We start from the raw sequence: 288,358 nt of genomic DNA, 5'->3' as shown, positions 1-288,358 counted from the left end.
CTGTCACCATTCATGCTGCTCTTCTTTGTACACGTATATGTTCAGTATTCTCTGTTAACCCGCCTTTGTACTGATCCCAAACACTTGGGCAATATTCTAATCTGGACTGCACAAGTATTTTGTAGGTAACCTTCTCTGTAGACTGAGTGGATGTTCCCAGCTTTCTGACAATGAACCGAAGTCTACCACCTGTGACAACAACGACTAGTGAGTCTGCCTGATCATTCCACTTCGTTACCCTATAATTGTTACATTCAGCTATTTGTCTGAGTTAACTGATCACAACTCTGGATCACTGACATTTTAGTTATAGGACACGAAGGCGTTTTTTTGTTTTTTAGGTTTCATGAGCTCAAGTTCTTATCTGCCCTACATATATAAGAGTGACCACTTAAAGAACTAAGTTTTGAGTGGTCGCCATTAAAATTTCACATTTTCCCCTATTCCAAATTTGTCGGAGTTTTTAACATTTAGTTAGTTCGATATATTATTTGTTCTTGTTGCAGATCAGTCCAAGTTTTATTGTATTTAATCATACGATATATGAAAGCTACGCTGCATTAAGTTAGCCAGCAGACAAGATAGGAAAACCTAACATATCGCACAAAGTGACAAATGGTCACGAAGCGTAGGAAACGTGGTGTGAGTAGAAGCAGTAACATGCTGGAACGTATAGAGCGAACGATGATTCACCTACTTGGTTTGGCGCCAGGCGTATAACTTTGATTACTAATACATTGAAGAGCCAAAGAAACTGGTACACCTGTCTAATATCGTGTAGGGCCCCAGCGAGTACGCAAAACTGGCGCAACATGACGTGGCATGGACTCGACCAATGTCTGCAGTAGTGCGGCAGGTAACTGACACCATGAATCCTGCAGCACTGTCCATAAGTCCGTAAGAGCACGAGGGAGTGAAGACCTCTTCTGAATAGGACATTATAAGGCATCCCAGATATGCTCAATAACGTTCATGTCTGGGGAGTTTGGTGGCCCGCGGAAGTGTTTAAAGCCAGAAGAGTGCTCCTGGTGCCTCTCTGTAGCAATTCTGGACATGTGGGGTGTCGCACTCTCCTGCTCGAATTGTCCAAGTCCGTCGGAATGCACAGTGGACATGAATGGATGTAGGTGATCGGGTAGGATGGTTAGGTACGTGCCACCTGTCAGAGTCATATCTACAAGTATCAGCGGTCCCATATCACTCCAACCCCACACGCCCCACACCATTACAGTGCCTCCACCAGCTTGAACAGTCCCATGCTGACATGCAAGGTCCATGGATTCATGAGGTTGTCTCCATATTCGTACACATCCATCCGCTCGATACAATTTGCAAAGAGACTCGTCCAACCAGGCAACATGTTTCCAGTCATCGACAGTTCTATGTCGGTGTTGACGGGCCCAGGCGAGGCGTAATGCTTTGCGTCGTGCAGTCATCAAAAGTACACGAGTGGGCCTATGGTTCCGAAAGCTCATATCGATGATGTTTCGTTGAATGGTTCGCACGCTGACTGTTTTTGATGGCCCAGCACTGAAACGTGTAACTATTTGTTGAAGGGTTGCACTAATGTCACATTGAACGATTCTCTTCAACCGTCGTTTGTCCCGTACTTGCAGGATCTTTTTCCGGTCGCAGCGATGTCGGAGTTTGATGTTTTACCAGATTCCTGATATTCAAGGTACACTAGTGAAATGGTCGTACAAAAAAATGGTTCAAATGGCTCTGAGCACTATGGGACTTAACATCTGAGGTCATCAGTCCCCTAGAACTTAGAACTACTTAAACCTAACTAACCTAAGGACATCACACACATCCATGCACGAGGCAGGATTCGAACCTGCGACCGTAGCGGTCACACGGTCCCAGACTGTAGCGCCTAGAACCGCTCGGCCACTCCGGCCGGCAAATGGTCGTACAGGAAAATCCCCACTTCATCGGTACCTCCCATCGCTCGTGCGCCGACTATAACACCACGTTCAAACTTACTTAAATCTTGACAACCTGCCATTTTGGCAGCAGTAACCGATCTAACAACTGCGCCAGACACTTGTAGTCTTAGGAGGCGTTGCCTGCCACAGTGCCGTATCCTGCCTGTTTACGTGTGTCTTTATTCGAATACGCATGCCTATACCAGTTTCTTTGGCGCTTCAGCGTGTTTACTCTTTAAATGTTTATACACGCCACCAACTGTACTGATGACATTATTCACATTGACGGCTTTCTAATTACACTTTCAACAACTCTAAATGCATCCTCAGAGCTTAATTAAAGACTTAATTTAGCGTTCTAAACCATTGGCTGACGAAAACGACCAATCACATTGGCGCTCTGAGCAGGCAGGCGCGATACGGTAGGCAAGGCCACTAGGCTGTCTTCGAACAGATACCATCGGTGACCATGCAGCTCGCTAGAATGAAATTACAATGAAATGAACATCCTTAGCTGCTTACAGGGGTTGACATACGTCAACGGGGACATGTCCGAAAGAACAGATATCATATTAGTATATATAATTCTTTATTGAACATAATGAGAATTACACACACAAAAGAATGGTGTTTTATCTACACACCCTGTTTTTCCACGTAATCACCATCACGTTCTATGGCCTACCTTCAGTGTGAAACAAAGGTGTGTATGCCCTGTCAGTACCAATCGAATATCCAAGAATGCGGAGAGTTGCATCCACGCTGCCTTTGCTAATTGACAGATGCAGGGGCAGCTGCCGTGTCGTAATGCGTCTCTCCTCGCGAATGACATCATCAGCTCGCTGCAGCATGTCAGGTGTGACAGCCGTGGATGGTCTCCGTGATCGTTGCAAATCGTGGAGCTCCACCGAGCAGCCTTCTGATGACCACACCCTCGGTGTCCAGCGACTAACTGCACTTCTGTCGACAGCAGATGACCCATAGACTTTGCTCAAACGTTTCTCTCTCTGCAGTGAGAAATTCAATGACTCCACGTTACTGCTAACGTACATCACCTACAGACACCATTTTGAAACTGTCCTGCCGCTACACTATCTGTCAGAAGTGACAGAAACTTGGCGCGCTCACTCAGGAGACTTCGAATAATACATACATAACGTTTCGCATTCGTAGCATTGTTTTCGTTTGTGAAAAAAAATGCGGAGCATTACTTTCTGGGTAACCCTCGAATATCTGATGTAATGCTCCGCAGCATCCAGCCATAGAGTTACGTCTTTTGTAGTCCAGTTGCCATGTGTAAACAATAACCTGCAAAACCAGCGAGACTAAGATCATTTTGGTTGAGTCCTAGACTGTTAAAAGTTGGTTCCACAGAGTAATTGGATGACTGCTTTCGAATGTGTCCTACATCCACCTTTGTATCAATAGCAGTAATCTATCTTTAAAAAAAAATATTGACTGGATAACTATGAAACGTTTAAGGTACAATAAGCTTTGTGTACTTTTCATCAAATTTCTTGGAGAACGACACGTTCTCAAACAACTAATCAGTTTATCGAAAGGGGAAGGTTTAGAATTTTCCCCCTCTTGGATAAATTTCTGCGGACGCCCATGATCACAGGTTTGTCTGACAAATGGGAGGGAGTCACAGAAATACTGGAAAACCTGAAATAGTAGACACTTGAAGATACACGTCAGTTACCGCATGAAAGTGTGGAACCTGGTCAAATTCTGCCAATGGCCTTGCTGCGGTGGTAACACCAGTTCCCTTCAGGCCACTGAAGTTAAGCGCTGTCGGCCTTGGTTATCAGTTGGATGGGTCACAATCCAGATCTGCCGAGTGCTGTTGGAAAGCAAGGTGCTCTCAGCCCTTGTGAGGGCAATCGAGGAGCTACCTCACTGAGAAGTAGAGGTATGGTCACGAAAACTAACAATGGAAGGGAGAGCGGTGTGCTGTCCACATGGCCCTCCGTATCCGCATTCAGTGACGCCTATGAGCTGAGCATGACTCGGCGGCCGGTCGGTCGCATTGGGTCTCCAAAGTCTGTTCGAACGGTATTTTTTTTTTTTCTAGACACATTATTCAGCCTGCTACGAATTGCTCCCGTAGTGACTGCAGAGAAAAGATTAGACCGATTATAAAGCACAAAGAGGCAGTCGTTATTCCTGTGCACCATACTCGACTGGAATGCGAACTAATCCTAACATATGGTTCTATGATTTTTCTGGCGACCGAAAATCTCCTCTGTAGAAATTAACATGTCTTCTGAAAACAACGACTGGTTGAAACACTGTTCACTCTATTCGTCCATGAGTCGCAGAAAGCAGCAGATACAGGCGGCTGGATTGATGCCATGTTCTTATATTTCCTGCAGGCGTTCGATACTGTTCTCACCGTTGCCTAATGAACAAAATACGAGCGTAAGGGCTATCAAACCAGCTGTGTCACTGGACTGAAGAGTTTCTGGCCAACAGAACATGGCACGTCATTCTCAACAGAAAGAAATCTTCAAACCTAAGAGTAAGTTTGGGTGTATCCCAACAGAGTGCTGTACGACCACTATTTTTCACAATGTACAGAGTATTGAAAAAGGTGTCGAATATTTCGAGAGATGGTACTGACCACAAAGACAAGAAAAAAATGTCCAATAAACATGGCCCTTAAAATGCATATCTTAGAGCTATGAGCACTTGTTAATGTTCTACGAGGTGTGATGGGAAAGTTTTAAGTATGGGCATGTGATTATAGAATGGTTGTACTTACATGCTACTCTGATGCATCTCCTTCAAAATAGTCCCCCTCTGACTGAACACACGGACTCCAACGGTGTTTCCGCTTTTGGAAACATTCCTGGAAATTTTTTCCTGAAGTGTGTTAAGGACTCTCTCCGTATCTGCCTGAAGGTCTTCAATCAAATCGCTTTTCTTTAAGTGAAAATCAGGGGAATATGGCGGTTGAGGAAGCACAGGAATTTTGAATTTGGTCAAAAATTCGACGACAGAGAAGGCACGGTAAGCCGGAGCATTGTCATGGTGTAGCATCCAACTCTTGTCTTTCCACAATGCAGGCCTTTTTCACGCAAACGCTCAAGGACACATTTGCAGTATTCCTGGTTAATTGTCTGTCCTCCAGGGGTAAATTCATGATGCACAATACCGGTAGAATCGAAAACAATCACCAACATTGTCTTCATCTTCGACCGACTTTGCCGTGCTTTTTTCAGTCATGGTGAACCTGGAGTCTTCCACTGCGAAGACTGCACTTTGGTTTCAGTATCATATTCATATACCCACGATTCGTCACCTGTAATTACCCTATTTAACAAATCTGGGTCATTTTTGGTCCGATTAATCAGTTCTTGGCACACTTCAAGTCGGTATTGTCTCTGGTCACTTGACAACACTTTTGGAATGAATTTTGCGGACACTAGACGCATATCCAGATCTTCAGTTAAAATTGACTGAACTGCATAGAAACTTAAATTTAGTTCATCAGCCATCTCCCTAATTGTAAGTCTACGATCAGAGCGCACTAAGTCGCGAACTTTCACAACATTTTAATTCGTTTTTCAGGAGAAAGGACGGCCGGACCTTGTTCATCTTCAAATGATTCGCGACCACTTTTAAATCTGTTGAACCAGACAAAAACATTTGTCTGGCTCTTACAATTAGCTCCAAAAGCTGTTTTTAATAGTTCATAAGTCTCAGAAGCTAATTTCCCGGTTTTAAAACAAAATTTCACACAAACTCGTTGCTCAATTTTTACGTCCATTTTCACGCAGACAGAATCTGACAACAAGCCCTAATAGACCCGCACTCAACCAGCTGCCACAACGAACTGAACAAAGGAAACGGAGTTTCCTTTTCCAGTCAGAGCGCGTTCAAGGACAAGGCACTCCTCACCCTCTGTGTACCTTCCCGTCGAACCAGTAAGCAGTAGCTGATCCATTCTTAAAACTTTCCAGTCACACCTCGTATATTACGAAGCCATTTGCTCGCCATATTTTGGGAGGAGGCAGTACGGACAAAAACAAGAAAAAAGGCCAGTAAACATGGGCTCTAAAATGCATACGTTAAATGCTATGGGCATTTGTAAGAAGAAATGTGACAATAGCAAAAATTAACAAGTGCTTATGGTTCTTTTCTTGTTTTGGTCCATACTATCTTTTTTTTTTTTAGATAACATATTTGCGTGGGGACAGCAGCGATTGGTTTACTTATAATCAATTAATCAAAATGACAGTCACAATCGCTTTATTTATTTTGTTGCCAACCGGTTTCACCTGCGATGGGGTCATCTTGAGGGCAATTTACACCATTTGGTCGCTCGCTGGAGTCGTCACCCTGCCTGTGCACGGTTGGAAACTAGTTGTTGTGCGATTGTAACTGTCATTTTGATTAATTCATAGTATCTTTTCCCAAAATACGGAAAGCAAAGAGCATGCAGCAGAAGAGCTGTGTTTCACAGTACTGAAGTGAGTATGTGCTCAGGACTCTTAAGGCATGCACTTAGACTTTTTTTGCTTTGAATGATCGTTCCTGTCATATCCCTGAATACTGACCATTCCTCCAGCGATACCTTGTATTCGACGTTAAGAAATTTCTCTCTTTCAGAATCTCTTTTCTTGCTGTTGCTTTTTTCCCCTTGTTTTGATGGTTACTTCCAACTCTCAAAATATTCTGAGCTTTTTTTTTAAAAAAATGACTCTTTATATAAATGAGCTAGTGAATAACGTCTGAAGTCCCCTGTGGCTTTTTATAGATGATGCTGTTACACACAGCGAAGTCGTAAAGCTAGGAAACTGTAGCGAAAATTACACACAATTGCAGAACAATCACTAGAAGCAGTCACACACATAAAATTTCTATGAATTTGCGTACAGAGCGACTTAAAAGTGGAAGGACCACATAAAACTAATCTCATGTAAGGCAGATGTCAGACTGACATCCATTGGAAGAATCCTAAAGAAATGTAATCCACCCACGAAGGACGTAGCTTAGAAAACGCTCTTTCGACCAGTACGTGAATACTGTTCATCAGTCTGTGATCCGTAGCAGACAGTATTGACAGACGAAGTAGAAAAGATTCAAAGGAGAACAGTATCTTTCGTTACAGGTTCATGTAGAAAGCGGGCGCTGCAAGATGGTCGTTCTGCATCACGATATGATTTACTGTTAAAGTTCCGAAACCAGATGTTCTTACAACAAGGTCGGCCACGTCGTGCAAAACTGCATGCAAACGCGATGAGCTGCACGCGTGTGGGCCGAGGCTCGGCCTGTTTCGGCTCTGCTCGGTACTTCTCGGAAGCTCTCGGTAACAGCGCGACATTTCATTCAGCATTGTGGTACGGCGTTTTTCGATAGGCACATTTTTCATTTCGGCAGAATCGTAGTGTCAGCGCTATTACCTTCGCTGTTTGTTCGTGGCATAAAAGAAGTTCACATGTCCAGTGGCTGTTTTCAGAAAAGGAGCAGAATAGCGTTCTATCGTCACACGCCTTTAAAAATGGATGGGAAGACCGGAAGAGAAGAATGAGACTTCTCATTATCTATCATGCAGTCATATAAGACAGGTACCACAAATTTGCTATGAAACGACATTATAACCCCATGCAGAAAGAACTTAAAGATATAGTCGGCACTGAAAGAGCAAAAAATTACAACGATCGACAGACGGGATTCATTGTTCTGAACATGAAGAAGCACTTCGTTCTAAATTTTAAGGCATGGAGCACGTGATGAAACTGGTGGCATGAATAGCAAATTTGGTGAAGTCTCACCCGTTTTCACTGTCAGTTACAACACTTTTCGATCGAGCTGAACGAAGAATATGGAAAACCTATACATTGCTGCAAAGTATGTTGCTTAAGTTAAGGAGCATGCCTAGGACGATTTTTCGATTTAAAATCCGCTATTGCCGGCCGGTGTGGCCGTGTGGTCTAGGCGCTTCAGTCTGGAAGCGCGAGACCGCTCCGGTCGCAGGTTCGAATCCTGCCTCGGGCATGGATGTGTGTGATGTCCTTAGGTTAGTTAGGTTTAAGTAGTTCTAAGTTCTAGGGGACTGATGACCACAGATGTTAAGTCCCATAGTGCTCAGAGACATTTGAACCATTTGAACCAAAATCCGCTATTATTGAATTTACGAAGAGAAATCAAGAACCAAAATCAGATCATCCAGAATGGATTGCGGATCTCGCATTTTGATTGGACGTCTTCCCACACGAATATTCGTACATTTTCAAGGCGACGAAAATCTTCTTTCTGATTTGATTTGGGGGACTGATGACCTTCGCTGTTTAGTCCCCCTTCAACATCCCAACAACCACCACCACCACCATCTGATTTGATGGGGATACATTTAAAAAGAAAAGCGAATTTTCCAAGGGACAAATTCTGACAAAAAAAAAGCCATCTACACTCCTGGAAATGGAAAAAAGAACACATTGACACCGGTGTGTCAGACCCACCATACTTGCTCCGGACACTGCGAGAGGGCTGTACAAGCAATGATCACACGCACGGCACAGCGGACACACCAGGAACCGCGGTGTTGGCCGTCGAATGGCGCTAGCTGCGCAGCATTTGTGCACCGCCGCCGTCAGTGTCAGCCAGTTTGCCGTGGCATACGGAGCTCCATCGCAGTCTTTAACACTGGTAGCATGCCACGACAGCGTGGACGTGAACCGTATGTGCAGTTGACGAACTTTGAGCGAGGGCGTATAATGGGCATGCGGGAGGCCGGGTGGACGTACCGCCGAATTGCTCAACACGTGGGGCGTGAGGTCTCCACAGTACATCGATGTTGTCGCCAGTGGTCGGCGGAAGGTGCACGTGCCCGTCGACCTGGGACCGGACCGCAGCGACGCACGGATGCACGCCAAGACCGTAGGATCCTACGCAGTGCCGTAGGGGACCGCACCGCCACTTCCCAGCAAATTAGGGACACTGTTGCTCCTGGGGTATTGGCGAGGACCATTCGCAACCGTCTCCATGAAGCTGGGCTACGGTCCCGCACACCGTTAGGCCGTCTTCCGCTCACGCCCCAATATCGTGCAGCCCGCCTCCAGTGGTGTCGCGACAGGCGTGAATGGAGGGACGAATGGAGACGTGTCGTCTTCAGCGATGAGAGTCGCTTCTGCCTTGGTGCCAATGATGGTCGTATGCGTGTTTGGCGCCGTGCAGGTGAGCGCCACAATCAGGACTGCATACGACCGAGGCACACAGCGCCAACACCCAGCATCATGGTGTGGGGAGCGATCACCTACACTGGCCGTACACCACTTGTGATCGTCGAGGGGACACTGAATAGTGCACGGTACATCCAAACCGTCATCGAACCCATCGTTCTACCATTCCTAGACCGGCAAGGGAACTTGCTGTTCCAACAGGACAATGCACGTCCGCATGTATCCCGTGCCACCCAACGTGCTCTAGAAGGTGTAAGTCAACTACCCTGGCCAGCAAGATCTCCGGATCTGTCCCCCATTGAGCATGTTTGGGACTGGATGAAGCGTCGTCTCACGCGGTCTGCACGTCCAGCACGAACGCTGGTCCAACTGAGGCGCCAGGTGGAAATGGCATGGCAAGCCGTTCCACAGGACTACATCCAGCATCTCTACGATCGTCTCCATGGGAGAATAGCAGCCTGCATTGCTGCGAAAGGTGGATATACACTGTACTAGTGCCGACATTGTGCATGCTCTGTTGCCTGTGTCTATGTGCCTGTGGTTCTGTCAGTGTGATCATGTGATGTATCTGACCCCAGGAATGTGTCAATAAAGTTTCCCCTTCCTGGGACAATGAATTCACGGTGTTCTTATTTCAATTTCCAGGAGTGTATTTTCCTAAGCTCACTGGACTTAAAGAAAACGTGAGTTTTGAATAATTCATTGTGGCCTTGAAAGAATTTTAAGGATAGTTTTCTAAATGCTTTGTGGACACTGCCAATCCAGATGAAAGTGGTACTGTGCATGTCCAGATGGAACTGCTTGATCTGCAATGTGATTCCCGTTTACAATATAAATTCTATTACGATAAAACTGTCCAGGAAGTCCAAGTTGTTTTCCCCAGGAAGCGTTTCCACGCCACCAAAATGGGCTTGCAAACGTGATAAAATATTTCGACAAAAATATGTGAATGAAAGGCTTTTTTCGGTTATCAAACTAAATAAGTCCCGATTACGTGGAGAGCTCAATGCGAAAAATCTGTGTAATTGTCCGTTACTATCGGTATACCGACAGTTAGTACCAGATAAAAATTATATTGTCTTCAGGGTACCAACAATAATTAAATAATACTGAAAATTTGTTTGATTGTGATCTGTGTTCTTAAGAAATATGAAAACAAGTGTACGCAGTGCGACTGCAGTTTCCCCTCCTCTTCCCCTTCCTCAAGCACCGACAGTGTGGATAGGTGGTGGGGAAAGTGTGCAACTGGGCAAGAGAGCTACACAGGCTTAAAACAGCACTACTGATATCCCAAATTCTTGTCTGTACTGTCTTAGAAGAGTGAACCCATAATTGCTTCCTCCTATGTATATTTCGCGAAAAGATTTGAAAGTAAAATTAGATTCAAGCTCACATGGAGGCTTACCAGCGACCGTTCTTCCCATGCACCATTCACAACTGGAAAAGGAAAAGGGGAAAGTGACAATGGTACACAACGTATCCTCCACCACATGCAGTAAGGTGGCTTGCGGAGTATAGATGTATGTAGATGGTACACTGTTGAGTAGCCGGCCGCTGTGGCCTAGCGCTTCTAGGCCCTTCAGTCTGCAACCGCGCTCCTGCTACGGTCGCAGGTTCGAATCCTGCCTCGGGCATGGATGTGTGTGATGTCCTTAGGTTAATTAGGTTTAAGTAGTTCTAAGTCTAGAGGACTGATGACCTCAGATGTTAAGTCCCATATTGCATAGAGCCATTTGAACCATTTTGAACTGTTGAGTACTGTCTTCCATGAACAGTGGTTTGCAGGCTATGTATGCAGATACTGACATAGATTTTTATGAGTTCAGACAGAATTTAGAATCACTCATGCTTTTTCACCGCTAAACTCTTTGGGCCCAGGCCGGACAGTGTATCACGAGAGGGTTATTGAAGGCTCCCGGGACATCGCAATTTCGGCTCCGGCAGCCCACTTATAGAGATGAGATGGGCTATGCAGTTTTCTTTTGACTGCTCTAGCCGGGTGTTTCGGTAGTGTGGCGGGGATTTCAATGTATTCTAGAACGACAAAGAATTAATTACATAACTTTATTTTTCGAGGTGATAATTAAGATTTTGACTATCCTGGAAAACGTACGTGCAACGGCCGCCACAGCCGCAGAAGCAGCAGCTGCAGCACCATCACCACTTATTTGTTCTCGACTGTTGGTGGGCGACCCTCCGGCGTCACTCCTCCTGCTGACGCCCGTGCTGTCTCCGGTGTCGCTGACGTCACAGCCTGCTGCGTTTACACTCTCGCGGATACACAATAGCCATAGCAACTGCTTGTGGCGTGCAGTTTGCACAGCAACATAAGTTTTTTTTTCCTTTATTGAATTTCAATTTCCCCCGAAGGGGGCGGGCTGGCAGCAGCTTAGTATGCCGCTCTTCAGCCTACAGACTTTGTTAAAAAGATGAAGAGAATAAATAATAAAAACAGGCGATAAAATCGGAGACTTAAAGAGTAACATGGCGAAAAAAAATCGTGGAACTTAAAGAACAGAGGGACGATGATGCTAATAAAATATATACGCAGCAGACAGGTAAAACAAGAGGCAGACAATTAAAAAACCCGGCGACAGTCTGGTTTCTGTTCGCAAAAGACATAAAATTCACACCTAGCGACAGCATGGTTTCTGTTCGCAACACGAGAAAGACGAACAACACTGAACAGTCACTGGAACACTGCACTAAAAAGTTGGCAAATCTGACATACCACAGCCGAGAGCAGGCGGGGGGAAACTGGACAGATGATGGGAAAATAAAAAAGGGGGGAAGGAGAGTAAAAGCGAAGGTGGTGAGCCGGGAAAGGAGCTGATGGAGGAGGAGGTGGACCCATAAGAGGGTTGGGGGGGGGGGGCGCTGGGCAGACGCGACAGGGAGTGGGGAGCAACATAAGGAATGTCTCCACTAATTATATGAACACTTTCTCACCGCTGAACTGAGAATGCGCTGTTTCTTTGACTATGTCGTTGCCATCTTTCACGTACGTTTCGTGCAATTGCTTCTACAGGGTGGTCCATTGATCGTGACCGGGCCAAATATCACACGAAATAAGCGTCAAACCAAAAAACTAAAAACACAAAACTTGTCTAACTTGAATGGGGAAACCAGATGGCGCTATAGTTGGCCCGCTAGATGGCGCTGCCATAGGTCAAACGGATATCAACTGTGTTTTTTAAAATAGGAACCCCCATTTCGTATTACATATTCGTGTATTACGTAAAGAAATATGAATGTTTTAGTTGGACCACTTTTTTCGCTTTGTGATAGATGGCGCTGTAATAGTCACAAACATATGGCTCACAATTTTGGTAACAGGTAGGTTTTCTAAATTAAAATACAGAACGTAGCTATGTTTGAACATTTTATTTCGGTTGTTCCAATGTGATACATGTACCTTTGTCAACTTATCATTTCTCAGAACGCATGCTGTTACAGCGTCATTACCTGTAAATACCATGTTAATGCAATAAATGCTGAAAATGATGTCCGTCAACCTCAATGCATTTGGCAATACGTGTAACGACATTCCTCTCAACAGTGAGTAGTTCGCCTTCCGTAATGTTCGCACATGCATGGACAATGCGCTGACGCACGTTGTCAGGCGTTGTCGGTAGATCACGATAGCAAATATCCTTCAACTTTCTCCACAGAAAGAAATCCGGGGACGTCAGATCCGGTGAACGTGCGGGCCATGGTATGGTGCTTCGACGACCAATGCACCTGTCATGAAATATGTTGTTCAATACCGCTTCAACCGCACGCGAGCTATGTGCCGGACATCCATCATGTTGGAAGTATATCGCCATTCTGTCATGCAGTGAAACATCTTGTAGTAACATGGGTAGAACATTACGTAGGAAATCAGCATACATTGCACCATTTAGATTAGCATCGATAAAATGGGGGCCAATTATCCTTCCTCCCATAGTGCCGCACCATACATTAACCCGCCAAGGTCGCTGATGTTCCAGTTGTCGCAGCCATCGTGGATTTTCCGTTGCCCAATAGTACGTATTATGCCGGTTTACGTTACCACTGTTGGTGAATGACGCTTCGTTGCTAAATAGAACGCGTGCAAAAAATCTGTCATCGTCCCGTAATTTCTCTTGTGCCCAGTGGCAGAACTGTACACGACGCTCAAAGTCGTCGCCATGCAAGTCCTGGTGCATGGAAATATGGTACGGTGCAATCGATGTTTGTGTAGCATTCTCAACACCGACGTTTTTGAGATTCCCGATTCTCGAGCAATTTGTCTGCTACTGATGTGCGCATTAGCCGCGACAGCAGCTAAAACACCTACTTGGGCATCATCATTTGTTGCAGGTCGTGGTTGACGTTTCACAAGTGGCTGAACACTTCCTCTTTCCTTAAATAACGTAACTATCCGGCAACGGTCCGGACACTAGGAAGATGTCGTCCAGGATACCGAGCAGCATACATAGCACACGCCTATTGGGCATTTTGATCACAATAAGCATACATCAACACGATATCGACCTTTTCTGCAATTGGTAGACGGTCCATTTTAACACGGGTAATGTACGAGGGCTGTCCAGAAAGTAAGTTACGATCGGTCGCGAAATGGAAACGACTATGAAAATCCGATAAAGCTTTTCAAAGATGTGTTGGGCAGTGTCTCTAGTATGACTCTAGGTAGAATTATGTCGCTCTTTTCATTCCTGAGCTCTTAGTGAGCGCGTAAAGATGTTATAGAAAATAGTGTCTCCCGCCAAGTACGAGGGCCTGGTGAGAATTTTCCCCTGAAGCTATGCAACCAACATTACATAACTGCCGTGCGGTTTCTTCTTCAAGACAATTCTCAGCCTCATTCTGCAGGGGCAATGAAGATAATCCTGCATCGTTTCAATTGGAAATGTTTGGTTACCCACAATACAGCCCGTAATTGTCTCCCACTGAGTTTCATCTCTGCTCAAACGAACCGCTGGCTATGAAGGCAACATTTTGGCACAGACAACGAGCTTTAGGCCAGCGTAGAGAATTGGCGGAAAACACTGGCGGCTGCCTTCTATGATGAGGATATTGGAAAGTTGGTACAACGCTACGACGAATGTCTCAGTCGGAACGGCGACTACGTAGAGAACTAGCTGAAAGGTGTAGCTAACTGTTACAAATGAAACATTTCGATTTTCACTGTGATTTTCATTTCGCGATCAATCATAACTTACTTTCTCGACAGCCCTCGTATCACGAAGCAAATACCGTCCGCACTGGCGGAATGTTACGTGATACCACGTACTTATACGTTTGTGGCTATTACAGCGCCATCTATTACATAGCGAAAAAAGTGGTCCAACTAAAACATTCATATTTCTTTACATAATAGACGAATATGTAATACAAAATGGGGGTTCCTACATAAAAAAAACAGTTGATATCCCTTTGACCTATGGCAGCGCCATCTAGCGGGCCAACCATAGCGCCATCCGGTTTCCCCCTTCAAGCTAGACGAGTTTCGTTCTTTATAGTTTTTTCGTTTGATGCTTATTTCGTGAGATATTTGGTCCGGTCACTATCAATGGACCACGCTGTATAAGACGCCATATGGTACGCTGCTTTTGAGCGACATTACTGATGAATTTTTTAAGCCGCGCTCAGTCACTCAGAATTAGATGTAATGGCGATAATACAGTGTTCTGTTAACACTGCTTAGTAGCTGGGGTCTGGACCTCCTCCTCCCCCCCCCCCCCCCCACCACCATCCTCCATACCTGTAAATACCTCATTCGCCCTATCCTTTGCTACGCCCACCCTGCCTGGATCTCTGCTCCCCCTACCTTTTACAAATCCCTTCAGATCCTCGAACGCCATGCTCTTCACCTCGCCTATCGCATCCGTCTCCCCTCCCACACACGGATCCTATACAACCTCATTCCCTTCCCACACCCCCTCCTTTTCCTCGAACAGATACGGATCCTCTACACCTCCCATAAACTCGATCCTCCACACCCGCTGGTCTCTCCCATCCTCTCCCGCCCCCGTCTGCTGCTGCGCCTGTACTTCTATGTCCCACCTGCTCTCCATCTCTCCACTCTCCACACCCTCTCCCAAGGTGGTTTCCGCCAGCTCCCCCTCCCTGATGATGCCATCCTCCCCTCCATCTACCCCTCCCTCCTCCTGTGTCTTGTTCCTCTGGGCACCCTCTCTCCCTTCTCTCCCTCCTCCCTCGCTCCCCACTCCTCCCCTGGGGTTCCCCTAACCTCATTCCTCCACTCCTACTCCCGTCTCCTCTGCCAGGCATCCTTGCTCACCCCTCTCCCTCCCCCTCCCCCTTCTTCCCCTCTTGGCAGGTCCCCGAACTCGTACACACTATGTGGACATCCGCGCGCCGGAGATCATCGCCATCAGTTTCTCGTGTGTGTGCCGTCGTGTTTGTGTTAGTGTTCACCATCACACTCCAACATTCGCCTGTGCCGTCGAATCATCAGTGTTTGTGCGCCGTGCCAATGTGTTTCAGTGTAATGTTCGTCGTGTGAACGGCTCCTTGTTTTGTATTTCTATGTCTACTGTTGTTTGCCCGTCAATCTATTTATTATGTATCTTCTTAGCTTAGAAGCTCTTCGAGAGCGACTGCCGAAGTGACGTCATTGAAACTCAGTCAATATAGAAGTCATTTCCTATCACTTCTGGTTATGCACGAAGGTTACAACTTATTTATACCCTATACATACTTTGACTTTTATATGACTTTTTCCCTCACATGAACTGCAGTCCTTTTATGGACCCGACGTACAGTACAGTCCCCTTTATTGTTGTCATTAAAATGACCAAATGAACTTTTACAGTATTGTGGAAGCTCTTACGTTATGATGGCTAAAATCAGAGCAAAGGTAGAAGCTAAATGCCGTTTCTATAAAAAAAAAATACATACATAGTCTTATAGAGATTTAAAGCCAACTTAGATCTCCGCCTTTAATACTATAAAAAAAAATACATACATAGTCTTATAGAGATTTAAAGCCAACTTAGATCTCCGCCTTTAATACAAAGTTACTAGCGAAGCAAGAGGTTGATCTGAGTAGCCTAGTTGTGATACTGTTAACAATTGGTAAGCTATATTATTCGTAAGTGCATTGTACTATATCAGTCTAATAGTATCTGATTATAAATAGGAATTGGATAACTAATAATTACGAGTAATAGGTTACAACGTTCCACTTTCAACCAGGCAATATTTTCCAGAAACCTATTAATTACGTAATAGGCCTCACGTTGACCGCGATGTGCACCGAAACCAGCGAAACACACTGACGGAAAAAAATCGCAACATTAAAAAATAATTAATGTAGCGTGATTAAATTTCTGTAATACTTTTGTCAAGGTAACATATTTAAGAGTTTAACATTACATGATCACAGGTTAATGTAAGAGCGAGATACGTCATGGCTAATGTGAGTTGCTGGTACGTTAATAACCGGTGCAACAGCCAGAATGTTGGATGCAAGCATGCAAATGTGCTTGCATTATGTTGTATAGATGCCGGACGTCAGTTTGAAAGGAGTGCGTGCTGCACTTGGTCGGTCAATACAGCGACCATTAATGCTGTTTGTGATGACTCCGGAGTTGTCGTCCAATGATACCCCATATGTGCTCGACTGGAGACAGATCTGGTGATCTAGTGATCTGGCCAAGGCAACAAATTTGTCGACACTCTGTAGAGCATGTTGGGTTACAAAAGCGGTATGTGGGCGTGTGTTATCCTGTTGGAGTATACCCCCTGGAATGCTATTCATGAATGGCAGCACAATAGGTACAATCACCAGACTGACGTACAAATTTGCAATCATGGTGACTGGGATAACAACGAGAGTGCTCCTGCTGTCATACGAAATCGCCCCCGTGACTATAACTCCAGGTGTAGTTCCAATGGGAAACTTCCTGGCAGATTAAAACTGTGTGCCAGACCGAGACTCGAACTCGGGACCTTTGCCTTTCGCGGGCAAGTGCTATACCAGATAGGAGACGAGGTACTGGCAGAAGTAAAGCTGTGAGGACGGGGCGTGAGCCGTGCTTGGGTAGCTCAGCTGTGAGAGCACTTGCCCGCGAAAGGCAAAGGTCCCGAGTTCGAGTCTCGGTCTGGCACACAGTTTTAATCTGCCAGGAAGTTTCAAATCAGCGCACACTCCGCTGCAGAGTGAAAATCTCATTGTAGTTCCAATGTGTCTAGTCCGCAGACAGGTTGGCTGCAGGCGCTTACTTGGACTCATTCTAACCAACAAACAGTTATCACTGGCATCGAGGCGGAACCAGCTTTCATCAGAAAAAACAACAGAACTCCATCCTGCCCTCCAATGAGCTCTCGCTTGACACTACTGAGGTCGTAAATGGCGGTAGTTTGGTGTCGGTGCAATGCATGCTACAAGGTGTATGGCTCGGATTCGTCATTAAAGTAACCTATTTGTAAAAGTTCGTTGTGTCACTGTGGTATCACCTGTTGCTCAAATACCTGCTGCAGATGCAGTACGATGCGCCAAAGCCAAAGCCGAGCACGATGGTCTTCCCTCTCGGTAGTGACACGTGACCGGCCAGACCCCCGTTCTTCTTGCGATCGCACATTCTAGTGACCACCACTACTAACAATCATGTGCAGTAGCTACATTCCTGCCATGTCTTTCTGCACATCGCAGAAGGAAAATCCGGTTTCTCGTAGCTTTATTACACGACCTTGTTCAATCCCAGTTACCTGTTGACTAACATCAACTGACCACGTCCAATCTCAAAGGTATCTAATGCTCACGACGGTTAGAGTATCTGTCTAAAGCAAACCTGATATGTAATATCGCAGTAAAGGTAAGGCGACTGCTAACGATAAGCGGAAATCCTGGTTCGAGTCCCGCTCCGGCACAAATTTTCACTGTTGTCATTCCATTCTACAGCTGATGGTTGCCATTATTCGCAATTGCGAACTCATTTAATGTATTTCATAACGGCTGTTGTCGCCGCAGCGTCTATTCCTTTGGACAAGGCCAGATTCATGGTTGACGACATATGGGAGTTTGGGTGTGACTGTGAATCGTGCACGGATAGCCAAATGATAAGACGACCGCTCACAATGAGCGGGAAATGCACAAATTTTCACTGTCGTCATTCCATTCTACAGATGATGATTGTCGTTATCCGCAATTGCGAACACACTTAATGTAACTTGATATGCATCCTCATAGTGGCACTACTGGCTCCACTCTTATTCGACTGGAGCGAAATTTGAATAGACATCATCTTTCAGTTGTAGAAACACGCCTACTAACTTTCTTTTATGTCGCACAATACCTTCTTGGAGTTGTGAAATTTTTCCCTCATTTTAGTTTTCATTACCGTGGCAATATTTTCTAAGCATTTTATATGGTTCCAGAAACCTTGAATTTTTGTTTCTATTGCTGGACATTTAAAATTAACTCCATGAATACGGCGTGCAACAAAGGGAAAATTGTCATTCAGTGTACAACTGGCTCAGATATCCGAACGATTAGTATTTGAGTGCTACCGACGAAAGCAGGAAGGAGTAGCGCCATCTATATTCCTTATTTAAGGAGATATTACGCAGTAAGTTCCTCACTCATAAATCACATTTTAATGTTTGGTATTTGCGAGAAGACCGTCCTTATGCCTCGCGTAAAGAGGAACGTCTACTAGTAAACGTCGCAATACAACAGCCTCAAGATTGTGATATATCAGGATTGTGTTTCATCTTCTCAAGATATTTCTGCTCGCGTTGATCGGAATCGTACGGATGTTATGCAGACTGGAATCTCTGGGTTCGGGAGGACAATAGTTAACGCCATGCAGGATATCAATGCCACCGAACGACATCGTTGGAGATGACATACTGTCCGCTCCGCCGAGTTAAAACGTAAAGCCGCGTCACGTGCTTTGAACGCCGTTCCGGCACCTTCAAGGGAAATTTTTTTATCTCTCTGGAATAAGTCTGCACCAGAGGTTTAAAATAGTACACTTGTATTAAATCTCGGTGTAACTGTAATTTGCCGGTGCTTAGGTACCAGTGAACGTGGCAGCAGGTGAGCAACGCAATTCGATGGACAGGGTCGTGTTCCGAAGTTGTAGTCTGTACTTATCGATGATCTTCGTGTCGACAGTCTTTTGTTTACGCCTGCAGCAATCTCGGATATCTACGGTACAACCAAGATAAGTCATCGTTACATATCGCGTTTTCTTTACGGCTGCCACCAATCACAGCTGCTTACCAGGCGGTTATAATTAAAGTGCAGCCACTCACTGGGGTCCAGTATGGGCTGTAACCAACGTATGGCAGCGAAACTTCGTAGATAGTCTACTGCGTTAGTGCGGAACTGATATACGCTGGGGAAAAAAGTTTCCGTTTCGTCCACGAGGTGCAAATCTGACGCTGTGAACGCAAGAAAGACGTATAGAAATGTTTCCATGTGTAACGAGACAGGCATAACGTTGATTTTATTATTAACCTTCGCTTATACAATTTCTTCAATATGAGCACTGGCAATGTCGACGTGATGCCGTGCAGCGCCTGATTTCCACCTGGTGGCCAAATTTTGAACTAATTTTTTCCAGCGTAAATCGGTTCCGCATTAGCATATCTACCAAGTTTCCCTGCCATACGATAATTACAGCCTATACTCGACCACAGTGGTTAGCTGCACTTTGATTAATACCATCCAGTAGTAGCATGGCGACGTCTCATATTATGTGTGTCAATGAAAAATAAATAACGTAAGGAGTTGTAATGTTGTTGCATTAATTTGAGGTGTAAGCGGTGCTGATATTCAAGACCATAAAAGTGGGTTAAAAACTGTGAGCTATGGGGGGAAGTTAACCTTGCATTATTGCGCAACTGTTTCACCAGGTATCCAGTCTAGGTTACCAAATTCCCAACCAGACTAACATTAATTAAAATCTTTAAATTGTCATACGACAACCGGTGATATATATATATATATATATATATATATATATATATATATAGAGAGAGAGAGAGAGAGAGAGAGAGAGAGAGAGAGAGAGAGAGAGAGAGAGAATGAATTTAAATAAAAAGAAATAAATCAGTTTATATTTGGAAATTTATTTTAACATTGCTCATTGAAATTTCAGCATATTAAACTTGATTCATAACTGAACTGGTGTCTTATTTAGGATTGTGAAAATGTGAGTTTGTAATCTTACAGAACACATCAAATATGGAGCCAAGATTGGGAGACTGCATACAACACTGCATTCATAAAATAACACACGAAGAACGTTGAAACATATGCAAGAGGAAATTAACCACAACCAACCGATTCAATTCTCACCCAAAGAAGTTACATTCGTAGCGCAATCCCGTCTGTCATGTATACCACACACTGGTATACTAAATTCATACTAACTCTCTGTGAAATCTTCCCGAAAAGAATAGCTGAGGGCTACTTTGATGATTACACCACATGCTTCACGTGGTCAACTTGGTTTACACAAAGAGTGTAACTCCACAATAATTTTGATAATCAAAATCAATTAGATCGAAAAGCAATTTACAAAAGAAAAACCTCGAACTGGTTACTATCGTCTTACTATTAACCTGATGGGTCAAACAACTGTATAAGCACGTGGTACTGGTCTCACAAAGTACACCCCATGTGGGTTGAACATAAAGAAAAGTTGCTATATTGAAAAATATTGTCAAGACGAGACATTATAACCTCACGCACATTCGCATTTAAGATTGATGATCTTAGTTAGAGTTACTGATCAACACGTGGTTCCACTTTACTCACAAAGTAGTGACAAAGCAACTACTGGAAGATATTCTGAACTTCACACTCGAAATACACTGCGTTGCAATTTAAGATAACATTAGATATTTTAGAGCTAAACCTGAAATAAAGGTGATTAAATTTTCAGTTAGGCTGAACTTAAGAAATCCATTGTCCTGCGGGCTTAGCAGACACGCGCTTAGCCGGAGATCTTATCACTTCAGACGCTCGCCGCGGACAGACTGACCTGGGCCGCTACAGAGCGTGCTTAACAGATACAAACGGAAGTGACCAGAGAGGCAGCTTCCTATACCAACATAACAAGGGACGGACAGGACCATACCAAGAATAGAAACCTCTCTGCTTTTAGAAAGCGTAGCTACCTGTTCCGACGTTGGTCCTACTGTTCTCTAGCAGACAGGCTTGTCTGCTACCATCAAGCATGCAACTAGAAATACATTTGCTCATTCATCCTTTCACACAGAAGGGAAGGGGGATGACAGTATCTTATCATATACAGTATATAAAAGAAAGCGGATGTAGGTTCCGTATGAGACTGTGTGACATGAATTACATATAAACTGTGTTTTAAAGTGTAGTAGTGTGACAGATCGTTCTTGTTTATGTGTAAAAGTAACACGTTTCACTGCTCAGTCTCCTCCCAGATAGTCTGAAACACCACAGTAAATTTAGAAGAGGAATTTATGCCGTAAATGACAACAGATTTAAGAAATTAACATGAAAGGAATCCAACAGAGACTTTCAGAGTGTTTGAAAATTAGCGTCAGTATAATGTGCTTTTACGAAATCTTGTTTCTCCTGTGTCGTGATTTATGCCATAGCTGCTGGTCAACTGCATCTCGTAAACATACTTCCCCTCACGTCACTTTGCCCGTGGCGCTCAACATCTATTTCTCTTTCCTGACCCCCCCCCCCCCCCTCGTCCCCCACGCCCTTCTTAGAATAATGTTCGATGCTGCACTTGTATTATCTATACAGTAGATGGGAGCTCCCAGCTAGAGCTACTTTTAACTCTCGATGCTAACATATGTGTTATATGTTTCATAAATCCGAATTTCAGACCAGTATTTTTTTAAATGATTTCTCATTGTAAGTCTTGTAACAACTTTTCAAAATTAGAAACTTGCGATTTTGATGGCTGAAGAGAGGGGGAGGGAGGGTGTCTGGATGACTGAAGAGGTGCGTTCCGGTACCTAAAATTTTAGAAACCAAGCACTGAGTGTGTGGATGCTCCAAGAAGAACGAACGTTGCCTAATTGCATTCGACATTGTCATACGAGCTCAGCAGCTTAGAACTACTACCTAATCCTGCCTCGGGCATGGATGTGTGTGATGTCCTTAGGTTAGTTAGGTTTAAGTAGTTCTAAGTTCTAGGGGACTGATGACCTCAGAAGTTAAGTCCCATAGTGCTCAGAGCCATTTGAACCATCTCCTGTCTCAAGTACGTGTACATTATTTTCTTTTATTCCATGTATTTCAGTTGTAAGAATCGAATGATAAGGTTTTTTGTAATTATAAACAACTTCTGTAATTGTAATTAGCAAATTTAATATACGCAACAATACATCACTTGTTAGGAAGAGTATGTAAGACCCAGGAGAAATCGTGTGAGCGACCCAGTACGGCGTAAGATCTTGCACAAGCCTGAGTGGTGTAATAAGTTCTACACCTGAAACGATAGCTGACTTTTCACGTCTTTTCAGAACCATGGTGTTCTCTGGCCCGTTTTCACTTAAGAAACTTACACTAGGAGTCATCTGCAGCGAAGCATTGAAATGAAAATAAGTTCTGGTCAAACATTTACTACTTTGAACAAAGTGGATTACGACTACCCGACTTTAAGAAAATTTATTTCAGCTGCTGTTGACAAAATTAATAGATCCTGGAGAAGTTTCTTTCAGTTATTTTCTTTTGGCAACTTTGATCCCCAGCAAGGCGGCTACACCGCGATACAGAGGTGCTCGGCTACTGCCGTCACCTGTACGTCATCCTGATCTCTCGCCTAAGAACACATCTGGTTCTGTGTTGCTGATACACTGTTACGCCACCGCAAGCCAGCCACAGCTCCTGATGAAGTTTTTTTGTGCAGAGCTGAAGCAACATGAAATGTCCGTCGTCCAAGCTCAATACGACCCGATACCTAGCCAACTTAGATCCGTTATTGTTGCCAGAGGTGGCTGCCCTGTGTCCTAATTTCCGCACCCTTTATACCCTCAAATCACTTAAAAATTAATTAATCTGTTCTTCCTATCGTACTATATATGCACATTAAGTAAAATTTCTTCGTTTCCCGTCCCTCATGGCGTTGAATCTTAATAGCCTGCAGTGTAAATTGATAGGTTCCAGAAGCTTACCACCCATCTTGTAATCGGATAATCTCATTTTCTTTGTTATTGCCGTTATCTTGCGTTTATCCACATTAAAAAAGAGCTATCATCCATTACGCTAAGGGCAATTGCTGTCAGAGTCGTTCTGCATTTACTTACCATCGTCCAAAGACAAAAAAATCAGGTAAACAGCAGACTACATTACACCCTCTCAGATGAAGTATCCTACTCCTGCCGTAACGGAAACGAAGTTCACTAAATTGGTGTGATGTAATATCACGTTTACATATTTAGTAACATCAGGGAGAGGCTACAACCTTGCCGTACATCTTTTTAACTACTGCATTCTTTTCGTTCCTTAGATGCTTACGACTGCAGTATGGTTTTTGTACAAGTTGTAAACAACTTTTCGCTCTCTGTAATGCGAAAATCTTCATGTGTCTAAATCTGCAAATGTTATAAAACTAGGTTTGCCTTTCTTTAACCTACACTACTGGCAATTAAAATTGCCACACCACGAATATGACGTGCTACAGATGCGAAATTTAACCGACAGGAAGAAGATGCTGTGATATGCAAACGATTAGCTTTTCAGAGCATTCACACAAGGTTGGCGCCGGTGGCGACACCTACAACGTGCTGACATAAGAAAAGTTACCAACCGATTTCTCATACACAAACAGCAGTTGACCGGCGTTGCCTGGTGAAACGTTGTTGTGATGCCTCGTGCAAGGAGGAGAAATGCGTTCCATCACGTTTCCGACTTTGATAAAGGTCGGATTGTAGCCTATCGCGATTGCGGTTTATCGTATCGCGACATTGCTGCTCGCGTTGGTCAAGATCCAATGACTGTTAGCAGAATATGGAATCGGTGGGTTCAGGACGGTAATACAGAACGCCGTGCTGGATCCCAACGGTCTCGTCTCACTGGCAGTCGAGATGATAGGCATCTTATCCGCATGACTGTAACGGATCAGGCAGCCACGTCTCGATCCCTCAGTCAACAGATGGGGACGTTTGCAAGACAACAACCATCTGCACGAACAGTTTGAAGACGTTTGCAGCAGCATGAACGATCAGCTCGGAAAACATGGCTGCGGTTACCCTTGACGCTACGTCACAAACAGGAGCGCCTGCGATGGTGTGCTCAACGACGAACCTGGGTGCACGAATGGCAAAACGTCATTTTTTCGGATGAATTCAGGTTCTGTTTACAGCATCATGATGGTCTCATCCGTGTTTGGCGGTATCACGGTGAACGCACATTGGAAGCGTGTATTCGTCATCGCCATACTGGGGTATCACCCGGCGTGATGGTATGGGGTGCCATTGGTTACAAGTCTCAATCACCTCTTGTTTGCATTGACGGCACTTTGAACAGTGGACGTTACATTTCAGATGTGTTACGACCCGTGGCTCTATGCTTCATTCGATACCTGCGAAACCCTACATTTCAGCAGGATAATGCACGGCCGCATGTTGCAGGTCCTGTACGGGCCTTTCTGGATACAGAAAATGATCGACTGCTGGCCAGCACATTCTCCAGATCTCTCACCAATTAAAAACGTCTGGTCAATGGTGGCCGACCAACTGGCTCGTCACAGTACGCCAGTCACTACTCTTGATGAACTGTGGTATCGTGTTGAAGCTGCATGGGCAGCTGTACCTGTACACGCCATCCAAGCTCTCTTTCACTCAATGCCCAGGCATATCAAAGCCGTTATTGCGGCCAGAGGTGGTTGTTCTGGGTACTGATTTCTCAGGATCTATGTACCCAAATTGCGTGAAAATGTAATCACATGTCAGTTCTGGTATAATATACACTCCTGGAAATGGAAAAAAGAACACATTGACACCGGTGTGTCAGACCCACCATACTTGCTCCGGACACTGCGAGAGGGCTGTACAAGCAATGATCACACGCACGGCACAGCGGACACACCAGGAACCGCGGTGTTGGCCGTCGAATGGCGCTAGCTGCGCAGCATTTGTGCACCGCCGCCGTCAGTGTCAGCCAGTTTGCCGTGGCATACGGAGCTCCATCGCAGTCTTTAACACTTGTAGCATGCCGCGACAGCGTGGACGTGAACCGTATGTGCAGTTGACGGACTTTGAGCGAGGGCGTATAGTGGGCATGCGGGAGGCCGGGTGGACGTACCGCCGAATTGCTCAACACGTGGGGCGTGAGGTCTCCACAGTACATCGATGTTGTCGCCAGTGGTCGGCGGAAGGCGCACGTGCCCGTCGACCTGGGACCGGACCGCAGCGACGCACGGATGCACGCCAAGACCGTAGGATCCTACGCAGTGCCGTAGGGGACCGCACCGCCACTTCCCAGCAAATTAGGGACACTGTTGCTCCTGGGGTATCGGCGAGGACCATTCGCAACCGTCTCCATGAAGCTGGGCTACGGTCCCGCACACCGTTAGGCCGTCTTCCGCTCACGCCCCAACATCGTGCAGCCCGCCTCCAGTGGTGTCGCGACAGGCGTGAATGGAGGGACGAATGGAGACGTGTCGTCTTCAGCGATGAGAGTCGCATCTGCCTTGGTGCCAATGATGGTCGTATGCGTGTTTGGCGCCGTGCAGGTGAGCGCCACAATCAGGACTGCATACGACCGAGGCACAGAGGGCCAACACCCGGCATCATGGTGTGGGGAGCGATCTCCTACACTGGCCGTACACCACTGGTGATCGTCGAGGGGACACTGAATAGTGCACGGTACATCCAAACCGTCATCGAACCCATCGTTCTACCATTCCTAGACCGGCAAGGGAACTTGCTGTTCCAACAGGACAATGCACGTCCGCATGTATCCCGTGCCACCCAACGTGCTCTAGAAGTTATAAGTCAACTACCCTGGCCAGCAAGATCTCCGGATCTGTCTCCCATTGAGCATGTTTGGGACTGGATGAAGCGTCGTCTCACGCGGTCTACACGTCCAGCACGAACGCTGGTCCAACTGAGGCGCCAGGTGGAAATGGCATGGCAAGCCATTCCACAGGACTACATCCAGCATCTCTACGATCGTCTCCATGGGAGAATAGCAGCCTGCATTGCTGCGAAAGGTGGATATACACTGTACTAGTGCCGACATTGTGCATGCTCAGTTGCCTGTGTCTATGTGCTTGTGGTTCTGTCAGTGTGATCATGTGATGTATCTGACCCCAGGAATGTGTCAATAAAGTTTCCCCTTCCTGGGACAATGAATTCACGGTGTTCTTATTTCAATTTCCAGGAGTGTATTTGTCCAATGAATACCCGTTTATCATTTGCATTTCTTCTTGGTGTAGCAGTTTTAGTGGTCAGTAGTGTATGTTGCAAGATAAGTTGCACGGTCATTTATTGCCTCGTGTGTTTCTATATTCCTCTGGAACTCAAGCAGATCTTTCGCGAGGCTGGCTTCTTTCACTTTTACCAGTTCACATACGAGCTGCTAGGTTTGGGACTGGTAGATGCTTCGTGAACTCAAATGGGAATCTCTGGAGGAAAGACGATGTAAACAGAGGAAGCAGTAAAGTGCACTAAAGAGAAATTTGCAATGGGGGCTAAAGTCCAGGGAGTACAAATAGAAACTTTGAGGTTTGTTGACGTCAATTTAATTCTGTCAGAGACGGGACAGGACTTAGAAGAGTTCTTTAACGGAATGGATAATTTCTTGAATCGAGATTATAAAGCGAATATCAACAAAAGCAAAAGAAGGGTGATAGAATGACTTGTTTTAAATGAGGCAATGTTGAGAAGAATTAGCTTAGGAAATGAGACAGAGAAAGCAGTCGATGATATGAGCACCAAAATTACTGATGGCTCCTGAAACAGTGAAAATACAAAATGTAGACTAGCAGCAACAAGAAAAGCACTTTTGAAGAAGAGAAATTTGTTAATATCGAATATACTTTTAACTTTAAATATTAAGGAGATTTTTCAGAAGGTATTTGTCTGGTCGTCAAACTGCGATCCGACTATTTGTACGGCCTGTGGTTTTCAGACATATTTTGATCTAAGAACTAACAGGCAAATCCAAAAACATCGACTATCTTTAAAGGTGTGGTGTGCATACTGTAAGACCTTCGGTACACACAGCATCAGATTATTTGACTTCTCGCTCTAGCGAAGTAGGCGAGTGTCAGCATTATGTCTCGTGGTCTTATCGCGGCGCGTTTATCTTCTGCCGTTAGGTGAGACGACAGAAATGCCACTTTGCACGCTTAGAGTTGCAGATTGACGGTGACCAACTTTAAACAGAACTTGATTAATTTTCACACACATTTATTAAAATAATAAAAAGGCATAGATATTACGTAACTTGATTCTGGATGCTGTTTACAATGGACAATCTGAAGTTCCTTTGGTCTTGGTACGTTAATCCTATTCTCATATATCTCTAATACTTGACAAAGTGTTTATACATTTCTCTTCATGGCTATGTACAGGAATATGGTAATCTTATTAGGCGCAGACTGAAACTTGAATATAGACTGGTACAGACAAATGCAGACTAATGCGGACTGATGCAGACTGACTAATCGAAGGTCTGTACACTCGTTATAATACCTCGCTTGTTCAGGTATCACTGCGCGAGTGTGTTCCGCGAGGAGAAAAGGTTCTATGTTAGCAGAAATCTCATTGGCTGCGTTACATATTAATACGCGGATCTACGGAAGCATCGTTGGAGATGACATACTGTCCGCTCCGCCGAGTTAAAACGTAAAGCCGCGTCACGTGCTTTGAACGCCGTTCCGGCACCTTCAAGGGAAATTTTTTTATCTCTCTGGAATAAGTCTGCACCAGAGGTTTAAAATAGTACACTTGTATTAAATCTCGGTGTAACTGTAATTTGCCGGTGCTTAGGTACCAGTGAACGTGGCAGCAGGTGAGCAACGCAATTCGATGGACAGGGTCGTGTTCCGAAGTTGTGGTCTGTACATATCGATGATCTTCGTGTCGACAGTCTTTTGTTTACGCCTGCAGCAATCTCGGATATCTCACTGCGCGAGTGTGTTCCGCGAGGAGAAAAGGTTCTATGTTAGCAGAAATCTCATTGGCTGCGTTACATATTAATACGCGGATCTACGGAAGCAGAATTTGGTCCGTCTCTAAGACAGTGCCATCTCGTAGTGCGGAGACGGACGAGCGCTGCGCCTGCGCTGTTGTGCTTAGCGGGGCGCGCTCTAGTGTGAAAGTTGTGTACGCGGAACTATGTACACAACAAATGTTTTCTTGAGAGTGTAACTTCTTTGCACAGTAACTAACAAAAATTCTTGCAGAGACAGTAATATTTAAGACGTAGTTAATTTTAATTGCCGTTGGTGTGTCCGGTCGTGAGCTTAGCAGAGTTGGCCGCTTACCTCAGGGGGAGAGCGGTAAGCAGCGCGGCCACTGCGGGCTTAGAGGATGTGAGGGGGGGAATATCGTACTGTTTGTCTCAGATCACGGGCGTGCGCTACTGTTACAAGGGAAATTCCCCATCGCAAAAAAATGGTTCAAATGACTTAACATCTGAGGTCATCAGTTCCTAGACTTAGAACTACTTAAACCCAATTAACCTAAAGACATCACACACATCCATGCCCGATGCAGGATTCGAATCTGCGACCGTAGCAGCAGCGCGGCTCCGGACTGAAGCGACTAGAACCGCTCGATCACAACGGCCGCCTCCCTATCGCACACCGCACCCCTCATATTTAGTGGTAAGATAGCCCAGTGGATAGCCCATCAAAAACTGAACACAGATGAAGCAAGAAAACAGGAAGAAGGTACACTAAACTGCGAAAAAAGAAGCAAAATCGAAATAGTGAACGGTCCAAGAGCAAGATGGCTAAGAATTATGGCGTCGTCGTTATGTGAACTGCGAAGGGGAAATCCCTGTTCAGATCTCCCTCGTGCCCCACACTTTTTTCGACAAGATTATAAACTATCCGCCCTGCCACAGACGTGTCTGTTCGCTGTATTTAAATTTGTGTACGTGTCGTGTAATGTCCGGTTGCAACAACGAGATGTGAGGAAAGAACCTGCAGACGCACGAACGTCCTATTTGTTCTACACAAGTACCATATGTTTTGACTTTTGCTTTCCATTTTGTAAGTTTTGCCTCTTGAATTCCTTTATTGTATCATAGTTCACATCCGTTTATTTGTTGTTTTCTTTTCTGTGAGAGTTCTATGTGGCATCTCACCTGCTCGCACTATTCACCATATTTTCGTGCGACATGTAATATATTCTTACCACATGACTCATATTCTGTAACCAAGGTATAGTATGACGGTTGCCAAGACTACAGAAGGAGGACAGACACTTCAATGACCGGACGGAAAGTTCATAATTTTGTGAAAAAATGGGGCACGTGCAAGATTACAACACAGATCTCCCGCTTTGCATCCAACACCGTGACCACACAACACCGACGCCGTGGTGCTTGGAATTCGCTCGATGTTGCACATCTTAACTAGGACCGTTCACTCTTGCTATTTTCCTTCTTTATTCACAGTCTAGCACACTTTCTTCCTGTTTTTATACTTGATCCGTGTTCAGTTTTTGACGGGCTCTCCACTGGGTCATTTTATCACTAAATCTGATGGGGATGCGATGGGGAGTTTCCCTTGTTAGTCATCAGCTGCTATGGTATAAATTTTGACACGGGAGTAACACGGATTTGTGAATGTGCATTAAACAGGCGATTATCTTCAAATGCGGTGTTTATTTGTAGCTAGGAGCATTAAATTAAATAAGGCTGTTGTAATACAAGGCCATGAGTAGAAGAAAAATGGCATTAAAAAACATTTAGTGAATATTCGTGATGGTGTCTTATACTGTATAATTGTTATTACTAATCAGTTAATTATGAGCTCACACATGCAAAACAACAACACTTCGCCAGGCAATTATGGTGTCACAATTTTGGAGACGCTGAGGGTGGCAGAGATCTGAAACAGAGAACAGTCGACAGGAAGTGTTCCGAATAGTGACTACTTTTAACGATCAGCACTTTGAGGCCGGCGGCCTTGTTATCGCGCCCATAAATAGCTAGTCTTTTTCGGAGCTTATAACACACTAATTTATGGAAGTTACTGATTAATTATAAGATTGGCACATAGTACCACCCCACTATGAGGTCTTATTGGTTCCTGAGCAAACAAATTTGATGACCACCGGTCGTACGGAAGTGGAACGAGGACAATAAACAGAAAAGAAGAGAACAGAGGCTTTTGAAATGTGGTGCTGGAGAAAAATACTGAAAATTAAATGGATAGATGATATAACAAAGAAAGAGGTGCTAAAATGAACTGGGGCAAAAAGAAACTTGTGTCACAAAGAGATTAATAGAAGAGATCGATTGAGAAGGATCAAAAATCATAGAGGGAGATCAATGTTTGTTTGCACTAAGCAGATTGAAATGGATGTAGGTTGCAGTAACTACGCAGATATGAAGAGGTTTGCAGAGAATCAGCTAGCGTTGAGAGGTACATGGAACCAGTGGTTTTTCCTTCCATAATTTTATTTGACACTTTCACATGACCATAGCCCATGAAGAGGACAACAGAAAAGAAACTTATTTTATAAATAATTATATGCTCTACAACACATTCACATTTCAGTCATGAGCACGGAAATCTGTAAGAGAATGTCCATTGAGCAATTTCTGGGGTGGTATTTTTGTAGATTTTACATTACAGTTTTTTTGAACATGAATGCAGATTTATCAGAATAAATATTAAATTGTTGCAGTTTGTGCTTAATGCTTAATCACGTACAACTAGAAATCTTCTTCCTGATCCTTTTTGAGGAAATGTAAAATTTCGTATGTACCTCTAACCAACTGGTGGCATTGTTTTCATTTTCGGGTAAGATTCTTCATCTGGATGTAGAACGCTCGCCGGTGTTATCGTGTTGGGTGATGTCCTTTGGATACTTGCAAATCTTTTTCTTATAGGAAAACGTACGTTACTTGTATACCGCAAATAAATTGATGAGAATGAGAATGCAGGTGTCAGCAGGGGAGAATCCGCCAGATGAATGGAGTGCAGTCTTGAATTTGTTGGGATTTTCCTGTTGACAACGTAATATAACTTTGCCTTTACGTTAGTGGATAACAACAGTCCTAGATGTTTTCCCAGATTTTGTACCACTTAAATCGTTCTTGTACACCTCTTTAACTTTGGTAATATGTTTTTCAGGAGTTCTCATTTTAATATAACTATATTGCATAAGGAAATGTTGTTTCAGATGTGTAATTCATTCGGGACTTGGTGGACATCTAATGAGGGGGGGGGGGTTGGAGCGGGGAGGGGGGGGGCCTCCAGATTGGCTGACGCTACATCATTTAATAGAGATGCAACCATATTTATAGGTGACTACCTTCACTGTTCGTACGTCTTACAGCGTTTCGTATGGACTGAAGACCACAACGATAACAAGGACATAGCTATTTTCTGCAAAATTGTTCACAATCGCAGTGCTAAATGAGGTACCTGTGATGCTGAGTGCGAAATTCGATTTTATGGCGTGTAAATATGGCATCATCTGTACGGTCTTAATTCAGTTGAGCGAGATGTGTATTCCCACATTTTCGGACAAGTGTTTTTGGGCTCAAATGGCTCTGAGCACTATGGGACTCAACTGCTGTGGTCATAAGTCCCCTAGAACTTAGAACTACTTTAAACTAACTAACCTAAGGACATCACACAACACCCAGCCATCACGAGGCAGAGAAAATACCTGACCCCGCCAGGAATCGAACCCGGGAACCCGGGCGTGGGAAGCGAGAACGCTACCGCACGACCACGAGATGCGGGCAAGTGTTTTTGGAATGACGTATTTCTGTGAATTGTAATTTCTTGGAAGTTATGCTAAAGCGTCGCATGAACACGGCTCAGCAACACTAATAGATCCTCCAAACCACTGGGAGTAGAGAACCCTGACATGCAAGGCGGCTTGAGAAAACTTCTTACTGGGGGACGCAATAAACTGGTTAAGACAATGTCCCTCAAGTACGGTTGGGAAAAAAGAAGACAGAGGATGATAAAGGCTTAATACCTCGCCAGTGACGGTGTCACTACAGGCGACCCTCAGGCAGAAGCCTGACAACGAAGGGGACGGAGATTAGCAGCGTGCTTTACAGAGGAGCTCTCGCCGCATTCGCCTCCAGTGATTTAGAAAATTCGCTGTAAACCTAAAGCAGGATGGCTGGACGGAAATTTGAACCGTGTTCCTCCATATTGCCAGTGCAACGTGCGCCACTTCGCTCCGTAACTGGTAGTCTGGAGGAGTGAGATTCAACCTGCCATTCTAGTACCTGTTTAAGTTTTCGTGATTTTCTTAAATCACTTCAGGCAAATACGGAGCTAGCTTCTGTGATAAAAATACGATCGTCCCTGCTCGCATTGCTCGCCCAACTGATTAGTGTTTCGTTACTAATCAGTCCAGAAGTACACTGGACTCGCATTCGGGAGGACGACGGTTCAATCCCGCGTCCGGCCATCCTGATTTAGGTTCTCCGTGATTTCCCTAAATCGCTCCAGGCAAATGCTGGGATGGTTCCTTTAAAAGGGCACGGCCGACTTCCTTCCCCATCCTTCCCTAATCCGATGAGACCGATGACCTCGTAGTTTGTCTCTTCCCCCAAACAACCCAACCCGACCCAACAGACTGGACACAGTCCAGTAGTGACGAGTCGCTCATGTTTAATTTGCTATTTTTAATCTACTTTTCCAAATTGTTTTAGGGAAAATGTGAGCTTAGCCGTGGCCGTCTGGAAGGAACACAAAGCAGATAAGGGCGGGGAGCAAACGTAGGTAATTTCCTCCCCCCGATCACATATCGAATCTGGCCTTTTATTCATTATAAAATAACCGTATACCTCAAGAAATGACTGTCTATGATTCTGCTAATCTGCAGTTTTAGAAAACTATCATAACGTGGATGACTACAAAGAGAAAAACTATGGCTTTAACGATCGCTGCATAACAATAATTGTTTGGTTGTCACGCTGCTCATGCGAAAGTTCGGTTCTAAATACATAAAATGATTTAATGTAATATGAACAATTCGTTTACATCGCTGCGTAATATATGGCAATGGAAAGTCACGAGCCGTCTGGCTTGCCTCCTTTCACTTCTTCTACATTTATCTGCCCCTTGTCACGACTGGAGATAGGCAGGACAAAATTATTAAGGCATTCGTGGCCACTTGTTGACAAACTGCCTGTCGGCTTCTGTCTCTGGTTCTTCGGCCGACGTTCGTCTGATGATTTTTCTGACGTTTCGCCAGCACGAGTGGCTGGCCTTGTCTATGTTTCGCCCTCCAGCAATGGAGCCGAAAAACACGAGACAGAAGCCAACAAGCAGTTTGTCATAGGCAGGACACTTTGTTGCATCTGCATAAAGTATCATTATGTTGGATTATTACAGTCAATTGTATTTTATAAAATTTCAGTGGTCGACGGTGAAGGGGCTCATACTTCCAGTCCGTGAATACGTCAGAAATGCACAGGTCGCACACTGCTCTGAAAGCGGCAGGTGTGTCGTGGGGACACCGAGCTTTGTCCTGGTTTGCGCGTGTCATTGGCTACTGAAGAAGCTTACGGAACGCACCGGTCCTTTTCACTAAGTCGGGGTTAGCGGCCTGTGGCACGACTCGCCTCTTGGGATGGCCCAGGGCAACAGTTTCAAGTGCTCGCTGGGACACCACAATTTATGGCGGAAACGTACAAGTATTGAAATGTAGTCTGGCCTCGGGAAATTCAGAAATGTTAAACTACGCTCTGATTCACCCATCGCCGGCTGACGTCAGACGATAATTTCTAGGACAAACTAGCGAGGAAAATGTGCCCTGACTGGCCTGTGGCTGACGACATTCCAGGATGGTGAATTATTAAATGTGGCACTGACACGCTATTGGCGGAAAACAATTACATTCTTCGTGATTGGCGTTTGCGGACACAACTGGCGCAGAACTGCCACGTTGGGAGATGGTAGGATAAAAAAAAGACACTCTTGGTTTGATTGTGGATGGAGACAGATCGCTGATTCGAGACGTCGTGGAGTTTGGAGGTGCCCAAGTCCTGAGGCGCGAGATTCTGATTCTCCACTACGACCACGACCCTCCAACTCACCGCCACAGGGGCTTGGTGAGAGCATACAAAAAAATTGTTCAAATGGCTCTAAACACTATGGGACTTAACATGTCAGGTCATCAATCCCCTAGAACTTAGAACTACTTAAACCTAACTAACCTAAGGACATCACACACATCCAAGTCCGAGGCAGAATTCGATCCTCCGATCGTAGCAGCTGCGCGGTTCCGGACTGAAGCGCCTAGAACCGCTCGGCCACATCGGCCGGCGACAGTATACAGCAGCACAGCTCACTTAGTTCAAATGGCTCTGAGCACTATGGGACTTAACATCTGAGGTCATCAGTCCCCTAGAACTTAGAACTACTTAAACCTAACTAACCTAAGGACATCACACACGTCCATGTCCGAGGTAGGAATCGAACCTGCGACCGTAGCAGTCGCGCGGTTCCGGACTGAAGCGCCTAGAACCGCTCGGCCACCGCGACCGGCAGCTCACTTAGTGGTGATTAATGTTTTAGATAGGAAGCGTACCGTTGTCGCAGCTCCACTGAACACTATTCAGGCCTTAGTATCGTTTAATGTCGTATTCGATCGACCACTGCAGTTTCTAACTTAATCGTTGGGTTGTAGTGGAATAATGATTTAATGTGCAGCTAGGATATGGTAGCCGTCCCTCCGATTGCCTATCTTTTTAGTTGTCATCAGCAGTTAACTTTGCTTTTCATAGAACATTGATGCAAATCTTTGTAAACTGTTAATATAATAAATAATAGCTTTATGTTCGATTTGCATTTTTATTTCAAGGGGCACATGGTTCTCTTCAGTTCACTGATATATTCTACTGATTGAATGGATAGTTATGTAGCAGGATTATTGCAGTTTCCCATTTTATGAGTCTATGTTAGGGCATTTCAAGATAGCGATTCCGTTGGGTAATTTACAGTTAACTTGGCGTCTTGAAAAGCGTATGAGAAATTGCATAGGTCTCGTAGTCTCACACATCGCGGATATTGCAACATAACTTTCAGCAAATTACAATTCAGATAAATATATTATCATCAGAAAAGTACTACTAAAAAATCTGAGAAAGACTTGTATCATGCTATCATTTAAGAACTGCATCAGCAACAAACTTCCATAACTCCTACTTCATAATTTATCCGGTATGAAATCGAAGTGGCCGCTCACCATTATCAGTATGTCACACAGCACTAAATCTGTAAATGGGGGTCTGCAGTGAATGGACGTGTGCGAGTGTAAATGGTGGAAATGCTGTTTCCTTCAGTCATTTCGGTGAAGTCCGTGTTTCTGTTATTTATTTTTTAGTGGACTGTCTTTCCCCTCAGCCTTCCTTACTCACCTTCCTGTGGTTTGCCGGTTTCACGCGTGAACCCACGAAGTGTACCAAGAGTTGTTAGCAATAGGCAGAGCAGTTTGGTAACATTTTTTATACACAACCGATACGCCATTTGCGACCCCCTCCCACTACCCCTCGTTTACCGTCATCCATATCGGTTTTCGCCACCAATTATCATTCACCCTAAGCACAAAATTATGCACTTGGCCGCCTCTGGTTGTTACTCCAAGGGCCTTTTTGAAGTGATCCTGATATGAATAGCCGCCTTCTCCTATCTGTAACGTTTCCTGCAGCCTTTCAGGCGGCTAACCAACCCATGTGGATTAAAACCTTAGAAAGACAACTGAAAGATATCCTGTGTTAAACGAAGCTTATAATTCTTCAGAATTTCTTACCGTTTTCGAGATTCTTAGTTTTCGTGCCATGATATACTCGATATACCTTGAAAGTTTGGTGAAAATTCGGAAACCAATATATTTAAAAATATAAACTGTTTTAATAAAGCATTGATTCGAAGGATCATCCCCTACGCCCCTTTTTTATCTGCGCCTGTTCGGCGCAGCAGCCGTGCGGGATTAGCCGAGCAGTCTTAGGCGCTGCAGTCATGGACTGTGCGGCTGGTCCTGGCGGAAGTTCGAGTCCTCCCTCAGGCATGGGTGTGTGTGTTTGTCCTTAGGATAATTTAGGTTAAGTAGTGTGTAAGGTTAGGGACTGATGACCTGAGCAGTTAAGTTCCATAAGATCTCACACACATTTGAACTTTTTTTCGGCGCAGCAGCGCCTTTACGCTGCCCTAAACTCAAGGCAAATGCGAATCTTTGGAGAATAGTGCTGAAATAAATCCTCCAGTCTTTTTTCTGTCGATACCCCGGACTAACTATTGTTTGGGGGTGAACTGACACGTGGAGAATATTCTATTTTACACGACAGATCGTTGGACTGGCACCGAAGAACATTGCTTATCACAATTTTCAATTTTTTTTTTCCAAGAGCGTAATCAGCTGCATTTTAATGCTGTTTGTAGCAAGGACCTCGCCTGGGAAAGCTTTCATCATGTCCTTGAGTACAAAAGAATGCACCATATCCTCCCTAATCACTTCTGAAAGTCTGTAAGTAATTTCAACAAATGAAGCTCGATTTGTTACATAGTATGTCATTTGAGTATAAGAGCAGTGTTTACACGATCTACAGCTGCATTTATACTATACGAAACAACCTCACGTGACCGTGTGGAGTTGCTGGTCCCCAAGAGGCGTATAGAGGAACGTCCTCCAGATATGGAGGTTACCAGGGAAATAAAATACCTGGGGTGGACCAAAACCAGCAGATATGAGGGCCAATGGCTTGGAAGAAAGGCAGAGGAGTCTCCAACCATCAACTGCTGTCTTGCAGTCAGTAGAGGGATCTACAAAGACTAAGGATGTTCCCCTGAAACTGAAACCAGCTACCCGGCGAGCCGTAAGAACCAACCCCTCAAATGGTTGGACGGAAGATTAACAGTCTTTCCCTGTAAAAATCGGCCGGCCGCGGTGGTCTAGCGGTTCTGGCGCTGCAGTCCGGAACCGCGGGACTGCTACGGTCGCAGGTTCGAATCCTGCCTCGGGCATGGGTGTGTGTGATGTCCTTAGGTTAGTTAGGTTTAAGTAGTTCTAAGTTCTAGGGGACTTATGACCTAAGATGTTGAGTCCCATAGTGCTCAGAGCCATTTGAACCATTTTTTTGTAAAAATCACTTGTTGCTAATGCCAACAAAGGAATAAGCCGGACAGATATTTTGATGACGACCCCAGAACACAAAAAAGGGGTAAGAGATATGTACATAGGAACATGTAATGTGCGGAGCCTATACCAAGCTGGAGCCCTACGGAAGCTGCTAACGCAATAAACAACTACGGTATAAAACTATTGGCTCTGCAGGAAATTAGGTGGAAGGGAAGTGATATAATGGACTCAGGAAATTTCAATATCTTCTATAGTGGCGGGAGGACAAATACAGGTTTTGTGGTCGCTAATGGACTGAAACGTGCTAAAGCGCTTCAAACCAGTCAATTAACGGATGTCCATATTGAGATTAAGGGGAAAATTTTTCAACAAACAATTATAAATGTACATGCACCCACAGAGGAGGCAGATGAAAAACAGAAGGATGAGTTTTATAGCAAAGTAGAGCAGTAGTATGATCAGGCTCCTAAACGTGATGTTAAGATCTTAATAGGAGACTTGAATGCAAAAACAGGAAAAGAAGAGGCTTATCAGCCAACTATACGAAGACATAGGCTCCATGAAATATCAAATGACAATGGAATTACGGTTGTAGATTTTGCTTTAAGTAAAAACATGACTGTCACCAGTACATGGTTTACACACAAAAATATACATAAGGAAACGTCGATGTCATCAGATGGACAAACTAGAAATCAGATAGACCATATATTGGTTGACAGGAGGCATGGATCAGACATAATGGATGTTAGGAGCCAACATGGAGCTGACAGCAATTCCGACCGTTATCTAGTGAGAATTAAGTACAGGCAAAGGATCTCACTACTGAGTAAACTAAAAGGCCACAAACAGAAAAGTCTTGACATTAAGAAACTAAAGTCAGAAGAAATACTGAGAGCATATCAGGCGAAAATAGAAGAGGGGATTAAGAACGATACCGACACATCAAACGAACATATAGAAATAATGTGGAAACAATGTAAGATTGCAATCCTCGAGGAGGCTGGGGAGGCTCTGAAACATGTACGGGCTCAAAGGAAGGCAGATTTATTTGTTGAAGAATGTATGAGAAGAACTGAAGAGCGTAACATAGCATGAATGAAATTATTCAGAGAAGAACTAGAACACATCTGAATGAATATAATGAGAAGCGCCGTGTAGCGAAAAGGGTTTGCAGAAAGAAGAAAAGAGCACTAGAAAAGAAAAAAATGGAAGAAATTGACAGCTAGGAGAAGAGAAGCCAGTACGTGAAATGTACCACAAGATTGAAGAAGGAAAGGCTGGGTTTCAAGCCAGAACAAATATGTGTAGAAATAAAGAATGGGAGTTGATAGGGAAGAGTAATAAAATACTCGACAGATGGGCAGAATACTTCCAAGAGTTACCGAACCCAGAAGTAGAAGGATTAGAACAAGAAGAACTGGTGGAAATAACTTATTATGGACCATAGGTCTTAACACCAGAACCCACACTGGTGAAAGTCATACAAGCCATTAAGGCCTTAAAAAATAATAGGGCACCTGCAGAAGATCAGATCCAAACGGAACTACTCAAATATGGTAGGGAAGATTGTGGAAAGCAATACATAAAGTAATACTGAGCATCTGGCAGGAGGAGAGCACGCAAATGGAGTGGAAAACAACTATTATGTGCCCCGTATACAAAAATGGAGATAAATTAAACTGCCAGAATTACCGAGGAATATCCCTGCTAAATACTACATATAAAGTGTTCTCCACGATCCTAACTAAGAGGCTTACTCCCTATGAGGAAGAGAGAATTGGAGACTATCAGAGTGGCTTTAGAAGAAATAGGTCAGCAACTGACCAACTATTCACATTACGCATACTACTTGAAAAATGTTACGAACATTAAATAAACATACATCAGCTTTATATCGATTTTAAACAAGCCTATGACAGCCTCTCAAGAGTGACACTGTGGAACGTGATGGAAGAGGCAGAAATACCTAAGAAGCTCGTTAAACTTACTATGATGACCCGCCATGAAACCAACTGTAAAGTAAAAATACAGGGTGAAATTTCCAGAGAAGTAGAAGTGAAGAAGGGACTGAGACAGGGTGACAATATCTCCTCACTACTATTCAACCTCTGCCTAGAAAAAGTCATAAGTCAGATAGAGATAAATAGAGGAGGAGCCATTTTTAATCGGTCACTGCAGTACCTGGCCTACGCAGATGATGTGGCATTACTCGCACGAAACACTGCTGTGCTGGCTGATGCCTATCAACAACTGGAGAGAAGTACAAGGGAACTTGGCCTGGTAGTCAATGTCGAAAAGACTAAATATATGGCAATGACCAACCAGCAAAACCTACCAAATCTCAGGATAGCCGACAAGGAGTTTCAAAGGGTGAGAGACATCAAGTACCTCGCATCGACTATCACAGAGACAAATGACATCAGCAGCGAGGTGAAAGCTAGAATAGCAGCACGAAACAGATGCTACTTTGCCACACTACCCATGCTTGGAAGCTCACTTCTATCACGAAAAACTAAAATCCTCATTTACAAAACAATTATAAGACCAGTTGTTATGTATGGTGCCGAGACATGGACCATGGCTGCATTTGGGAGAGAAAGGTTCAGCGTAAAATATACGGCCCAATATATGATGAAGGAGGCTGGCGCACCCGTACAAATGCAGAATTTGAACAACTTTTTGAAGAACCTGACATTGTCACTACCATTGAAATAAGAAGGCTGCGATGGGCAGGACACGTGGTCAGAATGGAGGAAGACAGAACATGTAGAAGATGTTTGATGGTAAAGCTGGAGGCAGACGACTGAAGGCACGTCCCAGAAAGAGATCGGTGGACGGAATTGAAGAAGACATGAAAAAGCTGGGTGTCAGAGGATGGAGACGGAAAGACCAGATAGAATGGAAGGATATTATGATCAGGCCAAGGCCCTCCAAGGGCTGTAGAACCGAGTAGTAGCAGTAGTAGTAGTAGTGTCATTTGAGTATAACAACAGTGTTTACACGATCTACAGCAGAATTTACACAATAAGAAACAACCTCATGCGACCGTTTCGCAAGGCAACTCCCGAGAAGTTAAAACATGGCCCCCCACCGGGAAAAGTGTTGCACGAAGCTGCTTCGAGGTACGGATGGCGGTTATCGCTGAAACAACAGGCTTTCAGTTATATTAGTTTTTCCATCTCCAGTTTAACTTGACTGCTAAAACCGTCCGGAGTAGCTGGTTTCTAAAATAACCAATTTTCGCTTTTTTATTGCTGTTATTTCCAGTAATATACATAGACATGGAACAATGACTGCAAAATGTAAGACTTCCTCAGACTTTTGCATTATAAGTTCCAATTTCCCTCGAATCATACAATCAAATTGAATAGGCAAATAAAAGAAAACATAGTCCATATATTGTCGTTGCTCTTCTCAAAAAGTAAGGAGGGACTGAATACTAAAAAAAAAACAGCAGTGTTTTCCTACTGATTCTAATTTTTTGAAATTGTGCTCGAAAATCACGTTGTAATCAATTGTGTTTGGGCATAATGAATAGTTCGTTTTAAAAGATGAAAATTGAAAATTGAGGTTGGAGAACTCTGTTTTTCGTGTTAAGTTGTCCGTTTCCAAGTGCTACAAGCAGATGAAGGCATACTATGCAGACACAGGCAGCTTATCAACTACTTTTTACAGGGTGGGGCAAATAAAAGTGGCCTGAAGAACAGAGCTCAAGGGTACAAAGAAACACAGTAAAGGAAATACAGTACTAACCAGACAATAGCAGATGTTGAAAGTGACCGCCATTCATCTCTTGGCACTTTTGGGCCCTGTTCAGAAAGTTGCTGAAGGTAGATCGAAGCCAGCCAGCTGGAATTTGCTGTAGTCTCATCCGAAACGTTCTTCTGGAGTTCTTAAAGTTATGAGGGCTGTTGCGATACACCTTAGACTTGAGGGCTCCACACCCAAAGTAATCGCACACTGACAGATCAGGTGACCTGGGTGGCCAGCTAGGGCCACGCCTAGGCAACTTTGTCAGGGGTGAAGATTGTGTAAATGTGCTCCAAGTTTCGGACGGCTATATGGGCAGTTGCTCTGTCCTGTTCTAAGTAACCGTAGGTCTTTTCCTTCTCCGTTAATGCTTATATCCAAGTCCAATCGTGTCCACTCCTCCTGCTCACTTTTATTTGCCCCACCCCATATTTTTACGAGGGTGGTTTGAAAAGTTCGCGGAACGGAATAGAAAAAAAGTACTTACATCACTGAAACTTTTTTAAAAATGTAGTCTCCTTGTAGATTAATGCTCTTGGTCGAATGATGTTCCAGTGCCTTGATCCCATCTCGAAAATGAGTTTCCTCCATGCCTGCAAAATAGTTGTCAACTCCGGCCATCAATTCTTCGTTTGAAGTGAACCTTCGTCTACCAAGAAAAATTTTCAGTTTTGGGAAGAGATGGAAGTCTGACGGAGCCATATCAGGTGAATAAGGCGGGTGTGACAACAATTCATACCTTGGTTCGTGTAATTTTGCCATGGCGACGGCACATGTACGAGGGTGCGCACTGTCTTGATGGAAGATGATTTTCTTCCTTTCTAAACCTGGACTTTTTTCGCGTACCTTTTGTTGCAATTTGTCCAGGAGATTAGCACAGCATTCTCCAGTAATTGTTTGCCCAGAGAGGAGATAATCTACAAACAGAATCGCCTTCGCATCCCAGAACGCTGATGCCGTGACCTTTCCCACCGAAGGATTTGTCTTTGCTGTCTTTGGTGGTGGAGAATCAAAATATTTCCACTGCATTGACTGTCGTTTTGTCTCTGGGGTATAGTAGTGCACCCAGGTTTCATCTGTGGTCACAAAACGGCGATTTCACGCGCATTCAATCGGCGATCCTTCGTGATCATTTTGTGTATTTTTGCAATGATTTCTAGAGTAGTGACACATCTTGGCCGACCACTGCGTGGATCGTCTTCTAAGCTCTCCCAACCAAATTTAAATTCATTTGTCTACTTGATAACTGCTGAATATGAAGGAGCAGAGTCCCCCAGTGTGTTCTGGAAATCGGCATGAATGTCCTTTGCTTTCACACATTTCTTTACGAAGTACTTAATCATTGCTCGAATCTCGATTTTTTCCATCTTCACAAATCACTACGAGGAGACAACAACAAAGCCACGTCACCACCACAGCTCTCTCCCAAGAGCACTGACGTGGCAGTGATGTGCCACGGTGGCACATGTTTACAGGCAACAGTCCAATGAATATCACGTGAACAACTCGTTGCGCTAGCGCTGACCTCTCATGGTGATTCTGAGAACTTTTGAAATCACTCTCGTATTATAAACAATGAATGAATTGTATTATTGCTTCCTTAATTTACTTTTTCTTTTATTATTTCATAGAAATGGCTGACTATTAAGAAACTTTTATGAAAAATTTGTAGTGATTTTTTCCTTCCTGTCTTGTAGTCAAATATATTTATTTACTTTTTTGCAGGAATCTGTTCTTTCAAAAAATTTAGATGAACAATTTAAATAGCAGGCGAAATAGAAAATTTACCAAGAACAGTTACTTGGCTACATTTAAAATTTCAGCAATGAACTAATCCATTGGCTAATATTTATTGTACAACATGTTCATAAATACTCGTTCTATAATGTTTTTAACTGTAAGTCGACTCCTTTCATTAGAAACAACATCATTCAAATATGATACCAACCCTTCAGAAGCCACAGAACTTATAAATGATAAATATTTTTGGGCTGTGAATGACAAGCCTGGCATACATCTTCTACTCTGCTTCCAAACAATGAAAGGACCACTGCTTCGGCCGGCCGTAGTGGCCGAGCGGTTCTAGGCGCTTCAGTCTGGAACCGCGCGACCGCTGCGGCCGCAGGTTCGAATCCTGCCTCGGACATGGATGTGTGTGATGTCCTTAGGTTAGTTAGGTTTAAGTAGTTCTAAGTTCTAGGCGACTGATGACCTCAGAAGTTAAGTCGCATAGTGCTCAGAGCCATTTGAACCATTTGAACCACTGCTTCTGGGTAGTAAAGGACAAAAGGTACATTACTGCCTCAGCTGTGCTGTGCCAATTCCTTAGGTCATGCGGATTATGTATTACTTTCCCGTTTCAGTAAAATAACTCTGACCACTTTTCCCATTTTCTATAATAAAGCAGCATTCAAAAGCAATGGAAATTTTAGGAATAAACATTACTCTTTTTAAAAATGTTTTATTTAAAAATCAAAAATTTTAACACTGCTGCTGTGCTAGTTTTTGCCCATTTATTAGTAAAAGTTAAAAAAACTGTTATAACCGCAACTAAACAAATACCAAAAATACCAGTTATTCAGGACTAAACATTGGTATCAGTCTTAACCAGTCGGTTTTTCCCATCCCTAGATCCCAGTCGGGCTTTGATCACGAAAAAAAATAATCTCGCTTTCTCTTTTTTCACTTAGTGTAAACGTCATTCCTTGTTGCGAGCGGATCAATGATTCAGGAGCAAAGTGAATTTTACAAAAGTTATTACTTTTGTGAGATTCCAAAGAAAGCACTCATCACAATCCTGCAGAAAAGGAGGATGCACAGAAGGAAGTGAGGGTGATCCTTCTGTAACCATTCTAAAACTTCGAAATCAAGAACGAAAAATCTGTTGGGGTCATGCAAACGCTGAAGTATGAGGGAGAGTAAAAGCAGGATCACTGGATGCGGATATGTAAATTTTGCAATTTATCTGCTATTTTACAATATTTCACAGAACACTTATTTATTAGTTGCACTGCCATATCCCACATAAACTGGTTCCCATATTGGGATGCTCGACGGAATAATTTCTTACTCCATCAGTGTCAAGCTGCTCTAGTTTTATTTCTCAGATACAGCATCGACATGAAGGCGAATGCAAATGCAGCGGCCGTGCGACAGAGAGCGCCGACATAGTTGCTTCGCCCTAACTGGTGGCTCACCCTTTTCTTGTCTGTTTCGCGCAACGTTTTGCTCCGTATAAATGAAAGGGCGAGACTTCCGTCTCGCCAAAATGCCTTGTGCGACGAATCGCGAGAGCGAGAAAAGTCTCGCGTCGTGTAAACACACTTTGAGAACACTCCTGACGAAGTAACTAATGGAAGTAGCTGTGTCAGCTGAAATCGAGTGCCAGTAAGGTAATGACTCATTTCTGCTCGCTGCCAACTTAAAACTGAGTTCAGTGGGTCCAAAACGTTAATAAATAATCAAAAAGTTTCGAAAATTTGTTATATGTTTTGAGAAATGATTTGTCTAAAAGTAAGAAATAAAATAGTTTAGAGAAACACTTGATGCAAGTCATTTGCTGTTCATGATTTTGAGCATCATTCAAAGGCGTGTCAAATGTTTCTTACTTTTGGACTAATCATTTCACAAAACATATAACCGATTTCATTTTCAACCTTCTTTTTATTTTCAATTTCCGTCGAGAAAGCATGATCATATTGACAACTCATTTCTCCTCCCAGTGTCTGCTTTTTTCTAAATGTCTTAAATCTAGAACCTGATTCGGAGGGAGCCATTTTAAAAATAAAATGTTACGCCAAAGCAACTCTTTTAGCGTCTTCTGTTCTCGAAGTGCTCTAAATTTAATACTTGATTTGAGGGAAGCCTTTTTGACAGTGAAATATCAAACAAATGTAATGTTTTAAACACAAGGTCTACACTTTGAAAAGATGAACTTTTTGACAATTCATTTACACTGCTAGTAGCTGCTGTTTCTGAAATATTTCAATTTTCCCTCAAATTACAAAGTTCCGCTTAATTTCCCTACTTACTTACAAGCAATTAATCTAGACCACACGCTAGTCCACTTCATACACTATTTATTTGTCCATTTCCTGCCCTTCGTTTGATTACGAAAAATCGGACAAAAATCATTATGTAATTTCCCCTCAAATCACTAATTACGTTTTTCTCATTACTGTAATTACTTTAAAGCAATTGAATATTTTTTTACAAAACTAGGCCTCACGCTGCTCAATTTGGTACTCCATTTGTCCATTTCTCACTCTTCGTTTGGCTATGAAATTTAGGACAAAAACTCATTGTGTAATTTATAGGGGCCTTTGTTTCACTTCGCTCAAACATTTGAGCAATGATCCAAAAATCAGTTACACATAACATTTCACAGATCGTTAACTCAGCGCAGCACTTTTGCTCTCGTGGAACAGTGCTACAACATTTGGGCTGCGTTATTTACGCGATGTATTTGTGGAATGTTTCACTACTGCTACAGTAATGAAACCTAAGTTACTATTCTGATACAGCTAGAATGTTAGTGCTACATTCCGTAGTTTGTTCAGCTTTTCAACGACACTGTCTGCTTTAAAAAAATTCCTACATACATCAAATCGAGATAGGCTAAAACAGCACAAAATATAGTCTGTTTTTGCAATTTTCTTTCAAATTAAGTACTCTAAATGAGCTCGAAATTCTCTAAGTTGGCTTAGCCAAAGGTTTTAATGAGAAACGCACATTTTCGTTTTGTATGCATCATAAGTTTAAAAATCTTCTACACCGTCGTTTTCGTTCAAGAAATTATGCAAGTGCCTTATTTGTGGGAAGCGTCTGAATTAGTTAATCCAACTGCAACACACGCTTTTATAACTTTAGTCACACCACTAATTTTGTATTATTTATCAATTTGGAAGGAAACTGGCGGTCCAAGTTGTTCAAATCCACCAATATAAAAGGACATTAGCTCGATAACTTGGCAGCAGTGTAAAATTCGAAATATAGGAAATATAAACGAATTCACTTACCGTGCCTGCTGTTCAGCAAAACTGGGATGCGGTGTGGGAGGAAATAAGTCAAACTTTGGCACCATGAATCTTTGAATCTTGCTAGATAGTGGAATTCCTGCGCTGATTAATGTCCTTGAGATAGCTAAATAAAATTTCTTCATGACGCTTTCATTTTCCTTCAGGACAAAAATTTACTTGGGATGGTTCAAGATAAATGTGACACACTGTGTATTGAAACTCTTATTAATTAATCTCATCTTTCCTTTATTCACACTTAAAAAAAAAGTCTAGCGCATGATGTCCGGGCACATTGGAGCAATCCAATCCTCGGCGGTAGCCATTAATTCTCTGGAATATAATACATTCTCCGCATCTCCTATAAAATTTGATTCTTGCAGCATGACAGCTATACAAATTTACCAACTCATTTTTAGATTGAAAAAACAGGACAAGTGCAAACAGAACTCGTTTTCTGAGATTTCTGTAAAAACTTAATTACGCGTATGCATTGTGCAGTCCTAAAGCAACGACTGCACACCAACCAGCACAGCCCCACGAAACGGTATCAAGAAGGCGCTGACCCATGCGCCAATGGAAAGAGCAGCAGCGCCAAACTTCCAGGAAGACAAGAGTTCCGTGTCCCCTGTCAACACTGACTTAAACAGCCGCCCATCGCTCGTCGGCCCCAGTTCGGTCACAGAAAAATGGTTCAAATGGCTCTGAGCACTATGGGACTTAACTGCTGAGGTCATCAGTCCCCTAGAACTTAGAACTACTTAAACCTAACTAACCTAAGGACATCACACACAACCATGCCCGAGGCAGGACTCGAACCTGCGACCGTAGCGGTCGCGCGGTTCCAGACTGTAGCGCCTAGAACCGCTCGGCCACCTCGGCCGGCTGTCACAGACTTCAAGAGCATCAGTACCGAGTAATAGGATCGTTACCTAGCCTGCATTCTGCGTGTAGTACTAGAAAGTAAAGTACTTGTATGTAGGAGGCACAGGAAGCACAGGATTCAACAGAGGTTTGTTTTGTACTTGGAAATAAAGTCGTCTGTTAATCAGAAAGTGTTTTGTACAGATGATTTTGGATTCCTGCCACTGACCATCGCAATTTCTCTCCTTTCTTGCTTGGGCCTGGTGCGACTCTTCCTATTGGACGCCAGTTCGGAGGCCTTTGCATCACTAACATGCACCAGTTATCCAACTGGGGAACAGAGATCTCCAGTTTAATGCGGAATCTGAACCATGTGTTGTTTCTGAAGACTCATCACGTCGTTGGAAGGGGAAGGCTAGGCTGAGAAATCAGTGGTCCGATCGAGATTCGATCCCACGGCCTCTCGGTTTCTAGGCGTGCGTTTTACCGCTCTTTTCCGCCACAGAAAGAAAAAAAAATCCGTTCTAGTTGTGGCCTGCTACAATTTTTGTGTATTTTTTTCTGTTAATTAAAAAATACAAGACAAACAGGACTACAAAAACGAAATAGACTAGCAATATACCTAAAAGGGACCGTGACGAAAATACCAAAAGGACTGTATAATTTAATACTTCCTTTCTTTTGGTCGTTATTCGTCAAGTTTACCAAAACCATGGAAACAGAAATGAAACATTCGAACAGAAAAGGGATTTTACACTTCATCCAAATCCTTGACGATTAAATATCCGATACAGCATATGCGCAAAAGTTCACCATAGTATGGCATCCTTTGTCATGCCCAATGGGCCGTAACCACATACTGGTAAAAGAGACAAGGGCTCAGGTCATAGCCGCTCCCCACCACTTAATGAACATAATGCGTGACGAGTCACATAACTGTATTGTTCTTCGTTCTGGGAAAGAAGGTTGAATCAAGATGCAGGAGAACCTCGCTGGAGACTGCCGCTTCCGTCGTCCTGGCAAGAAGAGCAATTGTCGGCGGAGCCAACTCCAACGTCTGTGTACGTAGGCGACCAACCGATGATATAATGTATCTGTTACCTGCAACGATTGCTTCGGTCCGTCTCACAAAGGCCAATGCGAAAAAGTCGAACGTTGATGGGGAAATGATTATGAACGACTTGGTACCATGAGGGCGCCACTTCAATAGGAAAAATAGGTAGGCTGACAAACAACCTTACAATATGTTTCTGAGCATAGGGACTCCACAGAAGAAGCGCGCTTTGGAAACGTCCACCGACGTAAGAGAGATGCGACTGGGAAAAAATATCAACTCCCAAATAAATGGCATCAATAAAAAATTCCCCAATATACCTTAATTTATTACTTATCTTTCCAACATCTACTGGAATGGTTAAGCTCGCAGATCGGAGACACGCAAAAAGGTGAGATATAAGTGATTGGGGGACGCCAAGACACGTTAAAACAGTGCTGCGCATAAGTAAAGCAGAAGCCTTGTCCCGTACCGCTACACCACCATCCCTGATTTTATATATATATATATATATATATATATATATATATATATATATATATATATATCGCATTCAGGACGACGATGGTTCAAACCCGTGTGATTTCCCTAAATCGTTTCAGCCAAATGCAGGGATGGTTCCTTTGCAAGGACACGGCCGACTTCCTTCCACATCCTTCCCTAACCCGATGGGACTGATGACCTTGATGTTAAGTCCCGTCCCCCAAATCAACCAACCAATGAATTTGCGAGTATCAAAATATGTGATATAAATGACTGTATCTTTTGATTGCACAGACTTAGAAGCTTAACTTTTTTACACCGCCAAGGGGCCGCTGACTTTGGTATTTGACTTAGACTTCAACGTGTTACCTCTACCGTTTCTGAGAAAAAGCGTCTTAAAAGACGGACTGACGGGCAGACAGACAGGCAAGAAACGAAAAAAAGTGATATAATTACCAATTAACAATTTTCAGTTGTTTTTCTTTACTTGTACTGTGAAACACTGCTTCTTGTTAAATTTCATGAGTCCAGGTCAACGGGAAGTAAGCTGCAATTCAGATGAGTGAGTTTGCTAGTACCGAAAAATGTAACATAAATGGCCGTACCGTTTGATTTCGTTGACTTACAAGTTTAAATTTTCCACATCGGCAAAGGACTACAGACCTTAGTACGTGGCATAAATTTCAACTTGATACTACTGCCCGTTCCTGAGAAAAAGGGTTTTTAACAGTCGAACAAACAGACACTCAGCCAGGGAGGCAGACAGACAACAATGAGATCCTGTAAGGGTTCTGTTTTTACCAGCTGAAGTACCGAACCATAAAATATAGACTGGAACCCTTTCGAAAAATTTCTGCGGACGCACAAGAAACTGTCACAGAGGAAACATGTTAGCTATTCAAACTCAGGAAACTAGTGGTAGCTATGTATTTAGATTTCCAGCGGAGGTGACGTTTTCTTTGTTGCACACAGTATTTCGACCACTAACTCAGAAGTGTGCTCGCTGCCTGAACTCCAGTCCCATGCTTTTCCTCAACTTTCATTCCACACCCAAGTGATCAGTGGAGCTGGTTGTAGAGCACTCGGCTCTTTCTACCAAAATCTCAGCGAGCTGGTATGGGGACACAGGGACTCCAGGTTGGAAATGTCTGGCAGGGTCTTACCATTCCCTACATTTTTGTTTAGTTATTTATGTATTCATTTCACCTAGCAAAATGTCCGTCCCCGGCAGCTGACTGGTCAGCGTGACCGACTCTCAATTCTCTAGGCCCGGGTTCGATTCCCGGCTGTGTCGGGAAACTTTCCCCGCCCAGGGAGCGGGTGTTGTGCTGTCCTCATCATCCTCCTATCATCCTCATTGACTGCAGGTCGGCGAAGTGGCGTCAAACTGAAAGACCGGCGCCCGTCGAACGGTCTGCCGGGTGGGGGGCCCTAGCCATACGATTAAATAAAATAAATAACCTAGTAAAATCATCCCCATTGCTAAACTATGAAATACATATCGTTTTGCTGTTTTAGAGCCTAGCAATCTGATTAAAACCTGAAATGGAGCTTCCCACGATTGTAAAAATTTTAGTTCACAGTTATGATGAGAATTCTGGAGATTGTATCCTTGCAGAAATTAGGCATCTAAGAAGATTTATGTAGGCTATCAAAGTTCCAAAAGAAGATTCCCTTGATTGGACCACTTAAAGATTCTTATTGTTTGTGGTTGAATGTGAATTTTCTGACTCTGTTCCCAGCCTCCTTTTGACTTTAAGATTTTCTTAACTTTTTATGTTTCGGTAGCGTTATGTGAGAGGAGATTTCCATAAGTCCCACTATTGAAGAAGTTTCTTAGGCCCACTATGAGTCAAGCCAGACTCTCTAGGTTGTCAGTTTTGTCGATTAGAAAAAGTGTAGCTAAATGTATCGATTGTGATGCGATTTCAAAATTTGCGGCTGAAAATGTGAGAAGCTACGCATTAGAACCACTAATCACTGGGAAGATCTCTTGTTATTGTACTGCTTAATTAATATTCAGTTGATCTTATTATTTATAAAATGCGTTTTACGTTTTTTTTCCATTCATAAGAATTGTTTACAAAATAGTTAACTTTTCTTACTTAACCAATTGTATAAAAAAATGCATCATCAAAAAACTGTGATGTTTTTCTGAGGTCAGTGGCAAGTTAAAACTCCGCACTGGATGTCAAAATATTTATTTACAGGGATTGCCCAAAAATACGGAAACACCGCGAGAGAATGCACCCATGAACATAAACGCAAATCCTAGCCCAGCCTGCAGCACCTACGCTATGTCCTCAATGCGTGGCAAGTGTCAGTCAAGGTCAGAGCAGTGTTCTAAGTATTGCGAGCGAATTACGCTGGAGCTAAGTGAGTTCGAACGCGGGCAAATTGCTGGTGCTCGTATGGTGGGCGCTTCAGTCATCAAGGGGGACGAAGTGTTTGGTGTTTCAAGAGGCACCATATCGAAGATTTAGCTTGCATACAGGGATGAAGGAAAAACTTTATCTACGAAGTACACTACTGGCCATTAAAATTTCTACACCAAGAAGATTACGTGCTACACACGCGAAATTTAACCGACAGGAAGAAGATGCTGTGATACGCAAATTAGCTTTTCAGAGCATTCACACAACATCGGCGCCGGTGGCGACACCTACAAAGTGCTGACATAAGGAAAGTTGCCAACCGATTTCTCATACACAAACAGCAGTTGACCGGCGTTGCCTGGTGAAACGTTGTTGTGATGCCTCGTGTAAGGAGGAGAAATGCGTACCATCACGTTTCCGACTTTAATAAAGGTCGGATTGTAGCCTATCACGATTGCGGTTTATCGTATCGCGACATTGCTGTCGCGTTGGACGAGATATAATGACTGTTAGCAGAATATGGAATCAATGGGTTCAGGAGGGTAATACGGAACGCCGTGCTGGATCCCAACGGCCTCGTATCACTAGCAGTCGAGATGACAGGCATCTTATCCGCACGGCTGTAACGGATCGTGCAGCCACGTCTCGATCCCGGAGTCAACAGATGGGGACGTTTGCAAGACAACAACCATCTGCACGAACAGTTCGACGACGTTTGCAGCAGCATGGACTATCAGCTCGGAGACCATGACTGCAGTTACCCTTGACACTGCATCACAGACAGGAGCGCCTGCGATGGTGTACTCAACGACGAACCTGGGTGCACGAATGGCAAAACGTCATTTTTTTCGGATGAATCCAGGTTCTGTTTACAGTATCGTTATGGTCGCATCCGTGTTTGGCGACATCGCGGTGAACGCACATTGGAAGCGTGTATTCGTCATCGCCATACTGACGTATCACGCGGCGTGATGGTATTGGGTGCCATTTGTTACACGTCTCGGTCACCTCTTGTTCACATTGACGGCACTTTGAACAGTGGACGTTACATTTCAGATGTGTTACGACCCGTGGCTCTACCCTTCATTCGATCCCTGCGAAACCCTACATTTCAGCAGGATAATGCACGATCGCATGTTGCAGGTCCTGTACGGGCCTTTCTTGATACAGAAAATGTTCGACTGCTGCCCTGGCCAGCACATTCTCCAGATCTCTGACCAACTGAAAACGTCTGGTCAATGGTGGCCGAGCTACTGGCTCGTCACAATACGCCAGTCACTACTCTTGATGAACAGTGGTATCGTGTTGAAGCTGCATTGGCAGCTGTACCTGTACACGCCATCCAAGCTCTGTTTGACTCAATGCCCAGGCGTATCAAGGCCGTTATTACGGCCAGAGTTGGTTGTTCTGGGTGCTGATTTCTCAGGAACTATGCACCCAAATTGCGTGAAAATGTAATGACATGCCAGTTCTAGTATAATATATTTGCCCAACGAATACCCGTTTATCATCTGCATTTCTTCTTGGTGTAGCAATTTTAATGGCCAGTAGTGTAATTGTTGAGTAATCGTGCTAGACAGTTATTGAACAGTATTATGACGGAAAATGAGAGGACTGCTGCAAAAATCACTGCAGAACTGTACGCCCCACTCGCGGATTCTGTCAGTACCAAAACAACACGAAGGGAACAGCTGGGAACTGCAGAGCGAGCGGGGATTCCAAAATCACCTATCAGTGTCGCAAGACAGGAAGACCTGGTGCCGAAGACAGAAAACCTGGACTCCACAGCAAAAGAAGAAATTCATTTGGTCGGATAATTCTTGTTTCACATTTGTTCCGACTTCTGGCAGAGTTCACGTCCCGAGAGCTGAGGCTTGATGATGGTCTGGGCTGCCACATCGTAGTATTCTATGGCCCCCGTGGTTATTTGCAAGGTCCCATTAATGCCGAGGACTAATTTTGGGTGATCTGGTCCGTCCCAGGGTATAATGTTTCCCAACAGTGAAGCTGTGTTCGCAGACGATAGGGCCCCTGTTCACACAGAACCCATCGTCGAGGACTGGTTTTGTGAGCATGAGGAGAAATTGTCGCATCCCCCTGGCCACCACGATCACGATATCTCAATATTATTGAGCCTTTGTGGTGTACTTTGGAGAGATGGGTGCGTGTTCTCTATCCTCCTCGATCATCGTTACCTAAACATGCGACTATTTTGCAGGAAGAATGGTATGAGATTCCGTTCGAAACCGCACAGGACCTGCATTCTACATCTACATCATTACTCTGCAATTCACATTAAGTGCTTGGCAGAGGGTTCATCGAACCACAATCATACTATCTCTCTACCATTCCACTCCCGAACAGCGCGCGAGAAAAACGAACACCTAAACCTTTCTGTTCGAGCTCTGACTTCTCTTATTTTATTTTGATGATCATTCCTACCTATGTAGGTTGGGCCCAACAAAATATTTTCGCATTCGGAAGAGAAAGTTGGTGACTGAAATTTCGTAAATAGATCTCGCCGCGACGAAAAAAGTCTTTGCTTTAATGACTTCCATCCCAACTCGCGTATCATATCTGCCACACTCTCTCCCCTATTACGTGATAATACAAAACGAGCTGCCCTTTTTTGCACCCTTTCGATGTCCTCCATGAATCCCACCTGGTAAGGACCCCACACCGCGCAGCAATATTCTAACAGAGGATGAATGAGTGTAGTGCAAGCTGCCTCTTTAGTGGACTTGTTGCATCTTCTAAGTGTCCTGCCAATGAAACGCAACCTTTGGCTCGCCTTCCCCACAATATTATCTATGTGGTCCTTCCAACTGAAGTTGTTCGTAATTTTAACTCCCAAGTACTTAGCTGAATTGACAGCCTTGAGAATTTTACTACTTATCGAGTAATCGAATTCCAACGGATTTCTTTTGGAACTAATGTGGATCACCTCACACTTTCGTTATTTAGCGTCAACTGCCACCTGCCACACCATACAGCAATCTTTTCTAAATCGCTTTGCAAGTTATACTGGTCTTCGGATGACGTTACTAGACGGTAAATTACAGCATCATCTGCGAACAACCTAAGAGAACTGCTCAGATTGTCACCCAGGTCATTTATATAGATCAGGAACGGCAGAGGTCCCAGGACGCTTCCCTGGGGAACACCTGATATCTCTTCAGTTTTACTCGATGATTTGCTGTCTATTACTACGAACTGCGACCTTCCTGACAGGAAATCACGAATCCAGTCGCACAACTGAGACGATACCCCGTAGGTCCGCAGCTTGATTAGAAGTCGCTTGTGAGGAACGGTGTCAAAAGCTTTCCGGAAATCTAGAAATGTGTGAGATGAGTGAAAGCTGTTTTTAATGCGAACTGGTTTCCTATACCTTACCAGGCATGGTAACGTGTTGTATTTTTAGTGTTTCCATATTTTTGTCCCATACCTGTAGCTACGCCACTGCCGAAAGGGAAGCTCCGCCAATGACAACAGATGAAGTTTTAATCTCCTCTTCGATGCAGAGTGATTCCGAATAAGGAAGGGAAACCTGCCGAAAACCTTGGTCGGAGCCATGAAACTAGAGCTATTTTTAATTTGTTTACGTGACAACATTATGCCGTATGGCCAAGATGACTTCGCGGTGGCATTTACGTATAAAATTTTTTCAGTGTCAAAGTCGCATCCTGTGTGATCTAAAACTCGATCTTTCAAAGATATTTCTCCTTTTCCAACGAGTAAACTTTATATCATATTATCCCAGATGAAAATAAAGATCTAAAATGTGTGTGTGCGTGTGTGTGTGTGTGTGTGTGTGTGTGTGTGTGTGTGTGAATAACTGTGGTGGGATCCGAGTTGGCGTCGCAGCCCTGCCCGAAGTCTATTTCGACTCCCAACGTTCGCTACGTCCTTTGACGCACATTTATTTTCTGCACACATGCCGTCATTCTGTGAACTGCAGACACTTCCTCGATATTTTCCGACTCTGAGGCATGAGGTAGACACGCATCTCATCACCCATCTCAGCTGTCAGAACCTTAAAATAACATGCAAGTGTGCTCTCTGATTGGCTGTTCTTCGGAACTGAAACGTGTCTATTGACAGCGGCTTCCTCCGCTAGCACTAGAAGTTGACCTATTCTAGCCGCTTTCACTCATTTTATAGCAGCAGATTTCGTGCTTTTATATGTTCTTAACTTTTATTTTATTGCTTGTTATGTTTTCTTATAAAATTACGAAAGTTCTACACGGACTTGATTTTTTTCTTCGAGACTTCTTCCACAAGAGAGCCTATATCTAAAAACGAAAAAATTATTTGTTTTACAATATCTGTACAAAAAGAACAACATAAAAACAATCATACAGTTTTCAAACTGAAAATTGCTTCAACAATGAGTGGTACTTAAAAGAAAAACGAGAACCGCGGGATGAATCAAAGAAAATAGATGTATGGCGTTTCAAATATGTTTTGTTGCGTTTGTATGTACTTATTTCCTCAAACAAGTAAGTGTTATATTTTGGTATGTTTGTGCAAGAACCCGGTACTGTGTAGAACTTGACCATTCCTCCTATGTAGGAACAACCCTTATGAATTTTACTGTTATAATTAATAAACCCTACTATCGTTGCTGGTTCCTTACTGGTGGAACAATATTCCGATCTTTTGTAAGAACAACCATTTTATCATTCTTCAGTACTAGACTCTCAGCGATGCATTGTTAACGTTGACGTACTACATGTCTCTATGAACAATAGCCAATCACGGAACACAGTAGTTCTGATTCATGCAGAGGAAGTAAACATTTGCTCATCAATGCTCGTAGAGGATACCGGGAGTCGAACTCTGGTATATGCAACACAATTTTTTCTGAAAGCAAGTTGGTTTTATTCAGGATTACACTACACCATATTATTCCTCACTCTTTTAGCTACAAAACCTATTTTTGAACACAATCTCCGTTCAACACGATGGCCTTACGCCACTTAACTGGGAGGGCCTGCATGACCCCATTGTACCACTCTACTGGTCGGCGACGGAACCAACGTCTTGCTGCGTCAGTAATCTCGCCATCATCCGCGTACTGCTTCCCACGAAGTTCATCTTTCATTGGGCCAACAGATGGAATTCGGAAGGTACGAGATCCGGGCTGTTGGGTGGATGACAAAGAACAGTCCAAACAAGTTTTCTGAGCTCCTCTCAGGTGCGCAGACTCGAGGAGGTCTTGCGTTGTCATGGAGAAGTAGACGTTCCTTTGCATTTTTGTGGCATCGAACACGGTGAAGTCGTTTCTTCAGTTTCACAGCTATGTGCTGCCAACTGGCACGCGGGAGCTCGGACAGGTTTGCGCGACATTGTTGATGATGACAGACGTCTCGCCCAGCCACTCACTGGGCTTTTGTTCACTGCCAGGTCTCTACAAGCGCCTATAAATATTTGCACTGCTCTGGTTTTTCGCCAAAATAAACTCAACGACAGCTCTCTACTTGCAACGCAACTCCATTATAGACACCATTTTGAATGCTACGTATAGCGCTGCCACCTATCGGAAGTTCATGAAATAATAGGGACTGAAGCGGTTTATATTCCTCGATGTCGCACAACAAATTCTCGATTTTCTAAACCAAAAATGGCCGAGAAAAATAATGTGTTGCATTACTTATTGAACGTCCCTCGTAAATAGCGGTGCGACAACGATACGTTATGGTCTAAAATAATTCCGATCCCTCGGTTCCGACTAAAGTTTTCCGGGACATTGTCCTTGTTTGTAAAGAACAGGGTGACAATTGTTGAACTATATGAAAAATTACGGCTTGCACACACTTTATTGAACATGTAAACGTCACTACAGATATACGAATTTAGGTTACGACATGTTCGATATGCCTGCCACCGTCGGCGATGATGTGGTGCAGGCGAATAGCGAAATTCTGCATGACCCGCTGAAGTGTCGGAATACCGATGTTGTCGATGATCTCCTGAATGGCTAGTTTCGGCTCAGCGACGATTTTGAGGTTATTGCTGTACACTTTGTCTTTAATACAGCCCCGCAGAAAGGAGTCGCAAGTTTTCTGATCCGAAGAGGCCGGCCGTTGTGACCGAGAGGCTCTAGGCGCTAAGATCTGGAACCGCGCGACTGCTGCGGTCGCAGGTTATAATCCTGCCTCGGGCATGGATGTGTGTAATGTCCTTAGGTTAGTTAGGTTTAAGTAGTTCTAAGTTCTAGGGGACTGATGACCTAAGATGTTAAGTCCCATAGTGCTCAGAGCCATTTGAACCATTCGAACATCCGAAGGATATGGCGGCCAAACGAAGCACGTGCCAATGGTGGCCTCTGGGTATCCTAGAATCAAAATACGGTCCCCAACGTGTTCCTCCAGGACATTAAACACTCCTGCTTCGATGGGGTCGACCTCCGTCTTGTGTGAACTACATATTGTCGAAATCAGGGTCACTTTGGATAATGCAGATGAAATCATCTTCCAAAACTTTCACGTACCGTTCGGTAGTCATGGTGCCTTCAAGGAATATTGCACCGATTATTTCGTGACTCGACACAGCACACCACACGGTCACCTGTTGCAGGTGAAGAGACTTCTCGATCGCCAAATGCGGATTCTCAGTTCCCCAAATGCACCAATTCTGCTGACTGACGAACCCATTCAAATGAAAGTGGGCTTCGTCCCTAAACCAAACCATACTGTGCATACTGATTCCCACCATGCACCGAGGCCAAATGTGCAGTTTGAACGTCCAGACGGCAACCGTTCAGAAGTAATGATGATTTTAGTTCCTATAGTTCAATAATTGTCAACCTGTATTTGTAAAATCCACTCAAAAATATTCCCAACTGAGACTCCCTACTGTCTCATTGTCAACTCGGTCGGATTTAATTGAAAAGACCTTACAATGATTCGATATGTAAAACAGCTCACATTGCCCACTAGACAAAGAACTAAAATATAAAGAACCAGTGGAGAAATCCTCCTGTCGGAGCACAGGAAAGGTTAATACACTCCTGGAAATTGAAATAAGAACACCGTGAATTCATTGTCCCAGGAAGGGGAAACTTTATTGACACATTCCTGGGGTCAGATACATCACATGATCACACTGACAGAACCACAGGCACATAGACACAGGCAACAGAGCATGCACAATGTCGGCACTAGTACAGTGTATATCCACCTTTCGCAGCAATGCAGGCTGCTATTCTCCCATGGAGACGATCGTAGAGATGCTGGATGTAGTCCTGTGGAACGGCTTGCCATGCCATTTCCACCTGGCGCCTCAGTTGGACCAGCGTTCGTGCTGGACGTGCAGACCGCGTGAGACGACGCTTCATCCAGTCCCAAACATGCTCAATGGGGGACAGATCCGGAGATCTTGCTGGCCAGGGTAGTTGACTTACACCTTCTAGAGCACGTTGGGTGGCACGGGATACATGCGGACGTGCATTGTCCTGTTGGAACAGCAAGTTCCCTTGCCGGTCTAGGAATGGTAGAACGATGGGTTCGATGACGGTTTGGATGTACTGTGCACTATTCAGTGTCCCCTCGACGATCACCAGTGGTGTACGGCCAGTGTAGGAGATCGCTCCCCACACCATGATGCCGGGTGTTGGCCCTGTGTGCCTCGGTCGTATGCAGTCCTGATTGTGGCGCTCACCTGCACGGCGCCGAACACGCATACGACCATCATTGGCACCAAGGCAGAAGCGACTCTCATCGCTGAAGACGACACGTCTCCATTCGTCCCTCCATTCACGCCTGTCGCGACACCACTGGAGGCAGGCTGCACGATGTTGGGGCGTGAGCGGAAGACGGCCTAACGGTGTGCGGGACCGTAGCCCAGCTTCATGGAGACGGTTGCGAATGGTCCTCGCCGATACCCCAGGAGCAACAGTGTCCCTAATTTACTGGGAAGTGGCGGTGCGGTCCCCTACGGCACTGCGTAGGATCCTACGCTCTTGGCGTGCATCCGTGCGTCGCTGCGGTCCGGTCCCAGGTCGACGGGCACGTGCACCTTCCGCCGACCACTGGCGACAACATCGATGTACTGTGGAGACCTCACGCCCCACGTGTTGAGCAATTCGGCGGTACGTCCACCCGGCCTCCCGCATGCCCACTATACGCCCTCGCTCAAAGTCCGTCAACTGCACATACGGTTCACGTCCACGCTGTCGCGGCATGCTACCAGTGTTAAAGACTGCGATGGAGCTCCGTATGCCACGGCAAACTGGCTTACACTGACGGCGGCGGTGCACAAATGCTGCGCAGCTAGCGCCATTCGACGGCCAACACCGCGGTTCCTGGTGTGTCCGCTGTGCCGTGCGTGTGATCATTGCTTGTACAGCCCTCTCGCAGTGTCCGGAGCAAGTATGGTGGGTCTGACACACCGGTGTCAATGTGTTCTTTTTTCCATTTCCAGGAGTGTATGTTAGTCTTTAAAAGACTCTGCCAGAAAAGTGGGGAACCAAAAATTTTGGCAGGAAATATTTCGCACTCTTTTAACACAGACCATTCTAAACCCTTTTATCCCGTCTGTCTTTGTAGCTAAGTCTTCTTACTCAGCATTTACCTCTCCCCGCCACTGAATACATGTCTCTCTCCCACTGTCTCCTTTTTCTCCCACTGCCACTGTCTTCTCTCGCACACTGTTTCTTTTTGTCCACTACCATTGTCTCCGCTATATCTCGGCGGCTCATATATATTCACGAATTTAAAATTTCAGTGCCAAATGCGCCCTCCGCGTGTTAAAGTTCGCGGGTCTGGTAGAAGGGTCCTACATTCCTCCCTCCCCCCCCCCTCACATCAAGCCTATATATAGTCTCCAATCATCTGCATTTTTCATTTGTACTGTCTTCTCTCCCTTTTGTTCTCACTGCTGTTATTTCTAGCCTTCTATCTTTCCTTTTTACTGCCATGCCTCTCACTGACCATCAAAATCTCCTCTCTCTGTGGCTCCCACTGCTATTTCCACATGCATCTCTCTTTCTCTTTCTGTGCCACTTTCCCTCCCATTGACACTGCCCCTCTATATTTCAAAGTCTCTCTGCTACAATCTTTCAGCACAGAAAATCCCGAAACTCTTCGCTTGCCAAGATTTTTGATGAGAAAGGCGGATTGAGGATTCAGGCACCTAGTTTCCCACTTTTATGTCAGAGTCGTTTAAATAGAAACATATTCGCCCTTTTTGTGCACCGACAGGAGCATTTTTCCGCTGGTATCCCCTCTTTGCTGATTGTAGAGACGAATTCTATAGGTCAGTAAGGTTTTGGCAGTTTTTTATATACTTCGACTCATTTATGTACTTTGATACATTTAAACAACAAATAAGTACGCATAACATAAGTTTATCACAAAATCATTTGCTCTACTTCTTTTCTGGAGTGATTAAAATTCATCGAAAACGCCCGACTTGTGATTTGTATCTTGAAAGAGTTAAAATGTTATTAGAAATATTTTACTGAATCTGCAGTCTTTCCCATTTCACATATTTTTTGAAAGTCATGTTAATTTTTTTCCAGGCACATTAAGACACATTTCAGCCCACTTTTGTCACCATAGTAGCGCTTTGGGCTTATTTGTATAGGAGTGAAGTGCTCTTTATACAGAAAAGTGAGTCAATACATAATTTTATTGGAGAAGAAAATGCTGATTAGTTTGGTAACCTCAGGGCTCTTATAAAGACCCTAGAACCCTTGCCATGTGTGCTATACGTCAGTTAAAACTACATTTATGGCTCCGACCCGATATTACGAGGGTTCAATGAAAAAAATAATGCCTCCGCCTTTGTTAATTTGGTATGGATGGGAATAATTTAATAAATGAAACGCAGAAATAATCCTTAGAATGTGATCTTTAAGTACCAATATTCATTTTTTCCACAATTTGATACATTTCTGCCAGCTGTCACAATTGAATGGATAAAGGCGTCACCTTCGTTCTCGTAACGCGAGAGGAGTTCCTGGCAAATTTCAAGTCTGTGCACTTTCTTTTTTGCAGTCAGCATCCGGGGTACCCATCATGCACATATCTTCCGACAGCCAAGCAAAGCAATAATGTGACCCACACGTTCTTGTGAAATGCCAATTGTGCTTGCAGTTTCTCTCTGAGTGATACGACGATCGTCCTGAATTAATCTGTCAGCATGCCACAGGACGTCAAACTCTTTGTTTGTCATACAGGTAGATGTTCCCGCCTCAACATCTTGAAACTTACTCGCCCAACGACACACAGTACTTACATCAACACAATCATCATAAAGTGCTTTCATTCTCTGATGAATCTCCTTTGGGGTGACAGCTTCTGCTGTCAAGAATTAAATGACTGCACGTTGCTTAAATCGCATTGACCGACCGTCTGCGCAGGGTTCCATACTTTACACTGTAACAACACAACCGTTCAAGGCTAAGGCTTCCCACCAACTGGAGCTGTAGAGAAGAAGCTACAGAACAAACCAGTACCTCCCGCATACCAATGCTGCCAACTGTCAACCCTCGTATTTTACGTGCGCAAATACGGTAACCTCTGGATCTCTCTAATGGGTAATGACATCGAAAAAAAGTTCCGAAGTTCCGTAAGAATATAATCTTAAGAACATAAGGTAAAAATCTCGAAGATTTGCCATGAACAGAAATTATGAAGTGAACATCCCGACAATGGGTACTTCTCGTAACCAAAAATCATGGTTTTTCAGGGATTTCTCAGGAACCGTCCATGAACGAATGGTACTTTTGTAAGCCGCCTAACGTTCACCCCAGACCACACCTAATGCAAAAGAACCAACCGATTTGTTCAGTTTGCCTGGGCTGGAGGAAGTGTATAATGTTTTAATTTTGTTCCTCACTCTAGGGTAGCTACAGTACGTCTATTCTTCCGGTAGGTATACAAATGGTCGCTAGTTCAAGGGCTATCCAAAACAGTTGACCCCTTATCGCTGTGGACAAGTGATCAATAGACCCCGAGTTATGATCCACCTGAAAACTGTTTTTTCGAGCATGGCTTTTTGCGACATACTGGTACCGTGCAGCGTACACTGTCGTGCACGGACCGCCAAGATGAAACCCAAACGGGGAGCACATAGAAGACCACCACTAACAGATGACCACGGGATTAGTCATCTAAATATTGTACGCAAAAGTGACATCGTTAACTGGGATGAAAACCTGAAAATGTGCAGCCAATCAACTGCATATAAGAATATTCCATAAAATTCTTTGGACGTACGTCCCTAGCTATTTTCAATGCAGCAAGAGGAAAAACACATTATGTATTTTAATACAGCCAATACATGGAGCGGATAAGGTAGCGCTAGAAGAAACAGAACTGTGTTTCTCTTAATTTTTTTAATTTTACATCTGTGAGCCGAACAGGTCGAGGAAGTCTTAAAGCAAAAATTCCATCCTATGGTCGTTGGGTACGAAAAAAATTTTAGAATGCCTTGGTTCTAAGAACAAATGAAATTTTTTTATACATATTTGGCAGCTATTTTCTAACTATTTGCGAACTGATTGCCCTGTAGCTTATTCGTTTTGCCCTAACCGTTTTTTAATTATTTTAATTTAAAGATTTTGTATTCACTGAAACATGAATTTGACTAGAGAACATTTCTGAGCTATGTCTTTTTAATTTCTATTTTTTATGAGTTTAAATCGTCATTAAAACCTAAAGAATGTGAAAACAGGTTTAGAAACGCATTTGGTGAAGAAGCCCTATCTAAGACAAAAATTAAATCCAAAACATTTTACATCTACCATTAGACAAGAGAAAACTTTGTTGTCGATGGACTCCACATAAACTGACAACCGATCAAAAACAACAACGCACCGACTACAGAAGAAAAATTCTGGAAAAATTTCATGGCGGCACTTCAAATTTGGTTTCGGTTATAGTTACTGGTGCTAAATGTAGCATTAGAATTTAGAAGTATAGTTGTTGCTGATTGGTACACAAACGTTAGTTTACCGTAAATTTTCGAAAAAGTTCGTGAAAAAGGCCCAAAAGGAAAAATAGTTTTACGTCACTACAGCACACTGTAGCATACAGCAAAACCAACAGAGTATCTGAATATGCAAAGGTGAGTAACAGGAACCCACCATCATACTGCCCTGACCTGGCACCTTGTGAATTCTTTTTGTTTCCAAAAATTAAACATAAAATGCGTGGAATCCCTTTTTCGCCATTACAAGAAGCAGTGGAACATTATAAAAACCTGGTTTCTGTAGTTCCGTGGGAAGAGTCATATCATTGCCATGGTTTATGGAATGCAAAAATGTAACGAAGTTATAGGGGAATATTTTAAAAAGCGATAAGATCGCTTAAAGGTTTAAAAACTAATCTTCGTTTGATTTTCTAAAAATTTTCGGTGTTGGTCTCGTATCTGTTATTGATTGTTATGTCTGCCAAGCACACGAGGTCATTCGCCCCAAAACTGCATTCGGCCTTGAAATGAAACAGAAAGCCACAAACTTCTTGGTATAATTTCATCCTGTAAATAACCTCATTTCGTCAGCGAAAAAAGGTCCTCTGCCAGCATTATATTATGTTCATATGAACAATGTATTGGCACGTATAAAACAACGGGAAACATAACTAGAGCATCAGAAATAGTAAGTAACATGCTAACAGCGCGATATGATAGTGATTTTCGCCTGAATTAATGAAAAATCGATAAATAGAAAGGTTCTATTGTTTGCAGACGAGAAACTATATAACGTATGATACATATAAAAATAGCAGCACAAAATAACTGATAGCATTATGTAAGGTATGTGAGCAATTTTCCAAATTAGTATTCTAAGCCTAATTTTCAACACAGCATTAACGAACAACATTTCATGGCTCAGATACGTCATGTATCTTTAGTTATATATTTAACTAACGTAAAGTTTACCGTAAATTTCTGCAAAAGTTCTTTAAAGTGCAAAAAAAAAAAAAATTACGTCATGGTAGTGCATCGTCGCATACAGCAAAACTGAGTATCTGAGTGCCCTAAAGGTCAGTAATGGATCCTCCACCATACAGCTACGAAACAACATGAGGGAGCGAAATGCATCTCACGGAAACATTCGTGTACACATTAACAAATGATCGGCTCATATCTGCTTTCCTCACATCTGGCGAACGCAATCTACGTGGCTGTAGATAATTGTGTATGACTACCACGCTAGAGATTTTTAAGCGACATTCACGCTTGGTCCTTGAATATTTTTCTGTACCTCTTTAGCAGTTATAAATCTTACTTCATAATTGCTAATTGATAAATGTCTAACTTAGCTTAACGATATACTGTCAAAGAGTTTAGGTTGTCTCATTACTAGGTCTACCTGGACTTCCAACTGACGCTGCGTCTCGGATACGCAAAAGTTGTTCAAAATGTTCAGCAGCGAACCAATAAATGTCTCTGGGTTGTTTACGGAGAACTTCTTTCGCCAAGCCTTCCAGCACCGCAGCAAGACCAACTGGAACTCCCACAGTCAGCATGTTTTCTCTTGTTCGACAAAGCTTGATGCTTCCTGCTCATGAGAATGAAAAGAAACTACAGTGCGGTGTGCGATGAAGGAAAACACGAAAAGTGAAAACAAGATCAACGCCTACAACAAAATTAATAGCAGAATGTAATTGGCGTCATGCGTAGGTGTTTGTATGTGAAGTATTTTGTTATGTTTCTAAATCACCAAAAAGAAGAAGGAAAGTGAAAGTTTCGGCTGCATTAAATCATTAGTTTAAAGCGTGTATTTATGTGAACTCTAGGAAAACCGATAGGTTCTACGTGCGGAACTTAACGTACAGCATTCATTTCCCGTTTGTAGCGTACCTTCGTAACAAATTTACGTGATTCGAAACAACGCAAATTTGTCCTTTGACGCTCTCTTCGTTTTCGAAGATGATGTTAGTTCTTTATCAATCTGCCTGGAATAACGTGATTTACAGCGTGATATTGCTGGCTGGTCAAAACACTGTACTCGTTTAAGTATGCGACGATGAATACCAGGCAACGCTGCTATTGATCAAACACGAAACTAGAGATCACCGCCAAAACGATGTATGTAAATGACCATTTCATTGAAAAAAAGGTGCACGCGTTTCATAAAACGTTCTTAAATATTCTTCTGTCGTTGAATATTGTTTCAGAATACATGCATTGATTTTATAAAAGTTTTAAAATTACGTGAATAAGCAATACGAAGCGCTGTCACAGTGCGATAACGATTTCGTATAAGTATCGATACGCCTTCTCAGTCCGCAACCAGAATATCTCTGACACAGCTGTTAAAGACATGTGTTTCACCGGCGAGCGATGTGGAGCTATTAAAACAGCAGAAATGATGAACTGAAAAAAATAAATAGTTGATTGTTACGTAGAAATGTTATAGTACTTCTTTTTGAACTACATAACTCAGTTTGTAACTACTCGTTAGATTTGGTGCTTGCAATGGTAGCTGAACCGGAAGTTTCGGTAAATAACGTAGCAAGCAACACTTCAGATTTTTTACGAACATGATTAATTTTAAATATTATGCATGCGTATATGCTTTGCAAAAAAATAAAGTATTCCCGAAGTATTGTACTTTATATTTAATGTCATCTGTCTTGTGGCTGCATGTCAGAATGAGAAAAGTAGAAACTTTAGTTTATGTTCGTATTATATTCAGTTCAAGAAAGTAATTTACGGTGGTTCATAAATTCTTGCTTAATTCCAGCTGCCTTTCGGGCCACCACCGGTGCTTCCAGATGTCACCAAGCAGCTGCAGGAGTATCTGTTGTGCCCTGACAGATTACCCATACATGACTACCGCAATGCTCAAGATTTTTGGCCAAGAGTTTCGAATCCACGTTCGTTGTACCATTACGACTTGTCCCCCATCGGTACCACTCTCAAGGTACTAATTATATTCTTCCAGCAGTTTTGTAAGTTTCTTTACCCAGAGTGTGCCGCAGCACCCTCACCCCCCGCCCCCCTCCCCCCCCCCCCACCCCCAAATGTTGGTTTTGGTGACAGATTGATCTGTAGTGCAGCCCGAGGTCTAGCTTTGACCTAAAGGTGACTGCTTGATTGTGAGTTGGCGAAGCCAACGAATGTGAAAGCCACATAAAGATTGCGGTAATAAATTGACCGATAGGCTGCCTAATTTTAATTTAGTTTAGTTCATTATTATCCCTTTGCTTCACTTACGTGACACAGAAATTTTCATAATACTGTAAAGCATATACACAGCCCAAGTGTACAAATTAACATTTTACAATGTATAAAAAAAATTGAACAATGTACTAATTCAGTGGTCTTATTTATGGTCTCTGAACAACTAAATAATGATCTGACATATGTGCAGAACACTTTGAAAAACAAATTTATCACATCATTTAGAGTGAAAGGAGACTACAAACAACATATAAAATTTGCAGTGAGAACAGCATGATTCAAATGAAGTGAAGGAAATACAAGTATTAGTTAGTGATTTAATTATTCAAAATATTCCTCTGTTATAAAAACAAGTGTTTTTGTAAATTCTAACTTAATTTTTCCCTCATATTCCATTCCCTTGAAGCAAATTAGCAGAGCATTATCCAACTTTAGTCCATAACGACTCCACACTGTACTGGAAAATGGTAGGGGGGAGACACGTGCCACAAGGAGCCAATCTCTTGTGTGTAGCAAGTTATTTTAAAATGCAGTGGTGTGTGTTATAGATTAGTAGCAATGTTCATAATCATTTTGGATTTTTTAGCACACTAAATAAATCTCATTTGAGATATTTAGATGTGGGCAGTATCTGTGTATATAAAATTAGGAGTACCTCATAAGTACAAAAAAATTGAAGTACTCCCTGTTATAAAGACTATTCCCATATTGTGTAGATTAAGTTAAGCTGATGTTGGGGAGAGGAGTCAGCCACAGAAGTATAGCACATTGTACTCATGTGTTCTGCTAGTAGGCATTTAACTTTACTGTGTACCTCAGTTTGACAGTGGCCATTCTTTCAGTTGTTTGCTGTTCATGTCCATATACAAGAGGCAGTGCAGGAAGGGGCTCTTTCACAGTTGGTTGAAAGTGGTTGTTGAGACTTTAAGGAACATTTGTGGATGTTACTTGGAGGGTAGTGCCTCCCTGTGAAGGCCTTAATAAGATCTCCATCAAGGGATTGATCCATAGGCAACTAGACAATATTGGAGCCGTTTTTTAGTGTGGGCGAAGGTACTGTTTATGATTGATGGGCTTTCTAAGAGAAAACTGAATTTTGCACACTTAAAAAGTCTATTTAAGTATACCTCTTACATAGTACACACTACAGCTGCCACCCATTCCATACCAGAAATCCCTTCCATATAGTCCAGCCACCCATGGGTGTCGCATCTGTAGTGATGAACTGTCCATCTTCAAATATACCAAGGGTCTCACTGAGGCCTTCACAGTCCAAAATTACCCATTCAACATTGTACTGAAACAGATCTTCCATTGCTTATCCCTCCAGTCATCTACCACCTCCTACATACTCACCATCCAGCCACAGAGGAGCACTCTGCTCATGACTCAGTACGACCCAGGACTGGAGCAACTGAATTGCATTCTCCTCCAGGCTTTCAACTACCTCTCATTATGCCCTGAAATGAGGAGTATTCTACCCATTATCCTTTAGCCCCACCCACTGTGGTATTCTGCCACAAACCAAACCTATGTAATACCTTCGTCCAGCTCTACTCCTAACCTACTCCCAACCCCATGCCTCATGACTCATATTCCTGCAATAGACCTAGATGTGAGACCTGTCTCATATGCCCTCCCACTGCCATCTGCTTCAGTCCAGTTACAGGCCTCTCTTATCCGACTAGAGGCAGGGCCACCTGTGAAATCAGACATGTGATCTAAAAACTAAGCTGCAACTATTGTGCTGCTTTCTACAAGGGCATGTTATTCAACAAGCTGTTTGTCCGCATGAATGGCCACCAAAAAATTGTGACCAAGAGACATCTGGACCACCCATTTTCTGAAAGTGCTGCACAACATAATGTGCTTCTCGTCAATGACTGTTTCAGAGCCTGCGCCATCTGTATCCTTCCTACCCACACCAGCTATTCTGAACCACACAGGGAGCTCTCCCTGCAGCATATCCTCCCTTCCTGTCACCTCCTTCTCTCCCCCCCCCCCCCCTTTCCTCCTACCCATCTCCCTTACCTTAACATTTGCTAGTCTCTCTCCTTCACCTACCTATCCCCTTCCCTGCTCCAACTCCAATACTATACAGCCTTCTACTCCTTCAATGCACCAACTAGTCTTTTCTCCCCCTTCTCTTCGACTCTTCTTTGCCACTGCCCTTCCTCCCGTAACCTGTTGACTGCACCCAGTAGGCCTACCCTATCATCAACACATCCGTGCATACTCTCACAAGCAATGCTACACTTTTCCCCATCCGTACCCTGCTCTCCATCCCGCATCCCTACCTGCTATCCCTCCATCTCCCTGCCCCAGCCTCCTTCTTGCCATCACCACCCCAGACTGCTTTCCCATCAACTCCAGTTGCTGTACGCAGTCTGGCTTCAGCAGCCAGAGGCATGTGAGTTGTGCTTGCTTAAGTGTGTGGGTGTCTTTTGTACCTCAGAAGAAGGCCTTTTGGGTGAAAACTCAAATGTATAGCAGTCTTTTGTTGTTCCTATTCTCAAATCAGTGTCTTATCAGCATGGTAAGTATCAATCTATCCTTTTTGTAATTCATTTGGCTTCAAACAGATCTCGAAGAACAGAAGAGAATTTTACGTAAAAATCCACTTTGCCTTAATTAATTCCATAAAAGCTTTTGATGGTTGTGGTGGTGGTGGTTGTGACGGTGGTGGTGGAGGTGATTTCATGTGGCCAGGCAGGTCTTTCAATTGGACGTCAGTTCAGCAACTTGTTTGTCCCTAACAAATCCAGTTATCCAAGTGGGGTAGGTGACCAACAGTTGAACTTGGAATCCAAACCATGTGTCATTGAGAGGCAGAGTAAAAAAATCTGTGGTCCGACTCGGTTTTGATCTTGCAACTTTTGGGTTTCCAGTCACATGCCCCATTGCTAGGCCACCAGGCCCAATGGTATAGCAGATAGCAATTCTGAAACATAATGAAAAAATGGGCAACCTAAACACTTGAATCATGTTATCCAAGATATGTATGACATGGTATCTCACACATCAGTACCACCCCACAGGTGTCACAGTTGGCAATGGAATTGCAAGTTTCTGTCAAGTGGTGATAATGGTTGTGCAGAATCCGGCAAACCCAGTGGCGCCTCCTGTGGCTCTGGACCTACTAGCACCCTCTGTCACCGCAATATAGGACAACTGGCGGCGGCCACATAGCCCATTCACACTTGGAGTCTCTTTGTTATGTGATGCTATGCAGATGCCAATTGCAGCTCTAGCACTATTGGTCATGCTTTAGTTCAGAGAGGCTCTTCCTTGTTGACATTGAAAGCTGGACACTGTTTCTTGCTGCATTCGTTGCAATGACATTCTGTACACATGGGAAATGTAAGTTAGGTAAATCTTCTGTACTGTGTTATCTTGTTCGCTAAGCATTTCAGTGCCTGTTCAGCTTTCCTACAACAACAGTTGCTGCACCATTGTGCAACCCACCTATCCTTACCATTGTATATGAAGTTGTACACAACACATGCAAAGACAAAAATTGTTTACATCAGGCATAAGTTAATAGAAGAAATTCTGATTAATCGAAGAGTATACCAAGGTTACAGAATTAGCAACTGTAAGGAATATGTGCACCTGGAGTGTACTTAAATAACACTAAATACATAAATACTATGCTTTTTGCAGATAATCAGTTCATCATACAGGATGATGAAAATGAGCTTCAGAAAACATGATGTGCACAAAATATCATTTCTAAAAGATATAATTTTGTTATGTAGGACAAAAGCAAAAGTTATGTTGTGACAAGGAAAATACACATCAACCAATGGAACAAGTTTCATCTTTCACTTATCTGGGTTGTGATTTATCTTTTAACAATGATATTGAAGTGAAGAAAAAAATTCATCCATTTCAATACATGTGTGAAACAATTCTGCAAACATGAAAGGGTAATGTGAGAGAAGAGACCTGAACTTAAATTTTCTAAAATTATGACTTGTCAATATTAGTGTACTGAATCGAGATTTGGTTGAATAAAACAAATTATTGAAAGATAATGCCTAATAGACAAAAATATAATAAATAGTAAGCCAGCAATTAAGTATATTCTCATTGAATGATAGAATTTCCCAAAATGCTAGAAATTGGGAAAAATCACATTTTAGAAGGGAGGACAACAGAATTCCAAAGCTTGCTCTTAAATATCATCCTACCTGAAGACAAGATGTTGGTTGACCCATGAAGAGCCGGCAGGAAAATTGAGGTCAGAACAGGCTGATAGCCTAATCTCGGAAGAAGAAGTTAGTTACTTTTAATAGCAGTCTAGTATCTGAATCTGAGTTGCCAGCCTATTGTTACTTCCAATCTGTTTCTTGTGTACTTTGCTTTCTGAGTTTGAAACACTTTTTCTTTCAACATACATCACTCAAGTCTGTCACCACATTAAATTGTTTACATCCCACAATATTTTCCCAAGGCATGTTCTCAACACTGTCATGTAGTGGCTGCTGGTAAGTAACAACTGTTGTGTGCATACAGTAATTGCCAGGCATACCTTGATGATACTGAGTAGATGCCTAGAAGGAACACATGAGAGGTACACAACCTGATACACTGGCATTCCTGAGGACCATATATTGACCATATATTGATCCCTGGGAAAGCTTGATGAGTCACAAGTTTTCATTCCTTTGAGAAACTATACTACATACCATTATACCATTTATCTTTCCTTTTTTCTATATTTGCAGGAAGTTTATAAATCTAACATTGTTATTATTTGTTTCAAGTTTTATTTGTGTTACTTTTATGTTTTTGTTACAGGTGGAGAGAGATCCAACAACTGGACGTCTTCTTCAATTTAGGGAAGTGTCTGTTGAAGACATGGGATCAAGTGCAAGGAATTCCCTGTCTTTCCGACGTGCTCCAGCACCAACTGAATCGGTGAAAGGTGATTCAAGTAACTTCCCTTTCATGCCAGGAGGATTCCCAGATCTCTCAACTGTTTCAGAACATGACAATGGAACACAGGAAGAAATTAATTTTGAGGATGGTAATTATTTATGATTGTAAAATATCGTCTTGTTCAGACTAAGCTTTCTGATACAATTTTGTGTGTTTTGTGTGGCTGATTGTGTGTGGAACAATTTCACATGATCCTTTTTTTCCCTTCTAGATCTGTCTGTGACAGCTAATCAGGGATGAACACAGCTTACAGTCATATATCAATCTGTATTTTGTTGAAGATCTAGCTAGATTTCAACTCCAGTATACCATCGTCAGTGCTAAAAGAAAAACATAGGAATTGAATCAAACCTCAGTACTGATGTCGACTTTGTTGTTGCTGAAATCTAGCTAGATCTGTAATAAAATACAGGCTGATACCCAATTGTTTGTTGTGTTCATCCCTGGTTATAACCATTTCATGGTCACTGAGCGCAACGATTCCTAATGGAATCCACATGATGAAAATCCTATTTTTCTGGTATTCTGTCCCCATCTGTCCTTGCTTCCCACAATTTTTGTTTCATGCTGAACTATTCTTTTGTTTTAGTATCCAGTCCATATCAAATTTGTTGTTTTTTACTTGATTAATAAGCAAAAACGAACTAAAATTTCATCTGGACCATAGTTTCAGCTACAGATTTAATTGAGTAGATAAAACTTGTGTTTTGTTTACATATTACAGACCCACTTCATTCCTTCCAGCGTTGTACAAATACTATGAGAAGTGTGTAGATGGTAGAATATAGAGACAATTTCTTCATATTCACATCGGCTTGAATTCCATAAACCCATGAGTTCTTAAAGGTCTAAACATCTTAAAGTGGTTTGGTGGAAGACACTAACATATTTTATAGAACTTTTTTTTAATTTTGGCTTATTAGTATTGGAATGTGATGTGGTAGGTTCTATCCATCCATCCTTTATATGCCTTCTACTCCATCCATTTGGAGATCATTGTAGGACAAACTCGGCTAATTATGCAGTATTAAGGTTTTTTGCCTGTAATATTTAATTTTTGTATTAAATGATAAGCAAAAGTGGTATAATTTGTTGGTATCAATGTTAAATATTGAAAATTAAATTTCAGATACAAAAAAGCTTTTTTAAAATAGCGCTAATTTACTGTATTAATAAGAACTCAGGCAATTTCACAACACTACTTGGATAATTTCGCAGTAGCAGTTATGACTCTAAAAAAATACTTTTGTGTCATCGGAACATGATTTAATGTAATCAAATACATAATACACGTAACATTTACTGTATTTACTATTACTAAATTATTATAAATAATGTAATCAATGGTAATATAATTAATTAATTACATACTTTATCATAAAAATGAATAATAAAATAAATAAAATTAATTACTGCAGTCATACAAAATCTTAAAATCAGAAATTTAGTTGAAGTTAGTTCTTAAAATCGGAAATGTGATTCAAGTTAATCAGAATCAGCCTCAGTGCACAGACGGCATGTGAACTGAGCATGGTACGCCTTCATTCTTTGGTAAGACAGATGAAACAAGCACTCGCACTTCAAATAACAAATCCACTTTTAGCAATCATTGTCATTTTCGTAATTCCCACCACATGACAAACAAATGTTGTCATCTTTTCCTATATTTCTTATTAATATTCTCTGTGCAGGCATACAGCATCTTGTTGAAGCAACTACTGATGCACACGCTTGCTGTTTTCCCATTCTAGCTTTTGAGGTGCTCACTTTTCCTTGTTGCCTCTCTGCTGCCACATTCCCCTTTGATTTGGAATTTTCTCTGTCTGCTTCCCTTTCTTAAGGGGTCTTTAGGCCTATTGCAACCAACATGCCTTCATCAGCAATAACTCTGTGTGAAGTAGCTATATGTTTCCTCTTTCTCCATGATTTTATGGATTTTGGGAGAGGCATGTTAATTTCCTCCTGAATATGTTCAGTTTGATCTATTGACTCTTCCATCTCAGATGGTACACTAACAACAGCTCCTTTTTGCTCCGCTGATACGCATCCATCTACTTTTCTTTCAGGTAGCTCTACTTGTCCAACATTGAAGGTCTCATGAATGTGGGAAACATTCAGACACCTAGAATGGCGTCTCTATTCATGGGAAAAATTACAGTTTTATTAAAAACACTCTTGATGGTGGCTGGAGTTACAATTTTGTCCATGGACTTCTCGAATAATTGGTAAAAATCCATCCTTGTAGGCTTGTAACAGGTTTTCATTGAGTCTCTCACATTCCTTTTCCAAGCCATTTTTAGAGGAGCAAACAGACATATCACACAGCTGTAAGATCTGAGTGGTGTGTGATGGAAAGGTAACAAAAACAGTGCCATTTTCTTGTCTGAATTTTAGAGCTTCTGGAGAGAGATGGCTAGAATGTGAGTCCGTCATTAGCAGAACAGGATGAGCGGGAGGATTGTGGTTAATGAATGCTTCAAGAACTCCAAGAAAATTTCTGAATTTATCCAGCCATTTTATGACACTGCTACCTGGCTCAGTAGAGGAGCATTTTCCTTCAAGCTATGGTGACACAAATCCCCTTGAAAATAAACGTAGAAGGCACTGCTTGTCCCATAGCATTGGCAGCAATCACAATTGTCGTGGTCTCCCATTATTCAGCTGTTGTCTGCTGGTGGACACATTTTGCTCAGCTTGTTCACCATTGAAAATCCCATTTAATGTAGATTCCAAATTAGATTTGGCTTTGTCCTGAGCCCTGTTTTCTCATACACAGTACTTAGAACATCATAAAAATCTTTCAGATTAGAACGATTCGAAGCTGTGGCCCTGCGATATGATAGATTTTCTGGCTGATGTAAACTTAAGCCGTATCATTTCTTAAGTGAACTCCACTAGTCCCAGCCTGCATTGTCTCATTCTTCCCCAAATGGGTCCCCGTGAGGTCTCTTTGATGCTAATTTGTTAGCATAATAACGCATATCATTTACCAACAATCTGAAACCCAGTTTGTTAAAAAGGAAGAGACACCCCTTTTTCACAAGAGCACAGTCCGCAGGATCGGCACAAACTCTTAGTCTATCCTTTAGGGTGTTGTTGGGTATGCCAAAATCTTTACTGGATCTATAAACTGACCAGCCATTCTTTAACACTGTACAGCTTCTTCCAAATCCTTCCTGCAGTACTGTTTTCCACATTTGCCTCTAGGTTTAGACATCTGTAACAAATTAAATTTATAAATACCTTAAGCCTTCGTTTACGAATGTCAGTATTGCATTCAAATCACAAAAGCACTTTAATTTGGCACAACAACACTTAAAATATGTTCTTTTATTTTATTTATGTTCTCCTCAAACTTCTTTATGTGCCCGCCAGCAGCACCAAACTCATTAAGAACTTCAGTACCAGCAAAAGTGAATTACGAGCAAACTGTTGGTGTCAGAATGGTGAACAGGACCTTAAATTAAACAGAGAACAGTGAAGAATCCATCAATAAAAGTCTTATACTTACACTTCAGATTATATCAGCAGTATCGATAAAAAAACCGGAAATTTGTCACTGAACACATGCTACACTGAAAATATTCTCAACCACACTGGAAAAAATTCTACCACAGCCACAAGAATACGCTCCGGTAGCTGGTTTCTCGACCACACACTGCTGATAGGTGCTACAATGTGTGGTGCAATGTTTGTACTTAAAATCAGTTCGTACAATTCCACGGTGAAAGGATATGTATGGTACTGCGAAATTAGCCATACTACAAAATTAGCTGAGTTTGCCCTTTAGGGGAGACAGGAGCCTGAATGAATAAATGAAAGAAAAAGCATCGTACCAAGTAGTTATGCAAAGGCTAGGGAACTGCTCTTAACCGTTAATTGGACGTGCATACAAGGACTAGTTTAGCCCATTAAAAAATACCTTCCACTGATCCCTCTCGGCTGATAATGAAACCTACTAAATTTCAAAATGTAATGTAGTACAGAAAAAAACACACACACCAGATTTTATTTTGAAGTAATTGCATCAAACACACAAAAACAGATAAAATCAGTTACTTAAACTTGCTAAGGCACAAAACACTGTGTGTCCAACTACTCAGACACATAGAAGCACAAAACTGTAGGATCCAAGTCAAAGTCCAGAAAACAGAGGTACACCATGCCCCTGGTGTGGACAACAGCACTGTGGTGGTCATAAGCAATGTGCAAGTGCAGAGTAGCACTTACCCACTGCACCCTCTGGCTGACAGGGCTATGGATGAACTGAAGTGGCATCCAAGTGTTGCTTGGTCAGATGCAGTGCTGTAGACAAACTGGTGTGGTGTATGAATCTATCACGAGGTCAAACACAGTAGGTTTCATAGCAACATTTTTATGTAATCTCAGATGAGCACTGAAACTTTGCAGATAATTCCATTGATGGGTCTGTGAAAATGGGACATTATCTATCACTCAGCAGTTTCCACTAGCAATGTTTTTAAGATGTGGTATCTAGATATCGTACACTGGTGCTCGTGAAATTTGATAAGTGCAAAACTTTTCTCATCTGTTACAATTCTCTGATGTGTCTTCAAACCATTCACAAAGAAATATCTTGCAGACAGAATGGCGCAGATCACCCAAAGCACCTGTTGTATACTGTAATAGCAAGGAAAGGATTTTCAGGTTGCATGGAGATCAATGGAGACTAGATGGCTAACATTATGGCTGTGAAAAGAATGATTTACTATACATCATCCTCTTGGAAGTTATTGCATAGCTGTTAACGAGAAAAGTCATCTCTGTCGGAGAATGAGTCACCCAGATGAAAATTAGTGATTTGACAAAGAAGAATAGGTCACTGCCCTGAGCACATTGCCAGCTCATGTGGCAGAGTAATACCATGATAAATGAGCAATTTTTGGCCAAGTGAGACTTGATCTCTATTTTAACCAATGAAGAGAGAGATTTTAAAATTTTATGTATCATCTTGTCTCTGTAATGGAATTTTGAAGAATATGATACAAATTTCAGATTTTTACAATATTTTTGTTGTATTTATTTGTTTACAAGGTAGTTTGTTTTATTTGTGTATTTAGTAGTTCTTTTTCCATTATATAATAGTGTGTGTATCAGTGTATTTACTGCATCTTTTATTTATTACACATGAATGGCAGCAACGTTCATGCTATCGTGTGCCCTAGCCAGATCAGCTAGTACTTGACAAATAACTTCACTACAGTAACTAAGTTTCCATAGAGGAAAACAGGAAAAACCATGTGGTGTCATTGAATTTATTAAGGCCTTTGATAATGAAGATGATAAAATGCTATGGAGGTAAATGCAAACCCTTTGGTAACTTCAGTCTTACCTCCAGATCAAAAAACACATGTTTTGTTTCAGAGTAAGACATTAAAATTAGTATATACTTCATTGCTGAAGTCATCAGTCCACAAATACTGTAAACATGAAACTTCCTGGCAGATTAAAACTGTGTGCCACACCGAGACTCAAACTCTGGGCCTTTGCCACAACTGCAAGGAATACGATAAGACACCCACCTACCACAAACTGAGATTGTCCTTAATGGGACCTAAAAGGACCTAATCTTAGATTGAGGTCAGAAAATACATTTCACGTCATATTTCTGCAAAATATGACCAATATTTTTGGAGATGCTCCCTGCGCAAGGAAGAAAGGCTGTAGACCTTGTTACCAACTCATTACCATTGCTCAGCTGGTGCACAGTCGGTCACTAGCACAACATGTCTCATCTGTATTTCAGTATATCCATTCTGATGGAAGGTGAACTCAATATGAATTAACTCAACTGGCAGACTCTCAGGGTTTGAAATGACATGGACCCTTTGAACCAAGATACGAAGTATCCCTTGACATTGAGATGGGTGCTGACAGCTATCAGCCTGTAGATACAAGTCAGTGTGAGTAGGCTTCCTATAAACAGCATGTTTCAATGTACCATCAATGTTCCTCTTGACCAACACATCAAGGAAGATGAGGCAGCAATACTTTTCCACCTCCATCATGAAATGACTATTCAGGTGGATTGAATTCAGATGTTCTAAAAAGTCATTCAAGTTCTCACTGCCAAACAACATAAGTATCATCTACATATCTGAAAAAAACACACAGGTTTCAAAGCCACCGACTCTAAGGCACGTTCCTCGAAGCCTTCCATAAACAATTGTGCAATAATATGTGACAATGGTTTTCCAATTGCATCTCTGTCTGCTCATTGTACTGGTTAGTGAATAAAAAGTGGAAGTCAACACATGTCAAAATAGATTTATTAATTTAACACCAAACCTAACATCAGTTAACCATAATGAATCAGACAGAGTAAAATGAGTGAAGAGAGAGACCAATCACATAGTCATTCAAATGCATTATCTCTAATTGACAGATATCTGCCAGGTTTATTATGTGATGCTCACACTAACTAGTGGACTCAGCAGAGAAAATGGTCTTTGATACCTTATTGAAAAGAAAAAGCATAATATTTTGCTGCTGTTGATAAACAGGAATTATATAGTAACTATGGAAAAGGTTTTTTTTTTCAGATTTGTTGACAGTGGCTCCAGGCTTGGATTATGGAATAGATTTCATGCCAGATGGTTTTACTCCAAGAACTGGAAAAGAAGATTTTCCTGCATTGCCAAAAGTGGAGGAAACTAAACCCATTGCGGAAGTTGAGACAGAAGAATCAGAAGTCAATCTCATGAATATATTGCAACAGGAGGAGCACCTTGTAGATCTGTGGAAGGAGGCAGAATCTGAAACAAAAGTTGAGAAAGATGACAAAAATGTTGTTATTCAAAGTTTGAAAATAGAAGCAGAGGATCTGAAAGTTATTCCTGAGGTAACATAACTGTATTGTTTTTCCTGATTACAGGAATCTATAAATGTTATATTTGTATACATATCTATGAAACATCAAATTAAAGATTTTATGTACGAACTGTTACTTTATCTACAGCCCCCCTCCTCAAGCAACCATACGGTGCAGTGCAGAGGCTATCACATACCACTGTTAGTCATTTCCATTTGTGTTCCACTCACAGATAGATTGAGGGAAAAATGGCTGTCTATAAGCCTCCATAAGAGCCCTAGTTTCTGTCACCTTATCTTAATGTTCGTTATACAAAATGTACATTGGCGGCAGTAGAATCGTACTGCAATTGGTCTCAAATGCCAGTTCTTCTAAATTTCCTAAACAGTGCCTCACAAAAAGAACATCATCTTGCTAGGGATTCGCATTTGAGTTCACAAAGCCTCTTCATAATATTTGAATGCTGATCAGATGTACCAGTAAGAAATCTAGCAATCTGAATTGCCTTTATGTCTTCCTGTAATCCTGCCGTGAGGAATACTCAAGAATTGGTCCCGTTAGTCTTCTATATACCATCTCCTCTATCAGTGAACTACACTTTCCAAAATTCTCTTAAAAAGCAATGTTGACCATTCATCTTCTCTATTACCCTTCAATTTCATATCACTTTACAATGTTACACCTGGATATTTAATCAATGGCTATGTCAAGCAGCATTTGAACATTACAGGATTGGTGTTTTCCTACTCATCCAGATACAGTTACACTTTTCCACACTGAGAAAAGCTACCATTCATCACACCAAGTAGAAATTGTAAGTCATCCTACTCAGTAATGATACATTCTGTATACCACAGAATCATCAGCAAACAACCATAAAATGCTACTCATCCTGTCCTTCGGATCATTTATTTAAATAAAGAATAAGAACAGTCTCATCACACACCCATGGAGCACTCCTGATGATTCCCTTGTTTCTGATGAACACTTGCGATTGAGAACAACATACTGGATTCTATTACTTAAGAAGTCTTCAAGCCACTCACATATCTGGGAAACTAGTCCATATGCTTGATCCTTTGTCAACAGTCTTCTATGGGGCACAGTGTCAAACGCTTTCTGGAACTCTAGGAAAATGGACTCAAACTGTTGCTCTCATCCCTGGCTCATAGGATTTCATGAGAAAAGGGCAAGCTGAGTTGCATGCAGGTGATGGTTTCTAAATGCACATTGATTTGTGGACGGGAGATTTTCTGTGTTGAGGAAATTTATTACATTGAACTCAGAACATATTCAATAATTCTACAACAAACTGATGTTAAGGATATTGGTCTGTAATTATGCAGGTCCATTCTTATACCTTTCTTATATACAGAAGTCACCCGCACTTTTTTCCAGTCACTTGGGAGTTTGCTCTGGGCAAGAGACTCGTGATAAATGCAAGCTAAGTAAAGGGCCAATGCCACAGAGTACTCTCTGTAAAATCAAACTGGGTTTCCATTTAAACCTGGTGACTTTGTTTTTAACTATTTGTATTGCTTCTTGGTGCCCGGGGTACCTATTTCTATTTTCTCCATACAGAAGCCTGTGGGACAGTCAAATGATGGTTTGTTTTTGTGAGCCTCTCGTATGAGTAATTTCTTAAACGTGAAATTTAAAACTTTAACTTTCCTTTTGGTTTCTTCTATTGCCACCTCAGATTGATCAATGAGTGACTGTTTTATTCGACTTGCTTTGTGATCTTATGTAAGACCAGAATTTTCTCACATTCTTGGCAAAATCTGTTGCTAATGTATGGTGGTGGAAGTAGTTGTGCGCTTCGTTCTTCTTAAGGATGCCCAAATTAGTACTAACTTTTAAGTATTGATACTTGTGCATTACTTTTTGAACTGAGAGTGCAACAATCTCTGTTTCTTCACCATTTTCTGAATTTTATTATTAAATCACAGTGGGTCTTTTCGGTCCATAATCCTCTTATGTGGTGCATTCATCTCCAGAACGCAATATGCCCTCAGTGTAAACTTTGCCCATAATTTCTGTGTGTCCATCATATTGGAATTAAATGATGTTCATTCATTGTGTAAGTGGGGTGCGAATAACTACTTATCTACTTCTTCTAGCATAAATACTCTCCTAGATTTCTTGATGGACTTGTTAACTTTAGTAACCATCATCACTATAATGACATCATGATCACTAATCCCTGTCTCTACTAACACCATAGATAAGTTTAGTCTTGTTTGTAGTTGCAAGGTCCAAACTATTTCTGTTGCATGTGGGTTGTCCAATTAGTTGTTCAGGGCATTTTCGGAAAACGCTTTTCAAAGTACTTCGCAAGACTGTCCATACCGCTTGCAATGAATCCACAGGTGTCCCCAGTCTATACTCGTTAGATTAAAGTCACCTTCAACTAAGATTTCTTATCTGGGCAGCTCTGCACTACCGAACACGGACTTTCTCTGAATGATTCTACAGCAGTTATGGTGGAATGAAATGGCTGGTAAAAACTTTCAAAACTGACATGAGTTCACCTAGGCCTGCTACGTGTGTCCAGATAATTCAGCAATCAGACTCAGTTTTGACCGCGATATGCACTATGTTTTTGTTGACAGCAGTGAACACTGCCCTTCCTACATCATATAGTCTATCTTTTCGATATACATTTCATGCCTCACTAAATATACTAAAAGTATTATTTATCTCAGTAATAACATTGAAATGCACTTCGAAATTATAACTGAAATGTAGGAACAAACATCAAGTTCCTTGGGGGTATTTTTTTTTGGCCAGGAAACATGTTGAGAGATAGTGTAGTATTGAGGTGGCTACTCACAAAAAGTAGGAAATTCAGAAATGAGTTCTGAACCTGGTACAGATTTTCACTCGTCAAATTAGTACTATTATTTTTTTATGTAGGTATTTTACTCATACAGTAAGTTGTCAGGTTGTAATTCCCCAGCTGTTTATATGAGTTTCACCATTTTCCTCGTTGGTTGCAAGAAATAGAATATGATCCATATGTTTTGATCAATACTTCGTAATGTCAGTGGATATTCCTGATATATTTATTATTCCATCTAGAATTTTCCATTTTTGTTATATTGTATAACTTCATATATTTTCACATCTTTTTTGTGTTATTGTCATTAAATGCTTCGAACAGTGTTTGTGTGTCTGTTCACAATCACACATTGCTGTTTAATGCTAATCATGTATTTCCCACTTAAATCAAACAATGGAAAATCCAGGATGGAATGTAACAATATTAGAGAAGAAAAGTTGCTACTCACCATGTAGCGGAGATGCTGAGTCGTGATAGGCACAACAAAAAATGGCCAAAAGCTATAATTGTGTGAATCTTTTTGTTGTGCCTATCGTGACTCAGCATATCCGCTATATGGTGAGTAGCAACTTTCCTTCTCTAATATTGTTATTTCCCCACTTAAACAGTCACAAAATCAAATTGTACTTCATTAGTTTCATTAAGTAATTAATGATTATTTCACTTAACTTGATCCTCATTTTCTGTAGCTTTAAGCTGTAGATATCACAAGCAATTGCTCTTATGCACAATTATTTTGCTAATCGTAGTGCCTAATAGTGTATGTGTCAGAATATTAAGGCACTCGTGATTCAACTGTTGTTTCTATAAGCCAGTTTCATCATTATTGTCAATACCATAATGACTGTTGCCACTAAAATTCTTAATAGTTGCTTGGACATACTAATTGTAGAACTAATATGAATTGCATATTATTTCAAGTATTGAGTAAAGGATTTTTTATATACTATTGTAAATTTTGTAAGAAATATATTTATAAAAATACACTTTACTAAAAAATACCTACATGAACTTTGCCATTTTATTTTATAGAAGGATAACATCCCAGTACTGAAAATTACAGAAACAGCACCTATTAAACAGCCAACAAAAACAAAGTGGGCTGAAGCTGTGGACGTCACGGTGCCTGTTTCAGATTTCCACCAGAAAATTCCAGATATGGCACATAAATTCCCCTTTGAGCTTGACAACTTCCAAAAGCAGGTACTGTTCTTTATTTTGCTCAACATTAATTGTTTTTACTTTCTGACTTTGCATCTTCTTAAGTAGCATTTGTACAAGGTGACAATTAATAAACTCTACAAAATAAAATTATCATAACTTCTGAACGGTTTTTGTTAGGACATTCAAACTGCACAGTTGGCTGCAGGGCATGATGGGAATTAGTATGCACAGTATGGTTTGGTTTAGCAATGAAGCTATCTTTCATTAGGATGGGTTTGTCAGTAAGTAAAATTAGCACATTTGGGGGATTGAGAATCTGCATTTCGCAATTGAGAAGTCTCTTCACCCTCAATAGATGGCAGTGTGTTGTGCAGTTTCTACTCATAGAATAATTGGTGCAATCTTCCTTGATGCCATGGTGACTACCGAAAGGTACATGAAGGTTTTGGAAGATGATTTCATCCCCATTATCCAAAGTGATCCTGATTTCGACAAGATGTGGTTCATGCAAGACGCAACTCGACCCCATTGAAGCAGGAGAGTGATGTCCTGGAGGAGCACTTCGGGGGTCACATTCTGGCTCTGGGATACCCAGAGGCCACTGGCATGAGCCTCGATTGGCCACCATATTCTCCGGATCTGAAAACATGCGACTCCTTTTTGTGGGGCTGTATTAAAAACGAGGTGTAAATCAATATCAGCAAAACCATTGCTGAGCTGAAAATAACCACTCTGGAGGTCATTGACAGCATCAGTGTTTTGACACTTCAGCGGTCATGCAGAATTTCGTTATTTGTCTGTACTACATCATCGCCAATGATGGCAGCTATATCAAACATGTCATAACCTAAATCTGAATATCTGTAGTGATGTTTACATATTGAGTGAAGTGTGTGCACACTGTTGTTTGTAAGTAATTTACATTTTTTTCTTATAGTTCAATAACTGTCATTTTGAATCTTAGCTGTGTACTTCAAATAGTCTTAATTAAAAAATGATCTTGGGCATTACATGCCAAGGATAAATGCATTTGCGACTTCTGTGCCCTGTAGCACAATTTCACTCTTCATTTTTCTGCCAATTTTGTGTGACTCTTTCCAGTTTATGAACTTGTTACCACTCTCTACCATCCGTATTCACAAAATGGTGAACTAGATAATTAATACTATGCAGGCATCACTCTGTCAGCCTTATAAGGACAGTTCTTTTGAGGTGGAAAGTGATTTGCATTGGAATTACAGCCCTTTTATCACGGAGTTCTGTTGCAGATATTAGTGAGGTCATTGAAGTACATGAAAGGGTCGGAAGGATATGTATTGACTGCTATAAATTTTGGGCACTAAACAGTGAGCTCAGCAGTTCCTGTTCTCAGTATAGCAGTCACTACAGTTAAAATCAAAGACAAAGATTAAACATGTAAAACACAATCATTAAAATATTGCACAAAGTATTGCTAAAACATTTTATTGTAGAAATATTGCCAGTTGATACTGCAGTTAGTAGGATGAATCAGCAATCCAGAAATACATTAAAATCTCTGTCCAATAAAGTATTGTAGGGACTCTGGCACCACACAAAATTTCAATATTTTTCTCCACCAGATGTTAAGATGTGATGACTGTCAGTGTTATTCCATGATCACTGCATTTCAGTGGATCATCATGCAGCAAGAGTAAGCGTATGTCATTGGGCTATGTCTGACACAATGGTGAGTGAAGATCACTTCATGCCACCTTTGAGATTGGAAGGAAGTGAATGATCATCATAATGGTAGCTTGACTGCAGCTTGTTGTTTCTCATTTCCTGGCACTACCTCTCCTACTACATTTCTTTGTTACCCATGACTCTACAGCCTCTGTGTGGATATTACAGTGAAGTCTTGTGTTTTCCTGGCAGCTTGCTGTCACTGCTCAGTTAGCTAACTCATTTCCCTAGATCCCAGTGTATCCAGATTCGTCCAGCAGAATTCCTCCTAATTTTTCTGCCTTTGTAGGAAATAGGATAGTGTCTTGGACCATCTGAACTATCTTATCTGCTGGATACATTTGCTGAATGACTTGCAAAGCACTAAGAGAGTCTGAGCAGACAAGAAATTTCCCCAATCAGAAATCTCATTTGCTTTAGTATCTTATTGATCTTCCAGAGCTCTGTGTTCTACACTGAGAAGTGCCTTGATAATGGGTTTTTCTGATTCAGTGAGGAAATATAGCAGGGCTACTGACATTATCTTCATGCTTATATCCATTGGCGAAAAACACCATGTGCTCACAGTATCCAATAAAAAATTGATAAAAACGCTTTTATAATAGTGGGTGGACTGTTTTTCTTACTGTACTCCATCATGACCAAGTTAACTACTGGCATGGCTGTCATTCAGGGCTGGCCGCTGTGGCTGAGCAGTTCTAGGCACTTCAATCCAGAACCACGCTGCTGCTACGGATGCAGGTTCGAATCCTGCCTCAGGCATGGATGTGTGTGATGTCCTTAGATTAGTTAGGTTTAAGTAGGTCTAAGTCTAGGGGACTGATGACCTCAGATGTTAAGTCCCATAGTGCTTAGAGCCATTTGAACCATTTGTCATTCAGGGAAGATATTTGTTCCATTCTTTTGAGTCAAATCTGCAAGGGCTGGGGAGCAGAGCAGTAGGTAGTGAACCTTTCCCCAGTCAGGTCATCCTTGCGATGGTGGGTACAGCTCCGTAGCAGAAGGGTGTCAGTAGCTCTAAAATGTGAGATTGCGGTTAGACTAAGGGTGCACAGTATATGGGTCAGTGAGACATTCTTACATGGAGGTCACTGACACTACGCTCCATGAGGGGATCAGGTTGGTCATGGGCATTTACAGAATCATTTCCATACCCAGTATCTGTGCTGAGGATGGGGAACTGCCACTCACCATCTGGCAGCAACACCTTATGATGTGTAAAGCATATAAGATCCTCGTTGCTCCAAATTCACCAGCATACCATATTGTTGTTTGTCTAGCTACAGTATACCTTCTCTCCAGTCACCCATGAGTAACGAGGCTATTTGGGATCTACGTGAAGTTTGAGTTGCAGTCACTTTACGTTGGGCAAGTACAGGCCCAAATCCAGGGTATTAACTGATTGCCATACTGGTTACTGCAGAGGCCCAGTGTAATTTTTGCTATAGAGCGGTGCTGGAGAGGTTGCCCTCGTGCACATGTTTTGTAATATGATATTTCTAGCAGATGTAATAGTTCAGGATACCCAGAAGATCCTTTTCCATTTACAAAGGCTGGGAAAGAGGTTTCATTCTGCTGGATGCCAGGGCACATGAGTATGGGGGAACAAAATGGCGAATGTTGCAGCCAAGGTGGCTTGTCATTCCATGTGCCATGCTATCACCCTGTTGTTGAGGTACAGAGTGTGCATCAGTGAAAAGAAGAGTGGCAGGAAACAATGGACAATAAACTGCATCTGGCAAAGTCCTCAGCTCAACCATGGCTATCTCCTTCCATCCATGCTGACAGACTGAAGTCCTCCTCAGCCAGCTGCGCATAGGGCACAACCCTCTTTATTCCTGTGAAGCTATTTTAGTTTTCCTCCTGTCTTGTGTTTTAATTAACATTTTAGAACATCTGACCATTTAAATGTGATCTAACACGATGTGATCTAGTGTGATTGTGCTGTTGATCACGGGTAAGGTGAGGGGAGACTGATTGTAATTTTATCTCATATTGCTTTTTATTTCTTTTATCGCATCTTCTACATTTTAACCATACACATTTCTCTTAATTTTTGCATGAGCACTGATAACCCTGTTGTTGAGTACCTGTAACTTACAAACACAACAATTGAGTGATTGATGCTGCTGCTGCTGCTGTCAGTGTGACTGATATGCAATAGCAGTCACACAGCTGAAACCCACACTTCAGTGGACGCCAACTTCATGACTCGCTGATTCAATGTCCAGCCTGTCTTCGTGGCCAGTATTTATATGCACCAGGGTGGGCTTGTTGTCGGATACTCAACATAGGTGTAACATTTGCCACTTTTCGCAACACCATCGAAGTGTCCCAGGTTGCAGTAACTTTGTTGGTCATTGACCAGACAGTCAAGCTGCAGCTCCTAGGCAGCTGTTGTGACGTACTGCTGTGCCAACTGATTACAGCAAGTAATAAGATTTCAGCAATGAGCCCCTGTCTTGGCTCACACCATTATGATGTATGTACTCTCACAGGTGACCCTACCTCTGATAGGTTAAAATATTCCTAGGTCAGGAATCTGATACCTTGATCTATCAGGCACAAATGACAGGCATAGCAAGATGTTGGAAATGAATGTGACATAAGTGTGGAACAGGAAATTGCAGATATTGGGCGGGCACTGGAGTTCCACTTTGATAAATGGTGGGTGGAGATTTCTCCTTTCAGGGTATAATGAAGGGTAGAGGATATGGTTAAGTTGTTCCAGACTGAAGTGGTATTGGGTAATAAGGGAAGTGCTGCTTGGCAGATGTTTAGTGAATGTGGTTGATGTATGAGAAGCATATGTGTATATAGTGTGGGGATCTGTTTGTGGATTTGGTTTGTGTGGTAGTGCCTGTCTGTTAATTCTTCAGGAAGGTTTCCAGTGTACTGGGTAAAGGACTGCTTATCCCTACAGATGCTCCATCCTTAAATACATACACAGTATGGCGGAGACATTTTGGTATGTAAGGGCTGGCAGCTGGTAGGTTTTATGTAGGCTGAAACAGATTGGTTAGCTGTTAGCTCAACCAAACTAGCTGTCCTGGTATGATTTGCAGCTTTCCTCACTCCTTGTGGTGCTGCAGGTGTAAAAAGATGAGAAGTGCTGAGAGCTTACTGCAGCAGGTTTCATATGAGTTTCAAAAGAGCATTTTGCACTCTGTTTTGCGTATGTGAAGGGTGTTCACATGAAAAGGCACAAAACCACACTGTGGGTATAATTAAACTCTATATTCAAAAGTAATCACCAGAAGTCTCAGTACGACTATCCCATTCTTTCACAAGCCAAAGGATTCCCTTTTCCCAGAATTCCTGTGGCTCTGCAGGAGCCAATCCTCCACTGTGCCCTTCAGTTAATCATCCCAGTTAAAGCACTTCTCTGTGAGATTTTTTTTTAGCAGACCAGACACATGGAAGTTGCAGACCAACATGTCTGGGCTGTTGGGTGTATGCTGAAAGTGCTCCCACTTGAACTTGGCTGTTAGATTTTATGTGACCAAAGAGTCATATGGACTTGGGTTATTGTAGAGCAGAATCACTTCCTCCATGAGCAGCCCAGAGCATTTGCTCTTGATGGACTTGCATAAGCTGTGGAGTGTTTTACAGTACATGTCACTGGTAATGGTTTTTCCACACTCAGGGAATTTGATGAGTAGTGGGCCTCAAATGTCGAAAAAGTGTGAGCACCATATTGCCTGCTGATGGCAAAGCTTTGAATTTTTTAAAAGGAAGTGACAATGCATTCTTTTATGCAACACTACATTTGCATCGTTAGATGTCTCACAGCACTATCCCAAAGTGGCACATGCAGATTTCAATCAGTTTGTTTGTTACAATGTTTTGTACCTTAAAAGATGGTTTAGTAGGTGTTAGGTGCTTCACTGTGTGTCTTTCATTTTGAAAATGTATTGTATTATCAAACTAAATAAAATTGATTTATTGCTGGGTGAAACTTGGAGAAGATAAAAGACTGGTTTTTATAGATCCGTCAGATGTAGAAGCCAACTTACAGGAAGGTCATATGTTAATTTAAAAGGGATCACATGAAAGAAATTGAAATAAAAGGTGTTAAAGCTGAATGAGGATCAAGTATCATATCCCAGGTTATACAGATCTACCAAGTGTTTACGAGCTAAGGTGATTAAAAGGATTTATCTAGATGCTTTGGTGTATAGAGGTATCATGTGGGTACCCATGGCCATTCCACAGATTTGTTTGTATATCTTTTCTTTGAAGGAGAGGTAGCTGTTGGTTAGGATATAAGCAGCCATGTATAAAAAGGATGGTGGGTCTGGAGCAGGCACAACATTGAGAGAGAGTTTGGCCATTTGAAGATTGTAGGCATAGGAATATAGGTGTTGAGGGAGTTGGCATCACCCTGCACATGTAATACTGGTGTATAGATGGTGGAACCTGCCACAGTGGAGCATCCAGGGTGATTAGGATTGTAGTCTATGGAGCATGTGAACAATGGATATGTGGGGAATTGCTGAGAAAGATGAAGGAGTTGGATTTGGGGTGAGAGTCTCTCAGGTGGTCCTTCTGTTTTTGCATTGGGGTCAAAAACAGCATTACGATGACAAGGGTTGTTGGTGGAAATGCCAGACAGCTCGCACAGATCTTTTGCAAAGTAATTACTGATTCACTATTATTACTGTATACTTCTTTCTTTAATCTTATTGATGTACATCCTACCACAGTACATAATATATTGATGTACATCCTACCACAGTACATAATATATTGATGTACATCCTACAACAGTACATAACATGGCTTTTTAATTTTTCTTGTCAAGTACTCTTTAATTCACTGATAATACAGAAGTCAAGAACTGATTTACCTCCATTGTTTCTGCTGCAGAATTGTAGCATATAGCTTTCCCTCAGAATAAGTTTCACCACCTACACTTCCTGCTTTTTCCTGCCACAATCTGTTCTCCAGCCTGTACAATGATCACCATAACAATGACTTGTGGGTTATTTTTTTCAGATGGTGTTCAGAGATAGTACCACAGGAGTTTGTAATACAAATGACTGTTCCATTATGCTTTTCTGTCATTCGTTTGGCTATACAGCAAGCAGGCATTTTAAAGCTGTGTAAAAATGTATCTAGAGAAACTACGTAACAAAAACCTCACACTTATGTATTCAGTTAGCAAGCTGTAATGAAACTAATTTGGTGTTCTCTGCTGTTTTTTATTCCTCTCATAGTGATACTTTTTGGTATGTTGACAGTGTTTTACCTTGGTGTGCAAAAGGATACATATTTGTAATACTGTATTAAACTTCCATATTTTTTAATATTTTTATTTAAGTTTTGTAATGGTACAGTATTGATCTGGCAATAGGAAAGAGCCACATCAAAAACACAAAATTGCAGTATTAATTTTGAGTTTCATGGTTTATAGAAATCAAGGGTGGAGCGACATGGGTCAACAACAGATTTCTGTCCCAGACTACATCAAAACTGACTTTTTATATTTCTTCATCATGCCATATACAGCATATGAAAATCTAGCAAAGATATATAAATGTAAACCTCTGAGAATTTTGATCACAAGATGGAAAGCATACTACCTGCCAAGCAATGTGGTAATTACAATATAAGGCTTTTGAGTTGAATCAGGTAACATTAGATATAAGTAATAATAGTTATAGGTAAAAGAAAATTAGGTTCCATTTGCATTGGTGTGGTTGTGATTTGTGTTGAATATTCCAGGTGGGGGATGGGGGGGGGGGGGGGGGGGTCATTAGACAGCTGCTTTTGATGTCAGACCAGGCAGGTGCTAAGAGTCTGCAGAGCAGTGCAATGTGCCATGGAGCTCAATCCATGGCAAAGTTTCATGATCATGGGATTTGGTAACTAAGGACATTTATGTACAAAACAGAATTGAATTTGATTGAGAACCATAAGGAGAGTCTATTCATGTTATTATGTGGTTGTATGAACTTATTGTCAATCAGAAGTTAAACCAGTTTGTAGTTTGTGGACCTACCAGCACCTGTTAATATTAGTCATTTCACAGGAAAACTGGTGGAAGATGAGGTCTCTCTGAAATGAGCAAGAAGACCACTTACAGGAGGAGAGAACACTCACATCAATAAGAATTAACACTTCACACTGAAAGTGAATTTATTAAGCACAGTCAAAAATAAAGACAGAGCTGAACTGCCTGCCTCAGCAGAGTGTCCTCTTATTTATGCATATACAGAATGTTGTAGTGAATTCCAGTATTCCAGAACCTTCAAGAAATGCAGGTGGTAATGTTGTTATAAGAAAGGTGGATGGAACAAAACACTTTACCCTTGAAACAATACCAACAACAACAAAAGGATCAATTTATGACAGTAGTTTGTTCATCTTTCTAAACAACTGATTAACTGAACTTGCATAACACTTTTATTTCCATATTTTTATGAACATGTTGCTTACATGACATTGTCGAACAGTGGAAACTCCAGGTTGGAATATCAACAATATTAGGACATACATGATCAAACTTAAAATTTTAGTTCACACATTGAATTGTACTCCAGATTGTTAATAAGTTTACTGTGACTGCTAGGAAAAATAGTTTTTGATTGGGAAATAATGCATTAGCATATTAATACAAGGCTAATACAGAAAGTAAGGTTACATTAATTTTTTGAAGTACAAAAAATGAAATTATTTTAAGAAAATTTACATGCATTGTAATATAGGTCTTGAATTATTTTTCCACATAGTCAGCATTTACCTCAATACATTTTGTGATCTGTGGGACCAGTTTTTTTAATTCCTGTGTTACAGACGTCTGCTGCCATCGTTTTCAGCCAGTTCTTCACTTCGATTTTCACCTCATCATTGCCAGAAAAGTGTTATCCCCAAAGGTGTTCCATCAATTTAATGAACAGATGATAGTCACTGGGGTGTGAGATCAGGGCAGTGAGAGAGGTGGCTTAAAACATCCAAACCAAATGAAGTCAATGACCCTTGCATTGCATGAGGGGTGTGCAGACACAGTCACAACAGATGGTGTTCTGCTTCTGTCTTCATCATGGATTTCCGTCCTTCCAAAATTGAAATTCCTTACCCATTTTGTCATATACTGCCTTGACGTGATTCACAATGAATCACAGTGGCATACATGCCTCAGCATTTAGCTAGAGAATTACAGCGTGCAGTTTGGAATGAGAACGCTCATCTCTAACAGTCATCACAACACTAATCAACGAGCTACTAATTGCTGGGGATGCTCGTTCCTTCCACTGGCGTCTCGCTGCGTGGCAGTGGTACCAACTTCCCACACAGACATTCCATGCTAAAGCTACATGCCTTGTAACCTTAGTTTCCGGATAACCCTCATAGTCAACTTGACAGATTGGTGGTCCATCATTGTTGATCAAGCTAGTAAATTATTCTCATTTGCTGCAAATTTATCATGTATCTTGATGTTTAGTAATCAGCTGTAGTATGTAGTTCAATAGGCAAATCTAGGTCTGTTACATTACAGAATTGCTCTTTACTTAACAACATTCTAAACATGAATTATTGTATGTTATTTTCTGAAGTAACCATGTACCATGTTACAGGCCATTCTCCGAGTTGAGAGACATGAAAATGTTTTCGTTGCTGCCCACACATCAGCAGGAAAAACTGTTGTTGCTGAGTATGCTATAGCATTATCACGCCGGCATATGACACGGTTAGCACAGTATTTCTAAAAAAAAAATGAATAAATAAATAACATAGAAACACCTCCTAGTGCAATTTGTTTTGTGTATTCTGTGAAACCTTACACTTTTATTTGCCTTAAATGATAGTTTAATTAGGAGAAAAATCACATAAAATTATGCCTTACTTTCCAGAACAGTTTATACATCACCCATTAAAGCTTTATCAAATCAAAAGTACCGTGATTTCAAAGAAACCTTCCAGGATGTTGGTCTTATCACTGGTGACTTTCAGATCAACCAGAAAGCTAACTGTTTAATTATGACAACAGAAATTCTGCGTTCAATGCTTTACCATGGAAGTGAGGCTATTAGAGACCTTGAGTTTGTTATTTTTGATGAAGTCCACTATATAAACGATGCAGAGGTAGGTTTTCTGTACATTTTTTGAAGTGTTCATATTTCTAAGCTATTTCCTGACTTGTTAAAGTTTAGATAGATACTTAACAAGTGAGCTTTTATAAACTAAAAATTACAGTAAGAGAACAATTTATTTGTAAGTATGATACACAAAAAAAACATGAGTTTCATGTCTTGTCACTTTATTTTACAGCGTGGTTATGTGTGGGAGGAGGTTTTGATATTATTACCACAGCATGTTACAGTTGTCATGCTGAGTGCAACAGTTCCTAATACCCTTCAGTTTGCTGACTGGGTTGGAAATATTAAGCAGAAGAAGATCTACGTAATCTCCACTCTTAAAAGACCAGTACCCTTAACACATTACTTGCACATACCTTTCACTAAATTGAAAACTCCATGGTTCTTAATTCTGGATGCAGATCGTAAATTTAATGAAGGAGGGTGAGTTCCACAACTGCTTTTAAGAAAAATTTACTGAGTAGCATCACATTGTTTCAGAATTAAAATATATGATTGTTTATATGCAGAGTGGTATCATTTCTTTACAGTTTTACACATGTTGTGTGTATTTGATTTTAAAATAAGTGAACAGAGAAAAGGTAGGGGCATAGAAACTTGCAGATATAGGACTGGACTGTGGCAGTGATTAGTGCTGTAATTCAGAACATCTCAAGAGTTAGAGCAGTAGATGTCATAGCATGGAGAAATCTTGGGATTGGTTCAAGCTTTCATTCCCCACACGATCTAGTGATGTCCCTTGGTATAAGCCATAAGATGGCTCCCACTGCTGTAATTTATTCTCAGAACCACAATTAGTGTTCATTCTAGTTCTCAGGTGTTTTATTCTGTTTACTTGACATTTAATTTGTAGTGGATTTCCTTCCTTGTTTGACCAAAATGTTCACATTTTGTTTTCAGGCTAAGTAAAAGCTCATAACTTTTTCAAATGTTAGTTTGGTATATTAACGGAGATTGATATCAACATTATCAACCCACTTGGTAAATATTTATAGTCTATACTAATCAATGAGATATCATAGTCTGTTCACAGTCAGGTAATATTTTAAAGGCCAAAATATCTGTCTTTGACTTGAAAGTTACCATAAATGTTTTTACTAATTGTCTGTTTAATGAGTTATAAGAAACATTTTCTATGATGTCGTAGCAGATATTTGCAGTTTAATTTTTACAATGTACGAATGGAGTTATCCCAAACAAATACTGCTCATCACCAGTTTCTTGCGATTATGGATATCTTGGTTTGTTCTGGTGAAACTCACCAGGCTGCAGCCAGCTTCATGTTTCACTCTTTTTCATCCAGCAATTTTAGCTCATTGATATGATAGGGCAATTTCTTACATAATATCTTATCTATATGCAGTATAGATCAGTATTATCCATTGGAGTGAGTGATGATTGTTGAGGATTTCATTTTTTTGTCCTTTAATTCGTAAATACGTGTTAACTTCATTTATATTATAGTTGTGGGGAGTGATATTGTGGCCCATCAATTTCTGCTACCCACAATAGGCACAGTGAATCACTGGATGCACAACAGGTTGGGAGAGGGGGGACGGGGGACACCCAAGTGCACTCCAGCCACCTGAGAGGAAGTCCTGGGCCCATTCTCTTGTGGCTGAGGGCTGCACGAGCCTCTGAGCGGATTAGCAGTGCTTGCGAAGGATGGGACCTGCAAGCTGCAAGTTCAATGCCCACCCTCAGATCCCACTGTAATGGTGGATATGAATAAGGAGTTTCTCTGAAGGCTCATGACCGCCTGCACAGTGCTGCGTACCTAGAAAAGATACTATCTTGCTGTGCTGTGGGAGATGCAGGACAGCTCTGTAGCCAAGACTTTGTATCGTGCCACCAGCGCCACAATCATAAACATTGCTAAAACAAATTTACAGAAAGTTTTGGTGAGATGGCTTTTGGTTGCTCACTACTTGCAACTTTTAGGAGCAGAATTTACCATAGGTCAGCAGACACAGCCTGCCAGAATGTGGTGCTGAACATTCTGGACTAAAGTTGTTAGAAGATTTCTGATTGGGAGAATATGGGATGCAGCCTCGGATTACCTTAAACTGCAGTTTTTGGTGGCCTCACACCCCCACACCGCAAGTTCTGGCATTCCAGCTTCAGACTTCAGAGGTTTGGCATTCCTTAAAGAGACAGCATTTGAGGTTCAGCATTCGAGATTCGACATTCAGCATTCTTGAGAGCAGATAGGCTGTGTCATGCCAGAGTCCATTACCGGCCATGCCTCGCCTCACTATCTCTCATACAGTTGGGAAAAGTTTCACAGTGAAGTGGCATACAAAAATTGTATTGTATTATAATTGTGTATTCTCGTATTGATCTTTCTCCTTTACGGTGACCTCTTGGCCATGAGTTTGCTCTTTGGGGTTCTCATTCCTTAACTCACTAACCTTCCAGTGCAATCCTCGTCACCAATTTAATTTTTCAGATTAAAAGTCAGCCAGCAAGAGTGGACACATTGTTAGCAATTTGATTTACTCTGTTAGGGCAGTTCTGTTCGCGTATTTCCCAGGCACCCATGATTATTACTCATTGATATTCATATCTGCACTAATTTTCTCCTAATGAGTTACTTGATTCATTGTCCGTCTTGAGCATTATTATTTGAATTCTCAGTCAGTAAATGCATGTTATTTACAACCCTTGTTTCATTACAGTAATTGATAGGCTCCATCTCTACTTAGTTATTTATTAATGTTTATCAGGGCTTACAACTACGATTAACATATAAGAGCTACCCTTGCTTAAGTTTCCTCGTGCACAGTTAATTTCCTCTCATCTGGACTTTAGTGGCTGCTTGCACCTTGAGAGAAAATGCTCAGTGCATGCCAGTGGCAAATTTTATTGGGTGTATCCCAACGATGTGTCAACAGCCTTGCCGCAATGGTAACACTGGTTCCCACCAGACCACTGAAGTTAAGAGCTGCCAGGCTGGCTAGCATTCGGAAGGGTGATTATTCAGTTGTACCAAGTGCTATTAGCAAGTGGAGTACACTCAGCCCTTGTGAGGCCAGTCGAGGAGCTACTTGGTTGAGAAGTAGGAGCTTCAGTAATAAAAACTGACAGTGGCTGGGAGAGCAGCGTGCTGACCGTATGGCCCTCCATACCTGCACCCAGTGACACCTATCGACTGAGAGTGACACAGAAATGGTCGGTACCTTTGGGCCTAGAGAAATGTTCAGACAGAGAAGAGTGTATGTCCTGACCCAAGGGTGTGTTGCATTGCTTACAACGAACTTTTGTGTGTCCGTTTGATAGAATGATCTCTGAATTGTCTAGTATGGTAGTCAGTTTAACAACATGTCCTCTACCTCATGTCATATTGGTTTGTATTTATTCACCAAGACTACTTTCTTCAAATTGCCCTTCACATGTAATGCTCCATACACGGAAATGTGGACAACTAGCTGTTATGTTCCATTTTGGGCCCATCGAGCTACTGGTCATATACTGACTTTTACTGTTTATTTAGCCACTAGAAGCTAGCTCATTTGTCACATACATTGCTTAGGTAGATCATTGACTTCAAACTAAACATCTTGAATACTCAACAACAAAAAAGGTAAGCAAAATGTGACGAAAAATATCTTTAGTTACAAGAATAAACCCCAGTTTTCGAGCTGCTGTCATTTTTAACAATGACAACAATAGATTTTGCAGTTGTGAAAGCAATAAGCCCAAATACCTACAGGATGGGCTGTTTGAGACTTTCACGATGTAATAACTGCTTCACTGGTTCACAGACATCACACTGGAGAATGTTGTGAAAATTGCACAATATTTTTATGAGAGAGCTGCTTGTCACCTTCAGGTGCTTACTGAGGTGTGCTGCAGTGGCTCACAAATATATGTGCAGTCTCACTATGCATTTCAACCTGCATGCACTAAACTTCAAGAACACTCAGAAGAAACAGATAACTCCACAAGGGTGCTTTTTGTACCTTGTGTTGGTGGTGTGTCCAAGATCACAGACTGTTCAAGAAACATGAAATAAAATGTGTCTTCCGCCCTCCTGTGACAGTGTGGGGAATCATACAGGGGCCAGACATGTTGCACTGTTAAAGATAAATGTATTGAACACAGTCATCACACCAAACTGTGTCAGCTACAAAAGTCTGCTGTTGCTGAACACTATCTTGCCACGGAACATAGCATGAACTACGGAGAGACAATGATCATCTTGTCTGCCTCCACCTATTGGGACTCCATCATTAAAGAAGCAGTTAAAATATGCATAAGTAATGACCTGATTAATAGAAACACAGGATTTCAATTTAGCAAGACATGGGAACCTGTATTGGCAGTATTGAGGCATCTTCAGCCACAGACCAACAAATCAGAGTCAAAACAGACAAGGAATCGGCTTCTGGGCACACTGCCCACATGCATGCTGGGCTGTGACGTGCAGCCACACTTTTTCTACATCACACATGTGAAGACTATGGCTCATTTCTCTGGCAGCAGGCACTGGAAGTTGTCGTCCTCTATGATTCATCTACAATGATGTTATAGCGCCACCCCTTGGTGCCTGAGCTTTTCTAGAGAGCCAGCGTGTATATTGTCAAGTCACTGCAGCATGTCAATAAGCACCTGCAGGTGACAAGCAGCTGTCTTGTTGTGCAGCTTACACAAACATTATCCAACATGAAGTCCGTAAAATGGTTCAAATGGCTCTGAGCACTATAGGACTTAACATCTGTGGTCATCAGTCCCCTAGAACTTAGAACTACTTAAACCTAACTAACCTAAGGACATCATACACATCCATGCCTGAGGCAGGATTCGAACCTGCGACCATAGCGGTCGCGCGGTTCCGGACTGAAGCGCCTAGAACCGCTCGGCCACAGTGGCCGGCGAAGCCCATAAACCACTGAAGCATCTACAGGAAGTGTTACCAAAATACAGACAAATTTAAATGTATTGCCACATCATTCTTTCACCATAGGTCATTGTTGGTGCTCAGTACTATCAATTGTTTCTAGTAAACACCTGTATTCTCAAAATGACCAACACATTGAAATGCAGTGCCAAATATTCCAGTTTACCAGAAAGGAATCGTAACTCTGAAGACTGCATCGTGAGGGCCCATGAGGTTGTCAAAAGAGCTCAAGCATTATTTTCAGAAAATCCAAGTCAAGAATCACAATAAATGATTGGGATTATCAGCATAATCAAACCAACAATGCCGAGAATTGCTAAGAAGGTTCTTCAATACAAATCTGACACATTAAAAGTAAGACACATGTCCTCCAAGATTGCTTGTTCAAAGCATGTCAGTCACTGTAATTTGCTTCTGTGTTCATTTAAAAATGATGCCATAGAGCATATAAAATTCTTTTCCAAGAGATAAGATTGCTGGGTCACACAGGATTCAAAGGTATCCCCCTTCGTTAACTAGAGCAAACTTTCCTATCAGTCTTTGAATACTAAGAGTTACATCCAGTGGTATCATCTGATACCCCATATAGAAAAATGTTATGAAAGAAGTTTATCTCAACATTATTTCCAGTAGCATTGTAAAGCCATGAATACTGTGGTGTCTGGAACTCTACATCAAGATGGTGCTGTTGTGGTTGGCAGGAGAGCCAACACCGTGTTAATAGAGCAGGCCGAGATGCACACGTTTTAGCTCACGCAGGCTGGCGTGAGGTCTGGAACAGGACAAGGAAATTAGAATTTAGAAAAAACGGAAGTGGCTGGTGGAATACTTAACTTTAATCCATTAATGATGAACGTTGGTCTTGACGGTACATGATTCACAATATCAATAGTAACTGATAATGGCACCTTGCTAGGTCATAGCAAATGACGTAGCTGAAGGCTATGCTAAACTATCGTCTCGGCAAATGAGAACGTAAGTAGGCAGTGAACCATCGCTAGCAAAGTCGGCTGTACAACTGGGCGAGTGCTAGGAAGTCTCTCTAGACCTGCCGTGTGGCAGCGCTCGGTCTGCAATCACTGATAGTGGCGACACGCGGGTCCGACGTATACTAACGGACCGCGGCCGACACCACAGGTGCAGTGACCAACCTGAACCATTAGGAACAAAAATTGGATGTCGCCAATTTTGGTATTGTTTAGTCCAAGGAGTTTTGGGCTCCAAGCAGACTTGGTTTAAATTCCCTGGATTTACTATAAATAGAGTATAGTTAATAAGGTCTCCAACTAATCTCAACATCTCAATGTGATCTCATGATGGATTGCCACTTGAGGTGTCATTCAGATATGTGGATTCAAGATATATTGCATTGTGCATGCACACGCTGAAGACTGAGATCCAAGGCTATTATTCAAACTAAAATGGTGTATATTGAATTATTGTGCTCTATAGGTGATTGATAGGAAAGCAGGACACAGGAGCTGCTCGAGTAGAAACACTCGAGTCGAGTAGAGGATACAAGTTTTAATTTATTCCAAAAGACGTAAAACGAGCTTCACTGGTATTAGCATAAATACTGACTGACTAACTTCCAATGTGATGAATATATTACAGTTAAATCAGCATTAAATGAAGGAGCAAGGCAACAACCTTAGAAGAGGCCGCAATCTTAAAAAATTCATCCCCACCTTTTTTTCTTAAAAGGGGGAAAAGGAAAATAATCAAGAAATCACAGGCTCAATTTGCGTGACCAATTGTGACAGCACAAGCCACTTGGCCAACTCTATCACACAACTGCACTCTGCGCCCTAGGCAGAACACTTAGATTATGAGCAGCTAGATCTAAAACGTAAGAAAACACTATTAACACACAGAAGTTGCTTCAGCAACTAAACCTTGCTACATCAGCCAGTAGGCAATTTACAAGCTTGGGCATTGTCATGAACAAGGGCACTACTGGTTAAATTATCTACACAACTATAGCTACTACTCATATTCCAAATTATTTTTCAAAAGGAACGGTGAAGCACAAACCTTAAACGTACCACCAAATACAAATTTTGCACCTTAACTTTCGAGTATGGTATTCTCATAACACCGCCCTTTATACAAGGCTTAAACAGCCACTAGAAATATTAACACACCAAACAGTTTTGAACTCAACTGCATTTGTTTAACGTATTAACTGGGACAGTCCCATGATAACAACTAAGGGAAAAAAATTAAAGCTCTCAGCAGAAATCTCTCAGAGAGATTTACATGCCTTTAGCACAACAAGAAAGCACAGTCAGTTTCCTTTCTATATTCTTAATGCTATGTGCAGAATGGTCAGGACACAGTCAGAACCAAAGAATGAGCTTGGACAAGGCATGAAATCTGCAAAACTATTAATTCTGGACACAATGGCTTTAATGCCTTAACAACATAGAGTATGAGCTCGCTAAATAGTCAGATGTGGAGCAGTAAATGTGGCTCACTGTTTAATATTAATTTAAGCAGCTCAGCAAGGCAGCCTCTTCTCCAGATCAGCCAAAATGAGCACAGACAATCATTGAGAGCCCTCGGCAGTGATCATGTCTTCTTCACACCCCAGCCAAACACCAGTTATCAGGAAGACACCACACCATGGTGTCCCAGAGAGGTGTTCTGCTAAACTAACCACCATGCCACACAGCGCCCACTTCTCAGTACCGACTGCCTCCATCGCGAGCTGCTGCCCTCTTTCTTTGTAGAAAGAGCACGGCAGCGATCAACCAACTGCAGTAGCTGCAAGCAACATTCTACACTCTTGCAGATAAACCAGAGTGAACCAAGGATATCAGTGGACATTATAGCTCAGTGTGGCTCCCCATGAACCATGGGAAAGTATTTTGTGTAATATTTAATCCTTTGCTAATAAAGTTTTATTCAAAGAATTTGTTTAATTGGTCCAGATTTTGGTGAGACACCGTGTAGTTCTGTGGTAATAGCTTTAAACTAGTTGTCTCAGATCCTCAGCAGCAGAAAAAAGTGACATATATTAGGTTGGAAAACATTGCTTTTGTTATATTCTCTGATCAACACCCACGTGATAATGAAATTTGCTTTATTAGGTGAAAAATAAAAGGGCTTTTCTCCTGCCCAAAAATTTAGTATCAAAACACGAATATACGACCTGTATAAAATTGACTTTTATAACTGAACTGATTTTACATTCTTTGGTAGCGCTCTCTCGATGCTCTCCCATGGATGCCGAGGAGTTAGGCTGGCACCGCTTCCGGGTCGAAGACTGGCATAGTGAAGACGGCACCTGGTCGATCTGGCTGCGACGATGTTTCCTCCTGGTGGCAGTCTGCAGCGGGTCGAAAGATACCGGTTTGCTTTCCTTCCGGCTATTTAACCCAGTGGCTCTAGTCTTCCCCTGCGGATTCTGTCGTGAGGATTGGCAGCCGTTGGCGATACCCTATTGGCGGATGGTGGTGTCATCGTATTATCATCCGCATCGGAAAAAGGGATCGCATGTGTGCATATTCCGCAGCTGCTTTCATGTTTGGCGGGAAACGCCTCTTGTGCCGGCTGGCGGAACGCGCCAGAACTACGTTGCAGGTGCGGCTTATCCTGCAGCGGTAGCTGCCCGTTGTATTGCCGTGACTGTGCGCGCCACTGCATTCCTCCCCCTCCACGAGGACGGAGACGCCGAGGTTGTGGCATTCGTCCGTATCAGTGTCCGTTGCCTCGATGCCTGGAAGAGGAGAGCCTGGGTGAGAATCTACGTCCGTCGGTGTGTCCGATTGCTTACGGCTGGGTGCTGCAGGGCATGTCTCCTTGATGGCTGGGTTGTGGACGTTCTCCCCGGTGTGACCTGAAACAGTGGTTGGAGTTAGAAACTGAGGCGAGAGGTCGTTGTCCCTTCGTGGCCGGATTTGGTTTTGGTGTTGGATATGAATGACGCCTCCAGTGCAGATGACTGCGTACATTGCCCTTCCTTTGTTATGAGCGATCATGCCTGGTATCCAATGTGGATGCCCCCGTGTATGTACATTGACCCATACTTTCTGATTGGGCTGATATTTCGTCTGATGTACTGAAGGGGCTGCTGCTCCTGCCTGTCTTGTGGTTGCAGTAATGATAGTGTGGATAGTGGCTGTCTTCCATGTAGTTGTTCTGCTAGTGATCCACCCTCCTTAGATTGACATCTGTAAGAAGACAAGAACAATGATAGAGCAGCAGGCAGAGCATAACGGGTAGTTAGTTTTGCCATTTGTGCCTTAAATGTTCGCACGAACCACTCAGCGAGCCCATTCGAGGCCAGGTGGAATGGCGCCTTGTGTACCAGCTGGATACCATTTAATTTACAAAATGTCTTAAATTCTGCAGAGGAAAATTGGGGCCCATTGTCTGATACCATCGAGTTGGGGAGCCCTTCAATGGCAAAAATGCGCACTAAGGTTGTGGACGTTATCTGTGATATGTAAGGAAAACCCGTCGTGGAGTCAACAACAATTAATCAGTAGTGGCTGAGGAAGGGCCTTGCATAGTTGATGTGAATCCGAGACCATGGTTTTTCTGCCGCGGGCCACGCAAAATATTTCTTAGGAGGTGCTGCTTGGTGTAGCTGGCACGTCGTACAGGAGGTTATAGTGTCTGCAATTGCGCGATCTATCCCCCACCAGTAGAGATGTTTTCGGGCCAGCTGTTTAGTCAGTACCATGCCCCAATGTCCTTTATGTAATAGATCCAGTGCCTTCTTGTGCAGGGCCTCTGGAATAATTACCCTGGTAACGTGGTTTTCACCTCGCAGAAGTATGATGCCGTGCCGTGTCAACAATTCGTGTCGCCTGTCCCAGTATGCCTTAAGGTCTGCGTCCTGTATCTGTTTCCTGTTGCCTGGCCAACCAGTCTTAATGAATCGGAGAAGTTTAGCTAGGACTTTGTCTTCAGCCGTATGTTTGGCAATGATTTTTGCATGCAGCGGAAGCTGTGCCAGTGGTTCCTCTGTGTCCTCTTCTAGTTGACAGCTGATGACTGGGTCCGTGTCAAAGGCTGGATAGTCTTTTGCCGGGAGCCGAGACATGAAGTCCACATTCGCGTGTCATGCTGATGAACGATACTGTATGTCGTAGTTATACTCTGCCAGGAATAGCGCCCACCGCTGAATTCGACGTGCCGTCCGGATGTGTATGTCGGCCGATGTTTTGAACAGCGGTACCAGAGGCTTGTGGTCCATCTGTAGCACAAAACGTCGGCCGTACAGATAGTTGTGGAACTTTTTCACTCCGAATATAATAGCCAAAGCTGCTTTCTCTATTTGGCTGTAATTGCATTGAGCTGTTGTTAGATGCTTTGAGATGAACGCTATTGGTCTTTCCACACCATTGATCACATGAGAATGGACTGCTCTGACCCCATAATCGGAAGCGTCCGCTGCTAGAACCAGTAGGTGTGTCAGATCGTATGCACAAAGACATGTAGTTTTTAAGAGTGCCTTCTTTAAAGTCTGGAAAGCATTGTCAAGCATTGTCACACTTGGATGACCAGTGCCATTTTACCCCTTTGTGAAGAAGGTGGTGCAGTGGTTCCACTATTGGAGCAGCGTTAGGGATATACCACATGTAATAATTGATTTTCCCCAATACTGATTTGAGCTGTGTGGTATTCGTGGGTGGCGCCAGTTTTTGAACATCCTCTATGTATGCCGGATTGGGTTGTATGCCTGAAGCACTAAATATGTGGCCTAAGTATTCCACTTGTGGCACCCCAAAAATGAACTTCTCCACATTACATTTGAGATTTGCCTCTTGAAATACCGTAAACACTTCTGAAAGGGTCCTTATGAGCTCCATAGTGTTCCGGCCTGTGACAATGATGTCGTCCAAATAATTTGCTGTGCCCGGGATGTGATGGATTAGTTGTTCAATGAACTGCTCAAAAATCGCTGGAGCATAAGAGATTCCGAACGGGAGGCGATTGTATCGAAACAACCCAAAAGGCGTGTTGATTACTAATTTTTCTTGCGTCTCTTTGTCAATCGGCAGCTGTAGGTATGTGTCTTTTAAGTCTATTTTCGCAAAGAATTTTCCTCCAGTGATTCGAGTGGCAATATCTTCTATCGTTGGAATAGGGTAGGATTCTGTGACTGTTTGTGTGTTGATGGTGCATTTCAAGTCTCCGCTGATTCTGATTGCCCCATTCTGTTTCTCTATTATGACGGTTGGTGATGCCCATCGACTGCTTGCTATGGGCGGTATGATTCCGTCCTCCTGTAATCTCTGCAGTTCCATTTTTAGTTTTTCGTGGAGTGCATATGGGACTGGGCGGCTTTTGCAGAATTTCAAAACTGCCTGAAGTATGAGTTCAATGCTTGCTTGAAAATTCTGTACTCTGGCCATTGGAAGTTGAAAAACAGAAGGAAACTTTTCCTGGATTTGCACTGCCAGTTCTTGGTGTTGTACTGCATTAATTTCTGGCTCCACGTTGTGAATTTGCATTCCGAGGCCGTGAAAGATGTCCAGTCCCAGAATGTTCATGGCCGTTGAGCTTGGAATCACCAGAATGCGGCCTGTGACTCTCTGATGTCCGTAGTTGATCGGTTTTGTGAAAGCTCCCTTGACCCGAATGGTATTGTTAGTGAAGATCTTGAGCTTAGATGTAAAGGGGCTGAGAACAGGGGAGCCAAGTTTTTCATATGTCGGTTTATTGATTATTGTTACTGCCAACCCTGTGTCAATTTGCAGCTTGATGTCCTGATTGTGAACTTTGACCTGTACGAACATCTTGTGAGGCGATGGTGGTATCAGTGCTTTGATCATCAAGACATCCTGTGGTTCCGAACCTGTGTCAGAAGCAGTATCCTGCATGAGGTCCACATCCATTTTTCGGTTGAATGACAGACTTCTGCCTTGTGACCCTTACATCCATATGCTGTGCATTGAACTCTGCAAAACCTGCAGTCTTGTCTATTGTGCTTGATGAAACAATGCTTGCAGGATGGGAGAGGCTGTCTGCGTTGTTCTAACTGTGGCCTGCACCTAACATTACTCATTGTGACCCTGTTACTTCGTTGCGGGGGAACTGATGTACTGGAAAAAACTAATGCCGGTTCCTGTGTGGCTCCAACTGAGCACTGTGATTGCTCAAAGGCTCGAATGATTGGTAGGCAAGTTTCTAAGCTTGGGTCTCTAAGTTTTAAGTAGATTGTGTCTTAACGACTCATCTGGTGCATGAACCAGAATCGTGTCCCTCACGAAAGAGGCTGAATGTGACTTTTGACACCTTACATTGGTGCATGCAAACTTGCAGTCCCATGATAATCCTTGCAACTGGGCTATCCATTCTTGGTAAGTTTCGTGCTGCCCCTTATGACAGTTGAAAAACTTGCGACGAGCTGCTGCTACATGTATTTGTGCATCAAAGTACTCTGCTAAACTGTTCTTTATCTGCTCGTACCTCAAATTTGGTGGATCCTCATCTGGGTGGAGTTGCGTTATAAGTTGATAGATAGCAGGGCCTGCATGAGCCAATAGAAAAGCTCGTTGCTGCGTCTCACCCGATACTCCATATGCTGTGAAGTGTTGCTCCAACTGAGCCATATAGCAGCTCCATGGTTCTACCTGATGGTAGAAAACTGGAAAAGGAGGCAGCATTGGGCCGGCCGATGAGGGAGGTGTCATTCGTTCATTGTCGTGTAGTAACCTCTGCATCTCTTGCACCAGCCTCTCATTGGTGGCTTGTAGATTCTGTATCAGGGTCAGCACTGCCTGGGTCATGTCGACTGGCTCCGGATTCGCCATACTGAAAATTGCACCAAGCTTTTATCCTCGTCGCCAACTGTTATATTCTCTGATCAACACCCACATGTTAATGAAATTTGCTTTATTAGGTGTAGCCAGAACACCACTGAATTTTACAACAGATAACCTTCTTTGAAAATAAAAGGGCTTTTCTCCTGCCCAAAAATTTAGTATCAAAACACAAATATACAACCTGAATAAAATTGACTTTTATAACTGAACTGGTTTTACGTTCTTTGGTAGTGCTCTCTCGATGCTCTCCCACGGATGCCGAGGAGTTAGGTGGGCGCTGCTTCTGGGTTGAAGACTGGTGTATTGAAGACGGCACCTGGTCAATCCGGCTGCGACAATGTTTCCTCCTGTCGGCGGGTCGAAAGACACCGGTTTGCTTTCCTGCCGGTTATTTAACCCGGCGGCTCTAGTCTTCCTCTGCGGATTCTGTCATGAGGATTGGCGGCTGTTGGCGATACCCTGTTGGTGGATGGTGATGTCATCGTATTATCATCCGCGTCGGAAAAAGGGATCGCATGTGTGTGTATTCCGCGGCTGCTTTCATGTTTGGCGGGAAACCCCTCTTGTGCCGGCTGGCGGAATGCGCCGGAACTATGTTGCAGGTGCGGCTTATTCTGCAGCGGTAGCCGCCAGTTGTATTGCCATGGCAGTGGGCGCCACGGCACCTTTAGCAAAAAAACTGAAAGCTACAGGACAAACATCAGGATTCTGGAGTAGTTTTTATTAACTACATGTGAAAGGACTTAGCTTATTTGCTAATACAGACACCATTCTCCTCCAGCTGCAAAGTATTTTCAAGAGGTCAGATAAAAGTTTTTCTTTTTAATTGAATCAACTGCGGGTCCTTGGTGAAACATTTAAATTAACTAAACAGACACTTTTTTGCCTTGTTTCACAATTTTGTTATTAATGTTACTGCACAACCTAGGTTTCGGGTTGTAAGCACATTTTGAAGTACTTTACCGATTCCCAAAGATGATAATGCACAGATATACATGACGACAAGGCAAAGATGATCGTCTCAACTTCGTAAGGCAGTGATCCGTAGCTTAATGTAAAATTACATCAATGACCATTTTTTGACAAATTGTATACATTATCATCATTCAGCAATTACATTAACATGACAGGACTGGAAGTTATGCATCAGCCAAGAACTTTTTAACTACGATTGACTGGGGCCCAAAGTTTTGCTTGTATTCTGGGGGTTGTGATCTCATGTAAAAGAGATGAATAATTGAATTGGGTTTACTTGTTTAATAAAAGATGTGGGGCTGTACACATCTGTCTTTTAATTTCTAAAATTTCTAATTTGTTGAGTGTAGCCCCCTTTTCCTCTATGTGAAAGAGTTGTACATCTATTATGTATTTGTGGTTATTGTTCAGGCAATGTTCTACAAAGGCTGAGTCAGGCTTCTTCAGTCTCCAGCTTAGGTGGTGATCTTTAAGCCTGGTGCTGATTGACCTCCCCATCTGACCAATGTAGCAAGACTGATACTCGTGGTGTGTGATTTTATTAACCCCACTTTTTGTTATTCCTGGTTGTTAGTCTTTTGCATTGAACAAGCAACTACCTATTGTCTGAGGGACATAGAACAACACAGAGAAACCCTTTGCCTTCAAAATGTTAGTTATGCTATTTGATGTTTTCCCTATACAAGGTAATCCGTATCATTTCTTTTCCAGTTTGTCTGTGTTTTTCATTGGGGATGGTAGGGACCTGGCTTGCTTCTTCATCTTTTTACCTAAAATATTATCAATGATGTTGGTGTTAAATTCATTATTTGTGGCTATTTTTTTTATTTTTTTTTATTGTGTTAAGTTCCTGGTCAAAGTCTTCTTGAGACAGAGGGGTAGAAAGGAGACAGTGGATCATCTGGTGGAATCCTGCATGTTTGTAGGTTGTAGGATGACTGTGTCAGTGAAGGAGTCTTTTCGATAAATTTTAAGTTTACGGTTACTGTCTTCTATTTTTAAGCTAAAGTCCAGGAAATTTATGCTGGGCTCACCCCACTCCATGCTGACCTTTATGTTAATGTGCCACTGGTTCATATTTTCCACAAATTTGTGGAGTTGTCTGCTGGAACCTCTCCACATACAAAGAATCTCATCTAAATATCTGTACCAATGCACATGTTTTGTCAGTGGTTCTCTCTTCAGAAAATCAGTCTCCCACTTGCCCATGAACATTTCTGCTAGTAAGGGATATCAAGGTGAACCCATTGTCAGACCATCTGCTTGCTGATAACAGCTCCCTTGAAAACAGAAATAATTTTGATTTAAACAACGTTCCACTGTACTAAAAATGCCCAACTGCTCCTCTAGATTAATGTTGTGTGAATACAATGATTGTGACAAAATATCTACACACTCTTTCACTGGAATACATGTGAACAAGCTATGCACATCAAGAGAGACTAATTTTGCATTTGTTGGAATTTTAAAATCTGTTAACTTGTTAACTAAATCTAAACTGTTCTTAATGCTATGTTTCCCTTTGAAGTTCAGTTTCTTCTTCAAGATGGTGTTGATGCTCCTGGCGATCTTGTGTACTGGACCTTGCATTGTAAATACCACAGGACGGATTGGCAGTTCTGGTTTGTGGAGCTTCGGTAAACCATACAGCTGTGATGCCCGTGGGTTCATTTGCAGACTGCTCGGAAAAGATGTTGGAGCATTTGTTTACTACCCGTTTAGGCGGATCATTGTAACTAGCTGTTGAGTCACTCTGTAGTTTTTGTAGCTGCACTGATTGGAAAAAATCGTCAACTTTGCTTGTATAATCTGTTTCGAAATCTCCTGACAGATTGAAACTGTGTGCCAGACCGAGACTGGAACTCGGAAACTTTGTCTTTTGTGTGCTAGTACTCTACCAACTGAACTACTCAATCACGTCTCATGCCCCATCCTCACAGATTCAATTCTGCCAGTATCTCATCTCCTACCTTCCAAACTTCACAGAAGCTCACCTGCGAGCCTAGCAGAACTAGCACACCTGGAAGAAAGGAGGCAAGGGTCCCAAATTCAAGTTTCTGTCCAGCACATAGTTTCAACCTGCCAGGAAGTTTCATATCAGCACACACTTCGCTGCAGAGTGAAAATTTCATTCTGGAACCATCCTCCAGGCTGTGGCTAAGCCATCTCTCCACAATATCCTTTCTTCCAGGAGTGCTAGTTCTGCTAGGTTTGCAGGTGAGCTTCCGTGAAGTTTGTAAGGTAGGAGATGAGATACTGGCAGAATTGAAGTTGTGAGGACGGGGCGTGAGATGTGCTTGGGTAGTTCAGTTGGTAGAGCACTTGCCCGCAAAAGGCAAAGGTCCCGAGTTTGAGTCTCGGTCCAACACACAGTTTAAATCTGCCAGGAAGTTCCATATCGGTGCATACTGCACTGCAGAGTGAGAATTTCATTCTGGATACTCTGTTTTATTTAACAGCACTACAGTCCCTCCTTTATCTGCCCTAGTCACAATCACATTACTGTTTTCAATCCTAGTTTTAATTTCCTTTGTGATTAAGAACTCATTGTTCTTCCGATATTGTGCTTCTTGTTGTTGTTGTTTCTGTGCCATCTTGAGTTCTTCTAAACATTGCACACTCATCACTGTTTCTTTCTGTAGGGCTAGTTCCAGATATACCCTTAGATGGTCTAACACTCGAGGTTTTGTTATAATGTCTGGAGCGTATTTGTGGCCTTTTGATAATAACTTTTCTTCTGATTCTGAAAGGGTTAATGTTGATAAATTAACAATTCTATCTGCAAAGTGGATCATCATTTTTGGGGTTAAGATTCTCTCCTTCACTGATAATAACTGTTCTAACTTCTTCTTTAGATGAAGAAAGATATTATTAATGATGTTTGAAACTGTTTGAAGAGTATTGTCCAACCACATAAATCCACATGGATGAAGCAAGTGAGTAAACTGCTACCATCAAGATCAAAGAAACATCAGCTTCCCAAATACATGTGAAGAAGGCAGCAGAACAACTATAGATTAAATAAGACATGTTGCATTTATAGAGTTCCTGATAATGTGAGTATGCACCAGAAATTAGAACATATGCAGCTTACTCACTTGCTTCATCCATGTGAATTTAGTGGACAGACAGGGAGTTTAATCTGCACCAGGCTTAAAGAACACCACAGAAGCTGGAGATTGAAGAAGCCTGATTCAGCCTTTGGAAAACATTGCCTGAACAATAACCACAAATACGTAATAGATGTACAACTCTTACACACATAGGAAAAGGGGGCTATACTCAACCAATTAGAAATTTTATAAATTGTACATCCCCACAATTATTAAACAAGCAAACCCAATTCAATTATTCACCTCTGTTAGATGAGATCACAATCCCATGATAGAAGCAAAACTTTGTGCCCCCACTCGATCATAATTAAAAAGTTCTTGACTCATGCATAACTTTAGTCCTGTCATGTAAGTGTAATTTCTGAACTGTGTAATAACATATGTAATTTGATAAAAATGGTCACTGATGTAATTTTACATTAAGCTAGGGAATGATACCTTAAGAAGTTGAGATGATTATCTTTGCCTTGTCGCCGTGTTTATCTGTGCATTATCATTTTTGGGAATCAGTAATTTACTTGAAAATGGGCTTATGACCTGAAACCTTGGTTGTGCAGTGACATTAGTAATAAAATTGTGAAACAAGGCAAAAAGCAGTGTTTGTTTGGTTAAAAAATTTTCTCCTGCAAGGTTTCTTATTACATTGCTTTCGTAAGCTCTCATTCATTACTGTTACTGACTGAACCTCAGTATATTATGTATACTGTATACCTAGTAATGTTGTTCCATTTTTGGCAAGGAATTTTTTACTGGTGTAAGGTATAGTGCAAAATGTAGATGCCTTAGAGATAAGGGCATGCAATGAACAGTATCACCAAAGCATGATACCGTCTTATAACTTTTTTGATAGATAACTGCCCACAATTGATTATTTTGAGTAAAGTGTGATTGGTACATGTGCCATAGCTGTATTTAGGTTCTGAACTTTCTATTAAATTTTGCGACCTACACATTAATTACAAGGGTAGGAATGAAAGTAGACTATAAGTGTACATATTGGATATTAAAACAAAATGGTATTGCATTTTCTTTGTCTCTGGAGTACGAACCATAGCTATGGTCTTCAACACGAAGTGGTACATCATGAACTGACATAAAAACAGCAACAGTGCTGCAAAAAATCAGTGCTGATTAGAAGAAATGAGTTTTCATGTTACAATGTTTGGAAACAAGTACTGTTCAAAGAAGATGCACCTGGCTGAAATATTTAAATTTTTATTAAGTTTCTTATAGTAGAGAAAAAATTGTTTGATGCAAATATTGTACATAGTATTTTGCCAGCCCACACTGTGCTATTTGGCTGCTGTCACTGTGTAACAGGGCTATTTCTTCTCTGTTGAAGTAACGGTACGTCTTCATGCTTTTTTTGTTCCTATTAATACACATTGTTAGACAGAGTATCACTGTTTGGCAGCACTGTCAAATGGACAGATATAAGTTCACTTTTAAAAAATATTTTTTATGTAACACAAAACAAACCAGTGAACCTGTTTGTCATAGGCATTACATGAAACATAGAGTGCTTAGTGTTTGATTTGTGCTTAATCCTTACACATTCCAAGAATAAAAAAAGGGGTGGGGACACTATAAACCAATCAAGAAAAGTCTGACATCATCTGCAGATCTTGAATGTGTGTGAGTGTAAATTCAAGGGAAACAACATGGAATGAAAGAGTAACCACGTTTCCTGCCTCCTCTTTGATACCGTGTGATCATATGGATACTGGATAATCATTGCTATACATCTCATAGAGGACACAAAAATTGGTGTCCTCTATACTGAACCTTCTTCCTTGCTTATGGTGTGAAGGGTGCAAGTGCATCATCATCTTACCAACAGTCACTGTTCTGGCAATATTCACTTTAGGTGACTGTTGGAGTGACTCTTTACATAGGCATGGACATCCTCCTTAAACTTTAACTAATTCTTCATCTCTAATGTTGTTGGTGGTAATGGTACATTAAATACTTAATAGTCCTTCCATTATTTTGTCCTGCAGTCTCCCTACTGTCTCACCATTCCTTAACCCCTCCCTCCCTCCGTGTCCAACCAATAATGGATGCTGGAGCACAGTGTTCTTTGTACATGTAGTATATTCTGAAGAACAACATAACTTTCAAAGCTGGGCTAAAATGTCAACTCTTATTTTATAGTGACTGTTTGTCTTGTGTCATTTCATTGTATGTAAGGATGGTTTCATTCAGTCTGTGCACCATTACAGGTATTATCATGCAGTGGAAGCAATGAAGCCCCCCACACAACCAGCAGCAAAGGGCCGTGGTGGCAAGCAACAGAATGCCCCACCTCCCCGTGGGCAACTTCGATACCGACTTACATTCAACCAAGAAACTACGTTATGGGTGAACTTACTACAGAACCTTGAGAAAGAGAAGAAATTACCTGTTATTGCATTTACTTTGTCTCGAAAGCGATGTGATACCAATGCTGAGAACCTTAAAGGCATAGATTTCACAACTGAGAAAGAAAAGTGGAAAATATCACAGTTCTTCCAGAAATGTTTGCAGAAACTGAAGGAACCAGACAGGATTTTGCCACAGGTGTGAATCTGTTATGAAATATTATTTTCTCGCTACACCAAGGACTTTGCTCTAGATCTGCCTCTTCCTCATCCCCCCCATCCATCCCACCACCACCACCACCACCACCACCACCACTACCACTACCACTACCACTACCACCATCACCGTCCCATTCCACTACATCTATTCCAGCATTTCCTAACAGCTGTACTAACCTGCTCAAAATAGTTTTACACCACTATCATGACTTCTATGTGTTTTACATTTATAAAAATCAGTTAAATCTTTCTCAGCATCCTTTTGATGACAGAAAAAAGCTACAAGCCACAACCTGGGTATAGGAGTAAAAATATGTCATTGTGGGAACTACGTTCCACACTTAAATCAGAACTGTGTTAACAAAAAATACTTTCCATATTGGTAACACACAGAAGACATTCATCTTAAGCAAGTAAGTACACACAGACAAGGCGGGAAATGGAAAGTACTCCAGAGTAAGTATGTCAGTCAAAGCAAAGACATTTCACACTCTTTGTTGTAATCATTAACTATTTGCGTCCCCACATCTTCATTCTCAGTGCAGTCCCATAGAGCACACTGTATCTTCTGTTGTGAACAGGACAATGCTGCTTGTGTACACTTTTAGTTCTTTCAGAATGCCTTGAAGGGCTCACTTCAAGCTTAGACTCTGTGTGCATTGTAACTTCATGGCAAAAAGGAGTGTCAACATGGGACAGATTGGCATGCACTCACACCAGTGTCATTTGAACATTGCTATCATGTGACACAAAATATTTAAGTCTTGGCTCATAACAGTCATCCATAGTCAACAACCTCAGTTGGTGCTCACGACCTACAAATTGTCACTCTTTCGTTTTCTGAGGAGAATGCAATGGAACTGTACACTGTCTTTTTTTATGCAACTGTAAGAGCTATATCAACCCAGATGGTATGCAACCATCTTCACATGATCAATTGGTCCCCTAAGTATCCATTACAAACAAAAATGCAAATTCCACAGCATTGTGGCATGCAAAAAAGATAAATAAGGGTGCACTTGGAATGGAACCTGGTTCAGTTGTGTCAGGTGCTCTTCACCAACACGTGCTGGAGTTGCCTGACATCTGATGATCATATGAGATTGAGGAGGTGACCAGGCGACCAATACATTTCTCAGACCTGTAGTCCCACAGCTTCAACACAGAGATGAGTCAGTCATTTATTGAAGTGGTATTGTATACAGATGTTAGCGGTTCTCGTTATTTTGGAGAATAATGTGAGGACTGTGCAGTGGTATGACAGGATCCCCTAAAACAGCATTTCTCAACCACATATCGGTGTGCCTTGAGATATTTAATGTCTTCTGATTTGCCACAAATAAAATATCTAGAACATAAAAGATTTATCACCAAATCAATTCTTGGAGTAGCCCAATTTGCAAGAAATCGCCCATCATTGTATGTGATTATAAGCATAATAATATAATAATAATAATAATAATAATAATAATAATAATAATAATAGGATATGTACTTCATGTGTTTGCTTTTTTGCATCTAGCTAAAAAATCACATTTAGGGACTCACAAAAGTTTGAAACATATTTTGGTGTGCCCCAAAGAAAAACCTGTTGAGAAACACAGCCCTAAACAATTGTCCACTCCTACAGCCAACTATCTGGTAATGGGTTCATCTTTAAAGGCAATGATGCACAAGCAGCCTATATTGTAAGCATCTGGGAGGTAGTAATCAAATGAGAGAAATGCCTGCAAAATCTTGGCATTGACATGGCTGAACATATGTAGGACCATTTGAAACTTGAAGTGCATTGTCACAGGAACTGCCCTCACACACTGGATGACCTTAGGACAGCTGCCATTGACAATGGGACAGGCTTGGACAGCAACATCTCATCCACCTTATGGACAGCATGCCAAAGAGGTTCCAAGCATGTTACAGTGCACAAGCTGGAGCAACTTTGTATTGCATTTTACCCAGCTGTAGATTTTGATTTAACAAGTGTGTAAAAGATGTACAGTTTTTAATAGAATGCTTTAATTTTGATTATTATTCCATTTTATTGTGCAGCAAATTATTATTTTTATGATTTTTTTCTGTATAGCTTATTCTTTCATTCCATAATTTCTTTGAATCTAGGCCAAGACAAGTTCAAGATGCGTAGGCAGTGCAAAACTTTTTTAAAAAGTTTATATTATTTTCTTCCACATTCCACTTTTTGTTGTTACTGAAAGCAAGAAGTCATGCAAACAGTTACTTCCTTTTTATTACACTACTATAATATTACAGCACATTTATTTCAGAGTAGAGAAATCACAATGTTAAAAATATCTAATTTTCCATTTCAGGTTGTGAAAATGCAAGAATTACTGCAAAGAGGCATAGGTATTCACCACAGTGGAATTTTGCCCATCCTGAAGGAAATTGTGGAAATGTTGTTTCAAAAGGAGTTAGTGAAGGTACAATGATAATACAGAGCAATAGTATATTGTGCTTTTATGTGTTTTTAAAGAAAATTTCCTTTCTTCTTCTTCTTCTTCTTCTTCTTCTTCTTCATCCTTTTCTTCCTTTTTTACGGCCTCATTGGACTATTTCAGCCAGTCACTTTCTGGTTATCTTCTTAATTAAGTTTTCTTTCCATATTACCCAATATCTTTTCATTGCTTCTGGTTTTTTTATGTTTTTCAGTTGCTTTAAATTTTTTGTTTTGTTTTGAAAATCATTCAGGCTTAATCCTAGCTCTTTCTTATTCTCCTTGATTTCCTTAATCCATGCTACTTGTTGGTCCATGTTCCAAAGTATCTCTACAATTTTTCTTGGTAATTTGGGTTCTGGTGTCCTCAAAATGTGACAAAAAAAAGAAAAGAGATCCTTCTCTTCTGTATGGTATCAGTAGTTGGTCCCTATTCACTGTGCACCACTTCATTTGGCACTACCTGCCACTGTTTATTATATATATATATATATATATATATATATATATATTGTTTCAGCAGTCTTGCATATGCGGATGACTTAGTTGTGATGGCAGATTCAATTGAAAGTTTGCAAAGTAATATTTCAGAGCTAGATCAGAAATGTAAGGACTATGGTATGAAGATTAGCATCTCCAAAACGAAAATAATGTCAGTGGGAAAGATTATATATATATATATATATATATATATATATAAATGTTTGTTTTTAGGTATATTTTTCCTTCATTATAACCATTATAACTATATATATATGGTTATAATAGAAGGAAACATTCCACGAAGGAAAAATATACCTAAAAACAAAGATGATGTGACTTACCAAATGAAAGTGCTGGCAGGTCGACAGACACACAAACAAACACAAACACACACACAAAATTCAAGCTTTCGCAACAAACTGTTGCCTCATCAGGAAAGAGGGAAGGAGAGGGAAAGACGAAAGGATGTGGGTTTTAAGGGAGAGGGTAAGGAGTCATTCCAGTCCTGGGAGCGGAAAGACTTACCTTAGGGGGAAAAAAGGACGGGTATACACTCGCACACACACACATATCCATCCACACATATACAGACACAAGCAGACATATTTAAAGACGAAGAGTTTGGGCAGAGATGTCAGTCGAGGCAGAAGTGCAGAGGCAAAGATGTTGTTGAATGACAGGTGAGGTATGAGTGGCGGCAACTTGAAATTAGCGGAGATTGAGGCCTGGTGGATAACGGGAAGAGAGGATATATTGAAGAGCGAGTTCCCATCTCCGGAGTTCGGATAGGTTGGTGTTAGTAGGAAGTATCCAGATAACCCGGACGGTGTAACACTGCACCGAGATGTGCTGGTCGTGCACCAAGGCATGTTTAGCCACAGGGTGATCTACTCCAGTCCTGTAACCCCGAAGGTGTACACAATCAAAGGCAGAGCCACGTGTGAAAGCACCCACGTGATCTACCAACTGACCTGCCTACACTGTGATGCATTCTATGTGGGAATGACCAGCAACACACCTACTCCAGTCCTGTAACCCGGAAGGTGTACACAATCAAAGGCAGAGCCACGTGTGAAAGCACCCACGTGATCTACCAACTGACCTGCCTACACTGTGATGTATTCTATGTGGGAATGACCAGCAACAAACTGTCTATTCGCATGAATGGACACAGGCAGACAGTGTTTATTGGTAATGAGGATCACCCTGTGGCTAAACATGCCTTGGTGCACGACCAGCACATCTTGGCGCAGTGTTACACCGTCCAGGTTATCTGGATACTTCCTACTAACACCAACCTATCCGAACTCCGGAGATGGGAACTTGCTCTTCAATATATCCTCTCTTCCCGTTATCCACCAGGCCTCAATCTCCGCTAATTTCAAGTTGCCGCCACTCATACCTCACCTGTCATTCAACAACATCTTTGCCTCTGCACTTCTGCCTCGACTGACATCTCTGCCCAAACTCTTTGTCTTTAAATATGTCTGCTTGTGTCTGTATATGTGTGGATGGATATGTGTGTGTGTGCGCAAGTGTATACCCGTCCTTTTTTCCCCCTAAGGTAAGTCTTTCCGCTCCCGGGACTGGAATGACTCCTTACCCTCTCCCTTAAAACCCACATCCTTTCGTCTTTCCCTCTCCTTCCCTCTTTCCTGATGAGGCAACAGTTTGTTACGAAAGCTTGAATTTTGTGTGTATGTTTGTGTTCGTTTGTGTGTCTGTTGACCTGCCAGCACTTTCATTTGGCAAGTCACATCATCTTTGTTTTTATATATATATATATATATATATATATATATATATATATATATATATATATATATATATATATATATATATATATATATATATAAGAAGGAAATGACAGGTATTTTGGACAGGTCAGGAAAATTGCTGGTGAATCCTGTGGATGCCTTGGGCAGATGGAGGGAATATTTTGAAGAGTTTCTCAGTGTAGGTGAAAATGTGATCAGTAATCAGTAATGTTTCAGATTTCGAGGTAGAATGGGATAGGAATGATGATGGAAATAGGATCACATTTGAGGAAGTGGAAAAAATGGTCAATAGATTGCAGTGCAATAAAGCGGCTGGGGTGGATGAAATTAAGTCGGAACTCATCAAATACAGTGGAATGTCAGGTCTTAAATGGCTACACAGGATAATTGAAATGGCCTGGGAGTTGGGACAGGTTCCATCAGACTGGACAAAAGCAGTAATCACACCAATCTTTAAACATGGAAACAGAAAAGATTGTAACAACTACAGAGGTATCTCTTTAATCAGCGTTGTGGGTAAAATCTTCTCAGGTATTGTTGAAAGGAAAGTGCGAGTATTAGTTGAGGACCAATTGGATGAAAATCAGTGTGGGTTTAGGCCTCTTAGAGGTTGTCAGGACCAGATCTTTAGCTTACGGCAAATAATGGGGAAGTGTTATGAGTGGAACAGGGAATTGTATCTATGCTTTATAGATCTAGAAAAGGCATATGACCGGGTTCCTAGGAGGAAGTTATTGTCTGTTCTACAAGATTATGGAATAGGAGGCAAACTTTTGCAAGCAATTAAAGGTCTTTACATGGATAGTCAGGCAGCAGTTAGAGTTGACGGTAAATTGAGTTCATGGTTCAGAGTAGTTTCAGGGGTAAGACAAGGCTGCAACCTGTCTCCACTGTTGTTCATATTATTTATGGATCATATGTTGAAAACAATAGACTGGCTGGGTGAGATTAAGATATGTGAACACAAAATAAGCAGTCTTGCATATGCGGATGACTTAGTTGTGATGGCAGATTCGATTGAAAGTTTGCAAAGTAATATTTCAGAGCTAGATCAGAAATGTAAGGACTATGGTATGAAGATTAGCATCTCCAAAACGAAAGTAATGTCAGTGGGAAAGAAATATAAACGGATTGAGTGCCAAATAGGAGGAACAAAGTTAGAACAGGTGGACGGTTTCAAGTACTTAGGATGCATATTCTCACAGGATGGCAACATAGTGAAAGAACTGGAAGCGAGGTGTAGCAAAGCTAATGCAGTGAGCGCTCAGCTACGATCTACTCTCTTCTGCAAGAAGGAAGTCAGTACCAAGACTAAGTTATCTGTGCACCGTTCAATCTTTCGACCAACTTTGTTGTATGGGAGCGAAAGCTGGGTGGATTCAGGTTACCTTATCAACAAGGTTGAGGTTACGGATATGAAAGTAGCTAGGATGATTGCAGGTACTAGTAGATGGGAACAATGGCAGGAGGGTGTCCACAATGAGGAAATCAAAGAAAAACTGGGAATGAACTCTATAGATGTAGCAGTCAGGGCGAACAGGCTTAGATGGTGGGGTCATGTTACACGCATGGGAGAAGCAAGGTTACCCAAGAGACTCATGGATTCAGCAGTAGAGGGTAGGAGGAGTCGGGGCAGACAGAGGAGAAGGTACCTGGATTTGGCTAAGAATGATTTTGAAGTAATAGGTTTAACATCAGAAGAGGCACCAATGTTAGCACTGAATAGGGGATCATTGAGGAACTGTGTAAGGGGGGCTATGCTCCAGACTGAACGCTGAAAGGCATAATCAGTCTTAAATAATGATGATGATGATGATGATGATGACATATTTCTTATTGATGCATTTTCTAGTTATTCTTCACTCTCTTTTTAGGATTTTGTCGATTCTGTTTTTCTGAGTGACTTAGGAAATAGTTTCACTTCCATATGTTACCTCTGGTTGAACCACCATCTTTCAGTATTTTAGTTTTGGTTGATAGACATTATTTACTGCATGTAGACCATGTTAATTTGTGATCTTTTACATTTGACTTTCTTTAAATACAAATTAATTTAATATGTAGAATTGTAAAGCAAATGCTGTGAGGAAAGGCAAATGATCAGTTACTAAACAGATGAAATCATAATGATTACACTCTGTTACTGGCTGCAACTTCAGTTGTGACTGACTGTCTTTCGCACATTTGTGAAAAGTACAGATTATTAAAAAGTTACATCCATATGGAGCCATTGTAATTTTGATGAAGAGTTTGCAGTTAACAGCCAAGATGATGACTTCTCTACACCATTAGTCATGTGGCTGTATATCTATTTATTGTCAAACAATAGAAATTCCAGGATGGAATAATGACCATGTTCTGAAAACAGAAGATTGATACTCACCATATAGTGAAGATGCTGAGTCGCAGGCAGATATGATGAAAAAGACTTACACACGTTGAGCTTCTGGCCAAAAGGCCTTTTTGTAAAGCTTATAAAAAACACACACACACACACACACACACACACACACACACACACACACGTTGCATTGACGTGCATACAGACACAACAAAAAGACTACTAAACATTTAGGCTTTCTGACAAAAGGCCTTCTTCGGAAGTAGAATATTGTTTTGTCATCCTGGACTTTCCATTATTTAAATAAGTTCCTACTGAGCTACATCTTTGTTGTAAGTAAAGTATGGAATGACCCATCAGATATTATTCTTTTTCTCTATCATCATTTGCCCATGCCACCTGGGATTGTCAGCATTTGTGTCATGTTAATTCATTCTGGATGATAAGAGATTTGAAGACAACCATACAGTTGCAGATGTTCTATGTTTACAGCCTGCATGTAGTTGAGACTGCAGAAACAGACTGCTTGAGATACTGATTGATTTCTGTGTAGGATAGTACAGACTGTTGCTGTAGTAAGTGGAGAAAATTACAAGAAAACGCATAAATGAACTGCATTGCCGGAGAAAGATAATCTTATTTTGGTTGATAGAAGTGTGTGTTGTGTCTTTTACTGTATTCAGTCAACATTCTGTTTTAAATTTGGCACTTGCAAGTATATGTGCTCGCTTTCAGAACTGCCATGTCTACTGCTAAGTAACTGGATAAATTACGACTTGTTAGCATATACAGCAATTGAGGATGGCCTGTAAGGCCAAAATTGGCCTATCAGGTGAAAATAAAGTAAATGGATGTAGACAACAGCTGAGGTGGAACCATTACAGTGTCCTTCAATTTTTATAATCGTCTGTTCACAAACTCCTTAATCATTTGAAATAGGGCACTCTTTTTCTGACATATGATTTATGTTTTTGCAGTTACTATTTGCTACTGAAACATTTGCAATGGGTGTGAATATGCCTGCACGTACTGTGGTATTTGATGCCATTCGCAAATTTGATGGTAAAGAGTCAAGAGATCTCCAACCAGCTGAATATATTCAGATGGCAGGAAGGGCCGGCCGAAGAGGTCTTGATGCTACAGGAACTGTGATCATAATTTGCAAAACTGATGTTCCTACAGAAATGAATCTTAAGAATATGATGTTGGGTAAGTTGTATGACTTATGTATGACTGTTCCTTTTATATTAAAGTTCACACTGTAATTAGTAAATTTATAACTGACCATTTGAAAAATATTGAATATAAGTTTCCTGGTTAGCTATAGGCAATAATATCATTTTTAAAGTCGGTGTGATGTAGAAAATCCATGCTGGAATATAAATAATGCAAGGAATAAAGACACACAGCTAAATTATTCCACTGCTACATCCCAACTGTGGAGCAAGATTGTGTTGGGTGTAGTGGATGTGAGGAGGAAGAATGTGGGAAGGGGAAGGTTGTGAAGGATGGCTGACAGCTTGCGAGGAGTAGGACACAAATGTGACATCTGTGAGCTCAATCTGAAGCAGGCAGAATCAGTTATGTGCGATATATGATTGAAGTCGAGGAATTGGTTGGGAAGTGGGGGAGAGGGGTTTGCAAAGGAAGGAGGAGACTACAGAGACTCCTAGCTTCTGTCTCCTCTAGCCCCTTCCCACACTCGCACCCACACCCACTTCCATCCCTGTCTCTGTGCCCCTCACATCTCCCCATTATTTCTCCACATTCATTCCTTTCCGCTGTCCTCTCTAACCCCTGCCCCTCCCAACTCGTCATATGTGTCACACAACTCTCTGTCAGTGCCAGGATGAGTGCACCTTGCACCATGCAGTCCTTTGGAGTGGGCCCATCTGCAACTGTTTCCTCACCCAGTCACTCCTCCTGCCTATCACCTTCCTCCTCTGCACCTGACACACAATCCCTCACCCTAGTCAGTCTCCAGTGCCGAGACAATGTACGTGTGTGTGTGTGTGTGTGTGTGTGTGTGTGTGTGTGTGTGTGTGTGTGCGTGCGTGCGTGCGTGCAAAGGAGGACATTGTCTGAAAGCTCAGCCACTTTTCCAATTTTGTTTATGTGTATGTCATCTGCTCAATGTTTCAGCTATATGGTGAACAGTTTCCTTTACTCCTAGCATCATTTGTAAAGTCATTTTCTTGCAGATTTGTTACTAGCTCTGTTCAACAAGGAAAGAACTGGAGTGTGTCTAACACTACCGTAGGAGAACCTGGAATTTATGTTTCGATTGCACATTCACAGCACAAATCTGAGAGAAGGAAGATTGATTTATCAGTGAAAATGTCATCAAAAGATAATGGTTGAATATCCACCAGTTAATTTATTAGCATTGGAAACCTCTGCTATCATATGTAATGTGTCCTGTACATAGTAGCAGATTTTCTTATTGTGAAATGTGTGAGCGGACATTATTGGAAACAAGAATGCTTGGCGTACTATCCGTACTTAAATGGAAAGGGGTGAGTGGCAGGGAATCTTTGCAACTATTACATAGCCACTGCTGAAGTCCAAAGAAATTCTTGGAAGACATCCTAGTGGAAGAGGTTATTTTTCAAGAATGTTTATTGATGCCTTAGTTATTTAGATTGAATGATAATTTTGTTCTGAAAGCCACATTTAACAGATTGGTAGAAGAAATTTCTTCACGAAAGAAAGAACTAGAGTAGATAGGAATGTTATAAATTTGTTATCAGAGAACAATTCTTAAGCATTTCATCAGCAGCTTTCTGTACTAGTGACTTGAATCTTAAGAAGACTTTTTCAATGGCATGCTGAGGATGCTGAAAATGTATAGGCATACAAAATGAAGAAACTTTTTTTTTTCTGTGATGTTCAAATTTTTTTCATAGAAGTTATGATTGTGTTTTTGTAATCTGAGAGATTTGCTGGATCCACCCCTGAAGATTTATGGTACTGAATTCGAAGTTTTTGCAGAAACTGAATATACTTTCCAGTACAAAAAATTTCTGCAGTGGAATGCTCCCTCTGGCCTTTGTCCATTGCTCTCAAGTAATTTGGTAATATTTTAAACTTATCTTCACATATTTCCAGCATTGTGGAGCTTTGTTTGTTTCTAGGCAGACACTTAGATCCTCTTCCAAAGGAGTAGTCTGTGTGCCACCTCCAAGTTCTTCTCTTTCCTTCATCTTCTAGCATTTTCACCAAGACAGAGTCCACACACATTCATCATAGCCATTTACTCTTAGGAGACTTTATATGCAAGCTGCTGGAAAAGTGACAAGTAGAAAGGTGTACACAAGGTAAAGATTTACATGAAAAAAGTATAATTGTGAACATATATAAAGTATTAATTGTTAGCTAAAAACACTGAGACACAGGAACAAAAAACTATCATTCACCAATGAAAGAGCTTACAGAAACCTCATTCAACTGATTCTTGAACCTTGCTCAGCAGACTGAGACCTTTAATGGGTAAAATTTAATAGACGAAATAGAGAAGATTGAAAGAAGTTCAGCAGGTGTTATCATTGGATTCATTTAGTAAACTGGAGAATATCACAGAATTGCTCATCTAACTCCAATAGCAGGTGTCAAAAGAGAGGTGCTCAACCTCATAAAGTGGATTACTGTCTCAATTCCAAAAATGCCCTTCCCACTGCATGTATTGTGTGCAATGATGATGGGAGTAAAATCAGATAAATTCAGACTCGTACCAAGGCCCATAAACAGTCATTTTTTTCTGTACATCATTTGCAAATAGAACAAATTAGGAGGGAAATGCTAGTGTTACCCAATGTACCCTTCACCAAACACCGTAAGATGACATGTGAAGTGTAGATGCAAGTGCATTGTGGATTCTCACTCTGGAGTGAAAATGCAGACAGACACAAAATAAATAATACATAAAATATTTTTTATATCTACAAATACTCTTCAAACACCAAAAAAACTGTTGCCAAGGAAACAAACACTACTCCTTTAAACAGTTGAATAAAAATGCTGATATGGCTCTCTGAAGGAGGTCATAGGTCACCAGCTCAGCATGGCACAAAATTATCAGAAACATAATTTCATGTTCAAGTCCTTTGCTGTTTGTGACAGAATTACAGTGTCATTGCCAAACCTCAATTTTTTTGTTTTTCTCCCTGGACTTTAATTCCTACTCCAAATTTTTCTTTTGTTTCCTTTATTGCTTGCTCAATATACAGGTATAATAATGTATCAGGACTACAAACTTGCCTTGCTCCCTTCTGAACCACTGTTTCCCATTCATGCCCCTTGACTCTCATAACTGCCATTTGGTTTCCCCACGAGGTGTAAATAGCCTTTTGATCCCTGTAATTTACCCCTGACACCTTTAGAATTTGAGAGAGAGTATTTCAGTCAACACTGTCGAATGCTTTCTCTAAGTCTATAAATGCAACAAAAGTTTGTTTGCTTTTCTGTAACCTATCTTCTGTGACAAGCCAAAGGGTCAGAATTGCTTCATGTGTTTCTAAAATTCTGCAGAATCCAAATTTTTCTTCCCTGAGGTCATCTTCTATCAGTTTTTCATTCTTCTGTAAAGACTTCATGATAGTATTTTGCAACCATGACTTATTAAACTGATAGGGTTCAGTAATTTTCACATCTGTCTGCACCTGCTTTCATTGTAATTGGAATTATTCTGGTCTTGAAGTCTGAGGGTATTTTGCCTGTCTCATACATCTTGCTCATCAGATGGAAAAGTATTGTCATGGCTGGCTCTCCTAAGGCTATCAGCAATTATAACGGAATGTTGTCTGCTCCCTTGTCCTTGTTTAAACTTAGGTCTTTCAGTGCCATGCAAAATTCTTTACACAGTATCATATCTCCCATTTCATATTCATCTACATCTTCTTCCATTTCCATAATATTTCCTTGAAATATGTCACCCTTGTATAGATCCTCTATATACTCCTTCCACTTTTTTGCTTTCCCTTCTTTGCTTTGGACTGGTTTTCCATCTGAGCTCTTGATATTCATACTGGTGGTCCTTTTTCTCCAAATGTGCCTCTAATTTTCCTGTAGGTTGCATCTATCTTTCCCCGCGTGATATATGCTTCTAAATTCTTACATTTGTCCTCTAGCCATTCCTGGGTAGCTGTTTTGTATTTCCTGTCAGTCTCGTTGTTTAGACATTTATATTCCCTTTCACCTGCTTCACTTTCTGTATTTTTATATTTTCTCCTTTTATCAATTAAATTCAATACCTCTTGTGTTATCCAAGGCTGTACTTTCACCTTGCTTTCAACTGTTTGCAGTACCAGCACAGCAAGGCCATTTTGGTTCATGTGTTACAAGGCCAGATCGGTCAATCATCCAGACTGTTACCCCTGCACTGTTAAAAAGACTGCTGCCTCTCTTAAAAAAAACCACTGCCTCATTTGTCTAGCCTCTCAACAGATACCCCTCCATTATGGTTGCACTTCCAAAATGGTTGCACCTATGGTACGACTATCTGTATCCCTGAGGCACACAAGCCTCCCTATCAATGGCAAGGTCAATGGTTCATGGAGGAAGGTCAGAGACAGCGATGGACACGGAGGAGCAGTTGAACGGAATGGACAGTGTCTTGAAAGGAGGATATAAGATGAACATCAACAAAAGCAAAACAAGGATAATGGACTGAAGTTCAGTTAAATCAGGTGATGCTGAGGGAATTAGATTAAGAAATGAAACAATTAAAATAGTAGATGAGTTTTGCTATTTGGGCAGCAAAATAACTGATGATGGTCAAAGAAAAGAGGATAGAAAATATAGATGCATTGGCAACAAAAGTATTTCTGAAAAAGAGAAATTTGTGAACATCAGTTATAGATTTAAGTCTTAGGAAGTCTTTTCCGAAAGTATTTGTTTGGAGTCTAACAAAGTATGAAAGTGAAATTTGGATGATCAACAGTTTAGACTAGAAGAGAATAGAAGTTTTTGAAATGTGGTGTTACAGAAGAATTCTGAAGATTAGCTGGATAGATCGTGTAACGAATGAGGAGTTACTGAATAGAGTTGGAGACAAAAGAAATTTGTGTCACAAGTGACTAGAAGAAGGGATCGGGTGCTAGGACACATTCTGAGGCGTCAAGGGCTCACCAATTTAGTACCGGAAGGAAATGTGAGGGATAAAAATCATAGAGGGAGACTAAGAGATGAATACAGTAAGCAGATTCAGAAGGATGTAAGGTAAGCAGATTCAGAAGGATGTAAGTTGCAGTAGTTAGTCAGAAATGATGAGGCTTGCACAGGATAGAGGAGCATGGAGAGCGGCATCAAACCAATCTTTGGATTGAAGACCACAACAACAATAATTCCATTTAAGGATAGGTTGACCTGAGACCTTCATTTATCTAATAGCACACTCACAAGCAAGTGAATTATACACATAGACTCAGAACCATGCAGCACCCCATTTCACTTTGATGATGAGTGCAATGCATTGTGACATGGACTCCGAGACAACAAAGACATTGGGAAGCCATCTGTATCCATGCTGCTCAACCATCACCAGCAATCCATGTAAACTAAACTACCAGCAACCCATGGAGATTGATCAAAGCTACGTTTCAGGCACACCATCTTACTTGATGGGATTTTAGATATACTGAGTAAGATTGAGGTCAGGTGAACTGGGAACCATCAAGCTCTCTCAGCTCCATTTAGCATTCCTTAACCAAACTGATACAGTTAGAGAGGTATAGAGTTGTACATTCCCTTACTGAAGTTTAGGTTTATCTTCAGAGCAGTATAGGCAAACACAAGGTACATATCATTAGGTAATAATGCCCTGTATCCACTAGATTATGATATGCATAGTAGAGCCAGTCATCTCAGCCTTCAGATTAGATTATAAGCGTGTTGCCACCATGTTGTGTACCTGTAGCCACAAGATGGAATGGAGCAGGATTGCGATGGAAACTGGGCGTGATGAACCTATGCATTCCCACTGCACTTATGTGACTCATAGACACTTGAGTGCCATTTGTCACAGAGCTATGATGATGATGATGGAGCACCTTCTATGAATTGTAGTGGACCTTTTACTGGACAGACCCGGAATTAACTGGTATAGTCCCAGCTGGAATAATTTCAAACTACTGTTTGGTTAATTTTATTAGGAATTTGGGTCATTTCATGTTAGGTGGACGAGCTGTACATGACTGAGTTACCAGATTTTCCTGAAGCTTCTCATTTGCTCTTACAACTCTTTGTAAGAGTGCATAAGTTCATACCTCTTTTAGTTTCTGAACAGTAGTGGATTACAACTATAAAAACTGATCTATCTCTTTTTCTCGTCATCTAATTTAAGGAATCTATGTTTCACATAAAACTGAAAAATTCAGTCACGGTAAAGGGATATCACAATGTGTGGCAGTTACAAAAATTTAAAACAGAAAATAGTTCTTGGGAATGGAATTAGATAAAGTGATCCTTTGATCCCATCAAACAGTTTGAGTGATATTTCGTATTAACTGAAGGAACTGTCCACAGTTCCAACTTGGCACCATTGTGGGAATAATAATAATATTTTCTGTTTTGCTTTTCCCTTGCCTCTAGTTTCAAAAAAAAATCCTTCATTATTGCCTGAAGTGCAGGAAGCCACGCATTCGGGAGGACGACAGTTCAATCCCGCGTCTGGCCATCCTGAGATTTAGGTTTTCCGTGATTTCCCTAAATCGCTCCAGGCAAATGCTGGGATGGTTCCTTTGAAAGGGCATGGCTGACTTCCTTCCCCAGATCGATGGCCTCGCTGTCTGGTCTCCTCCCCCAAACAACCCAAAAGGAGGCCATTGATCAGAATGGCTTTTCATCTACGCTGACAATACTGCAGTGGTTGCTCAGGGAAAGACGTTTGAAGAAGTAGAGGAAAGGTTGACTTCTGCACTAGATACGCTTGGCTCCTACTACAAAGCCAATCATCTAAAGCCAAATCCCAACAAGTCTCAGGTGTACGCATTTCACTTGAAGAATAGAGAAGCTTGGCAGGAACTGGACGTTACATGGCAAGACAAACTACAGGAGCATCGTTCAACACCAGTATATCTGGGTATTATCCTTGACCGAACTCTGACCTTCAAGAAACATTGCCATAACACCGGGCTGAAAGTTAGTTCATGGAATAAAATCTTGAGGAAGCTCACATCCACCGCCTGGGGAGCAAGTCCTCCCGTCCTGAGAATTTCGGCTCTTGCTTTGTGTGTGTGTCCGCTGCAGAGTATGCTTCACCTGTGTGGAGTGCATCCACTCACACCAAACAGTTAGATATTGCAATCAATGAAACTGTCCTAATCTTGTTGGGATGTATGAAGCTCCAGTCGATAAAATCTACCCGATTGTTAGAATAGCTCCCCCCACTATTAGAAGGGCTGTTGCTGCTGATGTAGAGAGGGCAAAGCAACATCCAACATCCACTGCATGATCAGGCTGTAGTCCTTCGACTGAAGTCGAGAAAGAGCTTCATCACCAGGACTCAACCTCTTGAGGGAACACCAGAGTCTAACTGCATCACCAGGTGGAAGAGCAAGCTACCACTTGATATCCCTCTAAAGGAAGAGCTAGCTCCAAGAAACAACTTGCCCTACCCTATTTGGAGATTGTTCAATCGTCTTAGGGTGGGCATTTCTCTATGCAAGACCAACATGCGAAAATGGGGCATTCTTCCAGCTGATGGAGATACATCCTGTGAGTGCGGAACAACACAAGACCCAGCCCACCTGCTAATATGTTCTCAACTTGAACAACCCTGCACAACACAGGACCTGATCGAGGGAACCAGCAAGGCCATAGGAGTTGCTACCATCTAGAAATGCTGACCGGACATGGAAATGAATGAATGAGAATGAGTGTGCTATCACGTGCAATCTCTAGACTGACAATTATTGCAAAAAAAAATATCTTACTGTCCCATCCAGTTTTACTGTAGTCTCTGAAGACAGGTATGAACTAAGGAACAATATACTTCCCACAACAAAGTTTCCAATTGTTATAAAAACAAATGGATATATTCTTACAAATTTACATGAAAAAAGTGTCTGAGATAGATGTATCTCGTCTGGTACTGAGCAAAGTGACATTTGTAAGGGACCAAGGGCCGAACATAAAAATATCTGCATAAACATAACATTAAGGCACAGATTAGATGAAAAGTTTGTTAGTGAAGAATTTCCTGATGTTTATAAATCCATCAAGATTGCATAGAAATGTAGGATATTACATCAAGGCGTTGAAACTAGATTGAATAGCATCTACAAGATATTGAATAAATTTAATTCATGCACAAAAAGAATAAAAACCATTGAGAATTTGCTGTTTCGGAAAAACAAAGAGGAAATGATATGCTTGCATCAGCCTGATCTAATAGATGGTATAATTAAATTCCTGGAATCTTTTCAAGAAGCCACAAATGATATGGAGGGTGAAACAGTACTGACCCTATCTTTTGTAGCACTATGCACATTTGGTTTATATAGCAACATCAAAGTGAAGATTACTGTCGTACTTAAATTGCTGATAGGACATGCAAAATACTTCCTAAAGGAGAAAGTCACTAAGAAACTGCAGTATTTTCACTACGTGGCTACATTTTTCCATTCATGTTTCAAGCAACTCTTAGTCATGAGTGAGGAAAAGCAAGAAAATATATATCAAACTGTTAGTTGAAAGCTAGATAGCGTAGTTGAGGAAGAACTCGAAACAAGATCTAATCTCCTCTCATGTGAAAACATTTTGGAGCAGGCAGTAATCAACTTGTGAACTTAAAGATGAATCTGTGAGATATTTGAACATGGATGGCCCAGGCAATGACTTCAAAAACATTCTATCTTGTTGGAAAGGCAGTGGCCGTGCCCTCTCCAAAGTGACACCATTAGTGCTGCAAACAAAAGAAATTTTATCAAGACAAGCTTAATTGTGTCAAAGGAGCACTGCTGCAGCGATCCAGAGTGTGTCAATGACATTTTGCTAACGGGGGTTGGACGTCAAACGGGCCAACATGGAGCAGGAGAGGCACCACAGGACACTTTAATTTCCACTGTCTATACTTTTACAAATAAATTCATAAAACTTTGTCTGCATGACCAAGAAGCATTCAGGATTCACACTCATAGCAGTGGAAGTTCAACAACATAACAATATAATTTTTTTTAATTTTTTTATTTTATTTTTTTTTTTTAACATGTGAAATTTCATCATTTTTTTCACTTACTATTAGCTGCATTTGCTATAAGAACACTTTTCTTCGTAAGTAAGAGAGATTCTTCAATGAATTTTGTGCTGCTTATTAAACACAAAACTCCTTAATGCAAAGGGCAACGGCCTTGCTGCAGTGGATGCACTGGTTCCCGTGAGATCACCGAAGTTAAGCGCTGTTGGGCGTGGCCGGCACTTGGATGGGTGACCATCCAACCGCCATGCGCTGTTGCCATTTTTTGGGGTGCACTCAGCCTCATGATGCCAATTGAGGAGCTACTCAACCGAATAGTAGCGGCTTCGGTCAAGAATACCAACATAACGACCGGGAGAGCGGTGTGCTGACCACATGCCCCTCCTATCTGCATCCTCCTCTGAGGATGACACTGCGGTCGGATGGTCCCGGTAGGTCACTCATGGCCTGACAACGGAATGCTTTCCTTCATGCAAAACTCTAGAATTTTCCAAATCTATTATAAATGGTGGTAAAAATTAAGATAATTAACTATAAAATTCGAGTTTTTTTTTCTAAAATTGAAGTTTAAAATGCAACAGCTCATTCATTTTTTCATAAATTAAATTTATTCTAGAGTTTCATACACCTGTAAGTATTGTTTGTATGCTGTGCAAAATTCATCAAAGAATCTCTTACTTATGAAGAAAAGTGTACCTATAGCAACAAATGCAGCCAATAGTAAGCGAAAAAATGATGAAATTTCACATGTAAAAATAAAAATTATATTGCTATATTTTTGAACTTCCCATACTATGAGTGTGAATCCTGAATCCTTCCTGGTCATGCTGACAATGTTTTATGAATTTATTTGTAAAAGTATAGACACTGGAAATTAAAATGTCTTGTGGTGCTTCTCCTGCTCCAAGTTGGCCCATTTGATGTCCTACCTCCCTTAATTCATAACAATAACAGGGTCAAGTAGATTATTTTATTAAGAGTCATACCATAAAAGAGAAAATGTAAAGAATTTGTGAAAACACAGTTTTCTATTCTGAAGATACTTTTAATGCAATCTAGATACGTAGCAGTCATGTTATTATATTATTTCTTCTGCTTAATAGTCGTGAAAAGACTTTATAAAGTGAGTATGGTAACAAACAAAAGTGTTGCTTCTAGGGACATTCTCAACAAATGATTTGTGTGACCATTTTCGGATACTATGATGTTTAGAAACAAAAGAGCAAGTAAATGCAAAAATCGAAATATTGTGATAATGAATTAATTTATTCATTCAACATCTATGTATCATGCATTCAGTTTTTATCCACAGGTAATTAATTATCACACTTTGCTGATTTCCCTTCCGTTAAGAGTATGATCAAGTTGCCTCGTGTGTGAGCACGTGTACACAAGCCATGCCCCTCTGTTGAGCGAATACCAAGTTTACAAGCAAAAAGCAAGCTTGATGCATGTGTTGACAACCATTAGTGCAAAGACTCCAGGTTCTGACGTACAGATTTATAGTTGGGAATGTATATTGCAATTCTTTTGGTCTTCTGTCAATTTACTGGTGATGGAAATACCTTATCTCATTAAGATCTGAATAAGTTAAATTTCACCTTAACATTATACTAAGACATAAAATGCTATCCTTAGAAATAGACGACATTCTAGAGAATGTGTGAAGGTGGCGAGTCTTCCACAACTGCTCATGAGAATTTTAAATTAGCTGTAAAAATTGTGTTTAATATAATTTTCTTTTTATGCTTTCTTACTCCTCCCCTCCCCCCATGAACCATAGACCTTGCCTTTGGTGGGGAGGCTTGCCGTGCCTCAGCGATACAGATAGCCGTACTGTAGGTGCAACCACAATGGAGGGGTATCTGTTGAGAGGCCAGACAAACGTGTGGTTCCTGAAGAGGGGCAGCAGCCTTTTCAGTAGTTGTAGAGGCAACACTGATCTGGCCTTGTAACACTAACCAAAACGGTCTTGCTGTGCTGATACTGTGAACGACTGAAAGCAAGGGGAAACTACAGCCGTAATTTTTCCCGAGGGCATGCAGCTTTACTGTATGGATAAATGATGATGGCGTCCTCTTGGGTAAAATATTCCGGAGGTAAAATAGTCCCCCATTCGGATCTCCGGGCGGGGACTACTCAAGAGGACGTCATTATCAGGAGAAGGAAAACTGGCGTTCTACGGATTGGAGCGTGGAATGTCAGATCCCTTAATCGGGCAGGTAGATTAGAAAATTTAAAAAGGGAAATGGATAGGTTAAAGTTAGATATAGTGGGAATTAGTGAAGTTCGGTGTCAGGAGGAACAAGATTTCTGGTCAGGTGAATACAGGCTTACAAAAACAAAATCAAATAGGCAGGGCCGGCCTTACCCATCCAGGTGCCCCGGGCGAGTCGTCCAGTTGGCGCCCTTTATTGTATAAATAGCGAACCTGGCAGTGCTTTGCAACACGGTATTTGACTGTTTTCTAGAAATCGTCTTAAGTGGTTAATGGCCTCATCTTATGATCATAACATGGTTTTTTCCATCGTAAATTTGAGTATTTTATTTTTTTAAATGGAAATGAATTCCAAATAATCTGAAAGCCCGCTAAGACGCTCCATGTGAGTCTTGTGTAGCCTGTGACGTCAGTCCAGCATGCTGCTGTCGCTGCCGTAACAGTCAATATAGCAGTGATATATTGTTTGGGCATTCACGTTTTGGGAAATTGTCTAAAAATATTGCGTAGTACTGCACTGTACATCTACAAAAACTCCAGAAAATTGTTTTTGCGTGTTCCAAACAAAGAAAAGATGCGTAAAATGTGGTTGAAACAGGCTCGTATATCCCAAATATTTCTTTTCTTTTCTGAAGCACCCCTGTACTAAAGCGAACAAAACAAAACAAAAATTATTCAAATTGGTCAAGCCATTTCTTTGTTTTGGTGAGACTAACACACAATAATTTATTTTTATATATAGTAGGTAATATGTATAACGAAAAAACACTAATTTTGAATTGGGTACCATATTTTTATTGAATTTAATATAACTGTAAGCCATAAACCTATATTTTCTGTCAGTCATCTGAACACAAAACATATTACGCCTAATGAAAAACAATTATAAACGACTAAAATTTTACTTTTCTCGCTTTTCTGTCGGCAAAGTCACTTATCAGATTAGCAAAGTCAAGGTTTTCTGCAACTTCATTTTCAATGGACAGTGAGGCCAAACTGGTTAGGCTTGTTTGAGACATTGTAGACTGCAAGTACGTTTTTATCAACTTCAGTTTGGAAAAACTGCGTTCGCCGCTTGCGACAGTCACTGGTATTGTTAGCAAAATACGTAACGTTATCCAGATGTTGGGATATAACTCTTGAAGATTATGCTTTTTTATGAAGTTTAAGGCTTCAATAGGCGTTGCCTGACTGTCTTCGAGATAGTGTTGCAGGCCTAAAATTTCGTCGCGCAGCAAATTTCCATGTTGAATGAGACTGAATAATATTTTAGTTTCGCGAAATGGGTGATTGTAAATTGTAATTTTTTTTTTTTTTTTTTTTTACATGCGTTTAGTACGTGGCGCCCCTTGGGCCCCGGCGCCCTGGGCGACCGCCCGGGTCGCCCCACCCTAAAGCCGGCGCTGCAAATAGGGGTAATGCAGGAGTAGGTTTAATAATGAATAAAAAAATAGGAGTGCAGGTAAGTTACTACAAACAGCATAGTGAATGCATTATTGTGGCCAAGATAGACACGAAGCCCATGCCTACTACAGTAGTACAAGTTTATATGCCAACTAGCTTTGCAGAGGATGAAGAAATTGAAAAAAATCTATGATGAGATAAAAGAAATTATTCAGGTGGTGAAGAGAGACGAAAATTTACTAGTCATGGGTGACTGGAATTCGAGAGTAGGAAAAGGGAGAGAAGGAAACATAGTAGGTGAATATGGATTGGGGGTAACAAATGAAAGAGGAAGCCGTCTAGTAGATTTTTGCACAGAGCATAACTTAATCATAGCTAACACTTGGTTCAAGAATCATAAAAGAAGGTTGTATACATGGAAGAATCCTGGAGATACTAGAAGGTATCAGATAGATTATATAATGGTAAGGCAGAGATTTAGGAACCAGGTTTTAAATTGTAAGACATTTCCAGGGGCAGATGTGGACTCTGACCACAATCTATTGGTTATGAACTGTAGATTAAAACTGAAGAAACTGCAAAAAGGTGGGAATTTAAGGAGATGGGACATGGACAAACTGACTAAACCAGAGGTTGTACAGAGTTTCAGGGAGAGCATAAGGGAACAATTGGCAGGAATTGGGGAAAGAAATACAGTAGAAGAAGAATGGGTAGCTTTGAGGGATGAAATAGTGAAGGCAGCAGAGGATCAAGTAGGTAAAAATACGAGGGCTAGTAGAAATCCTTGGGTAACGGAAGAAATATTGAATTTAATTGATGAAAGGAGAAAATATAAAAATGCAGTAAGTGGAGCAGGTAGAAAGGAATACAAACGTCTCAAAAATGAGATCAACAGGAAGTGCAAATTACCGAACTATCAGTTTAATAAGCCACGGATGCAAAATACTAACACGAATTCGTTACAGATGAATGGAAATACTGGTAGAAGCTGACCTTGGGGAAGATCAATTTGTATTCCATAGATATATTGGAACACGTGAGGCAATACTGACCCTATGACTTATCTTAGAAGCTAGATTAAGAAAAGGCAAACCTACGTTTCTAGCATTTGTAAACTTAGAGAAAGCTTTTGACAATGTTGACTGGAATACTCTCTTTCAAATTCTGAAGGGGGCAGGGGTATAATACAAGGAGCCAAAGGCAATTTACAATTTGCACAGAAACCAGATGGCAGTTACAAGGGTCAAGGGACATGAAAGGGAAGCAGTGGTTGGGAAGGGAGTGAGACAGGGTTGCAGCCTCTCCCCAATGTTATTCCATCTGTATATTGAGCAAGCAGTAAAGGAAACAAAACAAAAATTCGGAGTAGGTATTAAAATCCATGGAGAAGAAATAAAAACTTTGAGGTTCGCCTATGACATTGTAATTCTGTCAGAGACAGCAAAGGACTTGGAAGAGCAGTTGAATGGAATGGACAGTGTCTCGAAAGGAGGATATAAGATGAACATCAACAAAAGCAAAACGAGGATAATGGAATGTAGTCGAATTAAGTCGAGTGACGCTGAGGGAATTAGATTAGGAAATGAGACACTGAAAGTAGTAAAGGAGTTTTGCTATTTGGGGAGCAAAATAACTGATGATGATCGAAGTAGAGAGGATATAAAATGTAGACTGACAAGCAAGGAAGGCATTTCTGAAGAAGAGAAATTTGTTAACATCGAGTATAGATTCAGGTGTCAGGAAGGCGTTTCTGAAAGTATTTGTATGGAGTGTAGCCATATATGGAAGTGAAACATGGACGATAAATAGTTTAGACAAGGACAGAATAGAAGCTTTCGGAATGTGGTGCTACAGAAGAATGCTGAAGATTAGATGGGTAGATCACATAACTAATGAGGAGGTACTGAATAGAATTGGGGAGAAGAGGAGTCTGTGGCACAACTTGACTAGAAGAAGGAATCAGTTGGTAGGACATGTTCTGAGGCATCAAGGGATCACCAATTTAGTATTGGATGGCAGCGTGGAGGGTAAAAATCTTAGATGGAGACCAAAAGATGAATACACTAAGAAGATTCAGAGGGATGTAGGTTGCTGTTGGTACTGGGAGATGAAGAGCTTGCACAGGATAGAGTAGCATGGAGAGCTGCATCAAACCAGTCTCAGGACTGAAGACCACAAAAACAACACAAGTCCTCCTCTTCACTTAAAATTCCCCCTGCATGTCATGTCCCTCAGATACTCCATCTTTATGTCCTATTTTACTGGAATATATGTTTCAGTGTACATTCATTCATTCCATTCCATTCCATTCCATTCCATAGATTCCAATGAAGGGAGAAATGCAGAGATGTAAAACAAATGTAGATGTGCATTAACATAAGACGAGCAATTCATAAATCTCAAGTTGTATGCGTAAATTGTTAAGGCTAGCTGTGCTTATAGCGAATAAATTAGAAGGAAAATACTTCTTTGAACAGAGCTGCTGTGTAATCATTTATATTGAATACTTGTGTGTCAGCTTAGTATTTACTTGTTTACTCTGGTTTCAAAGAATGTGGTTGCTTACATATGTAAATACAGAATCTTGTTCATAATACATTACCACTTAGCATGTAACTTTAGAATGAACACTTAACTGAACTTTTCAATCCATTTATCTAGCTATTCAGATAACAGGTAGGAGTGACTAGTGAGATTTGTTTTTAATTTTTTAAAGTGATTGACATTCCTGATCCCTTTCTTTATGTGAGACAAGTGTTTGTAGGATACCTGTGCACCAGAGTACATAATTCCACTCTTAACTGTAGACAAGGGGGCAAAGTCAACATGAAATAATCATCAAATCACTGTGAGGTGTATGGTGGAGGGAACCTCCCACTGTGGCACATATTAAGGCTTCTCCCTGTTCCATTTGCATGTGTAATGCTGGAAGAATGATTGCATAAACACCTCTGTGCATGCTGTACATAGTCTACTTTGTCTTTGCAAATACTGTGTGAACAAAATGTGGAGAAGTATAATACATTACAAAGTACCTCACTTAAAACTGGTTCTTGGGACTTTATAATTAGGACAGTTTGTGTCTAGCTTCATATTATATGGACAGAAAATAAATAAATAAATGTGTCTGCCAGTTCAGTTTTTTCGGTATCTCTGACACACTCTACTATGGGTCAAACAAACCTGCAACCGTTTGTGCAGCCCTTCTTTGTGTACATTCAGTGCTCCTGTTAGTCCTATTTGATATGGGTCCCACATTCTTGACCAGTCTTTTAGGATGATTTTGATAATTGTTTGTAAGCAATTTTGTAGACTGTCTGCATTTTCTTAGGTTCTTACCCATGACCCATAATCTACCACTTACTTTACCTGCTACTGAACATGTATGTTCATTCTGTCCCTACAAATTGTTACACCAACCTATTTTTGAGTTGACCAATTCTAATTAAGAGGCACTGATGAGTAAATAGTAAAAGTTTTATTTGTCTATGGACTATTCTGTACAATATGTCGTGTTTACACGGAGGTTTATTTATTTATTTTAAATTATATGAATATGTCAATAAAATATGTAGTTATCTTAGTATAAGAAGCTAAAAACACTGATAAACACACAGATTGTATTAGTATGATTCATGGAGCTACACAAATATATTTCAACAAATTCCATTTAGGCCTATATTACTAAGCGATTGTCCTGGATGTAGTTGCAGTTTGCCTATCTGACATCTTCCAGGGGCAACAAGAATTTGATTTTCAATACTTTGTGCAGTTATTGACAGAATTTAAAAATTTAAAATTCTTTCATAATGTACTCGTTAAGAGGTATATTCTTGTGTTAAAAGTTTAACACAATAAGACAAGTGTTAAAGTTAGAAACTGTGTGTTTCTCTTGAGGCAGCATACCTGGCAGTGAGTGAATACCTGAGCTTTATTCATCCATTGCTTGAAGAATGAGAGCACTTAAGAACTTACAACAAACTTTGCATATAATTTCAAACCTTCACAAAATGATGAAAGGAGAAAAGTTTTTCACATACTACATTTTTGCTGTTGATGCAGTACAACTTTACATCGGGCAAGGCATTTTGATTTATTACTTTGTTACTGCCCAACACAGTTTTCAGACAGTATCCACATATACTACTAAATGTACTTGCAAATTGTATTATTGTATGACACCTAAGTCAGGAGATAGGACATTATAGACATTTAGAGGTGTAAAAAACTAGCTTCTGCTTAAAATGCTCTGCAGTACAACTTCTACATCAGGCATGGAGTTTTGATATATTACTTCTTTATTACTAACTTTATTTCCAACACACTATGCAGACAGTACCTACATATATCAGTGAATGTATCTACAAAATTACATCGTTGTATGGCACATAGTTTAGGAGATATGACACCATAAACATTGAGAAGTATGAAAAACTTGCTTTTTGCTTAGAATTGGGCACAAATTACCTAGACCAGATCCAACCAGTGTTTAATAATTACAGAACTTTGTGACTCTCAACAAAGTTTAAGCATCATCTCAAATCTTTTATAAACTTTTGTGGCTTTTATGCGTAATGTCAAAATTTAACTTATAACTCATTTGTAATCAGATGTTTGGAGCCGTTTCATATGCGGGAGCTTGACTGTTCAATCAGGGGTTTACTGGTTCTTATCTATGTTAAACTAACAAAAAAGAACAATGATTGCATACAGATGAATATAACGTATATTAAAGTCAAAGGTGCTTTCTGAAAATTTTTACACACATTTATACTGTTACGTACAAATGTACTACTTTAATTTTTAGCTGCAAAACATTCTTCAACACTATGTGGATAGATATTAACCAAGTAGCATTTTAGTTCACTTTTGAAAACAGCAATATTTCCTGTCATTTTTGTATAGTGTGATAAACAATTGTATAAAAAGCACCTACCATTTACAGGCTACTCATGAGTTAATTTGGGCTGATTTCCATCATTGTAATAATCGTTTTTACATATCTTACAATCCTGTGTATCTCTGTTTAACAATGCAACGCAGTTAGTTTTTGCAGAAATAATTGTTTCAGACACCTATAGTGATGATACTGTTAGTATGTTTATTTCCCCGAATTCAGTTCTGCAGGATTACCTAGGAAATCATTTTGTTATATATTGTACAGCTTTCTTTTGTAGCTTCACTAATATTTTGTATATGCACATTTGCAGTAGTTCCCCAAACCAGGATACCATATGATAGTTGAAAAGGACTAGCCTGTGGTACAATGTTAGTAATGTTTGTGTGTTTACTGACATGGTATTTTTCCCATGAAAATACTCTTGAACATATTTTATGACAGCTGTTATTTATATTATTCTCCCATCTCAAGTACCTATCCACCATAATGCCCAAGAATTTATAATTTTCTGTCTCACTTCGATGCAAGTCTCCAAACTTGATAGTAGTAGTGTTCAATTTATGTGTTTTGTTTGTGTATGCAAATGTGTATGCAAAGGTAGTTAAAAAGGTCTCTGCAGTTCAAGGGCACCCATATCTGGGGGCTTGGGGAGAGGGAACCCCATCCCACACATCCCCCCTTAGCTCTGAGGAAAAGGAAAAAATAGTCAGATGTTTTTCTTCTAAGAAAACCATTTAAAAGTGAGTATTATACAGGTTTTTAACAGAGTTGGAACTGGAACCTTTTTATTGCTACTTGTAAGTTGCCATCAGTCTTTCCAAAATACTACAATACTCCACACTCACAAGTCTAGCACACACCCCCTCCTCAACAACATAAGGGCATCCTTCTGCAGTTATCTACTTGATACAATATTTTTACAGCTTTTTTTTCTGCTGAATAAATATTTCATGTACTTTAGATGCACTGCCTACAAGAATTATTCTACAAGACATCAGGCAGTGAAAATACGAAAAATAAGCCAATGCCCTAAAAGAGACAATTCTAAGAACATATCATACCGGACTGAATTTAATATTTTTTTCTATACTTTCACTCCATTTTAACTTATCTAGCTGGGCCACAGGGAATATTTTGCACATAGTGATTCATTTTGTATGTGACCATTAATTTCTCATGAAGTGAGACTAACACACACACACACACACATCGATATTGTGCCGAGCTCAATAATTTATGAAGGCTTAAGAACAAGAGTGGGCCCAGTATTGATTGTGAAGCCTCTGTTACATTGCTCCGTTCTGCGGCTTGTTTCATACCTGTGACACAGTGTGTGAATAAGAACATCTGCTTTCTGTTGTGAAGGTAAGATTCCATCCATGGAAGAGAGGTGCCATTAATGCCATAAAATTTTAGTTTGCTAAGTAGAATATTGTGGCCCACACATTCAAAGGATTGTTCTCTGGATAAAATATGTTAATCTGAGAAATTATCCATCCCTTATCCTTGCTTTTGTTCAGTTTTACCCTTGGTTGGTTTCAGGGGAAATGAGATTCATAGGGCTGTAAAAATATGTTTAAAAAAGAGTTAAATTTTCCATATCTGCTCTGTTTTATAAATCTCTTTCCAGCATTTTTGAACACCATGATCGAGTCACTGTTTATGATTCTGTGATACAGTACTTTTCTTGTTGATCTTGTTAACATCTGTCCATCATGGTCAGATAAAACATTGGTTTTATATCTAAATCACTGAAGGTATTCTCCAATATGTTCACACTACAACACTCTTCTGTAAACACATTTAAATTGTGGCAAATATAATTTCTTTGCTCTTTCACATTGAAACAGACCAAAGACTTAAAAATATTTAATGACAGTCCTATGGGACCGTTTGTGCTAGCTTTTCATGAATGTGCACTTAAACACACATCCATGCATACCTTACTAACTTTATTTTTCTGTTTCTGCTACTGCTGCCCTATTATGTAATGGTTTTTGTCTATAATGCTTAAAAAATTAATGTACCACACCATACCATATTTTTGAAATATAATGAATAAAGACAACCACTCACTGCAAAAGTTTGAATGACGAACTACAGTGCTTAGTTTCATCTTTGTCAGTGTACTGCTCAGCACTTCTGTCTACTGTGAGCAGTTGTCTATGTTCATAACATTTTTCATACTCACCCAGGATTTTCCGTTATCACATTGAACATATTTATTTTTTAATCTTTTACTGTGCATTTGTTTCTGTTCTTTCTTTTTGCATATATCATATGGAACTAACAAGTGCATATAAGAATGTGAATTTTTCACTGTTTTAGGCAGTCCAAAGGAATTGGTGTCCAAATTTCGACTGACTTATTCAATGATACTGAGACTTTTACGTGTAGAGAAGATTTCTGTGGAAGACATGATGTCCCGATCATTCATGGAATCTGGGAAAAAGCAAAAAGAGGAGAAGATAAAGAAAGATTTGCAGGAAGTGGAAAGTAAATTGGCTGAGCAACCTTCACAGTCATATCTTGGCTCCCTCTTCTCAGAAATGGCAGCATTTTATGATGTAGCTACAGAATATATTGAACTGTTGAACACATTGAGGGTATGTACTTGTTGTCTCTGCTGTTAGTTGATAAAAGGACAAGATTGACATGAAGAGAAAAATGCCCTTGGGCCATGTTTGTAATTCCGTGTTTGAATTCTTCTTCTTACTTTTTTTATTTATTTATTTACTTATTTATTTGCTTTTAAATGTGACAAAACATGCACTAGCTTAAAAGTATGAGACTGTACATATAATTCTTTTGAAACCTAAATTAACAGCATAACACTGTGGATTTAAAATGCACACATTCTTAACTTACACAGTTACATTTATAGGCAAAAGCACTGGTAGTACAGAGCTTTAGATCTTACTTGTACTCAGCTCCATGATTCTGTTCTGGGTCATATGGACACCTACAGATGCCACTTCTTCTGAGCTCCCTTAAATTTTTCAACCACCACCTCAGTGATTAAAAAAGGAGTCTAGTACATGACTCCTTTGATTCATAGATTGCTTTCCATAGTCTGTCTCTTCTAGAGTATAAGTGAAAATCTTCTCTCCTCCATGTATTTTCTCATGAAATTCCATATTTCTGCTAGTAAATTTTATGTTCTCTATTACTATTTTAATTGTTTAGTACATGCACATTGCGTATACAGTCGAATATTAAAATTTATAAATAAATCTTTGCATGTAGTTCTCAATTTGACTTTAGCTACTATCCTCAATGCTTTCTTCTGTAATACGAAGACTTCATTCATGGATATTTGACATGTTTCCCCTGTAGTAAAATATCATATGACAGAAAAGAGTACACAGGTCCAAAATATATTATCCATACTCTTTCAAAATTTAGATATGAGGTTACTCTTCTTCAAACATATAAACTACTTGTTAGTATCAGCTAAATTACTGATTTATTACACTGAACTAGTGTCCTTTAGAATGAGTGACAAAAGACAGAGAATGCATATAATGATGAACAAAGAGTAAATGTGTACACATCTCTGAAAACCAGAAACTTTATCCTTAAGCATGCTGAAGCTAATTGGAAGCACGGAAAACCTTTTCAACACCCCTGCTGTTTCACCAATTGTGTATGTCCTTTAACATTATTAAGTTTTGCTAATAAATAAATAAATTAATTTTTGCTACATGATGTCACCAGTTTAATCAGCATCTGAACAAACTACTTTAGTTATCTAACACTGCTGGAGTACTTTATACCATCATCTTCTGTTTGTCACATAGCAGAAAACTCTCTTTACCACTTACTGATATGCCTTATTATGATCATTCAGAAACCAGCTCACACTGTTGACTGCAAATGAAATGCCTGGTTGTGGGTGGATAAGAGGCAAAAGCATAAGTGATCTTACTGCTCATGGTACAGTATTTTCTCAACCTTGGATTGTTTTCTTGGTGGATAATAAATGTACATGAGGATCGACTGGAACACTTAAACCATTTGCATCACTCATTCCAAACTCTTCAATTATTATTTTTGTGTCAGTGTCCCGTATTACATTTTCTTTCATGCGTGGTCTCACTCCCACTTCCATCTCTGATAGTAATCTCATGAAACAATGATCATCTCTCATTATAATACAAAAAGATTTGTCTGGTGATGCGACAGCTTTATGAATCGCTTCTCTCTATTTTGATGCCATAAGCCCATCATCTGCATGTAATGCTAATGTAGCGACGCTGCAGCGCGCTAATTCAAGCTCGCCGTGTGTGTGTGTGTGCTGTGCGCGTGTGTCAGTGCAGTGGTGCTGTAGCAATTACTCTACGCGACGTTGGTGTAGTTCCGCGCCCAGCCTCTAGAGGCGCTGTGTTTTCTATCTTTTATATACGTTCGGTTTATTGTTATTATTCCTTGTTTTATTGAGTTATTAGTAGTTCCTTGCCTCCTGACTTGTGTGGACGAGTACTGTTTCCTCTCCTAATTACGGAAGTTTTCCGAGGATTAAGGATACTCTGCTTAGGCCGGAAGCAAATTTTATAGCTCCGATCTGTCCATACATGCCGGGCGTCGCAAGATACGCGTTCGCAATAAAGTTATTGATACTCAACTGAAGGTCTTCATTCTTCCGAATCACGTTAAGCAAAGGTCGGACAGCCACCAGTTTAGCTGTACCCGACAAGTGGTGACCCCGATGTGATTCAAGCAGAGACCGACGTGATTAAGGAGAAGCAGCCGTGAGCTACGTAAGTAACGAGCACATAATGACCGAACAGCAGGCCGTCTCCCGGATTGCAGTCCGTTTGCCGCCGTTCTGGCCCGACAATCCGGTACTCTGGTTCGCGCAGGCAGAGGCAAGTTTTAGCTGCGCTGGAATAACGGTCGAAGCAACTAAATTTGCGCTGATTGTGAGCCAACTCGACCAACGTTATGCAGCCGAGGGGCAGGACATAATCACAGCACCGCCCGAGGCTGGAGCTTATCCCAGGCTAAAATCGGAGATGATTCGACGGGTGGCCGCGTCACAAGAGGACCGGATACGTCAGGTTCTGACACAGGAAGAAATTGGCGACAGGAAGCCTTCTCAATACCTGCGACATCTACGCAGCAAAGTTGACACCGTTACTGTGCCAGACAGTCTGCTCAGAACACTGTGGAGCAGTAGGTTGCCGCCGCAAATAAAAGCCATAATTGCCTCACAAACGGACATGCCGCTGGATGACGTGGCGCAGCTAGCAGACCGGATACAGGATGCGATCACACCGGCTCCGGTCAGCGCAGTCGCGGCGTTGGACAACAGTGCAAACAGTACCGCGTCTGTAGCACGAGCCGACCATGATTCTCTCGCTGCCAAGGTTGAGCTTTTGTGCACCCAGGTCAGTGCGCTGCTGGCACGTGACGACGACAATAATAGAAGAAGCCGATACAGACGGCGGCGTTCGAGAAGCAGATCTTCCGGCGGTACTACCACTCCGCAAGGCGAGGTACCGTTGTGCTGGTACCACCGACGATTCGGCGATCAGGCAAGGAAGTGCACATCGCCATGCTCGCACCCAAACGCCGCCGGCGGTCGACAATAGGCGCAACCGGCTGCCAGTTATCCTCCAAGCGCCTGTTCGTTACCGATAGGAGTTCCGGCGTTAAGTTTTTAATAGACACGGGGTCGGACCTGAGTATCATACCACGAACAGCCATACATCGTTGCCGGCCGCCAACTGCCTTCCGTCTGACGGCTGCCAACAATTCTTCCATCGCAACATATGGCACACAGAGGATGGAGCTTAATCTCGGCCTACGTCGCGCGTACGGGTGGAATTTTACAGTGGCTGACGTCACGGAGGCGATCGTCGGGGCTGATCTTCTCGCACACTACCACCTGCTGCCGGACGTCGCGAACGCACGCTTGGTGGACAGCGTCACTGGCTTAGCAGTCACGGGTTTCCGTCGCGACACCGCAACGCACAGTGCCAAGTTGGTCCATGCTACGGAGGGTGAGTACACTGAATTACTGCTTAACTATCCAAACTTGACCAGGCCGCCCGGCGCTCCCAGGTTCATATCACATGACACGGTGCATCACATTCAAACGACGGACGGTCCCCCAGTAGCATGCCGACCTAGGCGTCTCGCTCCGGACCGATTGAAGATAGCGAAGGCAGAATTTGACGCCATGATTCGCGAGGGCATAATGCGGCCATCTAAGAGCCCGTGGTCCTCCGCATTACATCTTGTTCCGAAGAAGGGTGGAGCTTGGCGCCCATGCGGTGACTACCGTGCGCTTAACGCGCGAACAGTGCCGGACAGATATCCCGTTCCGTTACTGAGGGATTATAATCACGCTCTACATGGTGCCACGGTGTTCACAGTTCTGGACTGCGCTAAAGCGTATACACAGATTCCGGTGGCCAATGACGACATTCCAAAGACTGCAATAATAACGCCTTTCGGTTTGTTCGAAAGCAAATTTATGACTTTCGGTTTACGCAATGCCGCTCAGACCTGGCAAAGGTTTATAGACTCGGTTCTCCAGGGGCTGCCGTTCTGTTTCGCCTACCTGGACGATGTGTTAGTGTTCTCTGCTGACCACGATCGACACCGACAACATCTGCGAGAGATTTTCGAGCGGTTGGAGCGTTACGGTGTCGTCTTGAACGTGGACAAGTGTGTTTTTGGGCAGTCAGAGGTGACATTTCTTGGCCATAAGATTTCTGCTGAAGGCTCTCTTCCTTTGTCCGAGAAGGTGGACGCTATCTTGCAGCTACCCCGACCAACTACGATCAAAGAATTACGTCGTTTTTTGGGGATGCTCAATTTTTATCGACGACACCTTCCTCACGCTGCGGAGCTGCAGGAACCTTTGACGGCGGCATTATCGGGCCCTAAAGTAAATAGCAAGTCTCTGATACAGTGGACAGAGGACATGTGTTCTGCGTTTGAGGCAACAAAGAGGAGCATGGCCGACGCGGCGCTTCTCGCACACCCACGGCTCGACGCGCCATTAGCAATTGTTGTAGATGCGAGCCAGACGGCGATCGGTGCCGCGTTACAACAATGGTCCGACAACGCATGGCAGCCACTGGCGTATTATTCCCACAAGCTTTCGCCTGCACAGACAAAATGGAGCACATATGACCGTGAGCTCCTGGCAGTATACCAGGCAGTGAAATATTTTCGCCCCCAGGTGGAAGCGCGAACTTTCACGATATATACAGACCACAAGCCACTCACGTTCGCCTTCCGTCGGAATAGTGTCAACTGCTCTCCCCGTCAATTTCGTCACCTTGAGTTCGTGGCCCAGTTTACTACCGACATTAGACATATTTCTGGGATCGACAACATTGCTGCGGATTGCCTTTCACGGATCAGCAGTGTTTCCAGTACCATAGACTTTCCTGCACTGGCACAGGCACAGAGAGACGACGAAGAACTCCTTGCCTATGTCAAAGACACGGCTTCCGCAGTGCAACTGAAACTTGTTGATGTTCCGGGGGAAGATACACAGCTATACTGCGACGTTTCTCGCGGCCGACCTCGTCCCTTTCTGACGCCGGCTTTTAGAAGACAAGCCTTTGATATAGTACATGGATTGTGCCATCCCGGGGTACGCCCGACATTCCGCCTAGTATCGCAACGTTTTGTGTGGCCAGGCATGCAAAAAGACTGCCGCGAGTGGGTCCAATCTTGTCTTCAGTGCCAACGCTGCAAGATTAACCGCCATGTACACGCACCGATCGGCGATTTTCCGGATACCACCGCCCGCTTTGCCCACGTTCATTTAGATGTAGTCGGACCACTTCCACCTTCGAACGGGCAAAGATATCTGTTTACAATGATCGACCGTTTTACACGTTGGCCGGAAGCAGTGCCGGTGGATAATATCACAGCAGACACATTAGCTTCCGCTTTTGCAATGACTTGGTTGGCAAGATTTGGATGCCCACTACATATTACCACTGACCGCGGACGGCAATTTGAATCAGACCTGTTCTCACAGCTGGCCAAGTTTTGTGGTTACACCCACCATAAGACCACAAGTTATCACCCAGCAAGCAACGGAATGATCGAACGCTGGCACCGTTGTTTGAAGGCCACGCTGATGTGCCACGAAGAAACCTGGACAACCGCACTACCGGTGGTCTTGTTAGGCTTACGGACGACTTTCAAACCAGACCTGGGGTCGTCAGCGGCAGAACTGGTTTATGGAGAAACACTGCGCCTTCCTGGTGACTTTGTAGACGCTGATGCCACAGAGACAGTGTCTACTGGCCAGCCGGATTTCTTGCGACGATTGAGGGACCATGTATCAAAGATTCGCCCTCCGAAAGCCACACGTCATGGCAAGCCGCCCACTTTCGTGCACCAGGACCTGGAACAATGTCGTCACGTCATGCTCCGCACTGAGGGCGTCAAACCGCCTCTACAAGCTCCTTATTCTGGTCCATATGAAGTGCTACGGCGCGGTGCCCACACCATGGATATCCTAGTGAACGGCAAAGCTACGAATGTCGCGTTGAATCGGGTTAAACCTGCGTATGTTTTTCCTGACACCCCACTAGCGGCACCTCGTCGCAGGCATTCACCTACCGCTGTTCCAGACACTGACGCCACATCTCCGGCGCCGGCTCTTCAACATCCGCCGCCCAATGCAGCACAACATCCACCTCCTGACGTTGTTCCTCCTCCTCCTCCGACGAGGACGACCCGTTCTGGACGTCGGGTGCACTTTCCGGCGCGGTATCTCGACGCCGACGCTCCGCTTCCGCCCGGGGGGCTGATGTAGCGACGCTGCAGCGCGCTAATTCAAGCTCGCCGTGTGTGTGTGTGCTGTGCGCGTGTGTCAGTGCAGTGGTGCTGTAGCAATTACTCTACGCGACGTTGGTGTAGTTCCGCGCCCAGCCTCTAGAGGCGCTGTGTTTTCTATCTTTTATATATGTTCGGTTTATTGTTATTATTCCTTGTTTTATTGAGTTATTAGTAGTTCCTTGCCTCCTGACTTGTGTGGACGAGTACTGTTTCCTCTCCTAATTACGGAAGTTTTCCGAGGATTAAGGACACTCTGCTTAGGCCGGAAGCAAATTTTATAGCTCCGATCTGTCCATACATGCCGGGCGTCGCAAGATACGCGTTCGCAATAAAGTTATTGATACTCAACTGAAGGTCTTCATTCTTCCGAATCACGTTAAGCAAAGGTCGGACAGCCACCAGTTTAGCTGTACCCGACACTAACATAACAACTACACCACTGATTTTACCATGTAACAAATGGGGATCAGTGTCATCTGTTTGAAAATCAAGCTGAAAAAGAAAATTTAAAAACTTCTTGTTTTAGCATGAAGGAACCTGCTTGAGCTTGTATAGTGACATCTCAAGCTTTCAGACTACAGGATACTTTGTGACAATACCACCCCCTCAGATAGTTGCCATGTAGAAATGCAGTGCAAATGTGAACTGTATCATCTCTAGATCTTAATATGTGACAGTTCCCAGGAAAATTCTTAAAGAGTCGTACTGTATAACTAGTGAGAAGGTATCTGTATAGTTGACATACTCATGTTTGAAGCTTTTCACACAAAGCAATCTTGCCTTTGGCATCAGATAGGACTTTGAAAGATCCACTTTGAGCCAATAACTTGCTGACTACTGGTTTTAGGAACAATCTTCCAAGTTTTGTTCTCCTCATCAGATTCCAGTTCCTTTGCACATTGTGATTCTTGAATATTTTGAGTTAGGAACAGAAACTGCTCCCCTGAAACTATTAGACACATAATATTTGATGAAATCAGCTTCACATATTTCTCACTTAAAATTTCTAGACACAGAACATTCCCTTGAGAACGATGTAAACATGTGCAAAGGAATAAAAGACTGTGTGCTGGTCAGAAGCAGCAAAGATAGTAAAACATCAGGCATATGAAAACATTATATCAGCACAACAGGGTATACTACACAACACTTCCACTCTTGTTTGTTGGTTTTAAAGACTCAATCAATGATGATTTACAATTAGCCTGAAACTTTTCTTCTGACAGTGCTTTTGTAAACCGGGTGCCAGTTGATCTTCTGGCTTAACACAAGAAACAAGAACAGTACCATAATTTATTTTTTCACGAACGTAATGGGAGTTTATATTGATATGTTTAATCCTTTTGTGATGTTCATTGTTTCTCATTAATAGTAATGCACTTTGGTTGTCAACAAGAAATGTTGTAGGTTGCCCCATGTTAACTCCAAGCTCTTTTAACAGTGTACAAAGCCAGTTGATTTCAGTAGCTGTATCAGATGCTGCAACAAACACATTTTTGCCTACAAGATGTCCATGTAACGTGTCCACTGGTCAGTGCCTGTTGTTGAATAGCGAGTATCAATATCTCCAGCAAAATCAGCATCTAAATGCATATGAAGTTTAAGCTTATTACTATAGTGTTCAATTCTGTTGTCTGTTGTACCTTGAAGATATTTTAGGATTTGTTTAACACCAATTCAATGCTCAGGCCCAGAGTTGTTAAGAAACTGACTGACTTAACTTGGCAGAAAAATATCAGGTCATGTCACTGTGTCAGCAAACGTCAGTCTACCTACAGCCTCATGAAATAGAACATTTTCCATAGATTTCTTGTCTTCATTCACTAGGCACTATCCTAAACTCAACAGTAATCTTATTCTGCAATCAGTAGATGTTGCATAGGGCCTGCAACTGTTCATGTTGAATTTTTCTGAGGATGACTAATGTAGCCTTCTTCATAGATAAACAGTTCTTTACTTTCATGGTCTTACTTGATTTCCAATCCCACAGAGTAACTGGGATTGTCAGCCACAATTTCAAAACACATTTTGAATTATTCAAGTATTTTATTTGTAATTTCTGTTGCTTTACTCATAATTAGTCCAGCATCAACGAAAATAACCAAAAATCCTTCTTGGTCGTCAGCTTGAGCACAAAATACTCGGTTATCTGAATGAAGCTGTTTGAAATCAAAACATTTAAAAAAAATTGAAAAAATTTTTGATTCCAGCATTGAGGAAACTGCTTCAGCCAAAAAATCCTTTTATTTAATTTTTGTACTAAATTTGCATTTTCACTAATGAAGCCTTCAGGATGTTTCATGAATATCTTCTTGCAAATCACCATTGAGAAAATAAGTTTTCATATAAAATTGCTTCATGTCCATATCGTGCACTCCTGCCAAAGCCAAAAGAATGTGAATTGATCCATACCAAACAGCAGGTGAATAGGTTTCTCCATAATCAAGTCCATTTTTCTGAGAATATCCTTTTGCACATAATCTAGCTTTATACCTCATTAAGCTACCACTTATTTTACGTTTAATTTTGTAAAACCACTTACAACCAACAGTGTGGCAGTCTGGAGATAGACACACTAAAACCCAGGTATTATTTAGATCCAATGAAGATATTTCATCTCTCATTGCTTCACATCACTTTTCAGAGCCTCCATGCCATTGCCTCCCTGAAAGTTTGCTCATGATCAATAATTGCAAACCAAATAATTTCAGAAATGAACAGGAGTGCAAAACTCATCATGATGCCTGAAGTTTCTTCCCTGTTTGAGAAGCCTAATCAGTAACATAGGCTTCATGGTCTTGCACAAATTCCTCTTTGTTTTCAACAGGTTGTTGAAATTCATGTCAGGAAACTGTATTCATATATAATGTTGTTGACCTTGAGTTCTGTAGGATATCCTGTGGCATTTTAATTGAAAATAACGTCTTGTGACACAGTTGTCTTCCTTGTTACAGGATCGTACAGCCTATAATTGTTACTGTAACCAACCAGTACCTTCTTCTTTGAGTTACTTGGAAATTTAGATCGAAATTGTTTGCCAGTATGCATAAAGCATTCAGCACCAAATCTTCTCATATGCTTTAATGCTCATTTCTTCCTAAACCATTTCTCATAAGGCATCTCCACTGACAAAACCGTTTGTATGAATTTCTAGTGGGGCAATTGGTTTCTCCCACCATCTTTACATCTAATTATGGCCTCCGTTTGGCCACTGGTGCCTTTTACACTAGCTTGGTTTAGAGTCTGTTTGCTTAACTACCACTGTCCTACCACTGTGACTTTCTCTTCACCAGGTATGCATGCCGTTTGCCATGCTTGGCCAGCCATCCTACGCCACCTCCTTCGATGACTCCTTTGATCGCCAGGATGGGGTGCGTCCCTCTTCTCTGTTACCTCCTGGGGTCTGCTTTTGGCTGTTGCTCTGGTGGCTTAACTTGACACTGATTGCAACTTTCCTGGTGGACGTGAACCCTTCACCAACTTGGCTTTGTGCAGCGGCCCATGTTCACCTTGGCCTTCATTTGCTTCCTAAGAGCCTACTCCAGCCTCGCTCAGTCACCTTCAGTTTCATGACCTTCACATGGAACTTTGCAATAGTACCTTTGTGTACACTGATGATTCTCGGATTGCCCATGGTGTCGAGTGTGTCTTCATCATTGGCACTGACATTTTTCGGTTTCAGCTTCCAGTACACTGTTCAGTATTTACAGCAGAGTCCTTTGCCCTGTATCAGGCCACAGAGTACATCCAGCGACACAGGCTTTTAAATTGTGTCCTCTGCTCAGACACTCTCAGTGCCTTCAAAGTCTCTGTGGACTGTACACTGCTCATCCCTTAGTGCAACGGATACAGGAAAACTGTCACTTGCTCACTCTATATAGAGCCACTGCGATGTTTATGTGGGTTCTTGGTCATGTGGGTCTGCCAGGAAACGAGGCTGCTGGCACTGCTGCCAAGGCTGCAGTCCTCGTACCTCACCCCACTAGTTCCTATATTCCCACTGATGATCTCTGTGATGCTGTCTGTCAGGAGGTGGTGTCACTTTGGCATCACCATTGGTCCTCCCTTCGTGGTAAGCTCCACATTATTAAGCCTCTCCCAGCGGCTTGGACGACCTCCTCTCTGCCCTCCTGCAATGAGGAAGTCATTTTAACTAGATTGCATACTGGGCACTGCATTTTTACCCATTGCCTTTTGTGAAGTGGTGCTCCCCCACCTCTTTGTGTACATTATGCCCATGTTTTAACTGTCTGCCATTTCCTACTAGAATGCCCATTTTTTAACTGTTTATGTTCCTACTTGGGTTTGCCATCTGAGTTATTGGCTGTTTTAGTGAACAGCACATGGGCTGTCAACCAGGATTTTACTTTTTATCCTTCATAGCAATATGGCAAAGGCCATTTAATTTTTAGTTCTGAACCTCCGTTTCTCCGTAATGTATTTTATAGACCTTTCTCCATGTCCATGTTTTTAGCTGTCTTCTCTTACATCTATTGGGACTGACATGTAGTCGTTTTTTAACTCCTCTCTGTCTTCGTGTTCTATAGTTTTGACTTGGGCTCATATGACCCCAGTTGTTTCTGTGCCGTAAAACAAAACAAAACAATCCAATCATAAGGCACCTCATCACAATTAGGCTTACATGTACAGTGATTTAATGTACAGACTTCTGTACTGCCAACTCTGTCCAAAGAGTATTTGGAAGATCAGAATCGATAAGCATTGTTCAAGCACTTTCCACTATAGATCTGATTTCAGATTTAGATGTACCATTCTGCTCTGATGTATATGGTGAACCAGTTTCATGGATGATACCAGGCTTCTTGAAATGGTTATGAAGCTTATAATTAACCAAGTCTGTTCCATTTACAGTACTAATAACTGAAAGCTTAATCCTTGCTTGCCTTTCCCCTAACTGTTGAAACCCTGAGAACATAGAAGCAACATCACTTGGTCTTGAGAAAATATACAAACCTATATGAAGTACAGTCATCTTCAAATACAACAAAATAGTTGGTTCCACCTAGTGATGTGTGTGATATCTCTCCACATACATCAGCATGAATAAATTCTTCTGGAGCACAGGCTCGAGTCTGAAATCTTGATCTAAATCCCTTCCTATGCAGTTTATATCATATTGACATGTTTCACAGAAAACCTTAAAAGCTTACATAAGGCATTTGATTTTATTTCTGGAATCAAACCACAGTTGGGCACTTTCTTTAAGTTTTCGGAATTGACATCTCCCAACCTCTTGTGCAATAAGTCAGATGATGCACAATTTCTTGTTCCACGTTGTCCATCCAAAATAACATCCCATAACACTGATTTTCAGCTTTTACACCACTTGCCCCAAGCCCCTCACCAAGTACATTGATATTATTGTTTGTTAAATATGACTTCCAAACCAGTTACATACAATGTATTGTCCAGTGTACGAGGTTCCCTTACACCATTTACTAGTGCATTCAACTTGACTGAACCAATACCTTCAGCACACACATTTGAATTATCTCTTATGTGAACAGGAACTTCAAACTTCCCTAGTGGTTTAAGCATTAAAAACCATTCCTTGTGTGACATCATGTGTTTTGATGTAGTGCTATCAGCAAGTCAAACATTTTCACAATTAGTAGCTAAAATGTTCCTAATTTCTTCACTCAGAACTTGATGTTTAGGTTCTTGATTTTCACTTGACAGTTTCATCAGTCTTTCCTTGCACTCAGCCTTATAATGGCAATAATAGCACTCAACATTCTTCTTATTCACAGAACTTTTGCTTAAATTGCTGAAGCTTTTCCTTCTGTGATTACCATTAACAGCAGCAAATGCAGTCGTCATTTCATCAGTCTGCGGCAAATGTTGCTCCTCTGTCAGTAACGTTGCTGTTAAATTATCAGAAGTCTGCCTCTTTTCATCACACGAGTCCCACCTTGTAACAAAGGAACCATAGTTTGCCGGAAGCCCACCTAAAACTTTGGCAGTCTTGTCTGTATCTCCCAATGGTTCACAAACATCTGCAAGTGACTGTGCTAATGTTTTAACTTTACTAATATGACAAAGACATTGTATCAGCACAGTAAGCCATGCTAGGCAATACCTGTAAATGGTAGAGATATTGTAGCCATGTCAATTGTATTTGACTAGGTTGCTCTTCTGTTAGCTGTTGTGCTGCTCTTATATATCAGTTTGTGGAGGCTCTGTCTCTTCCTGTACTTGTCATGTCCCAATGTGAGCTTGCTTATCACAATCCATGAATTCTCGTTCGTCATCATAAGTGATCTCCAGGCATATGTCATCAACTTCTTGTGTTGCTGGTGTTGTGCTGCTACTAATTGAATGTGACATCTCAGGATCCATATATAAACTTTCTGATTTGTGGGGTAAAAAACTTTTGTCAGTTCTCCTTGGTACTCAACAAATATAACTTTTTGGGCTCTGGCATTGTGACAACAGTTTTTAGATTGTCTCTCTTGGATCTGCCACAGCTATACTGCAAGGTTTCTGAGAAGCTGTTTCATGTCGCAATTAATGCACTCAGTAGTATTGTTCACAGACAGTGTTTTGATTCTTTGACCAAACTTGTTTAATGCTAGAGTGTTAAATTCATGCAACTGATCAGTATTATTTGATTTGTTTCTGAGAAAATAAATGATCGTGTATCTAGTTGCATTTTTTAATGTGACAAAGACTTTGCACCCCTAACTGATTCAAGTGACATAGAACTGCAATTGTACAAAAGCATAAATTCACAAGTGTTTGAAGAACAAATTATGTCTTAGGTGTTGAAGTGAAATCTAGCTGACAGGGTTATATTAAGGCCTTCAACAATCGCCTTGACCAACATATGCTGAAGTGTCAATCTTATTGACGTGCATCAGTTTTTCATACCACTGTTTCAGGTTATACATTGCAACAATTACTTCATCACTTGCTCAAATGGATTTCATAATGAAAAACAATCTATAAATAGTTTTTCCTTGCTGCACAGCTTCTGCCGCAGTATCATTGTTGTGCAGTAATATAACTTGATCTTCTTCAAAAAATGCAGAGATTTTCTCTGAAGTACATATTCTGACACTAAACAAGTACCTCACTCCATTTATCATCAACTTATTTGTTGACAATTTTAGTTCCCATTCAGGTGATTTCACATTCTTTATTATTGTTGAGTGATACACGTTCTGTTACAGACCAAAACTACGAGAAAAATACCCATTGAAATATCAAGTGACATAACGTACCACTATCCATCAACCATACGTCTGATTGTATTCGAGTCGTTTCACACAAGTTTCACATGACATTTTGGCGACAGGACATATTTTACCTGTTGAGACAATAAGTGTACTGTCATATACGTCTTTGACACATTTATGTTTCGCCACACATCACTTTTTCTTCCAGCAGTCCTGAGCAAAATGACCACACTTTTTGCTGTAAGAATACTCAAATTTTTTGCTCTTGCTAACAGTTGATTTTATGAGACTAAATTGACTTTTTATTTTGCTTGGTGATCACCAGTGCCAAAAACTTACCGAATTTATCATTCATGACCAATTGGTACTCTACTGTAATAAGCATTCCGTCAGTATTTCCACATTTTGTTGATCAGTTGGTATGCTATTTTAAATGCATTGTAACTTAAAGTCAATGATATGTTGATTTGCATCATTGTCGCTACGTCTGATACACTTTCTCAAACATTTTGGAGCTGCAATGGCAGATTTTGGACTTTAGCTATATGCATAATGACCAAATCATTTGTACCTATCTGATGGACATGAAAATGCTACATTAATGTTAACTTACTTGTTTCTGATTGTTAGTTTTGAACAAAACTCAACTTGTTCCAGAATGCATATGTTATTTCACAAGCTAATAGTTTTTACAATTGATCTTTGTCTAATGATGTGGAAATTAGGAACATAACCTGGGCATTGTCTTATCCATGCTTTCACGGCCACATCAGTTTTAGTGGTTGTACTCATGTTCCAATCGCAACATGAAAATTCCATAGGCCTTGAGAACTGCCATGTTCTGGTATGTCCAGGCTTGATCATTATTCTCACTTAATGTTGCAATACACCTCCCACAAAATTTCTTCAGCCATTGTAGATTATTTTTTTGTTAAAGCACATCACAAGCAGGGTAACAATATTTTGCCTAGTAACTACAACTGACAGTGTTTTTCTGAGTAACTTCTCGTGCTACCACTTGTCCAGTTCTCTCAGGTAAAGCACACACTGGGTCCATGACCCAGTGTGTGTTTCTTCTATAGATCATGCCATGTAGGAAGGCAGAGAGTCACAAGTAAGTTTGGAGGGGATGAGGTTTCTGTAGCGCAGTGGCAGTGTGTGAGCAACCCATGTCCACTTTGCCAGTGTGTGTTGCTGCGCACAACAGTCAGGTGCATTTACCTGCGAACATGGTATTATACATTCATATCTATGAGAAGAAAATAAATTTTAAAACCAATTTGAATCAACTGTCTACATGAGAGATGTGCTGCTCCACAGCTTGCGTGTGATGCTGGAAGGCAAGAACAGCTGACACAACTTTATGAATATGTCAAAATGCATTTTTTCTCAAAAAGAGAATTGTATAAAGCTAAGGTCATCGAAACTGGCTACAATATTTATCATCAAACACCAACCAAAATCATTATTAATTTTGTGTGTGTGTGTGTGTGTGTGTGTGTGTGTGTGTGTGTGTAAGTAAATCATTATTAATTTGTGTGTGTGTGTGTGTGTGTGTGTGTGTGTGTGTGTGTGTGTGTTTGCCTGCAGTTACGTGTAAATCACTGTACACAAAATAAAATTACTGGTAGCAAAGACTCGGGCAAAAGACTATCCTGTAAATGGTCAGTGTGTTGAGTGAGAGACCACATTTATGATAAATGGAAGAAGCAAACAACTAATCATCTTCTTAGAATAAGTCAAGGGAATGCTTCATGATAACATTGAGAACCACTGATATCTCAACAGGTAATCTCTCTGTCGTTTTCCAGTTTGTGCCTTAAAAATGACAGGGTTTACCTGTCAAGATATCAGAGTTTTTGATTACTTTCATTCTTACAAGTCATTAGAGCATAATGCATGCTGGGAAAAGCTAAAATTTCACCATTATCTAGCTCCTTCTCCTTGGGCAACAAGTTAAAAATTGTAGTTATAACATTCAAAAGTGAATGCCTGCATACTCCTTAGGGTGAAAATTACCAATCAGTAAATGATACAAAATTCTCATGTACTATTAAATTGCTGTGTTGACAAACAAAAACATTTTTTAATTCATGAGTCATTAAAACCAAGATTTATTATTACCTTACCTTGTACCAATGTCTAAGTCGTAATACAATCATGACTGCTGTCTGAGTCCATATCTGAACTTATGATTACAAATTTGTGATGATAGGTTCAAGGTTATATCGATGGTAGACAATGAAAACCTTGTAACTCTATTTTGTTAAATTTTACAGGATAAGCAAACATGATTTCTTAAAAAATATAGAAAGTGATAGACGTAACATTGCTACATGAGTAATTACATAGTAGAATCCTAGTTATTGACAAATTAGAAAATCCCACACACTTTCAAATCTCTCTTTGATAAAGAACCTACTAGTTTCTGGAATTAAGAGATTTTCACAGACAGATGGAGTTAAGAGGTTTTCATTGCCTGCCACCAACATCTGCCTTCACCTCCTTATCAAAGACCTCTTCCAAAAGCAATGCAGCATGCAGTGTACAATCTGCCCATGCTGAAGGGAAGATGCTGTCTATTACTTCATGCTCAAGCATTTATTATCTGCGTTGTCTTGTTTTTTTCCACCACATAATTTTTAACTAGTGCCCAAATTAATCCAACCCGATTATACTGAGAGTGGTATGGGTTAAACACAAAATTGTGTAACTCCATTCATGTGAAAAAAAAGAAGAAGAAAGAAAACAACAAAGTTCGTACATGTTGCCGAACAACTCGTCTAAATTAACGAGTTGCAAGAGTTTGACGCAAGCCTGATTTATACTGTGCAGAGCAGTTTTATATTTTAAGCCAGAGCACAATACCTGCTTTTCTGGTGTTTGTACTTTGTTTTCTGTCTGTAACAGCATTGACCATTACAGTAACCAACTTCAGAGCAAGATATGGCAAGAACTATTTAGTGAACCAGTTCTTGAAATTGACAGCATTCATTTCCACATGTTAATCGCTGCTCTCTCTCTCTCTCTCTCTCTCTCTCTCTCTCTCTCTCTCTCTCTCCCCCCCCTCCCTCTCCCCCCCTCCCTCTCCCCCCCTCGCCCTTCCCCCTGTCTCCCACTCTCCCCCCTCCTTCCCTCCCACCTAAATACAAGTTTTATCTCAAGAACAAAACTAAAAGAAGATCCGTAATGCTTAATAATTCCCGAGAACTTTTTCCTGTGAGGACCTTAAAACCACCACACATGATTTTGATTCACCCATGTCTCACCAAGGTAATGTGCTGTTGAATGACTCCTTCTCTTATTATGTGCATTGTTCCAAGGAATGTGGTTTGTGCTATCACCTTTTCATTGAAAACTTTCTCCCATCTTTCCTTTTTACATAGTTGAAACCAAGGCCTTTTAAAATTCATTGTACTGATGAAGTGCTTGCTTTGAAGGCAATTTTCTCATACTTAACTGTAACAAGTTTTTGTGATCATACATACCAAATAAGGAGTGCCTTAAAGCACTCTTCTCAAAACCATTCATTTGTGTTATAGCTTTCGGGCAACATGAAATCAATATTTTCTGGTGTTTCCACAGCTATTCTCTGTACAGTTCATTCTTGTATCTTCAAAAGTTGACCAAAATGTCAACAGTAGGAGTCCTGCTTTCAGATTCACATTTTAAAAAGCTATAAACACAGTAAATAAAACTTCCTGGCAGATTAAAACTGTGTGCCGGACCAAGACGCGAACTCGGGACCTTTGCCTTTCGTGGGCAAGTGCTCTACCAACTGAGCTATCCAAGCACGACTCACGCACCGTCCTCGCAGCTTTACTTGTGCCAGTATCTCGTCTCCTACCTTCCGAACTTTACAGAAGCTCTCCTGCGAACCATGCAGAACTAGCACTCCTGAAAGAGAGGATATTGCGGAGACATGGCTTAGCCACAATTGGAAGGACAGATTCAGCATATAGAAAATGGTCGTTACCAAACTGGTCTACAAGCAGGTGGATCATCCATTTGTTGGGCATGCAGCCCAACATGATGTGCTTCAGTTCAGTGACTGCATTACAGTGGTGCTATACAGATTCTTCCCCCCCCCCCCCCCCCCCCCCCCGCCACTGCCACCACCACCACCACCACCACCACCACCAGCAGCAGCTGCCACAGCCTTCCTGAATTGTGCATGTGGGAATTGTTGCACTACAACATTTTATCCTTGATTCCCATAACCCCTCTGACCTCCCTACCCCTACTCCAATACATACACCTTCCAACGCACCTACAGGTCCTTTCATCTAATCTGCTTCTCTCCTCTATCCTCCTATCCTGCTTCTCTCCTCTATCCTGCTTCTCTCCTCTATCCTGCTTCTCTCCTCTATCCTGCTTCTCTCCTCTATCCTGCTTCTCTCCTCTGTACTGCTTCTCTCCTCTGTCCTGCTTCTCTCCTCTGTCCTGCTTCTCTCCTCTGTCCTGCTTCTCTCCTCTGTCCTGCTTCTCTCCTCTGTCCTGCTTCTCTCCTCTGACCTGCTTCTCTCCTCTGACCTGCTTCTCTCCTCTGTCCTGCTTCTCTCCTCTGTCCTGCTTCTCTCCTCTGTCCTGCTTCTCTCCTCTGTCCTGCTTCTCTCCTCTGTCCTGCTTCTCTCCTCTGTCCTGCTTCTCTCCTCTGTCCTGATTCTCTCCTCTATCCTGCTTCCTTCCTCTATCCTGCTTCCTTCCTCTATCCTGCTTCCTTCCTCTATCCTGCTTCCTTCCTCTATCCTGCTTCCCTCCTCTATCCTGCTTCCCTCCTCTATCCTGCTTCCCTCCTCTATCCTGCTTCCCTCCTCTATCCTGCTTCCCTCCTCTATCCTGCTTCCCTCCTCTATCCTGCTTCCCTCCTCTATCCTGCTTCTCTCCTCTCCTCTCCCTACCACCACACAACTTCACTGTGCTGCACCTAGCAGCCCTACCCTGTCCCCACCATATCTATGCACACTTCCACAGGCAACATGAGCATCTCCCCCACCTGTACTCTGCTATGCCTTGCCCTTGCTACCCCATGCCCACTCCTTACCCCAACTCTGCTGTGCCTCCCCCTCTCCACCCCATGCCCCTTCCTTAACCCTACTACCCACCCCCAGCTGAACTGCTGCTCACATCAAACATAGCCACGCCCTTGTGTCCGGAGACATTGGCCATGTATATGTGAGCTGTTGTGGTGTGAATGCTTGAGAGTTCTACTTTGGAAGAAGGACTTCATCCAAAAGCTGAAAATGTTCCTGGGTATGCCTCACAATGCAATATCTGATTTTGGAATTTCTGCCTGATCATGATGTAATCCAGCTGGAATCTTTAAGTGTTTCTGCACCTTTTACATGTACACTTCCTCCTCCTGTGATTCTTGAACAGAGTATTCATTATTACAACTATTTATTCACAACTGATACAAAAGAGTATGTTTGCACCTGTTACTGTCCTTCAAAGTAGTCACCAGCATTGTGTAGAACCAGTTGCCAGCGATATGGAAGGTGTAGTATACCGTTAGCAGAGCCTTTTCTGTTGATGATGCAAATGGAACAGTCTAAAGTTATGGTGATTCTCGTGTACGACTGTGATGGTGTTATCCTAACGCATTATTTTTCTCCAGGCATACTGTCAATGCACAGTATTACTGTTTGTTTTTGGAGAATCACCTGCAACCAGCTTTGCAAAAGAAGCAGCGACACTTTCTGCACAACCCACCCGTCATTTTGCATGACAATGCGCGGGCACATATAGCACAAGCTGTGGCTGCTCTGTTCAGTCGATGGGACTGGGAAGTACTGTACAATCCACCTTACTCAGCGGACTTAACTCCTTGTGACTTTGATTTGATTCTGAAGATGAAGGAACCACTTCATGGCATTCGCTTCAGTACTGTTCCAGAAATTCAAGAGGCAGTAGACCGCTCCATTCGCACCATCAACAGAACAGGCTCTGCTAACGGTATACCACACCTTCCACATCACTGGCAATGGGTTCTACACAATGCTGGTAACTACTTTGAAGGACAGTAACAGGTGCAAACATGTAACTCTTTTGTATCGATTGTGAATAAATAGTTGCCACTATTTAAGTTCCAACCCTCACATATTCCTTGTGATCTGTACCTACTTTTCACTTCACTTCCATGATGAAAGCAATATTGCAAATAAAGCAAGAAAACACTGCTGACCATCACAGTTGCCATTAATACTAAAGAAAATTGAGGAGGAGGAGGAGGAGGAGGAGAAGGAGAAGAATAAGAAGAAGAAATTAGCAAAAGCTCTCTGTTCTATGATGATGGAGTAAGTCATTCATCTGAACACTTCGCTGATAACCAAAGAACAAACTGTGTGTCAAAAGTTGGCAGAATGAGATGTAATGTTTCATTTTCAACAAGGAGAAAAATTGTATTATGAATTTCTCCGCAGTTCACAGAAATAGAAGATGCCACAAATGGCAAAAATGTTTGATCTTGTAATTGTTGACTGATTAAATTTTTAGCAAACAAGAAAAAAATTTTACTTTGTCGTCCCACGCACCATACCCCGTCCCAATGATGTCAATTGCAATAATTATAGAATATCTTAACTAGAACTGTCATCTGAAAATGAACTGATTCGAAACAGGTGATAGTACTGACACACAATATTTAATAGTGACTTGTGGCTGTTTTACTTTCAGTAAGAATCAGCTTGTATCAGCACACAGCCCGTGTATCATTACAATATTTTTTGATGTCGTAAGAGGTGTGTTGTCATTAATTTGGCAACAGGTACCATAAATAGCTCCTCTTCTCCTATAATTTACTTCGTGATCCGCGCTCTCTGTTCATGAAGTTCCTCCTTCTTTATTAAAAAAAAAAAGTTAAGTGGTCCAGGGAAGCCATTTAGACTGGCAGTCTTATACAGTGAAAAGTGAAATCTGATGAACAATACTCAATCAATAGTCAAAAACTGCAAGCTTGCTATAAGAAGTAGATATTTCAGAAAAAAAGTATACAATCACCAGAGTTTATAGCAGTTTTAGTAACACATGACAGACCTTCCACAGCTTCTGTAAACCCTACAAATGAAACATTTATTTTCAAAAGTAAGTGGATTCTAGAGATATTTAAATTATAAATAGCAATTTTATGATTATTAATATTATTTTAAATCATGGTGTTTGAAGTTCATGAGGAAGTAGTAAAACATTTACCCACTTTTTAAACTTATTATTTATTTTACTTGTAGCCAGATACTACAATTTTTCAGATGGTTATAATTAGTAAACAAACTAGTAATTTAATGAACTTGGGAAAATAGTGATGAAGGCATTAAAGCAATAAAAATTAAAATCTTATCAGAGATATCATCTTATCTAGTCAACCAGTAGAATAACAGGTAGTTATGAGTTTACTCTGAGACTAAACTGAAGCCATGGATCCACATACATTGGACTGTGTGTCTTTTTTTTTCTGTACCATTTAGTTGCATAAGTGTGAAAAAAATAAGTGTACACATCTAGTTCCAAGTCCATAGATTTAGTTTACAATAATTGCTTCTCTTTTGTTGATAGATACATTGACCCTTTCGACATCCCTGAAGTATCTCTTCCATCAAGGGATCTATAGTATATGACGAATGAATGAAGGAGAAATATTTATACCTAAGAGATGAAGATTTAGTAAAGCCTTACTGCACTATTATTTTAGCTGTAGATGATTGCATGTCTTTTAGTTTATTTTATGCTTACAGGAAGTCATTTGTTTGATCACTTATGAACTTCCTCATTGCTGGTCATAAGAAAACTCATTCTATTTTACTTTTAGGTGAAAACAATGACAAGGCCAAAAGTAGTTCGTGAAATGGTGCCTGGACGAGTGTTACTGATTTCTCACAAAGAACACGTCAATAAGTTAGCACTTCTGCTATCTTTCTCATCAGACTACAGACGCTCTTTATATAAAGTACTTGTACTCTGTGATTCTATATCACAAAACAGTTCTGGAGAGATACGATTGGAGGTGAGTTTAATGTTTGTTTCTTGCCCTGTAATTTTTGCCAGATTGCATAATTCGAAACTGGAGGTGTTTCAGTTATATGTTGGACATAAATTTCTTTATTCATCATCTAAGGTTTATGTACAGAACTTAAAAACTTGTGTGATATATAAATATGTTTTTGGTTCTTTTGGAAGAATTATCAAGTTATTAAAAATACAAAGAAAAAGTAAGAACATCATTTAATTCAAGTTTTAGTTCTATTGACTTTTCAAGATCATTGTAGTGTAAAAGAACTGAATGAGTCATAATTAAAATGAGATTAGCTTGCATAAAGGACATTTTCCTACCTCATTCCAAGTTAAATTTCTTTTGTATCTGGTGTGCACTAATAGTGCTATGTTGCAATGTGAAAGTTGCTATCTGGTCTTCCAATTGCTAAATTATCAAATATTATGTTATTGGTTTTCTTTTGGTTATGGAGTAACAATGATATAAATGTAAAGCAATTACTTTGTATAAGTAGTATCTAGTATTTTTTCACAGATCAAAACTCATATAAATGGATAAATTGTTGATTACTTATTTAAAGGAAAATTTACTTAAGAAATTTGTTTTAATTCATAATGAGACAGATGAGCTGGCTAGTATCTAATTTTAGCAGAAGCAGCTCTCAACACAGGCTATAGAAACACATCAGAATGAATAAAAAATAGTATTCTCAGCTTTTGAACCATGTGTTTCTTCTCCATTGCAAAGAGAAAATTATTGTGTGAAGTCGTAGATGAGCAGCAGGTAACTAAATATCCAGATAAGGACTCACAAAATATTAAGAGGGAAGGAGATAGAGATCAGTTACTGTTTACTTCCCATCTGCCCAGTGACCTTTGTCTGTCTGTATGTACTTCTTTCCTTGTTTGACACCTCTATCTTATAGTTATAAATTTTGCCTCCCTATTGCCTTATAGCTATCAGTTTCTGAATAATCATTCTCCTTCCAATCACACACCAACTACATCTACATTTTCTCTCCTGAAGAAAAAGCCAAATGCTACGGTGGTAATTTTTATTTATTGTGCACACAGTATTTCAGTAATACAGTTTACTAAATGCAAAAGCCAGTGCACATTTTCCTTGATTCTCTAGCATGTCTCAGGGCCATCAGCTGCCACTTTAAAGGTCAAAACTTAATTTTATGTCAGTAATAACAAATGAATTATTGCAGTATCATACTAAAACTTTTTATCACAATCGTTTTACTTCCTGGTTGACAGAGCTTAACCTCATTTAAAATTACTGTGTTCAGAGATGAAACTCATTTTGCGACTTTTTACTTTCTCCCTTTTCACCACTTTGTCATGGTGTGAATTCACGTGGGAACTACTGAATGTTGAATCACATAAGACAGGCAACCCACTGTAAGACAATATGCAACACAAGTGAAAAGAAATTTGTATTATGATAAAAAAATGGAAATGTAGCAATCAAACAATGGAAAGTCCAGTCTGGAATAACAAGAAAATGAAAAGGATAAATTTCTACTTACCACATAGAGGAGGAGTTTGGCCAAAAGCTCATTTTGTAAGAGTCTTTTTGTTGTGCCTGTTTCCAACTCAAGACGTCGTCTTTACAATGAATAGTAAATGTTTCATAATGTTGTAGAACTTTTACTTATTCAATACAAAGCTGTCATCTAACATAAAGTGCAAAACTGGTAATCCATACCATTTTGAAAGAAAATTATAAACAGACCTCTTTAGCCACTCCTTCAACAAATTACTTTATCATCTAGGTTCGAAGATTAAAAATCACTGTTAGGTAAGTAGCAACTGTTAATTTTTTGTAAACATGTCTCTGTTCTCACAATTTTCTTTGAAAAATAGCAATACAGGCAAGTAAATGTTAAGCTAACAGTTGGATATAAAAAAAGCAGTTTAATTAAATAATTAAGGAAGCAACAGTCTTTTTCTCAAAAACTGTGGCTTTTCTTCTGATTTACTATTTTACATTTAGCTAGCATAAGCACAAATTGTGTAGAGTTGTATAGTAGTAGTTCCTTAGTAATATAATGTATAGATTAATTTCTACAAACTATTTATCTGTTGTTAAAGTATACCTTGACTTGCACCACATCCCTGGAAGGTCTCCATCTTGGTGGAATCTATGGAATATAATGGATGGGTGTATAAATGAGTGATGAATTGATCAGTTAGGTAGTTTTAAAATCTACCTGCACAAATTATTTCACAATAAAGGGGAAAAGATAAAACATACCATCAAAATCATAACAGTGAAAAAATGTTCATATGAGTGAATTCCACACATAACAACTGAAATCTGTTGTTTCATGTGAGAAAAAATTGCACAGTTACTGCTTATGAATAGATTTTTTTAAAGCGATAGCTGAACATAAAACAGTGTCATGATATACTGTCTGCAACAATTTTTTTTCACATATTGATTCATATTATAAAACTGTTTCTCAAATTTTATGCTGAGACTTAGCTGTTGTGTTATGTATTGCATCAATAGTTGGGGACAGCACCCCAGGTATGATATGTAACTACTTTGGCACTAATATTGTATTGGTATAGTGGCTGGGACATCACATTTGATACCTGTCCTCATAGTGTCAGATGACATCTGTATTATGCAGAGTAATAGTTGCACAAATGTAAATCATTTCAAACCTCTCACAATGGGGAAATGAGCAAAGAAAGCTCAGTTCCAGTACCATAACTGAAGATGTGCATTCTGATGAGCATCATCTATCTAGAAAAACAAATTTATATACATATCTGAAATTCCACAGAAGCGACTTCATTGAGTAATCATTAACGTCGCTCAGAATTTAACTAACTGGTAACAGGTAAATTGTTATGTGATATGTATGGACATAGTATTGGCACACGCCTATTTACATTGTCAAGCAATGGATGGAATCTTCTTAGTTTGTCAACTGAGTGGCAACGTTGTTTTGAACCAGCTTTTCAGTGGATTTCCTGCTCTTCATCTTCTGGCAGAGTCACTTTGCTGAAGATGAAGAGTAAGAAACTTATTGAAATGTCAGTTCACCTCAAGGTGATAAGCAGCTGAATCATTGAGATGTTGCTTCAAGATGGTAATGCCACCTGATTGATAACCCAAGATTTTATCAGTGAAGTTCATTGAGAAAGCCTACATTCCCGTAGGACCATAGGAAATAGTGTACACACTGAGGTTATTGTTGTCTGAACTTATTGTGTGGAGGAAGTTGGCTGCTTGTGACAGCAACTGCTTGCTCTATAGATGTGTGCTCTTTAGCATCATCAGCATCTCTTGTCAGAAATTCTCAAGTTCACCAAAGGTGGGAGCACAATTCATAGCTTTCAAGAAAAACAACATTATGGGCTGTAAACCTTAAAATAATGACAGTAAAAAATAATGGCTTTTGTAAGTACAGTGACTGCATGCTATTTCTGTATCTTTCTGTTGACTGTATTGGTAGTTGTATCTCCTGAAGGTAAATAATGGGCAGCCAATCAGACTGAGGGACTGTTCTCTGCATTGAGAGAAAGCTACATAAACTTTTCTTCCTCTTCTAAGCGCTTCTCAGTCTCTCTATTCATCTCTGAGCTATAATGTTTCTCACCTCTTTTGTGTGTCTATTCCATTACCTTTGTGACATGTACCAGAGAAACTCACCAAGACTAGTGTGGACCTCATACTTCCTTGCAAATGCAAAGTATCTGTTTTATTGTCTGTACTGGGCATATGCCATTGTTCCAATCCCAGTGTAGTACCCTTGTGATGTCAGCCTCTTCTTGAATCTATGCTCTGAAAGCTTCAACTATCACACTTTAGTGTGACCTTCATTTGTTTAATGGCAGTCCTGTTCCCAAGAATTCTCCATATCCAACATTATTTCACTGTCTTTCTCCCTGTTCCTCCAAATTATATGCTAAAAGTACTGATTCATATACCATTTCATTCACATTACATTATCTGTGTTTGTTGTGGCTTGTAAAACACAATAAACTAAGTATTTGCACCAGAGATATCATATCATTACTTTTAAATTAACTGATTAGTTCTCTCATTTTTTAAGGTGAGGAATGAAGATAAAAGTCGGAAGGAACCTCCAGAAAAACCTGAAATTTGGTATCGTATGATGGGCTTGATTGGAGGGGGTACAAGTGTTTTTGTACCAGATGGAGTTGGTGGTCATGCAGTACTTGCAATTGGACCAGCTGACATTCTCGAAATTTCTGATAAAACTGTCAGGATTAACGCTGAACGTGTAATTCAGGATTGGGATAAACGGCAACTACCAAGATTTAGGTGTGTGAGTATTGTATTGTATTGTATTGTATTGTATATTTATTGGTCCTGTGAATCATACACCTTACAGGGGTACATAATGATATAGGACAAATCAAATAATTTGCAATAAAGTTTAATAGAAAAACTGTTGTATGGTTTTCAGTATATAGCAATATAACTCTAACAAATAGGAATAACGTTTCACAAATACACAAATTTTACACGCACACATTTCATACTTTCGGCCTTGATTATACAGACACACACATATATGTAATAGCCCACATATAATACACAGATAAATCTACATGTACACCTTTCTTATTTTGGCCTTAATTGTATAAACTATTTAAATTTTTCACATATTTACATTGTAGATAAAAATTCATCCACACCATAGTAGCAATTCTGTAGCAAGTAGTCACTCACTGTAGTTTTGAATTTATGCATGCCAGTTATTGACTTAATTTTTTTAGGTAGTTTGTTATACAGTTTTCTTCCTGCATACAAGGGTCCTTTTTGTTGTAGTTTTGTATGTGAAAACTGCATATGTAAACTGATTATTCCTTGTGTTGTATGAATGGATATTTTGGTTTTTTGGAGCAATCTTGCTATTTTCATCTACGATTTTCCTTATAAACATTATTGTTTCTAGGATATATAGACATGGTAATGGAAGAATATGAAGCTTTTTAAACGAGGGTTTGCATGAAGATAGAGGTTCTGACCCTTCCATGGCTCTTGTAATTTTTTTTTTTTTTTTTGTACAATAGAACAGCTTTTGCTGGGTGGTGAATTTCCCCAGCAAATTAAACCATATCTTAGTAGTGATTCTTCTTGGGCATAGTACACATTTTTTATGGCTTGCATTGATGTGCATCCAGCAAGAATTTTTATACTATAACAAATTGTTTTTTTATTTTACTACATAGGTGTTGTGTGTGTTTGTGCCATCTTAGGTCATCTTGGATCCAAACTGCCAAAAATTTGGTGCTGTTTACAATTTCAAGTCTTTCGCCTAAAAGTTCTATGGTTGCAGTTAAAGGCTGTTTATTCTGCATGTGTGTAGATGCATAGTGTTCGTTTTGTGTGTGTTTATTATTAAGTTGTTCATTGCGAAACATTCTGATACATGTGAAGTGCTCTTTTTTATTTCATTTTGGAGCTCTTCTGGGGTCTTTCCTTTGATAACTGTATTTGTGTCATCGGCATATTTAATGTACTTATAGTTAGGGCTGGATGGTTCCAAGTCATTTACAAACAGCAAGAACAAGATTGGTCCCAGTACGGAACCCTGAGGCACACCGTATTTAACACACTGTTTTTCTGATTGATAGGAAGTTAAATTTTTTCCTCTTTTGTACAAGACTTCAACTATTTGGTGTCTGTTTTGTAGATATGACTTTACCCACTCATAGGCTGGACCTCTGACACCAACATTTTCTAAGCAAGAGACCATGGTTAATGATGTCAAATGCTTTTGAAAGATCTAGGAATATTGCTGCTATGTGTTCATTTTTATATTATGCATTTAAAGCTTCATTTAAGAAATCGATAATAGCTGTCTCAGTGGATTTACATTTTCAGAAACCATGCTGTGTAGCTGAGAAAAGTTTATTTTTTTCAATGAAATCTAAGAGTCTTTTATAAAAGATTTTTTCAATTATTTTAGAAAAAACAGATAGTAGAGAGACTGGCCTATAATTTGTTATATCTATTTTTTTTCACCCTTTTTGTATAATGGCTTCACTTTAGCTATTTTTAACCTTTCTGGGAAGATTCCCTGAGAAAGTGAACTATTGCATATGTCTGCCATGAGCCTAACTACTAAGGGTGCACATTTTTTAATGATATGGCCTGGTATGTTGTCAATACCAAAGGAAAATTTTGATTTTAGCTCCCCTATTGTTTTTAGCATTTCCAGTTCATCTGTTGGGTATAGGAAGAGAGACTTTTTACTAGGGATAGTTTTAATCTGATTTGCAATGACAGCATATTGAAAGTTTTGCTTCACCAGAATCTCAGCTGCCTCAGAGAAATATGAGTTAAAATTATTTGCTATCAATCACCTGACTTCGTTTCTGCTTCAGATTGCATTTTTAAACTATGACAATAGTGTGTTACGCTATAATGTACTATAAATGACAAAAAGTTGTATCTCAGTTCTTTTCACAAGACCAAGTACCATGAAAACTTGTAGATTACAATTTAAAAGCAATAAAATTTTGAATAAGACAACAGTAATAAGGGTTTCATCTTTATTTTTTGGAGGAAGTGTGATAGTACTGAAAATGTGGTCTAATAAAGCATATACAATACGTAATTGTTACGCCATGGTAAAACAGTGGTAACAAAAAAACTGATAAACTGATCTGTACTTGAGTCTATTCAAATAATTATACCCAGGAAGAAAATTCCTGTTCTTGGTTAGTTGGGATTGTCTTAGGTTCTTCACTGACATTACTTTGCCTGTGCCCATAATTTGAAAAAAATGCCTTTTTCTAATCATTTCAATGACTTACACCCTTTATTGCACTGAGGTGTCTAGAAGCCAATGGAAGTAAGTGCAGTTTTCCAGATTTATGAAGTTAGTACAGCATTGAATGGATTACAATTTTCAAATCTCATCTGTTGAGAGAATGAAGAAATGTGTTGAGAATCCAGCAAGTGCTGAGATCCAATAACAGAAAAAAGTACAAAGTCTAATTACTTGTACTACTTGTTCACCAAAGGAGATAAATGCATAACCCAGTTGCCCCCTACATTGCTACTCTCAGAAAGTGTGCTGAAATTTGAAAGTGGTTAATATGGATGTTGAGATGGATTCTGAACTTAAAACATATTAAGAGGTACATTTTTCAAGCGAAAGTTTTTGAAAATAACAAGAAATAATTTTAGGGTTCCAGAATTTCCTGCAAACATTACTTCCAGGTCTGAAGACAGTTATAAATGTGGGAGGCAAAACAAAACCCACCTTGCTGTATAGCTGGCTATGCTTGTGAACAGTACAGTGACTGAAACAGTTAACCATAAGAACTTGCTGAGTGGACACCCTTTTTATGAGTGAGATCAGGGTTTCTGGATCATTGAGAACACACAACATCATTGTTAGTGGTAAATGTGTAGCAGAACACAATCAGCAGATAGTTGCAAAAGCTTTCAATTGGTTTACTGCCACAAGAAGGGAACAGACAGATTCAAAACAGTCCCTGAAACATTGCATTAAGGTTACAGAGAAAGGCATACACAGCATCTTTTTAAGAAAGAATGACCAATAAGACTGTTTTGTAACTAACAAGTGAACACGATCCTGGATGTTTGAGAACAAGTTGTAAGTGCACATTCATTGAAGAAGCATAGACTAGTTGTACTTCCTGTGGAATGGCCTTGAAGACACCTTAAGTTGAAGATAAAGCACTTGAAATAAAAGAACATTATTGATTTACTGTCCTTCATACTACTGATTTTTCATCCATTCCACAGAAGTCATCCACACAAAAAGAACCAAAATGGTCACCCATGTCATTAACAGACCCAGCAAGCAGACTATGGTGGAGAACAATGTACACTTATAAGACAAGACTCTGCAAATCAGAAGGATAGGTGCTGAACATGTATAAAGTTGTGGACTTTTACAATAAATTTTTATTGTCCTATGAAGAAAGTGCAAAAAGATGGGAATTTAAGGAGATGGGACCTGGGTAAACTGACTAAACCAGAGGTTGTACAGAGTTTCAGGGAGAGCACACAATTGACAGGAATGGGGAAAAGAAATACAGTAGAAGAAGAATGGGTAGCTCTGAGGGATGAAGTAGTGAAGGCAGCAGAGGATCAAGTAGGTAAAAAGATGAGGGCTAGTAGAAATCCTTGGGTAACAGAAGATATATTGAATTTAATTGATGAAAGGAGAAAATATAAAAATGCTGTAAATGAAACAGGCAAAAAGGAATACAAACGTCTCAAAAAATGAGAATGACAGGAAATGCAAAATGGCTAAGCAGGGATGGCTAGAGGACAAATATAAGGATGTAGAGGCTTATCTCACTAGGGGCAAGATAGATACTGCCTACAGGGAAATTAAAGAGACCTTTGGAGAAAAGAGAGCCACTTGTATGAATATCAAGAGCTTTGATGGAAACCCAGTTCTAAGCAAAGAAGGGAAAGCAGAAAGGTGGAAGGAGTATATAGAGGGTCTATACAAAGGAGATGTACTTGAGGACAATATTATAGAAATGGAAGAGGATGTAGATGAAGATGAAATGGGAGATAAGATACTGCGTGAAGAGTTTGACAGAGCACTGAAAGACCTGAGTCGAAACAAGGCCCCGGGAGTAGACTACATTCCATTAGAACTACTGATGGCCTTGGGAGAGCCAGTCCTGACAAAAATCTACCATCTGGTGAGCAAGATGTATGAGACAGGTGAAATACCCTCAGACTTCAAGAAGAATATAATAATTCCAATCCCAAAGAAAGCAGGTGTTGACAGATGTGAAAATTACCGAACTATCAGCTGCAAAATACTAACACGAATTCTTTACAGACGAATGGAAAAACTGGTAGAAGCCGACCTCAGGGAAGATCAGTTTGGATTCTGTAGAAATGTTGGAACACGTGACTTATCTTAGAAGAAAGGTTAAGGAAAGGCAAACCTACATTTCTAACATTTGTGGACTTAGAGAAAGCTTGTGACAATGTTGACTGGAATACTCTCTTTCAAATTATAAGTTGGCAGTGGTAAAATACAGGGAGCGAAAGGCTATTTACAATTTGTACAGAAACCAGATGGCAGTTACAAGAGTCATGGGGCATGAAAGGGAAGCAGTGGTTGGGAAGGGAGTGAGACAGGGTTGTAGCCTATCCCCGATGTTATTCAATCTGTATATTGAGCAAGCAGTAAAGGAAACAAAAGAAAAATTCGGTGTAGGTATTGAAATCCATGGAAAGGAAAAAAAATTTTGAGGTTCGCCGATGACATTGTTATTCTGTCAGAGACAGCAAAGGACTTGGAAGAGTAGTTGAATGGAATGGACAGTGTCTTGAAAGGAGGATATAAGATGAACATCAACAAAAGCAAAACGAGGATAATGGAATGTAGTCGAATTAAGTTGGGTGATGCTGAGGGAATTAGATTAGGAAATGAGACACTTAAAGTGGTAAAGGAGTTTTGCTATTTGGGGAGCAAAATAACTGATGATGGTGAGAACTACAGAGGATATAAAATGTAGACTGACAATGGCAAGGAAAGCATTTCTGAAGAAGAGAAATTTGTTAACATTGAGTATAGATTTAAGTGTCAAGAAGGTGTTTCTGAAAGTATTTGTATGGAGTGTAGCTATATATGGAAGTGAAACATGGGTGATAAATAGTTTAGATAAGAAGAGAATAGAAGCTTTCGAAATGTGGTGCTACAGAAGAATGCTGAAGATTAGATGGGTAGATCACATAACTAATGAGGAGGTATTGAATAGAATTGGTGAGAAGAGGAGTTTGTGGCACAACTTGACAAGAAGAAGGGACCGGTTGGTAGGACATGTTCTGAGGCATCAGGGGATCACAAATTTAGCATTGGAGGGCAGTGTGGAGGGTAAAAATTGTAGAGGGAGACCAAGAGATGAGTACACTAAGCAGATTCAGAAGGATGTAGGTTGCAGTAAGTACTGGGAGATGAAGAAAGTTGCTCAGGATAGAGTAGCATGGAGAGCTGCGTCAAACCAGTCTCAGGACTGAAGACCACAACAACAAACACAACAACAACATGAAGATTTAAAATACAGAAGCCAAAAAAGATAAATGCAAAAGACTATTATATAGTCACTATTCATTGACCAGGTAGTATAATATATTCAGTAGATTTAAGTGTTTGGTACAAATGATCAGTGTATAGGTAAAATGGAAACCAAATTATGTATCAGATTAATGCAGCCAAAGAATATTAATAAATTATATAACACTGTTTGGATCACAGTTCTTTTATTGGTTACTACCAGTTTTGATCTGCACTGCAGGTCACCTTCAGATCTGTTGCCACAATTTGTGGTTAAGCAGTAATGGCCCAAGTGATATACAACTAGTTTTGTATCATTTGCACCACTCTTGACAAACCGCACCTTGCAGCATCAGGCATGAAAATGACCAGCAGGGCGCATCAAAACAGGTAGTTGCCAATAAATGACACTGTGATTGTGATGGTATTTTTTTCATTTATTAATATAACTGACTTCATGTTTCCTGTGAATTGGTGTCAACCATGCAGCCAAAGAGTGTATCACTCACTTGTTTTTACCTCATTTTGAGAAAATCTAGTGCAAATTGCACTTACTTCCCTTTGACTCTAGGCACCTCCGTTTCGTTTTTCTTGCATGTCGTTGTTAAATTTATTTTCTCTTCAAATGTCTGGCTAACAAGCTGAGGTTAACAGCCATAACATTTGCTTACAACTAAGTCTGTCATGAGACGATATGTTGCAAAGGTTAGAGATTAACATCTGGTAGGCCTTGAGATTGCTAGAGAAAGAACAGTATTCTAGCCATGCAAGGACTCCATATCAAACCAGCAATAGCCCTGTTAAAGTAACTGTCTCATCATTTACCAGAAGTGATTCAATAAAACCTCAGTAAACCTAAATTGGAATGGTTAGATGATAGTTTGAACTTTGCAAGCATGATTTAAGTTTCTTACTTCTTAATCTAAAACTTAGATTCTCAAGCAGAGTACTGAGGATGGGTCATAGTGATCATAAGGCACAGTTGCTGTGTATAGAAACTCCAACAAGTAGTGGAAGTTCCAGAAAAATAGTTGAAAAAGAACCTTTTCTGAAGATAACATTAGAATTTTTAATCTCTTACTGGCGAGGGAAAACTGGGAAAGCATTGCCACTCAGAACAATGTGATAGTATGTACATGAGTTTTCAGAGCATCTTTCTTCACTATTTTAATGTAGCATTCCAAAAGTAGTAAAAACAGTAAAACCTAACAATAATAAGCAATTGGTAACTAAAAGCATAAAAATTTCCAGTGAGAGAAACAGATTACTGCAGTACTCTTGTAAGAAATATAGAGTAACCCAAGAATTCACAGATTATTCAAAAGCCTACAAAAGAATCTATGGTAGAGTAGTCAAAGAGGCAAAAATTATGTGGAATGACAATTTTATAAGAAACTCATCTAACAAAATGAGATCCACGTGGAGAGTTATAAAGAAAGAAACTTGTAGTTCAGTGCCAAAGAAAAAGAATGTATCATTAACACTAGAAGGCTCAAAAGTCACAGACCCAAATTCAGTTGTGGAAAAATTCAATGAATACTTCACCTCACTAGCTGAAGACCTCATTCAAGTACACTGTCAAGGACCAGTCCCAAGTTTCTCCAGAAAGTGTCGTCGTAACTGTCGTCTGCTTCACGTCTGCTGTGCAGCGAGCTACCTTAATTTAAGTATTAACTGTATTTTTCTTACTTGTCACTTCTTCTTCCGTGTGTATTTGCTTTTAGGAAGCTTTAATTGTCGGGTGCTATTAATAGTGTTCCATAGATTTCGTGTTTGTTTTGAATACAGTCAGAGAGAGTCCCTTTAGTCAACCATAGTGCCAGTTGTGATAGTGTTTGTTTTCAATACAGTCCAGAGACAGGTAGTGCTATTTTCATTGTTTTCTACAAGAAGTGGCTAGCAACCACAGTTTAGTGAATAAACAGCCGCCTTTAGTGAATTAGCAGTCTAGTTAAAGGTTGATTAACTCTCTTCAATAAATTGATTCCTTAGGATGGATAGGATGTGTGACTGCTGTGTACGGACGCAGGAGGAGCTGGCCACTGTTCGCGAACAGCTGAGCGTGTTGATGGCCGCGGTCAGCCGTCTTCAGGCTGCTGCCTCGGAGTGTAGCGGCAGTGGGGAGTCTGGTGCGTCGGTGCGTCGCAAGGTACACCCCAGGTGTTACATGCTTCACCCACTGCCCCTGCTGTCGAGACATCTTCGCGGGTACCGGGCGCGGTTTGGCCACCCTCTCCCCAAAGGGAGGGGCGGGTTCAGCGGCGTTCGCGGTGCACGAGGCAGAGGGTCAATGTGGAGGCTGGCCTTGTGGCATCGCCCGCTCTGCTTGTGAGTGGACATGTGGCTGCTCTTTCAGCAAGGTCCGAGCAGGGACATGGGGGGGAGGGGTTTATTAGTTATTGGGAGCTCCAACGTTAGGCGGGTGATGGAGCCCCTTAGGGAAATAGCGGGAAGGTCGGGGAAGAAGGCCAGTGTTCACTCTGTCTGCTTGCCGGGGGGTCTCAACCGAGACGTGGAGGAGGCCCTACCAGCGGCGATAGAGAGCACTGGGTGCACCCGACCGCAAATTGTTGCTCATGTCGGCACCAATGACTTCTGCCGTCTGGGTTCAGAGGTCATCCTCAGTTCGTACAGGCGGTTGGCGGAATTGGTGAAGGCGGAAAGCCTCGCTCGCGGGGTGGAATCAGAGCTAACTATTTGTAGTATCGTGCCCAGAACCGATCGCGGTCCTCTGGTTTGGAGCCGAGTGGAAGGCTTAAACCAGAGGCTCAGATGATTCTGCGGAGATCTGGGGTGCAAATTTCTCGACCTCCGCTATCGGGTGGAGAAATGTAGGGTCCCCCTGAATAGGTCAGGCGTGCACTACACGCCGGAAGCGGCTACAAGGGTAGTGGAGTACGTGTGGAGTGCACATGGGGGTTTTTTAGGTTAGAGAATCCCCTCCCTAGGCCCGACAAGACACCTCCTGAGACGCGGCAAGGTAGGAGTAGGCAAAATGCAACAGGGAATAACAATATTAATGTGCTAATAGTAAACTGCAGGAGCATCTATAGAAAGGTCCCAGAACTGCTCTCATTAATAAACGGTCACAACGCCCATATAGTACTAGGGACAGAAAGTTGGCTGAAACCAGACATAAACGGTAATGAAATCCTAAACTCAGATTGGAATGTATACCGCAGAGACAGGCTGGACAGTGAAGGGGGAGGTGTGTTTATAGCGATAAGAAGTGCAATAGTATCAAAGGAAATTGACGAAGATCTGAAATGTGAAATGATTTGGGTGAAGGTCACGGTTAAAGCAGGCTCAGACATGGTGATTGGATGTCTCTATAGGCCCCCTGGCTCAGCAGCTGTTGTGGCTGAGCACCTGAAGGATAATTTGGAAAATATTTCGAGTAGATTTCCCCACCATGTTATAGTTCTGGGTGGAGATTTTAATTTGCCGGATATAGACTGGGAGACTCAAACGTTCATAACGGGTGGCAGGGACAAAGAATCCAGTGAAATTTTTTTAAGTGCTTTATCTGAAAACTACCTTGAGCAGTTAAACAGAGAACCGACTCGTGGTGATAACATATTAGACCTTCTTGTGACAAACAGACCCGAACTATTTGAAAAAGTTAACGCAGAACAGGGAATCAGCGATCATAAAGCGGTTACGGCATCGATGATTTCAGCCGTAAATAGTAATATTAAAAAGGGTAGGAAGATTTTTCTGTTTAGAAAAAGTGACAAAAAGCAGATTTCAGAGTACCTGTTGGCTCAACACAAAAGTTTTGTCTCAAGTACAGATAGTGTTGAGGTTCAGTGGACAAAGTTCAAAACCGTCGTACATTATGCGTTAGATGAGTATGTGCCAAGCAAGATCGTAAGAGATGGAAAAGAGCCACCGTGGTACAACAACCAAGTTAGAAAACTGCTGCGGAAGCAAAGGGAACTTCACAGCAGACATAAACATAGCCAAAGCCTTGCAGACAAACAAAAATTACGCGAAGCGAAATGTAGTGTGAGAAGGGCTATGCGAGAGGCGTTCAATGAATTCGAAAGTAAAGTTCTATGTACTGACTTTGCAGAAAATCCTAATAAATTTTGGTCTTATGTCAAAGCGGTAGGTGGATCAAAACAAAATGTCCAGACACTCTGTGACCAAAATGGTACTGAAACAGAGGATGACAGACTAAAGGCCGAAATACTAAATGTCTTTTTCCAAAGTTGTTTCACAGAGGAAGATTGCACTGTAGTTCCTTCTCTAGATTGTCGCACAGATGACAAAATGGTAGATATCGAAATAGACGACAGAGGGATAGAGAAACAATTAAAATCGCTCAAAAGAGGAAAGGCCTCTGGACCTGATGGGATACCACTTCAATTTTACACAGAGTACGTGAAGGAACTTGCCCCCCTTCTTGCAGCGGTGTACCGTAGGTCTCTAGAAGAGCGTATCGTTCCAAAGGATTAGAAAAGGGCACAGGTCATCCCCGTTTCCAAGAAAGGACGTCGAACAGATGTGCAGAACTATAGACCTATATCTCTAACGTCGATCAGTTGTAGAATTTTGGAACACGTATTGTGTTCAAGTATAATGACTTTTCTGGAGACTAGAAATCTACTCTGTAGGAATCAGCATGGGTTTCGAAAAAGACGGTCATGTGAAACCCAGCTCGTGCTATTCGTCCACGAGACTCAGAGGGCCATAGACACGGGTTCACAGGTAGATGCCGTGTTTCTTGACTTCGGCAAGGCGTTCGATACAGTTCCCCACAGTCGTTTAATGAACAAAGTAAGAGCATATGGACTATCAGACTAATTGTGTGATTGGATTGAGGAGTTCGTAGATAACAGGACGCAGCATGTCATTCTCAATGGAGAGAAGTCTTCCGATGTAAGAGTGATTTCAGGTGTGCCGCAGTGGAGTGTCATAGGACCGTTGCTATTCACAATATACATAAATGACCTGGTGGATGACATCGGTAGTTCACTGAGGCTTTTTGCAGATGATGCTGTGGTGTATCGAGAGGTTGTAACAATGGAAAATTGTACTGAAATGCAGGAGGATCTGCAGCGAATTGATGCATGGTGCAGGGAATGGCAATTGAATCTCAATGTAGATAAGTGTAATGTGCTGCGAATACACAGAAAGATAGATCCTTTATCATTTAGCTACAAAATAGCAGGTCAGCAACTGGAAGCAGTTAATACCATAAATTATCTGGGAGTATGCATTAGGAGTGATTTAAAATGGAATGATCATATAATGTTGATCGTCGGTAAAGCAAATGCCAGACTGAGATTCATTGGAAGAATCCTAAGGAAATGCAATCCGAAAACAAAGGAAGTAGGTTACAGTACGCTTGTTCGCCCACTGCTTGAATACTGCTCAGCAGTGTGGGATCCGTACCAGATAGGGTTGATAGAAGATGTAGAGAAAATCCAACGGAGAGCAGCGCGCTTCGTTACAGGATCATTTAGTAATCGCGAAAGCGTTACGGAGATGATAGATAAACTCCAGTGGAAGACTCTGCAGGAGAGATGCTCAGTAGCTCGGTACAGGCTTTTGTCAAAGTTTCGAGAACATACCTTCACCGAAGAGTCAAGCAGTATATTGCTCCCTCCTACGTATATCTCGCGAAGAGACCATGAGGATAAAATCAGAGAGATTAGAGCCCACACAGAGGCATACCGACAATCCTTCTTTCCACGAACAATACGAGACTGGAATAGAAGGGAGAACCGATAGAGGTACTCAAGGTACCCTCCGCCACACACCGTGAGGTGGCTTGCGGAGTATGGATGTAGATGTAGATAGTCAGTGGTCTTGACTGCTTCTATGTATGTGTATGAAACAAACCCCAATGAAATTATAAGTAAAATTAAATCATTAAGCAATAAAATGTCAAGTGGTATTGATGAAGTACCTGATTTCATATTAAAAGCATGTGCTCACCACATAGCAAACCTCTTGGCAAAAGTTTTCAACCTCTCTTTACAAACTGGTGTATTTCCAGATACTTTTAAAATAGCAAAAGTTTCACCACTGCTAAAAAAAGGTTCTTTTTGAAAAAATATCTAATTACCAACCTGTGTCACAGTTAAGTTCCTTCTCAAAAATTCTAGAAAAACTCTTCTATGACAGGCTTTTAAGTTTCATAAATAAATATGCACCTCTTACAGTACAACAACATGGCTTTAGAAAGTCTAAATCTACACAGACAGCAATTTTCGAATTCTTAGGCTGCATTTTAAAATCCCTTGATCAACATAAATTAGCTGCAGGTATTTTTCTATATGTATCAAAAGCCTTCGACATCCTGGACTATAACATTCTGCTCAAAAAATTAGAAATACGAGGAGTAAGAGGTGTAGCACATAGCTGGTTGTGTTCATACCTAAAAAACCGTAGGCAGAAAGTATCACTTCAGTATGAATTCAACAAAATGAATAAAACAAGAAACAATTCCTTTCTTTCTAGGGAATTATCAATAAAATATGGCATACCACAGGGCTTAATCTTAGGTCCACTACTCTTCTTGATTTATGTGGACGACTTAGTTGAATATATGAGTCCCACAAAAACTATCCCGTTTGCCGATGACACCACCATATTGCTCACTGGATCCAGTCCAGAAACTTTGCAGTCCACAGCAGAAAGTTCTATGAAAAGACTTTCTGAGTGGTTCACGAAAAACATACTCGTTATAAATACTGAAAAAACTGTGTGTGTCGATTTTCATTTAATTCCTTCAACTAATCAAATGTCTATTCAAGCCCAATTAAAAAATGATCCCCTAGAAAATGTAAGTGTCACAAAATTCTTGGGTCTTTGGATTCAGCAAGACTGAAAGTGGGACACACCTATAAATTACTTGTGTAGAAAACTACCATCTGTGTGCTATGGCCTAAGAATTTTAAAGGCTACAACAATCAAAACAACAGTACTGCAGGCATACTATGCACAGTTCCAACCACTAAGCTGATATGGGATCATTTTCTGGAGATACTCAACTCACAGTGTAAAGGTTTTTAGAATGCAAAAAGGAGCTTTAAGAATAATTTGTGGCCTTAAAAAGATAGAGTCCTGTAAATCCCATTTTACTGAGCTTGGTGTTCTAAATGTTCCAAGTTTATTCGTTTATGAAACTATCTTGTTCACTAGGGACTACCTCCTGAAAACAGGCAAACTGATACAGAACAAAAATGTACCAGAAGCGAATCAAATATACATCAAAAATATCACAGAACAACCACCTATCAGAGGAGCATAGTTAACACTGGTGTAATACTACACAATAAGGTACAGAGGAAATAAAAAATACTACTCATCCAATGTTTAAAGCTAAACTAAAGGCATTTCTAATAAATCACTGTTTCTATTCTGTCAGAGAATTTCTTAATAAGTAACAAAATTAATTGTAATAGGTACCTAATTTTAATTTGCCTACTATTTTGCTAATAGTATGTATTATTGTAACTTATCTTTGGCCTGTCCAATATCAATTTTACAATTTGTACTATATGATAAAACTGGACCAATAAAAAATCAAATCAAATCAAAAATGTGTCATGAGTCACTTTCTCATTTTTTACTGCAAAAATATGTAATATTATGTTTTATGAATTATGCAGTGCCATGACAATTGTGTTTTTAATAGAGGTTGATTTCAGGAAAACCTAAAACCATTTCATAGAATAGCTGACATATCTGTAGTGAGAGATCTTAAATGTTATTTTCACCTTCGCAGTATCTAATCTCCCTCTGAAGTGCGGTAATTGATTCACATGACTGTTGAAGTCTACAAATTTGTGTCATGGACAACAGCAAATATGCAATGCAGTTTTGAAAAAAGTTAATTTCCTCACGAGCCTAGTGCCAATATCGCTTTCATTATTACAATTTTAGTTTTGTTTCACAATGACTGTTGGAATAATTTTTATTTTACCAGGGATGCACCTGTTGGAGAATCATGCAACTATGCTCTTCAAGACCTTCTGAGAATAACCCACTCTCATATTGCAGAAAAAACTTTGTTCTTTTTTGACACATTCAGAGAAATTGCTGCAACAAATATGGATGACTTCCAGAGATTACATAGATTAAAAGAAGAAATCAAAACTTTTGATTTCTCAAGGGTTCCACATTTTGAAAAACAGGTGGGTTTTCACTTTTAATCAGTTTTACTTTGATTTCCATTTAAATAAACATTTGAGTTTTCCTTATTCAACAACTTAAAAATCATCAACTAGTTGTTGTACAAAATATGGCAGTATTGTGACTGTGTTGTTGTTGTACATGCCAGTGCTTTGCAAACTATCAAACAAAAACATGATAGAGCCTTAACCGATCATTAAATAACAACAGTACACTTGTTATAAAAACTTAATTGGTGTGTTTTGGTCATGGGCCGTCATCAAATACCAGAAACAAACTCGATATAAAGTATCATGTCACATGATAATTGTGCTTAAGCACCAATGTTAGTAGAGTTACCACTTGACATTATAGTTTGTATCAAGTTGGTTTCTGATATGTTTATGATGAGCTGTGCCCCGAATATGTCAATAAAGTTTTTGTAACAGATAGATTCTTGTTATTTAGTGACCCAAAGCAATGTTAAGGGCATGGCAAGTTAATCATATAGTGCTTTATGACCTTGCGCTGCAAGTTCTTACTATGATAAAGAGAGCCAGACAGAATAGTCTGTCTTCAACTCGTAGACACAAGGCTCTCAAAAAAGAGCACAGAACAAAGAACAAGGAAGAAGAAAATAGAAGACCAGAAAACACATGAGAAACAGCAAATTGAAGCATCCACACCCACAACTGCATCACTTGAGTCATTGTTTGATGATTCAGTCAAAATACTTCTCATTTCTGGTGAAAGTGGTAGGAGAATGTTTCTGGCCTAATTTACTACTCCATGTCAGAGTGCTTGAAAACAACATTATGAAGAGTTTTGACTGCACAATTAGTGTCTTCTTTAGACTGATGTCAGTACAGTGTTGATATTTTCCTGCCTGCAGCAGAAGTACTTGCTCACTATATTGACCATTTTCCTATTAATAAATCTAGGTATTCATTAAAACTGATGGAGGTGAGATAGAACCATGCTGAAACTATTTAATAATAATAATCCTACAATTCTGCGTGCTCTTTAGGGTGCCACATTGCTGCCTGCCTTAGGGTATTAGGAAATCAAATGAATAAAGTCTGGCAATAGTGGTTTCATTCAGGGAAAAATAGCAGCTCATTTTTCATTCAAAAAACACAAAATTCTTTTCAAAAAGAGCAAGCGCAAGCTATTTGAAGTGCATTAACAAGGTAGGCATTAGACGGCGATGTAAAATTTCTTTGTGGTTATACTGGTAATGTTCACTTTAAAGTGCATGTTCCACATTGAGCACACATTTGATAAAAAAATGGATTCTCCTTCCTATCATCACTTTTATGAATAATTTTCACAAAATATCATTGAAAGTAAAATATTAAAGATTACAGATAGTCCTGTCACACCTCTTTTCAAACATCCCAGAGAAACATGGATCATTATCACTGCTCATGATGTTCATTAAGGTGAGAAGTGTATGGAAAAGCATTTTTATGCTTCAGAAATTAATAATATTCTTCATGTAATTACCTTACCTTCTGATGAAGTCACCCTTAGATGTGAAGAAACCTGGTCAAGGTGCATAGAAAACCTATGCAACTGGTTGGCAGATTTTTACATATTTTTCAAATAACATTCTTGAAATTAAACAATGGAATATCCAAGGAAGAATAATGACAGTATTAAGATGAGGATAGATTGCTAATCACCATATAGTGGATATGTTGAGTCACAGCCAAGCACAACAAAAAGTCTTCTAAAGAAGTAAGCTTTCAGGCAGAGGGCTTTCTTCTGAATTAGACAAACACACACACACACACACACACACACACACACACACACACACACACACACACACACACACACACACACACACACACACACACATTCACTCAAACCTGACATATAAACATGACCACTGTCTGTGGCTGCCAAGGCCAGACTGGGAGCAACAGCACATGACGGGAGAAACAATCTTGGTGGTAGGAGTAAGGAGGAGGGTGGGGCAGGGAAGGGGAGGGATAGCAGGGTAGGTGTGGTGGACAGTAAAGTACTGCTTGTGGGAGCATACAGGGTCGAGGTGGGGAGAGGGTAGGATGGCTAAGTGCAGTTGGGAGGTTAAGCACATGGCGGGGAGAGTGGAAAATGAGAGAAGTGTTAAGACTGTGGGTGTGTTGGTGGAATAGAGGCTGTGTGGTCCTGGAGTGGGAACAGGGAAGCGGATAGGTGGGTGAAGGACAGTGACTAACGAAGGTTGAGGCCAGGAGGGTTACAAGAATGTAGGATGTATTGCAGGGAGAGTTTCCGTGTGTGCAGTTCAGAAAATCTGGTGTTTGTAGGAAGGATCCAGATGGCACAGGCTGTGAAGCAGTCATTGAAATGAAGAATGTTGTGTTGGGCAGCATCCTCAGCAACTGGGTGGTCCAGCTGTTTCTTGGCTACAGTACATTGGTGGCCAGTCATCTAGGCAGACAGCTTTTTGGTTGTCATGCCCACATAGAATGCAGCACAGTGGTTGCAGCTTAGCTTCTAGATCAAATGACTAGTTTCACAGGTAGCCTTGTCTTTGATGGGATAGGTGATGCTTGTGACTGGACTGGAGTAAGTGGTGGTGGTGGTGGTGGTGGTGGTGGTGGTGGGAGGGAAGATGTATAGGGCAGGCCTTGCATCTAGGTCTATTACAGGGATATGTGCCATGAAGCAAGAGTTTGGGAGCAAGGGTTGAATAGTGATGGACAAGAATATTGTGCAGGTTTGGTGGGTGACGGAATAGCTCTGTCAGAGGGGTGGGAAGGATAGTGGGTAAGACATTCCTCATTTCAGAGTATGATGAAGTTAGTCAAAACCCTGGCTTAGAATGTGATTTAGTTGCTCCAGTCCTGGGAGGTACTCAGTCATGAGGGGAATGCTCCTGTATAGCCAGACGGTGGGACTTTGGGAAGTGGTGGGTGACTGGAGAAATAAGGCATGGAAGATCTATTTCTTTGCAAGGTTGGGAGGGTAATTACAGTCAGTGAAGGCCTCAGTGAGACCGTTGATATATTTGGGAGGGACTGCTCATCACAACAGATGCGATGGCCAGAAGGCCACAAGTGGCCTTCTTGGTATGGAAAGAGTTGTAGCTATCAAAATGGAGATGTTGCTGGTAGTTGGTAGGTTTGATATGGACATAGGTACTGTTGTAGCCATCTTTGAGATGGAGGTAACATAAAGGAAGGTGGCTTGTTGGGTGGAGGTGACCAGGTGAAGCGAATGGGGAAGATGGTGTTGAGGTTCTGGAAGAATGTGGATAGGGTGTCGTCACCCTTAATCCAGATCATGAAGGTGGCATTACTGAATCTGAACCAGGTGAGGGGTTTGGAATTCTGGTTGGTTAGGAAGGATTCCTCTAGGTGGTCCATTGCCATACCCCAGGGTATGGCAATGGGCATCCGCATGTCATGTCTACATCTACATCTACATCTGCATACATACTCCGCTAGCCACCAAGCAGTGGTGTGTGGCAGAGGGCACAATTCGCGTCAAAGTATTATTTCCTCCCCTCTGTTCCACTCGCGGATTGCACGAGGGAAAAACGACTGTCTGAACACCTCAGTACGAGCTCTTATCTCCCTTACCTTTGAATCATGATCATTGCGTGATTTGAAAGTTGGTGATAATAATACATGCTCTACATCCTTGGTGAAGATTGGATTTCGAAATTTAGTGAGCAGCCCCTTCTGTTTAGCGCGCCATTTATCTGCAAGTGTGTCCCACTTCAAACTTTCTATGATATTTGTGACACTCTCGCGATGGCTAAATGTACTAGTCATGAATCTTGCCACTCTTCTTAGGACTATCTCAATCTCTGAATCGGACCCAACTGGTAAGGGTCCCATACAGATGAACAATACTCAAAGACTGGACGCACTAAGATTTTGTAAGCTATTTCCTTTGTTGAAGGACTACATCACTTCAGGATTCTACCAATAAACTGCAATCTAGAGTTTGCCTTACCTGTTACTTGTGTAATTTGATCATTCCATTTGAGATCGTTTCAAATAGTAACACCCATATACTTGACTGATGCTACCGCTTCCAAAGACTGGGCATTTATTTTGTACTCATACATTAGTCGGGATTTTCGCCTTTTTATATGCAGTAAGCTACACTCTCTAATGTTGAGAGACAACTGTCAGTCATTACACCACGCATTTATTTTCTGCAAATCCTCATTAATTTTTTCACAACTTTCATGTGATACTATTTTCCTGTAGTCTACAGCATCATTGGCAGACAGTCTAAGGTCGCTGTCAACACCATCAACCAGATCGTTTATGTAAATCGTAAAAAGCAGACCTGTTACGCTACCCTGGGGCACACCTGAAGTTACGCTTGTTTCTGTTGAAGTCAGCCCATTCAGGACGACATACTGCTTCCTGTCTGTTAGAAAACTTTATATTCAACTGCATATGTCATTGGGTAGACTGTAAGTGCGCACTTTTTGTAGAAAATCGACAGTGCAGAACTGAGTTGAACGCCTTTTGAAAGTCGAGAAATATGGCATCAACCTGGGAGCCGGTATCTAGAGCCTGTTGTATATCATGCACAAAGAGGGCCAGCTGTGTCTTGCATGACCGCTGTTTCCTAAAACTGTGCTGGTTTCTGCAGATGAGCTTCTCAGAGTCTAGAAAGGTCATTATGTCTGAACACAAAATATGTTCCATGATTCTACAACAAATCGATGTCAGTGAAATTGGCCGGTAATTATGTGCGTCCGATTTTCTACCCTTTTTATAGATTGCTATGACCTGGGCCTTCTTCCAGTCCCGTGGAACTTTATGCTGTTCCAATGATATCTGATAGATGTAAAATCTTACGGGGATACCGTCTGTGCCAGATGCCTTCCTGGCATCTAAGGATCTTAACTGTTTTACAATCCCAGATACACTAAACACTATGTCAGCCATCCTTTCATTTATTCGATAATTGAAAGGGGGTATGGTGCTGCAGTCTTCTATCGTAAATGAGTTTTTGAAAGCTAGGTTTAGAATTTTGGCCTTCTGTTTATCATCATCAGTTACATTACCCATGCTGTCAGCAAGTGAAGGTATTGAATTATTTGTAGCATTCATAGATTTTACATACAGCCAAAATTTTTGGGGTTATTTTTAGAATCTGCAGATAAAATATTGCTTTCAAATTCGTTCTTCTGACAGCTGCTTTCATTTCACATAATTTCTGTTTGTCAGCAGGGCAGTGACTATGTTTAAAATGACTGTGCAAAATTCTCTGCTTTCTGAGCAACTTCCTAATATGTTTGTTGAACCAAGGTGGATCCTTTCCCTCCCCTATACTTTTGCTAGGCGCATACTTCTCTAGCACATCGTGGACAATATCTTTAAATTCCAACCAAAGATGCTCAATATTTTTTTGCAACCTCCACTGACATGGAAGCCACAATGACTTTATGGTCACTAATACCTTTTTCTAGATTAACTTCCTCAAAAAGATCAGGTCTGTTTATCTAATATGTTCCCATCTTGAGTTGGTTTTCTAACCAATTGCTCAAGGTTGTGTGTTGAGAGCACTCCTAGAATAACTTCACATGTATCTTTGCTTCTGCCCCCTGTGATAAACGTGTAATTTTCCCAGTCAGTTTGATGCTAGATTAAAGTCTCCACCTATAACTAATGGATAATTTGGATATTTACTTCCTCTGTACTCAAGACTTTACCTGAAATGTTCTATGGCATTTGTTGCGGATGCTGGTGGTCTATAAAAAAATACAATGGTCAATCCTTGTCTGATTAACAGCTTTATCCAGACTATTTCACAGTCCGACCCAGTATCGATCTCAACTGTGTTTAAACAGCTTTTAACTGCAATGAACACAACACACCATCTCCCATAGCATCAGTCCTATCCTTCCTAAACATTGTCTAATCAGAGTTCAAAATTTCACTGCTTTGTATGTCTGGTTTCAACCTAATACAATATTGGCATTGCTACTCTTTATTTCAGTGAGTAACTCGGGGATCTTGCTACAGACACTTAGACAATTTACTAACATGAGATTAAGCATATTTAAATCCTTTGGAATGACCTGTTTAGGTGAACTAACAATTTTTACCGTTGGCACACACAAATCAGTGTCATGAACTGGTAATTTTTCAGGCCAGCGGTTTGTTTCCCATGGGAAGGACCCTAATCTAAAAAAACCCCATGTGCATGCCACAAGTACTGTGCTACCCATGTAGCTTCTTCCTGTGTGTAGTGCACCCCTGATCTATCGAGGGGCGTCCTACAACCTTCCACCCCATAGCATAGGTCGAGGAATCTACAACCATTTTCGTCACAGGGTCGACGTAGCCTCTGTTTTAGATTCTCCACTCAAATCCAAACCAGAGGACCCCGGTTCACCCTGGGTACAATGCTGCAGATCGTCAGCTTGGCTTCCACTCCTCAAGAGATGGAGGCCGCCTTCACCAATTTAGCCAGCCGTCGAAAGGACCGAATGATTTCCTCGGAACCCCAACGACAGGCATCATTGGTGCCGACATGCGCAACAATCTGCAGCTAGCTGCACCCCATACACTCGATAGCTGCTGGAAGAGCCTCTTCCACATCCCAGACAAGGCCCCCGGCAAGTACATCGAGTGAACAATGGACTTCTTCCCCGCCCTAGCCACTATGTTCCTGAGGGGCACCGTGACCCGCCCAACATCGGAGCTCCCAATAACTAACAAACCCCTACCCCCACGTGCCTGTCCGGACCTTGCTGAAGGAGCAGCCACTATCCTGGCAGAAGGTGCATTCAGATCCGGCTCAACCTCCCTCTCCCCCCCCCCCCCCCCCCCCTTCCCCCAGCATCAGATAGCACATTGAATCTATTAGCAAAGTGCATGCGATTTAGCAGGAGTCTGCGTTCCCCCATGCAGCCTTTCAGATGCGACACATTTCCCCTTGGTGTGGTTAAATCGGCAGACTTTCCTGGCTTTGTGTATTCTACAACAAATATTCAGCTCATTTTCATCTAACGCTTCTAAGTTAGATATCAGTGCACATTTTGGTAGGCACACCTCTACTAAACCAAAATTGTCTACACTGATGGGCACTACCCAGCTTCTATCAGTTTCCTACACAAAAGATAAACTACATCATATGCAACATTGTGCCTGACCCAGTTACTCTTTTTCTGGCTAGGCCTTGTAATGGTCGCCTGGTCGTAGATATTGCTAATTGCTATAATCGCACTATTTCACTCCCATTTACGGAGCTTGTTAGCACTTGATGTTAGGTTGGCGCCATTAAACTGCATTGTGTTGTGGTAATCGCTGCTACTTGCTGGATCGCTGCTGTCTCTTGATGCTGATGCTGGCTCTACATCTGGTTGTCTAGGGTTAAAAACATGACGTCCCGTGTTTCCTATATGCTTTTGATGATAAAGAACGAGCAAAACCAACAAATATGTAAACTTCAAATATTTATTACTCTGGTGGCCATCTTAATTCCACTGTCCACCAAAGACCATGACTCAACACAAAGTAGTATTTCCTTCACATGTTCTTTGCATTGTTTATCCACCTCAAACAATAACACACAAACACACTTTACCAAAGTGACATTCCGACTGCCTTTCGGCCCTTCTTGCTGCTCGTATTTATAACATTGTCAAAGAACTACTAAAAAGAGATATAGTTTATAAGTCACATGTACATCTGTTATCATAATTTGTGCAGAAAAGTTATTAATTTGCATCGAGTGACATAATTTAACATGTTATTAAAATGACAGTCAGATTTGTTGACTTGACAGAATAATTCTTTGTTACAAAAAGGCCGTTTTTTAGAAGTTTGTCAATTGACTTCTCTAATTTGCATAAATAAGTAAATAACATGAATTATTAAGATTTACATTGGTTTTCGTCTAAAATAGGATTGATTACGTGAATACTGAGTGAAAACGCTCCTAGTGAACAAATAGGTTTCACTGGGTGATTTTTATTTAAGGAGATCCAAAATACCTAAGTTGGCCACTATTTTTCGTACTTCATATTAGTTACTTAAGATGAACTTAGTGTTTTTACATGATGACATTTGCTGTATCAGTGATCAAGTGATATTAACTTTTGTGTGGGTCAGTTATTCAGTATAATTTAATGGGTTGACAGTTTATGGAGACATGTTATGCAATCATTGTTAACATACACAATAACTTTTCTATAATCATAAATACTCGTTAAACTGGTTGAATTTGGAGGGTATCGCATACTTCGTTACAGTAAAGCCTTTAATATGTTCCGTTACAGCCTCCACTACATATGAAGTATTAACTGGTGGATAAGTTCATCCAAAGCAACCTTCCTGTACCTTTCAGTATTATGTCCCATTAGTCAAGCCTAAGAGACCAAATATGCGCTTTAACTAGCTTAAATGATGCCTCAAGTGTTCCTCTTGACAGTTCAGTTCTTTCAGCAATAAAACTGAGGACAGAATGCTGTCATATCCACCTCCAATATGTGCTGTTGTAGATCCACTTTCGGATGATTATTAACTAAAAAGTCAAACCCAGGAATGATGTTGTACCTGGTGTTCATCCTAGGGAGAACCACCTCGTGCACATGGAAGTATATCCTCTCACATCGAAATCCAGTAAGCTGATTTGAGGAAGGGAAAACTACTACCACCTATATCACATAATTTACGGTGCGGTGGGTTCAAATTTATAACACCAAATACACTCTGGTTAGCCATGAACCCTCTTACATAGCCAGTTAGACAAATGTCTGCCGCTGCTTTCACAAAGATGTATCCCACAGTCACAGTTTCTGGAAGGGTTGTGCAGTGGTCGCACTGCTCCCTGTCCTGTTTAATGTAGGGGTGTAAATGTTATCCTTACTCCACCTTCTACATGCCTGGAAACTTTTTATATTGATGTGCTCACCCGTTTGCACCTTTGATGCTGTGGCTTCCTACAAAACTGCTGAATGTGGCCAAGAGAGCTATATCTATAAAATATTATCTCTGTATTAAAAGCTACTTACTTCTCTCAAGCCATATATATTTATGTTGAACTTGATTTAAAAGCAAATTTTATAAAGTTGAATTTGTATAATTTCATTAATCATATCATGTAGTTTTAATGGTAAAGTAAACAGTCAATATGACCAAATTTAAAAATGAAAAATTCAGTTTCTGTATTTTGTTTTATATTACAGTTTGAAAATGTATTTGCAAGAAAGGAACTGGAAAGGAAACGTGAACAGTTGAAGTTTAGTCAGTCACATAGGAGCATGACCTTATTTCCTGAATATGAGAAAAAAGTGAAGTTACTGCAAAAATTAAAATATATAGATGCCAACAAGTGTGGTAATTATACTATTTATTACTTAAAGAAACCGTAAAATATTAGAAAGATATTGTTAAGTTGTTTTGTTGTGTGATTATTATTAATAGTTCCAAAACCTGATATATTTGTTAATTGTTTGTGTATTGTTCCCTGCAGTGGAAATGAAAGGTCGTGTTGCTATCAAAATGCGCAATCATGAACTGATGATCACAGAGTTAGTGTTACGTAACATACTAACAGACCTTCGACCTGCAGAGATTGCAGCAGTGCTGTCTAGCCTGGTCTTTGAAGGAAAGACTGATACTGAACCGAAGGAAGTAGCTGCCGTTGCCCTAGCAACGGTATGTATGGAATGCTCCAATCCTTGTATACATATATTCTTTTTAAATAGACAGTTAGCTTAAAATCTACTAACTACTCAAGTGACTGTTGTGAGGTTTCCTGGGTTATTTGTTGGTGTTAATTTGTCCTGGGAGTCACTGGTAGCAGCAATGAATATTACTGGAATCAAGTTCTATGTGCTGTTTGGTTTTCTGTTTGAATAGACATATTTATGTATGAATAACACTGGTTTGTATTTCATAAGGAGGCTGACTTATATAGTGACAGTGTAGGCAGAAGTTTCACACCTTGATAATTTCGTCTTTGTACTTTCACCCCAAATAATTTTTATGTATTCTGCAGAATGTACTAACACATTATTTTCATGCTTAAATTCACTGTTGCCTTCCATGACTTGGATCACATGACTAACAACTTCCACAAGTAAATCTTTCATGATATGGACTCAGCTGCACAGCCCTTATTGTTGTTGTTGTTGTTGTTGTTGTGGTCTTCAGTCCTGGGACTGGTTTGATGCAGCTCTCCACGCTACTCTATCCTGTGCAAGCTTCTTCATCCCCCAGAACCCACTGCAACCCACATCCTTCTGAATCTGCTTAGTGTATTCATCTCTTGGTCTCCCTCTACGATTCTTACCCTCCATGATGCACTCCAATACTAAATTGGTGATCCCTTGATGCCTCGGAACATATCCCACCAACTGATCCCTTCTTCTGATCAAGCTGTGCCACAAACTTCTCTTCTCCCCAATCCTATTCAATACTTCCTCATTAGTTATGTGATCTACCCATCTAATCTTCAGCATTCCTCTGTAGCACCACATCTCGAAAGCTTCTATTCTCTTCTTGTCCAAACTATTTATCGTCCATGTTTCACTCCATACAAATACTTCCAGAAACGCCTTCTTGACACTTAAATCTATACTTGATGATAACAAATTTCTCTTCTTCAGAAACGCTTTCCTTGCCATTGTCAGTCTACATTTTATATCCTCTCTACTTCGACCGTCATCAGTTATTTTGCTCCCCAAATAGCAAAACTCCTTTACTACTTTAACAGTCTCATTTCCTAATCTAATTCTCTCAACATCACCCGACTTAATTTGACTACATTCCATTATCCTCGTTTTTCTTTTGTTGATGTTCATCTTATATCCTCCTTTCAAGATGCTATCCATTCCATTCAACTGCTCTTCCAAGTCCTTTGCTGTCTCTGACAGAATTACAATGTCATCAGTGAACCTCAGTTTTTATTTCTTCTCCCTGTATTTTAATATCTACGCCAAATTTTTCTTTTGTTTCCTTTACTGCTTGCTCAATATACAGATTGAATAACATCGGGGAGAGGCTACAACCCTGTCTTACTCCCTTCCCAACAACTGCTTCCCTTTCATGTCCCTCGACTCTTATAACTGCCATCTGGTTTCTGTACAAATTATAAATAGCCTTTCGCTCCCTGTATTTTACCCCTGCCACCTTCATAATTTGAAAGAGTATTCCAGTCAACATTGTCAAAAGCTTTCTCTAAGTTTACAAATGCTAGAAACGTAGGTTTGCCTTTCCTTAATCTTTCTTCTAAGATAAGTCGTAAGGCCAGTATTGCCTCACGTGTTCCAGTATTTCTACGGAATCCAAACTGATCTTCCCCAAGGTCAGCTTCTATTAGTTTTTCCATTCGTCTGTAAAGAATTCGTGTTAGTATTTTGCAGCTGTGGCTTATTAAACTGATTGTTCGGTAATTCTCACATCTGACAACACCTGCTTTCTTTGGGATTGGAATTATTATATTCTTCTTGAAGTCTGAGGGTATTTCGCCTGTTTCATACATCTTGCTCACCAGATGGTAGAGTTTTGTCAGGACTGGCTCTCCCAAGGCCGTCAGTAGTTCCAATGCAATGTTGTCTACTCCGGGGGCCTTGTTTCGACTCAGGTCTTTCAGTGCTCTGTCAAACTCTTCATGCAGTATCGTATCTCCCATTTCATCTTCATCTACATCCTCTTCCATTTCCATAATATTGTCCTCAAGTGCATCACCCTTGTATAGATCCTCTACGTACTCCTTCCACCTTTCTGCTTTCCCTTCTTTGCTTAGAACTGGGTTTCCTTCTGAGCTCTTGATGTTCATACAAGTGGTTCTCTTATCTCCAAAGGTCTCTTTAATTTTCCTGTAGGCAGTATCTATCTTACCCCTAGTGAGATAAGCCTCTACATCCTTACATTTGTCCTCTAGCCATGCCTGCTTAGCCATTTTGCACTTCCTGTCGATCTCATTTTTGAGACGTTTGTATTCCTTTTTGCCTGCTTCATTTACTGAATTTTTATATTTTCTCCTTTCATCAATTAATTTCAATATTTCTTCTGTTACCCAAGGATTTCTTCTAGCCCTTGTCTTTTTACCTACTTGATCCTCTGCTGCCTTCACTACTTCATCCCTCAAAGTTACCCATTCTTCTTCTACTGTATTTCTTTCCCCCATTCCTGTCAATTGCTCCCTTATGCTCTCCGTGAAATTCTGTACAACGTCTGGTTCTTTCAATTTATCCAGGTCCCATCTCCTTAAATTCCCACCTTTTTGCAGTTTCTTCAGTTTTAATCTACAGTTCATAACCAATAGATTGTGGTCAGAGTCCACATCTGCCCCTGGAAATGTCTTACAATTTAAAACCTGGTTCCTAAATCTCTGTCTTACCATTATATAATCTATCTGATACCTTTTAGTATCTCCAGGATTCTTCCATCTATACAACCTTCTTTTATGATTCTTGAACCAAGTGTTAGCTATGATTAAGTTGTGCTCTGTACAAAATTCTACTAGGCGGCTTCCTCTTTCATTTCTTAGCCCCAATCCATATTCACCTACTACGTTTCCTTCTCTCCCTTTTCCTACTACCGAATTCCAGTCACTCATGACTATTAAATTTTCATCACCCTTCACTATCTGAATAATTTCTTTTATTTCATCATACATTTCTTCAATTTCTTCGTCATCTGCAGAGCTAGTTGGCATATAAACTTGTACTACTGTAGTAGGTGTGGGCTTCATATCTATCTTGGCCACAATAATGCGTTCACTATGATGTTTGTAGTAGCTTACCCGCATTCCTATTTTCCTATTCATTATTAAACCTACTCCTGCATTACCCCTATTTGATTTTGTGTTTATAACCCTGTAGGCACCTGGCCAGTAGTCTTGTTCCTTTTGCCACCAAACTTCATTAATTCCCACTATATCTAACTTTAACCTATCCATTTCCCTTTTTAAATTTTCTAACCTACCTGCCCAATTAAGTGATCTGACATTTGAAATACGGCAAATGTTATCCCGGACTGATGCCCACAATTGAAATACGGCTAAGACACAAGTTGAAAATATGCTCACTATTTTTTATTTACTTAAATTTGCCATATTTCATGACAGTACCTTTTCCATTAGACGTTTACACGGCGATATAGTCTTGGCTTCAGTTGTCTAAGTATGATTCCACAATGCATCTTTGTTGGTTGCAGAATTGACATGGTTCAACGTGTTTCTCTCATTTTGGTGTTGTAAATACAGTTTCTTCAAATGTAGTTTCTTCTTTTTAGTTAATACAAAAATAATAGTAACATACTTCAAAATTATTTTTGACGGCGACCTTCACATTGTTCTTCCGACAACACCATGGTCAACACACACCAAGAGTTAGCTGCCGACTTACTACAGCCAAAGACGACTCCACCGTCAAAGATGTTTTACACCACACACAATCTTCCAGTTGTAATCAGTCTCTTTGCTATTCTTCGATACATTTTCTAATAGTAATCAATATGCTTTTACTCTCAAAAACAGAAGTAAATTAACATATAATAAGACAAATTATAATAAATCCTGACAAAAATATAAGAAAACATTTACAATTCGGTATCGACAAATACGGTAAAAAAATAACATCTCCCAGATCCATTACAACTGCTCCCCAGGGCTTTTGTTGTTATGGACATATACAACAAAATCCCGACCACACTCAGTAATGGATCTGTATTACACAATTAGTACATTAATGATACAGTCTGATAACCTCTTCCAAATTTGGACTCTTTGTATCTGTGGACTTGTTACTGGCTGTTGTTGCAATGATACTTCCCCATCAATCTCATACACAAAAATTCAAGTAAAGAAATTATTTGACATGACAAATATACATGGTATAAAAAATACATGAGAAATATTCTAACATACAGCATACAGATTGAAAATAATAGAAAGGCAAAACTCATTTCCCAGAATAAGATTTAAATTTTTTTAAAATAAATATTAATGTTAATTTCATTATGCTTACATATTGTACAGTAAAAACGATACTGGACATATGTAGTGTAATGTGTTTTTCTCTATATTTGCCTTATATATATAATTTTTTTTAACTGCTGATTTTTTTTAATTTTTATATTTTTTTTATTAGTCATAGTTTTTTTGTTTTTTGTATTTTTTTGTTTATGATTTTCTTTTTAAATTTTTTTAACTCATTTTTTTTAATTTTTTTTCTTGTGATTTTCTTCTTTTAGTACAGTTAAAGATACATCAGTATTATCTACATTTTTTTTTTTGCAATTATTTATGTACACTTTCCTCTACTACAGTATTACTATAAATCACATTCTTGTGAAGAGTACTTTTGCTCCCCACAACATCAGTATAAACAACAATAAACTGCTCATATATCATGAGGCTTTATCTAAAATTGGTTTTGAAACTTATACCTTTGCATGCATGTCCTCACATGCATGCCTTCACCCACAGGGAAGACTTAGCTTCCAAAAATTAGAAAAATTCAGAAATGCTCACTATGGAGACTTTTTTTTGTAAAAAAGTAAAAATAAATCTTTCTCTCATTTTTTGTTACAACAGTGTTTTTTCATCAGTTTCAATTAATATGTGACTTCAAATTATTAATTTATACATGCAAATATACATACTTGGTTGTACAGGCAGTTTTGTTCTAACAAGCGTATTCCAGTGGAGGACTTTTGTTGTAGATGATAATAGGTTATTTAAATTTTGAAATTATGATTTCTGTTTATACAGTTTTACTCCATCTTTTTTTTTTTTTTTTTTTTGAAACCACTACTAGAGGATTATTATATGCACTGATACTCCTTTCTATTATATTACATGCTTCAATCTTTTTCAGCTCTTTCTCAACAGCAGGTCTTTTTGATATTGCAATACTGTATGGTTTTATGAAAAATGGTTCATGAGATTTTACCTGAAGCTCACACTGATAACCCTTTACCCTACCAGGTATGTCACTGAAAACATCACTGTATTCCCACAGCAGATTTTCTAACTGTTGTTTTTGCTCCCCAGATAAATTTTGTGTTTCTGAAATTTTCAAATTTACTAAATTCCCAAATTCAACTTCATCAGTATCATATCTATGAGTGTCAATATTCTCCAATCTATTTTCTTTTAGTAAATTGATACTGTCAAAATTTCCATTACTCTGATCACCAAGTATGTTCACAAAATTTGTCTGAATGTATTCCCTTTCACTAGTTTCTATCAAAAGTTTTCTTCCAACCCAATCAAATGCTGTATTTACTTTTACTATCCAATTCATACCCAAAAGAAAATCCTCATTAAATTCCTGAATTACAAAACATCCATGTGTGAACAATTTGCCTTCAATTAAAAATGTCACTAAAGCCTGGCTTTTTATCAATTTACTGCTCTTCCCAGTAGCACCTTTTATCTTTACCCCAACAACTGGCATTTCAACAATATCTTTCCCCACTTTCAATTTCTTGCTTAACCTTTCAGATATTCCCGAGATCTCACTTCTTGTATCAATTAAACATTTACCAATCCATGACCCAATTTGAACTTTTATATAAGGACTGCAAAATTGATCACTTTTCTCAGAACCTGTATCCTCATGTAATAAATCACTTTCAATTTCCCCAAACCTATACTTATCAGAATCATATGGTATATCATTACATGTATTATTTGTCACAGTTATAAAATTTGCACAAGATACAAAATTGTCATTAGTACTCTCTATTATCTCAAATAGCCAAGAATTTTCATCCAAATCACATTTTATACTATCGAAGTACTTATCCTTCAGCTTTTCAAAAATAAAATATCTCATCTTTTTCCACCACTCAGGACATACAGTTTCACATACATTAATAAGCATCTTTCTAAAGTTCTTGTCAAAAGAAATAGTTTCACTGTTCAGCCATATATTCATAAGAAATGTGTGTGTGTCATTAGTATCTGTAAAAGTTTCACTTAGGCTAGAAGTTATACATGTGTCATCATTATTTGTGTAGTCAGATTCTTTACCAACCACATAAAAATTCACACTTTTACATACACCCAGCTTGCGAGCTTTATTCATCCTGGTAACATCCCTGGGAATTTCTATAATATTCTCACTATTTAATCCATTTTCAACCATGTGTATACCCAACTCCCTATTTAAACTAATGAAATACCTTTCCTCAACATCATCATCAATCCCATTACTATCATTATCAACTTTGTCATCAACATCATTATCATTATACATATTCAGGTCATAAACATTCAAATTATCCCCCAAAATATAATTTCCCCTTTCTAAAGTTACCAGATCCCTTTCACCAATATTTCCATTCTCACAGCACGCATTCTCTCTTTCATTCACACACATCTCTGAACTACTACAAATTACATCATCTGACAAAGTGTTGTTCTTTTCTGCCCAAGTGTAAAACTCTGTTAAATTAAATGAATCACAATTACTTCTATCTACTGTATGTTCTTGTGTACTGAAAATTTTATCTTTATCAATATTATTTTCCTCTTGAAATTTTTTCAATAAGTAACAACTAATAACCTCATGTGATAGCTTAGGTTTGGAACTGTCATGTTTGGGTTTATGATAGTCACATCCATTGGTCCTTTCATCATGCTCACCTTCTGCCTCAACCTTGCGGACCTTCAAGGGGGCGTCTACTCGTTTTTTGTTTCCTGAATTACAACTTGTTCCTGCTTGAACTGCTGATTGTGGTTCTGCCAATGCCTCTGATCCACATTTCTGTTCCCATTCCTATGCCAAACATTACCTGATTGTTGGTAGTTTCTATTGTACTGACCTCTATCAAAATTTCTGTGATTTTGATCCCTAAAGTGTTCTCTATTTTGTTGATTATTACCGTGAAAATCATGTTCTTGTTTTGGATAAAAATTATGGTCCTTCTTTTGAAAATTGTTATATCCCCCTGAATTTTGACTAACACCATGATAATTGTTTTGTTCCCTTTTTTGAAAGTTATCATTTCCCCAATTTTGACCGTTACCTTTCTGAGTAAACCCACTGTGTGTTCTTGTTGTTACCCTATCCAACTTTTCAATATAATTGAGAAACTGCTCTACATTACTATCAGGACAATGAACTAAACTCAACTGCATTGCTGATGGCAATCTTCTCTTTAAGGTATCAATTTTGATCAAGTCATCCAAAGGTTTTGTTAAATGAATAAGTTTTTGAAGTTCACTTTTGCAAAATTGTTTCATGCTCCCATCTGATTCTCTATAGTTTTGCCCATTCAAAAATTCACTTTTGATTCTAGTTTGTTTAAGAGCATCCCAAAAATTTTCCAGAAATTTTGATTCAAATTCTGAAAATGTCATCCCCATAGTTACAATCTGGTTTGCCCAAGTCAAAGCTTCCCCTTCCAAGAATTTTTTCACAAATTTAATTTTTATTTCATCTGGTGAGTGAGGTAAAAAGCAATCCTTACAATACAGCATAAAATCAACGGGATGTAAGGGTCCATCTACCGAAAAGTGCTTCACTGGAATATTAGATACAAGATTACATGTGCTGACATTGTAATTTTTGCTTTGAAATTCAATGTTAAAACTTTCAATTTTTTCGCTAAGTTTTTTGACAGATTTTTTGTTTTCTAAATCATTGCACTCTACTTTTTTTTCTAAAGAAACCAAACGATTGTCAGTTTTTTGTTCTACATTTTTTACTAAAACTTTTGTGTTCTCATCCAAATTTTTAATTTCCCCTTTAATGTCATTAAAATCAATTAAATTTATTTCCCTATCTGCCAGTAACTCATTTTTTACAGTATTAATTTCACCGCTCAATTTAGCATCAATTTCATTTACTTTTGCTTCCACAGATTCAATTTTTTCCTCAGCATTGCCAACTCTGTTCGAAAGATCACCCACTTGGGTATTGACTGCTTGGACTTGCAACAAAATGTTATCAATTTTTTCATCCCAGTAAGTCTTATTGTCGTCAAGTGTTTGTTTAATTTCTTTCGTGAAATTTACAAGAAAACTTTTTAAATCAAACTTATCGGTTCTTTCACTTTCATTTGACCTGTCCTGATGTTCGAAGTCTATTAAATTACTACTTTCTACTTTAGGCATAATACTCTCGAAAATCTCATAAGTCATTGTGAAGAACAAAAATTTATACACAACAATACAGAACAAGATAAAAAGATTGTTTTAACAAAATACGATGGTTTCGTGACTTATCTGGAACACTCTTCTACTGTTGCAAAACCACGTTTTCCATCCATGTGATTGTTGACAAAAATTCTTGAAATTACTTCTTCTGTCGAAAATTATATTTTTCGCCGAAACATTTCTTCTCCAAAACCTTTACTTCCCGATGAACACAAACACTGTAACACACATTCTGAAGAAACTGGTATTAACACACAAAAATTTTCTTCCTAGTAGCACTGTTGAAAATCTCGTGAACACGATATCCCGGCTGAGCCCCCAGTTGAAATATGGCAAATGTTATCCCGGACTGACGCCCACAATTGAAATACGGCTAAGACACAAGTTGAAAATATGCTCACTATTTTTTATTTTCTTAAATTTGCCATATTTCGTGACAGTACCTTTTCCATTAGACGTTTACACGACGATATAGTCTTGGCTTCAGTTGTCTAAGTATGATTCCACAATGCATCTTTGTTGGTTGCAGAATTGACGTGGTTCAACGTGTTTCTCTCATTTTGGCATTTTAAATACAGTTTCTTCAAATGTAGTTTCTTCTTTTTAGTTAATACAAAAATAATAGTAACATACTTCAAAATTATTTTTGACGGCGACCTTCACATTGTTCTTCCGACAACACCATGGTCAACACACACCAAGAGTTAGCTGCCGACTTACTACAGCCAAAGACGACTCCAACGTCAAAGATGTTTTACACCACACACAATCTTCCAGTTGTAATCAGTCTCTTTGCTATTCTTCGATACATTTTCTAATAGTAATCAATATGCTTTTACTCTCAAAAACAGAAGTAAATTAACATATAATAAGACAAATTATAATAAATCCTGACAAAAATATAAGAAAACATTTACAATTCGGTATCGACAAATACGGTAAAAAAATAACATCTCCCAGATCCATTACACATTCCACGCTCCCATCCGTAGAACGCCAGTTTTCTTTCTCCTGATAACGACGTCCTCCTGAGTAGTCCCCGCCCGAAGATCCGAATGGGGGACTATTTTACCTCCGGTATATTTTACCCAAGAGGACGCCATCATCATTTAATCATACAGTAAAGCTGCATGCCCTCGGGAAAAATTACGGCCGTAGTTTCCCCTTGCTTTCAGTCGTTCGCAGTACCAGCACAGCAAGGCCGTTTTGGTTATTGTTACAAGGCCAGATCAGTCAATCATCCAGACTGTTGCTCTTGCAACTACTGAAAAGGCTGCTGCTCATCTTCAGGAACCACACGTTTGTCAGGCCTCTCAACAGATACCCCTCCGTTGTGGTTGCACCTATTGTACAGCTATCTGTATCGCTGAGGCACACAAGCCTCCCCACCAACGGCCCTTATTATATTATGAAAATACCTTTTCCATATCTCCTGAGCTCTAATGTATCCAGTTATTCATGTATCCTCCAAACACTCAGTGACCTTTTTCAAACTGTTGATGTCAATGTTTTCTTTTTTGTGGTAGTTGAATTCAAAAGTACTGAAATATAAAGTTTGTTTTGTGATTTGGCAAATATAAAACATCGAGTCCCTTGAGATTTAGTATTGGTCCACAACTATTTCTTGGCTTACACAAATGGCCTTCCTGTGGCTGTTCAGTGAATCTAATGTTCAGTAATGACGCAATAATATTAATCAAGAGCCAAACTGCAAAGCGACAATGTTGCAATTTGAGGCTTACATATTGCCATTTGAACTAAAAATACAAACACAATTAATGTCCTTGACTCTCTACTGCCTAGAGAATTTCCCATCCATCATTGTCTGTTCAGTTAATAAACAGTTGCACCCAATTTCTTTCAAGTAAGCAGTAATTAACTGCTAAGTTAATGATGGGGGCAAGTTACTATATATCACTGTAGTCAAAAAGCACCTGTTTGTGACGAAATTAAAAGTATATTTGACTAAAAATCACATGAACTAGTGGCTGCTGCATAACTCTGAGCCTATCGTGGATACTAACCTGACACAAAGTCAACTACTGATTGCTAATTCCTGCACCAAGAGTGTCCTGAAGAGAAGTTAAAGTCCATAGACCAACTTGTGAGCCCCTATTTCATATAGACAACACTACAAATATCAAATACTCTTACTCAGAGTAATCACTGTCCAAAAAAGCCACAAATAAATGCAAGTCCCCTCTGTGGCTAACGTATGAAAAAATAAAATCCTCATTCAACATACACTATTGAAACTATCACAAGTTCTCATCAGCCTCACTCAAATAATCGGCAAAGTTTGAGAAGCCACTAAATAAAACAACAGTCTAATCATGACTCAACTCCACAAATTTCATGAGTCATAAGGGCAGACACATGAAAGACTATAAATTGAAACTGAAAGTTGTAACTAATAGTCCATACAGAGTATTGCACATCCAGCATCCACCATAGTCTCATTCTGAATGCCCAGTCCAAGGCTCTGGCCAGACTTTCAGTAACTACCAGTACTTAAGCTCAAAATTTGCATCAGTACAAATTTCATTTTCCATATTCTTATTCCCCCCAGGGGGTCCACAACTCTTTTTTGGATACGTGCATAGCGAGCACGGGACCCCCGAGCTAATGTGGCCTTCCTTCCTTTCCGGGCTGCATACCTTCCCTTTCCGCATCCTTCCCCATCCCCCATCTTCGCCCCTCCTCCCCTCACCTCTGGATCTTTCCTTCCCTTTCTCCCCATCTCCCCCCAGGGGGCCCACAACTCTTTTGTGGATACGTGCGTGGCGAGCACGGGGCCCCGAGCCATTGCAGCCTTCTTTCTCTCCAGGGCTGCATTTCCTTTTCCTTCCTCTCCTTTCCCCTCCTTGCTCCTTTCCCCTCGCCCTCTCCTTTCCCTCTCTTGGTGTCCTTGCTTATGTTGGCCCCGCTATCCTCCTGGTTCTGTTGGTTTTCTAATTCGGCTTTGTTGCATAATCATTTCCTCCTTTTGGCATTCCTTGGTCCCCCTCTGGGGTTTGACCTCCATTACAAAATTTCTCCTCCGTAGTGTGAGCCATTTGGGGAAGAGCACCTTACCTAGTGTCTCCGACGTGCGCCCTCCTAGTACATTCCATCTTTTCTTTCACGTCGTTGTCTGATGCTAGGGTGCATAGCCAGCACGGTAGCCAGCCTGTGTGGTGGGGTCGCTATGTACCCTTTTGGTTGAGCCCCCTGAACACACAGGGATCACACTTCTGATACCTGAGCTGTGACCTCCTCATGCATGCCTTGGAGTGGTTGCTCGTCCTCCTGGAGCATCGGAACTCCCGGCAATGGCTGCCGTGCCAGACGGCCCTTGCTGTGGCTGGGTGGCGCCCGTGAGGAGAGCCCCTGATCGGAGTGGGTGGTATCAGGGCGGACGCTATGCGAATGAAACGCGTACGGGTCCAGAACTCTGGCCGTTCTTCTGCGGCTGTCTCTCTGCGTGGAACTGATTCCTCAAGTGCTGCTTCTCTTGCCCCTTCGGCCTTCCCTTCCATGGCTACCCCCTGGGAAGAGGGTCAGGCCCGTCGGCTAGGGGCAAAACCTTTCCCCCGTTACCTAGTTTGCACCAGGACTGATGGAGATACTTTCACCAATACCAAACCTTTATTCTTTGTGGAACACATTGAAGACAAGTTTGGCGAAGTAGACTCCCTGAGCAAGATGCGGTCGGGTTCGTTGCTGATAAAAACTGCTTCAGCTGCCCAATCTGCGGCCCTTCGTGCCTGTACCCATCTTGGCACAATACCTATGTCCATTACTCCCCACCAGTCTCTAAATATGGTACAAGGTGTGATTTTTACAGGGACCTCATCCTTCAAACTGATGAGGAACTTCGGGACAATCTCGGACGGCGGGGTGTTCACTTTGTTCGGCGTGTTCAGGAGGGTCCTAAAGACATTCGTATTGATACTGGTGCCTTTATCCTGGCCTTTGAAGGGGATACCCTCCCTGAGAAAGTTAAGATTATGGTCTATTGTTGTGATGTGAAGCCGTACATCCCACCTCCTATGAGGTGTTTTAAGTGCTTGCATTTTGGACACATGTCTTCCCGCTGTTCACAGGCCCCTCTCTGTGGTGACTGTGGACGTCCACTCCATGAGGGGAGTCCCTGTGTTCCCCCTCCTGTCTGTGTAAATTGTCATGGTAGTCATTCTCCACGTTCACCAGATTGCCCAGTATATAAGAAGGAAAGAAAGATACAGGAGTATAAGTCCCTCGATTGTTTAACCTACACAGAGGCCCGTAAGAAATATGCAAGACTCCACCCTGTGTCCATGACATCTAGTTACGCCTTGGTTACATCTTCACCCCTTCCTCCCCCTTCCTTACCCCCATCCCAGACCCCTCTCCTCCCCCCCACCCCTGCGGCTCCCACACCTTCTCCTATGGGCGCTGCTCCCCCTCCCCAGCCGGAGAAGTGTCCCACTCCTTCGGCATCTGCCGGTCAAGGGCGCCTCTCCCGGGATGCCCCTTCCCGGCACCTTCCAGGCCAAAGGTCTGCTGCCGTGCGATGACCGCGAGAGCCGCGGTCTGTCGGCCCCCAGGTCGCCCGGTCTCTTTCTGTTCCTGATCTTGCTGCAGCTGGCTCCTTCATGCCACACAGCCCTCCTCGATCGCAGCCTGAACGGAAGAAGAAACATAAGTCCCGGGAGAAAGAGCCTCTGGTGTCACCGGAGGTCCCTTCCCCGACTTCACAACCGGATTCTGACCTGTCGTTCATGGATGTCGCCCCCTCCTTGTCGGTGACGGGTGGGGACCCGGCGGTATGACTGGATTTAAAGTGTTCAGCCCCCATTTAAACCATCGTTCTGTGGTTCTCCAATGGAATTGTAATGGATAATATTGCCACCTTCCGGAATTGAAATCCCTTCTTTCGTCCTACTCTGCAGCTTGTGTGGTTCTCCAGGAATCTCATTTTACTGATGCTCACTCACCGACCCTCCGTGGTTTCTGTGTTTTCTGTCGAAATCGGGTCGGACCCCTGCAGGCTTCTGGTGGCGTTTGTACATTGGTCCGTACAGACATTGCTAGCACGTGGATTCCTCTTCAAACTACATTGGAAGCGGTTGCTGTTAGGGTCCACTTTGACTCTGCAATCACAGTTTGCAATCTTTATCTCCCTCCTGACAGGACTCTTACACCTGCTACCTTAACCACCCTTCTTCAGCAACTCCCTCCTCCCTTCCTCCTCCTCGGGGATTTTAATGCTCATCATCCTTTGTGGGGCAGTGCCTTTCCATCTAGACGAGGTCTTCTTATAGACCAATTTATTGCAGACCACGACCTGTGCCTTCTTAATGATGGCTCCCCTACTCATTTCAGTGCCGGTCATGGTACCTTTTCTGCCATTGATCTTTCTCTTTCTTCTCCCTCTCTCCTCCCTTCATTACACTGTTCGCCACACAACGACCTTTGTGATAGTGACCATTTCCCGTTGATTATCATGCTCCCTTCCCGCTCCCCGATGGACAGGTTGCCTCGTTGGTCTTTCCAACGCGCCGATTGGCCTCTATACGCTGCACAGGTCGTGTTTTCTCCCTCTTTGTCGGGTTGTATTGATGACGTCCTACGTAACGTGTCTGACGCAATTGTTCGCGCTGCTAGCCTTGCTGTCCCACACTCATCTGGACTATTTCGTCGCCGGCAAGTCCCGTGGTGGAGTACGGCTATTGCCATTGCCATCCGTGATTGCCGTCAAGCTTTGCAACACTTTAAGAGGCACCCATCCGTAGCCAGCCTTACTACCTTTAAACGCCTTCATGCTAAAGCCCGTTATTTAATCAAACAGAGCAAGCGGATATGTTGGGAACAATTCGTTTCTTCCCTTGGTTCTACTGTCCCTCTGTCACGGGTATGGGCTACACTTCGCTCTCTCCAAGGTTGCCATCGGCAGTCCACCCTCGCAGGCCTTCACCTCCCGGATGGCATTTGCACGGACCCATTAGTTCTTGCAGAACATCTTGCGACCCATTTTGCAGTGGCATCAGCGTCAGCCTCCTATCCAGCTGCTTTCCTTCATCAAAAACAGCGGGCTGAAGTTTCCACCTTATGTTTCACCCCTTGTGAGTCAGAATCTTACAACAAACCTTTTACTGAATGGGAATTTCTTTCTGCTCTATCTTCTTCTCATGATACAGCCCCTGGCCCAGATTCCATTCATAACCAACTGCTTTAACATCTCAGTGCTCCACAACGGCAACATCCTCTTCGGGTGTTTAACCGTATCTGGCTCCAGGGTGACTTCCCTTCTCAGTGGAGGGATAGCATTGTGGTTCCTGTCCTTAAGCCTGGTAAGAACCCCCTATCTGTTGACAGCTATCGGCCAATTAGTTTGACCAATGTTGTTTGTAAGTTACTTGAACGGATAGTAGCCCATCAGCTCAATTGGGTCCTCGAATCTCGGGATCTATTGTCCCCTTACCAGTGTGGATTTCAAGAGGGACGGTCTCCAATCGATCATTTACTCCGCTAGGAATCCGCAGTCTGGCAGGCTTTTTCCCAGCGCCACCATTTGGTTGCAGTTTTTTTTTACCTTCGCAAGGCCTATGACACGGCCTGGCCCCATCACATCTTAGTTACCCTTCATCAGTGGGGTCTTCGGGGCCCACTCCCGATTTTTATCCGCCAGTTCCTGATCCATCGGACATTCAGAGTCCGAGTTGGTACTGCTTTTAGTTCTCCACGGACCCAGGAGACGGGCATCCCAAAGGGTTCTGTCTTGAGTGTCCTTCTTTTCCTCATTGCTATCGATGGACTTGTGGCCTCTGTCGGTCCCTTGGTCGCCCCTGCCCTGTATGTGGATGATTTCTGCAGAACGGCAGCTCCAGGTAGCTATACAGCATGCCTCTGCATGGACCCTCTCACACGGGTGTCAATTCTCTCCTTTAAAATCGCGAGTGGTCCACTTCTGTCGCCATACTACGATCCACCCTGATCCAGAGCTCTATCTCGCTGCACGAAGATTGCCTGTGGTCCCACAGTTTCGTTTCTTGGGTCTTCTTTTCAACAACAAGCTCACTTGGCTGCCCCATATCAGACTCCTGAAGGTAGGATGTTTCTGTAAACTCAATGTCCTTCGCTTTCTTGCCCACTCCTCTTGGGGTGCAGATCGTTCCCTCCTCCTCCGTCTTTATCATGCTCTAGTTCTGTCTCGCTTGGACTATGGTTGTCAAGTTTATGGTTCAGCTGCTCCTTCCACACTGCACGTGCTGGATCCAGTCCACCATCGTGGTATCCGTTTGGCCACCGGTGCCTTCCCCACTAGCCCTGTTGATAGTCTCCTGGTTGAAGCTGGGATCCCCCCCCCCCTTTCTGTTCGGCGGTCCCAGCTTCTGGTGTCTTATGCACTCAGTATCCATTCCTCTCCCACTCATCCTTCCTATTCTATCCTGTTCCCAGACCATGGACGTCGCCCACCCGACTCCCGCCCTCGGGCGGGTTTACCAGTTGGGCTGCGCCTTGCGTCTCTTTGCCGTGATTTTCAGCTTCCTTCTTTGTCCTGTCTTCCTCACTCTCTCCCCTCTACCCCTCCTTGGTTAGTTCCTCGGCCTCGAATTCGGATGGATCTCCGGCGAGGTCCGAAACATTCCATCCCCCCGGTGGTGTTCCGTTCCTTTTTCCGCCAAATTTTATGGGAGTTTCGGGATGCTGTTGTTTTCTACACTGATGGCTCTAAATCTGCTGATCATGTGGGGTATGCCTTCATGTCCTCTGTTGGAATGGAAAATCATCTGCTGCCACCTACATGTGGGGTGTTTACTGCGGAATTGATGGCAATTTCCCAGGCCCTTACCTTTATTAAACAGTCCCAACACAACCGCGTTTTGTTATGTACGGACTCGATGAGTGGCCTTCTTGCTATTGACCGGTGTTTTTCGCGCCATCCCTTGGTCTCTGCCATCGATGACCATCTCGCTGATATTCACTGTGCTGCTTGTTCCATTGACTTCCTTTCGGTCCCTGGCCATGTGGGTATCTCGGGTAATGAGCTCGCTGATCGTTTGGCTGGGGGAGCAGTCACTTACCCCCCGTTTTCTGTAACCCCTCCTGCAGCGGATTTACGGCTTCACATCAAATCCCACTTCGCACAGTCATGGGCCACCTCTTGGGAGGCTACTCCCCTGTCTAATAAACTTCGTGCAATTAAGGTGACACCAGGCCCGTGGCGTTCTTCCTTTCACCTCTCCCGAAAGGACTCGACCACACTGTGTCGTCTCCGCATTGGCCATACCAGGCTGACCCATGGTTTTCTTTTGCATGATGAGTCACCCCCACTATGTGGTTGTGGAGCCCACGTTTTGGTTGAATGCCCCCTTCTTTTGGCTCTGCGTGCTAAGTATAGGCTCCCCAACACTTTACCGTTGATGTTGGCTGACGATTCCCGGATGGTCTCTCTGGTTCTCGGTTTCCTCCGGGAAAGTGGTTTTTATTCTCAGTTTCAAGGTTTTTAATCTCTCTCTGGTGTTGGGGCAGGGCAGTGAGTGTTTGGGTGTCTCCCACTGTAAGCAGTGTTCGGAGATTCCCGATTCCCCTCCCTGACCGAAATCCTCTTTTCTTCCCCTTTTACTCTGTTTTTACCCCTTTTTTTTAAGGCTTGGTTAGTCTTTCTATTCCCATACGTACTTTCTACATTCTAGCAGTTGTACCTTTTACGTCACAGATGGTCTTGCCTATGATGCTTCAGCATAGTGTTGGGTTCGTTCTCTTGCCGACTTCCCTCATTTTGTTTTTTACCAATAACAACATGACTGCCCTTTTACATTTTTACCTTTTTCCGTTTTATTTTTCTGACTTTACTGCGAAGTCCCATTAGCGGAATGGAGCCTATTTGAAACAAGGGACTGATGACCTTGCTGTTTGGTCCCTTAAACCTCAAACAACCAACCAACCAACCATATTCTTATTACTAACTAAAATCTAATCACATGCTTGTGTGCTGATTAATCTGATGTGTCACAGTCAGATGTAGAGTGAATAGTTCACCTAGAGTTAATAAAAAAATAATTACTAAGACTGTACAGTTTTATTATAGAGGCCAGACAAAAATATGGAAACACTGCAAGAAATGCGTACTTGAACATATTGCAGATGCCAGCCAAGCGTGCAGGTTGCACTAGCATATTTGACCATGGACAGCAACTGTGTAGTGTACTCAATAAGTTGCAAGTATCAATTGGCAGTCTGAATAGTTGAGAATGATGGAAGAGGAAGATTGACAATACGAAAAGAAACTGAAGTAGTAGCATTGTCAATAACTGGAGCGCCTGGTGTTCGTCAAACACCAAGCACTGCGTAGGTTGCAATGCTCTCTGAGGTCTCACTATTTTTTCTTGTACCACCTTCATTTCCTCAAGTTCCATTCCACCCCCCCCCCCCCCCCCCCCCCCCCCCCACACACACACAATCCCCATAGTCATTGTAGCCCTCTACATCCCCCACCCTTGTACAGTACCTAATTGGTATACTGGCTACTTCTTCTTTGGTCAAATTATTTTTTTGAAAAATGGTACAACCACATCTTTCCCATTTATTTCCAAAATTACTACATTTTCAATAAAATTTAATCTCCCTTTGTACTGTTAAAGAAATCTATGCCAATTAGCATTTTTGTACATAGATCAGGGATTACAAGGAAGTTATGGAGTACTTGCACACCATTTATTTTTACTGGCAACAAAACTTCGTGTTTAAAAAGTTTTTTAACTTTTCCTGTAGCTACAATTATCGCATCCCCATTACTGGCATTATTACTAGTTCATTTCTATTTGGTAATGATTCAACCAACTTTACTCACAGTATATAAATCACTGCCTCTATCTGCTAAACACTGTACTTCTTCGTCACGCACTTGCAGACTAATTACTGGCCTTCCTTTCATTGCTAGTGTCAGAACCCTCCTCCAGCAAATCATTCACAACCTCCCTTTTGTCTAAACCTTCCCTGTTTCCAGAAATTACACAGTTTTTTGCAGAATTACCCACATCACTTTCTCTCCCATACTAATTATTCTGTCCACTAATGACAGCTCCAAAAATTTTACCAGCATTTTGCCATTCTCTCTCTCTCTCTCTCTCTCTCTCTCTCTCTCTCTCTCTCTCTCTCTCCCTCCCTTTTTTCTACAGTTAGTTAGCTGACCCTCATTTTGGTCACCATTTTCCTGCCTCTCCCTTATAGCTTCACAAATATCATCATTTATAGATGCTAGTATCTAGTATTTTTCTACACTGACATCACTAATCTCCTGCAACTCTGCAGCTTCTGTACTTTCTCCTTCCCCAGAATATGACTCAACTTGGTTGCTAAAGAGTTTGTGGCAATCAGGTTCTGTCACATTTTCCGCTAATACATCACCCATTTCGTGTGCAATACAGTGCTTATTTTGTTTATGCCTGTCCAAAAACTCACTTAAACCTCCGCTAGATGTACATATTTTTATGTAGCTCGTTTTGTCTGTTGTTACTACCTTCTTCGGCTCCTCACATATAATCCCTGCCTGTTTAGTGCTAAAGCGTACAAAGGATTTTGCTTGCATATTCAAATTACTACTTCCCATCTTGTAAATGCTAGCCCTTTCATGGATGGCATTTAGTTTCACGGATTCTGGGATTCTGTACCATGTCTTATGTTTACCCCCATTTGCTGTCGCCTTGGCGCATCATCATCCTCTCGCACTTGAGAATACGAGCGATACTTGTGCACCTGCTCCTTATTATTTCGCCTATCATTTATTGGATAGCGCCACATCCCGGCACCTCTGCTCCTGCTGTTTCCACAGTACATACTAATTCTGTTAAAGTTTACATTCTGCAGTGGTTCTGCATTATTTGGTGGTCATACATTACGATTTGCATGCTCCTCTTCATGCAAGAGCTTCTCAACTCCCTCCAAATAACTAATGAATTTATGAAAAACATCATCCTTCAGAGCTGCAATAATTTTGTTTCACCAGTTCATGGGCAGTTTACCTTCCAGACCCATAACAATCTGTTCTGGCTTGACTTCATTGTTTAAATGTGACAAGTTTGTCATCCATTTTAATTGAAACTTTCTTGTGCTTTCCTCTCTGGGATTAAACTTTTCCCCAGTCCAGAAGCTATTTAGCTTGCCCCAATATTCTTTAAAAAACACTAGAGTATTGTACTCTGCAGTAGCGATATTCCCCCAAATTCTATGCTCTCCCAAGAATTTAGATGTAATGAAGCCTATTTTTTTCTGTCTGACCACAAACTAGGTAGAACACCTTCAAAGTCATTCCAAAATTCTTTTGGATGTACATTTCCTGTTGGGCCAAAACGTAAAAACTGCCTGTTAGTGACATATGATATTTCAGACAATTCTGCTACAAAACTACACCCACTACTGTCAGTTTCATGTCTGAGGTTGGTTTCAACTTGGCATAATCTACTGCTATGCTCATCCAACTATTTTCAACCTCTTCTACTTGGTTAGTTAGCTGAAGGACATTTTCTTAAGACACGCCCACTCGGTCAGACACACTTTTTACTTCATTCATGCATTTGGCATTTCAGAACTGATTTTACTGTCTAACAATTTGTGATCATTTACACTTATAGACTCTACCGCCACTATTTTGACCTCTACATTCTGCACACTTTCTTTTATCACATCTACACTTTGTTTGTTTCCAATAGCAACTTTTTTCAAGGTATCTGTTAATCAAATTTTTATAGTTTTAGTTAATTGCTGGCAGTTATTCTCAACTTCAGAAATTTTTCCATCCACTTTACTTTCTAACAACTTCAAATTGTTTTCCCACATTTATTTTAAAACCACAGTCTGCTTTTCAAGTTTTTCATTGATTTCCTGAACAATTGTTTCAGCCACATTAGTATGTCCATCTTTTATAGAACGCATTAATGCTGCAAACATTTCTTGCATACTTCCTGGTTCTATTTTCTGCATTACTGTTTCCTATTTATCTTGTTCCACCAGTACTATACCAAATTTGGTATCTACATTTGACACATTTGATTCAGTAACACTACCAACATTGTCATCACGCAATTGGTTGTTACCGATTTCATGCTTAATGTCACTTTAGGGATCTACATTATCTCCACTGGTTACATTATCAGACATACTTGAAGCAGAGTCTACTCCACCACCCATGAATAACAAAGAAATATCGCCAAAAACATCCTCTTTTATTTTAACATCTACTCCTTCTCTCTGTTCAGATGTGGTAGTTTGTGAAGCACTTACACCAAATGAAAGTCCTTCCTCATTATTCATATTTACAAAATCATTATCACTTTCCATGCTACTCAGTCTTTCAGCACATGCACACACACACACACACACACACACACACACACACACACACACACACACACACACACACAACAAATGTAACAAGCTTAACTTATCTTTCGATGAATGCTGTAGCCTCAGTGTGTTGAAACTGCGAGCTCAACCTCCTCCGTCTGCTGAACTAGTTCCCCACTCATCATGTAAGTTGGCAGCGCTACCCTGCTCTACTGCTGCTCATTGATACTGCCATGACTCCATCTGTTTTGCCAGCCAATGTACCGTGTGTGGCGATGTAGTTCCTTTCTGGCATTATACCAGCACCTACCTGTGAACTCGTCGCAGCAGATGGCTGGTAGGAAAGCCGAGTAGAAACCTTCCATACTGCAACTCACACAAGGCTGCATACAATGTAACTATTCTAAAAATCAGGGGAAAGTCTTAACTATGAATGAAGGGTGGAAATACTGGTAAAACTTTGGTATATTCTGAAGTTGAGAATTACAAGTTCACTGCCTAGCCCATGCTAATCCTAACACAGTCCTGCACAAACCCTTTCATTTACATTAGCAAGTTTATGGTAATGTATTTCCCAAAATCTGAACAGCTAATAAGTACAGAATGCTCTTAAATGAAAATATACTCAAGTTTTTGGTCACCGATCTGCTCAATATGCCACGCAGAACTACTGTCTTTTCTCATACACAAAATTACTTAAAAAATCCATACTCTCTAAAAAAAAACACACCAGAATATATTTGCCTTCACTTTAAAACACTTTTGAGGCCTGTGGCACAACCAAAACCGGCAACTATAACTTCCTTCGGAGCTCATACTACACACGAACATGCCGTTGAAAGGCTGGGCTCTGACTCCTTAGACTGCTCTAACCATTCTCTATCTCTAAGAGAAAAGACGCACGAAGAATACTCCATTCTGATTGGTCAATTTTCTTTAAGGCCAATAGAAAAATATTATTCTCTCATGTTAGTCCACGCTTTTCATAACTAACCGATCACAACAAATAACACTCTTTCGAGTTGTATTTTTTTATGACATAAATATTTCATATTCTGATATTTTATTTATACTTAACGTTATTGACTATTTTCATTTGCACTTGAATTAGCTTACCTTTTACCTTAAACATACTTAACGTATTACGATACAAAATTCCCCTTGTCTATATTCACACTGTCTTAAAAATTTCTCATGCTAGTTCATGCAGCATTAGTCAGTATAACAATGATCTACATATTTACTTTAGATCACATTCACGCATTATTCACACTACTGAAAACATACACAAAACTGTACAAACATAAATAAACAAAAAAACCTTCAAGAAAAAAAAAAAGAACAATTCACAAAAACATTCTCTTGACCTGTTTCTTGAATGTCTCTGTCCGCTAATGTACTCTGGTGGATGAAGATTATTAGAACTGTGAACTCGACTGAACCTGCTTCAGACCATCTGCCACTGTGCACGCATTAGTCATTCTCCCAATACACAGGCTCCAGACAGGAGTGATATAAAGGCACCACACCTGCAGTAGATCTGTATTAAGGGATAAATCGTGTTCCAAAGTTGTAACATGGTTGGGGGGGGGGGGGGGGGGGGTCGTGTGAGGTAGAAGTGCGAGGGAAGGCAGGTCACCGGATTGTGTTCATGTATTTCCTTCCTTCATAAGTCTGCAAACTGGAGGTTGAGCAAGTGATTCCGCACTACATCAATAGGGTGATTCACAAAGTTGCACGGATCCTCCAGTGTGCACCATACGAATCACTGGTGACACAGTGTGCAGATGTGTCCAGGAAGTGTTTATCTTGCACAAAACCCATTAACACTACATGGAATGAATATTTTAGGTACTAATAGCCCTGATGTGGGTCATGCATGTGGACAGAATATAAGTAAATCTCTGCACATTGTTCTGCACTGCTTGAGGAGAAACTGATCCTTAGTCATTCTGCATGGCTGAGCCCAGCTAGCTTGTCAGTTGTCAGACTACTACTCCTTCCCAGCATTTTGTATCCAGTTCTCTTTCCTAAGTAGTCTTCACTGAGCTTATGTGTGTACAGTGTAGTTATTTTCAGTTTATTGAGTGAGTGCTTATTTGCAGTTGTTAAATGAGCTATTATTTCAAAAAGCTCAACAGCTGGAGCTGTTAACTGTCTTCCACACTGAAGAACCTTTTCCAGTTGTAACATGCTGTCAATATGTAATCAACAATGTTGATTTCATTTGTCTCCACTATCACTGTCTGGAATACTTTTCACGGCATGAGGGGTATTACTCCATCCTCAGCTCTCCCAAAATCTGAAGAGTGCCAGAAGCTTAAATTGGCTCCCTCTGCAATAGAAGTAGGTCAACTAGATGTTAAAGAACTCCTTATATTTCAACATAATTTAAACAGTCCATTACAGCAGATTACTGTTCTATACTTGAACATGATCAATCTCATTCCATCAGACATATTCACACCAATTTTGGAAGATATGCTGTGGATGTGTCGTAAGTGGCTCCACTCAGTGCAGCCCACTCTACAAGTGCCAGCGATTATTTAATGGAACATATTTATGCATTCCACGTCTAACACAATTAATGAAGAGAGAAGTGCAATAACGTTTTGGTCATTCATGACATAAAAACAATTTACAGGGCTTTACAATATTCTGTCAATGATAGACAGCAGTAAGGTGCCACATTTACCAATCCAATTCCTTTGCCACCATCACCACATATGCACTGTCAATATCACACTAAAAAAATTAAACACACAGGAACGTATTTTACATAACAGCTCAATTAATAGCTGCAATTAAGTTCTCACTTAATAAACTGAAAATAACTCCAATATGTAAACACGAGCTTGGTGCAGTTTTGTCTGCTCACTTAAGAGACCTGGGGAGTTTTAGTCTGTCTGAGCAGCACTCATGTTGGAGAAAGCTGTTTTTCCTGGAAGAACACTGCAGCTGCCATGCAGGATGACAAAAAATTAATTTCTCCTCTAGGAGCGTAGCACAGTGTGCAGAGATTTACATGTGTTCTATCCATTAGCATGACCTGTTTCAGTGTTGGTGGTAACTAATATCTGTATTCCATGTAGTGTTGACACATTTTGTGCAAAATAAACACCCCTGAGCATGTGTGCACACTGCATCACCAGTAATTATGAGGGCTATCCACAAAGTACATTATGTTTTGGAATTAAAAATAAATAAAGTATTGGAATTTTTTTTTATTATATACAGATGAAAGCCACACTTAAATACTACTTTTTTACATAGTTGCCATTTAAATTAAGGCACTTATCGTAGCGATGGACGAGCTTGGAAATTCCTTCGTTGTAAAATTTGTCCGCCTGCGCCTTCAACCATGTGGTTACCTCTTCTTGAAGCTGTGCATCATCATCAAAACGCTGCATAGCCAACCACTTCTTCATTGCTGGGAATAAGTGGAAGTTGCTCGGTGCCAGGTCGGGACTGTATGGCGGATGAGGAAACAACTCCCACTTAAAAGATTCGAGAACTTCACGAGTGGCATTTGCCATGTGGGCCCGGGTGTTGTCGTGAATCAGCAAGATCTTTGAGCCCAACTTTACCCTGCGCTTGTTTTGTATTGCTCTTCTGAGGTTGTGCAGAGTTTGTCAATACCTTTGAGAGTTTATTGTAGTGCCTCTTGGACATTACCTGTGACTGGCAGAAAGTCTGAATGTTGAAATAATTTCATATAGTGGTTTGGAGCTTGTGAAATCAAGGAGTCGGTCGACAGGTCTCATATTAGGAGGAGAAAGAGGAGGAGGAGGAGGAGGAAGATGTCTTGGGTATTTTAGGGTGAAGGTGTTTTCAGAGCATGTTTCTAAAATTGGTAGTCAGTGATCAACCAACTTATTTTCAAATATGGAAAACCTCAAAGAACCTGCGAATGTGTTCCCATTTGCGGTTGTGGAATTTTGGTCATGTTATTTCCAGTCATTGAGGCAAGTGCCGTGTTTCTGTGAGCATGCACGTGTTCAGTGGGCAAAGCCCTTGTACCAGATCATGGGTCGAATAGCTGACTGGAGGTGGTATTCAGTGAATGAGGCAGATTTAGCAAAGTTTAATTAAACCCAATAAATTACATTCATTTTGTGAAAATTTAAGTGTTGATTTCTGTAATATTTTTGCTATTGACTTCAAACACTTATTCTGTAATTGGCAGAAGTGTTTGGGATACAGATGGAGTCAATTTGCGAACCACTAGTGGAGTACATATTCCAGTCCAGTGGTCAGGTCTTGGAAACTGATCAAGACTAGTTGCATAGCTATTAGACTTTTTAAATTTTCTATCATCTCACAGTTTAAAACAAGGCTGGAAAAGCTTTTCTAGGCTGATTTAGTAGTGTAGTTCTGCAGAGGATTAACCTATGTTTGCCTTCAAATCTTTGTCAGTAAATGCGCAGAGCAGTACATTAGTTAATTTGACTCGTGCACTGCGCAACTCTAAGAGTGCGCAGATTCTGGTTTTGGCCAGGAATGGAGGTTGGTGCAAACTCTGTGGAAGCTCAGAGGATGGATGAAAGAAATGTTTGAGCTTTTTGTCTCTTTTCTAACACTGTTGTTTTGCACCATAATATTGCCAGATTACCAATTGCAAGTGTTGTAACTCAAATGTGCTGCAAGAAAAATGACAGTAATTTGCAGTTCAAAGTTGTATATTTAATATCTCTACAACATTTATGTATTAGATCCCATTAGTCATTATCATTTTGGCCTTTTTGGGGAGTAAATGCTTGTTTTGAAGAATTCATCAGTACAACGAGATTAATTTAGATCTTTATATGCATGGTATATCATTTTTATGGCCTCAGTACACATATTGCAATAATTTTTATCATATCCCCATTGTTGGAGGTTTCTTTTTTCATGTGATTTGTACCAAAAGAACAGACCATGAGCAGTTTTGCAAATTTTGTTGCAATCTGTAAACTTCATAGTGAGCCCATGTACCATGCTACAGCTTGGTTGATGTTCATAAAAGTCAGTATACTTCGTGCTGATAAATTTAAATAAAAAAAGGGCTTATTGTTGTTAAGTGATGCCACTAGAATGCTTCAACCAACAGAAGCTAAGATATATCATGAACCTGAAATGGGATGACTTCATATCCAACACGGCTGTTCTTGAGAAAGCAAAAATGTATAGCATGGAAGCTCTTATCATTGAGCATCAACTCGGATGGGTCGGACGTGTCCAGCGGATGAAAAATGACAGACTTCCACGCCAAATGCTGTACAGCGAAGTGAGCACAGCTAAAAGGCCACGAGGTGCCCCTCTCAAACGTTATAAGGATCAGTACAAGAAAAATCTGAAAAACTTGAACATCGATCCAAGTAACTGGTCCACAATAGCAGAAGACCGAAGTCGCTGGTGCTCAGTTACCTCAAATACTCTTCAAAACTTTCAGCTGGAACGTCGAAGAACGGAGGATGACAAACGCCGGAGACGTAAACTCCTCCAGGCTCAGCCACGTCCTCCACCTTCCATCAGCTGTAATGTCTGTGGCCGCCTGTTCCATGCTAGGATTGGATTGCTAAGCCATCAACGACACTTCCACGCCTGAACCGTGACAAAGGAAATCTCAGGAGAGAAATGAAAACTCGGATACGACGACGACGATGCCACCCCATGTTTGATGAAGACCAGGATAGCAGTTAAAATATTTGATGCTAACCTAAAGCTTGTTACATGTTCAGCATATGTGCAATGTCATGTAGCTGAAACAGTGTGCCTACAATATAACAATGTGAAAGCACAAACAAAGTAAACAACAGACAAAATACAAATGTTTGATATTATTTCTGACAGTATTAATTACATCAGTATGCTGACTTTTTTGCTACTGAAGATATTCTTGAAAGCACTTATTTGTATTGCCATATTTAGAGATACACTGAGAGATTTAGCTTTTCCACCACAACCTATTTTAACCAGATTGGGTTCCTGGAAAATGCAGCCCTCTTTCACTATGATAATGTTGATGAAGTTAAGTTGGTAAAAGACCATGCAGTCCCCCATATTTATTGGAGTTAACAACTGTTTACTTCATACTATTGAAAAGCCTTCCATTACTGCCCCATAACTATTTTTTCTTCCAGTTTTGGGTTGTAGACACTTTCAAAGCCACTAATACTACTTGCAGAAGTGGCATTCAAGAAAACCGTGTGAAGAAAGACCAATTCACATCCTATCAAATTTTGCACATTAGCCTGTGGCAATAACAAAGCAACTCATGGAATCTCTGACAATTACTGAAGAGAAGTCGGTGTTGAAACAAAAGATAAGATGAACCAAGTTATCAGATCAAATCGTGATTTTGAGTTTATGAAGTTGACAGCAGAAGGAAAAAATGTAAATTACCTTCAACTTGATTTGACTTTATCTGAAATGTCTTCACTTAATTACGTATTGTCACTTCTTGTGACATAGTAAGGTCATTTTCTATGTACAGACATGTTTTGTCTGATAAAAGAATGAGGCTAAGTTAAAAGGATTTGGAGAAATTGACTGTTGTTGTGTACCATTTTTATTGTTTTGCTGCCACATTGTGATTCTGCACGTTTAATGGTATGATGCAGCAGGTATGAATTCATCTTTTACAATTTGATAGAGCATAAAAATTCAGGCTGTAGTCATTGTGCTTGTATGCCATGTTTTGTATAAAACTAACTGTCTTCTTGTATGGTTAGCATTTTTGCTTTCTGCTATTAAACTGGAGATTTAACTATAAATAATGACTTCATAAGTTTGTGTCCATGTTGTAATGTGAGACAGGTCTTTTTATATCGTATGTTTATAAAAAGATGTATGTCTGCTAATGACCATTGGTTATGTTTGGAGATCTGGCATTAAGACTGGCATTCTTTTAAAAACAATGTATTGTAATATTTGCTACAGAGATGTGTCTATTGTTGATGTTCTTATAGGCCAAACAGAAAGTTATGGAAACTGAGAAAGAATTAAGGGATGCCGAAATCAGCCTTAATATTGGAAACCAGGATGACGAGTCCAGTGTTGAAGAACTTAATTTTGGGCTAATGGAAGTTGTTTATGAATGGGCAATGGGAAAGGTATGTCATTTTAGTTTACGTCCACTTCATAATGCTGTATTTCAAACTTTGTTTAGCAGTAATTGAGTCATATCTTCCTAGGATTAGTGTCCTAATACGGTGCGTTAATGTAACCTAATTGTGATTCATGAAAGTACTATGACTTTATATACTGTGTAATGATACATCATATTTTTGTTGTTATATATCTTATAAGCATCACATAACAAAGGAATGAAATGTACAAAAAGTAAATTCTTGCAGGATTACCAGATTGTAGCAAAGCTTTTGATCTGTAACAAAATTTTAGGTGTTCCACTTTGTCCATTGTTTACATTGCCTTCAAAATCCCCATGCCATATTGTACTAGCTGTATCTGTTTCTTTTATAAAACAGTGTTGTTCAATAAGAGCTTGTCACCTAATGCTTGTATTAAAATTATAATAATTCTACTCTGAAAAATCCATGTAGAGAACGCGCAAAACAATTACCTACTTAACGTTTCTTATGTTTAATAATATGTTTGATGGAGAAGAATACTTGTGGCTGAAATACTTAAACTTATACAATTTATCTTGTGTGATTTGATGTTTTTCTTCAGAGATTTTTCGTCATTAGCCACAGTAGTGTACCATTTGACGAAAAACTTGGAGAATGTTATGTGTAAATTTGCTGATCATTTTACAACATTAGGAGAAGATTGCAACATAATATCTGTAGAGTGGGAGACTCGGTGATTATGACAAATAATGAGGACAGGGAACTGCGTGAAACTGTTCCAAATTCCTCATCTGAAAATTACCTTGAGCAGTCAGAGAACTGACTTGCGAAGGTAACATCTTAGATCTTCTGGTTACAGACCCAAACTGTTTGACTCAGTTCATGTAGAACAGGGAATCGGTGATCATAGGACCATTATACACGGTTTTAAAAAGATGTATCAAATATTTTTAGAGGAAGGATAGTCACTCATGTCGAAGTTCGTGCATGAATGTGAAATGAAGACAGTAGAATGCCTTCCTTACGCCAAGTGTTATCGCCGCTAGGGGCATGATGATTTGTCTGCAGTGATGCGCCACATTTGCTCTTAAAATAGCAGAGCAACTACCTATTTTTATTCTTTGTTGTTTGTAGAGATTCTGTGACCTGGTTACAGTAATGCTTGCACACAACTGCAAATGTGGAGAGTTAATAAATCTGTTTGAAATTCCATCTCGTCTTTGATTGTACAGAAGTTCAAGTGTGGGATTTTCTCTCACAGTTATACATATCGCCAGTGGTGACCCCAACAAAATTTAGCCATATGCAACTAGCAAACATCGATGGAATTGTCTACGGAATCACACCTGGCCACCCATTTGGCCCACAATCCCATATTGTGGTTTGCTCAGGTAGAGGCAAGCTTTTCCTATGCCGGAATAATCGCTGATAACACAAAATTTTCTTTGGTTGTAAGCCAGCTTGACCAGTGATATGCCACAGAGGTCAAAGACATTATAACAGCTTCTCTGATGGAAAACGCTTGGCATAAGGAGTGCAGTCTACTGTCTTGATTTCGCACTCATGTGCGAACATCGATGCAAATGATTATCACACGTGCCAACTGCAGGGTCACTATGTAGTAGTTGCCAAAGGAGCCCCATTGGTGAGAGCAGAGTGTGATAAGTCTTCTCTGTACTTGGCAGGAAAACGAACGTGTCTTCCTGAGCGAGTCGTGCGTTTTGCTTCAACTTGATGTGGTTGAGATGGTGGTGGACTGGGAGGCTGGATTGTAGTCCCTTCCTTCTCCTCTCTGGAAATCTTTGGAAGTGTCGTTGGCACATCTTTGAACATGTAGGCTGGCTTAACTTTATTAATTGAAACTGTAGCTTGTTTGCCATTAATGAGAATGTCCATGGTATGTAAACTCCTGCGCAGCACATGGTGTGATCCGGTGTAGGATGGTTGCAGTGGCACTTTGACGACGTCCGTGTGAAGCATAATGTGTGTGCACGTGTCCAGATCCTTATGCATGAATGTGCCCAAATTAGTGCCTGGATTCCTCACAATAGCAAGGCAGAGTTTGATCTTACATTGAAGGAGGGAATTATTCACCCATTGTCCAGTCTGTGGGCATCAGCATTACACCTAGTAAGTAAAAAAGGTGGAGCCCAGTGTCCATGCGGCAGTTATAGAGAGCTGAATGCCATGACTATTCCTGACCATTACCCAGTACCATTATTACGTGATTACAATCATGCTCTTCCTGGCTGAACAATATTTCGTGTCATTGACTGTGTGAAGGCTTACACACAGATCCTGGTTGCACCAGAGGACAAATCAAGCACTTCAGACCACAGATTGAGGCACGGGGTTTCGCGGTTTATACCAATCACAAACCATTGGTATACGCAGTGCTCACCATGCTCACCATGTCAGTACTCTCAACTCGAGTTTATAAGGCAATTCACTACAGACTTGCTGCACATTGCCGGATTGACCAACATGGTGGCCGACTGCTTATCTAGAGTATCTGGTATTTCACAACCATTGAACATGACAGAGCTAGCAGTTGTGCAGCAAGAAGACCTTGAACTACAAGCAATAATTTGCGATGACAAAAATTTGCTAAAATTGCATTGGTTGACATTCCGGGTGAAACTAGCAAGATCTAGTGCATGGCAGATCACGACCATATGTACCGCCAAACAGTGTTTGATAACCTGTGTCACCGAGGAGTATGTGCAATGGTTAAGCTGGTGTCAAAGAGGTTTGTGTGGCTGGGCATGGACAGAGATTGTCATCAGTGGAGTAGAGTTTGTCTGTGTTGCCAGTTATGTAAAGTTGCCTGCCAAGTGCATGCTCCAGTAGGGGAGTTCCCGGATGTCAGCTCGCATTTTGCTCACATTCACTGAGATGTGGTAGGACCACTGCCTCCCTCAGACGGCCGTCGCTATTTAATGACAATGACCGACAGGTACACGCATTCGCCAAAAGCAGTACCTACTGACGACATTTTAGCAGAAATGCTAGCAGCAGCTTTCATGTCAACACGGCTGCCAGATTCAGTTGCCCTCTCCATATAACAACCGACAGGGAGGCAGTTTGAGTCTGAATTGTTCATTCTGCTAGCCAAGTCCTGCAGGTACTCACAGCATAAGACCACTGCCTACCACCCAGCTAGTAATGGCATGCTGGAAAGATGGCACCGCACTTTGAAGGCAGCACAGATGTGCCACGGGACCCCATTAACTTCAGCACTGCCCATTGTTCTACTTGGCCTAAGGACTGCATTCAAACCAGACATTGCGGCTTCCCCAACAGAGCTTGTATATCGAGAGTCACTGTGTCTACTGGGTGAATTCGTCAATGCCACAAAGATATGCAATGTTAACAATCAACCGCAATCCCTACATACTTTACGGGAGACTGTGGACAGCATGAAACCAGGGAAAGCCACTAGGTACAGACAGCACACGACGTTCATGCATAAAAATCTGGACACATGCACGCACATTATGCTTCACACAGATTCTGTCAAACTGACACTGCAACAACATTACACTGGACCACACCGTGCTTTGCGCAGAAGTTTACATACCATGGACATTCTCATTAATAGCAAACAACCTACAGTTTCAATGAATAGAGTTAAGCCAGCCTACATGTTCAAAGAGGTGCCGACTTCACTGCCAAAGATTTCAAGAGAAGAGAAGGAAGAGACTACAATCCAGCTTCTTATTTCACTACTACTTCCACCACATCAAGATGAAGCAAACTGCATGACTCACTCAGGAAGACATGTTCATTTTCCGGACAGATACAGAGAAGACTTACCACGCTCCACTCTCGCCGAGGGGGCTCCTATAGTGACAACTACACACTGACACTGCAGTTGGCACGTGCAATAGTCATGTCAAAATTCACACGTAACTGCAAAATGAAGACTGTAGAATGCCTTCCTTATGCCGAGTGTTTTCACCGCTAGGGGCACGGTGATTCGCGTGCAGCGATGCGCCATATTTGCTCTGAGAATAGCAGAGCAACTACTGATTTTTACTCTTTGTTGTTTGCAGAGATTCTGTGATTCTTCTTGCTATAGTAACACTGCAAATGTGGAGAGTTAATAAATATGTTTGAAGTTCCATCATGTCTTTGATTGTACGGAAGTTCAGGTGCAGGATTTTCTCACACAAGCACATGTTCAGCTGAAGAGACTTGTTTCACAGATAAACAAGTGCTCATACCCCATGAAATATGCATGTTAAAGCCCATATTTACTGGACATTTTTTTCTTGTTCTTGTCCATACTATGTCCTCCCATGACATGGAAAACAAAGAGCTTGCAGTAGAAGAGTTTCGGAGATGAATATGGACTGAGTTCCCCCCACTACCACCTCACAAAATATTTGACACTTTTTCAAAGAATACAGCTGTAAATAGGAACGTAAAGAAAGGTAGAACAATATTTGTGTTTAGCAGATATGAGAAAAAACATATTTCAGATTACTTGAAGAGTCAACATGAAACATTCATCTCTGAGGCTGAAGATGTTGAGTATAAATGAATGACATTCAAGATTAGGCACTATTGTACAATAAACCTTAGGCAGATGTGTGCTGAGTAAAGTTGTTAGGGATGCGAAATACACACTGTAGTTAAGCAGTAATGTCGGAAAGCTACTACAAAAGAAAACAGAGCATCATCGCAGATTGAACCATAGCCAAAGCCTCGTAGAAAAGCACAACTGAATGAAGCTAAAATTAGCATAATGAGGGCCATGTGTGAAGCGTTAACTGAATTCAAAAATAAAATTCTGTCTACTGGTGTGATGAAAATTCTTATGTTGAAAGACTCATGTTAAAAGAGTAACATGGTCAAAGCCATCTGTCCAGACACTCTGTAATCATAATGGTATCTAAACAGGATGACAGAGAGAAGACTGAAATACTGAAGTCCAATTGTATTGTGTTCCTTCCTTTAAATCCTTAAACAGATGTCAAAATGAGAAATGTCAATATAAGTGAATGGGGGACAGAAAAATCAAGTGAAATATCTCAACAGAAGAAAGATGACTGGACCTAATTGGATATCTATATAGTCTACAAAAAGTATGTAAAAGAATTTGCTTTACCATCAGTGTACTGTAGGTTGCTGGAGGAGTGAAGCATTCTCAAAGATTGGAAAAATGTGCACATTTCCAAGAAGGATAACCAAACAGACACACAGAACTACGGGTCTACATTGCTGACATCAGTATTCTGTAGAAATTTGGAATTCATTTTATGCTTGCATATTACATATCACTTTTCTGGAGACCAAAAATCTCCTCTGTAAGAATCAACATGGATTCTGCAAATAACAATCATGTAAAACTCAACTTGCTCTATTAGTCCAAGCGACCCGTAAGTCAGTGTATTTCGAGGCCCATGTTTATACTGTGTTCCTTAACTTTCAGAAGGCATTTGATGTAGTTCACATTGATGCCTAATGAGCAAAATATGTATCCATGGAATATCATCAGACCAAATTTTTAATTGAGTTCCAGTGTTTCTAGCAAGTAGAACAGAGCATGTGAGTCCTAATGAAGGGAAATCTTCAAACATAAAAGTTTCATACGGCCTTCAAGGAAATGTTATAAGACCATTACTTTTCACTAAATGTATATGAATGACCTAGTGGGTAAAGTCGGAAGTTGCATGAAGGGTTTCCCAGATGAGTCTGTTGTTACAGAATTGTAGCGAAATGCTCGAACACCTGCAGAGGATTTACACTTAGTGCAAGGATTGGCAATTGCCCGTCAACAAGACCTATTATTGTATGAAAACACAATTGCAGAACAATCACTGGAATCAGTCACATATGTTAAATATATGGAAGTATGTATAATGTGTAATTTAAAGTGAATGACTCCACAGAAATAATTGCAGACAATTCAGTTGCCAGATTGAGATTTATTAGAAGAACACTTGGGAAGTGTAGTCCACTCACAGAGGAGGTAGTTTACAATACCCTCATTGAACAAATACTCGAATATTGCTTGTCAATCTGGGACCTGTGCCACGTAGACTTGATCGAAGAAATACAGAAAATTCAAGGAAGAACAACTCGTTGCATCACAGGTTCATTTAGTTATCGTGAAAGTGTCACAGGTATGCTTGTCCAACTCCAGTGGCAGACACTAAAAAACGTGTTGTGCATTACAATTTGGTTCACAGTAAAAATTGAGAGAGCATACTTTCCTAGAAGAGTTCACCAATATATTGCTTCCTCTTAAATATATCTTGTGAAAAAAGCACACAGGTAAAATTTAGGTGAGAAAGTTCTCACGTATTCTCGTCAACAGTCATTGAACCATTCACAACCAGAACAGAAAAAGGGGGTGAGGGAGGGAGACAGAGGTACATAAAGTACTCTCCACCACACTCCTTTTTGCCATTGGTGACAATCGTGGCATTACGTCACCATGAGCACCACCTTCTTTTAGTCTCATAGTGACCACTGGCTGGTCAATACCAGATACTGCATTGCAAAAAATTTTCATGGTTGAGTCATAAAAGTATAAAAAAACAACTCAGAACATTTAGTTCTGACCTGGCAAATGCAGAACAATTGTGGTTAAAGCTGAAAGATGTTATAAACTGCAGGCTAGATAAATATGTATCAAGTACTAAAAGACAGAAAGCAGAGACTACTGCTATCTTGCTACAAAAGAGGCTGTAGGGAAACATAAAGAAAATGTAGTAGCAATGCATCCATTCATCGGAAGTGTAATGACTGAGCCTAGAATAGTTTTCATAGATGATGGTGAAAAATCTATCAGAAAATTGTAGGAAATTCTCGTCATATGTAAAGTCAGTTTATGGATCCAAACCTTCCATTCAATCTCTCGTGGATGTGTCTGGTATTGAAACTGAAGACAGCAAATGGAAAGCAGAAATTCTAAATCCTGTATTTAAAAATGTATTTACACACAAGGACACTACTGTACCAAATGTTATGAATGAGGGGTATATCTATTAGTATTGCAGTATTGAAAACAAATAGAGACTACTTAAAACCAAACAAGGTACCTGTCCCTGGTCTAATTCATTAGAATGTGCTTCAGAATTAGCTCTTTTCCCAGCTCGAGAATGTCTTGTGCAGCAACTAGTCTTGTACAACTGGAAAAAGAGTGCAGCACACCTGTTTACAAACCATAAAAGATTGAATGCACAGAATTATGGAGCAGTATTGCTGATAACTATCTGCTGTAGGATCTTAGAACATATTCTAAGGTCACACTTTATTATGATCCTGGATGGAAACAAGTTTCTCTCAGTATGGATTCAGGAAAAGTACATCATATGTATCACAGCCTCCCCTATTTATACACTGCATCTTGCCAACAGTAAATGCAGGTGAACAGGTGGAACCCTGTAGTGCATGGTTGACTACTAACCAAGACACTATCATACATAGTATCTTCATAGATATACACTCCTGGAAATTGAAATAAGAACACCGTGAATTCATTGTCCCAGGAAGGGGAAACTTTATTGACACATTCCTGGGGTCAGATACATCACATGATCACACTGACAGAACCACAGGCACATAGACACAGGCAACAGAGCATGCACAATGTCGACACTAGTACAGTGTATATCCACCTTTCGCAGCAATGCAGGCTGCTATTCTCCCATGGAGACGATCGTAGAGATGCTGGATGTAGTCCTGTGGAACGGCTTGCCATGCCATTTCCACCTGGCGCCTCAGTTGGACCAGCGTTCGTGCTGGACGTGCAGACCGCGTGAGACGACGCTTCATCCAGTCCCAAACATGCTCAATGGGGGACAGATCCGGAGATCTTGCTGGCCAGGGTAGTTGACTTACACCTTCTAGAGCACGTTGGGTGGCACGGGATACATGCGGACGTGCATTGTCCTGTTGGAACAGCAAGTTCCCTTGCCGGTCTAGGAATGGTAGAACGATGGGTTCGATGACGGTTTGGATGTACCGTGCACTATTCAGTGTCCCCTCGACGATCACCAGTGGTGTACGGCCAGTGTAGGAGATCGCTCCCCACACCATGATGCCGGGTGTTGGCCCTGTGTGCCTCGGTCGTATGCAGTCCTGATTGTGGCGCTCACCTGCACGGCGCCAAACATGCATACGACCCGACCATCATTGGCACCAAGGCAGAAGCGACTCTCATCGCTGAAGATGACACGTCTCCATTCGTCCCTCCATTCACGCCTGTCGCGACACCACTGGAGGCGGGCTGCACGATGTTGGGGCATGAGCGGAAGACGGCCTAACGGTGTGCGGGACCGTAGCCCAGCTTCATGGAGACGGTTGCGAATGGTCCTCGCCGATACCCCAGGAACAACAGTGTCCCTAATTTGCTGGGAAGTGGCGGTGCGGTCCCCTACGGCACTGCGTAGGATCCTACGGTCTTGGCGTGCATCCGTGCGTCGCTGAGGTCCGGTCCCAGGTCGACGGGCATGTGCACCTTCCGCCGACCACTGGCGACAACATCGATGTACTGTGGAGACCTCACGCCCCACGTGTTGAGCAATTCGGCGGTACGTCCACCCGGCCTCCCGCATGCCCACTATACGCCCTCGCTCAAAGTCCGTCAACTGCACATACGGTTCACGTCCACGCTGTCGCGGCATGCTACCAGTGTTAAAGACTGCAATGGAGCTCCATATGCCACGGCAAACTGGCTGACACTGACGGCGGCGGTGCACAAATGCTGCGCAGCTAGCGCCATTCGACGGCCAACACCGCGGTTCCTGGTGTGTCCGCTGTGCCGTGCGTGTGATCATTGCTTGTACAGCCCTCTCACGGTGTCCGGAGCAAGTATGGTGGGTCTGACACACTGGTGTCAATGTGTTCTTTTTTCCATTTCCAGGAGTGTATAATTGATTCAATGAATATCTGACTAATAGAACCCATTATGGTATAGTGAATATTGAATGTTGAACAGAAATGACAGTAACATCTTAAGTTCCCCAAAGAAAACTAAGAGGGCCTCTAGTCATCTCCATAAACAATTTATCAGGAATGATCAAAAGCACTATAAGATTTTTTACTGATGATGCTGTTGTCTACACAAAAGTAAGGTCAGTGGACAATTGTCAGTGCAGAAAACTTGTTCAAAATCACTGCTTGGTGTAATTAATGACAGATTTCTTTAAATGTGGGTAGTTGCAAAATAATGGCTTTACCAAAGAGGAAGAATCTGATGATACCCAATTACAAGATTGTGGGGAATATATTGAGCATCTCACATCCTGTAAGCAAGTAGGTATAAAAGGTTTTAGTGCTATTTTTCAGGATGACATTGGGCCCTACCACCTGGAAATGGTGGGTTCAGTGGGTTGGCAAGGAATACAGGAGTCCATCAGAGATGAAGGTGGCTCCAACAAGACAGGTGGTATACTCATTAACTCCTAGTTGTTCCAACAAGGATAGAACAGATGCAATTGTGTATTCTTATCCCATGGTGCATCCCATTGTCAATCCATGGCATCCATGCTTTACATCATGGTCAATTGTCAATTTCTCGCTCATGGGAAGTAACAATGCACTGCAGCATGGTGTCTTGGCAGTGATGACACACTGGGTGCTGAGGCAGGAGCTGGTGGTCAGGACTCCCGCAACTCAGCAGGCATTGACCTGTGAAGCCCAAAGCACTAGGCAGTAGCGCAAAGGTGAGGCACCACAGCACCCCAAACTTCAGACTTTGGCATACAAGTGGTGGGCTGATCATGATGATGGCTGTCCAGCTGATGCTGGAGGGTCCAGCAGCCACTGGTTATTGATGCTGACTCAGACCTCTGCCGGGTGGCTCAATTAGCGCTTATGAATAATAGCCTGGTGACTGTTTGGCTGTCTGGCAGTGAGGGAATGCACCGCCACTTGGTGCAATACTGTGTTGACGGTCATTACAAGATTGTTGCCATGTGATGATGTAACAAGATACGCATTCTGTGGGTCAGCTGTGTCTCAGTGGCATGCCTTTGGGAAGTCAATTGGAACACCATGTCCTGAATTTCCTTGGCATTATAATACTTCATCTATTCTGAAATGTAAAAGTGATACTAACAAGTTGTATGAAATGCGGTGAGCATGTAAAATCAGCAGTAGGGAAAGCAAATGAAAAGCTTAAATTTGTTCAAAGTGCTATTGGAAAGCACACCACATCTATAAAGGAAATTTCATACAAGATGCTAGATAGTGTAGAGTAACAGAAATGCATGCGTTACTTAAATGGGAATCCTTGGAAGAAGGACTATATAATTCTTTTGGAACTTTGTAGCGTAAATTTAGAGAGCCGGTATTCAAGGAAGAATATGGAATGCAGAAATATTGAGCCATGCTGCATCCACACCCATACATAACTTCAAAAGTGTTACTGGTGCAGGATTTTGTCCATGAATTGACATCTCAATTATGTCCCATAAATATTTAATGAGAGTCATGGGTGACCAAATCATTTGCTCAAATTGTTTAGAATGTTCTTCAACCAATTGCAAACAATTGTGGTCAGTTGACAGGGTGCATTGCCACCCATAAAAGTTAACCATTGTTTGGATACATGAAGTCCATGAATGGCTGCAAATGGTCTTCAAGTAGCTGATCATAACCATTTGCAATCAATGATTAGTTCAGTTGGACCAAAGGACCCAGTTCCGTGTAAACACAGTGCACTCCATTACGGAGCCACCATCAGCTTGCTCAGTGCCTTGTTGACAACTTGAGTCCATAGCTTTGTGAGATCTGCACCACACTCAAACCCTACTATCAGCTCCTGCCAACTGAAATTGGGACTCATCTGACCAGGCCGCAGTCTAGGGTTACAAGCCCAGGAGAGGTGCTGCAGGTAATGTCTTGCTGCTAGCAAAGGCACTCACATCAATCATTTGCTACCATGGCCCATTAATGCCAAATTTAATGGCACTATCCTAAAAGATAAGTTTATCATTCATCCCATATTGATTTCTGCTGTTACTTCTCACAATGTTGCTTGTCTGTTAGCACTGACAGCTCTATGCAAGCACTGCTGCTCTCGGTTGTTAAGTGGTGGCTATCAACCACTGCATTGTCTGTGGTGAGAGTTAATGTCTGAAGATTGGTATTCTTGGCACACTCGTGACATTGTTGATCTCAAAATATTGAATTCCATAACAATTCCCAAAATGGAATGTCCCATGCATCTAGCACCAATTACCATTCCCTATTCAAAAGCCAGTAATTCATGTTGTGCAACCATAATCACACTGAAAACCTTTTCATGTGTATCACCTGAGTTCAAATGATAGCTCTGCCAATGCTCTGCCCTTTTATACCTTGTGTACACGATACTACTGCCATCTGTTTATGTGGATATCACTATCCCACGACTTTTGTCACCTCAGTGTATAGATACTCATTATTTGCTCATGCAATAAGCAAATGGCTTAGGACAGCAAATCACTAATACTGATATGAGGTACCTTCCACAAACACTGTACAATTGCCTGTGGAGTCTGTATGTAGAAGTGGGTGATGCTGTGAGGGAAAGGGGGGTGGTGGAGGAGGCAGTTGAATACAGGATTTATTCTTTTTGTGCTACATGAAGCAGTGGCACTAACTGACATGCTGGAAGATGATGATCAAATTATAGTTGTTAGTTGTAAAATCAGTTTTAATTGTACATTTCAGTCCCACTGTGAAATTCTAAAGCACAATGCATTTAAAATTTGACTGCAGTGACAAAGTTTTCAGATGTTGTCCTTCCTGCAACCTTTCATTTGGCTACTTAATACATCACACCGATTTAATGTGACTAGTTGTAGTGTGTCAAATACTTTCAGTGTTCTCAGTAAAAGTTGGTCACTACCAACCATTTAAAACTGTCTTATCATTCTTTCACCATCTTCATGAAATAAGAATTGTGAACTGTGTGAATGGTGATTTACTAGTTTCATAGTATACACATCTGAACCATATGATTAGGGTACAGGTGATATGTCAGAAATTTGTAATAAAACTTCATACAAGTGGTGTATAACCAATGCTAGAAAGACTAATCTAAAAGTAATATAGTAAAAGAAAGTTATTTAATAAATCTAATACAAAGTGACACTTTACTTAAATTATTAGTTTATGAATTCTTGTACTAAATAACAATATGTCTCCCTCAGGCTGTTCTGTAGACTTATTATGGTGGATCTGGTGTCACAATGAATTTGTTTTTGCCATTTGATTTAGTATATGTTTTCATACCCCATATAATGTGATGACTGTGCTTATAAATTCACTTAGTACGTAGGAAGCATAAAGTTTTCCTCAAATAATTATGGTCTGCTGTGTAAAACCATTTAAATTTCATAAAGGTGTAGGGAGCACAGTTAGTAGCTTTAGTTTCTGAAATAATGGGCAACAAAATTCTTTGGTTGTACAATACATATCTAATATTTTTCATTCTACAACTCCTGTACCTGAGACTGCTTTTTTAACTTCCCCAGAAAACTATAACACACCTAATGACAAATTCAAAATAATTATTTTTCTTGTGTTGACATCAGTAGCATTTGCTAGTATTTTCATTTCAAATGCAAAATTGCTTAATTTCTTTGCTAGAAATTCAGCATGAGTATTCCAGCTTAAATTCTTGATCAAATTTAATCCTAGGAATTTTATTCAGTTTCACAGCCTTCCCTTTATTTTCAATATGTGTCTGCTGCATTTCATACGGCACTGCTAGACAAGCAGTGCCTCATTAAGCTTGCAGCTCCAAGGTGTGGAGAATCCCTTAGAACCCCACCCAAATGCTCAGGAAAGACATCGCAGACATGCTTCAGCTCACAGAATGACTGAAACTGCGTGCTCAGCCACAGTTCTCTCCCACACGATGGCTTCCTGATCATTTGATTTACTTTATGAGGTACACTATAAATTTGTCTTAATCACAATATAAAGAAGAAGCTAGATAAAATAAAATTTTAGTAGGCCAGGAAATTCAAATGGATGGCTATAATCAACTTAACTCTTCTTTATATCGTGATCAAGACCAGTAAATTTGTAGTGAACTTCTGTATTATGAATCATGTGTCTTCTTGACTGACTGTTAGATCTTACAGTTATTATCCTGGTAGTTTGAAAGTTTGATTCTGAATTGTACTATTGTCTGTGGTATTCAGGGTTTTCACAATAGAACACAGAAGATTTTATGCATATTAACTTATATTAACACACAATTGTCATCTGCAAACAGAATTGATGAAGAATTTGTATTTTATGTAGATTATAAACAAAATTGACTCTGTGATGGAGCCTTGAGGCACACCTTGTGGTACTGCATTCCATGTAGAATAATAATTCACTGCATTCAAAGTGATAATTACTCTGTATGTTTTGTTTTGCAGGTAAGCTAATGAAGAACGCTGCCCTGCATTACATGGTTATCTAATTTCTAGATAAACTAGGGTTTGTTTACTGATCTGATAGTCTCTGTAAGATTGTATAATATACTTACAAATTTACTCCTCTGATTTAATGCTTTACTTACTTTTTCAACAATTTTTTTCACTACTTCCACAGTACTTTTTCCTACAAAGTGGTATTCGGGAGGACAATAGTTCAAACCCGCATCTGGCCATGCTGATTTAGGTTTTCTGTGATTTCCCTAAATCGCTTCAGGCAAATACCGAGACAGTTCCTTTGAAAGGGCACAACCAACTTCTTTCCCCATCATTCCCTAATCCAATGGGACCAGTGACCTTGCTGTTTTGTCCCCTCCTCAAATCAACCAGCCAACCAACCAGTACAAAGTGGTTACTTAATGTAATACATTTTACAATAATATTTTGAATATGGATTGCAGCTATTTTTTCCAAAACTTTTGACAGAATTGAAAGAATAAAAGTAGAGTAATAATTTCCCATGTTTTCCTGTGACCTGTTTTTGAACAGAGTTTTAACTTAAGACTTGAACAAGGCACTTCAGCATTTGAGAATCAATGTATTTCTGTTGCATATTTGTGTGTCCACATTGCATTAGACTAAAGCCAGCTATCCTGAAAGTGTTTGAAGGAGATGGAACTGTAGAAACTTCAGTGCAACTTGATTTTTTCTGTTTTCTCCAATTTGCAGCAGTATGGGTTGCAATTGGACCTGCCAAAAAGGTTTGTAGAAGGGACACAGTAATACAATAACAAATGATGTCAGTATTAAAGTATGCATACAGTCTTTGCAGTGCAAATAACAACAGTCCATCAATATGTGTTTGTTTATAAGTGTGAAATGTGTAGAAGGAAACAAACAGGTAGTGGATATTATTACTGAAAACAAAGCCACCTTTTTCACTGAAGAAAATTTCGGGCTAATTAAGGTGTTTGCTTACAACTGCTTCGGATTGTAAAGTGTAGTCACAATCTCTTCTTAATAGCATAAGTAGACTTACATTTACGTTTGTTACTCATTAATGTACCATACTGGTCATACTGATCACAACTTCACCCTATCTTTCTCCTAGTGCAATACTTGACTGAATACTCCACTGAGTAATTTGAGCTGGTCCCAAGAAAAAGAATTTGAAACATGTAAAATGTTATCTTTCTAATCTCAGTCAGTCATTATTTTAAAGCAATGACTATTTTCATCTACTTTAGTGTGTTGTTCACTTTGTTTACAGCCTTTCGCAGAAATCATGGAGATGACAGATGTTCAGGAGGGAATAATTGTTCGATGCATTCAGCGATTGAATGATACATTGCGTGATGTCAAAGATGCAGCAACAATGATTGGAGACACAGTTTTGTGTCAGAAAATGGAAGAAGCAGCAAATGCTATAAAGCGTGATATAGTGTTCGCTGCGAGCTTGTACACTAGTGGAATGTCAGTGTTCTAAAGACTGTAAATTTTGTGCACTATTTATTTTATTGTTAATTATATTAACGAAACAAAGAAATAAATTTATTCCAGGTTTTGATTTGATGTGCTAGTGAATCCTTCCTACCAATTTTGTCATCCCTAATATAGCCATCTGTTAACTGCCATACAGTTTGTCCAACATAACATTTTTACAGTGTACTGATGTTTCTCTTTATGTTCTGTGTCTCCATCTTTGTGCCTAGTCATAAGGCAGAGGTTAGTCATTGCATTTTTCTTGCAAGTATCAAAATCCTCTTGTCACTAGTGAAACAGCCAAGTTGACTGTCATGGCATTAATTCTGCACATGAATGACTGTTAAAGGCAGTGTTATTGTGCCAGTCTATTAAAAACCTTTACACTGCAGGTATACATGAAATACTATTTTGTACACAGACATGACTATGAAGAAACTGAGACTGGTTGTAACGTTATTCCAAATTCTTGAATGAATGTGAGAACAGTGTATGCAAGCTAGAGCAAAATCTGAGAACTGTCATGGGCAGTCTGGAACAATACCAACAATTCGAGAGCTTGACATTTTCAGAGTACTCAAGAACTTCAACAAAAATACTGAAATTGCCTGTGATAAACTAGGCACGCATATTCTGACAACTGTTATGAATGGGAATCACAGAGTTGGAGAAAAAACAGTGCTGCTGTCCTGAGGCCTGTTACTGTCAAATCTGTTTTATTCCAAAAGGCAACTGATGTTTTCCACATAAAGTTTGCAGAAACTGGTGTTAGTGAAGACTTCATGTCCTAGTGACTCAATATAGTACTAAATGCAGCTATATTGCATTTCAGCTTAACAAGTGTTTGTACTTCAGACAGAAGACTAATGTGTTGAGAAATCTGTGAATGGCGAGCGAAGTGTCAACAGCAGTGTTGATTTGTTAAATACCAAATAAGCTGACTTTTCGTTTGAATGGTAACAATTTTTTAGTTTTTCCAGTAGTTAATATTAATTGCTGCTCACTTATAGTTTAGACTGGTTCTCTTTTTATCATTTAATTTATTTTTAAAAATTTTCACCTACATTGTTTTCATGAGTGGATATTTTTCCTCTTTACTTATTAATATTATTAATTATAAATAGTCTATTAAAATAGTTCTTCGCTTCAATTTACTGGCAGTTTGTGTTTTAATAGTTTCATATTCTGTTTAAAAATTTATTTTTAATCCCTTATGTTCTTCTGTTGCTTTCATGTCTACAGAAATTGGTCATATAGTAACATTTCTCATTCCTGTTTAAATGTATACTCTGTACTTAAGTAGTAATTTCTTATTATACCTCTGCTATTTTTTATGTGGGGACTTGTTAACCACATCTCAGTTTAGCTTTTGTAATGGATTATCTACACAGAAAGCAATACAGAACATCACAAATGAAGTATTAGCAGGACTAAACAAAAAAATTATCCTGCTGATATAGTTTGTGATCTTACCAAACCCATTGACTGTGTGGATCATAAAATTCTACTTAGCAAACTGAAGTCTGATAGCTTCAGTGGCATCCCTCTTGCATGGATGGAATCTTAACCACATAACAAAAGCTGAGGTCTCATCAACAGACAGTATCTCAGACATGCAAATAATGTTACTGTGGGGGACGTAACAGGTAGAATCCTGCTGTAGGATTCGGTACTGGGCCTACTCTTGTTTCTAACCTACATAAAGGGTTTTCCAGCAGTTTTAAAGAACAATTCAAAAACCGTAATGTCTGCTAATGATACAAGTACACTAATCAAAGGTCCAAACTCAAATCTAGCAGACAAATTCAGGTAATAGCTAAACAGTCCTGTAAGTGTATAACAGCTAACAATTTAAACCTTAACTTTTCAGATAATCATATTGTGCAATTTCAGAAAGCAATAATGGCCTTTTAGCACCAGAATACATTAATAGTCATACACTAAATGAAGCACATTTTGTAAAATTCCTTGTGATCCAGCTGCATAACAAATTAAAATTGAGGCAAAGTGTGGATAAGCTAATCAAAAAACTGATCAGGATCTTATCCCTTTAGAAGCTTCTCCCATTTTGATGACTTATGGAGAAGAGTTTGGCTTGTTTTGCATATTTTCTCTACCTCTTGTTGTATAGAATTACCATCAGGGATAGAACACCTAAAGTAAATAAAGTGTTGAGTAAACATGACTAGTAATAACACTGTATAAGGTAGATAATTACACATCTTGCAGAAGCCTTCCTAAGGAGCTTAGGACTCTTACACTCACTTCCCAATACATTTACTCCTGAATGCTGTGATAAAAATCCATTTCAGCTGAATTGTGAGACACACAGTCAGAATACAAGACACAAAAATGATTTTTGCCTCCTTGCCCAGAATTCAGAACAGAGTTATGTACTGGTGGTAAGGTATTTCTCACCTAACATAAAGCAAGAAATTGATAACTCATGCCAATTCAAAAGAAAATTAATAACGTATCTCATTATCCACTCTTTCTCTAAATTATCTGAATACCTAGATTCAGGCACCGAAAAGGTCTTGTCAGCCAGATAACAAGTAGTAATGTTTGTTATAAAGCTCTATGGCACATACATAATAATGTGCTCTAAAGAGGACTCAGAATTTGCAGATGTAAAAATATTTTCTTTGAAAAGCACCATTGCAGTCAAGTAAATATTAAGCTTCTTTCTTTCTCTCCCCTAGCATTTATCCCCATCTAACCAGGGTCCATTTTTTTCAGGGTTTTCTTTATTAGGTCGGCGCATAAGTTCGTAGCATTTTTGTTTTGCAGGTTGCTATTGGTTTATTTATTGATTGTTAATTTTTATTTGTAGTTCACTGTTGCTATTTGAATTTAGATATTGCCATTTTCTCATCTGGAGATATTCAGTGGAGATGTGGATGCTAGAAAATAAAGTGCCAAGAGGAGAAATTGGAACATTTCCAACATATTCTTCTTTTTGAGTTCGATAAAGGGATGACAGCAGTGGAGACAACCATAAACATTTGTGCCATGTATGGGGATAATGCCATTGGACAGAGCATGACAAGAAAATGGTTTTCTTGTTTTGAGGAGGATCGTTTTGACAGTAGTGACTCCACATTCAGGAAGAACTATTGGATTCAACGAAGATTGTTTAAACACTTTAATCCACAATGAGCTACATCAGTGTACTCGAGAACTGGCAAATGTGATGAGCTGTGATCATTCTGTCATCATGCGACATTTGCACGCGACAAGGAAGGTTCAAAAATCAAGTGTGTGGGGACTGCATGCTCTAAAAAAGCCAAAATCGCAAAAATTGGCAGGTTTCCGTATGTGCATCTCTTCTAGCTTTCCATCAATTTGCTCTTGAACGACTTTGACCATTCCTAACCTGCATCATTACTGGTGATGAGAAATGGTGTTTTTATGTTTACGTAAGGAACAGCAAGGAATGGATGAGCCCAAACAAAGCAGCAACTCCCCATATGAAGACCTGGGGGCATCCACAAAAGATAATGTTATGCATCTGGTGAAACAGCAATGGTGTGGTGTACCATGAATTGCTTCTCTGAGATGTAACCGTCACTGCTGACATTTATTGTCATCAACTGAGAGGTCTTGCAGATGCAATCCAAGAACAATGAACAGGAAGAGTGGGTGGAGTGATGCTACTACATGATAATACCCACCTGCATTCTGCTAGACTGACAAAAATCACTATACAGGAATTGGGTTGCATAGTTATTCTGCACCCACCTTGTTCACCTGATCTTGCATCATCAGATTTTCACCTTTTCTGTTCTCTATTGAATAGCCTTTAAGGAACTTCCTTTCCAGATGAAAATGCTCTCCGAACATGGCTCGATGAGTTCTTTGCCTCATAACCATATATAAATAGTGCAGGAGACTATATTGCTGATGAGTAATGTCTCTGTTATGTGCATCTGTTGAGTTATTAAACTTGTGGAAAAATGTTACAACTTATGCACCAACTAGTAGTTATGTAACCTTATAGCTGGACCAGTCATTTGATCTACAAGCTAAGCTGCAACCACTGTGCTGCACTCTTTGTAGGCATGACAACCAACAAGTTGTCAGCCCACATGAATGGGCACCAACAAACTGTGACCAAGATACAAGTGGGCCATCCTGCTGCAGAACACTCTGCCAAACATGATATCCTTCATTTCAATGACTGCTTTCACAGCCTGTGCCATATGGATCCTTCCCACAAACACCAGCTGTTCTAAATTGTGCATGTGGGAACTTTCCCGGCAATACATCTTACGTTCCCGTAACTCTCCTGGCCTCAACCTTCATTAGTCACTGTCCCCATCCATCCAGCCGCTTCCCTGTTCCCATTCCAGCACTACACAGCAGCCATTCCATCAGCACACTTAGTCTTTTTATTTCTCTCCTTTTCCACTACTTCCAACCCTCCTCACTTCTCCCCTGCCCTCCATCTAACATGCAGCACTTCTGTCTGCCACCCCCACCATACTATCCCTCCCTCTCCCGACCCCAGCCTCATCATTACCTCCACCCAGCTGCCACTCCCATCATGCACTGGTACTGCTGCTCACAGTGTGGTTTCAGTTGCTGGAGACTGCAGTTGTGTGTGTGTGTGTGTGTGTGTGTGTGTGTGTGTGTGTGTTGACAAAGGCCTTAATGGCTGAAAGCTTTATGTGAGAGTCTTTTTGTTGTGCCTAGCTGTGATTCAGCATCTCCACTATATGATATTGTAAGTCTGTCAGAGACAGCAAAGGACTTGGAAGAGCAGTTGCATGGAATGGACATACTCTTGAAAGGAGAATGTAATATGAATATCATCAAAAGCAAAACCAGGACAATGGAATGTAGCTGAATTAAATCAGGTGATGCTGAGGAAATCAGATATGGAACAAGGCACTAAAAGTAGTAGATGAGTTTCACTATTTGGGTAGCAGAATAACTGATGATGATTGAAGTAGAGAGGACATAAAATGTAAACTGGCAATAGAAAGAAAAGGATCTCTGTAAAAAAGAAATTTGTTAACATCGAATATAAATTTAAGTGCCAGGAAGTCATTTCTGAAGGCATTTATCTGACATTTAGCCAAGTATGGAACTGAAACGAGAAAAATAAACAGTTTAGATGAGAAGAGAGTAGTGAGTTTTGAAATGTGGAGCTGCACAAGAATGCTGAAGAATAGATGGGTACATGGACTAACTACTGAGGAGGTGCTGAACAGAATTGGGAAGAAAAGGAATTTGAGGCACATCTTAACTAAAAGGAGGATAGGACAATTCTTAGACATCAGGGGATCTTCAATTTAGTATTAGAGGGAAGTGTGGGGGCAAAAAACTGTAGGAGGAGACCAAGAGATTCAGAAGGATGTAGGTGGCAGTAGTTGTTCAGAGATGAAGAGGACTGCACTGGATAGAGTAGCATAGAGCTGCATCAAACCAGTCTTCAGACTGAAAACAAGAGCACTGTAATCAAACAGAAGTGAATGTTTTCACCTATTTACACACAATGTGTTACATTTATTTACATTCAGTGTCAACTTCCAGCTCCTGCACCAATTGTTGATCCCTTAAAGGACTTCCAGCATTTTGTCAGTCTTCTGGCATTGCAACTGCAGTGTCTGTAAATAGTCTCATTGAGCCTGTGACTAGATCATTCCAGAGCTAATCCTAAGTCCACACTTCGTTATTAACCACAAATACTACAGTATAATTGTAAGAATCCCTTGGTTACTGAATAGGGTTCTGCAAAATGTTCAGTTATCAACTTTAAGCAATGTTTTTTTTATTGCTGGCTTCTGTAGAATAAGAGATTATGCCATAGTTCCACATGAACCATGAACGTTGCCAAGGTAGGGTGGCCTGCTTGCCTCAGCCATACTGCAGGTGCAACCACCAAACGACCGGTGGTTTATGAAGAGGAGTGACAGCCTTTTCTGTAGCTGCAGGGATAGCAGTCTAGATGACCGACTGATCTGTTCTTGTAACATTAGCCAACATGGCTTTGCTGTGCTGCTATGTGAATGGCTGAAAGCAAGGGGAAATTACAGCCATTATTTTTCCCAAGGGCATGCAGCTCTACTGTATGGCTTAGTGTTGATAGCATCCTCTTGGGCAAAATATTCTGGGGTTAAACAGTCTGCCATTTGGATCTCTGGGTGAGCACCACTCAGGAGGATGTTCTCATAAGAAAACAGAACTGGTATTCAGTGGATTGGAGTATAGAATGTTGGATCCCTTAATTGGGTAGGTAGACTAGAGAATTTATCAACTGAAATGGATAGGTTAAAGTTAGATGCAGTGGAAATTAGTAAAGTGAGGTGGCAGGAAAAACAGGATTTCTGGTCAGTTGAGTACAAGCTTATAATACAAAATCAAATAGGTGTATTGCAGGAGTAGACTTAATAATGAACAATAAAATAGTAGTGTGGGTAAGCTATTGTCAACAGCTTAGTGGACACATTATTGTAGCCCAGATTAATCATAAAGCAAACAACTACCTCAGTAGTACAAGTTTATACACTATCTATCTCCACAGATGATGGAGAGAGAGAGATTAAAAGAAAGGTACGATGAGATAAAAGAAATAATTCATATAGTTAAGGAAAACAAAAATTTAATTGTGATGGAGAACTGGAATTAGAAAACAGGAAAGGAAGAGCAGGAAACACAGAGTGGAATGAAAGAGAGACCTGCCTGAAGAACTTTGCACAAAGCACAATTTAATCATCATAAGCACCTGGATCAAACATCATGGAGGAAAGTTGTATATGTGGAAGAGACATGGGAAAGTTTCAAATGGATTACATAGTGATAAGAATGAGATTCCGAAATCCAGTTTCAAACTGCAATATATTTCCATGGGCAGATATAAGCTCTGATCATAAATAATTGATTATGAACCGCATATTAAAACTGAATTCCTTGCAAAAAGGCAGGAAATTAAGGAGATGAATGCAGATAAATTGTAGGAATTCAAGATTATTGAGAGTTTCAAAGGGAGCTTTAGGTAAAGTTGTCTGAAACAGGAAAGGAATACTGTTGAATGGTGAAATAGACTGATTTTGGACTTTAAACTTAAAATCCCTGAAACCCATAAAATTAGTATATTGGTTTTTCTTTCAGAGCCTGGGTACTGAGCTGCAGTAACAAAAGTTTTGGTCTTTATTAACTTTTGCTCTAACAGAGTGGAATATTTAAAATGGGGCGAATTTTACCAAATATCTGTTATGTGACAACTATGGATTGTTTATGACTCTAGGATGACTTTAATTGTTCTGAAACTTTATCAATAGTTGAAAAATAAATCTGGCATAATAAGTATATTTTTAACTAATTTCAGAGTTAGATGCAAAGAAAGTTTAAAGACAAGAAAATGTTATGATAGATTTACTTAATGAAATTCTGAAGAAACATACACAAAAAACACACACACTGTACACTGAACCCTGGCATTTCAGCTTCAAAGAAAAATCCACCCTTCTTGCAACTACCGGGTTTGGCAAATTTTTTACATCTGAATTCTGAATTGTTTTGATATCGTCAGTTACAGGTTACATAAAATGAGACTTGACTTCTGTGAAGGAATGTAACTTCTGTCAGCATTTCATAAGAACTTCCCCATATGTTGTTTCAGTATTAAAGTCACCAGAATGTGGAATTTTATCTGTATTCTCAAAGCATAAAGAAAAAAATTTAAACATCGAGCAGTTACTTACCAAAAAACTAAGTATTCACACAGTCATCCTCTGTACGTAGATACATTCGGTATGAAGTATGCTATGTGCACAGCACTAGCGATTTTCTTCTACAATATGTCGCCGTTTCAACACATCTCTTGTCAACCTGCTAACGCAAGAAAATGTATACATTAGCGAACTGTAAAGTCACCGGAGTGTGTAATTTTATCTGAATTCATAAAGCAATGTGAAAAAAATTTAAACATCGAGCTGTTACTTCCCAAAAACCTAATTATTCACGCAGTCATCCACTGTACGTAGATACATTCGGTATGAAGTATGCTATGTGCACAACACTAGCGATTTTCTTCTAGAATAAGTCGCCGTTCCCACACATCTCTTGTCAACCTGCTAACGAAAGAAAATGTATACATTAACGACCTGTAAAGTCACCAGAATGTGTAATTTTATCTGAATTCATAAAGCAATGTGAAAAAAAATTAAACATCGAGCTGTTACTTCCCAAAAACCTAATTATTCACGCAGTCATCCACTGTACGTAGATACATTTGGTATGAAGTATGCTATGTGCACAGCACTAGCGATTTTCTTCTAGAACATGTCCCCGTTCCCACACATCTCTTGTCAACCTGCTAACGAATGAAAATGTATACATTAGCGCACTTTAAAGTCACCAGAATGTGTAATTTTATCTGTACTCTCAAAGCATAAAGAACAAAATTTAAACATCGAGCTGTTACTTCCCAAAAAACTAATTATTCACGCAGTCATCCACTGTACGTAGATACATTTGGTATGAAGTATGCTATGTGCACAGCACTAGCGATTTTCTTCTAGAACACGTCGCCGGTCCCACACATCACTTGTCAACCTGCTAACGAAAGAAAATGTATACATTAGCGCACTTTAAAGTCACCAGAATGTGTAATTTTATCTGTATTCTCAAAGCACAAAGAAAAAAATTTAAACATGGAGCAGTTACTTACCAAAAAACTAAGAATTCACGCAGTCATCCTCTGTACGTAGATACATTCGGTATGCAGTATGCTATGTGCACAGAACTAGCGATTTTCTTCTAGAATATGTCGCCGTTCCCACACATCTCTTGTCAACCTGCTAACGAAATAAAATGTATACATTAGCGCACTTTAAAGTCACCAGAATGTGTAATTTTAACTGTATTCTCAAAGCATCAAGAAAAAAATTTAAACATCGAGCAGTTACTTACCAAGAAACTAATTATTCACGCAGTCATCCTCTGTACGTAGATACATTCGGTATGAAGTATGCTATGTGCACAGCACTAGCGATATTCTTCTAGAATATGTCGCCGTTCCCACACATCTCTTGTCAACCTGCTAACTAAAGAAAATGTATACTATAGCGCACTTTAAAGTCAGCAGAATATGTAATTTTATCTGTATTCTCAAAGCATAAAGAAAAAAAATTAAACATCGAAGCAGTTACTCACCAAAAAACTAAATATTCACGCAGTCATCCTCTATACGTAGATACATTCAGTGTGAAGAATGCTATGTGCACAGGACCAGCGATTTTCTTCTAGAATATGTCGCCGTTTCCACACATCTCTTGTCAACCTATTAACGAAAGAAAACGTATACATTAACGCACTGTAAATTCACCAGAATGTGTAATTTTATTTGAATTTATAAAGCAATGGAAAAAAAATTTAAACATCGAGCAATTACTTCCCAAAAACCTAATTATTCACGCAGTCATCCACTGTACGTAGATACATTCGGTATGAGGTATGCTATGTGCACAACACTAGCGATTTTCTTCTAGAATATGTCGCCGTTCCCACACATCTCTTGTCAACCTGCTAACGAAAGAAAATGTATACATTAGCGCACTTTAAAGTCACCAGAATGTTTAATTTTATCTTTATTCTCAAAGCACAAAGAAAAAAATTTAAACATCGAGCAGTTACTTACCAAAAAACTAAGTATTCACGCAGTCATCCTCTACACGTAGACACATTCGGTATGATGTATGCTATGTGCACAGCACTAGCGATTTTCTTCTAGAATATGTCGCCGTTCCCACACATCTCTTGTCAACCTGCTAACGAAAGTAAATGTATACATTAGCGCACTGTAAAGTCACCAGAATGTGTAATTTCATCTGTATTCTCAAAGCATAAAGGAAAAAATTTAAACATCGAGCAGTTACTTACCAAAACACTAAGTATTCACGCAGTCATCCACTGTACGTAGATACATTCAGTATGAAGAATGCTATGTGCAGCGCACTAGCGATTTTCTTCTAGAATATGTCGCCGTTCCCACACACCTCTTGTCAACCTGCTAACGAAAGAAAATGTATACATTAGCGCACTTTAAAGTCACCACAATGAGTAATTTTATCTGTATTCTCAAAGCATAAAGAAAAAATTTAAACAGCGAGCAGTTACTTACCAAAAAACTAAGTATTCACGCAGTCATCCTCTGTACGTAGATACATTCGGTATGAAGTATGCTATATGCACAGCATTAGCGATTTTCTTCTAGAATATGTCGCCGATCCCACACATCTCTTGTCAACCTGCTAACGAAAGAAAATGTATACATTAGTGAACTGTAAAGTCACCAGAATGAGTAATTTTATCTGAATTCATAAAGCAATGTGAAAAAAAATTATCCATCGAGCTGTTACTTCCCAAATACCCAACTATTCACGCAGTCATGCACTGTACGTAGATACATTCGGTATGAAGTATGCTATGTGCGCAGCACTAGCGATTTTCTTCTAGAATATGTCGCCGTTCCCACACATCTCTTGTCAACCTGCTAACGAAAGTAAATGTATACATTAGCGCACTTAAAAGTCACCAGAATGTGTAATTTTATCTTTATTCTCAAAGCATAAAGAAAAAAATTTAAATATCGAGCAGTTACTTACCAAAAAACTAAGTATTCACGCAGTCATCTTCTATACGTAGATACATTCGGTATGAAGTATGGTGCACGGCACTAGCGATTTTCTTCTAGAATATGTCGCCGTTCCCACACATCTCTTGTCAACCTGTTAACGAAAGAAAATGTATACATTAGCGAACTGTAAAGTCACCAGAATGTGTAATTTTACCTGTATTCTCAAAGCATAAAGAAAAAATTTAAACATCGAGCAGTTACTTACCAAAAAACTAAGTATTCACGCAGTCATCCTCTATACGTAGATACATTCGGTATGAAGTATGCTATGTGCACGGCACTAGCGATTTTCTTCTAGAATATGTCCCCGTTCCCACACATCTCTTGTCAACCTGCTAACGAATGAAAATGTATACATTAGCGCACTTTAAAGTCACCAGAATGTGTAATTTTATCTGTACTCTCAAAGCATAAAGAACAAAATTTAAACATCGAGCTGTTACTTCCCAAAAAACTAATTATTCACGCAGTCATCCACTGTACGTAGATACATTTGGTATGAAGTATGCTATGTGCACAGCACTAGCGATTTTCTTCTAGAACACGTCGCCGGTCCCACACATCACTTGTCAACCTGCTAACGAAAGAAAATGTATACATTAGCGCACTTTAAAGTCACCAGAATGTGTAATTTTATCTGTATTCTCAAAGCACAAAGAAAAAAATTTAAACATGGAGCAGTTACTTACCAAAAAACTAAGAATTCACGCAGTCATCCTCTGTACGTAGATACATTCGGTATGCAGTATGCTATGTGCACAGAACTAGCGATTTTCTTCTAGAATATGTCGCCGTTCCCACACATCTCTTGTCAACCTGCTAACGAAATAAAATGTATACATTAGCGCACTTTAAAGTCACCAGAATGTGTAATTTTAACTGTATTCTCAAAGCATCAAGAAAAAAATTTAAACATCGAGCAGTTACTTACCAAGAAACTAATTATTCACGCAGTCATCCTCTGTACGTAGATACATTCGGTATGAAGTATGCTATGTGCACAGCACTAGCGATATTCTTCTAGAATATGTCGCCGTTCCCACACATCTCTTGTCAACCTGCTAACTAAAGAAAATGTATACTATAGCGCACTTTAAAGTCAGCAGAATATGTAATTTTATCTGTATTCTCAAAGCATAAAGAAAAAAAATTAAACATCGAAGCAGTTACTCACCAAAAAACTAAATATTCACGCAGTCATCCTCTATACGTAGATACATTCAGTGTGAAGAATGCTATGTGCACAGGACCAGCGATTTTCTTCTAGAATATGTCGCCGTTTCCACACATCTCTTGTCAACCTATTAACGAAAGAAAACGTATACATTAACGCACTGTAAATTCACCAGAATGTGTAATTTTATTTGAATTTATAAAGCAATGGAAAAAAAATTTAAACATCGAGCAATTACTTCCCAAAAACCTAATTATTCACGCAGTCATCCACTGTACGTAGATACATTCGGTATGAGGTATGCTATGTGCACAACACTAGCGATTTTCTTCTAGAATATGTCGCCGTTCCCACACATCTCTTGTCAACCTGCTAACGAAAGAAAATGTATACATTAGCGCACTTTAAAGTCACCAGAATGTTTAATTTTATCTTTATTCTCAAAGCACAAAGAAAAAAATTTAAACATCGAGCAGTTACTTACCAAAAAACTAAGTATTCACGCAGTCATGCTCTACACGTAGACACATTCGGTATGATGTATGCTATGTGCACAGCACTAGCGATTTTCTTCTAGAATATGTCGCCGTTCCCACACATCTCTTGTCAACCTGCTAACGAAAGTAAATGTATACATTAGCGCACTGTAAAGTCACCAGAATGTGTAATTTCATCTGTATTCTCAAAGCATAAAGGAAAAAATTTAAACATCGAGCAGTTACTTACCAAAACACTAAGTATTCACGCAGTCATCCACTGTACGTAGATACATTCAGTATGAAGAATGCTATGTGCAGCGCACTAGCGATTTTCTTCTAGAATATGTCGCCGTTCCCACACACCTCTTGTCAACCTGCTAACGAAAGAAAATGTATACATTAGCGCACTTTAAAGTCACCACAATGAGTAATTTTATCTGTATTCTCAAAGCATAAAGAAAAAATTTAAACAGCGAGCAGTTACTTACCAAAAAACTAAGTATTCACGCAGTCATCCTCTGTACGTAGATACATTCGGTATGAAGTATGCTATATGCACAGCATTAGCGATTTTCTTCTAGAATATGTCGCCGATCCCACACATCTCTTGTCAACCTGCTAACGAAAGAAAATGTATACATTAGTGAACTGTAAAGTCACCAGAATGAGTAATTTTATCTGAATTCATAAAGCAATGTGAAAAAAAATTATCCATCGAGCTGTTACTTCCCAAATACCCAACTATTCACGCAGTCATGCACTGTACGTAGATACATTCGGTATGAAGTATGCTATGTGCGCAGCACTAGCGATTTTCTTCTAGAATATGTCGCCGTTCCCACACATCTCTTGTCAACCTGCTAACGAAAGTAAATGTATACATTAGCGCACTTAAAAGTCACCAGAATGTGTAATTTTATCTTTATTCTCAAAGCATAAAGAAAAAAATTTAAATATCGAGCAGTTACTTACCAAAAAACTAAGTATTCACGCAGTCATCTTCTATACGTAGATACATTCGGTATGAAGTATGCTATGTGCACGGCACTAGCGATTTTCTTCTAGAATATGTCGCCGTTCCCACACATCTCTTGTCAACCTGTTAACGAAAGAAAATGTATACATTAGCGAACTGTAAAGTCACCAGAATGTGTAATTTTACCTGTATTCTCAAAGCATAAAGAAAAAATTTAAACATCGAGCAGTTACTTACCAAAAAACTAAGTATTCACGCAGTCATCCTCTATACGTAGATACATTCGGTATGAAGTATGCTATGTGCACGGCACTAGCGATTTTCTTCTAGAATATGTCGCCGTTCCCACACATCTCTTGTCAACCTGTTAACGAAAGAAAATGTATACATTAGCGAACTGTAAAGTCACCAGAATGTGTAATTTTACCTGTATTCTCAAAGCATAAAGAAAAAATTTAAACATCGAGCAGTTACTTACCAAAAAACTAAGTATTCACGCAGTCATCCTCTGTACGTAGATACATTCGGTATGAAGTATGCTCTATGCACAGCATTAGCGATTTTCTTCTAGAATATGTCGCCGTACCCACACATCTCTTGTCAACCTGCTAACGAAAGAAAATGTATACATTAGCGCTCTTTAAAGTCACCAGAATGTGTAATTTTATCAGTATTTTCAAAGCATAAAGAAAAAATTTAAACATCGAGCAGTTACTTACCAAGAATCAAATTATTCACGCAGTCATCCTCTGTACGTAGATACATTCGGTATGAGGTATGCTATTTGCACAGCACTAGCGATTTTCTTCTAGAATATGTCGCCGTTCCCACACATCTCTTGTCAACCTGCTAACGAAAGAAAATGTATACATTAGCGCACTGTAAAGTCACCAGAATGTGTAATTTTATCTGAATTCATAAAGCAATGTGAATAAAAATTTAAACATCGAGCTGTTACTTCCCAAAAACCTAATTATTCACGCAGTCATCCACTGTACGTAGATACATTTGGTATGAAGTATGCTATGTGCAGAGCACTACCGATTTTCTTCTAGAACATGTCGCCGTTCCCACACATCTTTTGTCAACCTGCTAACGAAAGGAAATGTATACAATAGCGCACTTTAAAGTCAGCAGAATATGTAATTTTATCTGTATTCTCAAAGCATAAAGAAAAAAAATTAAACATCGAAGCAGTTACTCACCAAAAAACTAAATATTCACGCAGTCATCCTCTGTAAGTAGATACATTCGGTGCGAAGAATGCTATGTGCACAGGACTAGCGATTTTCTTCTAGAATATGTCGCCGTTTCCACACATCTATTGTCAACCTATTAACGAAAGAAAACGTATACATTAACGCACTGTAAATTCACCAGAATGTGTAATTTTATCTGAATTCATAAAGCAATGGAAAAAAAATTTAAACATCGAGCAGTTACTTCCCAAAAACCTAGTTATTCACGCAGTCATCCACTGTACGTAGATACATTCGGTATGAAGTATGCTATGTGCGCAGCACTAGCGATTTTCTTCTAGAATATGTCGCCGTTCCCACACATCTCTTGTCAACCTGCTAACGAAAGTAAATGTATACATTAGCGCACTTTAAAGTCACCAGAATGTGTAATTTTATCTTTATTCTCAAAGCATAAAGAAAAAAATTTAAATATCGAGCAGTTACTTACCAAAAAACTAAGTATTCACGCAGTCATCCTCTATACGTAGATACATTCGGTATGAAGTATGCTATGTGCACGGCACTAGCGATTTTCTTCTAGAATATGTCGCCGTTCCCACACATCTCTTGTCAACCTGCTAACGAAAGAAAATGTATACATTAGCGAACTGTAAAGTCACCAGAATGTGTAATTTAATCTGAATTCATAAAGCAATGGAAAAAAAATTTAAACATCGAGCTGTTACTTCCCAAAAACCTAATTATTCACGCAGTCATCCACTGTACGTAGATACATTCGGTATGAAGTATGCTATGTGCACAGCACTAGCGATTTTCTTCAAGAATATGTCGCCGTTCACACACATCTCTTGTCAACCTGCTAACGAAAGAAATTGTATACATTAGCGCACTTTAATGTCACCAGAATGTGTAATTTTATCAGTATTCTCAAATCATAAAGAAAAAAATTCAAACATCAAGCAGTTACTTACCAAAAAACTAAGTATTCAGGCAGTCATCCTCTGTACGTAGATACAATCGGTATGAAGTATGCTATGTGCACAGCACTAGCGATTTTCTTCTAGAATATGTCGCCGTTCCCACACATCTCTTGGCAACCTGCTAACGATTGAAAATGTATACATTAACGGACTGTAAAGTCACCAGAATGTGTAATTTTATCTGAATTCATAAAGCAATGGAAAAAAATATTTACCCATCTAGCTTTTACTTCCCAAAAACGTAATTATTCACGCAGTCATCCACTGTACGTAGATACATTCGGTATGAAGTATGCTATGTGCACAGCACTAGCGATTTTCTTCTAGAATATGTCGCCGTTCCCACACATCTCTTGTCAACCTGCTAACGAAAGAAAATGTATACATTAGCGAACTGTAAAGTCACCAGAATGTGTAATTTAATCTGAATTCATAAAGCAACGTGAAAAAAAATTAACCATCGAGCTGTTACTTCCCAAATACCCAATTATACACGCAGTCATCTACTGTACGTAGATACACTCGGTATGAAGTATGCTATGTGCACAGCACTAGCGATTTTCTTCTAGAATATGTCGCCGTTCCCACACATCTCTTTCAACCTGCTAACGATAGAAAATGTATACATTAGCGAACTGTAAAGTCACCAGAATGTGTAATTTTATCTGAATTCATAAAGCAATGTGAAAAAAAATTTAAACATCGAGCTGTTACGTCACATAAACCTAATTATTCACGCAGTCACCCACTGTACGTAGATACATACGGTATGAAGTATGCTATGTGCACAGCACTAGCGATTTTCTTCTAGAATATGTCGCTGTTCCCACACATCTCTTGGCAACCTGCTAACGATTGAAAATGTATACATTAACGCACTGTAAAGTCACCAGAATGTGTAATTTTATCTGAATTCATAAAGCAATGGAAAAAAATATTTATCCATCTAGCTTTTACTTCCCAAAAACCTAATTATTCACGCACTCATCCACTGTACGTAGATACATTCGGTATGAAGTATGCTATGTGCACAGCACTACCGATTTTCTTCTAGAACATGTCGCCGTTCCCACACATCTTTTGTCAACCTGCTAACGAAAGAAAATGTATACAATAGCGCACTTTAAAGTCAGCAGAATATGTAATTTTATCTGTATTCTCAAAGCATAAAGAAAAAAAAATTAAACATCGAAGCAGTTACTCACCAAAAAACTAAATATTCACGCAGTCATCCTCTGTAAGTAGATACATTCGGTGTGAAGAAAGCTATGTGCACAGGACTAGCGATTTTCTTCTAGAATATGTCGCCGTTTCCACACATCTCTTGGCAACCTGCTAACGAAAGAAAATGTATACATTAGCGAACTGTAAAGTCACCAGAATGTGTAATTTAATCTGAATTCATAAAGCAATGGAAAAAAAATTTAAACATCGAGCTGTTACTTCCCAAAAACCTAATTATTCACGCCGTCATCCACTGTACGTAGATACATTCGGTATGAAGTATGCTATGTGCACAGCACTAGCGATTTTCTTCAAGAATATGTCGCCGTTCCCACACATCTCATGTCAACCTGCTAACGAAAGAAAATGTATACATTAGCGCACTTTAATGTCACCAGAATGTGTAATTTTATCAGTATTCTCAAATCATAAAGAAAAAAATTCAAACATCAAGCAGTTACTTACCAAAAAACTAAGTATTCAGGCAGTCATCCTCTGTACGTAGATACAATCGGTATGAAGTATGCTATGTGCACAGCACTAGCGATTTTCTTCTAGAATATGTCGCCGTTCCCACACATCTCTTGGCAACCTGCTAACGATTGAAAATGTATACATTAACGCACTGTAAAGTCACCAGAATGTGTAATTTTATCTGAATTCATAAAGCAATGGAAAAAAATATTTACCCATCTAGCTTTTACTTCCCAAAAACGTAATTATTCACGCACTCATCCACTGTACGTAGATACATTCGGTATGAAGTATGCTATGTGCACAGCACTAGCGATTTTCTTCTAGAATATGTCGCCGTTCCCACACATCTCTTGTCAACCTGCTAACGAAAGAAAATGTATACATTAGCGAACTGTAAAGTCACCAGAATGTGTAATTTAATCTGAATTCATAAAGCAATGTGAAAAAAAATTAACCATCGAGCTGTTACTTCCCAAATACCCAATTATACACGCAGTCATCTACTGTACGTAGATACACTCGGTATGAAGTATGCTATGTGCACAGCACTAGCGATTTTCTTCTAGAATATGTCGCCGTTCCCACACATCTCTTTCAACCTGCTAACGATAGAAAATGTATACATTAGCGAACTGTAAAGTCACCAGAATGTGTAATTTTATCTGAATTAATAAAGCAATGTGAAAAAAAATTTAAACATCGAGCTGTTACGTCACATAAACCTAATTATTCACGCAGTCACCCACTGAACGTAGATACATTCGGTATGAAGTATGCTATGTGCACAGCACTAGCGATTTTCTTCTAGAATATGTCGCTGTTCCCACACATCTCTTGGCAACCTGCTAACGATTGAAAATGTATACATTAACGCACTGTAAAGTCACCAGAATGTGTAATTTTATCTGAATTCATAAAGCAATGGAAAAAAATATTTACCCATCTAGCTTTTACTTCCCAAAAACCTAATTATTCACGCACTCATCCACTGTACGTAGATACATTCGGTATGGAGTATGCTATGTGCACAGCACTACCGATTTTCTTCTAGAACATGTCGCCGTTCCCACACATCTTTTGTCAACCTGCTAACGAAAGAAAATGTATACAATAGCGCACTTTAAAGTCAGCAGAATATGTAATTTTATCTGTATTCTCAAAGCATAAAGAAAAAAAAATTAAACATCGAAGCAGTTACTCACCAAAAAACTAAATATTCACGCAGTCATCCTCTGTAAGTAGATACATTCGGTGTGAAGAAAGCTATGTGCACAGGACTAGCGATTTTCTTCTAGAATATGTCGCCGTTTCCACACATCTCTTGTCAACCTATTAACGAAAGAAAACGTATACATTAACGCACTGTAAATTCACCAGAATGTGTAATTTCATCTGAATTCATAAAGCAATGGAAAAAAAATTTAAACATCGAGCAGTTACTTCCCAAAAACCTAGTTATTCACGCAGTCATCCACTGTACGTAGATACATTCGGTATGAAGTATGCTATGTGCGCAGCACTAGCGATTTTCTTCTAGAATATGTCGCCGTTCCCACACATCTCTTGTCAACCTGCTAACGAAAGCAAATGTATACATTAGCGCACTTTAAAGTCACCAGAATGTGTAATTTTATCTTTATTCTCAAAGCATAAAGAAAAAAATTTAAATATCGAGCAGTTACTTACCAAAAAACTAAGTATTCACGCAGTCATCCTCTATACGTAGATACATTCGGTATGAAGTATGCTATGTGCACGGCACTAACGATTTTCTTCTAGAATATGTCGCCGTTCCCACACATCTCTTGTCAACCTGCTAACGAAAGAAAATGTATACATTAGCGAACTGTAAAGTCACCAGAATGTGTAATTTAATCTGAATTCATAAAGCAATGGAAAAAAAATTTAAACATCGAGCTGTTACTTCCCAAAAACCTAATTATTCACGCAGTCATCCACTGTACGTAGATACATTCGGTATGAAGTATGCTATGTGCACAGCACTAGCGATTTTCTTCAAGAATATGTCGCCGTTCCCACACATCTCTTGTCAACCTGCTAACGAAAGAAAATGTATACATTAGCGCACTTTAATGTCACCAGAATGTGTAATTTTATCAGTATTCTCAAATCATCAAGAAAAAAATTCAAACATCAAGCAGTTACTTACCAAAAAACTAAGTATTCAGGCAGTCATCCTCTGTACGTAGATACAATCGGTATGAAGTATGCTATGTGCACAGCACTAGCGATTTTCTTCTAGAATATGTCGCCGTTCCCACACATCTCTTGGCAACCTGCTAACGATTGAAAATGTATACATTAACGCACTGTAAAGTCACCAGAATGTGTAATTTTATCTGAATTCATAAAGCAATGGAAAAAAATATTTACCCATCTAGCTTTTACTTCCCAAAAACGTAATTATTCACGCAGTCATCCACTGTACGTAGATACATTCGGTATGAAGTATGCTATGTGCACAGCACTAGCGATTTTCTTCTAGAATATGTCGCCGTTCCCACACATCTCTTGTCAACCTGCTAACGAAAGAAAATGTGTAAATTAGCGAACTGTAAAGTCACCAGAATGTGTAATTTAATCTGAATTCATAAAGCAATGTGAAAAAAAATTTAAACATCGAGCTGTTACGTCCCATAAACCTAATTATTCACGCAGTCACCCACTGTACGTAGATACATTCGGTATGAAGTATGCTATGTGCACAGCACTAGCGATTTTCTTCTAGAATATGTCGCTGTTCCCACACATCTCTTGGCAACCAGCTCACGATTGAAAATGTATACATTAACGCACTGTAAAGTCACCAGAATGTGTAATTTAATCGGAATTCATAAAGCAATGGAAAAAAATATTTACCCATCTAGCTTTTACTTCCCAAAAACCTAATTATTCACGCACTCATCCACTGTACGTAGATACATTCGGTATGAAGTATGCTATGTGCACAGCACTAGCGATTTTCTTCTAGAATATGTCGCCGTTCCCACACATCTCTTGCAACCTGCTAACGATAGAAATAGTATACATTAGCGAACTGTAAAGTCACCAGAATGTGTAATTTAATCTGAATTCATAAAGCAATGTGAAAAAAAAATTAACCATCGAACTGTTACTTCCCAAATACCCAATTATACACGCAGTCATCCACTGTACGTAGATACATTCGGTATGAAGTATGCTATGTGCGCAGCACTAGCGATTTTCTTCTAGAATATGTCGCCGTTCCCACACATCTCTTGGCAACCTGCTAACGAAAGAAAATGTATACATTAGCGCACTTTAATGTCACCAGAATGTGTAATTTTATCTGTATTCTCAAATCATAAAGAAAAAAATTCAAACATCGAGCAGTTACTTACCAAAAAACTAAGTATTCAGGCAGTCATCCTCTGTACGTAGATACATTCGGTATGAAGTATGCTATGTGCACAGCACTAGCGATTTTCTTCTAGAATATGTCGCCGTTCCCACAAATCACTTGTCAACCTGCCAACGAAAGAAAATGTATACATTAGCGCACTGTAAAGTCATCAGAATGTGTAACTTTATCTGAATTCATAAAGCAATGTGAAAAAAATTTAAACATCGAGCTGTTACGTCCCGTAAACCTAATTATTCACGCAGTCATCCACTGTACGTAGATACATTCGGTATGAAGTTTGCTATGTGCACAACACTACCGATTTTCTTCTAGAATATGTCGCCGTTCCCACACATCTCATGTCAACCTGCTAACGAAAGAAAATGTATACAATAGCGCACTTTAAAGTCAGCAGAATATGTAATTTTATCTGTGTACTCAAAGCATAAAGAAAAAAATTTATACGTCGAAGCAGTTACTCCCCAAAAAACTAAGTATTTACGCAGTCATCCTCTTTACGTAGATACATTCAGTGTGAAGAATGCTATGTGCACAGGACTAGCGATTTTCTTCTAGAATATGTCGCCGTTTCCACACATCTCTTGTCAATCTGTTAACGAAAGAAAATGTATACATTAACGCACTGTAAATTCACCAGAATGTGTAATTGTATCTGAATTCATAAAGCAATGGAAAAAAATATTTACCCATCTAGCTTTTACTTCCCAAAAACCTAATAATTCACGCAGTCATCCACTGTACGTAGATACATTCGGTATGAAGTATGCTATGTGCACAGCACTAGCGATTTTCTTCTAGAATATGTCGCCGTTCCCACACATCTCTTGTCAACCTGCTAACGAAAGAAAATGTATACATTAGCGCACTTTAAAGTCACAAGAATGTGTAATTTTATCTTTATTCTCAAAGCATAATGAAAAAAATATAAACATCGAGCAGTTACTTACCAAAAAACTAAGTATTCACGCAGTCATCCTCTACACGTAGATACATTCGGTATGAAGTATGCTATGTGCACAGCACTAGCGATTTTCTTCTAGAATACGTCGCCGTTACCACAAATCTCTTGTCAACCTGCTAATGAAAGAGAATGTATACATAAGCGCACTTTAAAGTCACCAGAATGTGTAATTTTATCTGTATTCTCAAAGCATAAAGAAAAAAATTTAAACATCGAGCAGTTACTTACCAAAAAACTAAGTATTCACGCAGTCATCCTCTGTACGTAGATACATTCGGTATGCAGTATGCTATGTGCACAGCACTAGCGATTTTCTTCTAGAATATGTCGCCGTTCCCACACATCTCTTGTCAACCTGCTAACGAAAGAAAATGTATACATTAGCGCACTTTAAGTCACCAGAATGTGTAATTTTAACTGTTTTCTCAAAGCATAAAGAAAAAAATTTAAACATCGAGCAGTTACTTACCAAGAAACTAATTATTCACGCAGTCATCCTCTGTACGTAGATACATTCGGTATGTAGAATGCTATGTGCACAGCACTAGCGATATTCTTCTAGAATATGTCGCCGTTCCCACAAATCTCTTGTCAACCTGCTAACGAAAGAAAATGAATACTATAGCGCACTTTAAACTCAGCAGAATATGTAATTTTATCTGTATTTTCAAAGCATAAAGAAAAAAAATTAAACATCGAAGCAGTTACTCACCAAAAAACTAAATATTCACGCAGTCATCCTCTGTACGTAGAAACATTCGGTGTGAAGAATGCTATGTGCACAGGACTAGCGATTTTCTTCTAGAATATGTCGCCGTTTCCCCACATCTCTTGTCAACCTATTAACGAAGGAAAACGTATACATTAACGCACTGTAAATTCACCAGAATGTGTAATTTTATCTGAATTCATAAAGCAATGCAAAAAAAAATTAAACATCGGGCAGTTACTTCCCAAAAACCTAGTTAATCACGCAGTCATCCACTGTACGTAGATACATTCGGTATGAAGTATGCTATGTGCGCAGCACTAGCGATTTTCTTCTAGAATATGTCGCCGTTCCCACACATCTCTTGTCAACCTGCTAACGAAAGAAAATGTATACATTAGCGCACTTTAAAGTCACCAGAATGTGTAATTTTATCTTTATTATCAAAGCATAAAGAAAAAAATTTAAATATCGAGCAGTTGCTTACCAAAAAACTAAGTATTCATGCAGTCATCCTCTATACGTAGATACATTCGGTATGAAGTATGCTATGTGCACGGCACTAGCGATTTTCTTCTAGAATATGTCGCCGTTCCCACACATCTCTTGTAAACCTGTTAACGAAAGAAAATGTATACATTAGCGAACTGTAAAGTCACCAGAATGTGTAATTTTACCTGTATTCTCAAAGCATAAAGAAAAAATTTAAACATCGAGCAGTTACTTCCCAAAAACCTAATTATTCACGCAGTCATCCTCTGTACGTAGATACATTCGGTATGAAGTATGCTATATGCACAGCATTAGCGATTTTCTTCTAGAATATGTCGCCGTTCCCACACATCACTTGTCAACCTGCTAACGAAAGAAAATGTATACATTAGCGCTCTTTAAAGTCACCAGAATGTGTAATTTTATCAGTATTTTCAAAGCATAAAGAAAAAATTTAAACATCGAGCAGTTACTTACCAAAAAACTAAGTATTCACGCAGTCATCCTCTGTACGTAGATACATTCGGTATGAAGTATGCTATATGCACAGCATTAGCGATTTTCTTCTAGAATATGTCGCCGTTCCCACACATCTCTTGTCAACCTGCTAACGAAAGAAAATGTATACATTAGCGCTCTTTAAAGTCACCAGAATGTGTAATTTTATCAGTATTTTCAAAGCATAAAGAAAAAATTTAAACATCGAGCAGTTACTTACCAAGAATCTAATTATTCACGCAGTCATCCTCTGTACGTAGATACATTCGGTATGAGGTATGCTATTTGCACAGCACTAGCGATTTTCTTCTAGAATATGTCGCCGTTCCCACACATCTCTTGTCAACCTGCTAACGAAAGAAACTGTATACATTAGCGCATTGTAAAGTCACCAGAATGTGTAATTTTATCTGAATTCATAAAGCAATGTGAATAAAAATTTAAACATCGAGCTGTTACTTCCCAAAAACCTAATTATTCACGCAGTCATCCACTGTACGTAGATACATTTGGTATGAAGTATGCTATGTGCACAGCACTACCGATTTTCTTCTGGAACATGTCGCCATTCCCACACATTTCTTGTCAACCTGCTAACGAAAGTAAATGTATACATTAGCGCACTTTAAAGTCACCAGAATGTGTAATTTTATCTTTATTCTCATAGCATAAAGAAAAAAATTTAAATATCGAGCAGTTACTTATCAAAAAACTAAGTATTCACGCAGTCATCCTCTATACGTAGATACATTCGGTATGAAGTATGCTATGTGCACGGCACTAGCGATTTTCTTCTAGAATATGTCGCCGTTCCCACACATCTCTTGTCAACCTGCTAACGAAAGAAAATGTATACATTAGCGAACTGTAAAGTCACCAGAATGTGTAATTTAATCTGAATTCATAAAGCAATGTGAAAAAAAATTAACCATCGAGCTGTTACTTCCCAAATACCCAATTATACACGCAGTCATCTACTGTACGTAGATACACTCGGTATGAAGTATGCTATGTGCACAGCACTAGCGATTTTCTTCTAGAATATGTCGCCGTTCCCACACATCTCTTTCAACCTGCTAACGATAGAAAATGTATACATTAGCGAACTGTAAAGTCACCAGAATGTGTAATTTTATCTGAATTCATAAAGCAATGTGAAAAAAAATTTAAACATCGAGCTGTTACGTCCCATAAACCTAATTATTCACGCAGTCACCCACTGTACGTAGATACATTCGGTATGAAGTATGCTATGTGCACAGCACTAGCGATTTTCTTCTAGAATATGTCGCTGTTCCCACACATCTCTTGGCAACCAGCTAACGATTGAAAATGTATACATTAACGCACTGTAAAGTCACCAGAATGTGTAATTTTATCTGAATTCATAAAGCAATGGAAAAAAATATTTACCCATCTAGCTTTTACTTCCCAAAAACCTAATTATTCACGCACTCATCCACTGTACGTAGATACATTCGGTATGAAGTATGCTATGTGCACAGCACTAGCGATTTTCTTCTAGAATATGTCGCCGTTCCCACACATCTCTTGCAACCTGCTAACGATAGAAATAGTATACATTAGCGAACTGTAAAGTCACCAGAATGTGTAATTTAATCTGAATTCATAAAGCAATGTGAAAAAAAATTAACCATCGAACTGTTACTTCCCAAATACCCAATTATACACGCAGTCATCCACTGTACGTAGATACATTCGGTATGAAGTATGCTATGTGCGCAGCACTAGCGATTTTCTTCTAGAATATGTCGCCGTTCCCACACATCTCTTGGCAACCTGCTAACGAAAGAAAATGTATACATTAGCGCACTTTAATGTCACCAGAATGTGTAATTTTATCTGTATTCTCAAATCATAAAGAAAAAAATTCAAACATCGAGCAGTTACTTACCAAAAAACTAAGTATTCAGGCAGTCATCCTCTGTACGTAGATACATTCGGTATGAAGTATGCTATGTGCACAGCACTAGCGATTTTCTTCTAGAATATGTCGCCGTTCCCACAAATCACTTGTCAACCTGCCAACGAAAGAAAATGTATACATTAGCGCACTGTAAAGTCATCAGAATGTGTAACTTTATCTGAATTCATAAAGCAATGTGAAAAAAATTTAAACATCGAGCTGTTACGTCCCGTAAACCTAATTATTCACGCAGACATCCACTGTACGTAGATACATTCGGTATGAAGTTTGCTATGTGCACAACACTACCGATTTTCTTCTAGAATATGTCGCCGTTCCCACACATCTCATGTCAACCTGCTAACGAAAGAAAATGTATACAATAGCGCACTTTAAAGTCAGCAGAATATGTAATTTTATCTGTGTTCTCAAAGCATAAAGAAAAAAATTTATACGTCGAAGCAGTTACTCCCCAAAAAACTAAGTATTTACGCAGTCATCCTCTTTACGTAGATACATTCAGTGTGAAGAATGCTATGTGCACAGGACTAGCGATTTTCTTCTAGAATATGTCGCCGTTTCCACACATCTCTTGTCAATCTGTTAACGAAAGAAAATGTATACATTAGCGCATTGTAAAGTCACCAGAATGTGTAATTTTATCTGAATTCATAAAGCAATGTGAATAAAAATTTAAACATCGAGCTGTTACTTCCCAAAAACCTAATTATTCACGCAGTCATCCACTGTACGTAGATACATTTGGTATGAAGTATGCTATGTGCACAGCACTACCGATTTTCTTCTGGAACATGTCGCCATTCCCACACATTTCTTGTCAACCTGCTAACGAAAGTAAATGTATACATTAGCGCACTTTAAAGTCACCAGAATGTGTAATTTTATCTTTATTCTCAAAGCATAAAGAAAAAAATTTAAATATCGAGCAGTTACTTATCAAAAAACTAAGTATTCACGCAGTCATCCTCTATACGTAGATACATTCGGTATGAAGTATGCTATGTGCACGGCACTAGCGATTTTCTTCTAGAATATGTCGCCGTTCCCACACATCTCTTGTCAACCTGCTAACGAAAGAAAATGTATACATTAGCGAACTGTAAAGTCACCAGAATGTGTAATTTAATCTGAATTCATAAAGCAATGTGAAAAAAAATTAACCATCGAGCTGTTACTTCCCAAATACCCAATTATACACGCAGTCATCTACTGTACGTAGATACACTCGGTATGAAGTATGCTATGTGCACAGCACTAGCGATTTTCTTCTAGAATATGTCGCCGTTCCCACACATCTCTTTCAACCTGCTAACGATAGAAAATGTATACATTAGCGAACTGTAAAGTCACCAGAATGTGTAATTTTATCTGAATTCATAAAGCAATGTGAAAAAAAATTTAAACATCGAGCTGTTACGTCCCATAAACCTAATTATTCACGCAGTCACCCACTGTACGTAGATACATTCGGTATGAAGTATGCTATGTGCACAGCACTAGCGATTTTCTTCTAGAATATGTCGCTGTTCCCACACATCTCTTGGCAACCAGCTAACGATTGAAAATGTATACATTAACGCACTGTAAAGTCACCAGAATGTGTAATTTTATCTGATTTCATAAAGCAATGGAAAAAAATATTTACCCATCTAGCTTTTACTTCCCAAAAACCTAATTATTCACGCACTCATCCACTGTACGTAGATACATTCGGTATGAAGTATGCTATGTGCACAGCACTAGCGATTTTCTTCTAGAATATGTCGCCGTTCCCACACATCTCTTGCAACCTGCTAACGATAGAAATAGTATACATTAGCGAACTGTAAAGTCACCAGAATGTGTAATTTAATCTGAATTCATAAAGCAATGTGAAAAAAAATTAACCATCGAACTGTTACTTCCCAAATACCCAATTATACACGCAGTCATCCACTGTACGTAGATACATTCGGTATGAAGTATGCTATGTGCGCAGCACTAGCGATTTTCTTCTAGAATATGTCGCCGTTCCCACACATCTCTTGGCAACCTGCTAACGAAAGAAAATGTATACATTAGCGCACTTTAATGTCACCAGAATGTGTAATTTTATCTGTATTCTCAAATCATAAAGAAAAAAATTCAAACATCGAGCAGTTACTTACCAAAAAACTAAGTATTCAGGCAGTCATCCTCTGTACGTAGATACATTCGGTATGAAGTATGCTATGTGCACAGCACTAGCGATTTTCTTCTAGAATATGTCGCCGTTCCCACAAATCACTTGTCAACCTGCCAACGAAAGAAAATGTATACATTAGCGCACTGTAAAGTCATCAGAATGTGTAACTTTATCTGAATTCATAAAGCAATGTGAAAAAAATTTAAACATCGAGCTGTTACGTCCCGTAAACCTAATTATTCACGCAGTCATCCACTGTACGTAGATACATTCGGTATGAAGTTTGCTATGTGCACAACACTACCGATTTTCTTCTAGAATATGTCGCCGTTCCCACACATCTCATGTCAACCTGCTAACGAAAGAAAATGTATACAATAGCGCACTTTAAAGTCAGCAGAATATGTAATTTTATCTGTGTTCTCAAAGCATAAAGAAAAAAATTTATACGTCGAAGCAGTTACTCCCCAAAAAACTAAGTATTTACGCAGTCATCCTCTTTACGTAGATACATTCAGTGTGAAGAATGCTATGTGCACAGGACTAGCGATTTTCTTCTAGAATATGTCGCCGTTTCCACACATCTCTTGTCAATCTGTTAACGAAAGAAAATGTATACATTAACGCACTGTAAATTCACCAGAATGTGTAATTGTATCTGAATTCATAAAGCAATGGAAAAAAATATTTACCCATCTAGCTTTTACTTCCCAAAAACCTAATAATTCACGCAGTCATCCACTGTACGTAGATACATTCGGTATGAAGTATGCTATGTGCACAGCACTAGCGATTTTCTTCTAGAATATGTCGCCGTTCCCACACATCTCTTGTCAACCTGCTAACGAAAGAAAATGTATACATTAGCGCACTTTAAAGTCACAAGAATGTGTAATTTTATCTTTATTCTCAAAGCATAATGAAAAAAATATAAACATCGAGCAGGTACTTACCAAAAAACTAAGTATTCACGCAGTCATCCTCTACACGTAGATACATTCGGTATGAAGTATGCTATGTGCACAGCACTAGCGATTTTCTTCTAGAATACGTCGCCGTTACCACAAATCTCTTGTCAACCTGCTAATGAAAGAGAATGTATACATAAGCGCACTTTAAAGTCACCAGAATGTGTAATTTTATCTGTATTCTCAAAGCATAAAGAAAAAAATTTAAACATCGAGCAGTTACTTACCAAAAAACTAAGTATTCACGCAGTCATCCTCTGTACGTAGATACATTCGGTATGCAGTATGCTATGTGCACAGCACTAGCGATTTTCTTCTAGAATATGTCGCCGTTCCCACACATCTCTTGTCAACCTGCTAACGAAAGAAAATGAATACTATAGCGCACTTTAAACTCAGCAGAATATGTAATTTTATCTGTATTTTCAAAGCATAAAGAAAAAAAATTAAACATCGAAGCAGTTACTCACCAAAAAACTAAATATTCACGCAGTCATCCTCTGTACGTAGAAACATTCGGTGTGAAGAATGCTATGTGCACAGGACTAGCGATTTTCTTCTAGAATATGTCGCCGTTTCCACACATCTCTTGTCAACCTATTAACGAAGGAAAACGTATACATTAACGCACTGTAAATTCACCAGAATGTGTAATTTTATCTGAATTCATAAAGCAATGCAAAAAAAAATTAAACATCGGGCAGTTACTTCCCAAAAACCTAGTTAATCACGCAGTCATCCACTGTACGTAGATACATTCGGTATGAAGTATGCTATGTGCGCAGCACTAGCGATTTTCTTCTAGAATATGTCGCCGTTCCCACACATCTCTTGTCAACCAGCTAACGAAAGAAAATGTATACATTAGCGCACTTTAAAGTCACCAGAATGTGTAATTTTATCTTTATTATCAAAGCATAAAGAAAAAAATTTAAATATCGAGCAGTTGCTTACCAAAAAACTAAGTATTCATGCAGTCATCCTCTATACGTAGATACATTCGGTATGAAGTATGCTATGTGCACGGCACTAGCGATTTTCTTCTAGAATATGTCGCCGTTCCCACACATCTCTTGTAAACCTGTTAACGAAAGAAAATGTATACATTAGCGAACTGTAAAGTCACCAGAATGTGTAATTTTACCTGTATTCTCAAAGCATAAAGAAAAAATTTAAACATCGAGCAGTTACTTCCCAAAAACCTAATTATTCACGCAGTCATCCTCTGTACGTAGATACATTCGGTATGAAGTATGCTATATGCACAGCATTAGCGATTTTCTTCTAGAATATGTCGCCGTTCCCACACATCACTTGTCAACCTGCTAACGAAAGAAAATGTATACATTAGCGCTCTTTAAAGTCACCAGAATGTGTAATTTTATCAGTATTTTCAAAGCATAAAGAAAAAATTTAAACATCGAGCAGTTACTTACCAAAAAACTAAGTATTCACGCAGTCATCCTCTGTACGTAGATACATTCGGTATGAAGTATGCTATATGCACAGCATTAGCGATTTTCTTCTAGAATATGTCGCCGTTCCCACACATCTCTTGTCAACCTGCTAACGAAAGAAAATGTATACATTAGCGCTCTTTAAAGTCACCAGAATGTGTAATTTTATCAGTATTTTCAAAGCATAAAGAAAAAATTTAAACATCGAGCAGTTACTTACCAAGAATCCAATTATTCACGCAGTCATCCTCTGTACGTAGATACATTCGGTATGAGGTATGCTATTTGCACAGCACTAGCGATTTTCTTCTAGAATATGTCGCCGTTCCCACACATCTCTTGTCAACCTGCTAACGAAAGAAAATGTATACATTAGCGCATTGTAAAGTCACCAGAATGTGTAATTTTATCTGAATTCATAAAGCAATGTGAATAAAAATTTAAACATCGAGCTGTTACTTCCCAAAAACCTAATTATTCACGCAGTCATCCACTGTACGTAGATACATTTGGTATGAAGTATGCTATGTGCACAGCACTACCGATTTTCTTCTGGAACATGTCGCCATTCCCACACATTTCTTGTCAACCTGCTAACGAAAGTAAATGTATACATTAGCGCACTTTAAAGTCACCAGAATGTGTAATTTTATCTTTATTCTCAAAGCATAAAGAAAAAAATTTAAATATCGAGCAGTTACTTATCAAAAAACTAAGTATTCACGCAGTCATCCTCTATACGTAGATACATTCGGTATGAAGTATGCTATGTGCACGGCACTAGCGATTTTCTTCTAGAATATGTCGCCGTTCCCACACATCTCTTGTCAACCTGCTAACGAAAGAAAATGTATACATTAGCGAACTGTAAAGTCACCAGAATGTGTAATTTAATCTGAATTCATAAAGCAATGTGAAAAAAAATTAACCATCGAGCTGTTACTTCCCAAATACCCAATTATACACGCAGTCATCTACTGTACGTAGATACACTCGGTATGAAGTATGCTATGTGCACAGCACTAGCGATTTTCTTCTAGAATATGTCGCCGTTCCCACACATCTCTTTCAACCTGCTAACGATAGAAAATGTATACATTAGCGAACTGTAAAGTCACCAGAATGTGTAATTTTATCTGAATTCATAAAGCAATGTGAAAAAAAATTTAAACATCGAGCTGTTACGTCCCATAAACCTAATTATTCACGCAGTCACCCACTGTACGTAGATACATTCGGTATGAAGTATGCTATGTGCACAGCACTAGCGATTTTCTTCTAGAATATGTCGCTGTTCCCACACATCTCTTGGCAACCAGCTAACGATTGAAAATGTATACATTAACGCACTGTAAAGTCACCAGAATGTGTAATTTTATCTGAATTCATAAAGCAATGGAAAAAAATATTTACCCATCTAGCTTTTACTTCCCAAAAACCTAATTATTCACGCACTCATCCACTGTACGTAGATACATTCGGTATGAAGGATGCTATGTGCACAGCACTAGCGATTTTCTTCTAGAATATGTCGCCGTTCCCACACATCTCTTGCAACCTGCTAACGATAGAAATAGTATACATTAGCGAACTGTAAAGTCACCAGAATGTGTAATTTAATCTGAATTCATAAAGGAATGTGAAAAAAAATTAACCATCGAACTGTTACTTCCCAAATACCCAATTATACACGCAGTCATCCACTGTACGTAGATACATTCGGTATGAAGTATGCTATGTGCGCAGCACTAGCGATTTTCTTCTAGAATATGTCGCCGTTCCCACACATCTCTTGGCAACCTGCTAACGAAAGAAAATGTATACATTAGCGCACTTTAATGTCACCAGAATGTGTAATTTTATCTGTATTCTCAAATCATAAAGAAAAAAATTCAAACATCGAGCAGTTACTTACCAAAAAACTAAGTATTTAGGCAGTCATCCTCTGTACGTAGATACATTCGGTATGCAGTATGCTATGTGCACAGCTCTAGCGATTTTCTTCTAGAATATGTCGCTGTTCCCACAAATCACTTGTCAACCTGCCAACGAAAGAAAATGTATACATTAGCGCACTGTAAAGTCATCAGAATGTGTAACTTTATCTGAATTCATAAAGCAATGTGAAAAAAATTTAAACATCGAGCTGTTACGTCCCGTAAACCTAATTATTCACGCAGTCATCCACTGTACGTAGATACATTCGGTATGAAGTATGCTATGTGCACAACACTACCGATTTTCTTCTAGAATATGTCGCCGTTCCCACACATCTCATGTCAACCTGCTAACGAAAGAAAATGTATACAATAGCGCACTTTAAAGTCAGCAGAATATGTAATTTTATCTGTGTTCTCAAAGCATAAAGAAAAAAATTTATACGTCGAAGCAGTTACTCCCCAAAAAACTAAGTATTTACGCAGTCATCCTCTTTACGTAGATACATTCAGTGTGAAGAATGCTATGTGCACAGGACTAGCGATTTTCTTCTAGAATATGTCGCCGTTTCCACACATCTCTTGTCAATCTGTTAACGAAAGAAAATGTATACATTAACGCACTGTAAATTCACCAGAATGTGTAATTGTATCTGAATTCATAAAGCAATGGAAAAAATTATTTACCCATCTAGCTTTTACTTCCCAAAAACCTAATTATTCACGCAGTCATCCACTGTACGTAGATACATTCGGTATGAAGTATGCTATGTGCACAGCACTAGCGATTTTCTTCTAGAATATGTCGCCGTTCCCACACATCTCTTGTCAACCTGCTAACGAAAGAAAATGTATACATTAGCGCACTTTAAAGTCACAAGAATGTGTAATTTTATCTTTATTCTCAAAGCATAATGAAAAAAATTTAAACATCGAGCAGTTACTTACCAAAAAACTAAGTATTCACGCAGTCATCCTCTGTACGTAGATACATTCGGTATGCAGTATGCTATGTGCACAGCACTAGCGATTTTCTTCTAGAATATGTCGCCGTTCCCACACATCTCTTGTCAACCTGCTAACGAAAGAAAATGTATACATTAGCGCACTTTAAAGTCACCAGAATGTGTAATTTTAACTGTTTTCTCAAAGCATAAAGAAAAAAATTTAAACATCGAGCAGTTACTTACCAAGAAACAAATTATTCACGCAGTCATCCTCTGTACGTAGATACATTCGGTAAGAAGAATGCTATGTGCACAGCACTAGCGATATTCTTCTAGAATATGTCGCCGTTCCCACAAATCTCTTGTCAACCTGCTAACGAAAGAAAATGTATACTATAGCGCACTTTAAACTCAGCAGAATATGTAATTTTATCTGTATTTTCAAAGCATAAAGAAAAAAAATTAAACATCGAAGCAGTTACTCACCAAAAAACTAAATATTCACGCAGTCATCCTCTGTACGTAGAAACATTCGGTGTGAAGAATGCTATGTGCACAGGACTAGCGATTTTCTTCTAGAATATGTCGCCGTTTCCACACATCTCTTGTCAACCTATTAACGAAGGAAAACGTATACATTAACGCACTGTAAATTCACCAGAATGTGTAATTTTATCTGAATTCATAAAGCAATGCAAAAAAAAATTAAACATCGGGCAGTTACTTCCCAAAAACCTAGTTAATCACGCAGTCATCCACTGTACGTAGATACATTCGGTATGAAGTATGCTATGTGCGCAGCACTAGCGATTTTCTTCTAGAATATGTCGCCGTTCCCACACATCTCTTGTCAACCAGCTAACGAAAGAAAATGTATACATTAGCGCACTTTAAAGTCACCAGAATGTGTAATTTTATCTTTATTATCAAAGCATAAAGAAAAAAATTTAAATATCGAGCAGTTACTTACCAAAAAACTAAGTATTCATGCAGTCATCCTCTATACGTAGATACATTCGGTATGAAGTATGCTATGTGCACGGCACTAGCGATTTTCTTCTAGAATATGTCGCCGTTCCCACACATCTCTTGTAAACCTGTTAACGAAAGAAAATGTATTTATTAGCGAACTGTAAAGTCACCAGAATGTGTAATTTTACCTGTATTCTCAAAGCATAAAGAAAAAATTTAAACATCGAGCAGTTACTTCCCAAAAACCTAATTATTCACGCAGTCATCCTCTGTACGTAGATACATTCGGTATGAAGTATGCTATATGCACAGCATTAGCGATTTTCTTCTAGAATATGTCGCCGTTCCCACACATCACTTGTCAACCTGCTAACGAAAGAAAATGTATACATTAGCGCTCTTTAAAGTCACCAGAATGTGTAATTTTATCAGTATTTTCAAAGCATAAAGAAAAAATTTAAACATCGAGCAGTCACTTACCAAAAAACTAAGTATTCATGCAGTCATCCTCTGTACGTAGATACATTCGGTATGAAGTATGCTATATGCACAGCATTAGCGATTTTCTTCTAGAATATGTCGCCGTTCCCACACATCTCTTGTCAACCTGCTAACGAAAGAAAATGTATACATTAGCGCTCTTTAAAATCACCAGAATGTGTAATTTTATCAGTATTTTCAAAGCATAAAGAAAAAATTTAAACATCGAGCAGTTACTTACCAAGAATATAATTATTCACGCAGTCATCCTCTGTACGTAGATACATTCGGTATGAGGTATGCTATTTGCACAGCACTAGCGATTTTCTTCTAGAATATGTCGCCGTTCCCACACATCTCTTGTCAACCTGCTAACGAAAGAAAATGTATACATTAGCGCATTGTAAAGTCACCAGAATGTGTAATTTTATCTGAATTCATAAAGAATTTGAATAAAAATTTAAACATCGAGCTGTTACTTCCCAAAAACCTAATTATTTACGCAGTCATCCACTGTACGTAGATACATTTGGTATGAAGTATGCTATGTGCACAGCACTACCGATTTTCTTCTGGAACATGTCGCCGTTCCCACACATTTCTTGTCAATCTGCTAACGAAAGTAAATGTATACATTAGCGCACTTTAAAGTCACCAGAATGTGTAATTTTATCTTTATTCTCAAAGCATAAAGAAAAAGATTTAAATATCGAGCAGTTACTTATCAAAAAACTAAGTATTCACGCAGTCATCCTCTATACGTAGATACATTCGGTATGAAGTATGCTATGTGCACGGCACTAGCGATTTTCTTCTAGAATATGTCGCCGTTCCCACACATCTCTTGTCAACCTGCTAACGAAAGAAAATGTATACATTAGCGAACTGTAAAGTCACCAGAATGTGTAATTTAATCTGAATTCATAAAGCAATGGAAAAAAATTTAAACATCGAGCTGTCACTTCCCAAAAACCTAATTATTCACGCAGTCATCCACTGTACGTAGATACTTTCGGTATGAAGTATGCTATGTGCACAGCACTAGCGATTTTCTTCAAGAATATGTCGCCGTTCCCACACATCTCTTGTCAACCTGCTAACGAAAGAAAATGTATACATTAGCGCACTTTAATGTCACCAGAATGTGTAATTTTATCTGTATTCTCAAATCATAAAGAAAAAAATTCAAACATCGAGCAGTTACTTAACAAAAAACTAAGTATTCAGGCAGTCATCTTCTGTACGTAGATACATTCGGTATGTAGTATGCTATGTGCACAGCACTAGCGATTTTATTCTAGAATATGTCGCCGTTCCCACACATCACTTGTCAACCTGCCAACGAAAGAAAATGTATACATTAGCGCACTGTAAAGTCATCAGAATGTGTAACTTTATCTGAATTCATAAAGCAATGTGAAAAAAATTTAAACATCGAGCTGTTACGTCCCATAAACCTTATTATTCACGCAGTCATCCACTGTACGTAGATACATTCGGTATGAAGTATGCTATGTGCACAGCACTAGCGATTTTCTTCTAGAATATGTTGCTGTTCCCACACATCTCTTGGCAACCTGCTAACGATTGAAAATGTATACATTAACGCACTGTAAAGTCACCAGAATGTGTAATTTTATCTGAATTCATAAAGCAATGGAAAAAAATATTTACCCATCCAGCTTTTACTTCCCAAAAACCTAATTATTCACGCACTCATCCACTGTACGTAGATACATTCGGTATGAAGTATGCTATATGCACAGCATTAGCGATTTTCTTCTAGAATATGTCGCCGTTCCCACACATCCCTTGTCAACCTGCTAACGAAAGAAAATGTATACATTAGCGAACTGTAAAGTCACCAGAATGTGTAATTTAATCTGAATTCATAAAGCAATGTGAAAAAAAATTTACCATGGAGCTGTTACTTCCCTAATACCCAATTATACACGCAGTCGACCACTGTACGTAGATACACTCGGTATGAAGTATGCTATGTGCACAGCACTAGCGATTTTCTTCTAGAATATGTCGCCGTTCCCACACATCTCATGTCAACCTGCTAACGAAAGAAAATGTATACAATAGCGCACTTTAAAGTCAGCAGAATATGTAATTTTATCTGTGTTCTCAAAGCATAAAGAAAAATTTTTACGTCGAAGCAGTTACTCCCCAAAAAACTAAGTATTTACGCAGTCATCCTCTTTACGTAGATACATTCAGTGTGAAGAATGCTATGTGCACAGGACTAGCGATTTTCTTCTAGAATATGTCGCCGTTTCCACACATCTCTTGTCAATCTGTTAACGAAAGAAAATGTATACATTAACGCACTGTAAATTCACCAGAATGTGTAATTGTATCTGAATTCATAAAGCAATGGAAAAAAATATTTACCCATCTACCTTTTACTTCCCAAAAACCTAATTATTCACGCAGTCATCCACTGTACGTAGATACATTCGGTATGAAGTATGCTATGTGCACAGCACTAGCGATTTTCTTCTAGAATATGTCGCCGTTCCCACACATCTCTTGTCAACCTGCTAACGAAAGAAAATGTATACATTAGCGCACTTTAAAGTCACAAGAATGTGTAATTTTATCTTTATTCTCAAAGCATAATGAAAAAAATATAAACATCGAGCAGTTACTTACCAAAAAACTAAGTATTCACGCAGTCATCCTCTACACGTAGATACATTCGGTATGAATTATGCTATGTGCACAGCACTAGCGATTTTCTTCTAGAATATGTCGCCGTTACCACAAATCTCTTGTCAACCTGCTAACGAAAGAAAATTTATACATAAGCGCACTTTAAAGTCACCAGAATGTGTAATTTTATCTGTATTCTCAAAGCATAAAGAAAAAAATTTAAACATCGAGCAGTTACTTACCAAAAAACTAAGTATTCACGCAGTCATCCTCTGTACGTAGATACATTCGGTATGCAGTATGCTATGTGCACAGCACTAGCGATTTTCTTCTAGAATATGTGGCCGTTACCACACATCTCTTGTCAACCTGCTAACGAAAGAAAATGTATACATTAGCGCACTTTAAAGTCACCAGAATGTGTAATTTTAACTTTTTTCTCAAAGCATAAGGAAAAAAATTTAAACATCAAGCAGTTACTTACCAAGAAACTAATTATACACGCAGTCATCCTCTGTACGTAGATACATTCGGTATGAAGAATGCTATGTGCACAGCACTAGCGATATTCTTCTAGAATATGTCGCTGTTCCCACACATCTCTTGGCAACCTGCTAACGAAAGAAAATGTATACTATAGCGCACTTTAAACTCAGCAGAATATGTAATTTTATCTGTATTTTCAAAGCATAAAGAAAAAAAATTAACCATCGAAGCAGTTACTCACCAAAAAACTAAATATTCACGCAGTCATCGTCTGTACGTAGATACATTCGGTGTGAAGAATGCTATGTGCACAGGACTAGCGATTTTCTTCTAGAATATGTCGGCGTTTCCACACATCTCTTGTCAACCTATTAAGAAAGAAAACGTATACATTAACGCACTGTAAATTCACCAGAATGTGTAATTTTATCTGAATTCATAAAGCAATGGAAAAAAAAATTAAACATCGGGCAGTTACTTCCCAAAAACCTAGTTAATCACGCAGTCATCTACTGTACGTAGATACATTCGGTATGAAGTATGCTATGTGCGCAGCACTAGCGATTTTCTTCTAGAATATGTCGCCGTTCCCACACATCTCTTGTCAACCTGCTAACGAAAGAAAATGTATACATTAGCGCACTTTAAAGTCACCAGAATGTGTAATTTTATCTTTATTATCAAAGCATAAAGAAAAAAACTTAAATATCGAGCAGTTACTTACCAAAAAACTAAGTATTCATGCAGTCATCCTCTATACGTAGATACATTCGGTATGAAGTATGCTATGTGCACGGCACTAGCGATTTTCTTCTAGAATATGTCGCCGTTCCCACACATCTCTTGTAAACCTGTTAACGAAAGAAAATGTATACATTAGCGAACTGTAAAGTCACCAGAATGTGTAATTTTACCTGTATTCACAAAGCATAAAGAAAAAATTTAAACATCGAGCAGTTACTTACCAAAAAACTAAGTATTCACGCAGTCATCCTCTGTACGTAGATACATTCGGTATGAAGTATGCTATATGCACAGCATTAGCGATTTTCTTCTAGAATATGTCGCCGTTCCCACACATCTCTTGTCAACCTGCTAACGAAAGAAAATGTATACATTAGCGCTCTTTAAAGTCACCAGAATGTGTAATTTTATCAGTATTTTCAAAGCATAAAGAAAAAATTTAAACATCGAGCAGTTACTTACCAAGAATCTAATTATTCACGCAGTCTTCCTCTGTACGTAGATACATTCGGTATGAGGTATGCTATTTGCACAGCACTAGCGATTTTATTCTAGAATATGTCGCCGTTCCCACACATCTCTTGTCAACCTGCTAACGAAAGAAAATGTATACCTTAGCGCACTGTAAATTCACCTGAATGTGTAATTTTATCTGAATTCATAAAGCAATGTGAATAAAAATTTAAACATCGAGCTGTTACTTCCCAAAAACCTAATTATTCACGCAGTCATCCACTGTACGTAGATACATTTGGTATGAAGTATGCTATGTGCACAGCACTACCGATTTTCTTCTAGAACATGTCGCCGTTCCCACACATCTTTTGTCAACCTGCTAACGAAAGAAAATGTATACAATAGCGCACTTTAAAGTCAGCAGAATATGTAATTTTATCTGTATTCTCAAAGCATAAACAAAAAAAAATTAAACATCGAAGCAGTTACTCACCAAAAAACTAAATATTCACGCAGTCATCCTCCGTAAGTAGATACATTCGGTGTGAAGAATGCTATGTGCACAGGACTAGCGATTTTCTTCTAGAATATGTCGCCGTTTCCGCACATCTCTTGTCAACCTATTAACGAAAGAAAACGTATACATTAACGCACTGCAAATTCACCAGAATGTGTTATTTTATCTGATTTCATAAAGCAATGGAAAAAAAAATTTAAACATCGAGCAGTTACTTCCCAAAAACCTAGTTATGCACGCAGTCATCCACTGTACGTAGATACATTCGGTATGAAGTATGCTATGTTCGCAGCACTAGCGATTTTCTTCTAGAATATGTCGCCGTTCACTCACATCTCTTGTCAACCTGCTAACGAAGGTAAATGTATACATTAGCGCACTTTAAAGTCACCAGAATGTGTAATTTTATCTTTATTCTCAAAGCATAAAGAAAAAAATTTAAATATCGAGCAGTTACTTACCAAAAAACTAAGTATTCACGCAGTCATCCTCTATACGTAGATACATTCGGTATGAAGTATGCTATGCGCACGGCACTAGCGATTTTCTTCTAGAATATGTCGCCGTTCCCACACATCTCTTGTCAACCTGTTAACGAAAGAAAATGTATACATTAGCGAACTGTAAAGTCACCAGAATGTGTAATTTTATCTGAATTCATAAAGCAATGGAAAAAAAATTTAAACATCGAACTGTTACTTCCCAAAAACCTAATTATTCACGCAGTCATCCACTGTACGTAGATACATTCGGTATGAAGTATGCTATGTGCACAGCACTAGCGATTTTCTTCTAGAATATGTCGCCGTTCCACACATCTCTTGTCAACCTGCTAACGAAAGAAAATGTATACATTAGCGCACTTTAATGTCACCAGAATGTGTAATTTTATCAGTATTCTCAAATCATAAAGAAAAAAATTCAAACATCGAGCAGTTACTTACCAAAAAACTAAGTATTCACGCAGTCATCCTCTGTACGTAGATACATTCGGTATGAAGTATGCTATATGCACAGCATTAGCGATTTTCTTCTAGAATATGTCGCCGTTCCCACACATCTTTTGTCAACCTGCTAACGAAAGAAAATGTATACATTAGCGCTCTTTAAAGTCACCAGAATGTGTAATTTTATCAGTATTTTCAAAGCATAAAGAAAAAATTTAAACATCGAGCAGTTACTTACCAAAAAACTAAGTATTCACGCAGTCATCCTCTGTACGTAGATACATTCGGTATGAAGTATGCTATATGCACAGCATTAGCGATTTTCTTCTAGAATATGTCGCCGTTCCCACACATCTCTTGTCAACCTGCTAACGAAAGAAAATGTATACATTAGCGCTCTTTAAAGTCACCAGAATGTGTAATTTTATCAGTATTTTCAAAGCATAAAGAAAAAATTTAAACATCGAGCAGTTACTTACCAAGAATCTAATTATTCACGCAGTCTTCCTCTGTACGTAGATACATTCGGTATGAGGTATGCTATTTGCACAGCACTAGCGATTTTCTTCTAGAATATGTCGCCGTTCCCACACATCTCTTGTCAACCTGCTAACGAAAGAAAATGTATACCTTAGCGCACTGTAAAGTCACCTGAATGTGTAATTTTATCTGAATTCATAAAGCAATGTGAATAAAAATTTAAACATCGAGCTGTTACTTCCCAAAAACCTAATTATTCACGCAGTTATCCACTGTACGTAGATACATTTGGTATGAAGTATGCTATGTGCACAGCACTACCGATTTTCTTCTAGAACATGTCGCCGTTCCCACACATCTTTTGTCAACCTGCTAACGAATGAAAATGTATACAATAGCGCACTTTAAAGTCAGCAGAATATGTAATTTTATCTGTATTCTCAAAGCATAAACAAAAAAAAATTAAACATCGAAGCAGTTACTCACCAAAAAACTAAATATTCACGCAGTCATCCTCTGTAAGTAGATACATTCGGTGTGAAGAATGCTATGTGCACAGGACTAGCGATTTTCTTCTAGAATATGTCGCCGTTTCCGCACATCACTTGTCAACCTATTAACGAAAGAAAACGTATACATTAACGCACTGCAAATTCTCCACAATGTGTAATTTTATCTGATTTCATAAAGCAATGGAAAAAAAATATAAACATCGAGCAGTTACTTCCCAAAAACCTAGTTATTCACGCAGTCATCCACTGTACGTAGATACATTCGGTATGAAGTATGCTATGTGCGCAGCACTAGCGATTTTCTTCTAGAATATGTCGCCGTTCCCTCACATCTCTTGTCAACCTGCTAACGAAGGTAAATGTATACATTAGCGCACTTTAAAGTCACCAGAATGTGTAATTTTATCTTTATTCTCATAGCATAAAGAAAAAAATTTAAATATCGAGCAGTTACTTACCAAAAAACTAAGTATTCACGCAGTCATCCTCTATACGTAGATACATTCGGTATGAAGTATGCTATGCGCACGGCACTAGCGATTTTCTTCTAGAATATGTCGCCGTTCCCACACATCTCTTGTCAACCTGTTAACGAAAGAAAATGTATACATTAGCGAACTGTAAAGTCACCAGAATGTGTAATTTTATCTGAATTCATAAAGCAATGGAAAAAAAATTTAAACATCGAACTGTTGCTTCCCAAAAACCTAATTATTCACGCAGTCATCCACTGTACGTAGATACATTCGGTATGAAGTATGCTATGTGCACAGCACTAGCGATTTTCTTCTAGAATATGTCGCCATTCCCACACATCTCTTGGCAACCTGCTAACGATTGAAAATGTATACATTAACGCACTGTAAAGTCTCCAGAATGTGTAATTTTATCTGAATTCATAAAGCAATGGAAAAAAATATTTACCCATCTAGCTTTTACTTCCCAAAAACGTAATTATTCACGCAGTCATCCACTGTACGTAGATACATTCGGTATGAAGTATGCTATGTGCACAGCACTAGCGATTTTCTTCTAGAATATGTCGCCGTTCTCACACATCTCTTGTCAACCTGTTAACGAAAGAAAATGTATACATTAGCGAACTGTAAAGTCACCAGAATGTGTAATTTTATCTGAATTCATAAAGCAATGGAAAAAAAATTTAAACATCGAACTGATACTTCCCAAAAACCTAATTATTCACGCAGTCATCCACTGTACGTAGATACATTCGGTATGAAGTATGCTATGTGCACAGCACTAGCGATTTTCTTCTAGAATATGTCGCCGTTCCCACACATCTCTTGGCAACTTGCTAACGATTGAAAATGTATACATTAACGCACTGTAAAGTCTCCAGAATGTGTAATTTTATCTGACTTCATAAAGCAATGGAAAAAAATATTTACCCATCTAGCTTTTACTTCCCAAAAACGTAATTATTCACGCAGTCATCCACTGTACGTAGATACATTCGGTATGAAGTATGCTATGTGCACAGCACTAGCGATTTTCTTCTAGAATATGTCGCCGTTCCCACACATCTCTTTCAACCTGCTAACGATAGAAATAGTATACATTAGCGAACTGTAAAGTCACCAGAATGTGTAATTTAATCTGAATTCATAAAGCAATGTGAAAAAAAATTAACCATCGAGCTGTTACTTCCCAAATACCCAATTATACACGCAGACATTTACTGTACGTAGATACATTCGGTATGAAGTATGCTATGTGCGCAGCACTAGCGATTTTCTTCTAGAATATGTCGCCGTTCCCACACATCTCATGTCAACCTGCTAACGAAAGAAAATGTATACATTAGCGCACTTTAAAGTCACCAGAATGTGTAATTTTATCTGTATTCTCAAATCATAAAGAAAAAAATTCAAACATCGAGCAGTTACTTACCAAAAAACTAAGTATTCAGGCAGTCATCCTCTGTACGTAGATACATTCGGTATGAAGTATGCTATGTGCACAGCACTAGCGATTTTCTTCTAGAATATGTCGCCGTTCCCACACATCCCTTGTCAACCTGCTGACGAAAGAAAATGTATACATTAGCGAACTGTAAAGTCACCAGAATGTGTAATTTAATCTGAATTCATAAAGCAATGTGAAAAAAAATTAACCATGGAGCTGTTACTTCCCTAACACCCAATTATACACGCAGTTGACCACTGTACGTAGATACACTCGGTATGTAGTATGCTATGTGCACAGCACTAGCGATCTTCTTCTAGAATATGTCGCCGTTCCCACACATCTCATGTCAACCTGCTAACGAAAGAAAATGTATACAATAGCGCACTTTAAAGTCAGCAGAATATGTAATTTTATCTGTATTCTCAAAGCATAAAGAAAAAAATTTATACGTCGAAGCAGTTACTCCCCAAAAAACTAAGTATTTACGCAGTCATCCTCTTTACGTAGATACATTCAGTGTGAAGAATGCTATGTGCACAGGACTAGCGATTTTCTTCTAGAATATGTCGCCGTTTCCCCACATCTCTTGTCAATCTGTTAACGAAAGAAAATGTACACATTAACGCACTGTAAATTCACCAGAGTGTGTAATTGTATCTGAATTCATAAAGCAATGGAAGAATATATTTACCCATCTAGCTTTTACTTCCCAAAAACCTAATTATTCACGCAGTCATCCACTGTACGTAGATACATTCGGTATGAAGTATGCTATGTGCACAGCACTAGCGATTTTCTTAAAGAATATGTCGCCGTTCCCACACATCTCTTGTCAACCTGCTAACGAAAGAAATTGTATACATTAGCGCACTTTAAAGTCACAAGAATGTGTAATTTTATCTTTATTCTCAAAGCATAATGAAAAAAATATAAACATCGAGCAGTTACTTACCAAAAAACTAAGTATTCACGCAGTCATCCTCTACACGTAGATACATTCGGTATGAAGTATGCTATGTGCACAGCACTAGCGATTTTCTTCTATAATATGTCGCCGTTACCACACATCTCTTGTCAACCTGCTAACGAAAGAAGATGTATACATTAGCGCACTTTAAAGTCACTAGAAAGTTAATTTTATCTGTATTCTCAAAGCATAAAGAAAAAAATGTAAACATCGAGCAGTTACTTACCAAAAAACTAAGTATTCACGCAGTCAATCTCTGTACGTAGATACATTCGCTTGAAGTATGCTACGTGCACAGCACTAGCGATTTTCTTCTAGAATATGTCGCCGTTCCCACACATCTCTTGTCAACCTGCTAACGATTGAAAATGTATACATTAGCGAACTGTAAAGTCACCAGAATGTGTAATTTTATCTGAATTCATAAAGCAATGTGAAAAAAAATTTGAACATCGAGCAGTTACTTCCCGAAAACCTAATTATTCACGCAGTCATCCACTGTACGTAGATACATTCGGTATGAAGTATGTTATGTGCACAGCACTAGCGATTTTCTTCTAGAATATGTCGCCGTTCCCACACATCTCTTGTCAACCTGGTAACGATAGAAAATGTATTCATTAGCGCACTTTAGACACCAGAATGAGTCATTTTATCTGCATTCTCAAAGCATTAAGAAAAAAATTTAAACATCGAGCAGTTACTTACCAAAAAACTAAGTATTCACACAGTCATCCTCTGTACGTAGATACATTCGGTAAGAAGTATGCTATGTGCACAGCACTAGCCATTTTCTTCTAGAATATGTCGCCGTTCCCACACATCTCTTGTCAACCTGGTAACAAAAGAAAATGAATACATTAGCGCACTTTAAAGTCACCAGAATGTGTAATTTTATCCATATTCTCAAAGCATAAAGAAAAAAATTTAAACATTAAGCAGTTACTTACCAAAAAACTAAGTATTCACGCAGTCATCCTCTATACGTAGATACATTCGGTATGAAGTATGCTATCTGTACAGCACTAGCGATTTTCTTCGAGAATACGTCGCCGTTCCCACACATCTCTTGTCAACCTGCTAACGAAAGAAAATGTATACATTAGGGAACTGTTAACTCACCAGAATGTGTAATTTTATCTGAATTCATAAAGCAATGTAAACAAAAATTATCCATCGAGCTGTCACTTCACAAATACACAATTATTAACGCAGTCATCCACTGTACGTAGATACATTGGGTATGAAGTATGCTATGTGCACAGCACTAGCGATTCTCTTCTAGAATATCTCGCCGTTCCCACACATCTCTTGTCAACCTGCTAACGAAAGAAAATGAATACATAAGCGCACTTTATAGTCACCAGAATGTGTAATTTTATGTGTATTCTCAAATCATAAAGAAAAAATTTTAAACATCGAGCAGTTACTTACCAAAAAACTAAGTATTCACGCAGTCATCCTCTATACGTAGATACATTCGGTATGAAGTATGCTATGTGCACAGGACTAGCGATTTTCTTCCAGAATATGTCGCCGTTTCCACACATCTCTTGTCAACCGGCTAACGAAAGAAAATGTATACATTAGCGCACTGTAAATTCACCAGAATGTGTAATTTTATCTGAATTCTTTTAACAATGGAAAAAAAATTTAAACATCGAGGTGTTACTTCCCAAAAACCTAATTATTCACGCAGTCATCCACTGTACGAAGATACATTCGGTATGAAGTATGCTATGTGCACAGCACTAGCGATTTTCTTCTAGAATACATCGCCGTTCTCACACATCTCTTGTCAACCTGCCAACGAAGGAAAATGTGTACATTAGCGCACTTTAAAGTCAGCAGAATGTGTAATTTTATCTGTATTCTCAAAGCATAAAGAAAAAATTTCAACATCGAGCAGTTACTCACCAAAAAACTAAGTATTCACGCAGTCATCCTCTGTACTTAGATACATTCAGTGTGAAGAATGCTATGTGCATCGCACTAGCGATTTTCTTCTAGAATATGTCACCGTTCCCACACATCTTTTTCAACCTGCTAACGAAAGTAGATGTATACATTAGCGCACTTTAAAGTCACCAGAATGTGTAATTTTATCTGTATTCTCAAAGCATAAGGAAAAAAATGTATACATCGAGCAGTTACTTACCAAAAAACTAAGTATTCACGCAGTCATCCTCTGTACGTAGATACATTCGGTATGAAGTATGCTATGTGCACAGCACTAGCGATTTTCTTCTAGAATATGTCGCCGTTCCCACACATCTCTTGTCAACCTGCTAACGAAAGAAAATGAATACATTAGCGCACTTTAAAGTCACCAGAATGTGTAATTTTAACTGTATTCTCGAAGCATAAAGAAAAAAATTTAAGCATCGAGCAGTGCTTACCAAAAAACTAAGTATTCTCGCAGTCATCCTCTATACATAGATACATTCGGTATGAAGTATGCTATGTGCAGGGCACTAGCGATTTTCTTCTAGAATATGTCGGCGTTCCCACACATCTCTTGTCAACCTGCTAACGAAAGAAAATGTATACATTAGCGAACTGTAAAGTCACCAGAATGTGTAATTTAATCTGAATTCATAAAGCAATGTGAAAAAAAATTAACCATCGAGCTGTTACTTCCCAAATACCCAATTATTCACGCAGTCATCCACTGTACGTAGATACACTCGGTATGAAGTATGCCATGTGCACAGCACTAGCGATTTTCTTTTAGAATATGTCGCCGTTCCTACACATCTCTTGTCAACCTCCTAACGAAAGAAAATGTATACAATAGCGCACTTTAAAGTCAGCAGAATATGTAATTTTATCTGTGTTCTCAAAGCATTCTAGAAGAAAGTCGCTAGTGCTGTGCACATAGCATACTTCATACCGAATGTATCTACGTACAGTGGATGACTGCGTGAATAATTAGGTTTTTGGGAAGTAAAAGCTAGATGGGTAAATATTTTTTTCCATTGCTTTATGAATTCAGATAAAATTACACATTCTGGTGACTTTAAAGTGCGCTAATGTATACATTTTCTTTCGTTAGCAGGTTGACAAGAGATGTGTGAGAACGGCGATATATTCTAGAAGAAAATCGCTAGCGCTGTGCACATAGCATACTTCATACCGTATGTATCTACATACAGTGGATGACTGCGTAAATAATTAGGTTTTTGGGAAGTAACAGCTCGATGTTTAAATTTTTTTTCACATTGCTTTATGAATTCAAATAAAATTACACATTCTGGTGACTTTACAGTTCGCAAATGTATACATTTTCTTTCGTTAGCAGGTTGACAAGAGATGTGTGGGAACGGCGACATATTCTAGAAGAAAATCGCTAGTGCGCTGCACATAGCATTCTTCACACTGAATGTATCTACGTACAGAGGATGACTGCGTGAATACTTAGTTTTTTGGTGAGTAACTGCTCGATGTTGAAATTTTTTCTTTATGCTTTGAGAATACAGATAAAATTACATATTCTGCTGACTTTAAAGTGCGCTAATGTGCACGTCGAAGCAGTTACTCACCAAAAATCTAAGTATTCACGCAGTCATCCTCTATACGTAGATACATTCAGTGTGAAGAATGCTATGTGCACAGGACTAGCTATTTTCTTCTAGAATATGTCGCCGTTTCCACACATCTCTTGTCAATCTGTTAACGAAAGAAAATGTATACATTAACGCACTGTAAATTCACCAGAATGTGTAATTTTATCTGAATTCATAAAGCAATGGAAAAAAATATTTACCCATCTAGCTTTTACTTCCCAAAAACCTAATTATTCACGCAGTCATCCACTGTACGTAGATACATTTGGTATGAAGTATGCTATGTGCACAGCACTAGCGATTTTCTTCTAGAATATGTCGCCGTTCCCACACATCTCTTGTCAACCTGCTAACAAAAGAAAATGAAAACATTAGCGCACTCTAAAGTCACCAGAATGTGTAATTTTATCTGTGTATTCAATGCATAAAGAAAAAAATTTAAACATTGCGCAGTTACTAACCAAAAAACTAAGTATTCACGCAGTCATCCTCAGTACGTAGATACTTTCGGTATGAAGTATGCTATGTACACAGCACTAGCGATTTTCCTCTAGTATATGTCGCCGTTCCCACACATCTCTTGTCAACCTGCTAACGAAAAAAAATGAATACATTAGCGCACTTTAAAGTCACTAGAATGTGTAATTTTATCTGTATTTTCAAAGCATCAAGAAAAAAATTATCCATCGAGCTGTTACTTCACAAATACCCAATTATTCACGCAGTCATCCACTGTACGTAGATACATTGGGTATGAAGTATGCTATGTTCACAGATCTAGCGATTTTCTTCTAGAATATGTCGCCGTTCCCACACATCTCATGTCAACCTGCTAACGAAAGAAAATGTATACATTAGCGCAATTTAAAGTCACCAGAATGAGTAATTTTATCTGTATTCTCAAAGCATAAAGAAAAAAATTTAAACATCGAGCATTTTGTTACCAATAAACTAAGTAATCACGCAGTCATCATCTGTACGTAGATACATTCGATATGTAGTATGCTATGTGCACAGCACTAGCGATTTTCTTCTAGAATATGTCGCTTTTCCCACCATCACTTGTCAACCTGCTAACGAAAGAAAATGTATACATTAGCGCTCTGTAAATTCACCAGAATGTGTAATTTTATCTGAATTCTTTTAGCAATGGAAAAAAAATTTAAACATCGAGGTGTTACTTCCCAAAAACCTAATTATTCACGCAGTCATCCACTGTACGTAGATGCATTCGGTATGAAGTATGCTACGTGCACAGCACTAGCGATTTTCTTCTAGAATATATCGCCGTTCTCACACATCTCTTGTCAACCTGCCAACGAAAGAAAATGTGCACATTAGCGCACTTTAAAGTCAGCAGAATATGTAATTTAATCTGTATTCTCAAAGCATAAAGAAAAAATTTCAACATCGAGCAGTTACTCACCAAAAATCTAACTATTCACGCAGTCATCCTCTGTACGTAGATACATTCAGTGTGAAGAATGCTACGTGCAGCGCACTAGCGATTTTGTTCTAGAATATGTCGCCGTTCCCACACATCTCTTGTCAACCTGCTAAAGAAAGAAAATGTATACAATAGCGCACTTAAAAGTCAGCAGAATATGTAATTTTATCTGTGTTCTCAAAGCATAAAGAAAAAAATTTATGCGTCGAAGCAGTTACTCACCAAAAAACTAAGTATTCACGCAGTCATCCTCTATACGTAGATACATTCAGTGTGAAGAATGCTATGTGCACAGGACTAGCGATTTTCTTCTAGAATATGTCGCCGTTTCCACACATCTCTTGTCAATCTGTTAACGAAAGAAAATGTATACATTAACGCACTGTAAATTCACCAGAATGTGTAATTTTATCTGAATTCATAAAGCAATGGAAAAAAATATTTACCCATCTAGCTTTTACTTCCCAAAAACCTAATTATTCACGCAGTCATCCACTGTACGTAGATACATTCGGTATGAAGTATGCTATGTGCACAGCACTAGCGATTTTCTACTAGAATATGTCGCCGTTTCCACACATCTCTTGTCAACCTGCTAACGAAAGAAAATGTATACATTAGCGCACTGTAAATTCACCAGAATGTGTAATTTTATCTGTATTCTCAAAGCATTAGGAAAAAAATTTAAACATCGAGCACTTACTTACCAAAAAACTAAGTATTCACGCAGTCATCCTCTGCTCGTAGATCCATTCGATATGAAGTATGCTATGTGCACAACACTAGCGATTTTCTTCTAGAATATGTCGCCGTTCCCACACATCTCTTGTCAACCTGCTAACGAAAGAAAATGTATACATTAGCGTACTTTAAAGTCACCAGAATGTGTAATTTTATCTGTATTCTCAAAGCATAAGGAAAAAAATTTAAACATCGAGCAGTTACTTACCAAAAAACTAAGTATTTACGCAGTCATCCTCTGTACGTAGATACATTGGGTATGAAGTATGCTATGTGCACAGCATCAGCGATTTTCTTCTAGAATATGTCGCCGTTCCCACACATCTCTTGTCAACCTGCTAACGAAAGTAGATGTACACATTAGCGCACTTTAAAGTCACCAGAATGTGTAATTTTATCTGTATTCTCAAAGCATAAGGAAAAAAATTTAAACATCGAGCAGTTACTTACCAAAAAACTAAGTATTTACGCAGTGATCCTCTGTACGTAGATACATTCGGTATGAAGTATGCTATGTGCACAGCGCTAGCGATTTTCCTCTAGAATATATCGCCGTTCTCACACATCTCTTGTCAACCTGCTAACGAAAGAAAATGTATACATTAGCGCACTTTAAAGTCACCAGAATGTGTAATTTTATCTGAAATCATAAAGCAATGGAAAACAATATTTACCCATCTAGCTTTTACTTCCCAAAAACCTAATTATTCACGCAGTCATCCACTGTACGTAGATACATTCGGTATGAAGTATGCTATGTGCACAGCACTAGCGATTTTCTTCTAGAATATATCGCCGTTCTAACACGTCTCTTGTCAACCTGCCAACGAAAGAAAATGAATACATTAGCGCACTTTAAAGTCAGCAGAAAATGTAATTTTATCTGTATTCTCAAAGCATAAAGAAAAAATTTCAACATCGAGCAGTTACTCACCAAAAAACTAAGTATTCACGCAGTCATCCTCTGTACGTAGATACATTCAGTGTGAAGAATGCTATGTGCACAGGACTAGCGATTTTCTTCTAGAATATGTCGCCGTTTCCACACATCTCTTGTCAACCTGTTAACGAAAGAAAATGTATACATTAGCGCACTTTAAAGTCACCAGAATGTGTAATTTTATCTGAATTCATAAAGCAATGTGAAAGAAAAATTAACCAACGAGCTGTTACTTCCCAAATACCCAATTATTCACGCAGTCGTCCACTGTACGTAGATACATACGGTATGAAGTATGCTGTGTGCACAGGACTAGCGATTTTCTTCTAGAATATGTCGCCGTTTCCACACATCTCTTGTCAACCTGCTAACGAAAGAAAATTTATTCATTAGCGCACTTTAAAGTCACCAGAATGAATAATTTTTACTGTATTCACAAAGCATACAGAAAAAAATTTAAACATCGAGCAATTACTTACCAATAAAGTAAGTAATCACGCAGTCATCATCTGTACGTAGATACATTCGATGTGTAGTATGCTATGTGCACAGCACTAGCGATTTTCTTCTAGAATATGTCGCCTTTCCCACACATCTCTTGTCAACCTGCTAACGAAAGTAGATGTATACATTAGCGCACTTTAAAGTCACCAGAATGTGTAATTTTATCTGTATTCTCAAAGCATAAGGAAAAAAATGTAAACATCGAGCAGTTACTTACCAAAAAACTAAGTATTCACGCAGTCATCCTCTGTACGTAGATACATTCGGTATGAAGTATGCTATGTGCACAGCACTAGCGATTTTCTTCTAGAATATGTCGCCGTTCCCACACATCTCTTGTCAACCTGCTAACGAAAGAAAATGTATACATTTGCGAACTGTAAAGTCACAAGAATGTGTAATTTTATCTGAATTCATAAAGCAATGGAAAAAAATATTTACCCATCTAGCTTTTACTTCCCAAAAACGTAATTATTCACGCAGTCATCCACTGTACGTAGATACATTCGGTATGAAGTATGCTATGTGCACAGCACTAGCGACTTTCTTCTAGAATATGTCGCCGTTCCCACACATCTCTTGTCAACCTGCTAACGAAAGAAAATGAATACATTAGCGCACTTTAAAGTCACCAGAATGTGTAATTTAATCTGAATTCATAAAGCAATGTGAAAAAAAATTTGAACATCGAGCAGTTACTTATCAAAAAACTAATTATTCACGCAGTCATCCACTCTACGTAGATACATTCGGTATGAAGTATGCTATGTGCACAGCACTAGCGATTTTCTTCTAGAATATGTCGCCGTTCCCACACATCTCTTGTCAACCTGCTAACGAAAGAAAATGTATACATTAGCGCACTTTAAAGTCACCAGAATGAGTAATTTTATCTGTATTCTCAAAGCATAAAGAAAAAAATTTAAACATCGAGCAGTTACTTACCAAAAAACTAAGTATTCACGCAGTCATCCTCTGTACGTAGATCCATTCGATATGAAGTATGCTATGTGCACAGCACTAGCGATTTCCTTCTAGAATATGTCGCCGTTCCCACACATCTCTTGTCAACCTGCTAACGAAAGAAAATGTATACATTAGCGCACTTTAAAGTCACCAGAATGTGTAATTTTATCTGTATTCTCAAAAGATAAAGAAAAAAATTTAAACATCGAGCAGTTACTTACCAAAAAACTAAGTATTTACGCAGTCATCCTCTGTACGTAGATACATTCGGTATGAAGTATGCTATGTGCACAGCACTAGCGATTTTCTTCTAGAATATTTCGCCGTTCCCACACATCTCTTTTCAACCTGCTAACGAAAGAAAATGTATACATTAGCGAACTGTAAATCACCAGAATGTGTAAATTTATCTGAATTCATAAAGCAATGTGAAAAACAATTATCCATCGAGCTGTTACTTCCCAAATACCCAATTATTCACGCAGTCATCCACTGTACGTAGATACATTCGGTATGAAGTATGCTGTGTTCACAGCACTAGCGATTTTCTTCTAGAATATGTCGCCGTTCCCACACATCTCTTGACAACCTGCTAACGAAGGAAAATGTATACATTAGCGAACTGTTAACTCACCAGAATGTGTAATTTTATGTGAATTCATAAACATATGTGAAAAAAATTTAAACGACGAGCTGTTACTTCCCAAAAACCTAATTGATCACGCAGTGATCCACTGTACATAGATACATTCGGTATGAAGTATGCTATGTGCAGCGCACTTGCGAATTTCTTCTAGAATATGTCGCCGTTCCCACACATCTCTTGTCAACCTGCTAACGAAAGAAGATGTATACATAAACGCACTTTAAAGTCACCAGAATGTGTAATTTTATTTGTATTCTCAAAGCATAACGAAAAGAATGTAAACATCAAGCAGTTACTTACCAAAAAACAATGTATTTATGCAGTCATCCACTGTACGTAGATACATTCGGTATGAAGTATGTTATGTGCACAGTACTAGCGATTTTCTTCTAGAATATGTCGCCGTTCCCACACATCTCTCTTTAACCTGCTAACGAAAGAAAATGTATACATTAGCGCAATTTAAAGTCTCCAGAATGTGTAATTTTATCTGTATTCTCAAAGCATCAAGAAAAAAATTGAAACATCGAGCAGTTACTTACCAAAAAACTAAGTATTTACGCAGTCAACCTCTATACGTAGATACATTCGGTATGAAGTATGCTATGTGCACATGACTAGCGATTTTCTTCTAGAATATGTCGCCGTTTATACACATCTCTTGTCAACCTGCTAACGAAAGAAAATGTATACATTAGCGCACTGTAAATTCACAAGAATGTGTAATTTTATCTGAATTCATTTAGCAATGGAAAAAAAATGTAAACATCGAGCTGTTACTTCCCAAAAACCTAATTATTCACGCAGTCATCCACTGTACGTAGATACATTCGGTATGAAGTATGCTATGTGCACAGCACTAGCGATTTTCTTCTAGAATATGTTGCCGTTCCCACACATCCCTTGTCAACCTGCCAACGAAAGAAAATGTATACATTAGCGCACTTTAAAGTCAGCAGAATATGTAATTTTATCTGTATTCTCAAAGCATAAAGAAAAAAATTTCAACATCGAGCAGTTACTCACCAAAATACTAAGTATTCACGCAGTCATCCTCTGTACATAGATACATTCAGTGTGAAAAATGCTATGTGCAGCGCACTTGCGAATTTCTTCTAGAATATGACGCCGTTCCCACACATCTCTTGTCAACCTGCTAACGAAAGAAGATGTATACATAAGCGCACTTTAAAGTCACCAGAATGTGTAATTTTATCTGTATTCTCAAAGCATAAAGAAAAAAATGTAAACATCGAGCAGTTACTTACCAAAAAACTAAGTATTCACGCAGTCATCCTCTGTACGTAGATACATTCGGTACGAAGTATGCTATGTGCACAGCACTAGCGATTTTCTTCTTGAATATGTCGCCGTTCCCACACATCCCTTGTCAACCTGCTAACGAATGAAAATCTATACATTAGCTAACTGTAAAGTCACCAGAATATGTAATTTTATCTGAATTCATAAAGCAATGTGAAAAAATTTAAACATCGAGCTGTTACTTCCCAAAAACATAATTACTTACGCAGTCATCCACTGTACGTAGATACATTCGGTATGAAGTATGATATGTGCGCAGCACTAGCGATTTTCTTCTAGAATATATCGCCGTTCTCACACATCTCTTGTCAACATGCTAACGAAAGAAAATGTGTACATTAGAGCACTTTAAAGTCACCAGAATGTCTAATTTAATCTGTATTCTCAAAGCATAAAGAAAAAATTTAAACATCGAGCAGTTACTTACCAGAAAACTAAGTATTCACGCAGTCATCCTCTGCACGCAAATACATTCGGTATGAAGAACGCTACGTGCACAGAACTAGCGATTTTCTTCTAGAAATTGTCGCCGTTCCCACACATCTCTTGTCAACCTGCTAACGAAAGAAAATCTATACATTAGCGCACTGTAAATTCACCAGAATGTGTAATTTTATCTGAATTCATATAGCAATGGAGAAAAAATTTAAACATCTAGCTGTTACTTCCCAAAAACCTAATTATTCACGCAGTCATCCACTGTACGTAGATACATTCGGTATGAAGTATGCTATGTGCACAGCCCTACCGATTTTCTTCTAGAATATATCGCCGTTCTCACACATCTCTTGTCAACCTGCCAACTTAAGAAAATGTATACATTAGCGCACTTTAAAGTCACCAGAATGTGTAATTTTATCTGTATTCTCAAAGCTTAAAAAAGAAAATGTAGACATCGAGCAGTTACTTACCAAAATACTAAGTATTCACGCAGTCATCCTCTGTACGTAGATACATTCGGTATGAAGTATGCTATGTGCACAGCTCTAGCGATTTTCTTCTAGAATGTGTCGCCGTTCTCACACATCTCTTGTCAACCTGCTAACGAAAGAAAATGTATACTTTAGCGAACTGTAAAGTCACCAGAATGTGTAATTTAATCTGAATTCATAAAGCAACGTGAAAAAAAATTAACCATCGAGCTGTTACTTCCCAAATACCCAATTAATCACGCAGTCATCCACTGTACGTAGATACATTCGGTATGAAGTATGCTGTGTGCACAGCACTAGCGATTTTCTTCTAGAATATGTCGCCGTTCCCACACAACTCTTGTCAACCTGCTAACGAAAGGAAATGTATACATTAGCGCACTTTAAAGTCACCAGAATGAGTAATTTTATCTGTATTCTCAAAGCACTAAGAAAAAAATTTAAACATCGAGCAGTTACTTACCAAAAAACTAAGTATTCACGCAGTCATCCTCTGTACGTAGATACATTCGGTATGAAGTATGCTATGTGCACAGCACTAGCGATTTTCTTCTAGAATATGTCGCCGTTCCCACACATCTCTTGTCAACCTGCAAACGAAAGAATATGAATACATTAGCACACTTTAAAGTCACCAGAATGTGTAATATTATCTATATTCTCAAAGCATAAAGAAAAAAAGTTAAACATCGACCAGTTACTTACCAAAAAACTAAGTATTCACGCAGTCATCCTCTGTACGTAGATACATTCGGTATGAAGTATGCTATGTGCACAGGACTAGCGATTTTCTTCCAGAATATGTCGCCGTTTCCACACATCTCTTGTCAACCGGCTAACGAAAGAAAATGTATACATTAGCGCACTGTAAATTCACCAGAATGTGTAATTTTATCTGAATTCTTTTAGCAATGGAAAAAAAATGTTAACATCGAGCTGTTACTTCCCAAAAACCTAATTATTCACGCAGTCATCCACTGTACGTAGATACATTCGGTATGAAGTATGCTATGTGCACAGCACTAGCGATTTTCTTCTAGAATATATCGCCGTTCTCACACATCTCTTGTCAACCTGCCAACGAAAGAAAATGAGTACATTAGCGCACTTTAAAGTCAGCAGAATATGTAATTTTATATGTATTATCAAAGCATAAAGAAAAAATTTCAACATTGAGCAGTTACTCACCAAAAAACTAAGTCTTCACGCACTCATCCTCTGTACGTAGATACATTCAGTGTGAAGAATGCTATGTGCAGCGCACTAGCGATTTTCTTCTAGAATATGTCGCCGTTCCCACACATCTCTTGTCAACCTGCTAACGAATGTAGATGTATACATTAGCGCACTTTAAAGTCACCAGAATGAGTAATTTTATCTGTATTCTCAAAGCATAGGGAAAAAAATGTAAACATCGAGCAGTTACTTACCAAAAAACTAAGTATTCACGCAGTCATCCTCTGTACGTAGATACATTCGGTATGAAGTATGCTATGTGCACAGCACTAGCGATTTTCTTCTACAATATGTCGCCGTTCCCACACATCTCTTGTCAACCTGCTAACGAAAGAAAATGTATACATTTGCGAACTGTAAAGTTACCAGAATGTGTAATTTTATCTGAATTCATAAAGCAATGTGAAAAAAAATGCAGAAACATCGACCTGTTACTTCCCAAAAACCTAATTATTTACGCAGTCATCCACTGTACGTAGATACATTCGGTATGAAGTATACTATGTGCACAGCGCTAGCGATTTTCTTCTAGAATATGTCGCCGTTCTCACACATCTCTTGTCAACCTGCTAACGAAAGAAAATGTAGACATTAGCGCACTTTAAAGTCACCAGAATGTGTAATTTTATCTGTATTCTCAAAGCATAAAGAAAAAATTTTAAACATCGAGCAGTTACTTACCAGAAAACTAAGTATTCACGCAGTCATCCTCTGTACGTAGATATATTCGGTATGAAGGATGCTATGTGCACAGCACTAGCGATTTTCTTCTAGAATATGTCGCCGTTCCCACACATCTCTTGTCAACCTGCTAACGAAAGAAGATGTATACATAAACGCACTTTAAAGTCACCAGAATGTGTAATTTTATTTGTATTCTCAAAGCATAAAGATAAAAATTGAAACATCGAGCAGTTACTTACCAAAAAACTAAGTTTTCACGCAGTCATCTTCTGTACGTAG

At 40.1% G+C, this 288,358-nt stretch overlaps 1 protein-coding gene across 1 annotated transcript; it reads left to right on the top strand.

The window, feature by feature from the left end:
- Nucleotides 1-65,176: 65,176 nt before the first annotated feature.
- Nucleotides 65,177-231,389, top strand: LOC126187481 (helicase SKI2W). The gene is made up of 19 exons (XM_049928587.1): nucleotides 65,177-65,376; nucleotides 65,621-65,800; nucleotides 70,864-71,092; nucleotides 77,568-77,866; nucleotides 81,711-81,881; nucleotides 91,127-91,239; nucleotides 91,403-91,634; nucleotides 91,821-92,071; nucleotides 110,640-110,976; nucleotides 113,324-113,434; nucleotides 119,028-119,259; nucleotides 139,093-139,370; nucleotides 160,585-160,779; nucleotides 164,843-165,075; nucleotides 178,767-178,974; nucleotides 188,127-188,277; nucleotides 188,414-188,598; nucleotides 216,319-216,462; nucleotides 231,088-231,389. The coding sequence occupies exons 1-19, from the start codon at nucleotides 65,353-65,355 to the stop codon at nucleotides 231,301-231,303; spliced, it is 3,789 nt and encodes a 1,262-aa protein (XP_049784544.1). The 5' UTR covers nucleotides 65,177-65,352; the 3' UTR covers nucleotides 231,304-231,389.
- The last annotated feature ends 56,969 nt before the right edge of the window (nucleotides 231,390-288,358 follow it).

Source organism: Schistocerca cancellata, chromosome 5 (genome assembly GCF_023864275.1).
Source record: "Schistocerca cancellata isolate TAMUIC-IGC-003103 chromosome 5, iqSchCanc2.1, whole genome shotgun sequence".
Classification (NCBI taxonomy): Eukaryota; Metazoa; Arthropoda; class Insecta; order Orthoptera; family Acrididae; genus Schistocerca; species Schistocerca cancellata.
The sequence above is the reverse complement of the archived record's forward strand: the minus strand, read 5'-3'. Positions and strand labels throughout refer to the sequence as shown.

Excerpts from the sequence above, each read along its gene's own strand:
- LOC126187481 (XM_049928587.1), top strand. The coding sequence starts at position 65,353 with ATGGTAGCTGAACCGGAAGTTTCG. Across the intron at positions 160,780-164,842 it reads CTGGAGAGATACGATTGGAG|GTGAGGAATGAAGATAAAAG; the intron begins GTGAGTTTAATG and ends TCATTTTTTAAG. Across the intron at positions 178,975-188,126 it reads TTCCACATTTTGAAAAACAG|TTTGAAAATGTATTTGCAAG; the intron begins GTGGGTTTTCAC and ends TTTATATTACAG.